Source organism: Lepeophtheirus salmonis, chromosome 1 (genome assembly GCF_016086655.4).
Source record: "Lepeophtheirus salmonis chromosome 1, UVic_Lsal_1.4, whole genome shotgun sequence".
NCBI classification, from domain to species: Eukaryota; Metazoa; Arthropoda; class Copepoda; order Siphonostomatoida; family Caligidae; genus Lepeophtheirus; species Lepeophtheirus salmonis.
The window spans coordinates 15,630,675-15,919,032 of record NC_052131.2 but is presented as its reverse complement, the minus strand read 5'-3'; the positions used below and the strand labels follow the sequence as shown (position 1 = coordinate 15,919,032).

The 288,358-nt window shown below is 31.4% G+C and overlaps 9 protein-coding genes across 10 annotated transcripts in view; 7 read left to right on the top strand and 2 right to left on the bottom strand.

Moving 5' to 3' along the window:
* The window catches only part of LOC121118791 (uncharacterized), a 4,191-nt gene extending 377 nt beyond the window's left edge, over positions 1-3,814 (top strand). The window contains exons 1-4 of the mRNA XM_040713378.2: positions 1-114; positions 1,561-1,896; positions 2,633-2,941; positions 3,029-3,814. The exon at positions 1-114 is cut by the window's left edge and continues 377 nt beyond it. Coding sequence (XP_040569312.1) covers positions 1,570-1,896; positions 2,633-2,941; positions 3,029-3,457 — 1,065 coding nt within the window. The 5' untranslated portion in view covers positions 1-114; positions 1,561-1,569 and the 3' untranslated portion in view covers positions 3,458-3,814. The remainder of the gene's footprint in view (positions 115-1,560; positions 1,897-2,632; positions 2,942-3,028) is intronic.
* A 3,099-nt stretch (positions 3,815-6,913) lies between these two features.
* faf (ubiquitin carboxyl-terminal hydrolase-like faf) lies at positions 6,914-15,508 on the top strand. Its single transcript, XM_040713371.2, has 5 exons — positions 6,914-7,974; positions 8,282-12,112; positions 12,195-14,887; positions 14,960-15,076; positions 15,338-15,508. Exons 1-5 carry the CDS (start codon positions 7,221-7,223, stop codon positions 15,401-15,403), a joined length of 7,461 nt encoding a protein of 2,486 aa, XP_040569305.1. The 5' UTR covers positions 6,914-7,220; the 3' UTR covers positions 15,404-15,508.
* Positions 15,509-23,887: 8,379 nt separating this feature from the next.
* LOC121118763 (uncharacterized) lies at positions 23,888-60,285 on the bottom strand. 2 transcript variants are annotated; one of them, XM_040713361.2, is made up of 8 exons: positions 60,076-60,285; positions 28,616-28,920; positions 26,023-26,855; positions 25,857-25,963; positions 25,572-25,798; positions 25,438-25,508; positions 24,345-24,470; positions 23,888-24,285 (listed from the first exon to the last, which is right to left on the bottom strand). In XM_040713361.2, exons 2-8 carry the CDS (start codon positions 28,905-28,907, stop codon positions 24,127-24,129), a joined length of 1,815 nt encoding a protein of 604 aa, XP_040569295.1. In that variant the 5' UTR covers positions 28,908-28,920; positions 60,076-60,285; the 3' UTR covers positions 23,888-24,126. The 2 variants fall into 2 exon arrangements, with proteins under 2 accessions (XP_040569295.1, XP_071744466.1); XM_071888365.1 differs by lacking the exon at positions 60,076-60,285 and adding an exon at positions 43,495-43,519.
* Positions 60,286-117,563: 57,278 nt separating this feature from the next.
* LOC121118722 (uncharacterized) lies at positions 117,564-211,080 on the top strand. The gene is made up of 9 exons (XM_040713314.2): positions 117,564-117,764; positions 118,282-118,491; positions 176,828-176,925; positions 188,845-189,092; positions 194,461-194,647; positions 194,717-194,775; positions 196,022-196,117; positions 210,573-210,749; positions 210,807-211,080. Exons 2-9 carry the CDS (start codon positions 118,359-118,361, stop codon positions 211,078-211,080), a joined length of 1,272 nt encoding a protein of 423 aa, XP_040569248.1. The 5' UTR covers positions 117,564-117,764; positions 118,282-118,358.
* LOC121118734 (brachyurin) lies at positions 123,945-124,866 on the top strand. The gene has a single exon (XM_040713323.2). The coding sequence runs from the start codon at positions 123,979-123,981 to the stop codon at positions 124,741-124,743; it is 765 nt and encodes a 254-aa protein (XP_040569257.1). The 5' UTR covers positions 123,945-123,978; the 3' UTR covers positions 124,744-124,866.
* Positions 128,812-129,741, top strand: LOC121118755 (brachyurin-like). The gene has a single exon (XM_040713344.2). It carries the CDS (start codon positions 128,855-128,857, stop codon positions 129,617-129,619), a length of 765 nt encoding a protein of 254 aa, XP_040569278.1. The 5' UTR covers positions 128,812-128,854; the 3' UTR covers positions 129,620-129,741.
* LOC121118744 (brachyurin-like) lies at positions 137,643-138,566 on the top strand. Its single transcript, XM_040713334.2, has one exon. The coding sequence runs from the start codon at positions 137,679-137,681 to the stop codon at positions 138,441-138,443; it is 765 nt and encodes a 254-aa protein (XP_040569268.1). The 5' UTR covers positions 137,643-137,678; the 3' UTR covers positions 138,444-138,566.
* A 9,230-nt stretch (positions 211,081-220,310) lies between the features above and the next one.
* LOC121118712 (uncharacterized) lies at positions 220,311-239,267 on the top strand. Its single transcript, XM_071888352.1, has 12 exons — positions 220,311-220,590; positions 220,646-220,777; positions 222,166-222,288; positions 222,341-222,378; positions 222,430-222,766; positions 223,276-223,389; positions 223,456-223,578; positions 226,475-226,708; positions 228,551-228,667; positions 228,728-228,844; positions 228,912-229,013; positions 238,882-239,267. Exons 1-12 carry the CDS (start codon positions 220,453-220,455, stop codon positions 239,026-239,028), a joined length of 1,722 nt encoding a protein of 573 aa, XP_071744453.1. The 5' UTR covers positions 220,311-220,452; the 3' UTR covers positions 239,029-239,267.
* Positions 239,268-248,148: 8,881 nt separating this feature from the next.
* Positions 248,149-250,602, bottom strand: LOC121118699 (uncharacterized). Its single transcript, XM_040713287.2, has 2 exons — positions 250,468-250,602; positions 248,149-249,646 (listed from the first exon to the last, which is right to left on the bottom strand). Exon 2 carries the CDS (start codon positions 249,633-249,635, stop codon positions 248,535-248,537), a length of 1,101 nt encoding a protein of 366 aa, XP_040569221.1. The 5' UTR covers positions 249,636-249,646; positions 250,468-250,602; the 3' UTR covers positions 248,149-248,534.
* Positions 250,603-288,358: the final 37,756 nt, after the last annotated feature.

Genomic DNA, 288,358 nt, shown 5'->3' with positions numbered 1-288,358 from the left:
ATGCTCCCTCCCCTAAAAAAATAAAAATTGTGGACATCCTTCATTACGTCACCATTATATAATTTGCGAATACATTCGGTGGCAGTGATCCCAGAAAAATTATGGACTGAGCTAGTAAATACTGTCAAATTTATACCATTAAGTCATTATTTTAAGAAGACTTTTTTTAAGATGGTCGTGAAATATCTAAAATTAACACATTTTGTGGTCATCAGAAAGTGAAGCTATAATTAATTATATATTGGTTTGTTTTAGGGTTAGGTTTTTGTCAGTACACATTATTTGTACTCAAGGGGGCAGTTTTAGTGTTAGTGAGGCTTGAAACAAATTTTGGCATCGTTTCCTTTTATTAAATTTAATTTTTTTGAAAATAAAAGTAGAGTCTAATTTTTAAAGAAATAATTTTGTAAATAAAAAGAAGACATTACTAATTATGAAATTTCATCAAAAACATTATCTTAAGTGAATCTTCATTACCTTCTATTGAATGAATTACATCAAAGTAGCTCATACATAACGGTATTTTTTATGTTGTGTGGCTGTATAAGTAGTAGCGATGTGGGCGTGGTATCATTCTCGAGGCAAAATTCTAAAGTTATAGTGAGTTGAAGCATTTGCCGTCGAAAACAAATATTACCAATAAACATATCAATGGATTTTTTTATGAAATTAAACTAGCTCCTGAGTTTTATTGGTATGATTGACGAAAATCCGATCATTGCTTTAATTTCTAATATACAAAAAAATATTTTTTCAATTCATTTTTATAATTTCAAATTTGCAAAATTCTTTATATGCAAATAACTCCACAAATAAGAATACTAGAATTAAAGTTAGTGCCATCAGATTTGGTGTCCCCCAAGAACTCTATGCAGGTGAGATTTTGTTCAAATCGGGTTAATGAAACCGGATTTATTCCAGACAACCCAACGTTTTTCTTACCTTTACGTAATCGCCAATAACTAACTATTTAATTAAGTTATCATCTACAACTTCAATATATATTTTACTAATTACATTTTTCATTTTTTTGTATAAAATAACTACCCTCTAAAACCTATCAGTGAATCGGGTTTTTCAGTGTATGGACAATGGTGAACATCAGCTATCTTTCAAAACAATGTAAAATAAATTTTAAATGTGTACTATCATTATGAAACAAGAAATAAAACTTTGCTGATTTATAAAACTTGTTAAATTACTTTTTGAAATTAAGTTACCTTGCCCTCTATTATGTAATAATTTAATTCAAAATTTCCTGGGAATTGTTCATAGGTGCAAACCATAGAAGACAGGATTTTTACATGGGTTGAGTCCCCTTCTCTGATCCTCAAGATTGATAATATACTTAATATGTAAATATCCTGTGAAAATGGGATCCCAAGAGAGAAACCTCTATGTATTTATAGAGTCTCAAGAGACCTGTTTCTTCAACAACTTTCCTTTCTTAAAAAACAAAAGGCAACAAACAAGTACAATACATACATAAGACCAAAGAGGGTTTCCATGACGACACTACCTTGATCAAGGATGTTTATTTAAACTTTGTTACTTATTTAGTACTCAAGCATGATACGAAAAAAGAAGAGTGGAGGATCTTCGAATCGGAAGAAAAATTCTTCCAGAACTCCCTCTCCGACAAAAGAGCCTAAAGAACCTAGCATTGAGGACCTAAAGAAGGAGATTGAAATGGAACAAAAGGCAAAGAACACATTAGAATGGTCTAATCAGGAGCTGGAGCGCTCAGTGACGGCCATGGAAAGGAATGTGCTTCAATTGGAAGGAGGGAATTTAAGTATTGATGACTCGGAGGAGAAGCAAAAATATGAGAATCAAAAGCATTTAAATGTACAGCTCCAGGAGCAAAAAAAGTGGTTAGAGCATGAGTTGGAACAGGTATGTTGAAAGACAGAGTTATTGTGAATAATGTGATGCCTTGAGTTAGAAGTGGGTCATTATTCTTTTTGGAGCATGTTCCTCTAAAAATCTAAGAAGGAACAAAGAGAATTTCAAGATTCTTTTTCTGACTTTCTCAAATGTATGTATGTAGACTGTGGAGTCTGTGTTACTCAATCAAATTAATATATTCATGCAGCACATAGCATATAAAATGCCTAAGATAACTGCGTTGTTGATAAGAATATATATATCTAATAGCAATTCTACTGAAACAAATAAAATGGAAAGTAGAATAAGGGAAATGTTCAATTGAATCATGAAAAACTACGAATTGATGTATAGAAGGCAATCTTTTAAATGTCAAAAAATATATTGATTTAAGCAAATTGAATGATATTGAAAGAAAAGCAACATTAGCTATTTATAGTATATATATATGTATTATGTTTGTATTTCAATGTGTACATTGGGTTTGTCAGTCATGAATTCCGTCCATGGGGTTGAGTGAGAGGTTATGTGAGTGGACGAAAAAAGTTACGATGAATAAATGACTTTTTAGCAAGATACAATATTATATTATCCACTACCTTGCTTTTTAGTTGTGGTATGACTTGCTCGATAGTCCTTTGAAATTGAAAACAAATCCCTTTTCATCACTAATTTAAAAATACCATGCAGATGATTAAACTTTCATAAATAAACAAAATTTATTTATCCTATCAATTCAATTTAGATTAAGATCAAGATACAAAACGACAAGCTCCATCCTCTTCCAAATTCCTTTGCCTTAGACTGGGATACTCTTTCCGAGACGGAGCTCAAACGTCTTGTGATGGAACTGGAAAAAACAAAGAATGATATCATATCCGATTTAAGGGAAGTGGAATGGAAAATGGACAAAGAAGGACGGGATTTTCATCACTATGATGACTTTGTTCAATCCTATTTTGCTGAAATAAAAAATCTAAATAGAACTATAGATACGCTCATTCAAAAAGGCTTACTCCCAGCTGACTATCATTGGAAGAATGGGAGTACAATTGTAAGTTGTATATTCATTATGTGCACTGTTAATAGTTATAGATTAGATCCGTTATTAGCTGATATGTATTCGCGTTTTCAATTTCAGACAACTGCAATCGGAGAACAAATGATTAAAACAAAGGCTCCAGGGAATCGTAAAGTATCTTCGAATGCTCTAAGTCCACCATTAGGGAAAAGAAGGATATCTGCGTATGAACAAGCTCAGAAGGCAAAGTTAATTGATTTTAATTCTTCAGCGGAATCCTCGGCACGAAATTCTGCCCGAACAAGAAGTATGGATCCTAAATTAGGACCCATACGTAAAACTGCAACTGTACGCAATTTACCCAAAATCAATGGTGGTGCTTCAGGAGTGTTGTCTAATCTAACTGTAAACTTAAATTCAGCTTTATCAACCTTATCCGAAAAAGATCCTCCTCTCCCAAGTGTAGGGAGCCAAAAACGACACTCTGCCACAAAAAAAGATTTGGATACGGTTACTGAGTCTCTAAAAGAAGATTTGGAGGATAATTAGACTCATTAAGGCTCATTTATTGATGTAGAGTTAAGTTAGGGGTACCATATTTTGATTTTTTTAAAGACACTATGTATCTTAGATTTAGGAGAGTGGTGTGAATATTTGGAAGTTAATCAATTTAAGAATGTAATATTAATAAATTTAAAAAAATAAGCTTTTGTCCTAAAAAGTAGAATTTTCTCACAAAAACAAGGCTTTTATGAATTTATAAAAAAAAAGTTTCCTTAAGGATGTAAAAAATGATATGTCTTGTGGAAACAAGATGGTTCCTTGTAAATTGCAATCAAATAATATATATTCTATGTATGCCCCAATACGAAGTTATAATAGATAAATTAAATCCATTAATTGAAATTCTGCGTATTTTACTTACTATTTTGAATGAAATTGATCATGGGCATTGAGGTGGGCAATTCTCTATAGGTTAGTGTTTCCCAATGTGAAGCGTACGTTTTTTTTTAAAACAACTTTAGAAAATTTATGTAATGTCGTTTTTCGTGTTGAAAGAGAAGATGCACATATTTAAGCGTTCATATATGGGATATGGAATAGGAAAAAATAGTTTGAGAACGTTGCTAGAGATCGTTACTGTTACTAATCGTTGAAAGTGTAAATCAAAAAGAAAAGTATACAGGGCTCAAAAATGAAATCTGCGGCCTCTTTCTGTCGCCCTGGGATTAAATGTCGTCATATCAATTTTTTTTTTCAAATTCTGCGTAATATACAGACAAGGCACATTAATTCAGTCTAATTTCGTCTCAACGGAAGAGTAATACTCAGGTGCCGGAGATTCACTTCAGAGAGGAGGAACTGAGATGCACCATAGTTATGTTACACCAACAGTCTATGATCTGCTGGATCACCCATGTGGCCAGAGCCATTCTCTGTGTGTTGAAGCAGAATTCTGCACCCTGTCATGTATCCAACAAATATCTTGCCTGGCTTGAGAAGAACTGCTACGACCTCGTGACCAACGAACAGTGGCCCCTCAGCTGTTCCAATCTTAATCCGATGGATGATTTCGTCTAGGGCTACCTTGAGGCACACACAAATAGACGTTCCTACAAAACTAAGGCAAGTCTGGTGGCCGCCATGAAGGATCACTTTGTATCCATTATCAGGAACCTTGTCATCAAGGCCTGCCCCCCCCCTTCAGAGGCCGTAATCGAAGCTGAGGGCAATTAAGGGTAAGCCTCAAGAAACATGACCTACAATGACTATGTTTTTTCTTTGAAATAAAAATATTAAAAATGGATTTTATGTTTTTTTTTTTTGCATATAGGAGAGAGGGCGCGGATTTAATCTCCGAGTCCTTTATATTGGTGACCTGGATAGAAGATATTGACATTGACTTACAAGGGATGTCCGCTGGGGATTGTAATGAGGATATTGAGACCCCCTAACGAGTGATTTTTGTCGTTAACTCCGAAAAATTACCGCTTAGTAGAACAAATTTCAATTGCAAACGGTTAAAATTTTTTTTTTTTGTTTTAGGTTCTAAAGGAAAGTCACTTGCTAAAATGCAGCCCCGATCCAAAAAAAGAATCCAAAAAGGTTTTTTGGTCTCTTTAAAAAATTAGGCTCCCATAAAAATAAAATCCTGTAGACGGAGATTACTTTAAAAAGAATGGTGCTCCTTACTCGCTAATACGTTTGAATTTTCAAAATAGGGGAAAATAATTTATAAGAGCACTAATATTTTGCTCATTACAAACATATACTTTTTTTTAAATGTATGCTCACGAGGATATGGACAATTTTAACATCCCTAATTTTTGAGAATGAAAGTCAAAAAAAGGAAGGGGAAAAAAAAAAAAGAAGAAGAAAAGTAGGTTGAGTGAGTGAGTGAATTTATGTCAGGAAGCCGGTTGTTGGGCGTAGCTGAAAATCTTAATAACTTTTAAAAAATATAACTTTAAAAGAAAAAAAAAAAAAAAAAAACTTACGTGGGAAAGAGAGAGAGAAAAAAAAAATGAGAGAGGGGTCATAGAAAGAAGTAAAGAATGAAGATGGAATGATGATAGTTAGTGTTGCGGTCGTTTGAAAACTCCAGACTGGTCTGAGACAGATTTTTTTATAAATGTATTTTTTACAAAATATAATATCAAAAAATTCTTGATAAGAAATTGGATAACTTCATCTAATAAATTAAATTTGTCGTACGATTCTTTCCAGTCCCACTAAAAAATTATATTGTATCGGTTTCATTTAAAATTCAGTCTACATATAAATCATATTTGTATAACTCATAAATCAGGAAATTATATAAGGTCTCTGAAGAAAATGAAGAAAAAAAAATGTTTGAATAATACATTATCTCCTGATGTTTGTATAGTAGGCCTTTCATGACCTCATGTAATTGACAGTGTTATAATCTTGAGGCATAATTTGAAGAATGTTTCGTACACGATTTCTAAGATCTGGAATGTTTCTCTTACATCCTAAGTGGCAAGCTGATTAGGAAAACGCTCATTTCTAAGAGGTTTTGCGATAATAATTCTAGGCAAACTATGTTCTGTTTCATAGTTCGGAGCACCAATCGCTCCAGGATTTCAAGAACATTAAATTTCGTTCTGAGACCGCAGGATGGACCGAAAATTCGGTCGCAATCAGTCTAAAAAAGATCACTTAACCCTTGATTGGACACTCATAGAATTCGATCGAATTATAAATAAATCAATCAAGGTTGTCATAATAGGACTAAATTATAATAAAATATTTTTTGCCAATTTTGATATCTTCGCTAAAATTGCCAAATTACGAAATTACCAAGAATAGTCACTTGCTTTAAAAAACCTTTATAAGCGAAAATCACTTCATCAATTGACTGTTTGGAAGTTGAAGTCCAAATATCCTTTAAAAAAATAATTAAGGAAACAGAAAAATAATTTATTTTGGACGCTTGATTGTTTTCATTGAAGTAAATCCATCTCTTTTGAAGCATAAATCTTTTAAAAGACATCAGATTCCCAATTTGGGGGTACTTGGGTGCCTGTAGCCCAAAGATATTCAACAACAGGGAAATTTAATCTACACATATGTCTAAAGATAGCTATAATTTCAGTTTCATTTCTTGTGATTTAATCGAAAGAAATTGAACAAACTTGCAGAAAAACATAAGAATGTTTTTGATATTGAAATATGTTCTGCTTTCATCATTACTCTACAGCTCAAATGATTCATTGGAAAACATTGAAATCAAAGGATCAGTGACTAAGAAAAATATTTTCTCATTAGCATAATATTTATCACTTGGTTCTTGATTTTTTGAGGATCTTTATGTTATCAAAAAATAGTAACTTGACCGATAGAGGCTTACGACCGAATTGAAAAAAAAAGATCGGTCTTGGACCGTGTTTTCACATCTTGCATCACTAATGATAGTAGAGAAAAAGAGAGCGAGAGAGAGAGAGAAAGGAAAAGAAGAAAAGACTGGTGGTGCTGCATATTCATAATGATAAATGATCGAGGAATTAAGTAAGGAAGGAAAGAAAGACAGACTCGCGTATTAGGAGGACGGAGGAAAGAGAAGAAGACAAGAAAGAAAGAAAGAAAGAAAGAAAGAGAAAAGAAGAAGAAAAGAAGAAGAAGAAGAAGAAGGAATCGAGTTTCTAGCTGAATATATTGAAGGGAGCTGGAAATCAAAAGGCCAGGAATACCGAATGGCGACTAGACTGTAGCCTATAGGAAAAGTGTGAAATTGGAATAGATTGGAGTGGAGTGAATTAAAGTGTTGATCCTCATCAATCCAAGCATAGAGATGAGTGTGGGAGGAGGAGAAGAGGAGGAGGATCCTCCTTATCCTTTGGAGAAGCTGTTAAAACTGGAAGAGTTGATCAACAACCCTCGTTGGGTGATTCCCGTGCTTCCGAAAGGAGAGTTGGAGGTCTTGTTGGAAGCCTCCATCCGGTTGGCGAAGAAAGGGAAGGACGTGGAGTGCGAGGACTGCCTTCGCTTTTACCGCGACGGGCTTCCGGTGTCCTTTGTGAAGATTCTGACCGATGAAGCCGTCTCCTCATGGAAGCCGGATATTCAGAAATACATTCTGCTCAATTGTGAGCGACTCATGGAGCTCCTCGTTCTCAAATGGACTCATGCTCTTGGGGCGGAAGAAGAGGAGCTCTTTGCTTCCAAGGATCTTCTGGTTCTTCTCCTGAATCCCCATCATAAGTTCCACGTGTACAATGCGGGATTCAAACCTGAGCGAGAACCGACCTTCACCAAAGACAACATCCAGACCAAAGGCTGGCTCCTGGATCTTATTAATCATTTTGGGAATTTGGGAGGCTTTGACATGATATCCAAGAGACTCATGCAACCCCCACCCCCGGGAATACCTCTCCTTCTTGCTCTTATTAGACCTTTCGGCTTTTGTGCGGAATTTCTTTCCCAGTCAACACTTGAAAAGTATTTTCTTCCTCTTTTTACTCACATTCCCTCGTATCTTGAGTCTCTCAAGGATGAAGAACTCAAAAAAGAGGGCAAAAATGACGCACTCTCTTCGCTTATTAAAGGTTATTCCAATATATATATATTTTTTTAGTTTCCATATAATTAGTTAAAATAATAGAAGATGCGATAGGTTGTTGTCGTTGTGTAGGAAAAAGGAAATTGCATCCTACTTGCACCTATTAAACTTGACGGAAAATTCTTATTCTAAAGTATATCTTAAAATGTACTTTTTGAGAATTTAAGTCATCAAACATGAGATTTTGTTCAAAGAAAAGTTGCAATTATGTGTTTGTAATTAACAATAACTATGATAGATAGATATATTTTTGCCCTAGTATACCATATATATATATAATTTTATCTTTTTAGCTCTCAAGCATTTGTCAACAGCAGCTCTAACTGGAGAAGAAAACGAAGAACGAATCCGTGAGTTAGAAATGTTTCGTCTTCAAATGATACTGAGACAGTTGCGCGTTTCCTCTTTTGGTGGAAAAATGAACGCTCTGAATGAAGTAAATCGGGTGATAGCGTCTGTATCTTATTATCACCAAAATCCTCAAAGAAGGAGTGGACTCGATGTACCCATTCATCATCCCCAACATAATAATAATGTGATTGTAGGGAAACCAGGGACAGAAGAAGATTTCTTGACAGCTGAAAGAATGGCACGTTGGCTCTGTGAAAATAAGGTTCTACAAATTGTCTTACAAGATTCTCTTCATCAACCTCAATACGTTGAAAAATTGGAAAAAATTATTCGTTTCAAGATTAGAGAATTTTCTCTTTCATCTCATGATTTAGATGATATATGGGATGCTCAAGTTGGCCAACACGAAGCCATTGTTAAAAATGTTCATGACTTGCTAGCTAAATTAGCCTGGGATTTCTCACCTGTACAACTTGATCATCTCTTCAAAAGATTTCAGTCTTCTTTATCCGAAGCAAATGACAAACAGAGAGAAAAATTACTGGAGCTTATAAGACGACTTGCGGAAGATGATAAAGATGGAGTTATGGCAGATAAAGTTCTCAACTTATTTTGGACATTATCTCACTCTAAGAACGTTTCAACAGAGATCATGGATCAAGCGCTTGCAGCTCACGTCAAAATTTTAGACTATAGTTGTACTCAAAATAGTGAAGGTCAAAAGAATCGTTGGTTGGATGCTTGTATCGATGAAATAAACAATAATAGCAAGTGGGTAATTCCAGCCTTAAAACAAATTCGTGAAATTTGTTCCCTTTATCCTGAATCATCAAATAATGATCCACACAATACGCTTCCTAATCCTCATCACCATGCGCAAGGAGTTGCCTATCGGCACGACGTTATTAATAGACTCCAATCCTCTCACGTTCTTGTCATTAAAGTCGCAAATAACTTAACATCTTACATAAAACAACTAGAATCTGAGGGATTTGTAGATAAAGACCCCTTAAAAATTTTTCCTGATGGCCGCTTTGATCACATTGTTCAAGTACGTGAACGATTAATTTTTTTACGTTTTCTCCTTAAAGATGGACGACTATGGCTTTGTGCTGCTCAAGCAAAACAAATATGGGAGTGTTTGGCGGAGAAAGCAGTGTTTAAAGAAGATCGTGAAGCTTGTTTTGACTGGTTTTCTAAATTAATGGGAGTAGAACCAGATCTAGACCCGGAAATCAGTAAAAGCTTTTTTGTTGAGAATATTCTTAAGTTCGATCCAATGCTTATGACAGAATCTGGTATTCAATGTTTTGATAAATTTTTTAAGTCAGTTAATTCAAAGGAAGAAAAACTGATTATCAAAAGAAGAATTTATTTAATGAATAACTTAGAATTAATAGGAATCGACTATATTTGGCAAATAATTCGTAGCTCTCCGGACGAAGAAGTAGCAAATCGTGCCATTGATATTTTAGAAGAAACCTTTACAAATCTTGGTCCGTCCCTAATTGATTCTCAATTAGAAATACATGAAGACTTCATATCTACTTGTATGGAACAGCTGAGACCTATTTATGATACAATATCAATTATGGATCCAGGAGCAAGAGATACAGAGATGAAATATCGACAACTTATTCGAATCTTAAAAGTTTTATACGAGTATATTTTTGAATGTGATTCAGATTTTGGAGAGGAAAGATCTTATGTTCCTCTCTATCGTGCCGCCAAGGGAAAACAGTTATCTCTCATAATCAGATTTACTCATCAGGGACGTCAAAATGAAGACGTTGACATACTGGTCCATACTAATGATACTTTAGGGTCTCTTCGGAGACAAATTTTTCAAAGACTTAAACTGAGTTCTGCATCTATTAAATTGGAACTTTTTTACAATGGTGAATGTTTAGAAAATAGGGACGATGGAAAGATTTTACTTAACACTCAGTTAACTGACAAGTCAATTGTGACTGGAAAAGTTAGTCAAATTTCAAGTAATATCGCTAGTTCTCCTGATAGCTCGTCAGATTCTTCTACTTCAAGCCCTCATCATTTATATGATGGTCCAAACTACGAAGCAGAACAAAGTTTGCCTGGAATTATTATGGCAAAATCTCCCAGAAATAAGCGTTTTCTGATTCAGCTTGCCGACCTAGGATGTGAGAGAAACATTCCGGATCTAAGAGATCGTGCACGACACGTTCTTCAAATTATGCCTCCGGATTTTGATACTGTCAATTCAATGAGGAAATTTTGTCATGAAATTGCTGCTACACAAACATCAGGAGATAATGTATTATTCAAAGAATTTTTTTCTTCATCTCCTTCCGAGACCCTTTATAATCTTGAAGTTATGTATGCTCTCCTAATGCCAGGACTTGGAACTCTTACTGATAAAACCCTTGAATTTCAACTCAATTTTGTGAAGGCTGGTGGCATGCAATGTTTTAAAAGTATCCTTACCCAAAGAGATTTCCTTTCTAATGCCGACGATGTCATGAAACAACTCTGTTATATATCTGTTGCTAAAATTTGTAAATTTCTTTTTTGTGTCGTGGGTCATGCGTTTGTATGTGCAGCTGCAGACGGCATCATATCTGATTCACCCTCCCCATCTAGTCCAGCTATAACAATGGTTCTTCAAAAGGCATTAATACAAGTACCAAATCCTACTAATGAATTCCGTCTAAGGCAAATATCACATCGAATCGCGCCTCAGCTAGCTAAATACATGACAGTAAACATAATGGATTATTCTACAGTTCTAGCAATTATACGATTGGCTTGGGCAAGTTCTAGTGGTAACATTAATTTAATATCCAGCGATTCTCCTTATATTGACGTAGAACTGCACGCTCCCCACGAAGAAGGAAATGTCTACTCTTTAATGCCAGAACAAATATCATTGTGTAAAGAAGCAATGGAAATCCTTACGCTGGCGATAGCTCTTTATCCACCTAGTCTAGATAAATTGAATAAGGAAAAAATGTGGCATCAATTTATTATTGATATGATCCTCCTTTCAAATTTGAAGAGGGTTCGAATCGAAGCAGGAGAACAATTTTTAACGATAACAAATCGATGTTCGAACGATGAAAATTCGCCAAAAATTTTAATCGATTTACTTTTTTCCGTTTTGAACACAACAGCCACTCAGAAAGCTAAACAGTCTTCAGAGTATTTCGTTGTTCTTTCATGTCTACTTTTAAATGTATCAAGCACAGGTATGGTTTTAAATTCCACCGAGAGTCTTCTCAATAATGAAATTAATTGGCTCAAGAAAGTAAGAGATGATGTTAGAGAAACTGGTCATTCTAGAGTTGATGACAGTTTACTGGAAGGACACCTCAGAATAACAAGAGAACTCATTGCATTCTTAAGTCCCGAAAAGAAGATAGAAGTTGGGAATACTGTTGGGTTAATTAAGGATATAATTGAAGATTTTATTTTCCCTTCATCAAAAATGATGGTTATATATAATCAGACTGGCGAAATCCCAATGGATAATGTTGTTCCTGTTTGTACTACGGGCCAAACACATATGGCTGCATTTGAAGTTTTAGTTATTTTATGCACCGAATGCTCTAAAAATTTAAAGATAGTTGCAAATATGCTTACTGAGATGTTTTATGCAAACAGCGATGAATCACTTTATGAATGGGAATATCTTCCACCTGTTGGACCTAGACCTCTTAAGGGATTTGTAGGGTTAAAAAATGCCGGAGCTACATGTTATATGAATTCTGTGTTGCAGCAGCTTTTTATGATTGAAGGTAAAGTGATTATAATTTGCCAGTTTATTCTTACGAACTATTTGTATATATTTTATAATACATCTTTATTTACTCTTTTTAGGCGTTCGTAATGGAGTGCTTTCGGCAGAGGGAGCATGCAATGATCCTGATGAGGATTTTAGTGGAGAAGATCGAGAAAATGAGGCTCATTCCAATGAGCACAATCACAATATAGACATAGGTGAATATGGAGCAGTGTCATCCAGGAAGGATTATAACATTACGATTTTAAAACAAGTTCAAGCTATATTTGCGCATTTGTCTCATACAAAACTTCAGTTTTATGTTCCTAAAGGACTGTGGAAGCATTTTAGAATGCAAGGCGAGCCTGTAAATCTAAGGGAACAACAAGATGCAGTTGAATTTTTTATGAGCCTTATTGATTTTGTGGATGAAGCTCTAAAAGCTTTGGGCTATGAACAACGAATGACTAAAGTCCTCGGAGGAGTACTCTCTGATCAAATGATATGCAAGACATGTCCTCATCGTTACTCTAGAGAAGAACCATTTTGTGTATTAAGTGTTGAAGTTAGAAATCATAATAACTTGACTGATTCTCTTCATGAATATGTGAAAGGTGAACTCCTAGATGGAAATAATGCGTATCATTGTGCCTCATGTGATAAAAAAGTTGATACGATGAAACGATTATGTATTAAGAAGCTCCCTCCAATACTTGTGATTCAGTTAAAACGTTTTGACTATGATTATGAAAGAGAATGTGCCATTAAGTTCAATGACTATTTTGAATTTCCAAGAGTTCTTGATATGGAACCATATACTGTTGGAGGCCTTGCTAAAATTGAAGGCGAGGTTATAGATGCAGATCCTTCTGACTTAGATGGTAAAACCGTCCATACTTATAAATTGAGAGGAATGGTTGTTCATTCTGGACAAGCCTCAGGAGGTCATTATTATTCTTATATTAAGAGTAAAGACAAGTGGTATAAATTTGATGATGGTGAGGTGTCAGAAGTTAAGGTTGATGATGACGAAGAATTAAAGGCACAATGCTACGGAGGTGAATGTGTGTCAGAAGTGTATGATCAAATGTCAAAACGTACGTCAAGTAGGCGACAGAAACGCTGGTGGAATGCGTACATGCTTTTTTACTGTAGATCTGACATTGCGGACGACTCTCTTGCTGTTGATGTTTTGAATAAAATGAATGAATTAAATTTGAATGGAGTTTCAGTCCACTCCAGTAGTAGCAGTAGTACCAAAATCCCGGTTCCTATCGAGAAGAGCATACAAAAACAAAATGTTCGTTTTCTTCATCATAGAAATCAATTCAATAATGAATACTTTAAATTTATGAAGCAACTCATATGTTGTAACAGGCATGTTGTAAACCCTGTTGGTGACAGACATTCCATAAACACCATGGGCAATAGTCACAAATGGGCATCGGACTTTGAAGAAATCGCCTTGACAACTGTACAACTCGCATCAAAATTTCTATTTCAATCTGCCTTTCACACTAAAAAATCCCTCCGAGGTTCTGCTTTAGATTGGTATGATTCCTTACATGATTATTTAAATTGTTCACCGATTGTGCGTAGTTGGTTTGGACAGAAAGCACTTTTTGCACATCCTGTTCGGTTTTGTGAATACATGTTGGAATGCCCATCCGTCGAAGTCCGAACAGCTTTTAGCCGTATCATTGTATGCTTAGCCCATTTCTCATTGAATGATGGCCCAGTTCCGGCGCCACCTATTTTACAACAGCCTTTTATACCTATAGAAATTGTTGGAAATACACTGGCTGATCACCTTCTCTCAACAGTTCTATCACTTTTATGGATGGAAGTATCTGAGCATGGTCGTCATATAACCCAATATTTTAGCTTTTTCTCTATGTATGCTTCTCTGGGAGTACCAGAAAAGACCCAATTGTTAAAATTAAACGTACCAGCCATATTTATTCAAGTAGCTATAGACGAAGGTCCTGGACCACCGATTAAATACCAATATGTTGAGTTCGGAAAATTATATCAAGTAGTTTCTACCTTAATTAGATGTTGTGATGTTTCAAACAGGTGCTCCTCACAAAAAGTAGATGGTAATCCACTTCCCAACCCATATGCAGAAACATCAGAGCCTATCATGCCTATTCAACAAAAGGTCGCAGAGCTCGTCTTTGTTAAATGTGAATATCTGAAGAAGTTAGTGGAAGAGGCGAATTCCCAAGAAGATACTAAGAAGTTAATTCAATTTTGTTGTTGGGAGAATATGACCTTTTCTAACGCAGTACTTTGTGAGCTTCTTTGGCATATTTCTCTTGTCTACCCTTATGAGCTAAAACTATATTTGGATTTACTGATGACGGTATTGCGCATTGAAGATTCTTGGCAGACATTACGGATTCAAAATGCTCTAAAAGGTATTCATCACGAAAATACCTCCAGAGATGGACTATTCGATAATATAACAAAGTCTACCACTCATTGTCATAAACGGGCCTATCATTGCATCAAACTATTAGTTTCACTCTTTTCAAATTGTCGAGTTGCGAAGATGATATTCGATAATTCTCCAGATATTCGTAATACATGGAGTAGTGCTGTAGTGTGGTTAACCGAAGAATTGGATCGCGGTCGTAGTGTACCTGGTTCCTATCCACCGGGTCAATATTCTTACAGTAATTGGAGTCCTCCTGGTCAGAGTAATGAAAATACGAATGGTTATTTCCTTGAAAGATCGCATAGCGCCAAGTTGACGTTAGACGCTGCATTTCAGCTATTATCGGAAGAGGTTACTCCATATTATCTATATTCATAGTTCATCCTCAATTATTACTCTTTTCTCATTATTATTTTTATTTAGGACATGGAAGAAATAGAGGAAATCGAAACAGCAGAACCTGTCAACACTTCTACTAGAGGAGGTCCTGGAGGAGAATCAAACTCACTCATTGAATCGAATTCTGGAGGAAATAATATGGTTGGTGTGCACGATGCAGATATATTGACAGAAATTATACCTATTCCATTTTCGGAATAAATAATTATTCTCCATTACCATTATATTTTCTTGGTTTTTCAAGCAATTTAATTTAATGGTGGAGTATTATTGAATGAAATATTTTTTATAATAAACGCACATATTTGTTTTGCTAATTGTTTTGATAACACTGCATATACTATTAATTTATTTATAAATTTTTATCATAAATAAAAGGTGAATTTTTATATTTTTATTTAGGATGTTAATATTCGTTCCAACACGGAAAATAAAAAACAATCTGGTACTGATGCGAACATTTCCTAATCAGATGGAATATTCTTAATGCTCGGAGCTATTATTTTGTCTTAAAGGATATATATATATATTTTTTTCTTTTTATGATTTTTAGAATAAAGAGAATACTGTGAATTTGTAACGATTGATTGCTATGTTGAAAAAAGAACTACCATTGTTGACATATCTTATATGATTTATACTTTATACCAAAATCTGTCCTCAATCTTTCTGTCATTTTCTCATTTCCCCACGTATATATTATGTATATGCCGTTATGTATTCGTGCTAAACTTCTTTTTTTTTTTTGAATAATAGATATAAATTATACTTGCAAACATTATCGACAAAACGTCTTAAAATAAAAACATTAGCATGTCTAATGCAGTAAGTTGTTAAAAAAATTTAAAGTGACAATGTCCGTCCAAGTATTCGTTATTCCCTGATAATCTTGTTATGATTGTAGTCTTTTATATTTTTATAACAATCTTCTAGTCTCCCGGGAAAGGACAGGGCTTTTTTTCAATCCTAAAGCATTAATTACTTTGAAGTCTAAAACAGGAGTCTTACAATAGCTGCGCTATTTTTTTTTTTACTATTATTGAATATACTTGTAAGTTTTTTCTACTGAGTTCATGAATATTTCTGAGAATGTCGTAAGGCGTATGTACACTACACAGTAATAACTCAAATAAACTTATCTTTTTTATCGGGTGTAATTACATTAATTAATTATTAACTAGAGGGATATCCGCCAGTGTTCGTTGATATTAGGCGTCAATGAACAAACAAAAAGCCATATAAACATTGCTTTAAAAATATAGATATTCCCCTCTTCGGTTTTAATATGACACACTGAGCCTTAGCTACACACATTCCTTGTTAAAAATAAGTCCTCCATAGACAGTAACTTACTTTAACCGATCCAGAGCTATCAATAGGGAGGGGCAAAAGATATGAGATAAATAACAGTTTGAATATTTGAAAAAATAAAACGGTTAGTGCGATCGTTCTTTAATAGCTAGCTGTGCTGTTAATCATGAATTTTCGCCTACTTTTGTTGTATTTCTTAATAAAAGATATATATTTAAATATAAATAAATACAATATTGATGAGTTAAATGTGGAAGGTTCTTTTATTGATAGCAGTAAATAATTTTATCCTCAAAAGTTATATACCAGCCAGCTGATATTAACAAGGGTCTTAATTCAGTAGTACCATTAGTCTCGTTTCCACCCTCTTCTTGTGTTCTACCAAATTATAAATCCTTACCTATCTGCGAAAAGAAAAAAAACTAATTATAGGGATTAGAAAAGCGAAAACGGTGGATGGATGTGCTCTTTCTTCTTTATTGTTCATTATTTAATAAGTCATAAGGATGTTAACATCTCTCTCTGAAAGAATAATTCTCGCCTATCTTTGCTGTAAATTGATAAAAAATGCATTATAAAAATGTATATATGAATTTAAATATAATTACAATATTTTTCTTGCACTAATGCTAAATAAATATAGAATATCTTTATAGCATTATTTCATTTTCTAACCCCAAAATCATATGACAGGCAGCTGATAGTAACAAGGTCTTAATTCAGTGATACAATAAGTCTCGCTCCTTCCTTCTCCTCGTGCTTTCCTTTAATCTCATCTTTGGCTGCTTATAAGTCTTATAAAAGCACAAAATATTATTTGTATCGTAAAATTTTAAAATTAATGCAATATTATTATTTAGTTTCATTATCAATTATGATAATAGGAGAGCGTTAAAATCAAATTTAATTTTAACACCACCTTTCGGATGCAAGAACATATTTTAGGGTCCCTATAAAATTATTTTTTAATTTATTCGCTTACTTCAAAGTTTCCCTTATTATTTGTTGTCCAACCATGTGTACATTTGATTTTGACACTCCACATAACAGTAATTTCGATTAACTTAGCCACTTGCAGTAAAATTTTAAACTGATACTTATTTGATTCGATTTTGAGGTCAGTACAGTGTTTTTGATTGTTTAACTATCCAAAGTAGTTCGTTGGGCTTCAATTTGTTTTTCTTCACAATGAAAAAAATATCGATTTTTCATTTGTTTCATTTGAGAAGATTACCTTTAATGAAACTTTTGAAATTCAGCAACATAACTTTAAAATTGAAACATCTGAATCTCTTTACAAATATAGAATGCCGTTAAAAATCATTTTCAAATGGATATAGAGGTAAAAAAAAACACATTTGAAGTCCTATACTTTAGAAATATAACTTTTTCATCAGGTCACACTAAAAATGAGACACAAAAGTTCACAAGTTAAAATAAAAATTTATTTGGATTGACCTTTTACCTTATATATTATATATCTATTGCTTTAATTATAAAAGGGCTTTAATGATCATGATATTCCCGAGTTTCTTCTTTTTACTTTTAAAAAAAAGTAAAAAACATATATTCATGGTTGAAAATCAATTTTCGGGTTAGGGAAGGGGGGTGACAGCCGATTTTTTTTCTTCATCAAAATACTACCAAGATATATAGTGACTTGAGAACTTGGGCTAAAATTGAATTTATTCATTTGCATAAATTAACACCCAATTGATAGACTTACAAAAATTAGACGGAAGGGAATCCACGACAGGGTTTTGTTTTCTTATAGAAAAAAGGTACATGTAAATTTTTATTTTATTACATTTTTAAATAATAGAAAGGAACAAATACTACTCTGAAATAACATTATCAAATGAATATTTTTTAATGATTATAAGTACCAATTGGCCTCTTTTTCCATACCGACCGGGGTGTTTGGTGACTTTTTTGATCATTCATGAAATGTTCGGTTTTTGGAGGACAACCAATTTAAGTAAGTTACTACAAATCAAAAATACTTGAATCAATGACTTTAATTAGGTTCCTACGATGCATATTGAGTGTAGCATTTTATAAATACCAAAATGACATCTATTTGTTGGATAAGTACTCAGTTGTTCTTTCAAATTTTATGTTATATAGGTATATGCCACTATTAGACTCTAAGCAAAGAGTGAACACTCAATGCAAGGAAGGTAGGATTTAGTAGTTCTCCATTCTTATTGTCTTAAAATTGGAAGCTGCTACATGTTCCTTTAGGCACGCAGCTACTTTAAACAGGCCGTTTCCCCCTAGTGAAAAGAGAAGAATAAGAGGGCCTACGTTACAATAATAACACGATATTATAGGTCGGTGTAAAGGACTCTAGGCAAAATAGGCAAAAAGTGGACACTCAATGCAAGGAAGGTAGAATTTAGTAGTTCTCAATTCTGATTTGCTTAAAATTAGAAGCTGCAATATGTTCCTCCAGGAACGCGGCCAGTTTGAACAGGCCGTCTCCCCCTAGTGAAAAAAGAAGAATAAGGGCGACTACGTCACAACAATAACACGATATAATAGGTTGGTGTAAGGAACATAGTCGTTCTTGTTATATGATTGAATTGTTTATTTTTCCCTTAACCGTTCATTCCCTAGAGTCCTTCACCAATATTAGTCACTCCCATCTGTTTACGTTTATTTTACTATTTGTATTTCAACGCAATCTTTCACTACATTAAAAGGTTATAATCCAAATTATAATTATATAAAATACAGTTGGTAATAACAAATATAAATTATAATTAAAAAAATATAACATAAGTTCCTTTTATATTTTATTCATCAGTTATTGTATTAGGAAACAAATTTCACCAGTCCAATAATGGCTATATCAAATCATATGATTTTATCAAATTATCCCACCTGATAGATAAAAGTCTAAAATTTAAAAAAGAATTCTCCCCGTAGTTGAACGGAGATGTCCTAAAATTGAGGAAAAATTATTTTTTTAGAGCACAAATTTAAAAAAGTGAATTTTGAATGTATTGGAGCTATTTAAAATTAATTTTTTCTTAGAAAGAGTTGTAGGTGACTAAATAATTTATTTGTATCCATTGACAAATGTATTTTCTATGTCTCGTAGAACACATAGAAAATATGTTATTATAAAAGCAATTTTTTGCAATTCCTATAATGTCGATATCAGCTAAAAGATTTTTATAAAATTTTGACATTTTAAAGAGAAAACCCTACAGTTTTCCGGATCATACATGTAATTTACCAGAAATGTCTGAAAGTTGACGTAAATTAACCTTTTTTTAAAACACGAATTAAAAAAAAACAATTTTTAATGTATTATAGCAATTTAAAGTAATATTTTTTTATACAAAGTTGTAGCTGACATAAAAATGTATTTGTAGCTTTATATAAAAATCTATTTTCTATATCTTGTAGTATACTAAATTTGGGATTACGAAACAAAATTTTGGATTTTTCCAATAATGTCTATATCAGCTCTAATAATCTTATTAAATTTTGTTAGTTTATAGAAAAAACCTAAAGCATACCCGATCATACCCGTAGTTCACCGGAGTTATTCAACAGTTTACGAAAATGAACTATAAAAAAAACCCACAATTTTAAAAAGTTGATTTTGAATATGTTAAAGTTATTGAAACACAAAATAATTTACACAGAGTTGTAGCCCAGTTCATGAAATATAGTTAGCTGAAAAAATAAATAAATTGGCGGAGTAATTTAAGTTAGAAGAAATGAATATATTTACTTTTTTTTTAAACAAGAAAAAACTCTAAAAAAAGTATGACAATTTGACGGCGGCTCCCTGTAGGTTTGTAACCTACTAACCAGTTGAATTATTCTAAACGTAAACTTATAAATAAAGAAAGATCAAAAGAAGATCCAAAACATCTTCACCAATCCCGTTTCTACCTTTATTGTATCAGACAACCTTTTTTCCTCAAAGAAAAAAGTCTCGAAATGAGTTTGTAGTTTATTAAATATGTCAACCATACAAATTACTATTTATCTCTTAATAACTCACAGATAATTATCATTGTCATATTATTTCCCAACTTTTTTTCCTTTTCTAATCGGTAAACTTATTTTTTCCTTAACACACATTCCTTCCTTTATCTTAAGTCATTGAATAACTTATTATTCCATTTATTTATAAACAGAATAAATTATTATTCCATTTATTTATAAATAAAATAAATTATTAAATATTCTTGACGTATCAAGTGTAACAAGATAATTGGTAGGCAGCTGACGCAAAAATATAATAGGTTTTTATGTGTTTTCGAGATAACGAAGTACAATAAATCAAATAAACAATAATTTGTTCTTAAAAATTATAAAATGAATTCGAAAGTATCCCCCCCCCCCTCTTCTAAGACTAGACCATGATCAGAGCATGATCATATTTTGATTGATTTTGAAAATAGAGGACACATCCCTGAAGCTAAACAAACGTTAAGTATTTTAAAAGTTCCAGTAGGGCCCCAATTGCTTAAGACAATGGTTTTCAAAGTTGGGCCGTGAGGAGAGGGGGGAGGGTTTGCAGGTAGATGGAGAATTGAGGATTTTTTCAGTCTACACATACTGGGTCGTGCGGCGAAATGGATGTACGACTAATTTTGCTCTTCCTGAGTCTCAATTAAGTCAGACATGATAGATTACTTAAAGACATTTATTAGCACACAATGACATATATTATTTATGAATTTGACCTCTATTGGTCTCAATGGCGGCCTCCAAGAAGCCACGGAAGTTTAAGCAATGTAGTCCCTTCTCATGAGCTTCCACTCTTTCTCCACAGAGGGCTTCAGACCAGTGACATTGCTGTGGTGTGATCTGACTTGCCATTAGATAGAGTTATCCAAAGGATTTAAATCGGGACTCAGGGGAGGCCAGAAGTTCTTGGCCCAAAACTCTTTTTTCCCTTCCATCCAGGCTAGCACACCATTGGCTATGGGGGCGGGTGTCCCATCTTGCTTGAATGCCTTGCCCGACTTGTTGGTGATCTTAATGACCTACGAGAGTACCTTGGTCTTCAAGTCGGCCACCGTCAGCCTGTATCCAGTCTTGAACCAAATCGACAGCATTTTATCTCCAGTAGAAACCACAACTCCAAGCATCATCACAGAGGCCAGGACACATGGTGGAGGTACTCAGAAGTTTCTTCAATGCAAACAACTCGATTGTTCTGGTTGTTGAAGAAGGGGTCGACAGTGAATGTTTTTCCATCCGAGAAGAAAATCACACAGTTCCCATAATGCTTCAGGTCGTTTAGGAGGCGTTTGACCCGCTCCACACGGAAATCTTGTTGCTATCGAGTAATTAATGGTCTTTTGATGTACCTCTTGGACTTTCCCCTGCCTGCCTTGATCGTCTTGGACACAGTGGAGGGAGCCAGTGACTTCTGTTTGGCAAATTTGGCCATGGATATTGTGAGCATGGCCTCAAACGCTTTTTTGTCCACTTCTGGGGTCAGGTTGGCCGGCCTTCTACTACTATGTTCGATTTTAATTTTTAATTGCAATAGCTCATTCGAAAACTTGATAAGTCAGCTGTCGCGTGAAATATCGGAAGTTTACGAATTACAGTTACGATACCTCAAAAAAAAAAAAAATATGTAGTACTGGTACATCCATTTGCACGACCCGGTCCATAGTATACATTTTTTGTATAAAGAGGGCCTCAGCTAAAAATGAATTAGTATGGGGGGGTGGGGGAATCTGGGCCTAGGAAAGTTTGGGAAACCCTGGATTAAGAAATATTATATTTATAATTTTATAGAGGCCAACAAAGTAAAAAAATCTGACTTCAAGATTTTGCCAGAAATTCAGCTCTTTACATCTTGTATGATTTTTATTACAAATCATCTGCCAAACACTTCTTGATCAACCTTTCAAAACAGTCGAGATTCCTGACAATGACCCATATCGATTTGGATGGCTCATGGATCATCATCAATGTTTTTTTTTTTAGTAAATTTGCAAAGAAATCCTGATCCGTCTGTCAGTCTGACCTTATCTTATAATAAGCACGTTTCATAATCACCTCCAGACTCTTCCAGTTTCTTTCTGACTCACAGGCATAAGATGTTTGGAATTTCGATATTGTCTCGTCCTGCGTGGATTGCAACAAGGACACTCTGCCTATTCCACGATTATAGATTGAATACTTCCTTGAACGATGCTTAAAACAACAGAAAATGTCCTATCTGCGCATGTGGTACTATTGTAGGCACACAAATTCGTTGTCAAACAACGGCCGCGCGCAATTGCACCCTAAAGTTGCGATATTACTGAAACTGATGTAGATAAAGAGGAATAGAAGCGATGGACCGTTTAATGTCTAAATTAGACAGGGGAACACTCGTTTTGTAGAAATGAATCTATGAATATCTTTGAAATAATAAAAAATAATAATAAATTTGATTATTCTCTTCAATTACTTTTTACAAAATCCCCCACCCCTAATTATTCCCTTATGCAATCATTGTCATATTTAAATGCCTTTTTTGTTTTGTCCCTCCACTCACTATTAAAAACATTCTGCAGAACAGTGTTATATTTTTATAGTAACGTTGATTGGTTGAATTCAAATTACCTCTCGTAATTGAGCAACAAAAATAAACAAATCTTCTAAAACAAATTTCTTAATCAGACCAAGGGCAATTGAGATGGAGGCCAAAAGAAATCGTATCTCCGCGCTTTTTGACCCAGGAATGAGTTGTAACGAGTTCTCCCACATTATCCCCAATCCTAGGGTCTCATTACTGTAAGAGTACGAGGAAAAAGCGGTAGGCGAGACATATGGTATTACTGAGTGACGACGATTATTAATATCGGTTATAGGTTTTTTTTTTTGGGGGGGGAAGAAAAGGATTACTGCTGTAAAGAGGAGCACCTTGCACATTTGAAATTACATTTGTGCAGAGAAAATAATATAATTATTTGTATTTATTTCATTATGCATTTTTAAACTCAATTTACACCAAAGATAGGTGATAATTCTTCTTTTAGAAGGAGATGTTAATAGTCCCACAATTTATTCAATAATGAAAAAAATAAGAAAGAGCAAACTCATCCACCATTTTTCCTTTTTTAAATGGTCAACTTAGTTTTTTCTTTACAAAGGGTCTGTCTTTCCTCATTACCATGATTAAAAAGCTGAGGCCTATCAACAAGAGCCCTGAGAGGAAAACTAAATTGAAAATCTCAAAGGTGGTGCAAAGATAACTTGGCGAATTTTTGGTCAAGATCAATAGTGCCTCTGTCCTCACTACACTGAAATCATCTTGACTATGAGATCTGCGGTGTCTTCAAGAGAAAGGCCCTTGCCCATCCATATAAATGTAGATGCTCTAAAGTCTGACATGTCGGAGAAATACATTTAAAAGATCTGCAAGGCCTTCAGGCCTAGGATGACGGCCATGATTAAGACAAAGGAGGGCCACTTTGAAATTATTTTTTCGTATAAAGTAAAATATAAATGTAAAGTGTCTCACATTATTATTACTTATACTTTTTGAAAATCTTGATAAAGTTGAGATTGGGAAAATTCACTCACGATTGGAAGGTTAGATTTTTAAAATAAAAGATATTCATAAAAAAATCCTGCATTTTCTAAAAAAAACTATTAAAAAAGGACTTCAAAGTACGAAAATATTTTATTTTTTAAAATTAACAATTCGAGTAATATGAATTTCACTGACATATATATATATATATATATATATAATTATATATATTAGATAGTATAATATTGAATAATCGCCAATGCCTTTGATATATTCCCCATGTTTTTGAGGCATCTCAGCTTAGAATTAATGTCTCTTTTCATTGTAGTAGTGAGATGCCTCGAGTTGGTGGATTGAACTTGTGATACTTTCATTTCACATGATCAAGTATCCATTCTCTAAATTTCGATATCCTCGTGCAGACACCCGGTAAATTCGGTTGAGCACAACCGATTCCCCATGAAATTATTCCTCCTAAGAAAAATCGTCCATCTTTTCCTTTGACAACGAGAGGTCCACCAGAGTCTCCCTAAAAATTAATAATTATATATTGAAATTGCCATTTTTAAGTGTTAAAAATGACATTACCTGGCAAGAATCCCGGCCGCCATCATCATATCCAGCACAAAGGAAAATATTTGGAATTGCTTCATTCCTTCCTGCTTTCAAAAACATGCCTTCACATCTATCGTTACTTACTATGGGCACTGCCACCTGGAAGTAAAAAGAACAGAGTCTGTACCAGAATCAAATAATTCATTAATATATCTTCTATATTAATGAAGTAAGGTTTGTTTGTATGTATGAATGTAATTTGTAAAGTCATTTTTGATCAGAGAAACAACAATTTAAACATATTCAGAGATTAAATAATATGAAATTGCAGTAATTTAATCAGAATGAATCCGAAAATTAACGAGGTCACCAGAACAATTTTGAAGAATGTTTGAGAGAGAAGAGCTTAGCTGTCATGACGTTTCATTAGTTTAGCTGCAAGCAGCTTTGAGGTGCAGGAAATAAACACAGATCTTACTCTATATCTAGCAATGATATAGGCAGGAATGACAGGGATGCCTATTGTTTTTCTCTTCAAGAATAAAATGATAATAATGACAGCTTTGGTAAATTAAAAAAAAAAAAATGTTTTGGCAGCAAGGACAAAAAGAGCGGGATCTTCAAATTTCATAGTTTTTTAATCTCTGGTCATATTAATAAAATATTGCAGTGTTACTCATATAAGAACGGTATGTAAAAATAAATGAAATCTCGCAGTCGTTTAGGTCAAACCATATTTTATAGAACTCTATACAATAAAATATGATCTAAAGACTCGTGTTTAACAATGAGTGCTAAAGCTCATATTCACAAAAAGAAGAAGTACATTATATAAATGCGACTTTAGATGAGGTATAGGAGCGGTTTTAAGTAGCTAAAGCTCAGCCAAGCTCACTCTAGAGACTAAAGTACTCCTCGGCTCATCACATTATATTAATTCCCCCCCCCCCTATTATTTTTTCCTTCTTGAAGAGAGAACATATAAGTTTTGAGTAACTAAATGTCAGAATACTCATGAATAACGGAGAATAAGACTGATGATATTAAAAAAAATATATATTCTGTTCATCGACGCCGAAAAATTTGGGAAATGTCGGGTACTACCGTTAGCATATGATAAACTTACATATTGTAGCACATTTGGAAGTTGTCCTCCATTACTGAGTCGTCCCCATCCAGCCACAATCCCAGTTTCACCTTTAATATTATAGTTAAAGAAATACATGTATTATTATTGCTGTTGTAAAATATGAGACTTACCAATGAGTAAATCATTGTTCCCAGGAAGGCATATGGGTAAAATATTTTCTTGAAACTCAACTCTTCTCTCCATTTTGATGAGGGCCAGATCGTTTTCGAAAGTAAAGTAATTGTACTCGGGATGAACAATTTTTTGAATAACTTTAAGCTCCACATGTCCCTCAGGTTCACTAGAGGACTCAAAGTCCAATTCACCAATTCGAACACGAATTTTGGCTACTAATAAACTGGAAAAGATATATTGAATTTAAATCAGCTCTCCCATAAAGAAGTATTAATCCTTACTCGTCGACACAGTGACCAGCTGTAGCCACCCAACGCTCATTGATAAGTGCTCCTCCACATCTATGTGTCGTGGAAAATCCGAAAAAAGTTGTCCTTCTCACAGATACCTGAAAATTAAAATAAAATTCGATTTTGTTCAATTAGATATCATCTGAATTATAAATACCAGCCAAGGAAATTGACCATAACAAGACGTTGTTCCATTTACAATTCGAGCAGTGGGACAGAATCGTGTTTGAGGCACGCCGCATACGTCTCGTTTACTAGTGGCACTCACATAGGAGGATCTCCTCGTTGGAACACTTTCCCTCGTTGTAGATGTAGTTATTGGGGTCGTCGTCGTTGTTCCAGTGGTGGTTATTGCCGTAATTGACTCATGGAGAGAGGTATTCAAAGAGACTGAGTTATCATGGGATCGTGGCGTTGTTTCCACACTTCCTCGAACAACCTCATCCAATTCTTCCTCGAAGATGACTGAACTTGAAGGATAATAATTGCTGTAGGATGTGACAGGCTTTGGGGGTCTCGGGGGTCTTGTTGGACGGCTTCTCTTTGTACTGGATTCAAATACAATTTTTTTGGGGGTTGTTCTTCTCGTAGTTGTGGAGAAAGCAGTTGTTTTTGGAGTCGGCTTCTGAGTTGTAGATTTGACCTTTGTAAGGCTTTTAATGGGATAGTACCTATTGGGTTTAGTGGGTTTGGATGGCCGTGTGGGTCTTTTTCGAAGGGAAAATACTTTTCTTGGCGTTGTTGTGAGTGTAGAAAGCGTCGTTGTAATGGATGTTGTAGTAGGAGTAGTGGTCCCTGGACTCACACTTGTCTTGGGATTTTCTAGTAACATATTCTTGGATTCATCGTGAATGCAACATGAACCAAACATAAAACCATCCATGCACATCCCTAAATGCGAGCCATCTGTTTTTAAGCATTCCCATACAAACATGCAGGTTCCTCTTGTTCCATCAACCTCGCATCCTCGTGGAGCAATAGAAAACCCCTCTGAAACAAAATTATATTTTATCTGATTCTATATATATAATGAATATATTGTTTACTATAGTCTTAGCAAGAAATGTAATGTAATTCGATAAAGAAAAAAAGAGATCAAATAACCCATTAAACATCACTTTGAGTGTCATTTTTCTTTCGTAATGTACTATTTCATTCATGTACATTAAAAAAAAAAGATGTCCAACTAAATCAAGATATTCATTCTGTGGAATAATAATACATACATTGTTAATTTATACAACAATATAAACCCTTTGTATGTACATTGAAATATTAATAAGTCTATTGTTATCAAACTGTCAACAAATCTGTACATACATACAATATGAGACATTAATTTAATAATAAGAAATTATGAGACATTTAAAAAACCAGGAAGTGATATATCCTTGCCTTTAAACATTTGATACCAACATACGAGTATGCATGTCAACTATTATTTGAATCTATTGTGATAATATACCAATTAGTAATTTTTCTACATAGTTTTTGTACTTGAATGTTATCTATCAAATGTTAAACAGTTCAAAATACTAAAGTTTGTGTTAGATATTAGAAGATAATGAAACTCAATAATATTTATTGAGAAATAATTCAATTTCTAATAAAAAAATGAGAAAACCCCGTTTCAAAACGGAAACTGTCTAATTCAAATTGGACTAATCCAGTTAAAAATGGTAATAGTCCACTTCAAAATGGAGTAATCAAGTTCACAATGGGAATAGTCCAATTTAAAATGGGAACAATCAAATTCAAAATACAAATTAATTTTTTATCCCGTGTTCTGTAATTAAAGTTTATTTAGGCGAAATAATTTTTCAAAAAATTCCTTCATGGTGGGGGGGGGGGTGGAGATGCCAACGGTCTTTGCTTACAACATCAAGAAGTCAATTATAGCCCAATACAGCCAAAAATAATTAGAACTTCTGCATCAAAAATATGACTCACTTCTCACCTGCCTCCATATGGCCCACTTGAAGGCCTGACCTCAGCCCCTGAACTTTGCAATTTAGGTTGTATTGGAGAAAAATGTCTTACGCACCCCTTACCCAAATTTGGATTTGCTCTGAGCTGCCATCATAACAGCGTGGTACGCCATAGAGTTGCCAATCTTTTCTCCGGCTTATTGCTGATAAAGGAGGACATTTAGAATAAAAATTATGCTAAATATTATATTTAAACACATTCGATTCCATAAAAATCATGTTTTTCGTAATTTAGTCTTGCTACTCCAAGTTTTGGGCCCAACTCCGTATATATTTATATAATTAATTATAGTAGGGTGTTAATAATTGAATAATGAAAGTGAGATTATGTTGATAAAAAACTGATATAAAAGGCAAACCTCACTTGTTATTGACTTTGAACTAAAAGTGATAAGCAGTGTGAGATGTACTTGGGCAAAGATAAAATAGGCGGCCCTTTTCTTTCGTTCCTTTAAAAAATATTTTTATTGGCGTTAAGCAAGCCGATCATAATTTAAGGCAGAAAAATTTACAGGAATCCGTCTTTGTGTCCCTTGAGAATTAAGTAAGAAGGTTCTCAGGCCGCTTCAAAACAATGGTTTCATTTTTATAAGTGAAATGAAATGAGAAGCCTTTTCTTTTATTCAATAACATTTGTTGAATGACGGTTTTTTGTATTTTTTTAGAAATAATATTATTTCTAATTTTAAAATGAATCTTAAATATTTCTATTTAATTATCCTCAGTGCGAATAACCTTCCCTGGTGATAAATGCAAACTTACGTCGATGTCGGGATTGTGTGGGTAAATGATCCAAACTTAAACTCTTCCGCGAACGATTAGAGTCTGTTTGGTTTGCTGTAATTGGAAGAGCATTAATGATTGCATCCTGCTGCAGTGCTAACGCGGAGGACGGGGTTGGTTTGAATGTGGACGAATGTATAGACTTTATGGATGAGGAAGACAGACTATGGACAAGGCTCTGAGAGATATAATAGGAATGTAAAACTAAAACTATCGTCCAATAATTAAGATGTCTTGCTTTATTGATTGTACTATTGAGGTATTTGAACATGGTGATTTGAGATCTGAAAAAAAGAAAAAAAAGAGTCTATGTTAAAGAATTTATAAGTAAAATTAGGTGGTCATTGTTCTAAAACCAGAAAGATTGCAATATCTACTTATTTTTAACGTTGCAAAAAGATGGCATCATAAATATTTTATAACAAAGTGTTCCTATAGCACCTTCTTTTTGGTTGGTTGGTTTTATATCAACTTATATATCTAACCTTATATTCGATCTATCTATTTCCAATTAAGGAATATTCTGGAATGAAAAACCTCAAAGTAATTTATGAATATACATTAATGCATTGTGCTGCAATAAAAATATAGAAATATTGTATCTCATATATTCAATATGTAATGAATTTTTAATAGATACATGCTCGAAAAAAAGAAGAATTAAAAAGTTTATAGAAAAATATAAATAAAAGGAGTGTAATAAAACCAGAGCGTATTATGTTTAATCAAATATATATATATATATTTACTGTGTATCAGTTGGGATTTTGTACAAATTGTAATTTGATGAAGTAATTTTGTACAAATTGCAACCGAAAAATGAGATGATCAATTTGAAATGAAGTATTTATAATCATTGGAATGAGGATATGGCAATAATTGAATATGTCATGGAATATCGAGATATTAGTGATCGAATTTAAAACTATTTTAAATTAGACTACTAAAATATAAGTACTGGGTTTTTCAAAAGTACTTTGACTACGTTATTACGAGGTTTAGTATAGTGTCATTTGCATTCGACTATGACTTCAAGAAGGTCTCAATCACCAATCACCCGGTATCTATGATGGTGATAGGAGTCGTGGCATCAACTGGTGAAAAATGCCACCACTGTAGTTCCAGAAGACCTACTAACTTACTGGAGCGGACTACTTGGAGATTTTTGGTGACAAAGGTAAAACCAAAGGTCTTGAACATTACCAAGGAGCCTCCATACTTCATTCAACAAGATGGGACACCTCCCTAAACTACAAAGAAGGTGCAGTCCTGGTTGACCATGAATATGTTCTTTTAGCCCAAGAACTTCTGCCCCTCAGAGCTCAGACCTTAACCCACTGGATTAAAGTATCTGGTGGAATATGGAGTCCAATCTGATATTGAATAAGTTATGATTGTCTGTGAGGAAGAAGTACATCATCAACGTGTGCAAAGTCTTCAGGAGCCGCCTGGAGCTTGTCATTAAAGGCAATAGCACTGACATATATTAAATTATATTGAATTAAAACTAGTATTTGCCTTAAACCTGTCAAACTTCATCAATATCTCTATCAGGAGCATGATTTGATAAGTTATAGAAGCCAAAGACTTTTTGAAAAGTCCGGTATTCTGTGGCACATTATAAAGTGCAGATAATCCAAAGTTATATGACTCATAAATACATAATTACCATTTAGTTTTAATAGATTGTTGTAATTAAATAATGGATTTTAAAACAAAGAAATTGGTACTTGTTACAATTTGCTTACACAAATTGTAACTAGTACATAAATATATATATTATTGGACATGGATATTGAGTGGAAAATAAGTGCGGGTTCATCCTTTCCGTTTATTTTTGAACGCCTAAGCGTCTGAACGGAAAAAAGTTTGAGAGATGAATAAAAACAATATTTGAACGGCGTTCATTTTTTATTATTCTCCTAAGACAAGGCAGGGAGTCCAAGGCTAGCTTAAAGCATAAAGCAAGGGTGGGGGGAAGTAACGAGATCAATCTTTACCCAAACTTAATAGACTGCAATATTACTTTTTGTACGCTAGGGGCACTTATGAATGATTATAACAACCTATCCAATTATCATGAATTCTGTCAGTAAAAAATAGTATAAGTCACAAGTAAAAGTGACGTCATTTGTAGTAGTTCAAAGTGGACATCTCACGATGAAAAATGTTTTTTCGTAGCCAATTAAATTTGTAAAAAAATGGTCGTCGTTTAAAAAAAAAAAAGAAAAGAAAATGAAGGAACGGATGAACGAAAGGGGATTTTACGAAATGAACGGAAAAGTGTGAAGGGATATCTTTGTACATTGATCTATGTAATCGGTGGAAATTGAGTCCCTATTGGATTGATTCTTTTTACTTATTTATTAATAGTGTTAAAAACCTCCAACTAGATTTAATGGATTTTCATGGTATCGTGCATTGTTATTTTTATTATTTCGACTTTTTACGCCCTAAATCCTTAATCTTTGTATGTATTTTGATAAACTGGTTATGATGAAGCATTTATTTATTTTCTGAAGGATATGAAATATGATTCTCTTCTCTCTTCTTTGGAGTGCTACGTTATTTCGTAAATTTTATTGTAATTTTTTGTACTTTCATAATATATTACTTCAATAAGAGTGACTGCTTAAGGAGGATGTTTCAACAGTACATCATTTTCATGCTATTATTATTCTCTTTCTTCATATAACAAAAAGTAATAATCATTTCACTTATAATATTTTAGAGCCATTGCTTTGTGTCACATCATGATTATGGCACAATCTCAGAATTAATATATGTATACATATATATTAATAAAAAAATTAAACTGCACGTTTATGGTAATAGAGTAACATGAGAAAATGTTTTTTCAAATCATGATCCACTCCATTCCTTTTTTTTCTTCCTGCGAATCAATGGCTAATCTTTTAATGCATATAGTTTTGAGTTACAATCATGATCCATGAGCTCCTATTTCTATTTATAAATTGCCAATAAGTGCTATATGAATATTTGTAGATATGTAAATAAGTCCTTAAGGAACGTCGTTACCTTTTTGTAAGTATACAATTTGGTGCTAGGTTTGTACATTTATTCCCCGTCTTCCCATCCCGACTATTTCCTTCCAAATAAATTCATCCTCTGCACGTGTGGTTACCTTTATTGTATCACACAACCTTTCCGTCAAAAAGAAAAACACAAAGAAGGCCTGAAATCATCTAGCATATATATTATCCAAGACTGTCATTCGTTCTATTAATACTAAACTCCTATATAGTATTTCATTCGATACTGCATATAATATTTTATAAAAAGCGTAGCTTTGCATTTGTATTTCTATATGATACCCAAAATTAATTCATATAAATATTAAGATGGCCAATATATTAATATATATACAACGAGGGATTAACAAGAAATTGTGTTCCTGTCATTTTGAAAACAAAGTATACGTATTGCATAACATATTGCTTTGTTTATTTATCAAAAGTAATAAATTATGAAATAGCCATGACTAGCGATAAAAATCCTGTGTGTAATGAGCATGTTAATAAAAGAAACCGAAAATCAACATGGGAACACTGATGAAATATGAGGAATGCTGTGGAGGATATCACCTAGAATCAGCTGTAACATGAGAGGAGAGGGGGAACGACTTTTCCTAGAACTACTCCGAGTTCGATCCCCAATTCTACTCTGAGTCCAACAAGACCTACAATATAACTTCACAGCAAATTCTCAAGGGTACGCCCCCGACTCTTATGAGCACACACGAATGTTCAATTAGGTTTTAAATATAAATGAATCTATTAAGGAAAGCAATTTTCACTACTCAAGAATTAAATAATAATGACAACTGCTAATGTTAAGAAAAGTCATTCTTTACATTAGCAATTCAAAAACACAAAACAAAAAACGAACCACTAAAAAACACAGGATTTACATCACTACCCAGTAACCATGATGTATCATGGCTAAGGAGGAAGTGACAGCTGGCAACAAAAGGCACGGGGCATTTTTGTGTTAGCGAGGTAACGCCGATTGCGAAATTCGTCCCAGGACATTTCATTCCCATTTTGAAAAGGGTTATTTTGTTATGGCATACGCTATTTATTTTCAAAGTTGTTAGTGTTTTTTGTGTAGCACTGTACATGGAGGGGTCCGAGGAACGTGCTTATTGCTTGAGTAGATTCTAATTGTGAGGTGATAAATAAAGAGAAAAAAGGAACATCATTGTTAATTGATGAGAAGGAGTTGGGAGGGACAAAAGTGGATTTGAAAGATCACTTTACTTATTATTATTACTTATACCTATATCTCCCATGTTAAAAATAATATCCAAAGACTCACTATTAAAGATTTATGGTACGTCCCTTCTGATCCGTAAACACCATCAATTATATTTGTTTCCATCCATCACTATTCATTTCTAGTGCCGACTTCCAACTCTGCTCTCCCTGTACAGTATTACTTGATAACTACTAACTAGTTTATAAGTATAAATGGTATGACGTCGAGAAAGATCCCTTTTCAAAATGGGAATGAAATGTCCAGGGGGTGGGGGTGGGGGGATTTCGCAGGCAATAAATTCACTTGGAAAGAAATTACTAGAGATGTAATTACCGGTTACCATACACTATACCTTAAAAGATTTATAAATATGAACTGTTTATGAAATGAAATCAAAATGAATAAAATCTCGCGGGCGTTTAGGTCCACTCATATTTCATATTAGTGTTTTGTTCTTCCATATTTAGGACTTAAGACGGCAGTCCCTTCTAGTTCAGTCCTGCATATCTGTACTAAAACTTTAGGTCCTTGACGACTTACCTCAAATTTATTTCTTCTTTGTTTAATCAGTTCTAGATCTGACCGTCTTAAGGACCGATCCTTAGACTAGACTAGACTGAAAAATTAAGGACCGACAGAACACTATTTCATTCTACACATACTCCAAATGACTGTACGCTTAACGCTTCAAAAATGATTGTATACTGTACAGAAAAACATACATACTTTCAGACAAACTTGGCTTTATTAAAATAGATTGTTAATTCATAGTAAATAATTATTGGTAATAATTCACAGCTTTAACAGAGCTAATTCAAATTCAACCAATCAACGCTCAGAAAACTTATAACAAAAATGTAGAAAAATTCCCAGATGACAACAAAATACGTCACGTCGTCACCCTTACAATAACAGAAAATAAGCCTCAATAATGTTTTTCTACAAAGCGAATTCTTCCAAACTATGAAATTATTATTAAATAATTGTTCAAAATTTTTCACAACGCTCAAAACACTGATGAAGGGAAAATGAACAGTGGAAAAAAACAACAAAAAAGCTGACAACTAAAAACTTTGTAAATTTGTATGTTGGTGAAGTAGCACAGTCCTAAGATGATCATTTTTAAAATATGATCAACCAGCAATCGTACCCGGTATAGCCAGGGCCTTGACTAACAGAGAAACGTTATTTCAGTCATATAGAAGATAACTCTCAAACAAATATTCAGTTTTACTCTCAGTTTTTCACGAAGCTACTAAATACTTAGTAGTTCTCTCTTTGAGAATCAAAGACGAAGAATAATAATAGTTCGCATTTTTTTAGTAATGCCAATCAGTAGTATTTTGGGTGTCTTAAAAAAAGAAACTGAAAATCAACATGGTAACCCAGACAATTTGAAGAATTTTTATGCAATCGCTATAGCTCATGGACAGCAGGCTCGAGAGTTATTCTCTTGAACTTGATGTGTGTACGTTCGCGCTCCAGTGATTCCTAGAGAAAGAAATAATCTATAGGTATATGGATTTCCCCATAAGATTCCTAGGTTAGATGGAATAATTGTAATCTATAATGTTTACTTATACTTAATGAGTGGAACTCCATCTAACCAATAAAAGGAACATTAAAAAAAAAAAAAAAGAATTTTTGAAGGAGAGTAGCTTAGCTGTCATGATGTTTCATTAAATAAGGTAAAATCAGCTGTTAAAAGGGAGAAGGGAGAGATGGAATTTATCAAGGACATACGCAAGAATTATTATGATTTGATCCTCGATTCTACTCTGAGTCCAACAAGGAAGTCCAATTATAACGTCTCAACAGATTCTCAGGATTACTCTCTGTCTTTTATGAGTATACACAAATATTTAATCGGATTTTTTTAAATAATTTATGTTTGATAACAGCTTAGGAAAATAAAATACACTCTTCAAAACTATAGAAGGGGTAAGTTAAAAAATGCTTTCGATTAGCATCACCGGTAAACTTTAGTCTCTAGAGCCCTCACTAACTGTGCTTTATATGTACATGCTTGTTGCAGGGACTCATTGAAAGGTCCCATCAATAATTATTTTTCTTCTCTTCTTTTCTTTTTTAATGAGCTTGTTGTTAAAAATGTGTCGTCATCTGGAACACAAACAGACAGACAAACTTTTACTTTATGAATATAGGTTATATATTTGGAGACATTGATTGTGATTCTAGTAGATGTCTAAAATATGAAAGTACATTATATTCGTTGAAGCTTGTCTTGTTATGGCAATTTATTTCAAAAATACTTATTTGATATGGATTCACGAGGGGGATCGAAATGGGAATTTCCCCAGAGAATATCCCAAATCTTATTATGTATTAGTATATGTACATATTTATGAAATATTTCATATTATACACAAATATGAATTGATATAGTCAATACTTAAAGATTTTGGAATATAAAAATAGGATGCTTTTGTACTTGAAGTACGGGGTGTTCCATGGACATTATAACACTTTTCAATGATAATTGTAATCAAATATATTTCTTATAACAAATAGATAGAGCTACAAATTTAGCTTTTCAATTTCCTTCACACACTCCTTGATAAAAATTATTTCTCAATACGTTCCTCCTTGTCGACCATGGTGGCCATAAGTTTATTCGCCCTGGGGAAAACTGCCCGTGGAAGATTGTCCTGGAGAAAATTGCCATGGAAGAAAATTGCCCGTATTTTGTTCAAACTTCATACTGAATAATAATTCATTCAATTTTTTAATTTCAATCCAATCTTCTAAGAAATGATCGAGAGGATTGGTATCAGGGGGGGGGGAGATTAATAACTGAGGGCCTCTTAAAATAATATGGTTGAATACCCTCCGCCGCCCTCGTATTAGCCGGTGGTAGTGTGGGATTGCTAAAAACCACCGCAAATTCATCCAATACATCAAAGGAGCCCCTTTAATACAAAAAAAAAATTAAAAAATAGTTCCAAGCCCTTGGATTGTGCGGGATATTTGGGGGTACCCCTGGATCAGTAAAACAACTGCCGAATCATCCAATATTCTTCCAGTATTCCACCATATTTTATGAGGCCCTAAGCTATTTATCTCTCTTGCGCCCCCCTCCCTCCTCCTCCTATATTGCAATAATATTACTCACACTTGAAGGTTCTCCCTCGGGGAATGGAACTAAAAAATATGTTAAGATATTTATCATAAGTAACACCAAGCAAATGTTTAATGTGTTATTATTCATCATGAAGCTTGAAGAATATACGGGCAATTTTCTCCAGGGCAATTTTCCTCGATGGCAATTTTCTCCAAGGTAATCTTCCACGGGCAATATTTTCGAGGGCAGTTTTCTATGCACGATTATAATCATAACACATATTTCATATATCTGATTTAGCTTAATAAACCATCAACATTTCTATGAAAAATTTGAAGGACCTATATTTAAGGTCTGATCCCAAGGACTGATTGTCTCAAGGAGAGGTTCCAGGGACATATATCACTAAGGACCGATAGGATTGGTCCGTAGACTTACTGGAACGAATAAATAAGAGCTAATACATCAATACTGGCCAGTAATTTCTGCGGGAGTTATTCCCAGCTAGATAAGTGCGGATATCTTTATTCGAAAGTTTTTTTCTGCGTACATTTTTACCGTGAGTGTGACGTGCGATGTCGTAAAACAAGCATACACTCCACAGTTTCAGCCGCAATTTCAATCTTTAAAATTGAGTCGCAAAACTTCGAGTATTATGTAGGACTAAGACTTAACTAGAGAACTAGATATCATTTATTACTTTCTTTGTGTTTATATTCTTCAATCCTAGATAGGAGTGAAGAAAATATAAAAATGCTCACGCTATTTTCTTAATTGTATCACAAACCTTTTCTCCTAAAACAAACATAAAAAAGGCCCTAAATCATCTGGTTCTTCGGGAAATAAGTCAATCACGACCAACTTTCATTTATACCTTAGGTACTCCCAAACTATAATTTAACTATGGTTTATACTACAAACACTTTTTTGATAGTATTGAACTTGGCCAATTCAGTTGAGTATGGAGGTCGCAAAGGAAGAAATTCGCCATATTTTACATGTTTACCACATGAAAGGGAAAACGTATTGAAAGCGACCAAGAACATTTGCGATGTATACGAGGCCGATTCTCTTCCGGTTCGTGTTACACAACAGTGGTTTGAACGACTTTTTTAATGCTCAATTCTGCCTTCTACTGTAAGCAACTCGACCGTTTGAAGATGATGATCAAATAGAAGCAGTCAGCATTGGTGAATAGGAGACAACAAGTCATCATCATGGCAAGCCCAGGACGCACACATCTTTGAATACGCGCCAAAAGCTCTGGGGTCACATATGGGAAGTTCTTATACATCCACCTTACAGTCCCGACTTGGAACCAAGTGACTACCACCTGTTCTTTTCTATGGCCAAATCTCTTGAAAGCACAAATTTGGCCTCTATAGAGGCCTGTGAAAATTGGGTTTCCAATTTTTTGCCAATCTTGACAAGAGCTTCTACAAGAAGGGCATTATGAAGTTGGATTCTTATTGGCCATTGGATGATTGTAAAACTTCTTATAAAGTATTGAAACAAAGGGAAAAATACGACGTTACTTTTTCCCCAACCTAAAAACATAGCAAAATTTATGAGTAAATTATGATAAACATAAAAGAGTACCAATTACTTTACATTATCATTAAAACACTGATATTTGTTTAAATACAAATTGCTAGGTTTTGATATTTTGGGTCCTCATTTTTCAAAATTTAAGGGTTCTTTTTAGCACAATTTGGGCAAAAAAAAAAAAAAATCCAATAATAAATCACTTATTTATAAATATTTAATAATATTAAAATCCGACTTTGTATTTTCTTCGATAATATATTATTATATTATAAGGTATTTATTGCTGATTAATATATATTTTTTAATGTAACTATACATTAGTATTTCTTTATTTCTAAAAATTATTCATAGAAATAATTAGATGGCCAATATATTTACCATTTACCATTTTCACTACTAGCAAACCACCTCTTGACAAAGTAGACTGTGTTCCTATATATTATGAGCTGGTCATGAACCTCTGTGAAAGTTATTCCCGCCAGGAGAAGTGTAGAAATCTTGATCGGAACGTATCTTTCTGAGCTGATTTTTAGCCTGAGATTGACTTGGAATGCAGGAAAACAAGCATCAACCTCTTATTCATCTTTATGAGATTTAGGGAAAGTGTTTTAATGTTCATACAACACCCCGTAGTACAAGAATATCGAACAGCCCAACTTTGAAAATCATGACACTATAGCCACTGCTTTTAAATTCAATTTAGTAAAACCAGGGGCGTCTGCAGAATTATATTTTGGTTTTTTATATAAAAAATAAAATTATTATAAAAAAATTTCAAATGTTAAATTTTTGGAAAAAAATTCCTAAAATCCATAACTTTTTACAAAAAATTGTGACTTATTTTCAAAAAATATTACATTTTTTGAAAATAAATTTTCAAAATCTATAGGTATTTCCAAAAAAAATTATTTTTCGGAATTTTTTTTTCTCTGCTGCATAATTTGGCCGAATGACAGAATTTTTTTCTGTATTATATGAAATATCGACTATTAAAATATAGAAAGTCTTTTTGTTATTTTTTCTGCCATGTTCAATGTCTAAGTACATAGATTTTTATCACTATTACATCAAGTTATTTTTTTTTTCAGAAAAAAAAAAAAAACTCTGAATAGATTTATTGTTTATTTCAAGGATGAAAAAGTAATAATTCATAGGAAAACAAATTAAATCAGCTGTTCAAAAAAGGTCATACATAGAAAGGAGAAAAGAATATGTATTTACAATTGGTTTCATTTGAATGATTTTTGAAGGGCAATTGTTGAAGGGGGGAGCTACAAATGATTTCCACTAGACTTGGATTCGAGTATTTACTTGTACTTGAAAAACTCGACATACTTGTATGAACTCGAATCACGTAAACTCGAATATTTATAGTAGTCTCGAGTAATCAAAGTATCTAGGTATTTATTTCCAAATCAAGGAATTACTCCTGCCAAACTCAAGTTTATAAATAACTATTCAAAATAAAGGATAATGATGGCTCCAAATTTACTAATCTTTTTTATGTGCTTATTCATTACGAAGGATAGGAATGGCACCATAACCTACAGATTGAAACAATTATACTAGCAGTAATGAAGGTTGTGCCTGGTTCAGGTTCATCATTCTATCGTTTCAACGGTTTCGGTTCTTTTTTATAGAGGCTCAGTTTTGTAGCAGGCACTTAAAACAAGGGGCTTCGCTAGAAAATTCGTCCCCAGAAATTGATATTAGATACAAACAGGGCCGCAGCTACCTTATACACAGAGTGTGCCATGCCCAAGTTACCAAAAAGGGGCTTCACAGCTAAGGTTGCTTAAGACGATGGGTTTCAAACCGGGGGCCTAGGGGGGAGGCTAGGGGGGTCAAGAAGATGGAGAATTGAGGATTACCTTCAGTCTGTACATACATAGAAAACATGTTTCATATAAAGGGGGCCTTGGCATAGTACAGTTTAGGAAACCCTGGGTTATGAAATATTATAAGGTCCCGACAAGCTTAGTAGGTGACCTGGGTCCATAATCTACCCCATCCCTTCTCTCTTTTATTTACACTGTCTTGTTCATATAAACACTTATCCAGATCGATATGAAGCCCTTAACTATTTGGAACTCATATACAACTGTATCACCCTGGCGACGTAAAAAAAAATCATCATTGGAACACGCTACAATTGTAGTACACAAAAAACTAAGAGAATTCACTTATTGTTAAAGCAAATTTATTTTAATAATATATATTGTATTTTCTTTATATATTCTAGTAATGAACAAAAGTACAAGAACCGAGACCGATAACCAATATATTGCAGTCTCGATTCAAATTTGTCGGTTCAGGTTTTAGCGGTTCAAGAACCAGAACCGCTTGAACCGCTAAATCGATAAGGGCACAACTTTGGTTATAACCAGTTCCAAGGACTGATAATCTCTTACAGTTTATAACTCACAGTTTTAACTCCGTCAGATACAGAATATATCTATTTTATAAACGTACTAAAATAATAATAGTGTTGGATCGGTCCTGTGACCGATTTCCTAATCATTTTTTTATCGGTCCGATCTTTTTTACCATTCAATGATCCTAAGGACGATACGTAGGTCTATCAGTCATAGCTATCTTTTTATTTTCTTCACGCTTAATTACGATTGGATAATCTAAAATCGAAGAAAATAATGCATGATAGCTAGAAACTAGAATAAAAGTTCTAGCCACACATTTCCTACTTTAAACTTTAGGTATTTTGTCTCTTTGAAAAAAGTTATGTTGAACAGCTGAAAGGACTGAGTAAATACTTTATTTACGCTGTTGTAGTTATCATAATATACCGATAAGGACTATTGCTAGGACTGATAAATTTTATTACCCCCCCCAATAGGACTGCAGTCTTTTTAGTTCTTTTAGATCCATCTGACACTATTCAATAAGCAACCTAACTTTTCTTATTTATGTTATTTCTTGAAAGCAAACTCTAACACATAATTTTTAAGTCGAATCCAACTCTAATTTTTGCTAACAAAGAAACAAAACAAAAAAGTTATCTCTACCTTGTCGTCACCTTTCCATGAAGTAGTTGTGCTGATGCAATTATTCTTTGAATTGTTAAAAAGTCTTCAATAACTTTTGCTCTTGCAAAAGCTGCAAGTTCCTTGATTTACCACCAAGGGCATGCCACGAACAAAAAAAAAGTATGAGGAATTTCCTCATTTATAAACTTCCTATATAATAAGGCTTCAAGTCAAAAATAAATAAAAATAAAATTAGTTTCTTCAAAAACAGGAAAAAAACTATTTTTATAGAGCCCTTTAGCGTTAAAATAATAATGCAAATATATATTTCAGATATTTAAAAAAAACTTTAATATAATAGTTTTTATGACATATAACCTATAGGGACTCTATACAAAATTACAAATGTACTACCTACTGGTAAGTTTTATGCCCATCTAAATTTTCTTTTAAAGTATGGAAAAGTTGTCAATGAACCTATTTTTTCCGTACATTGGTTTAGTTTGTTGGAAACAAATAGGGATTTCTATTTATTGCTTTATGAGATAGTAATAGTAGTCTTAAATAAGGATTGACATACATTAGTTGATATTATGCGCTATCTCCAGTCTTACCTTTAATTAGAAAGAGAACTATGTGTCATGCAGTGCTGGTAGTACAAAGATGAAAGAAAAACAAATACAAAATGGAGACACAAAACTTGCAGAACCACTACTAAATTTCGAGAAACTTGTATAATTGCTTTTTGTAAATAGGAGGTTATATTGCCAAATTCCTGTATTGAGTAAGCTTATATTATGAAATATTACATTGTTAATTTCGTCATTTCTAACTAGAAGAAATGTATTCGTCAAGGAAAACGAAGCAACTCAATTTTATTATATGTTTTGTATGATCGAAACACATATTTTCTTTTGCTGACAAATTAAATAAAAGACTAGATTTAATGGAGACGGGTCGAAATGTAATCAAACGAAATTGGAAGAAGCAATACGAAGTTATCACTATGAAATAATGAAATTCAAAATGTCTCATGATTTATCGTTTTGTAAGAACTCCATAATTCCTGGAAAACAAAATCCTAAGATCCTGGGAGTGAAACCCTAATATTTACAGAGTGCAAACCCAAAACCTGCAGACGAATGACTACATCACAAAAACGTGATTTTTATGAAATCAAGAACATACAACTCAAAACTAATGTATTGAAATACTATATTTAACTACATTTTTATTCATTATGTACTTTTTAGAAGCAATATCAGCCTCAACACGCCGGCGAACTGATTAGCAGCTCACGGCCGTGTCCATGGCGTACGATGCTGTCATGATGACTGTTCCAAGTAAATCCAATTTTGGATGAAAGGTGCGGCCTATATTCTTTTCCTATACGCATTAAACTCGTTTATTTTTTGATTTTGTCAGTCGTTTGATAGTGTAATGAAACCACGTAATTAAAATAACGGGGATAACATTGTAATTAAATGCTACTGCAACTTTTGGGTATCTATTCTGTACAGCGGCAATTATCAGCTAATTATGTATCCATTAACAAAAAACTGAATGGTTCTTACTGACTATCATCAATCGCCTATCCTAATGCAACAGTGAGGACTTGAAATCGACCCTTACTAGAGTTCATATTTTGAAGGCTTTGCAACTCCTTCCTACAATCGTATTAGATACAAAATACTATTCCAGAGTGCGTTGGAATTGTTAACACTTTGTAAATATTGTTCATTGGATATAAAGTAGTCTCTAAATAATCTTTTATAGGGTAAAAACTAAGTTTGAATCAGACTCTTATACCTTTGGAATATTCAAGGACTTGGACTTGTAAACGAAGAATTGATAATACAATTGGAGTTGCAGTATAAGGACCTCTTTTCCTACCTATGATGTCTGTTGATTTGTTTTGGAAGATGGACGTCTAATACTATAGACGTGTCTTTTAAAAGTATTACTGCTTGAATGTACTCTACACTTACGTAAGTAAGTATTCATTCGTCATAAAATGTTATCATAGATAGGAAAAGAGAAAAGTTTTCTTACGTAATTAAATTTCCATGCTGTGGTTATGTTTGTAAAACATGTGTTTCCAGTGAGTATGACACTGAAAGACAAAGCCTTTTTAAAGAGACTGAACATAGTAATTGGTGAGATAACTTTACTTAAATCTATGGTAGTAATTATATACATACAAATGTATGCACAATTTACATATAAAAAGATGCCGGAGTTCGTCATTTTTGGGCAATTTTGTAACAGATTGTTCAAGATGACATTTGGATAAATGTAATATGTAATGTTAGTATAGGAATCGTGACAAATTCAAAGTACATATGACTGAGTGATAACATATGCAACTACCTACGGAGTAGGGATATCAGATGATATCAACATGGTGCATTTGCTCTCGTAAATGTAAATATGTATTATATATATTTTAATAATAATTATCTATAATTGAGAATTTTAATGAGGCTTGCGAAATTACAGAGTTACAGTATATATAAGTGCAAGGACATCAGATGAGGAACATGGTTCGAGAAGAATTATGCATCAGTGAAGGACGGCGTTCTAGAGTTATCATTATCATTACCTATATAGTTACTATGGTTTATCTCCCGAAATGTATTGAGGTTTTACACCTACAGAAAATTCCAGATAAGTACAACGTTTAAATGTTTAATAGCAAACAGTAGTAAACGGCATTGACCAGAGTAATTAGGGGTCTACGTATAGACAATAAATCCGGAACAAGTCCTTCAGTGTTACTCTCCGTTTTTCGTTAGACCCTGAATACGTAGTTACTTAATACTTAGTAGGGCGTTACCTCGCAAACAAAAGAATATTCTATGTACTTTATTGTCAGCTGTCGATTCCCTCGTCTCACTTGATACGTCATGGCTATTTCATAAATTATTCTTTTTATAAAATAAAAAGAGGTATTAAGTTATACTTACGAGTATGCTCCGTTTCCAAAAGGACAGGAATACAATTTCTTGTTGATCCTTTGTAGTCGTCATACATTATTTATCTCTCTCAATGATATAAATTCGTAGTCCTGAGTATTTATAATTACATTCACTCTTCCTTCCTTCAATCTAAAAATATATTCCATTAAGGAAATTAGGGCATTTCATTAAGTGACCATGAGCTACTATTCGAGTATTGAGTGAGTTGACACAATTTGACTGAATTGAGTAAAACATCTGTTCTTTTGCAATAAAATCATGCTAATTGAAGTGAAAAAGTCTTCAAAAGTAACATAAATTTAACTATCGTTTCCTGGAGAAAATGAAGCTAACAGGTTGGGCAGAAAAACGTTGACTGTTAATTTTCTCATTAAAAGGCAGCACATTTCATATCTCCTGGATGCTGAAGTTGAGATGGTGAGGATTATAGACATTGTGAGGTGTTCCAGGAGCCTGGTTTTCAAGGTTGTCAAGATGAATAATGATGAGAGATACCTCTCTAGGCAAGCAAGTAATGTAAGGCATAATTTAAAGAGGGATCCGAAGTTTCTATCAAGATTGGAGAAGAATATCAAAGAGTACTTGACTAAAATCGGTGATTTGTCTCGTCAACGTCTATGTATATATCTATAATCATAATATTATGTAATAAGTGAAGAACTCCCCATCAGTGGAGTAACTCATAAATAAATTTTTCTGGCTTAACATTATCTATATAATTATTCATAGGCTCATAACTGTCAACGAGAGTTAAATCTCCAAAAATGATCTTCTAGAAAATAAGTGTTCGTGTTTTTGCAGTTGGCATATTAAACTATTATGAAGACATCACGTTCATTACATTCTGAATGAAATAATAGGTTAATACTTTCACCGTGAAATATATAGGTACGTACTTACTTAGGTAATAAAACTAAACATACGTTGTCGAATGCCATATTACTATATATCTCCTCATCTCTGTAATCGGTATTCGTACAATTAATATTCATAATTCAGATTCAATTAAATAACTAAAAACTTTTATAATATTAAATGAAGTAACTAAGTGTTTGAACATTTCAAAAGACTGAGTAGTAAGGAGGGATTGATTTCGAGTATCTTTTTTATGGTATCAGGTAGGGCTGGTTAATTTAACTTATCACTTGAGTAGAACCGGGTACTCTAATACCTGTAAGTAATTTGTACAGGTTTAAGCAATTAACATAGACTGGTAATTAATGTTAATTTTCTCCTTAATATAAGAAGGTTTAGTAATTATTTTTTGAGCTTCTGGTTCAGACATCTTTTGTGTATTAAAAACCATAATAAACATTCCGTTAATTATGAGTTAGCAAAAAGACGAAAGGCATTGCATCTCAGTTATCCTAGATGCTGAAGTTGAGGTGGGAGGACTATGGACATTATAAAGTGTTCCACAAGCCTAGTTTTCAAGGTGACCAAGATAAAGATTGATGGAGAACACCTCTCCAGGAAAGCAGGTAATGTATGGTACAAATTAAAGAGGGGTCTAAAGTTCCTGTTCTGCTTGGAGAAAAAGATCTTCACCAAATCGATGAATCGTCGCACCAACAATTCTCCTCATACGCAAAAACTAAACGCCACCTTGTAACAAAGGTCATGAAGACCAGGAGGCTTGAGAGTCCGCGTTTTGTTGCCCAACCTTGTAGTATAAATCCTTAAATTTTTTTGCCCAAATTGTGCTAAAAAGAACCCTTAAATTTTGAAACAATGAGGGCCCAAAATATCAAAACCTAGCAATTTGAATTTAAACAAATATCAGTGTTTTAATGATAATGTAAAGTAATTAGTACTCTTTTATGTTTATCATAATTTACTCATAAATTTTGCTATGTCATTAGGTTGGGGAAAAAGTAACGTCGTATTTTTCCCTTTGTTTCAATACTTTATAAGAAGTGTTACAATCAATCATCCAATTGTCAATAAGAATCCAATTTCATAATGCCCTTCTTGTAGAAGCTCTAGTCAAGATTAGCAAATAATTGGAAACCCAATTTTTACAGGCCTCTATAGAGGCCAAATTTTCTACTTCAAGTGCGTTGGCCATACAAAAGAACGATTTTAGGAAAAAATGGGATGGGAAAATATGTTTAGGAAAAAAAATGGCAAGGAAAAAAGGAAATTTGACTAAGTGGAAAAAATGGCAAGATTAATTTAAACTGATATACTCGTATAATACATATCACCGATATAATATTTATTAAGATTATCAACATCGGAGTAATTTTTGCCTATGATGATTTCCTTTTCTCCCTTGTTACAGCTGCTTGTAGCTGTTTTAATAAGTTGTTATGACAGTTATATTTTCAGGGTTATCATGTGGATTTTGGTTTCTTTTTTTGACATCCCAAAATGCTACTGACTGGCATGACGGCCTCATAGGAGGTTAATAGTGGACTTACTATTTATACTAATATTACAGTAAGGTGTACGAATAATTCAAAGATATGTTTTTTATATTATTAAGATCATTACTTGTTGATGAAACTGTACACTAATTAAGTAGTTAACAAAAATCTTAAATTTTAAGATTTTTATAAATAGGATTTCCTTTGATTATTTTGTTATAGCTCTAATTTACTATGAAGTAATTGATATTTATTATGATGTAATCCTTATTTATTGATTTCTCCAATGAGAACCCACCATTTTTATAGTTTTAAAGAGGTATTTGTTCATTGCATGCTTGGTCAATTGCAATTAATTGATAATTTCATATTTCCGTACTATAAATAATTATATCTAATGCATTTTATTCGTTATTTAATCATGTCAAAAGAAAGAAGATTTTTAAAAATATAATAATATAAAATAAATGTTTTTACTTAAATAGGATATGATTTATAAAAAATACACAGCATCGGAGATGATGATGTAATAACTTAAGTACATAAATAAATGTATTTTATGCACATTGCACATAGGTTCGTAATAGTGTTGGATTTCTGTATGAAAATCCTTGTTCGGCCTGAAACCGATTCTATAGATAAATGGTTAATCCCGTATGTTGTGCTTTAAAATTGTGAACATCGACCCACAACAACATTATGTGAAACTAAAGCCTTGAGCCCCCTAAAAGCTTCTGAAGCCACCCAAATTTCTTATCATATCTTAGTTATATTTATTTATAAGTCTGTTTTAGGTGTTATCAGACATGGAATCCAAAATGGTCGAACAGATCAGTCTGAAATTTAGCAAATAGGGGCTCTAGGATTTTTCAATTTTTAATAGAAAATTTAGTCTCAACACTAGTAAGTATATTCAATGCTTATTCAATAAGAGACAGTGATGCAATTAGTTATACTTGCTAAGAAGTAAAAATAAAGAAAACCGAAAATAAACGTTTTAATTCTGACATTTTGAATAATCTTTGTGAAGAGAGCAGTTTTGTCTGTCCTGAGCAGCCGTAAGTAGAAGAAAATTAAGACAAATCCCATTCCGGAAATAGGAAGGACAATATACATATATTATATACAATTACTATGATGTCAATCCTCAATTCTACTCCGAGTCCAACAAGGACTTACACTTATATCTCCCGAGGAGCAACCCCACATTATCAACCTTCGTCTTTCATGAAGATTAGTGATTACTTTATACAGAGATGTTCTGTCTTCAAGAATTAAAGACAACAGCTTTGGGAAACAAAATAAAACCTTATTTAGATTGCCAATTTAGAAAAAGCCACTCCCGCTTTTTTGGACATGTTTTATACACCTTTGTCAATGGGGCACATTCGTTTTTTTTTACAAAATGATCGAAATAAGCGCCAAATTTTCAAAAGGCAAAATATTACAACTCTCTGAATAATAATATTTTTTAATAGTTTCATATAAATATATATCTTACTGGTAAATTCAAATTCAAAATTGTAATTTAGGCGCAAAACCCCTAAAATACAAAGGATAACATTTTTAATTTATTAATGCTGCCCCCTGGGTAAATCCCTGCCACATGAGTCTTAAAAAATTATTATAGGTAGCTCTAAAAAATGGCTAAAATATATATATCAATGCTATTCGATAAGCCATTGCTTATCACTTTATCCTCTTTTTATATAGCCACCTACAATGAATTTTCAACAGGTCTACTGCCCATTCAAATAATGTCCTCAAATCATGGAAAATATTTGGTTTTGGGAATCCATTTGGAATCTACTAACAAGTATCTACCTATTTATTATAAAATTATGATACAAGGTTTCAAGATAGGATATAACTTCAATTTTCCGTAACATAAAAAAACCAAAAAACTACCATTCACTTCTTTAATATATTCCATATTAATGCGTAAAAAATCCCAAAAACTGTCAACTTTTCGTCGAAATATTTGATTAAAATTATTTTTCAAAGATACAAGTATTTTTATGAGTAGTCAGTTTTTCATTATTATTATTTTTTTTTTTGCTGTAGCCTAAAAAGATCGTTTCAAATATTTATTATATATTTAGTTGATCAATAGCTTATTATAATTCAAGATTATCTAATATTGTAACGACTTGTACCAAAGGGATAGTTGCTGCAGTGTTCTTCGTATTGTTTATTCTTCCAAAAAACAGGGGCTTCCACTGGGGGTGTGCTGTAGGGGCGGTAGTCCCCTCTCCAAATTAAGGAATTTTTACTTTTTACTAGACAATTTATATTCGAAATAAATATATTTAATATATTTTCTTCAAAAAATTGAAGATTTTTTTGACAAATTTTATATTTGAAATTCAATTTTGAAATTTTTTTCCTAAAAATTACATTTGTAGGAAAACGGTTGTGGATTTTTTGAAATTTTTTCGAAATAATTTAATTTTTGTGAATAGCTATGGATTTTTGAACTTTGTTTCCAAAAATTTTTTTTCTGAATATATGTGGATTTTCCAAATTTTTCAAAAAAATTTAATAATTAAATAATCATTGGTTTTTAAAATAACTTATTAGACACATCTGAGCATGCTCATAAAAAACAGAGAGTAAGAATGATGATTTCTTGGGGAATTAACTTCTATAATATGAAGAGGCAAAGTTTGTCTCTTCGGCGACACCTAATAACGGAGTAATTACGTGTGTGTGAGCTCATGAAAAGCGGAGAGTAAGACTGATGATTTCTTGGGGACTTATCTTATATATTATTAAAGCAAAGTTTGTCTGTTCGACGATGTCTACTATCTCCTAGCAATGTCAGAGATTATCGCTAGTAAGTTATAGGTATATATAATGATTAAAATTATCTTAATTATCCTTATCAATCATTAAGAGTATAACCTCATTAATAATAATGTTCTGAAACAAATTTGAGTTATAATGATTAGTTTTTTGCAATATATATTTCTTCATTACTTTTTATATAACTAGGTATTACCTCAATTAAGTATATTAACGCTCATTCAGAAACTCACAAGGCTTGTTAGTAGATGATGCAGAGTGGTCAAATAAGTTCACTATTTATTCTTGCTTCATTATATTTAATATGTACATATATTGTATTAGGATTATGTATGTAGCCAGGCTATAAAACGAAATTAAAGTTATTTCCTGAAGATATACTTTCCCTTTAATAATAATTATTGTTATTTTCCTTTGAAAAAAATCAGACAATAAATAGTCCTATGTACATTTTCAGACATTTAAAAATCATAAATATAAGTATAAAGGGAAGGATACTTAAATCAATGACGATATTTTAAATTATATCCGGTTTAATCAGGTAATTATGTTATTTGGTCTATATCAATGGAAAACATTAGTGTTCACTACTAAACCCCATGCTTTAAGATGCAATTTGCACTCAAGTTTAAGTTTAATGATGAAGTATATAGAGCACCATTCATTGAATCTTTAAGATTGATGCATCACTAATTATATATGATTAAAGTCCCACATGTAATCATCATTAATTAATTCGTTACATTTCATCATAGCCCGAACTGTTTTCATTTGCTCTTTTGCAAAAATTTCTTTTTCTTTTAAAAAGAAATAATAATATTTTACACACAAGCAGTCATACCTCGAATTACGAGCACTTGAGACACATGTATTTTCCTGTGTCCATTCATTTGAGTTAGATATTTGTTTGTGAGTGACATCTTAGCGACATTCATTTGAACGAGGATTTGAGTGATTTTCCTTTCAGCGAGTATTATCCAAACGTCATTTATTTGAGTGAAGATATATTTTGGGCAAACTTCCTTTCAGTAAGGTTATTTTCATTGAGTGTCATCTATCCAAGATTCATTTGAGTGAGCTTCATTTCAGCCATATTTTCATATATTAAACATTGCATGATGAATTACGTCTTTTTTTAGACGTAATTCCTTCCCAAAATCCTATTTAAAATCAAATGGGAGAGGATCAACTAAGGTTCTTATCAGATTTCCTATCAACTCTGTTAGTTTCTGAGAAGGGAATCATTAAAAAAAAAATAATAATAATGGAGTAGGATGGCGTTTAAATAATTTGATCAATGCGCTTCTGGGATGTAATGAAGAATGCATAGTATCGGATCATTCTTGTTGTCAATGTTATAAACGTCAACCTTGACTCATGAACCATTGTGCCCTTGTTTTGTTTTTTTAAATAATGACGTCATTCATATTGTATTGTATAATATATGAAAATGTCGCCTGAAATTAACCTCGCCTAAAAACGCTCGCCCAAATAATAAATCCTCGCTCAAATGAATGCAATCCCTAACTCCCATTTGGAATACCAAAAATACTCTGTTGGACACTCCTTTAATAACCAAATGTTTGATTATTAAAGGAATCTCAGCTTTGATCCATGCCATAGAGCAATAATGGGCGTAATACCAGGGATGCCTGTATGGTTAAAGTATGATATTTGCAGTGTAACAGATGCAAATGTATATATTATTATTTTTTGCCAAGTTTTATCTTATTAATAAAAGAAAACCTTAACGTACTAAGACTTTACTTGATGATAAATTTGCATTTCATATATACGAGTACATTGCAAGAATAAGCGATATATTCGCAAATAAAGAAGATTTTGCAAAACCTTTTTGCATACAGATGTATGTTCATAATTTCTATTTTTGACATTTTAATGTTCTACGGCTTCTTACCGCATACATATAGTATAAACATCCATATATTGCTATAATAAAGGTGAATAAAAAATTAAGTTGAAAGTCTATGTAAGACTTTTGATATCTGTTAAGGACATCTCTACTTAATTAAACATATTATTATCCTTAATACTAATACTAATATTTTCTCTTGTCAAATACTTTTCTCTAACGAAAGACTTAAGTATGGAGGTAGGAACACTAAAAAAAAGAGACTGGAGTCACGTTCAGTTCACTATCAGTCCTGTCCAGTTCAGTCATGCATATCAGTCCTCAAAACTTATAAAGTTTGGTCCTTCATGACGTCACTCCACTTTATTTATTCTTTGTTTAATCCGTTCTCGTAGTAACAGTCAAGGATCGGTCCCAATGACTGATAGGAACGGTCCAAAGACTGGGCTGAGCTGGACCAAATAAATTAGGACTCACACAATACAACTAACAATGATCCGTAATAATAAGATCTCTAGCAACGCTTCACAACCTCTTTTTTTCAATTCCTGTCCCATTTTTAGCCTTAAAAAATGTGTATCCTCGCTCTCAACACGAAAAACAGGATTATATAAATTCTATAAACTTTAAAAACAACAGCTTATCCTACTGGCTAGAGGGCGGGCGTATGCTTCGTGTTGAAAAACACTATTCTATAGGAAATAGCCCTCCTCAATGTTCATGATTGATCTACTTCAAACTAATAAGTAAAATACGCAGAATTTCAATTAATGGATTTAATTTCACTATTTATTTTATTGTAACTTAGTATAGAATATATATTACTTAATTTCAATTTACTAGGAAACGTTTTCTTTCCCCCCGGGATATTGTTTTTGTGAGAAATTCTACCTTTTAGGACAAAAACTCATTTTTTTTATTCATAAATGTATATTACATTTATGAATTGATTAACCTCTAAATATTCACACCACTCGCCTAAAACAAAGATACATAGTATATTTAAAAGAAAATCAAAATATGGTCACCCTAACTTTACTCTACATCAGCTAATGAGTCTAATTCTCCTCCACATCTTCTTTTAGAGACTCAGCAACAGTGTGCAATTCTTCTTTGGTCGTATAGTGTTGCTTTAGACTTTCTCACTTAGAAGAGAAGGATCTTTTTCAGATAAGGTTGATAGAGCCTACTTTAAGTTTACATTAAGACGATGTTCCTGAAAGACCGCCATTGATGTTGGATACATTACGTACAATTGTACTTTTACAAAGGGGTCCTAATTTACGGTCCATACTTCTTGTTTGAGCAGAATTTTGTGCCGAGGATTCAGCTGTATAAGGATAAATTAAGATCAACAGTCTTAAGGATAACCCTAATACTAGAGCGTACCGTCATATGGAGTATATGAAGTATGACATAGAGTTATGTCGGTCCTTATTTGAACAAACACTGTAAAATATGGCGTTCATCTTTGACGACCCCTCAAACAAAATTAAGTCAAATAATCACAAAACTTTTTAACAAATTTTTTTTATGTCAAAATTTTATCTGTCTGACACCATCATGCGTAAAATGATCACACATTGACAACGTGAGATGCACATTACTAGAGACATATATTCGAAAAAAATAATGGATTTCTTTTACTACGTCTATTATATAGTTTAGGTTTTCTTTTATTTTGACATAACAGGAGAACATCTTTTATGCATCCCTGTTTGGAGGAAATCTGAATGAATAAGATTCCTTATTAAAAATACATATTATTAGACATTTGGAAGTGTGCATGTGACAAACTTGTGTATTAATACAAAAGTACATAGACACAGCTTATTAGAAAGAGGCATTTTCTAATACTAATTAAGTATAATATACAACAAGAAAGACTACTGCTCCTTATATTTACTACTTATTCATTAATAAAAATAATGATTTTACATTATATATGAATGATTAGAATACTACGCAGTACTTTTATTGAATACGTTATACTTGAAAGGCCTCTCAAATCTCACGCAATTTGCGTAAGATTCACGCATTTACAACTCAAGAACTCTCACGCCCCATCAGTGCCATTGAAAAGTATTTACGGTATGATGGGATGAGCGAGGGAGTACTTTAGTCTCTAGAGCGTGAACTGGGTGTACATTACCTACGCACGCTTGTTGATAAACTTCATATAAAGTTACATTCATTACTTTTTATTTTATATTTCTCATAGCAGTAGGATTATATGAGGAATTATCTTCTATATTACCTAAAAAGTTTTCTGCTTGTCAACGCCTAATTACTCCAAGTAATACCGGGTCCTACTCCTATTAATTTATAAGGATGGCTGAATGACGTCATTAAATTATTAAATTTAATCTTTTAGTAAGATTAAAAATATATCAAGGATATAATGGTGACTTGATCAGGGGAGCCCCTATGTTTTTTTTTTGGGGAGTTTTTCTTTTTGACGATTTTGGCAGGATGTTATTGTTTTTTATAAATACCAAATTTGATATTGGTAATTTGGTATTACTTATGGTTCAAGCCCCACTGCGCCAGATATTGTAGTTATCATGCTTTTTACCATATCAATCAAAATAGTTCAGAAAGCCTGATTTAGAACCTTAATGCTTTAAATAAATTACTACAGGTGCTCCTTTCTTTAAAAAAGGGAACATGACCCCCCTAGAGGGGTCACTTTTGAATGAGATAATAATATATGAGCATACCTAAATCTATAGGTAGCTCAGGATGGCTTACATTCAGCTTGTTACAGATTTCTTCACAAGAGACAAGTTTTTCTATACTCAATGTGATTAAAACATAATCAATCATGAATGGTTTTTTTATTTATATTTAAAAATAAATTTATGAAGTAAGAAAAACCATTTCATAGTGTACTGTAAGGAAGAAAAAATGATTTTTGGAAAACCAAAATACTGCTCGTAGCATGAATTGGATTGGAGGATTTCCAGATCCCAGATGAAATAATAAAATATATTAAATTAGTTGCAGTGAGACATGATGACGTCAAGGGAAGTCCAACATATCACTAATACGTCTTTAAGTTAAATTAATAGTTTGTAAATGACCTCTGGAACCATTATAAAGTACATTACATAAAATGTGGAAATTCTCAAAAATTGGAACTCAACCGAGCTCTAAAAAATATATTTTCCCCGAACACAAAGACTCAAATTCGAACGGACTATAGAATTGGTATCTTGTTCTAATTGAAAATCGACTCGACGCAGAACTCAAAAACATAATTTCGATAGAACTTGAAAATTTTGACTTGAATCCAACCCTACACAATTAATTTACGGATGGAGTATCATTATAAAAGGATACTCATTCAAAAATATATTTAGTTAGTAAGTACAATTCGAATATCATATTTTTGTAAGAAGTAATGAGGAGTTAAATTTCACTAGCATTGAAGGCGTATCTATGCATAAGGAAAATATTCATTAAATTATAAAATACACACAGGAAAGGGATTAAATAAATATTTATGTATTAAATTGGCGTTTAACAAAGTACAAAAAAAAAAAAAAAAAAATACTAACCACATAAATTAATTTTGATATTCATAGTAGTAAAACAAAATATATATAATTCATTTTCAAAGGTGAAAATAATTTAGTTGTTATATTAAATTATTCGACTATAATGTGTCTTGATGCAAAAATAAAGAAATATGTTGTACAATGTACATTTTACAGGTTTAGAATAGATAGCTAATTAAAACTTTCTAATGTCCATGATCTTTATCTCAGAGTTTTCTGTCACAGTACTTTGAAAACTCTATAACCAAAAATGTTTAACTTTTTGTAAGATTTACGTTGTTTGTTTGGAAAAAACTGAACAATTATTATTGATTATGAACAAATCAGGTAAGTTTTTGGAAGAATGAAAAGGAGTACAACATCGATACATTTATCACAGAATTCTTAACTGATATATCTTTCTATTTCTTCAAATGAATTCCTTTTACTTCCACCATGTCCTCTAGCATGGGCCTTAAGGTACTGCAACATGAGGGCCTCGAACATGGACGTTCACTACTGCTTGACGGAGGCATTGCGTTCATACAAGTTTAAATGAGGGGTAGTACAGGTTCTCTTCTCGACTACACCTCAAATGGTATACTTCATGAGGAAAGAATCTGTGAGAAGATGATAACTGTATAATGCTTTAACCAAGTCAATGATTTCTGGCTTCTCTTGACTCGGTTGGCTTTGGTTGCTGTTGAAAGTAGTTGCCGATGTCGTCGTATATAAACGACCTTCCTCAAATCCTGCGCATCCTCTTCACAGTCCAATCATTAACATTGTGAGGCTTGGTATGCTGCCTCATTGACTTATCCGTACTTTGGTGATCGCAGTGTCCACGTTCTCTATGATCCCAATTTTCAAGTGTCCACCACTACCAGTGGACTTGTCAAGGCTCTGACCTGAAGCTACCATGCTTAAAGTTTTGTAAATATGACTCCAGGAGTACATTACGGCATTCATAATCTCCTCGGCAATAACTTAGGCTTGGAGCAAATCAGACAGCCTTTTCTTTCTCTTCCCATGCTGTCAATTGTTGATTTTTATTTATTTATTGTTTATTAGTCCTAATTTTAATAATGCAACCTAGTATTTTAAAATATTCACCTAAACTAATCCAGATTGATTTAAAGTCAAGTGAACGATTTTACCTCGCACACTATAGACTCAAATATTTAGAATAGTATTACCAATTTATACATTTTCTATACCAACAGATTCATTAATCAATAAATTAGGATTAATTATTATTGACCACAGGAGTCATTTTATAGGACATTTACCATAAAGGCACACAGCTGTTAATTAGTTTTCCTGCTCATATTTGCTCAAATAAATTACCTTGTTTCGTAGCAAACAAGGACCTTGACAACTCCTCAGTCATACTTCTTGTGATCAAGGATTTTTTTGTATTTGATATGTAATTACTAATGGGGGGAGGGAGTATTTGATAGGTTATATTTTTTGCAAAGTCAGGAGGAGGCCCATTAGGGGACTATTTAATGGCATAATGGAAAGTGGTGTTTTATGACAATATATATTTAAATGCGTATATGTACTAATAGCTTCTTTGATTACGAGCAAAATTCGTATGAGATAAGCGAATTCGTAAATGAACGACTGGTATATAATTATCATCATTATATTGATTAAATGATTTCAACAACTATCAGTGCTTTCCAGCGCTGGTTTTAGTAGAAGCGAGGCCTTGGGCAAAAATAAATATCCAGAGCTGTTTTCTTTCTCTCATTTTTTAAAATTTGATAGAACCCTTTTGTCGTCTTAGGGGTTAAATGGATTATTTCCCTATTAAAATAGGGGAATGTACTATGACCGGTAAATATATTCCCATTTAATTCGTTCCGTGTCTTTTCATTCCCAGTAAATTCGTTCCCTTCAAAATTCAACCAGAGACATTTCATTCCCACTTTGAAGATATATATTTATTGACGTCATATGGTTTATGTTCGAGTTCCACCATGATTTTATAAATATCACCCTTGTCCCCATTGTAAGTGATCCAGGAGAAGGGAGGAAGGGTACTGATGAACCTGCTTATTCGTCTTTACTTATTGTAGATTTGAATTGTGAGAAGATGGAGATAAACCATAGTCGATATCAGGGGAAGAGCAATGATAGGATTTAATTCCATCTCTCAAGGATTGCATAGTTTCCACAAGTCGGGATTCCATTCCTACTCATTATTAAATAGTTATGATGACATCATTTCTAATCCAACAATACCATAAATCAATCATATCCGTCTCCCTTCTATAACGTGTCATCGACTCATATCCACTTCCGACTGCACAGTTCTCTCTGTACAGCGCTTATTGATTTTTTTATACTTGAAGTTTCTTTACTTTTCCTAAATAGATCTCAACATTGAAGAACGGGAAAATATAAATCATGTTATATCATTAAATTTTTGCTAAAAATGACTGTTGTACAAAAATTGTCTTACGGATCATTTTGATCCCGTTATTATAAATGATATTTTATATTATAAAAAGTTCAAGAAGCACATATTCACCTAATGAATTATAAAGCGATATTTTTGTGTAGACTAAATATAAGAATTTTAATTTGTAGAAGTATGTAAATCTCCAGAATAGGAGCACTGTAATTGAAGAAGCAGTTGATAAAAAGTAAAAACAAACGAGAGTTAAATGAAAATATTTTTCTTTTATAATAAATGAAATGTACTTTTTTTTATCAATAAGGTACAAATTTCATTGAATGAGATATAAAATATATATTTGTATTTTTCAAATGCCCTTCTTTTTGGTCTTTTTAATAAAAAAATACAAAATCTATTCAAAACTGGCCTGGGGCAAGTACTTGATGTCTTTCCAGGTGACGTTTTGGGGCGTTTAGGACTCCAAATGAATGCTGATGTCCACAAAACATTTAAAACGAGAATTAACACGATATATCTTGTTTTCAATAAGTACCCTTTTTTGCGGCAAGTGCGATACCTTGTCTTAAAAGGAAATGAAGCTAATATAAAAGAGATACAATTTCAGGGAGCTTGTACTGGGGTTAGAGTGCTCCAAAATATATCTGGTTGGAATAGAAAATAATGGGTCATAAAATATATCAAGTGGACAAATTAGATTAGGACAGGCCTACTTAGAGGAAGGGAGTTCATACACTTCTGGGACTCTTTGATCCATGTGAATCCGTGATCACAATTGCTTCAAAGGGGATGAAAGAATTGATCCATGGATTGTTTCGAATTGTAGAATTAGCAGAGGATCGATCAATTCACTGAACCAAGATCTATGGGTCTTTGAATTTGCCATAACTATTCTCTCGTAGCAGATTGAGTATGATTGATGACACTCCCCTCTCCAGCAAATATCGACAGTTGAGTCTTTCAGGAATCCGACCTACAATAATCCTTTTATATTATGGTAGATATGGTTATTTTACAAAATTATAAATCCTATTTTTTAGAATTGGTTTCCCAAAAAATTGACATGGATTTTCGAAATGGATCAATCCAGTAAATATTTGATTACAATTAAAATAACATTCTTATATAACATTTCAATTACATTTCCTTATTAACTGCCGCCTCATGCCAAGCATATAAAAGGCCCCTATATCTTAAAATATCAGACACGTTGTTTATTCATTTAGATGAACAAACTATATTACATAACGTCATTAGAAAATATAATAATATGTAATGAAAGGCAAGGAGCAAAATAGAAATTCGTTGTTCTAATGGGAGGCTTTAAAAAAAAATCAAAGTCATTCGGGATGCTATAAAAATATTTACTTCATAAATATCCATGCCGTACATCATACTAAAAAAACTATGACACTATGAAAAATCTTATATATATGTATGTAGATATAAATGAATAAATTGCCCCTATCACAATGGTTGTAAAACGTAAGCACTTTCGGTACGTAAAGGGGAAACGAAAGTTAATATGGTAACCCTGACAATTTGAAAGGAGATGAGCTTAGCTTTCTTGTCCTTTAATTAAATCTGCTGCGAGCACTGGTAGATGAAAAAAATAAAAATAAATACTTTTTTTAGTCGGTTAAATTATTAATCACTCAACCTCAACAAATAATAATATTATGGATGCATTAGTGGTAGTATCAGGTATTCCCCTGAGATATTAGGCGTCGACGAACGTACAAATTTTTCTATACTAATATAGATGATCACTTCCCAATTCGTGGTATTATGCTCCGTCTTTCATGAGCACACTCACACGTAGAAACTCACTCAATATTTAGAAGTTCTCTTCTCTCAAAAATGATTCAATAATCACAAACACCTTTAGAAAATTAAAAAAAACTCCTTAGTTTGCCAAAAACAAAAAACTCAGACTCTCAAAAATGCTTAGGATTTACAACCACAGCTATCACATTTCCACATCCTTTTTAGCAGTTGCATTAATTAATATCCTCAAATATATATATATATTTCAAAATGCAACATATGCTTGACTCTAGAAAAACTTCATTCATTATCCTATATCAATAATAATTATGCAAGTTATTTTTTTTATCATTCAACAAACTTCATATAGAAAGTTTTTGTTACTTATTATATGAGTAATAGATCATAACTTTAATGAATTACATTTAGTATTAATTAATAACACTTTTGTGTCATAATAAATCGATTGGCAAATACAAATTAATGGTATAAATATTTTATAACGATACTTTCAAATTGTATAATATATATTTTTATTGTTCCATAGACAAAAAGACAAAAATAATGAAATATCATTGTTTTTACATGCACAATATAAAAACTAATTAAAAAATTAATTATAAATTATTCAATGGTAAATACATTTGGCATGTTACCTTCTAGCCTTAATACTTTTAAGAAGTTGAATCTTGTAGAGAGTTAGGTAGTTAAACTTGGACTGTTAATTTATGTTAATTTTCTCGTTCATATAGGAAGCTTTAGTCATTATTTTTGACATTCTGGTTCAGACATCCTTTGTGAAAATACAAACTAATATAAACATTTGGTCGTCTCGTCATCATGAGAGAACAAAAACCATAGGGGAACGCATCTAATATCTCATAGATGCTGAGTTGAGAAAACGATGGTTTAGGACATTGTGAAGTGCTCTAGGAGCCTGGATTTCAAGGTGGCCAAAATGAAAAATGATGGAAAAGACCTCTCCAGGAAAGCAGGAATTGGACAGCACAATTTAAAGATGGATACGATGTTCCTCTCCAGCTTGGAGAAGAAGATCTAGGATAAAGTCAATGAATCGCCTGGACATCGACTTCTCCGTTACTGCTAGGACCAACCAAACATCTGGACCAAACAATGGTCCTGGCATCGTGGCCTATGATGGCAAAAATATGCCTTCGTTCTTCTTCAAGCCCGTTTAGAAAATCGGCTAGGAGGCTTACTAAAATAGGGCTATTGTACGCCATCTTGCCATGGCTGAAGGCCAACTATCTGGAAGGTAACTAAGTGTGGACTCAAGATGGTGCTTCCTGCCACACGTCCGCCAAGTGCCAATAACATGGCTGGATTCTGGTCCAAAGATATGTGTCCCCCTTCCTCGTCAGACTTGAGTCCGATTAACTTTTCTGTGAGGGGCACTTTGGAGAGAGAAACCTAAAAAAACTTCAAAGCCAAATGTGGACTTACTGCAGGCCACTATAGTGCCTGCGTTGGACAACTTTTTTGATGAATTTTGTCATGAACTCCTGTAAGGCCTTTCACCGTCGTGTAAAGGCTTTGATTCCCTCTGAAAGTGGCCAAATTGAGGTACCAAGTTTGGAAAATCCTTATTTACAAGTTTTTTTTTGTTATTACTGAAGTATTTCTAAAGCAAGCTCTCGAGTCAGGCTTTTGCTCTTAACCCCGTACAATTTATATATAGCTATATGTGCAGCCAATATTGTAAAAATCTCTTTTATGAAAGTACATAAAAACATATGTACGTCAAAAGTCCTTAAATATATTATTTCTTACCTAAAATTTGTTCTGCTCGGGAGTTAAAAATATTGAAGGACTATCTAGTGATGAAATCTATATTGTTCAAGGCTTAAGGAGTCATGATTACGAGTCACAAATTATCTACGAAAGGATGAAATATAAAAAAGACACTCGGGAGTCACTGTAGACACAAAATTCACGAATCCTTTATTGTTGTCCCTTCTGGTAGAGACCATATGCTACTGTGCGATAGAAATACAACTTACAATACAACTACTACTAACCAGAAGAAATGATAATTATTGTGTTAACCTGTATGCGCCAGCGAATGGTTGGCATGCCCGGGTAATTTGGAATTAAATACATAATATGTGTATATATACATTTTGATTTCAAGGATTTTGAAATTGAAGAAAATAATATAATTTTATGTATTTAAAAATACATGAAATTATATTATTTATAAGTGTAGTAAAAAGGTTAAACATTAAATTTCTTCATAAATGTTTATTTGTAATTTATAAAAACGCTCATGATGATCCATGTAGTATCCTTTTTTATTACTCTTTAGAAATGAATGACTTCTAACAATGATAAGTATGACTTAATATTAATGGGAATTAATTAAAAAACATGGAGCATCTCAAAGCAAAAGGAGACTTTTTTTTTAGAAATATTATTTTTTTATACTTATTACATTTTATATTACAGTAGTCAGGGAATATGTGTACAAAAATTTTTCTTAATAGAATTTTTTTCATTTCAATACAAAAGTTATTATCAAATTTTATCTAACTTGATGAACAATTTTTTGATTTTTTTAATTAAGCATACTAAATTTTTATATTCTCTACTACTATAAGAATAGTCTAGAAATATATGTACAAAATTTGAGACATATGGATCGATTTTTTATTAAAAAAATAATAGAAGAGGATGTTGAAATGTGTATATAATTTTTCAGTCTTGCCATAACAATGTGACAATCAAAACAGTGCTCATATGACAGTTGGACCCGAAGATTTCTATTGTTTTATCCTTATTTGCGTCAATTAACCTTCTAGCACGTGGTGTATCTTTGAGATCAAAACTACGGGAACAGAATCGACAAAACCAAAATACCACGTGATTGGCTGTTACAGTATCAGAACCAAAAACATTATTCACATTTTTCGCTGCATGGCTTGTGTTTTACCCTTTATCGAAGAAAAACTGTAAGATATGGCGCATTTTCTTTTTGCCGGTGTCCATCTTTGACAACCAATCAAACAGTCATCTTAAGAAGTTTTTTTAGGTCTAAATATTATATTTCTAACGCTCTCGTGATCGTGCTAATATAACGGGATATACCCATTACTAAATCCATCTATTCGAAAAATGAGTTACAGCCTATATTTGGATTTCAAGGATTTTGAAATTGAAGAAAATAAGTTTATACGTATTTAAAAATAAAAATCATATACGATGGATGTACAATAAATAGCTATTTGATAAGCTTGAAAGAGATAGAAAGAGAGTATTTGGCACGTTCTAATCCTTATGAATATTGAATAAGTATATAAACAATAACCAGGGTCATCTTTTCTGAACAATGTCTTCATTTCGCAATTCTTCTTCTTACGTACAAAAAGATGTATGTTTTTAAATAATATATTTTTGTTTGTTTTTTACATGAATCCTAATCCTACAATGCATCATCCACTCACAATAGATAAAAGGCTTTATAGGGATTCTTTGATGAAAAAGAATAGACACTAAGGCACCCTCTAACTAGTGAAAAATAACAAAATCTCAAATTTTAAACACTAAGAGGAAGTCGAAAAATTCAAATTACTCCAGGGCATCATTTTCTGGTTATATATGTACAGTTTTCTTTGAGCTTGGATTTTTCGTAATGTTTTTAGTCGTGATTTTCATTCAACTTCTATTGAGCATTGCCACGATATTATCCCCGTGCATCTGCATACAAATCCTACCGGACGTTAATCAGTTCCTATACAAAGGTAACTTCGTAACAATTTAACGTGAGTAAGTTGAAAATATCAAGGAGGAAAAAAATGAATTACATTACGTTTTTTTAAAAATATTTGAAGCCAAACTGACTCTAATTTTAGTCCATAAATGCATTGTAGTGCATTCTTAGGGCGTTAACACCAAAACAATCTTGAACAAAAATCTAGAAAAAGAGAAAATATTAGTTCGGTTGAAAAGTTTGTAGGGTGACATCAAGATGTAGCCAATTGAATTAAATCCTAAGGTTTTTAGTTAGTATCCAACTTCAAACGATCTGTGTACATGCTTGCCAGCAGCTATCAGACAGATAGTTCGTGAGATGTGGAATTGTGAGAGAAGTTAATAAAGCATTGTTTACATTTTAACATTATTTGGAATATGGACCAGGAAAATCAGCCCTTGAGAAAGAGTTTTCTTAAATTTAAAATGAAATGAGCGTCGAAAACAATGTACAAAGCGCTCGTCCGAAAGTGGGAATAACCGACGAAAACATAAAAAAATTGACAAAAAATTATAATGTGAAGTTGATGGACATATCTGAGAATCTACAGATATTAAAGGAACGTGTCATATGGCCATTATAATGGTTGTTTCGCCCTCAAAGGTGACTAGATTTAATAAATAAATTGAATTATTACAAATAAACGTATTTTACTATGTTAGCCTAATTTATTATAATTAAAGATACACAATAATATTAACTATATCAGAGAATTTTGCCCCGAAATGGCCGAAAAATTGCTCTTGTATTGACGGATCACATATGTAGAATCATTATATACAAACAACACCTTGGAGGAGGAGCCACATCCGTTTGAAATACAGATTGAGGACTTAAAAATTGCAATAATTCTATTACGATTTTATCCCCGTTGTTTTTAAGTACGAACGAGGTTTAATTATGCAACCAAAAGAGAGCTAAAACAAACAAAAAGTTTTGATTTTATCCCATGTCTCTAAGTGTAAAAATGTCGGAGTAACAACTGAAAAGCCAAGGAGTGCGTGATCTCCTCTGGTCGGTGTGAGTCTTGGAGAATAATGTCTACTACACCTTTCATCCAAATTTGGATTTGCTGCCATCGTCACAGCGCGATACGCCATGGATAAGACATTCATCGTCAAGAGCTGCCAATCTGTTCGGCGGCATATGTAGGCTATTATTGTGTGTGCCCTATTGCAAAAAAAGAAGAAGAACAAGAAGCTAAATATAGTATTTAAACACATCACAGATTGGTTTTGAGTTATATTTTCTATATACCATAAAATTTACGTTTTTCGTAACTAAGTCACGCTACTGCGTGCTTTTGTATTCAGCTCAAGGTGCTTCCAAAAAGGTTGAAGACCCCTTCCATAGATACATATATTTGACTTTAACATACTTACAACATGCTTGAAGTTGATTTGTAATGGCAAAGGGCTATTGCCCTCCGTAAATACATGGTAATTTAACAAACAAGGGTTTAACAGAATCATCATGAGGCCATCAGCTCTTCCTCTAGGCTAATTGTTTTTGTATGTACGTACATTAACTCTATTGTTGTCATGCGAAAATATCAAAGTATATGCTATAATTGATAGACTTGTATTTTTTAGGCTTTCTTCCAAACATCCATCGAATATCTTTTTATCATCAGCTACGTACATTGTTCATACCTATTTATTGATCCGACAGTCATCATTTTTATTACTTTTATCAAAGATTATTATTACATTAGCTGTTTCTACCTACATACATAAATGGTAATAAAAGATGGATGCTCAAGAAACCTTTTTTACTCTAGCATTCATCTTTGAAAATTGATGGTCATACACATACAAAGAAAGGAAACTATTTGACAAACAAAGAACTTGAAACAAAAATAAATAATTATAATCTGAGATTGCAATTCTTTTTATGATAGGTATTTAACATACACGATAGGTTTGAGCGTTACTAAGGGAATGAATAAGTATTAATTTTATATACGTTTCTCGTTTCTCTCCCCCAAGTAGTCAGTTGCATCGTTGTCAGTGCCGAGAAGGCTGTAAAAACTACTGACATCTCCGTCCGAACAGCTTGCAACATCATCAATATGCCCATTGCAGCTTCATACAACAAAGAACCAAAACTGCATAATATGGCTGACTTCTGATCTGCCTCCATGTGGCCTTCCTCTAGCCCTGACCTCAATCACCTGGACTTTGCAGTTTGGGGTGTCTCGGAGAAGAACATCTGCCGCACCTCTCATCCAAATTTGGATTCGCTCCGAGCTGCCATTGTGACAGTGGGGTACGCCATGGACACTGTCTTCAATCTGTTCACCGCCGTATGAAGGCTGTTATTGTTTGTGATGTTGAAAATATAGAATAAAAAATAAAGCAAATTGTAGCATTTTAACATATTGGTTTTCTGTTGTCTTTTCTTGATTCCATAAAAATGACATTTTTGGAGTTTTGTCGTTATACCACAAGCTTTTGTTTCCCACTCCTTATAGACCAATTTTCTTTCCTATCCTGATGTATGGAGTTGTACAAATATGATTTATGTAACATATTTAACTTTATTTTACGGTATTGTTGGTCGATATTCTCCATTCTGAAACACAACTTACTTCATCAAGAATTCATCAATAAAATCTTTTTAGCCCGAATTTTAAATGAGGCCGATCCATAGCCATTTTTTTTTGTATCATAGATCCCAAGCGAACAACTTTAAAGGACTGAATTAGTTCGATCCATTGAAAATCATAAGGTTCTAGGATTTCCAGACCGAAAACCAAAACAAATATGTATACTTAAGTAATTTTTTTCGTACATATTTTTTTGACATTAAAAAGACATAAGATCGTTGCCAGGCATTGCCATATAGGTAACAAGGAGGCCAACAACCATATATACCTACCTACAGAGTATAAAAGAATGGTTTGAATGGTTCTTGAAATAGGGTTTTTATCTTTCACAAAAGTAAGATTATTACGATTTCATAACTAGAGGCTGGGTTTTTTATGATGCCCTTCCTTCTAAAAACAACCCTCATCCTCACTTGAGGAGTAGAAGAAACAAACTAACTTCAGTAAAATATAACGGTTTAAAAGCACGATGTTTGATTCATAATACGTGCAATGTGCAAGGTAAAATCGTGGACTTTTTGATAACGAAAAAATATAATAAACTTTTGCAAGAATGAAAAGGAGTACATAAATGAGGCTTTATCGCAGACTTCTTTATTGATATATCTTTCTATTTTTCAAAATAATTTGCTTTAGCTGTTACCATAGTCTCCAACCTAAGCCTAAAGTTGCTTCAGCAAGAAGGCCTTGTAAATGAATGCCCACTGCTTCTATTTAGTGACCTTGAGATAATCCAAATTTTGTTGAGGTGTAGTACAGACTCTCTTCTCTACTATAACTCAAATTACATAGTCAAGGGAGGAAATTTTTGTGAACAGATAGGAACTTGTGACCCATTATGCTCCAATCAAGTCAACAGCTTCTGACTTCTCTTGACCCGGCTGGCCTTACTTTCTGTTTAGTGCTATGACCAATCCCCAAATCCTTCACAAACATATTCATAGTCCAATCATTGACATTTAGAGCCTTGACATGCTCCCTCTTCGACTTAGACGGACGTCTGGTGAATGAAATGTCTACGTCCTCCATGATCCCAATTTCCCGGTGTCTACCGCTGGCAAGGAACCCCTTAAAGCTCCTACCTGAAGTCACCATACATTTTATCTTGTAAATAAGACTGGGAGAGAACCCTACAATCTGACATTCATTTGGGTGGGGAGAAACTCTTTGCCTTTTCGCCTCCATGCAGAAAACTGTTGATTTTGGAATTTTAATATATATTTTATTAACCAAAATAATCTGGCACACTGTGTAATGCAAACAAGGGGAGAGATAAATCATGGCTTATATATTGATCACCCTACCTTTAGAATAATTAGGGGAATAACAAGGAAAATGGAGATAGCCCAAGGTGGTTAAAAATATACCTTTTTAGATGAATGACCCTTTATATTGACAAAAAAGGGTTTCGGGGTGACTGTCCTGCATTTCCTTACTCTATAATTGTAGGTTTTTTTTGTTATATCTACCTTTGGATCTCTTAAAAAGAGTTCACTTATTTGTAAACAAGGTTTATCGGTAGAATAATACTCTAAGAGATTAGATTAATCACTCTTCAAGCGAAAGAAAATAATCCCTACCTTTTCCGTATATGAACAGCTTTTATAATACTGTATTTCTGTATCTGCTAAGATAAATATAAAAATTCGATCTGACTCTTAGTAATAGTAAAATAATGCAATTACAGTGTGCGTAACTGAAATCCGAACAAATATTAGTACAACAATATTCGATCATATGTTTCAAGAACAAATAGAGATTAATAAATATGATTCTCATTAGCTGCTACAACAGCCTCCAAACGGAGACTAAAGACAGATAAAGTCTTACTTGTATAGGCTTAATCTATTTTGTCCTAGTCTGCATTCCCGTTCAACATGCTTTCCTTCTCCACAACGCTCAAATAGATCCGATCTGGTGATGATGGGGGCCACATGGATGGAGGTAAAAAATGTCATAAATTGAGCTCAAACCAAACTTTGGACTTTAAGCCTTAAAATTGACCCAGATGTCTCAATTTGTCCCTAACTGCATATACAATGGTATGAGATCACCCCAACTTGTTGGTGATGTTTATTCCCGCGCGGAACAAAATAAGGATGTTGTTTCGTTTTGTTTCTTCTATATAATTTTAATCAAAAGAAAATATTAACTGGTAAATATTATTTGTAAAATCATATAACCTCTTTAGAAATTTCAAAAATTTGGGGTCTTTGAGCTATCTCTAAATATTTTTCAAGATGGTTCAAAATTAGCCAATGATATCTATAGACTAAGAGAAACATTTTGAGACCCTATAAACCTAATATTTCGAACATTTAAAAATAAGCTTCACCCTATTGTGTATGTAATTATAATGGTTATTTATGTAATTCCAAATAACCAATAATTATCATCAATATTTAGTTGAAAGAGTTAAATATATATTTATATATTTGAACAATGAATTTCACCTTGAAAAAAAAAATCATTTGGAAGGTCAAAAGTCTCTGGGAAATTTTCGGGGGAAATCCTTCGGCATTGTTTCTTCTTTTTTTTTTAAAGGAATAAAAGTTGTGATAGTTGAAAATGTGTTAATGGAATCACACATTAAAAAAAAGAAAAATCAATTAACCTTTTAGAGGATTGGGTTCTTGTACTATTAATTGTACCTTGGAAAATAAATATTCTCAAAAATGGTTTGTCATAATATTTTATAAAACTAAAGTAAGTCCAATTTGGCTCTTGAGTCATTATTAGCACAATTTGTGAAAGTAATTTAATTGAATTAATTTTAATATACAAAAAAAAAAAAGAGATTTTTTAAATTCTTTTTAATAGTTTGAAATTAAAAAAATTCTTTAAAAATAAATAACTCCGCGTCAAATTGATGCCATTATATCCAGTGCAATGAAAGAATTCTAAATTGGTACAGTTATTTCAAATCGGGTAATGGAGATTATATTTATTCTGGAAACCCCAATTTTTTTAAAGATCTTTGTAAAATCGTCTAATTACTAATTAAGTAATCAACTAATTAACCACAACTATATGATCAGATATGTTGCCACTTAAAATTTTCCATCTTTATGTAAAAAATATTATCTCTCTAAAATATCCCAATGATTTTTTTTAAATGAAAAAATTACGGGGTATTAAATACCAAAGTTCGATCTATTCACTGTAGGCGTTGAGTATAAGTTGCGATGTCTGTACAAGTTTTAACTTGTAAAGACAAATTGTTCAATGTTCAATTTGTTTGTCTTAAAATGCATTATTTGATTACAACATTGGTCATTCTAATACTCCACAATTAATCGATACTATCATTTGATTTTGATCTATTTAAATTATATGGTCATTATGTATTTGCGAGTCATATAACTTAGGACATATGAACTTCATAATGTGCCATAGAATTACAACTTTTACAAAATCGCAACTTGTATACAACATATGTGCAACGGGGAACATCATTTATTTTTCAAAACAGCATTATATACTTTTGTCAAAAACTATTATAAATCAGAGAGTTTTGCTTTAAACCATTTTGCATCAAGGATATTTTGCCAACTTGTTTTAATTGTCTTTTGGAAAAATGTTCTTGTACCCTGTAGTTGAAATTTTGTTAAAGGACCCGCACATAAAAAAAGAAGAAGAATCAATTAACCTTTTTGAGGATCCGGTACTTGGACTATTAATGTACCTAGGTACATAAAGGTGAAAATTATAAATATATGTATCCACTTACTGATCTATAACCATTTGAAAAGTCGTGCCCATTAGTATATAGGTAAGTTAATGGATTCCATTTTTAAGTGATTTATTTAAGGAATATTGTCCGATATGTGGGTTTGCCTTTTTTGATAAATATACCTATATTATCCAAAACTAATTAATACAATTTGTAAAAAGTTTTAAATAACATCATTAGATTTATGTTACAAATTCTTTCTTTATTTGTTATAGGTTATTATTTGGAGAGGGGACACTCCTCCTCCAAATAGTAACGAGTCCGGGTTTGTAATATGTTGTGCGTCAATATAAAAATAATATATAATAACAAATCAGACAAGGTAAAAATTTCAATTAATTTTGTACTTCATAAATACATAAGGGACGTACGGGAGGGGGGCGTGTGGGCTGGAGGGGTTGAATCCCCCTCCCAAAGGAAATTTTTGATTTTTACTAAAAAAATCATTAAATATTTGATTTAAAAAAAAATTAAATATTTGAATTTCAATTCAATTTTGAAAAAAAAAAATAATTTTGCCTGAATATCTATGGATTTTTGAAATTTTTCCCCAAATAATTAATTTTTCTTTTGTTATTATTCATCCCAATGTTTCAACCATTTTTATAAAAAATATTTCATTATAACAAAAGAAAAAAACAACAAATGATTCATAATTATTAGGACATAAGATAGCTTTAAACAAAAACTTAGTTCAGTTACAACTGGCTATTGTCCTCTACGCCGAACGTATCCCCTTATCCACCATGAAGTTGACCCACTATGTCGTGGGTGTGGCTTAAGAGAAGAACCACTTCATTTAGTTTATGAATGTCGTAAATTTATAAATTAGCAGACACAGCATTTGGACCATTTTCGCCATTTTCAAGGACTTTCCGTCTCCCACATCTCCATTTCCAAATATTAGTGTCTTTTTTAGAGTGGTAACGTTTTGAAATTAATAAATTTTAGACTACAATTTATATAATTTTTCTTTTCTTTCTTTAGAATATATGGTCCTAGATCACTTTGGACCACTCTTCTAAATGTAATTTTGTTGAACAGACACTTTGCCAAAAAACAAAAACAAAAAAAAAACTTCCTTCATGTTATTCTAATTTTATAAGATAAAATGTCTAATTATTTACCACAAATTCCAATGATCAAGTGTTCATTAGTTAATCATCGTCTCTGGCTTTATAATTCTCAAGATGGGTCGATCATTGGGAGAGACACCTACACTAAATAAGGAGCACATGCCCTTTTTGAAAAGTAATACGAAAAATATTCAGCCAAGAATCCATACATTGACAACAACCAATAAAATACACTGTATATTTTGGTGTCTAGCGAAGTAAATACGTTATTTATTGGGCGATTGACATCATTTTTGTAAAAACAGTTCTAAAGTAGTTCGATCCAGTTGTTGAAGGACTCTCATAATGAAATAAATCCACTAGTTATAAATAATGAACATTTAACTATTGCAGTTCGTGGCAAATTATTACTAAAAGTTTTTTCTTTAGAAATTGGAGTAACACGATTTGGAGTTATAATTACATAGGGTTGTTTCGTAAATGATCATAATATATATATATTTGGCAAAGTGCTCATTCGGCAAAATGGCTTTTGGCAAAGTGGCTTTCCTCAAAATGTTTTTGCTAAAGTGTCTGCTCACGATAAATTATATTTTGATCATGCATTAGTTTTTTAATTTTAAATGTTTGGGCATTTGGTGTTTCATTATTTTCAATTTTACTCATATTGGGAGTCAATTTTCAACTGTTTGTTCGACATAAAACAGTTGACATTTCATGAGTTTATAGAAAACTGTAGAATTAGCTGTTTCATAACACAACTAACACATTTTCAAAGACTTTCAATTTTCCTATACTACCCTTGAACACAAATATAATATTCTAAACAAACCAGCCTTATAAGTGTTGTGTTCAATTCAAATGTAGAAAAAATAAATTGGGGTTAAAAGCTAAATGTAAGATTGAATTGATAGATTGAGGTATAATCTCTTGTAAAAGCTTAGTGAAATAAAACTATACAGCTGATGATATGTTTTTTTTAGGGATAGTCATAGTTTGGAACAAATTTGGAACTATAAAAAAAAATCCAAGTTTTCTAGAATTTTATCTGGTGAACTAATAAATTAGCTTTGATTTATTTGGTTCAAATGAGGTCTTAGTAATTAGAAGTCATGCTTCTAGTTGTAAGGTTGATATATAATATAGATTTTAACATTAGATAGTTTAATATGGTGTACTAATAATTCGCATTTGGTCCGGGCCAAAGTAAAGCAAATAACATTTTTAACACTACTTCAATAAATTTGTTCCAGCTTAGCATTCAAATACTTAGGTGAAATAACAATATTAATGGATCAAATATAGTCCTGAATTCGAAGATGTCACGTTGGATATTTTTTTTACGCCTTAAAATCTGATTTTAAATTTATTAATAACTATTCAAATCACTTCAAAATATTTATCTACGACTCAACATTTCAAATTATTTATGCCTTTTCCATATTGTTTAAATTAAATATAATATGGTATCTGTGGAGTAATTATATATTTATTATTAATTTTCTGTTTCTTTTTGGATGAAAGGTTGTGTAATACGTAACAACGTGGCAGAGGTTAGCATTTTTGACAGCCCTTCCCTCTCGGTATATGAAAGTTAAAATACGACCCAATCCGCTGTCAATTTTTTTTATAGATTTTAACCATTTTTTTGTAAGATTAGAAAACACAACACTGGTGTGTTTCTCTATTTAACCCAGATACCGTAGAAACAAATTGAAATGTAAAAAAAAGAAAAAAAGTATGGACTATATTTGTTTAATTCTTGGCATCTATTATCTCTATAGAAAATTTCAAAAGAAGTTCTGTAGGTTTTTTTTTTTTTTTTTGAGTATAAACACTGATTGTTCAAGTGATTCCAATTTTAAGAGTAAATGCTATGAGAGATAGTAGAACGGAACGCTAAAATCCTGTTTTTAGAGTTTAACATTTAAAAAAAGTGGCATTCCGTTCATTGAACGTGCGTTTCACTGAATACTGGTAAACTTTAGGTTCAGTTCATAAGTCTGAAACACACGAAATCTATTCATTTAAAAAATACAATTATTTTTTAACTTTCTACAATAATTTAAAAATCCATCAAATAACTATAAAGTCAATAATATATATCAATAGTGCTTTAGTAATACATTGAAGACAAAACTACGTCACTCGCAAAATATTGAATAGAATCAAATTACGCGTAGAAAAAGACTCTTACTATTAAAATGATTATTATAAATGAAGCTTTTAGATTTAATGATTTTGTACATTTTTAGCTAAAGGCATTTGTACCTACACATTATATTAAATCAATCAGTTATTTGCAAAATGAATTAATCATCAATCATGATAATAGCTAATTAATTCTCTAAAAAAAATATTTATTCGTTTCCACTGCATCCATCAATTTCAGGATGCAACTTGCTTGAAGCCTTTTCCAATTTGAAAAATCGAATTGGATTGGATTTGTCTAATAATTACCACGTTTGTTCCAAGAGATAAAGATAAAATCTTTACCACAATGTAAAAATGAATTCAATTTTTATCAATCATTTAGAAAAATTGATTTTAACCATTTGCAACTTTTAAGAAAATGAATGATAACTATAGGATTTAGAGTATGTTAGACACTCATTAACTTAATGATGCAAATGAAGTGAAAGTATTAAGTATAAATTATGTACAACCCCCCATAATTATATGTATGAAATTTTATAACAGATACAAAGAAATTTAACGCTCATATTTTTGTCTAGGAGTGGACTGATATAACTCTAAATTCCTTTGAAAAAAGTTTCAATTTATATGCTAAGTGAACAACTGACTATAAATCAGGTCTATAGACAACCAACAAAAAGGATTCCAAACCCTTAATCTATGCATATAGTGTCTCTTTTTATTGTTCAAGGTCGAAAGAGGTGGAAAAAATCTTCATGATCTGTACAAACAAAATAAAAAACTATTGATATACATGTTAGGAACAGAATGGGGAGCCAAAACGTGCAGTAGAATTTAATTACGATTTTATCCCAGTTATTTTTAGTTACAAAGTTTCATTATGTAGCCAAATAACAGCTGAAACTAAAATAAAGAAATTTTAGTTTATCCATGTCTCTAAGTGGTAAAATTTCAGAGAAACAACAAAAAGACAGCACGTGTGCCAGTGTCAAAGCTGGGAAGGCTGCAGAGACCGTTGGCATCTCCATCCGGCTGCATGCTACATACAGATATCAATTACAGGCCCATACATCCAGGAAGAACCAAAATTTTGCAGCAATCAAATGGCTGACATTTGGTTTGCCTCCATACATCACTCCTCCCAGGGGCGTCCGAAGGTTTATATTTTAGGGAGGGTTAGACTTTGCAGTTTGTTTCGTCTTGGAGAAGAATGTCTGCCGCACATCTCATCCGAATTTGGATTCACTCCGAGTTTCCATCATGACAGAGTCGTACGCCATGGACACGGCCATCCTCGTCAAGAGTTGCCAATCTGTTCAGCAGCGTGTTAAGACTGTTATTACTTGTGGAGTTTTCAAATATATTATAAGTTGGTTTTGAGTGTTCAATTATTGATTCCAAAAAATCACGTTTTTTGTAATTTACTACAAGTTTTCGGTCCCCACTCTGTAATCTGTATACATTAGGATTTCTCATCTAGGATCTTATGGGTTTCTTTTCCGGGAATTATCGGATTTTTACAACAACAAAAAACTCCGGGAACATCTTGTACTTAATTATTTCAATGTGTAATTTCGTTTTGTTTTGTTACATTTCGTTTCAACTTCGTCGAATTTAGTGTCGTCTTTAATTCTTCAGAAAAAAAATGTTTTTGGTCATACGAAACAGTCAATAAATTTAGCTCATTTTATTTTGTAAGGTTCATGCAAAGAACTAGTCATAGCTTCATTCGACTAGCAAAATAGTCAAATTAAAATAAGGAAAGATAAAAAACTCTTTTTATTGCAAAAATTAGATCAAGAATGTACAATAATCAAAATTTATATCATTCTTCAATTTTACAAATGTCAAAATAACCTCCTCTAAATTCCTGAAATCGTTCCTGATGTGTCCTCTATTTTTGGAAACATAAAATGGTTACTCTATTTGAAAACAAGTTTTTTACGATTAATGATATAGTGTAACTGATGTGCATCGACAAAAAATGATGTCAAACGAAGTATCTGATCGGGATCCGAATGCTCAGATACCCAAAATTTATTAAAATATTTATGTCTAAAGATCCAAACCGACCCATTTCTACGTAAGAACGGCTCGAGTCTATATCAATGATGATGCATTCTTATTATAACGATTGGTTTGTTTAGACTAAGTATAGGAATATTCAAGCAGCATTTTATATTACTTTGACGGTGATGTGACATTTTTTGATAGATAAGTGTAATTGAGTAATGACTCTATTTTAAAATGTATATTTTTTTTTCTTAAAAATACACACAAAAAAAAAAAATTGCCTAGATTTAACAGTTTTTCATACATTTATCTTGACATCCTGAAAGTTCTCTGGGTCCCAAAATTTAAAAATGGGTTTCTCAGTATCTTGTTGAATAATAATAATAATATATATATATATATATATATTACTTTCTTGGAATCCTCTAGAAGAATTGCAAGAGATCCATTTAATTAAAATATGGGAATATGTTTTTTATTTTATATATGTAATATGAAATTCATAGAAAGAATGATCGATAAGAGAAGAAATATTTTCAAGGCCATAAATGCAACAATTTGTACAAATACAAAAATCTCTGCCTAAGTATGTTTGACTATATATATATATATTTCTACATAGATAGAGTAGTCTCTATACTTTTGTTTTGTTTCGTTTCTAAAAAAAACAAAAAAACAAAACAAATAATAGACTTTAAGAAATCATGGGAAAATCTGTCCTAGAAACAGAAAATATATTTGAAGGTCTGTTGTCTTGTTTCCAAGGCATTATACATATGTAAACTGGTATTGTCCAGTCCTTATTTAGGATCGAGGACTGTGGTACAGTCTAATCCCCCTTTTTAGTCATTAAAGAAGGTAAAATCGATCTCTCATTATGGCATTAAGGTAGAGATAGGACAGGTCTTAGACCCGAATCCGAAGTACCTAGGTACGGTAAAAGTCAAATGGTATTATCCGAAAAGATCCATGATCTGTACGGGCTTCAGGTACCCCAAATTTACAGATAAATAAAAGATCCAAGGGATTTTCCAGATCTTAAAAAGCTAATAGAATTACTTAATACTCAATCCTAGTTATAAAGAAAAAGATATTATGTATATCAAAGGTAGACTATTTATCTTAATGTGGGCTTGAAGCAATATCTGCATTAACAATTGCTAAATGTGTTGTTATTCCACTCGTCGTTACTGAACAAACACAAAATGTACACTGTATTTGGTCGTGAGCTGTTGCAGTTTCTAAATATTTTCCTCTAATCAGTGTTCTAAACATTGATTGGTTTGATACAAATTAGTTCTAATTAAGCTGTGAACAGTTATCAACTATTATTAAATAATAATGCCATAGTTTGGAGAAGAAGTTGCAAGAAAAAAATGGTGGTTTCCCATGGTTATGTGTTAATTATCAATAAAAATGGAAGCACAAAGGTTAGAGATTGCCATATTGGTTTGCCTATTGGCTTCTCTAGTTCTCTGCCTTCCGACTTCGTCTGGAGCCTGTTATTGAAGCTGGTGGAAATCAAATTCATAAATGATAATTATATTCATAATGTTTAAAAATATAATTAGTTTTAAGATTCTCCAGTACAACCTCATTCTGAGCTGTTGTGCATAGTTATTTGTAACACAATCAAAGTGGTCAAAGACTTTCCGAACACACGGTATCTCATATATCTTATTTTCCTTAATAAACAATCAAGACAGGACTGTACCGAAGCGAATAAATAAGGATAGACGCAAATAATGTAAACACAAAGGAGAAACTTTTTGGACAATCCAAATATTGATCATGAGAACAAACATTTCAGGCATTTGAGATTCGGTGAAAAACATTTTTCAAAATTAGATCCTAGTAAAACAACATATATTTTTGATGGATGAGTCTATTTTGAGTGCTTTTATCTGGTAAAAAAATCCAAATAAAAATAAACAAAAAACATTAAAATATATCCTTGATCCTAGCCCTCAAGCTACAAATTTGTACTTTTTTTCATCTTTAAAAAATGTTCCTTCTCCCTGGTGTATAAAACAAATTAATCAAGTGTCGGACCTTATTTATTCGGCCCAGTCCAGTCTTAGGACCCGTCTTTAAACCCTTCATTCATTGAGACTGTCAGTACTAGAACTGATTAAAAAATAACTTGAATGTGAACCCAGTAGAGTGCAAAACCTTCCCCTAATACATGTGTGCGCGTCTAAAACTGAACACTCTGAAATTTTTAAAAATAGTTACATAATTCTGTAATTTTTAAAGTGGTCGACGAATTAATTTATTTAATATGAAGGAAGAGATTCTTATACACATATCTATACAATATGGCCGCCCATGTTCTCCACTACCAACTCCATCCTGGACCGGAACTTGCTGCATGACTTGGCGATGAAGCTCTTGTCGAGGTTGGCTCAGGCATTCTTGAGGGCAGACTTCAGCTGGTTCTTGGACTTGTATTGGACTCCCGACAGCATCCCCTTTAAACGCCCAAACCCTGCGAAGTCAAGTGGCGAACAATCAGGCGAGTGAGGCCTTTTTCTTTAGCTTGTTGAGAAGAATATTCGACCTTGCGAGGCGTTTTTCCTTGTCTACAGGCTTGAGGGCTTAACGAGGGGTTCTCTTGTAGACCTTAAGGACAATATCTTTCTTAACTAGCCAGTTCATGGTCCTTCTGCTGACGTTAAACTCCCTGGAGAGGCTGCTGACGATGACCTTGCCTTTCTTGTCCTCAACATACTTTTTCACGGCAGCAACCATTTCGTCCGACCTTTGAGGCCTTGACTTAGATCTTGTGGTGGCCTCAAGAGTCCCTTTGCCTACCACGCTGTAAACGGTGGTGTGACTGCAGTTAAGAACCTTGGCAATTTCAGTGGGAGTTTTCCCCCGCGCAGAAAGTTCCAAAATTGCGACTCGACGTCTCTCCATATTATCGGCTGTTGTTTCACTGTTGCTATTTAGATTTTGCTGGATTTTTGTTTATAACTAGTGAAGACCCTTGCCTCGAAGTATAAACCGGTTTCAACTCAATAAAATCACAAATATGTGCATGGCGTAAAATTTAAAGGAGTGTTGAGTTTTAGACGCGCACACCTGTATCAAATTTGTTCCAAAATTATGGTCGATTATGCATTATTTCCGTTTTGTGTTCCCTTGACATCTCAAAATTTAATGACTTCTTACTGTGACCATATAGAATCCTCGTTCTAAGCTTGAACAAAATCTAACAGTAACGTTTGTCGTAATCCAGGTGACTAACAAACTAAAAACAAAAACAAATGCTAGAATAAAACCTCTGTTAAACTACCTTGGCGGTGTTAATAAATACATTTGAGTGAGGTCATGAAATATCAAAAATATAAGTTTTAGCACTGATATGAAGGACTAAGATTGAAATGGACGGGACTTTAGTCTTCAGTTCGAAATATGGAAGTAGGTCTTGATGACAGTCTCCTTAGTCAAATTCTAGAATTCCTCCCGGAGCTTGGACATCAACTCATATTTCGTTTTTCAGGAGGATCTGTTGGTATGTTGCTCAACTGCACCACACAGAAAGAAGTCCATGTGCTTAAGGTATGGTGAATTTGGAGTTCATTGTTAAACAAAAGCGGGACGCTGTATATATTTTTACAAAATTAGATCCAGCGCAGAGCGTCTATGTTAATTATGAACTGGTGCAAGTTTCTCCCTCATAAAACCAGCCATGTGTGGAAGGACTCGGAGAATTTTTATTTTGATAAGGAAAGGGGTTCAATTTCATTGAATTCATTGTCGTCGATGACAATATGTAAATAAATAATTCTTTGTCTCTACGAGTAATGAAAAAAAAAAAAATCTTGTGGGAAAAAAATCTGTGTGTAATTCAGTGATAAGTGAAATTTTGAAGAAATATATATATACAATATAATTTGCAAAGGAATGTCTTGCATATTAAGAAAATGAGAGAGAATATTATACCAAAATAATAAAATTAAAAATAATATCACAGAGTATTTTAAGATGGAAATAGAAAATAGAAAATACATATTATATTTGATGAGAAATAAATGGATATCTTTATAATATCAATAAACGTATAAATAAGAGCTTATGAAATAAAGTCATTTATCAAAGTATGTGCTGCCTTTATTAGAAAAAGACACCGACCATGTTCGAGAAATTCCTTCATTAATTATTGGACAAAATTAGTTATTAGTAAACAAAAACATGGGTACTACAAGGGCTTAGGGATCTCAGGATCTTGTAAAAAAAATATAATAATAATAATATAAGCTTAATTTAGCTTTATAATCATAATAAAGCGGTTTCAGAAGTACCTGATCTGACTAAGAGATCGCGGTAGTTGCTTACAAACAATCACTTTATTTGAAAGTGCACCCAACCAATATAAAAGCTGTACTGGATTATAATTTGAGTGAGTAGGCTTCTTTGTTTACAAAAGTAAACATTTGCCTAACTAAGTTTAAACGAAGGCACACGAGATGACATTTTGAGTATCTCAGTGGTTGACCAAATGAAGAGACGAAGCCAGAAACTGCAAAGAAAGTCCACAAAACAAGTACTCGTGAATCAACAACTAAAGTTTGCAAACTAGCAGACATTTTATACATTTCAAAATTGGAGTACATTGCATATTATCTGAAGAATTTGACAAGATAAATCTGTGTGAAAATGAGTGCCATTTTTGGTTACACTTGAGCAAAAACAGTTTCGTGAAGAAGTTTTAATTGAGTGTTTCGTGAAGTTTCACTGCAACAAAAAATAAATATTTTTTAAAGTGTATAGATCTGAAAGGAGATAAATCTTTTTTTCCCAGAAAATTTTCTGTTATCTTCATTGGGTTGGGTACTTCTGGGACCTGTCTCGTATAAGCACAACGAGTTGTATTTTGGTCCATAGTTTGGCTGTGTATTTTATAATTAGAGCTACATCAAATATTAGCTCTTTCCTCACTTAATATTTAATTTTTTAATTACAAGTCGAATCGGGTTACAGAGTTATAAAAGAGAGACTCGCAAGCTCTAAAAAAACAACCAGCGCACTATTAGTGATAATGACAATATGAAGAATATGAAATTTAAAAATATAATATTTGTGAGGCTAGGGAAAAATGAATGAATTCGACAATTTTATTATGATGAAGCTGTTTAATTGCTTCTCTTTTCTTTTCTGGCAAGAAACGTTGTTGTATCAACAAACTTTAATGAAGTAATGTACATCATAGCTACAGCATTTACAGAGGAGGAGCGTCGTTCCGCCGAGACTATTATTTTTTCAAGAACAGCATTGTGATTTTAAATCGGGAGGTCTCAAATATGACTGGTGTCCTAATCCTGACCGTGTAAAAGATTTGTAAGGTTCTTCTGAAGACTGGTGATCCCAGATTCGTCATCAGCTGCAAAAAAAGTCAACCAGGAAAGTGGTAGGAAGGTCAGGACAACTGAGTTCATCCAAAAAGTTCATACCATGCTCGATGATGTCACATCCAGATGCTTCAGCTCCCTTGCTGAGGAGTGGTGGATCAGTAAAGTCACCATGAGAGCCTTCATGTGGGAGAACCTGAGATCCAAGAGCTACTGTCTGAGACAAGTCGCTGAAGCTGCTGAGTGAGCACTGCTGTGACTTTATTGCGAAGAAAATATATGCTCCGAGTAGTCTGAATCTTAATCAGATGGATTGTTTTGTTTGAGGCTACGTTGAATATAAAATAAATCGAATATCTCATGCCATCAATGACTCAGAAGACAATTACCAACATGCCAAAGAACTACCATGTCAATGTCTACTCCTCTTTCCGGGCCCAGATACAGGATGTGATTGATGCATGAGTCAAATTCATCAAATGAATTCTTTTGAACATTCATATGTACAATTAAAGCGAATTTTTAATTAAATCTGCCGAAAAATGTGGCCTTAATAACATTTTTAAGATTTTTGAAAAGTGCACCAATTTGATCTTAACATCCTTTATATTGTATATATACAGGGCCTTGCAGATAAATTTAGGTCTAGCTTAAGGCCACCAAGATCCATAATGAACGGTTTTAAAGAATAATTTATTTGACAAAAATAGGAATGAGGAATTTTGAATATTTTTTATTCTATATGTCCTCTTTCTGCTTCAAGGACAGTCTCAACACGAGACCTCCACAGCGTCTGAGGAGCTAACCACAGACCTGATGGACGACTTCAGGGCATCTACAGAGTTATGGTAGTTTACACATGCCTTCTCCTCTAACTTTTCCTAGGTATAATAATAACAAAAATTAAGATCAGGAAAGTTGGAGGCCAGCTCTCGAAGTCTCAAAAAGGCACATTGTCATACAGTCATTCCTGAACAATCTTGGCCTTATGGGTAGAGTCCTGCTGTAAGGTGAACCTTCTGCCTCCAGCCACTTTATCCATCCAGGGCTTGACCACGTCCTTGAGTACGTTGAAGTAGACCTCTTTGTTCACCTTCTGCTTGGACTTGAAGAAGTAGTGTTGCATGATTTGACCCTCACTCTTTATGACGCCCAGGAAGATGGTCCTGGGCTGTGGGTTGTGGCTGTGACAGTGGCTAGGTTCTTAGTTCAGAAGACCATGTGACTTCAGAAGTTTCTTTATATATCCGTCTCTCATTCTGGCGGGGGTTCTCCTTGTCAACAATGAATATCTTCTAATCTGAGAAAAATCGCAAATGTCCTCCAGTGTTCTTCAAAGAAGACAGGATCTTCTTATACCTAGCCACTCTAGTGAGCTTAATTGAATCTGTCAACAGGTGTCTCACTCATAGGACGTAGGTCTTATACCCTAAGTTTCATCGATAGGCTTGGAGATTGTACTGCAATGCACGAAGTGGTTTTTGGCAATGCTGAACATGGATTTGCTTGGGTCAGCTTTGATGGACCCCTAGAGCCCAGCCAGTAACCTGGGATACCTCTTTCTGTTTCCCTTAGGTCTGTGCCTAGACCTCCTGGACATACCCGTGTTTTGTACCTGTTGATGAGTTTGTAGACTATGCTTTTTGTGTACATCTGGAGTCAGATGATGTCAGGGGAAGAGTGTCCTCCGCAATGGAGTTTGATCACAGCGGACCTCTTTTGTAGCTCCGTCTTCATGAAGTGGAACTTTGTATTGTTTTGATAGGAAAATTATAAGTACACCCTACATACCTCTACAAATAAAAAAGCTAATTGTAGATATCACTGTTGTTGCTTTTGACGCCTATAAACTTTGTCCAAATTTATCTGAACAGGTCTGGTATATATATAAATTCGATCAAAAATCTTCATCACGTGTTTATCTACTGACCAATCCAGATGAAACTTTCATCTTTGTAATTACATCTATAATTTTTTTTTGTGACAAAATAAAGATATATACTTGAATTTCCCAGTAGGTATTATTTACCAAGGGAATCCCTATTCCTGGGGTCCCACTCAAAGACAATTCCCTGGAAATGATAAATCCCAGTAACTACGTATGGATGTTAAGTTTTTTCATAATATATAAGTTAACGCCAGGAAAGAGGTAACAGGATCCTGTTGATTAGTGAGTCAGTTGACCTTAGAAATAATACGGAAAACATTATGAAAACGGAACTGTAAGAGACCTTGCGGATGTTGGTTGTCCTTCAGTGGTACGCAGTTGATTTTTGCGGATGTTATATATGTTGTAAGGTTATTGTGTAGGAGGGGCTGTGATTATAATTTTTTTTAGAAGGGGTGTTTGGTTACTTTTAGACAAAATGTGGAAAAAAAAATTCAAATTAAAACAAGCAAACTTTTTCGATGATATATTGTTATATTTTTATAAAAGACTACATGATAGGTATGACAACATCTATATTAATAATACAAAATTTGTCTGTGTCTGTGTATGTTTGGATTCCATATAGTCATTTAAAAAAAGAATATATAGAGTTTCATAAGAATGGTATGTATAAATGAAGTAAATATATGGCATGCCCTTAAGTCAACTCTATTTTGCATAACGGGGACTCAAAACTTGCAGTAGCATGGATAAATTACGTCAAACGTGATTTTGATGGAATCGAGAAAAGTCAAATCAAAACTGGTTCGTGAAAGTTTATTAGACTTAATAAACTTTACAATAATTTAGTATTTTAAAAAAACATTAAATTACAAATTTAAAAATTGGAAATTGCTTAATTATTTTGTTAGAGTTCTAATTTTATATTAAATAGGGGCTGTAAGCCCTGAAAAATTAAAAAATATTATTGAAATTGTGAAAAATAGAAGAGTTAAAAGTAACAAAACTAGAATGGGCCCTTGGATGATTGCAAAAACCTCCGCTTACAATCAAATCGAGTTATATATTGCAACTACCATTATATGGAACTTAACAATGAATTTATTGACCAGTGCACACATCCCATCATTTACTATTCGCCTAAACTTTATCAGAGACTCTGATAACTTTTTTGTAATAAATGTCTCAACGCTCTTCTTCAATGAAGTGATTCGTGTTTTTATATGTTTATATTTTTCTATAAAGTGCCTAACAGTATTTTTCATTATTTCCCCACATCAAGACACATTCGAAAAAATTTCCTTCTTGTGTTCTTAGATTTCAAACATAGAACAATCTATTGTCAGTTATATATCTTGTAAAGATTTGGCTCCAAGTTAGCTTCTTGTCAAAGATTCTATAGCAGAAATTTATCAGCTTGCCCGTCTCAATTCCAGTCCTTTTTAAAACATCTAGAAAGTTCGTCTCACTTCCTTTTCCCCTCCATAATTTGGTTCAGGTTAGAATAGTTTGTGGTCTTATTTCATAATATATTCTTTATATTTGCTTAACCAGTATCTAATTCTCATCTAAACTGTTGATCATTGATATTGATCTCTTTACCATCTTCTCCATCCTTTGAGGTATGTCCTTTTTATAAGTCCTTGCTGTGTACATGATTGACTGTATTTTTCCTATCAAAGCTTCTATTTTGAATTTTTCTGGGTAATTTGACACTGTTAACACTAGCCAATCACCCTTCAGTTCGATTTTTTTCTGCACTATCTCCTCCACTCTGTTAATTAATTGCCGCACAGACGGACATAGGAAGAAGAAGTGTTTTGAATTTTCAATTGCCAAGGCAAATAATTTTGCAGCATTTATTCCTCACTGCTGATTTATTAGTGTAAAATGAGGATGTAGCCATTCGACATTGGATCCACATTTGTTCATAAGAAGTAAAAGGGTTCGCCAATACTGCTTTCGGATTCCTGTTAAAGTATAAGATTCCAGAAAAGTTTGTATTTTTTTTCAAAAATGACATTGATTATAGTTTTTGCTCCGGCTGCATAATTTAAAAACAAATTAATAACTATTTTTCATTAAATTTTTTCTTTCAGAGCGATAATTTTTCCGAGTCCAAAAACAAAAACACCTTTATTTACTTTTAGGTGGGGGGGTCCACAGATCACTCCCCGGGGTATATTATTTGATGCCATTCATTCCTCGATTGTCCTTGGTTTATTGTCTTTTGAAAAAAAGTAGTTATGTTGCCGGCTGACTTAAGTTCCTAATGCTTAATTAAATTTTCCATATTTGCAAAAAATTGAGGCTAGAAAGAGAGGAACACACAAAAAGACGTTTCGATACATTTTTTTAACGGAATATTTCTTTTATTTCCTACCTCTTTTCATGTTAATCTAATATAGAAACCTAGAAAAAACAACTGTAATCTATATAAATATAGATTCTGAGTGATAAAAATTTAGTCCATTCAACATTTAGTATATATTCATGTACTAAATACTATTATGTTTATGTGTGTTATTACATGAAGTAAACTTTTTTTAAACTAACACATAGCTTACTCATAGTGTATCAGTATCTACTATTTATAATTGTACTAAGACGTACCCTTATTATATATTTTATTTCGAATTATTTTATTGATACTTTAAATAAATCCAGAATTTATTAAACCCTTTCAATAGACAACATAATAATTAGAAATACATACTAAGGCAGATTTTCTAATCCTTTTCTTAATTACCTTTTTAATTCGTATTAGTCAATATACGTTCTCCCTTTTTCCGTCTGCACAATAATTTGTTTTTTCGGACCTTAAACTTTTTTTGAGAAATGGGAAATTGATATTGTTTTATGAAAAAAATTAAACTTGTAGCAAATTGTATCTAAAAATGTCAATATAATAATTTTGAATTTTTCAAAATCATCCTTGCATTCCCAACATCGAAAAAAACAACAAAAAAAACGAAGTTAGATGTATGATGGAACTTTCCTACGAAGCATTCGGTTTTACTGGACCTCCATTTACCCATATATCCCATTCCTAAGAATTCATATTATTCTATTTGGATATCTTAGTCATATGCCTTTTAATCTTTGCATATTCTGTCCTAGGGATCTCATCTCCTTTAATGGACAAAACATTCATTTATAAGAATCCTTCAGTGTCTTGAAATGCAGAAATCTTTCATATCTATCATATTTTTATAATTCCATTTATAAGAGGAAGTTTGTGATATGCGGTCTATATGTATAATTATATAATAACCTTACCCCTTCAACCTCACCTATGATTTCTTTATTACATTTGAGTCTATTTTGTCATTGAAAAACAAGTGAAAGATAATATATAATATCGCTTTTCTCGAACGTTTTGTCTGCAAAACATATTCTATTCTGTTAAATTATTACATATAAATTGTTACTGGGAACTTTTAAGTGATTGTGTTTAAAAATATAAGTGACCTCTTAACTTACGCAATTCCCAAACATATTGAGTCGGGAATCATTTTCTAAACAGCTTCTCACCATATTGGAATATTACTATTACAAAGATCTACCGTCTCCAGACTAAAACAATTTATTATAGATAATAACTAAATGTTTTCCATGAGAACTAATATTAATGTAATAATAATATGATTTGGTTGAACAAATAAATGAAATCATAAAATATATTCATCAAAATTTAATTCCCCATTTATCTGTTTTTTTATTTTTGTATCTTATTGATTTCTTGAACTTTTTTTCAACAGGCAAATACTATTTCATTAGTGCCATTGTAGCCGAGTGAGTATCTAAATTCTTACTATTATTAGTTATTGAACATTGTTACAAACTGCTCAAGCAATATGAATATAGAGATGCTTTAGAAAATTTTATTTCCTAAGAATTAAGATTAATAGTTATACAAGGTTATAGCATAACGCGTGAACGATTGATGTTTGACTTCCACCACGCTCTTAATATTGACGTCATAGTAGATGAGTGGTTGCGTGTTTTGTCAAAATCTGCCTGATTTGCCCAGCAGTCGGTATAATTTTAGCTATAGTGACGTCATATTACACGACTGTCTAACCTTGTATTAATCTTGCTGAGTATCATTTAAATATATTTCTTTGAAGAGATAATAGTCCAAATCACAAGGGTTACTTAGGACATCATATTCAGTTATGTTAGCATTAATCTCTATAAGTATTGATCTCTATATGTATTATGTTCAAGATAAATGACAAATAAAGATCTTATTATTTGTTTGGTTTCACCTGGTCATTTCATGTTTATTACATATTATCCGATTGTTCTTAATATATTACTTATTTATCCACTATTTTAATGAATTGGTTTATTAAAAAAATATACCTAGTATTAAAAAAATAATGTTTATTCCTAACTAAAGATAACATATTGAACATATTCATAAATGACTTGGATCCGGTCGATCAAAGTTGCATTGTAACTAAAAGTAGATTACCATATTCATAAACGTTTTTGCAGTATAATCTCGTTATACACAATTTGGTACGTCCATAGTATATATCTACGCTAGATGAGGTGTTATTCCTTCTGAATGAAGATAAAAAATACTCTTACAAAAATAATCTATCAAAGGTGCAAAAGGGAATATTTGATACTTTGCAGACTTTCTCTTAGTCTATAGAATTAATGAGTGTTGTTCCATCAATTAAATTTTTTAGCCAAGCTCAAAATAGATAATCTTAAAAAATTATGTATAAAATATATCATAATTAAAAAATAAAATGCTTGAAGTTTTATTTAATAGCCAGTGGCAATGTAGTAACTATTTAAAGTGGGAATTGAGAGCAAGAATCCATGTAACGATGCCTTAAGTTCGATTAATATGGAATATACATAAATGAAGAGAGGTTAATATTTTATTGTACGAACATTTTTTATAGAGTAAAAAACCTATTTTCATTTAATCGGCCAAATACTCTAGGACTATTTCTTTAAATGTAGATCAAATTTGATTACTCTCATTATTCATAACTAATGTTTCATTAAGAATAAGTCGAATGAAATGTTTAATACAAATTGTTTAAAGTTAAAGTAAAGGACCTGTTTTAAATATTTGTCCCATATTTCATATTTTTGATTATTGTCCATATAATTCACTAGATGTTAGTCGTTCATAATAATTTGAAGCTAAGATATAAACCTTAAAATTTAATTAGTAATTTGTAGTCCATTTCCCAAGGCACATCATCATCGAGTTAAAATCTGTACTATAGAGGTTGTACAAATCAGAGGGGATCGATGCATTTGTACTGTGAAGGGTTCATTTAAAGAATCGCTAGGAAATCCATAGTAACCCAAACTTGGCCGTGCATCAATATAAATTGCAAAGGGGGAGGGAAGTCCACGGGTAGCAACGTGCCCATTTCGATTTAATCGAGGAATTATCCCGCCCCATCAAAAATAGAAATGAAGAAGTTCTAAACTTATTATTGCTCATTATGTCCAAAACTTAATTTAGATATTTTTAATTAAAAATAAGACTATTTGCAATCTATAATCAATTTGTGTTTTATTGTAATTTAATATTATAGGTCCACTTAGATAAATAAATGCCCTTCTCAATCTATCCAATTCCACTGCATATATAATATCCAAGTCAATTCGTTAGCAATTCTTGAAATAGTTAATTTTTATGTAAAAAAAGATTAATAAGTATATCTACAAGTTGGTTGCACTTTTTTCTGAGAACAAGCTTAACCTCTTTTATATAAAAATTTTTCGACAAATTGTGTATAATTACTCTCCAGTCGTAAACAAATTCAAAAAGCTCCTATTTTTCCATTTTTTGAACACATTGCATCTAGCAACAAATCCTAGATGAGTCAGAATTAGAAAAATATTGCTGTTGTGTATAAGTATGATGATATACTTAAGTGCATTATGGAGATATAATAACTGAATCATATAGTTGATTGCAGAAAGTTAAAAGAGTTTAGTGAAGGAGGAGATAGTTTAAGACAAGAATTTAAGTACGAGGTCTAATCTTTGACCCATAACATCCCTAAGAGGCAGAATACAAGAAACTTATTTTCTTAATAATATAGGAGTTTATTCTAATACGCCATAGATCTACTAAGCTCAGATAGAGTAGAAGACATCAGGGGTCTTCTTAGTCCACGGAGTTGACCATGAAATCTTATCCGCATCTCTAATACCTTCAACCACTCAATAGGCGATTTACCACATTCAAGCAAGGAAGATCGATATAGAAACAATAAATATATGATATTACTGAATTGATGAGTTAGAATTCTTGGTTATGAGGCAATATTTGCTAGGCCATTCGACTGAGGGTGATACAAAATAAAATACAGAACTCCCCACTCCAATATTTTTATGTTAAGTAGGGCCTGATCTTCGAAATCCTCTGCTTGCATCCATAGTACCGCCCAATAGTGATCAAAACTCTTCCACGCCAGTTTCTTACCTCTAAAACATGATCTCCCCATCGATCCAATCACTTTCCATCATCTCACCCTACACTCAATTTTCCTCTTAAGCCGTTAAGAGAGATTAAAGTTCAGTCTCAGTAGATAGGAAGAGCAAGAACTTCTACCACTTTTCCAACACGTTAATTTGAACCATGATAAGTATTTCTTAACCTCTTCCATCGAAGCACTAAGAGATAATCCCCATTGGCCGTTGCGTTGCTTGAGGAGTGAGACTTATCCGGCATAATGTGAGAGTCTATTAGTTTAAAAACTGGTTACACGAAGTAAACAAAATGGGTGCCAGGTCCGAACAAAAATAGAAATGAAGCAGTGCTTAGCATCAATAGTTTGATATTTATTGTTGTTATTCGACTATTTAGTATTTACTGATGATACTTTCTTTACTTTTGATTGAAGGTAATTATAATATTATATATGATCCACCAAAATGAAACCGTGCCAAATAGCAGTAAGCTGATATGATCTGCGCCGAAAAGAGTCTCACTCAAAAGATGTATGAGTGTACATGATTATAATTGTATGCATAATGATGTAAGTCTTGTTTGTTTTTTAGCTGCCCCGTTAATATGTAATTGGTAATATAAAGAAGTAATTTTCTTTTTCTTAGCAGTTGTCATCATTATTTAATTCCTCAGTAAGGCTATGTTTAGTTTATTTTTTCGTTAAAAATTTAATTTTTTCCATAAAACATCTCAATTCCCCGTGTGTCAAAGTTTTTTTAAGATATGGGTTGTCGATTCGAAAATACAGCAAAAAAAAATAAAAGAAAAAAAAAAAAATAACCACCAAAAAATGAATTATTGTAGTAACAGAAAAAGGGAGAACGTATACTGAAAACGAATTAAAAAGAGGAAATTCGGAAAATGATTAGAGAGTTAGTTTTATATGGATGAAGGATGACCATATTTTTAATTATAATGGCCAAAGGGATGGAAAAACTTCAAATGTTGTCTGTCGTCAAGGTTTACTAAATTTTGGAGTTACTTAAACTATTAATTAAATAATTCGAAATAAAATATATAATACGGGTACGTCCTAGATTTGTATAATATTATAATATCATTTTTGTAATATGATCGATTTTATATATAATATACGTCTAATTTAACTCGATAAATTTGACTAACTTAGATAATTTACTTATTTATTTAAGAAAGTAACGTTTTTATAAAACTCTTTTTTAAGAAGAAGTTAACAAATTTAATTTTTTTTCATACATAAACTTTGGCACTTTTTGACTAGATATGTTTAAATTAGGAGGTCACCATTCTTTTTATACTTACAGCCTCCTTAGTGACAAATCTGCTTAGAAAGTTCGTTCATATTGAGGAAGGAGAGCCAAAGATTTTTGTAGTGATAAAAATCGTGGGTTTGGTAATATTATTAAAAAAATCTAAGATCAACATGGTACCCCTGACAATTTGAAGAGTATATTGGAGGAGAGCAGCTTAGCTTTCAAGATGTTTCATTAGATCAGCTACAAGGAACAGAAAGAAATAAACAAGGACATGGGCCTTAATTCTATTTTGAATCCAATTATGTATCTGCAACGAATCCTCAAGGTTACTTTCCATCTTTTATAAGCACACACGAATGTTCAATCAGGTTTTGAATATAATTGAATGTAGTAAAAAAGGAAGTTCACTACTCAGAAGTTGAATAATAATGACAACAGCTGAGGATAAAAATATTCTTCAGATAAACAATTAAAAAAAACAGACCTCCTTAAAAATACTCCGGATTTTAAACTACATAGATACATAATATACTTTTAATATTAGCAAGGAGGATCTGAGCCCCCGTTGTTCCTATGACACTATATTGTAGATAAATATACGCCCTGCAAAAAATATTTCATAACAACGATAAATTAAATAAAAAAAGAATTTATCGAAGGCTTGAACAGATAATTTGATCAAAGATTTGAATACTTCGATTATTGTAATGGTGTATCTGAATGTGTTTATTTTCTCTAAATTGAATGTGGTCAAATATAAGTATTAAATTAATCTCACTCATGAACACTTAGATCAGATAATGAGGAATTTCTCAACCATTCTGAATGTGAACATTAAAAATAATTCACAAGAAAACTACAGTCCTTTGAGTTAAAATATTTATTAATAAAGATATTCAAACATATTTATCATGTTTAAATTAATTAATTTCTAATTAAAGTTAAAGACAATATTTTGTTATTGCAACCCGCGAGAGGAAAATTTTATCTCATTTTGCATAACACTTGGTTTTGAGAAAAACAAAACTATTCTAATTCAGTTGTTATGTACTTTTTTACTAAAACCTATTGTTATATATTTTACTACATATCATACTTTACTTAAAAATATATATGTATATTGTATATCCCGATTTTTACATGTTGTTTATTCTGTGTACATATATAGTCTTATAAATCATAAAGGTTCACTATGTATTCCATTTTTATAACTTTTAGTCCATCGAAAGACCTTGGACAATATTTAATTTATTAATTTAGTGTATCTTAACCTTCTATTCACATACCCTCCACGAAGCCAATACCCTCATAAAGGTGAGGATTCTATATTTTTTCACTTATTTTCATAATATAAACTGCCAATATGCTATAGAAAATAAACCGGAAATGAACGTGGTAACCCTGACAATTTGAATAAGGTTTGGGAGAAGAGTAGCTTAGCTGTCATGACATTTTATTTTATCAGTTGCAAGCATCTGTGAGTAGAAGGAAATAAACACAGATTCTACTCTTGTTAATAGCAAAGAAATATAGGCTAGAATTACTTCAATTTGGATCCTCAATTATACTCTGAGTCATAAAGGGATTCATACATATAACTCCTGAGGAGTAAACCCTCATTGTGACTCCCCCTCTTTCATGAGGACACGCACTAATCACTACTTTATACTTTGATATTTCTTTCTCAAGAATTATATAATAATGATAACAGCTTTGGAAAATAAAAAATAAAAACCTGTTCAGATGTGACACCAAATGTATTGTACTGACGTAACCGATATTATAATCAGGAATTCTAATATGATTCAATACCTGTACGTTAGAAGAAAGGAAACTGTAAATTAAAGTGATCACTTTGACAATTTGAAGAATGTTTGGTGGGAGATTAGCTTATCTGTTATGTCATTTCATTAAATTAGCTGTTAGCAGCTGTTATATGAGGGAAATAAACAAAAAAAAATATTGTGTATCAAGCAATGATATAGGCAGTAATTACTCAGATGTCAATCCTCAACTCTACTTCATGTCCAACATGGACTTACACTTATAACCTTGCAACAAATCCAAAGTATTAACTTTTCGTATTTCACAAACTAATTATTACATTATAGTTATAAATAAACGTGACCGGTCCTTTGCCTTAAACTATTTTGCCTGAGGACAGTTTCCCTTAAACCACTTCGCCTTAGGACATTTCGCCTCCAACCCATTTTGCTTTAAGGATATTTCACCTTAATATATAAATAAATGAGGTTTATACCTCGTTATTGCTTATTTTTAGTTTGAATTACATAACGTTCCCTTCGAACTTTTGAATCGAAATATGTAATGTTTATTCGTATAAAAAAGTATTAAATGATTGTTTTCTGTCCGAATAATGATGAGATTATCCCCAAAATTACAATGCATACTATCAAAATCTCACTATGTATTGAGTTCGAACCAGAAACAAAACATGTTCAGATTTGACACATCTTATAAATAAAATAAAAAAAGTATACAAAACTGACGAAAACTGTTTGAATGGAAGAAGTGCTAGTCTCTGCTCCGATATTAACATATTAATTATTATTAGACATTATGGATTATTGGGAAATAAGGACTCCTGGATAGACGAACATCCATAATATGAGGCAAGATCTGGAATTTCTTCGATGTTATGTTCCAGGATATGTGCGAAGAAGAAGCAGTTGGCTGTGGTGAGGCAACCCATTGAAGGGATTTGGCGAGGCACTGAAAGGTTGGGTCATAGGAGAATATGCGGAAATGAAAAACGTATGCGAAGAAAACTCTTAAGCTCAGTGCAGTTGGAACAATTTAGAATCAAAATAGTGACATAAGAACGATGGTCTTCATCTTATCATGAACTTTATTACTTATCCTAAAAGTACAAAACTGTTTGTATTACGTAGTCACTTATGGGACTCAAATACCTGAAAGTTGTCTATTTAGGAATGGGAATTCATACCTCCAACGGATCTCAAGCCAAATTATGATAACCATTACATGTTACTTATAGGTTGCTTCTACGAATTTTATGTTATTTTTCTATTATGAAACAATGACATTTGAATATGTAACTTCATTTGTAATAATTGTGTCTACTGTTATTTTTTAAAAAGTATTTAGAATAATACTCCGGCTATAACTTAATTAATCTGTAAAACTAATTTTAACGTAAATTCCTTTGTCAGTCTTTAATTTGTCAATTAATTAATTTATTGAATACATTTAGACTGACTACAGAAACGGCTTAAAAAATTTATTCCTCACATTATGTAACTATTCAACTTGCTATACTTGCAGTAAACATAGTTGGAGGCCGTGGGTGAGGCTGAGGGTGGTTGGATTGAATGACGGTCCCTACGTTTGTATATAAATGGATTTTTAAATATCTCTACTAATTTAAGAAATAAAAGGGTTTATGACCTCGTCTCGAAAATTCTTAATTGTAAAACTGCACCCTGTATACTAGTACTATATATTATATTTGAGTATGTATTGTTTTTGTGTAATTTCATGCTATACTTTGAATATATATCAATCACAGTAAGTAGTGGAAAAAAATATTTTTTAAATTTTATTATTAACTATGTTCTATTTCTGTAAGTGCTGTATTTGTTTATCTTATATATGTAATTATGAGTATTTCTTTAATGCTGACAAGCTGTGATAAAAAGTGAAATAAATATTTGAATATAACAAATGGCAGTTTTTACATGCTTCCTCCTCTTGTAACATGTCTAATCCTACACTGTACCATGTCTCCTCCTCGCTTGTATCATGTCTCTTCATGGTGTATCAAGTATCCTACTTTTGGTTAGTTTCGAAAACACACATTAATGTCTATTAATTATACTTTGGAATTATTTCTCTTAGGTAACTATCTATGTTATGTGACCCAGGTGTTAAATTATCTTTTAAATTGTGAAAATTATGACAGTTAATTTTTTTTTAAACATGTATCCTCACTCTTTCCTACATATATTCGTACAGTTGTAATATTGATAATATATTTTGTGACACTTGTCTACAGTCTTCGTTTTGTAGATAGTTGAACTTTATATTTTGCATTGGCTATTGATGTTACATTTCTTAATTATTTATACTGTTAGAAGTTTTTATGCTTTCTCAGAATATAATAAATGTCTAAGGTAAATAATATATTCAGCTTTGTGTGAGAACATACATATTAATGGCAAATATCTTGCAAAAGGCGCCAAATTAACTTTGGATTGGACCTGTTCGATTGCATAGCTGATCAACTACCACACAAAATAATTTTAAATACAAGAAGCAAGAGTAGTTAGAAGCATCAAAAGTCCTCCACTCCATTTTTTATTTTATTTTTCAACTGGCTTTGGCTGAGGTCCACAAATGAGTAACTAAATCCAACTAACTCGAAGATAAAGCTAAAAAATCGAATTATATTGAAATAATAAATCCTCCACGGCTTGTTAGACATATTCATCAAGCTGGGTAAGCTACCGGACGTTCAAAACATATGCCTCTCTTAAAATTTATTAAAATATTATCAATATTTATGGGTGTGCAACTTCCCGAATATATGACGACTTAATTTGAAAGTGTGCTGGAGCTTCAGTAAATTAATTACTTACCTTGGATTGGAGTTCACGATGAAAATCCATATGTTAGTGTACATGAAAGTCTTTTAAGGAGTTAATATGTTTATAATTTCAAATGATATAAAAATATAGATAATAATATATTCTTAAAAAAATTGCTAAATATTTCATTAAAATAGGATCCCACACCTTAGAGAGAGAAAGACATAGGGCACCATTGCCTGTTCCTACAAAAGTACAAATTGTTATTGTGTGGTTAGAAATGAAAAGAGACATAATGTCTAGACAGTACCTCTATTGTGATACATTATTCTGTTCTCACAACATGAAAGGGAGGACGCAGGAGCGTATGATGGGGCTTAGTTAAAATAACAAGATTTTTTGTAATACTGAATACAACCAAGGTTAATAGAAATACAAGGTTAGACCATCATGTAATTGGGCTTGCTAGAATTTTAAATCGGATGTATTGTACTGACTACTGTGCAAGGCAGACAGATTTTGACAAAACACGCAACCACTCATAGTTTATGACGTCACTATTTCTAGAATTTTCAATTAAAAGTGTCGTATCGACTACTGGGCAAAACACACAACCACTCAATGACGTCAATATTAAAAGCATGGTGGAAGTCAAACATCAGTTGTACACGTGTTATAACTAAGGCTGGGCTTCGAGCGAGTGTGTGTAAAAAGCGGGAGCGAGAAATATGGTACTATTGATTAAAAGTCACGGTTTTAGTGGATAGAATATCACGTGATACTGGTATAAAAATGAGAATCTTCTATATTTCATATTACACTAGAAGAATGAATATAAAAAGTAGTGGAAATTTTCAAATTCAGGAATACATGATTTACTTCGTGAAAATCATGAAAAAACTTCAAAATTTCTATATTATAGATTTATTAACAAATATTAATAAAAGTCGCCAATATGATATGTCATACAATGATTAGTTAAAAACTTATGATTATCACTTAACCCGTAGCAGTAGATTACTGGTAAATTTAGACATACCGTCTTCACCCTCTCCAGTTTTTTAATAAACTCTGATATCGGGGCTGGCTAAACAATACACCATCCCTAGAACACCTTAAGGACGGACTGCAGTAGGACTGAATGTAAGTTTTATATGAAGTGTAGCCATAATTAAAAAAAAAATTAATTACTAGTAAATATATAAACTAAAGTATTATAACTTATATTTATGATATTAAGTTAAAGAAGTATGGGTAAAATAAAAACGATTAATTATAACGAAAAATATTAATTAGAAAATTTTAATAGTAACTATACACAGAAAGTCAAACAAATTAATAATGACAAACTACACTAAATATTAAAAATGGATTCAACAAATTATTAGGGACAAATGAAACAAAATTAAAGTTATTAAAATTTAATATTACGAATGGATTTAACAATTATTAGGAACAAATGAAATTATAAATGTACAAAAATAATGAGACATTTAAAAAACTAAAAAAAAACTTACTAATTATGAGTAGAAATAAAATCCGCCTTTTTCCTATCATACTTCAAATTCCATGTAGAATCCTCATTTTTCGTAATCTAAGTAATTGGTAAAGCTAAGAAAAGAAAAAGTAAATTAATATGTTCAGTATTTATAACAAACTATTTGTACGCCATTTGAAGCTATTAGTCCCTTTGACATCATTCATATTGTTGTTCTTGACCATATTACTGTAGTGTGTAGTGTTACTCTAATACCTTATCTCGGAGATTATGAACATTAAGCTACATATATACTAATCCTAAATTTGAAGAAGTATTTGTTTAATTAATTTTTTAATATTTAAATACATCAATAATAACTTACTCAAGTCTTTACATGAAGAAACGGATGTTAGACAAAGTATTTGCACACCATTTGAAGCTAAGACCCCCTTTGAGACCATTCTTGCTGTTGTTCTTGACCATACTACTGTATTTAGGAATAAATGTAATTTATTCTTAAAAAAGTTATTTGATACATACTTACTCTTACGAATCTAATATTCTAATATTCCATTTTATAATTAGCGTGTTTCTGACACTTTTTACTTATAAATAGGATCTTATTTTTGTATGAATGGCTCTCAATATGCTGAAAAACCTCTCTAAGTCACAATTTACACTAGGTGTGTTTCTGTAAATTGTCTCCTTAGAATTTGCTAGGTCGTGCAATTTTTGTATACTGGATTTTTATCTAAAATGTATTTAATCTTGTTTTGAATGGCTCTAGTTCGATAATAGTCAAGCTAACAAGTAAAGGGAGTCTTCCTTCTAACGCGGTAATGACCTTGGTAATTGGGTTGAGATTATGATTAATTATTGACAATTCTTCATAAATAAACTCATCATTTATAATCTCCTGAGTTTTAACGACCGATTGTGTTTTTGATTAAGGTTGTTTAAATATTCCCTGATTAATTCAAGTTATTGAAATTTTCCCTTTCATTTTGGAGATTACATCTTTGCGCTACAACCTCCATTAATTTATGTAGAGTTTTTCTACTTGGGATGGTTTTATCGGCATATTTCTTCATAAACTTTAAGAAAATGGGGTTCTCCACGGTGAAAAAAGGTATATTACTGGAAACTAGCATCTTTAAGAGGTCGGTGTTAAAGTTGTCAGAATCATCATGAGTCAAATGTTGTTCTTATGCATTCTTATTCTTGATGTGGCAAGAAGATATTAAGTGTCGCTTGACTCTGGATGGGGGCTATAAGAGTACTTACATCGACATATTCGAAAAAATATTTTGTTGTCGTTCGGTAGGTTACTCCGAATTTCATGGCCTCCATTAATTTCAATCTTGGCGCAGGGAGAAATTTATTTCGGCATTTCGCTAATTCTACTCTACAAACTCCAAGGTACTCTGCGAATATTAGATTCTTTGAGGAGATGTAAAACAACAATAATTCGCGAAAGAATGAATAACATAGAAAAGAGGGAAATTCTACCAAATTTTTTCCTTTTCTAATCTCAAAACATTAATTTATTTGACAAAATAGCCCAGCTTTAGTTATAACCTTGTATTTCTATTAACCTTGAATACAACTAAGTTTAAAGGCGCTATCTAAACATTACTCCTTACATACATAGGCGCCATAAGTATACGCCTCCTTATTTTCTATTTTTTGTGGCAATTTCAGTGAATCAATATGAGCTTCTTCCAATTCTTATGAATTCAAATCTCTTTGCATTGAACTACCAATAACTTCAGTCAATCTTTATTACTTCGTTTATTCATCTTGGGATGTCTGCAAATGATCTCTTCAGCCAATTGGAAGCCTCTCCATCCAACTTGGACAATAACAATGAACCTGCTATGATTACTGGTCAATAAACCACAAATTGTACAGTTAGACATTTCATTGAAAGTAATCATGTACAAAGTAATTTAAAGTTGTATGGACAAAATGAGATCTATAATTTTTATATAAATATAATCTATATTTTAGCCACCATGAACGATAATAATTATAATCTTTCCACTAATAAAGAAAAAAGAGTAAGTAATCTTCGTAAACTATAGTCAAAGAGCGACCCTTTATTGACAATAAGAAAGTGAACGTCAAAATGAACACCGTTCCACTATTACTTATTTTTCTTATGAATAATTCTATTTTTTTTTAAATATAAAATATTATGTATCTAAGAAGATCTAATAAATATAAAAATCATATTTCATGATATAACTGTTGTATTTACATATAAATCGGATATGAATAAGATGCAATTCTCCTGCAATGTCCTACTCCATATTGATAGTAAGTCAATTCTTGTAAAATTCATGGAACTTCATACTGAAATAAGCCACTCCTTCTCGTTACGCCATCACAAATTCAATGGAATTCCAAAGTAAAGTAGTGTTGTCAAAGATTAAGGAAGAACTTTTAGGAAATGATTATCTTCTTGTCTTAGGCGGAACTACTATCCATGACTACAGTGTTGATAGGTTGCCCCTATTTAATAATTTTGGAAGATGTTAAGAACGCTGACAACAGAAAAATGATATGTAAATATATAAGTCAAAAGTATTGACAATGGTTTTGTCTGTGATTTCTGTGGCAACAGACTAAATGTTTTCATTATCGATGGGGCAGCTTTTTGTATAAAAACAGTCAAACCCTTAAGTAAAATTTCCCAATTATATTGCATGCCATTTGTTTCACTAATGTTCTGACCAAAATAGCAACACTCTGTCCTAATTACTTCTAAAATGCCAATACTAATATCTCTGAAGTAATAAAATGGTTTCTTATTCTGGTGATCAAAAAGGATTGACTAGTACGCCGAGAATTTCAATTCAGGCTTAATGGTATGGATGAAAACAGTGATGCAATCAATAAATCAACAACAATAATGTTATCCATTCATGACATTAAGACCTTTGTTATAGTGAATTTTTTTTTACACACAACTAAAATGAGTACTGATGAATGGAGACGATACATATTTTTGTCATCAATACCTAAAACCTACTTAGTACAATCAATATGAGAAAACAAATATTAAGAAATATTTTTAATATTATACTCGTATCTAACTAAATTCATAATTATTATTAATTAATTTGCTTCTTCATTATAGATCCTCCCTATATTCAATAAGAAATTACTCATTCTATATAGTAAATAATAAATATAATTTAAAAAAATGATCAATTATCCATTATTCAGAGCTGTATTTGAGTCCACTTTTTCAGTAATCGAATCAAGTACTAGTCCTTATGCTCCTGTTTGTTCTGGTTTCGAGTTCGAGTCCTCTTGCTCAGGGGCCATAGGAAAATAGGTAATGCCCGGTATACTTGTAGTCTCGTTTAAGGCAAGATATCCTTTCCCACAAGTTCCTCCTTAATCTTTGAGAACACTACTGGCATTGGCATTACATTCACTTTGTGATGGCCTAGCGAGAATAAAAAAGATTTAAAGAAAAATGATGACAGCTCTGGTAAATAAAAACATTATTCAGGGGGGAACACTCTCCATGATTTAGGTAACAAGTCCAAAAATGCGGGGTTATTTTTAGAATAACATTTTTTGCATCTCTGATTATATGAATAAACTCAAGGTTATTTGAAATACAAGGTTAGACCATCATGTAATGGTGCTAGCTAAAATTTTCGATTTGATGTATAATACTGACTATTGGTAAGACAGGCAGATTTTGACAAAACACGTGACCAATCATATTCTATGACGTCACTATTAAAAAGCGTGCTGGAAGTCAAACATCAGTTCTATACGCTTTATGGTATAACCTTGTATTTCTATTTACCTTCAATAAAGTCGGAAGGAAAAAAAAAAATCTTCGTGAGGGAGGAAGGAATATTTTTTAACTATATATTCATATTATCAGGTGTAGTGAAAATAAATCCTCTATTTTTAATAGATTTTTTAGTTCCTTCTTTCCTTTTTTTTCATTAATGTTTATTTTCTTCACGTCGTTACATTTATTTTATCACACAACCTTTCCTTTAAAAAAACACAGGAAAAAGCTCAAATCATATGGTAGTCAGCCAAATAAGTCAATCATTTCAACTGCTTTATCTTTTAAGTACTCCCAGTTTTAAGACTCAACTGTGTATCGGTTAGATACACTGACAACAACATTGGGTAATTGTGTAAATAGTAATAGAATACTTCAAGTTTAATGTTTCCAAAGTTTAAGAGAACTATTTAGAATACATAACTACTCGTATATTCGTAAATGAAAAACATAACGGATATATTTTATTTATTTTTATAATACATATAGTCAGGATCATGGCTATGATTCTTCTTTAGAAGTGATTTAAAGCTTCTTTTTATTATTGTTCATTGAATTGGCTAGATTAAGTTGCACTGATTAAGTATAAATAAACATTATCATATTATAATTACTCCATTTGACATAGTAATTGTCTTTGAAGTTCATATACCGTGTGCATAGTTGAAATTTGAACACTTAGGAAGAGAGTAATAAGAAAACAAAAAGAGAGAAATTGCTCATTCCTCCCATCAGCTGACATACTGTGTGCATTGACACGACCTCTAAGCAAAATAATACGATCAAGCGATAAATGGCCTCACAAAGAGGCAAAAGAAGAAATATTGCCCACCAATAGAGATCCAAAATTTGACTTAGGCAAGCAGGCAGACTATTTAGAGCGTCAAGAAGACCATCAACGACAATAATAGCATTGAGACGAGCTACAAAAATATAATGCACCACTACTCACAGCAAAGGTTACATATTCCTTATTGCAGATCAACAATCCATTCTGGCGGAAAACAATATAATCACTATGCTCACCAGATGCCAAACTGCTTGACTTTTCCGTTAAGTCGTATGTCGAGGCCAGGGCCTGCCGGACGAGGGAACCGAATCTCAAAGCTATAAAGGCTTCTGTTCATGAGTATTGGGACCCCCCCCAACTTAGCCTCAATTACATTACTACTGTCAGAGCTCCCGGCGGTGCATCAAGGTCATTACCTAAGAAGATGGAAACTTCGAAATAGCGACACAAGTGCTAATATCTGTACAAAGTTTAGTTAATGTACTCCCCTAGTTTTCGTAAATTGAACTTGATAAAATTCTAGATAAAAATGTCTTGTTTTCAATTAAGAAGACTGATGGGCAATCTAAAGTCAAGCATGACTTGTCATGATTTTAGACAATAATTGCGACTAAGAACATTATGAAATGTGAAAGAAAAACGAGATTAAAGCAAAGTTAACTTTACAAAAAAATAATACCACGGAGTAGTGTGAATTTGGCGACTTCCTCTTGTATATCAAAGAGTCTATATAGGGAACGTGGGACACGATATCTTTACAGATGACTGAAGACATAATTCAATTTGAAAAATCTAATGCAAAGTTTATATTAGAAGAAAATGATGCTTGTGACAAAATTGCTTCCCTGAAGATTAATGTGAAAAGAGCTATTCAATGATTGATTATTTAATTAAAAAATTATTAAAAAGAGCTCTCCGATGAAAACATTTTAATTGTTGAAATGCTGTAAGTGACTGAAATTAATGGTACAGATTATGAGTTATGACAAATAATTAATTAAATTACTTATATAAATTTTATTTATTATTTGTGCAATTTCTATAGTATGTATTGAAAGATTGTCACTATATATAGAAGTGCTTGTTAGAATTGTAATGATGTAAGTAGTTTCAAATTGCTTCAATACAGTGCTAACATACTTTTTATCATATTGAACTATAAGTTTTTATGTAATCATGTTGTAGTAGACATAAATATCTGCAGTTCTTGCTCTACAAAATAACAGAGTTAATCCTTAATTTAATTTTGGTCTAATAAGGATGTCTCTCTTTAAGGTGTTTATTTCCCATGTAGAGGAAATCAATCTCAAAGAAATTTTTTTGAGTATTGAAAAGATGGTTCCATGCAAAGAAAGAGTTTTTCCTTTTTACTGACAATCCCCGATCATACCCATTACCCATGTCAAGTTAAGTCAGATAATCAACTAAAAAGCACTGGCATTTAAATATATATTTAGCACTTTTTACCTACCACTATGTATGTTAAAAATTTCCTAACAAAAAAAAAAAAAAAAAAAAATAGATTTGAAGTCAATGATTAACTTTATTTTATATAACTTATTCTCTTGATTTTTGATTTTGCTGATCCTAATGTTTCCTTCTTGTTCAAAAATGATGGAGTAATTTGAGTTTTTTCAACAGAAATTCCGACATCCCCTTGTTATTTACAATTCGGGATTAAATATAGGACAGATTTACATTTTATCGGATTCGGGTCAGTTTGGACGCTGCATTTAATATAGATAATATTATTTCTTTAACTACGATTCAGTATAAAGGAAATCCTAAAAGCTTTTAAAGATACGAAAAATCCCTTGGATCTTATGTAAGATCCGTAAAATTCGAGTACATAAAGTTTGTTTGTATTTAGGATAATATCAATTTACCTATATCCTACCTGAGTACTTTAGATTAGGATCCAAAACCGTCTAATCTCTATGAAACAATACTATAGGCTTTTGAATAGCTGAAACATCTCTTAAATATTTTTTCCGCCTCGTAAAACTTCAAGTAACCGAAACAGGTTAGGGTTTTGGATTCAAGTACTTCTGATCCGCGTCGAAGACCCGTCCTTTCACTATTTGAGATCCTATAAATAATTGAAAATTGATTGGATATAGGGCGTCCTAGTGTCCATTCTTGTACACTTGTACATAATGTGTACTTTCTTCTGTAGGAGTGACCGAATATCAAACCTATCCATGAAGAGGGGGGAGTCACATCCTTCCACGCTGACAGCCCTTAATTTAGTACAAACACACAAGTCTTAACGGTCGTTAAAGTTAGTTACTAACCAACAGGCCTATTCAATTATTTTTTTCAAGCCCGGTGAAACACTTACTAGCCCAGAATCCCACCAAATATAAACTACCTATGTACTTGGTATATATTTAATTTAGCTTAAATTCGAAGTTAAACCCAAATACTATACTGTTTTGTCCAATCAGAAACAAGGGCAAAAATTGATTTATAGATTATGTAAAATAGATGGGTTGGTGCTGGAATTGTAATTTACTGAGTGTTCAATCCTTAAAAATGTCAGTTTTGTTTAAAAAAAACTAACTAAACAAGAAGTGAAACATTATAAAATTTTTATATTTTATTTAAAAATCACAGATAACAATATTTGTTTTCAATGTCTATTCGACGTATGATACCTTGACAATAGGTAAATCTTATAATTATTTTACCCAAAATTCCCTATGCACAAGCCCGACTGGTTTTACTGGCCCTGGGCTAGCCTGTCTATGGAACCCTGAACATACAAATATTTTACTGTATGTAATCAACTTGTATTCATCCCATACAGTCTTGAAGGCCCTTCCCATTAGATCCATCAACCCTGGTTCCAAAAAGATAATTTACTATATAATAACATCGACCTCCAAGTGAGTTTCTTTCTTTTATCAATATGTACATTTATTGATACTCTCATTTTCCATAAGTCATGCCGATAACCTTTGTGTACTAAATTGCTATACTATGTATCATATATGAATGTATATACAGTGTTCCAGGGTTGGTTCACATGTATGTATATAATCACATACTCGTAGCCGTTCATAGGATAATGACGATATATACTTATGTACATGTTTAAATATAAAGTTCATCTACAGATGATCGAACTTGACCTAGTTCTAAGGCAATTTGCTTCAATTATCTACAATGATCATTCATATACACGTATGCATACACCCTAATTAAGCGTGCCACTTTAGATGTACAGCAGTATTGAGGCTCAAACTAATTTAGGCGTAGAAAATTATTTTATCCTTTAAAATCTCAATAAAACGCCTTATTTGAGGGACATACGTTGTCCCATCCCAACCCATATTATTCATTACTCACATAGAGGGCGCTATGAAAACGTGAATGTTCTTTCTAAAAGATTAATAAAAATAATAATAGCTGTTTAATCATTCATTTGAATTATTACATGATGAGCAAGGGAGTACATCTCTGTTATATTTGGGGAGGGGGTGCTTGTTTTTTTCTTTATTAATTAGAAGGGTCCTTTTTGGCCTAAACGTCGAAGAAAATTCGGATGTCATTTTAAACTGTTACATGAAGCTGTATATTGCAACGTTTTCTTGAATTTTTGCTATACCACTATAGTATGTAATAACCGAATTTTTTTCAATAGATTTAATATTTAAATTTTTTATACAGCATATAATTTTTCTAATTTTTTTTACAAAAAATTTAATGTCAAATTTTTTCCCAAAAAATTTTATAGTTGCATTTCTTTTCAAAGAAATGAGTCCTCACAGAGCATACAAATCAATAAACAAACAGACAGACTTAAAAAATTTAAAATAATTTATATATTTTTTCTTTATGATTTGTGTATTAAAAGTTAACTTGTTTATTTTTTCCAAAATCTAAATTACATTACAAAATTTAGAATTTATTTATTCATTTATTTTTTCTGATTAAAAAAATGGAGAAAAAAAATTAATTTGCTATGATTTGGAATAAGTAAAGATGTCTTCAAATAAAAATTAAATAAGTTCCCAAAAGGAACCAATAAGATTTGCTATTATCAGTGACGACAATTAGTAGAATATTTAGCTCGTCCGTACTTATTGTTTAGTGTTAACCAGTGAACATATTTTAGATTTTCAAAAGTGGGAAACTTGTTCCAATCAAGATTGGTTTCAAGAGAAGAACTTTTTTTAGAAATTAATAAACTTAAGAATAAAAAAATAATAATGGTTGTTTGTATATTCAATTCAACTTATTTATTAATTATTTTTATTTCTAGAACGTAGAATAACCATTCATAATAACGGATATTTCATGAATTTATAAAAAAGAAAATACTGCAACTGTTCACCCTAACATGTTCTAACTCTTAAATGAAGAATAGTTTAACAATTTGTAAGAATGACGTAATTGACTAGCTACTAGTTAATCTTGGGCCTTTTTTCCTTTTTTGTTGTAAGGAAAAGCTTAAATAAAAATAAAATAGACTAAAAGAAGGGGAAAAATAGAGACTCACTAACTAAGACGCGTTTTGCAATGTTAGTTTTAAGTACTTAATAAATAACTTATGATACATCCGCATTGAAAATTCTTGTTTTTTTAATCAAAACCACTAGTTATTGGGTACTTAAAAAAAATTATGTCCATTTTTCTTAAAGTTGGTTATTGTACAGATCTCTAATACTATAATATTACTACTAAAATTAAGGATTGATTAAGAATGCTGAAAAGTATTTTTATTTTCTAATAAACCATTTTCTAAGATTATAGGAAAAATGGGAGGAAAAAAAAAAAAACAGGATTTATTTAAATTTGAGTAATCGCAAATATAGTTGTCTCTAGCTCGTCAAGGTTTGGTAATATTAGGTTAATCTTCTGTGTGTTTATTCTTACTATGCCTGTTGAGTCATTATTCAGTTAATTCAAGACGGAAAATCCCAAGGTACACTTTTCAAGCTCATTAAAGTTGGTAAAGTCGATATTTTGAGGATCTGGAATAAGTTTGAAGAGATAGGAGGATTCAATTATGCCTCTAAGAAGGGTCGGTCCAGATAAAAAAAGGATTCCAAATGTTCTCAACGCTGTAAGAGAGAATATCTGAAACAACAGCAAGAGGTCCATCGGAACCTTGGGCAGGGATCCCAGCATTTGCAACAACACCATGTAGTAACTTTTGATAAAGGACCATATGGCTTGCTTTTCTTTAAAAAAAAAGAAGGCCAGAATGAAAACAAGGAGAGAACGATTTCGCGAGTTATTAAAAAAAGATTAAGCGGATACGCTGACAAACCTTGCTTTCACTTAAGAGAAGAATTTCAACTTTGAAATGGCATTTAGCATCCAGTATGACGTTGTATGGAGCAAGAATGGGAACAGTAATACCAGAGATGTGCACAGATCCCAAAAACCTGCGTCAGTCATGGTCTGGCCAGGTAACTTCGAGGGAATAAAAGCACAATTGGTCTTTATTCCATCTGGTGTCAAGGTAAATGACAATAACTACCTGAAGGACGTTCTCATGTCAAGCCCTAGACCGAGTTTGGGAATGAGCCTTGGACCTCCCCTCTCCCACAATTCTACTCTATGTGGTCCATTCGTCAGATAAAGACATGTGCAAAACCTCGTAGGTATTTTGAGAGCTCGAAAGTTTCAAATTTTTTATATTACAGAAGTTCATTTCTGTACAAAAAGGACATCCTCACTTATAAACTACTTCAGCCATCAATAATTCTCACATTTTTTCCACATTGTCATCCCCCCCCCCTGCTATTTTTTCCTAACACCCATTTCTAGATCCATTTTTATTTTTATGACTACTCCATTAATTTAAAAATGCACACTCATATCCAATAATAAAATATCATGACTTGTATACACTATAAAATAACAACGGCCTTAAGCCTCGTAAATAATTATTGCGTATATTTCATGCCAAAAATTCATATACGCGTAGATACTTATACAAAGTACGAGTATATGCACTTTCCTCTCTAATAAATTAATTAATGGTTGTGTGATTAAAATCATATCTACACCTTATGTCGTGATTTCAAGGACACTTATTACGTGAATGATAGTATATCTTTATTCTCTTAGATAGACATGATGATGAAATTCTATAGATCCACTTCATACTTACATCAAGTCAATCTATGAATACATAGAGTTCCGGTTACAGAAACAACATTTTCACTTACTCCTTTTAAATTCTTTTGTAAATACATCTATTATTATATCAAACAAATGCAAGGTACTTTTATGTATATAATTTCTTAAATAAAAAAACAAACAAAAATAAACATAATAAATAAACTTACTTTTTTTCATTGCCCCAAACGATTCCGGTATTTTGATGCCCTTGCAAAATGAAATGTCGGCTTAGGAAGAAAAAGTAGATATTTTTTTATGAAATAATCTTTACATATTAAGTTTACATATTAAGCGTGAATTCTATTATGATGACTAGTAGGGCATATATTAAACCCTGAGATTAGATTATCTACAAACGCTTTTATAACACTGTTAGTGAACTGGGTAAAAAGAAACCCCAAAAATTATAAAACAAAACAGTAGAACAATTGTAATAATTACATTATATAAATGTTCTATTAATTTGGCACTCATTTTGAACGTTATTAGGTAAATTTCCCAAAGAGGAATATCACACTAGGAGCAAAATTGGCCCAAAGGAAATTAACCGAGAGGGAATATTTTCAACAAAAACCTAATTTTTAGTTAACTTTGAAAATACATAAACATACTAAACCTATGAAACACTTGAGATTGCATTAAATCAACGATGTTTTGTTTTTAAAACAATTCATTTTTTTGAAAATGTATTTGCTTAATTTACTTTTATCCTTAAAAAAATGCGTAGAGTAAAAAAAAGTCTAAGCTGAATATGCCTTTGTCTCAATTCTTCTTTTGCTCCAGAGGTCTCTTTTCGACGATTTTCTTTGTACTATTTTCCAATCATAAATCACAGCGTTATACCGCTAACACAAAAATATCCTATGTATTTTGTTTTCAACTGTCGAAACCCTCATCTCACTTGATACGTAATTCTAATCTCATAATTTATTATTTTTGACAAATACAAGACATAATAAGTTAGACTATTCCTGTACTTATTCTCAGTTTTCAAAAGGACAGGAATACAATTTCTTGTTGATCCCTCGCTCTATGAATATATATTGCCCATAATTTTATTATTTTTTTTTATTTGTAATAATTTACAACCACTAGACACTGGTACAATATTAGAAACGTTAAAAAAAAACCGAAACTTAAAACAAACACAAAAAACACCTCACATACAAAAATTAATGAAAAATAGAATCAGGCAAATAAGTTGATATTTTGATTAAACCAATGTAAAATTAGTGAACTAATTATCTAATTAAAAAATGTGCATGTTAAAAAACAAAATTCATTTAGAGCAGTGTATACTATCTTTTTATGGAGTGTAAATTCTTGGAATTAGGACCTCAAAACATGTTTTACACTTTTGGCCATCTTAATATTTCTAAGCAGAAATTTTGTCTATCTTATACAAATACAAATTTATAGCTAAGAGTTAAATAAAATATTACGAATCAGTTTTTAATACAATATCGAATAAAATACTATATAAGATTTTAATATTATGAAATGCAGGTTGAGAAAACCTTCAGTGACAAACATCCAGCTCAGGTTATGGTCCTCAACGTCGTGGCGTCCGAAGGTAAGCATGATGCCTCCCTACTTCTTCAAGGCCAATGAGAAAGTCAACATAGACGTCTACTACAAGTCATCAGGTAGAATGTCTTGCCATGGTTGAAGAGTAGATTTCCCAGGGACTATTATGTCCAAGAAGGTACAGTATTCATGCAGAAAGAACATGACTACCTTCTGGCCGGCCGACTTGTTGCCTTCATCCTCAGCCGACTTGAACCCATTGTACTTCGTTGTTTGGCACGTCTGGAAGGCAAGCCAAACAAGCCTTCTCCACCGAATATCAATGCTCTGAAGACCTTGATTACGGAGGAGGAGAACAACTTGTCTCCGTATTGAAGCCATCATTCAGAATTGAGGGGGACATATTGAATAAAAAGTGTAGAAAAATGTTGAATTAGCAACTTTTGATTAAAAAGTTTCCCTTAAAAATGGAACAAAATACAAATATGGTGAAGTGAAAACGGCATTTATAATTTTCTTATTTTTGAGTCCTCTCTCTCTCTCTATATATATATGTAATTATTTTGTAAAACGGTGAAGAAATAATATGACGATAAATAACATTTGGTATGACCAATTTATTTAGCTATTTGACAAGTGATTTCTGGTCTTTTTTTGTTTTGTTAAGTACAAAAGACTACATGATAAATATAGATAACGACGTGAAATGTAAAATAAAATGCTGAAAATGTTTGGATGAATATTCAGTATGTCCAAAAATTGATGTTGGTTTCTTAAAAAAAATCATGTAATAACCTAAAGAAGTGATTATTTTTGGCGAAAAACTTGATTTACTTCCCAATATGACGACCTTTAAGCTTAATATATTTTTTATGCGTTTTGGCATCCCTTCATAGAGATTATTTAATGTATCTAGAGAAATTTTTTCCCAAGCTTTAGACAATTTTTTTAAATTCATCATCCGATATTTGCTTGCGCTTTTTCATTGAGTTTAAGGCTCACCAATTTTTAATGGGAGACAAATCAGGACTGTTGGCAGGCCCTGTGCCTTTGCCCCAGAAATATTCCAAGTTGTATGAACACCCCTTTTGTGCCTTTTGTCAATGTGTCTTTTGTTTTGTGATGTGTCAGACAACATTTTCCTCTTCAAAGGAGGCCCAGTTTCTTCAGTACGAGACAAAGCTGACATCAGAGACTTGCTGAGGACCTCCGTTACGTAGTACTCGGCTGTCACAGTTTGGTTTCGTGGAATCAAGTGAAGATCTGACACTGTGTGGTAGCTGATAACGGCCCAAACCTGAATTTTAACAGTTAGAGTGGGTTCTACATCACTTTTATCTCTTGCCCAAACCCGATCTGTTTGGGGATTTGGGGCATGAAATAGCACAAATGGACCTTCATCACTGAAGAGGATACCTTTCCAGTCATCTGCAGTTCAGTGTTTCCCCTCACCACAGAATTGAAGCCGGGCCTTCTTTTGGTTTTCTGAAAATTTGGTGTGCAGAAGAGGTTTATAAGGCAAGGCATTCAAAAAGTGCCTCTGGTATTTGTGAACAGATGACTTGGATATTATATAGCCTTTTGAAGTCAATCTTGCTGCAAATTTCCTTGTGGATTGCCTCTTTTCGGTCAAAGATTTTGAAATCACCAGTTCGGGAACTTTGCTAATTTTTTTCTTCCTTCCTCAACCCATCTGATTTGCAAGTTTATCCATCCTTCCTTTTCTTACACCAATTCTCAATGGGCCTGAGAGGAATCTGTAACCTTTGAGCAATGTCTCTCTGGCTTGATCTACGCTCTATCATGCCAACATCCTTGCCCTGGTCTCCAAAGTGTGCTCTCTCACCATTTCAGACATTGAATTTCAACTAACTTCCTGTAATGTTTTCTGAACCCTTTTATACTGATGCAATGATCGAGAATTATTGCATTACAAAAAAATTCAATATTGCCTAATGATTGTATCAACCAAATTTCATTTATTCCGAACAATAAAAATTTTACCACCCTCACTTTTTGGCCATGCTGTAATCCAATGGGGAAAAATACATTTTTAACAACATAAGTTTGGGGTTTCAACAAGTTTTAAATTGTCATCGATATAGTAAAAACATTCAAATTGTAATTTTTACAAATATTTTCAAGAAATATTAATTACTTTATCCGAATTTCGTTCAACAAATTATTATCATCTGTATGTATGAGGTTGGGTGTATTATATGTAATAATAGTTTACAATACTACATTTTTGAAGGTACAATTGTTCTCACATTAACGACTAGGTTTTTTATCCACTCCCAATCTCGACTGTCTATTGTAGCTAGTCTTCTATATCTTTCTTATTACCAACTGTTAATTATTATTTGTAAGATAATTATTAACTATTATATACATTGAATTGATAATCTTATCAATAGCAATGTATGAAATAATAAAAATTATAAACGAAGGTCCATGATTGATATACAATAATAATAAAATCAGAATCCTATGTAGTTACTTTTTCTTTAGTGCATAATAAGTAGAATCTGCTGTTTTAAATCATAGCGTTCTTTTATAGTCAACAACTTGAAAAGTCAATTTTCTTTATCTAAGCTGGTACTATTGTTATATAATCTACTTGGAGTGAATTTCTGTTATGTATTGTCTTTTATTTACTTTGAGATCATGACGTAGGGATTTGTTTTAAATAGATAGTAATGTACCTTGTGTTTTGACGAGTTGGTATATTTTAATAGTCAAATGTATGTACATCCTTTTAAATGTAATCCCTTACAGAATATATGTTTTAGTGTATGATTGTACCCCCAATCCAAAGGTGTTCTTATTGACTTTACTCCGGTCCGTTGCTTCCGTCTGTTGGCGGTGTTCGTAGAATATTACAATTTCTTTTCTAGTACAAATAATCTTTGACTAAAACATCAGGACCTTACCTCACTAACACAAAAATATACAATGTATTTTGCCTCGTCTGTCGAGGTTTCCATTTCTTTTCTCCAAATTAGTGTTTTGAACGTTGAATGGTTGAATTAGAACTAGTTCTTGTTTAAGCGTGAAAACTTCTCATCAATTTTTGAATAATTATTTCATAGTTACGAAGAATAAGCAAAGTAACAACTGATTTTGGGCTGTTGTTCCTAGGTTTCTTTTTGAAATATGGGAAGGGTGGGGGGCATTTGCCCTCCAATAACAGAGATATTATCAATAAAATGTTCTGCTGACTTTTTTTTTCCTTGTTCAAAGACCTCTCATCCGAAAGGATACAGAAAAAAAAATTCAAAATCATTTTGTAGTTGGCCAATTCTTCACCAACTGCTATTAAGTTATTAAGAATAATAATTACATAATTATAAAATCCCAAATCTGCAATAGGGATTTTCTTTTGAAAGGCTACTATCATTATTATTTGATTATTCAAGACAGAACATCTATGTATGTACGTGAGTTCATGAAAGAAATTAAGGCTTTCCTCGTCAGTTATAAGTTATTAGACTCGACTTTTACTCGGGACTCGTGAACAGGTCAGGTCAGGGGACTCTAATTCACAACTCGAACTCGAACAGTTATACCTTTAAATTGGGGTTTTAGATTTGACTTGGACTCGAAGAAAAAAGATTAATTACTCGACTGGATCTCAATCTTAAAGATTAGGACTTGTAAATGTGACCCGGGATTTATCATGCAATTTCCATTCTTGGATGCATGGTTTAAACCCATGATTTCCAATAATAGGAAATAATAATTTTTCGCAGAAATCGTCAAACGTTGATAGTTACATATATTATACAGGAATTATTCAAGATTGTTAGTTTATCCATTACCACTTTCATCTTAAAGGATGTAAAGATACATACACTCTACATCTTATATAATGGGTACTAAAAACCCATCTCCTTCAGAGTCTATAATACCCCATTTAATCCACTGCAAAGTAAATAAAATCCTTGAAAAGGGGTTGGAGATGTGATATGGATAAGCCAATGGATAAACATTAAGTTACAAAGTAACCATGAAGTCTCCATGATAACAAATGATGTTGTATTAAAAATAAAATAAATTGGTAAATAATTGAGTTTTATATCTTATTATATCAACTTCCAGTTATTTTGGGCCTCAATTATGATAAAATCAAATAAATATTTATGCTGAACTCTACATTTTAGAACCAAACACTCAATTACATAAAATATCAATTAATATGGTTGGGAATTATAAGCATTATTTGCATTAAAAAAATATATGGTAAGACGCGTCCAATGGATAATATATAATCAATATATACATATGTAGTATCTCCAGAATAATACACGCTTCTTATAATTAGTAAAACATTAGTTGTATTCGCGAGTAAAAGTAAACGACTGAGACAGTTTGTACAAAATAATAAATTAAGAAATACTCTCGGGAAGAACGTGGAAGCAACTTGTATAGCTGAAGATACACTATTCCCCTACCGGTTTGAAATTACGAAATAGGAGTAAAATAACGATTTAAAAAAATGTAAATAAAATAAAACACGTCAAAATACTAAACTAATAAAGAAATATAAGCTGGTTTTAAGAGATTAATTGACTGTTTCGAAGGGGTTCCTCATCTGTTTAAAATAAAATAGTCATCGTGTTTCTGCAATATTTCGAAAGGACCCTCATATGGAGCGTCAAGAGGTCTTCTGATTGGATGACTCATTATGAAGGCTTTCTTGGCTAATCGCAACTTCCTCTCTTCAGGTGAAGAATCTTGGCTAAATGAAGAGTGATGATTTGTCCTGAAATCATTATTCGATGTTTTCTCCCTTTTGAACACATCAGGGAGAGAGTGAGAATGAATTTCTTCGCCATAAACTTCTTGAGCAGGAGAAATGCAGAAATCCGTACGAGGAGTAGTTCTCCGATTCAATAAGATCCTGTTCAGTGCTTTTATTCCATTTTCCTCGTTCTCCGAAAGACGAGCCCTCAAACCCTCCTTCAACGTCCTGTGTGGTCCTTCCAGCAAACCATTGGATTTCAGATGGTTTGGTGTGGTATATTTATTTTCTATTCCCAAATTACTACACATGTACCTCCCCATAATTCAGAGATAAATTGTTTTCCCAAGTCTGAGGTCATTATGAACGGGACACCAAATCGGGACACCCACGCTACTTGAAATGCATCTGCAATCCCTGGACCAGTAGTATGCAAAAGAGGCACTGCTTCTAGCCATGTAGTCCTTCTGTCAATTATAGTAAGCAGATATCTCATTCCATTTACTTGAGAGAAGGGACCAACTTAATCGCCATGGACATGGTAGAATTTCTTGTTGGACACATCAACCACTGAACAATCATGAACGCACTTTTTTACATCTTCTTTTAGATTCAACCAATAATATCATGAAGCTATTTTCCTTGTTGTGGCTTGTGCCCCTTTGTGACTTTCACAGTGAATTCTAACAATCTTTTTAATTATCAACGATTGTGGTACAACTGGACGAGGAACTGGATTATGGATGTCACAAATTACATTGATTCCATTCACATCACGATCTTGACGAGTTTCACGAAAATTCTTGCTATTCTACCACGTCGATTAGGATATTGTTGAGTCTAGAGAGAAAATCTGCAAGTATATTGTCATTGCCACTGATGTGTCGCTTCCGCGAAATATCAATGCATTTTGTTCGACCACGTAGGATTTTTAGCGTTGAGGGCGTCGATGAGTGGCTTATGGAACGTAAAGACAGTTACAGCACGTCCTTCGGTAAAATATTGAAAGTAGCGCAGGGCTTCTCTAATACCAAAGAGCTCTCTTTCAAATGTAGAGTACCTCCTCTATGTAAGGTTCAAAGACCTACTAAAGAACCCTTGGGAGGAAGTCTCCCTGGCCATATTGCTGCTCCAGAATACCTCCAATCGCTTGGTCAGATGCATCAACCGTAAGGAAAATCTCCCCGTCTGAAGAATAATGCTTCAAAGTGGCAATGCTGGAGAGGGTACTTTGCAATTTGAAGAAAGCCTGGTTACCCTCTTCAGTCCACTCAATCTTGGAACTTTTAACTTTAGGGATTAATTTATATAGAGGACCTAACAACTCCCCCAGACTATAAATAAATCTATGATAATAATTGACCATTCTAAATAACTTGTGAAGGTCCTTGCCCTTACCAGGCAGATCAAGTATCTCTATTACTTTAGCTTTTCTTCAACGGGACGGATACCTTGTTGACTAATTTGTTGACCAAGGAACTCAATCTCCGGTCTGCAAAACTTGCTATTTTCCATATGGTATATTAAGTCATTATCTTTTTAAATTGAAAGTACTTTTTCGATGAGCTCATGATGTTCCTTTTCGGAATGAGAAGCTATGTCGTCGATATATTTATTGTCTAATTTTATGATTTTGACATTTACTTTATTATTAACAATTAGTTAGATTTCATCGGTAGAGATATATCTATCCTGTGCACAATTGAATATAGAAACTTCCGTATGAAGAAAAAGGGGTGATTGTCTTTTTAATTAAACTCCACGTCTAGCTTGTATTTTGAAACCTAAAATTTTAACATATATACCTGAATTCCGATGTCAGAACAAGAAAATATTATTTGGATCAATCTATTATTTCAGTATTCTGTATTTATAATTTATTGTTATTATTAGTTTTATCATTTTAATTGTTTAATTTTGTATATTTAATATAAATGTATGCTGGTTTCTTTTCTAATATGTAGATTATATTTAATTTAAGCCTTCTCTTTTAAACTTGGAACTTCAAATATATATCGAAATACTCTACTTTGTCGTTTCATTAGTTATTATTCTGAGAATATGGTTCATAATAAATTACAATTTCAGGGAGTGTGACGTTTTCAAATCTACTGTAACAGATAAAAAACGTCTTAGTCAATTATACGTAGTATATCTTTATTAAACATTTTGCTAATAAATACTTTCGTTATACCCTCAAAAATCCTAATAAAGTAGGCAGGTGATAATCACATCAGTATTTTAAACAATGATACCATATGTATTTTTCCCCCTTCTCCTTGCGCGCGTTTTTCTCTACAGGATTATCAACTTTGAATATAGTTTGAGTTAAAAGCAGCCAAGCTGTTATAACGTTTCATTAAATTAAATGCAAGCAGTTGTGAGATCAAGGAAATCAACAAAAATTACAACTCCGTAAAAAGCAAATACATAGCTAAACAAAGATTCTTAATTATACTCTCAATCTTACAAGAATTTACAATCATAATTCATCAACGTTACTCTTCACCACTCATGAGCAAACACTCAATACTTACGCTTTGTAGTTATACTAAGATTTCTAAAATTAAATTTTTTGGGAAAAAAATTGGGAAAATGAAATTAACTTATTATTATTTAATTGAGGGGGGCTCCAGCCCCTCCATTTTACCTCCTGCGGAGACTCTTAAAAGAAGAAATAATTTTGCACCAAAATTGGGAAATCCTGATTTTTCATTTATACAAAAGAATGGACGTACAATCAGTTGTGTTGATGATAAGATGCTTCCATTTAACAAGACTCCAGATGATTATCCTAACTTCAGATTTATCCATACTACTAATGTGGACGTTGAACAGTATTTACATATGTTTTACGATCAATACGGATCGGAGGCAAAAATTAATTAAAATTTTGCAGAGAAATTTAAAAAAAAATTATTATCCATGTTTTTCCAATACAAAAGTTAAATCAAATATATTATTAGGGTAAAAACGCTCAAAAAATTACAAAAAGACTAAATATATTTTCGTAAGTAACAAATCAATCACTACTACAGTAAGATTGAAGAGTTAAAGGTTTCTTTTGAAAAAGTAAAATATTGTTGATTTGTATTAATGGTTGTATGATTCTAATTGAATATGGTCAATGAAAAAACATTCATTCAATAAGCAAAAAGGAGTTTTTGGCATTTTATCTTTGATTAAACAGAGTAAGTAAATCTTAATGGATGTTACTAATCCCATAAAAATCATAAATATATACCTTTATACTCGTAAATTTATTTATTGATTAGAGGAAATTGTGCATATATTTTTTTTCTAAGTTTTGCCCATAAATAATTAGTAATAGGTAACCTTAATATTATAAGAAAAATATTTTACTTGTTAAAAAAATACACTTTATATATTATATAAATGCGCATTGTGATGCTAATCTGTAGCGTTTTGGACCAGGATCCGAACAATTTAAGTCCAGTATAAGTGAAGTGTATTATCCAAAAAGATCCGAGACCCGAAGTGGTCCCATTTCATAAAAAAAAATTCAGTTTAAAAGGTTCAAATTATAATCCAACCAATCAACGTTCAGAACACTGATACAAAAAAAATACTCTGTATATTTTATATTAGGGAGGTAACCCTGTGCTCACAGACACAAATATGTACCTCGTATTTGGTTGTCAGTTGTTGAAGTTTTCTCTTTTTTCCCTATAATCAGTGTTCTTAACCGCTTGCAGAGGCTTGGTGCGATATAACTATTATTCAATAATAATTCCATAGTTGGAGAATTGGCTAGCTAACAACTGATTTATGGCCTTTTTTTGTTTCTTTTCAGATAGAAATTGCGAGATACAATAAAAATAACTAATCCAATATTATTTTAACAATAATTCTAAAAATAAAAATTTAATAGTAATAACATTGTCTTAGTTATTGTTTCGTCATCAGTAATTAGTAAGAATATAACCTTAATTCTGATTCTATTTTATGTAGGTCTGAGCTTAGGGTAAAATACTTATAAAATTCTAGACAATATCTGTCTATTTTTGGTTTCAGATCAGACCAGAGTATTTAAGTCTAAAGATCTGAATCGAACCGAATCTGAAAAAATATAAATCCGTCCTATCTTGAATTGTAACCTACACTATTTGAAGAATGTATTGGAGCAGACGAGCTTAGATGTCATGATGTTTCATAAATATCATATATAAGCAGTATGACGAGGGAATAAAGAAATAAACAAGGACACATACAAGAATTGTTCCCATATCAATTTTCAATTCTACTCTGAGTCCAACAAAGAATCTACAGTTACAACTCCGCAACATATCTTTAAGGTTACTCTTCGTCTTTTATGAGCACACGAAAATGTTCAATCCTGTTTCGTATCACTTCTATCTTTTTTAATAAAACAAATCCAATATATTTTTCATTTAGCAATTTTTAAAAAATTTCCTAATTTGAATCTTGTATTAGTTAAAGGAGCTGACTCTACATATTATGAACTCAAAAAAGGTATTATATAGGATTTGGATTTTATTATTAATTTAGATCAATCAATAGCCTTTGTTTAAAATTCGTGTCATTTCATGCACTGTCATCAATACTTATTTGATTAAATTATCTATTCAGTGTGAAAAATAATTAATAAATGTTATCTCAATAATTTATAACAGTTGGCATTAAGAAAAATAAAAGTGCCACACAATCATAAACACGAAAAGAAACAGGAAAAAGGCCCAAAATCCGTTTGTAGTTCCGTCTTTGGTGGACCATATTTTATAATTTTAACTGTTTAGTTTTAATATTTAGATTCTTAGTACACTGACGACCCCCCTAAAATTTCAAACCTTTAACTACTCCTAACTTCGATCTCCCCCATACCGTAAATTCGTGATAGGGGATTACTTTATCACAAAAAAGTTTTAATAGTTATAGTCCAAGAACATTTTTCATAATCTGACAGTAGTTATTTCAATTATAACTTCAACAACAAAAAATTTTTTTTTTTGGCCCTGATCAAACAAATTAGAGGGTGCGGAAGAGGAAAGAAGGGTCTTAATTTTCTTAAATAAACACATTGGATTATAAGGGGAGAGTGAGCTAATATTCCAGACCCTGCGACTGAAGAGGAACACCTTTTGGATATATTTCTTTAAAATATATGTTTTATAGCTCATTGATAATATGCCATTTGAATGGCTTTACTAGTATACTTTAAGAGTAACGGCAATTTATCTAAATTGTCATTTTGAACTAGATTCTAAATATTTTTATCTTTTCGTATTTGAGACTGATAGTAACACTGGGAGCCTACAATAAAATACAAAGGAGAAGATAACGAAGTACTTTCAATCTCGATCTGACGAACATTCAATCTTATCAACCGAATAATATTTACAGTTATTCAATGCTGCAACTCCCCTTTTTTATATTTTGTAGACAAATTTGTTTGTTTCATGTACTAATAATATCTTACAAAATATATTTTTCACAAATAATATTTAGATATCTAGCCTTCAACATTGAAAATTCTGAGTCTAACACAATTTTGCCAAAACTTCCGGATTTTTGCAACAATAGTGTCTACTACAATAAAAAGATAATAAGAGGGTTTAGTGAACTATTTGTAAATGTTCCGAGCCTTTAAATGTAACATCAATTTTACTTAAGAGTTATTGTACTCCTCAATATATAACATTCCTATAATAATTTCTTTTATTGAGTTCAATCTAATGAAGAATACGAAATAAAACATTCATAACATATTTGAGAAGCATATATATATATTTGATTATCTCATAAATAAATGTCAACATAAAATAAACGTTGAGTAAACTTTAACTAATCTAAAAACCTTCATTCATTCAATGAGGTCAAATGACCTCACTTCCTTTCACTCATTTACTCCGCAGTAACAGCCTCAAATCGTTATTTTGCCGTTTCATACATTAATAATTTTGTTATCAAATTAACGATGGCAACGGGTTCTCAAAATAAATACAAGGTTTTATTTAGAGCAACGTGACTGAATGTGTATGTAAGTGCGTTGAAACATTAAACCAAGGGGATTTGAGGTTTTAATCAGCATTGGGTAATGTAAGTATTTCTCTTGAAATCCTACTATTAATATTGAGCAATGAGTTCAACAAATTATCATTTCTAATTACTTCTTATATATTCAATGAACAGGATAGGGATAGGTCTAAACATTTTACGGATTTAAAATCCCCATACTTGTACATATATGTTGATCCATTTTTGAATACATTCAATTTTAATTTACGGTAATATAATAATTGATTCGAATTAACAAAATATTTATTTCTTATCCAATCTAAAAAATAATATAATATAATATCAAATACAGGCAATTGCTGTATGTTATTATGGATAAATATAATTACATATATATAAAGCAATAAAAGTTTACATAAACATATATATATATATTGTAGATGTCAAAAAGTTAGGGTTTCTATATAAGAATACAATCAACGAATGATTTGATTACATATTGTATATACTCGTATATATATAAAATTTGATTTATTCTCCAATCTATGTATAGCTCTAAGTTACAATAAATATAATTATAACCCATATAACTTTATAGGGCTCTACCCGGCTTAAATCCCAAAAGCACACGCAGAGTAAATCGTATTACAGCTGGAGGAGGTGTTAGTGACTCCAATGACTTTTTTTGGAGAAGGAAAAGTCAAACCAGATCGTCGAGATAACCCTCTCTCCTCCAAAATGAGGGAACCAAAGAGTATTAATCTAAATTCATCATATACAGCAATGAATATGAATGATCCCGTTTTAAGTAAGTTACGAAATGACAAAAATATGCATTCATTTTGAAATTATAATATGTATTCAAATATCGTAAAATATGAAACTGTAATACAGTAACGACGTGATACACAGTCACTCTATATCACGTCGTTATCTTTATTATATCACACAACTTTTCCTTAAAAACAAAAAAAAGAAATACAGAAAAAAAAGCCTGAAATCATCGTTAGCCAAATAATTCAATCATACCAACTGATATGTATGTTTTAAGTTATCCAAGACTATCATTGTCACATTATTGTTTCACAATTTTTAAAATGAATAATTGCAAGCAATTTGATAATGTGTAGCCATGTCCAACTTGTGGATCGGTCCAAGTTCTGAGTATTGGGCGTTAAAAAATTATCCCCACTACATCTTGGCTTTTGTAATCCATGTAACAGAGAACTGATATTATAGATTAGGGACAAAAAATGACTTCTTAAAACATCTCAATGTAAGAACGCAGTTTCAGTCTTGTAAGGAGTCATTCCTTGGTGCTGATGAATTTCCCAGATAAGGAAGTTACGTCACGACTGACTAAGTCAATTTTGTCTAGAGGAGATAAACAAGTATTTCAGTGGTGCAATTCCACAGATTCCATACAAATAAGTTCATCTTAAAACAGGGACAACTCTGTAATATCAAATACCATAATATCACAACTTGCTGCAAAAGTAATTTATTTGGTGAATGTGCTTATGTTCAGGATAGATTAAGTAAAAATATTTAGGTAAAAAATTAGGAAATATTTCGTATATTGAAAAATATGATTTTTTGAATTATTACATTTGTTGTTGATATGTATATTTGATTAAGTTTTTTGTTTAAATGCCTATTTTGAAGAAACGAATAAAATTTATATGAAATATACAACCGCGTAGTTTCAATATTATTAAATAGAATCAAAAATTCTAATGTAAATTTTTATTAGATCTTGACTTGTTGCAGTAGTCATCCTGATATACCTGCATTTTATCTAGTTAATTCAAATTTCACATATTTTTTGCTTCATTTTAGTATTAAAAACACCTAAACCCTCCGGTTGCAGAGAAGCCGCATGACGGTCATAAACTACCATAAAGTTACTCATACCTTTACAGAGCCCACTAAGTATAATACCAAAAAAAATTCAATCCTTTAAGTTGTGTGAAGAACGAAGGTTCTTGATGTTTAATGTAACTGAAGCTAATGACTCACCTTTTGGACCAGTGATTCACTTGCACAACCCGTGGACTGGGTTGTATCCTAGGATATTAGAAGGGCTCCTCGATACTCATAATAATGGCGTCGATAGATTTTGATCCTCCTTACACACCAGCTGACCACCTGCACAGACTGTTGGCCGACGTATATATTTGGCAAAATATAATTAAATTCCCCTTTACAATTTCTTTTCATACAATTGTTTGATTGTGCGAATAAAATATAAATTTCAATGAAAATAAACAAGAGTATGAAATTGCCTGACATAAAATTGTATCATAATCAAATCTTTAATGATTTAAGTGCTAAGCAATGAATTGTTAAATAATCAAATTACCCAGAATCATTTCACCTGACAATGTAAATGAAGTTAAAATGAACATTGACTACTCTATTCGAAATTTTATAGACTGACCAGGCATTTTTCACATTCCTCGTAACATATATATCTGTAAAAAGAATAGTCAAAATTACAAGACAAAGAGCTTATTCAAACCATCACATTCAGATTAGATTGAACTTTATATTTAAGATAAAAGATATAACACCGGCTCCGACGAAAAAATATATACACTTTGATTTGCTACATAAAATAAGGTTTTTGTGAATGTGGTAAAATTGTTCCGTTCAAATACTAAAAATTAATAAAATAATAGACAAAATTAAAGAAACTAGATCTTCCTAAGTGTCTTAGAAGACGATAAAATACCATATGGACCAGACCAACGAATTTTGTTCCGTGCACTTTTGGACGCTGGAAAGAAAGCAACGGAGATTGCATTGTTATTATGGGTCCAGAACAACTACCCGGACATGAACATGGTGTTCCAGCAGGATGGTACTGTTATTTATTAGGGTCTCTTATTTACTGTTATTTTTATAACGTAGGTATTAGTTTTGTAACAATAGTCAATGCATTTAACTTTTATCAAGAAGAGTCAACTTGTATATATATTTTAATATCAGAGTCTATGTACATCCTTTTAAATAAGTAATCCCTTACAAATATTATTCAGTGTGTGATTGTACCCCAAATCAAATCGTCTCCTTTATTAGCCTGTCCTCCGGTCCGGTACTTCCGTATTGAGGTAGCATTCGTGGAATACTACAAATTCCCCTGCATACACGTCGAAAAAGGCCCATAAATGGTTGGACAACTTACCTCAAGGTTCCCAGTAGTCCTTTAGGAACAACGAATATTTTTGATAATAATAAAGGGTTAATAGAAGAATTATAAAAATTTAAGCCTAGTTCATTGGCTTTCATTTGATACCCATATCAATGCTATACAATAAACCATTTTGAAGCTATAGAAAAAAATAATTCAAACAATTACGGGTTTTTTTGCCTTTTTTTAGCTGCTGTCCAAATTATATATGACTTGTATATTTAGTTTTTATAGACCTTGGAGAATGGGAAAGTAAAATATAAAGATGTTTGAATTTTTTTTTAAATTTGAACAGGTCTACTATATAACTTTTCTTAGACATTATTTCAATACAAAAGGAAGCAGTTAATTATAGTTATGCTACTGTACCTCAGTTTTGGTATATTAGAATTAATTCTTTGTGATTATGGAAAATCAGCATAAATTCATGGAACTATTAATTTGGAGACTATTCCAAGAGAAATGATAAAAATTTAATTTAATTAATTACAAGGCTTATAAAGAAGTCGGTTCGAGCTCCTTATAAAAAGGTGGAACATTTATGTTTGATATATGTAATATATTTTAAATATATTAAAATTGAATTAAATGCAGTCATTTTGCACTGATGAATGCAAAATTGCATTACATATGACTTCAAGTGAGGAGAAACTCATTTTAAGCTCCAAATTATATGTGGAAGATACATTTATGCTATATGTATGAGGGTGTAACTTCCCAGGGCTAATCTACCTGGCTTATAATATTTCAAAAACTCGCTGAATTTATTTTAATTTTCTAAAAATGATTCTAAAATTTTCCCTTGCACTGTCCATCTGGTAGGACAAAATTGATTAAGGCTCTATGAATTGTTTACCGTAGAGTCCCCGATAGTGTTTTACTTTTTTTACATTTTGTTTTTCGTAATGTTTTTACAAGTTTGCATATTTCATAAGCTTTACCGAAAGTTTCCAAAAGACTGTGAATATTTTGTACCAGATTTTCAATAGCTAAGTTTATACCTTATCCAAAACAGTGTATCTACTAATACTTGGGATTTAAAACTATTTGATTTTAGTAGCAATTCAAGACCTATGACTGGGCATAGATGCAGTTCCATAATATCATTGGGTGCTACCATTTTCTGGACTTAAATTCATACTCGGAAGAATATATTTGATAAAAAATACAATTTTTTTGGATGATGTATTTGGTAACGGGTTTAATCCAATGAATTCCTTATTTACCTATAAGTTATCATCATCCCATTTAAGGCAAACAACCAATTGTTAAGTATGAGAAACATCATTTTTTCATCTGCAAGGATGGTGAAGAAAACTGTCGATTCCATCTTTTTTAAAATATCACGTAAAATTTGCGGTTCTATGATTTCAAGATTTTCATTTTTTTTAATATTTAGAATGTACTGATAGCAAATTTTTCAGACGTTTCCCAATTTGATAGCATTTTTATGGACAATTTCTTATCATTTATTAAGGAACTTCATAAACAAAATAAACATTTTTTTTTACATTTTTTAATGTTTAACTTAAATAATTAGTTGTTAATAAATATCTATATACATATTTTATGCATATGTATATGTGAAATCGACAATATTTAACCAATTCCGGTACTTCGAAAAAGTCCACTTCTTGCCGATTCCAATGCATTAGTGCACTCCTATTTTTTATTTTTACTCTTATCATAAATTTAAACAAACATATATATACTAATCATAAAAATTATATAATATGGATTCCTAGGCGGTGTAAATGCGTTATACTTATGTAATATACATAAGTATTTAGCCTAAAATTTGATCTTCTAGCCAAGATTTTTAACCAAAAACATAGAAACATTTCATTATTTTGACTGAAGGTGATGCTTCGCCTTATAAACATTTACAATGTACATCAGAGTTCCTAATAGGGTAATTCCTTATCAAATCAACCAGTTCATATAACCCAATTATCTAAGATTTTAATTTTTATTCGTTCATGAGATATATACTCATTTTTGTCTCTTTTTTAGACCAAAATTTTGAGTGTTGTTTTAATATGTTATTTACAGACGCTACAGTTTCTTGTTTATCCGAAAGATCTTACTTTTTTTTGTACTTGACAATTTTGAAGCTTGAAGGTTCCAAAAATAGAATATTAAATTTTTTTTTCCACCTCAACTTTGATTTAAAAATAAAAAAAAATTCTTAAAAATACTTGATCAAGAATTTAAAAAAATGCCCAATTCTTATGGTAATGAAACTTTGGCAGTTTTTTTTACATATCTAAGTGTATCCCTGTGCCAAAAATACTGTGTTTTTTATAAATCATATCTCTCAGGGTAGGATCTCAAAGTTATGTTACTTTTCTTTGGAAATTTTGTCAATTTTACGTACATGATTATGTCTGAAAAATATTTTATGATTTAAACATGTATAATAAAAAAATCTAAACTCATAACATTGACACAAATTTACAAATTTGAAAAAAAAAAAACATGTAAAAAAAGAGTAGGTTATACATGGTATAGCACTTGTTTATAAAGTTAAATATAATATTAAAATCATAACTTTTTTAGACTTGGAACTGTAGTTCGGTCACTGTTGTTGGATTTGTTATAACAATGACGTCTTTAGTACCTTTTAAGGGGGTTCAAACCCACAAATGTTTCGTTAGTCCGCCCTCTCTAAAAAAAAGCATATCTATATAAAAAATAAACATAGTTATATAAGTAATTATATAAGATTGTTAATAATTCAATGATAAAAAATTCAATTGAGGAGAGCTAGCATCGCTTCTAATCATACATATAACAAGAGGATTGGAAATTCAACAAACATCAAGTACAGGAGGCGAATGATTTGAATTGGCTGACTACCAACTGATTTTGCCTCATTTTTTCTGTTTCTTTTTTGAAGAAAATTGCGTTTTCCAATAAAGGTAATTACGTGCTATTAATTTATTTTAAGATAAATTAAATAAATATTTAATTAGTTAATCCATATAAAATATTCCTTTTGTTTATATTAATTGATAACGATATTTTTATCATTAGTCCATTTTGTATAAATATGCTAAGAAAATTGAAATCAAACATTCAATTGAGTCAGTTTACGTAACCATGAGAACATTAGTATACTTGGCTATCATTGCCTCTGCTTTTGCTAATCCCAAATATCCCGATATTTGTGGATTGGAAAACAAACCTTTCGCAGATTCAAAAATTGTTGGAGGACAGGAAGCAGCAAGGCATCAGTTTCCATGGCTTGCTTCTGTATCTACCTTTGGTTCTTGTACTGGTTCTGTTTTGGACGAAAATTGGATTATAACTGCTAAGCATTGTGTTCAAACTGATGGTGTTGCCGGAATTCTTGTTGGGGCTCATAGCAAGGCAAATGGGGCAGATGAACCAAATAAGCAAGCTAGAAAAAGTTCGGAAATTCACGTTTCATCAATTGGAGACTTTGCTTTGATCAAATTGGAGATTCCTTTGGAACTAAATGAATATGTCCGACCTGTTTGCTTACCAACACGTGCAGATGCTAATAATACCTTTGTTGGCGCATCAACGACCATAACAGGATGGGGTGTTAATAATTTTGATAGAGCAAATTACCCCGAATTATACTTTGCTAAAGACGTAGAAGTCGTTAAGTGTGGTCATGGAGAAAATGTTCTCTGTACTGCTGCAAATCCAGGAAAAGCTATCTGTTTTGGTGACAGCGGTGGCCCTCTTAACTACGAAATGGAAGACGGAAAGTATATGCAAATAGGAGTCAACCAATTTGTGACTAATGGGAAATGTGCAGGAGGTCACAATGGATATGCACGTATCACATCACATCTAGACTTTATTCAAGAAATAACTGGAATGGTTATTGAATAACATATTTATCATTTATCTGAAATTAAGTTATTGCGAAAAAAGCACACAAATTCAAATTTATTTTCTAACAATTAGAGTATTGAGTACTAGATAGCCCCATAAATAAATTACCAATTCTATTTATATTCTACCGTTGGTGATGTGGCGTTGTTAGTTTTTGAAATTAAATTCATACCATGGGATAGAAGATGTATTTATAGGGGGGCAGGGGATTTTTCCGGAAAAGATGCTATTCATTTATGTACAATTTCAGACAATAGTGATGTAAGCATTTCCAAAGGTTACTATTTAAATAATAATTCGGAAGCCATCCCCACCAGCTAAATCAAATCTGCATCTTGGGTTTAGAGATTAAGGTGTCAATGAACCCCTTTTTTGTACTTGACAATTTTGAAGCTTGAAGGTTCCAAAAATAGAATATTAAATTTTTTCCACCTCAACTTTGATTTAAAAATAAATACAAAATTCTTAAAAACACTTGATCAAGAATTTAAAAAAATGCCCCATTCTTATGGTAATGAAACTTTGGCAGTATTTTTTCATATCTAAGTGTGTCCCTGTGCCAAAAATACTGTGTATGTTTCGGAAAGGGGCCGAAATGGAAACATTTCATTTTCTTCCTTTACACATATACCTTTATATAGAGCCCACTTAGTATAATACCAAATTCAATCCCTTGAGTTGTGTGAATAACTAAGGTTCCTGATGATAAATGAGCGGTGGTGGTGGCTAATGAACAACCTTTTTGAACAACGACTGACTTGCACAACCCCTGGGCTTGTTGTATTTTAAGATATCAATAGGGATACTCAGGGAAGCAGTGGCAGAAGGCAATGATCTACCATTTTGGACAATCTGTTCACACGCATAACCTGTGGGCCAGGATTTACTTTAATATATTAGAAGGGGTCTTTGATACTCAAGATAGTGGTGGTGATAGGTTTTGATCCCCCTTAAGGACCAGATATCCACCTGCACACCTTGTTGGACGAGGTATATTTTGCAAAATAGAATTGAGTGTCTCGTTACAATTTCTTATCATACAATCGTTTGATTGTGTGCCTACAAAATAAATTTCAATAAAAAGAAGCAAGGGTATCAAATTGCTTGTAACGAAATGATATCATAATCAAGTCCTTAATGATCAAATTGCTTAGCAATGAATAGTTTAATAATCAAATTAACCACAGTCATAACAATACCTGACAATATAAAATGATGTTAAAGTGAACTTTGACTGCTCTATTGGAAATTTTATAGATTGGCCGGGTATTTTGCTCACTGCTTGCTCTGACGGTTTTTTTGTACATTGGCCGGGTATTTTGTAAAATGCCCGATTTTGTACATTGCCCGTAACATATATATATATCAAACTATAAAGAATACATTTTTTGGATTTTTAATTTTATTTTACAACATCTAATTGTAACTCTACACACTAATTCCAGCGATGCCCCCATCTCTGTAAACCATTTTTCTCTGCAAAATAATTTTTTATGATACATTTTTGGTTTTTGGCTCAATTACTCCGATTTGGATTGATTTATATGCGTCAAATTTTAACACAACAACCCTTTATATGCCTAATATTGTTTGAATCTATTTCAAGAAAAGAAAAAAAAATAATCACAGCTTGATACTCGATTTTGTCCATTTTTACAAAAACACTCGCACCAACTCACTCAAGCGAATGTTACATAACAACTGTTCGTCCAAAATGGCTGAAACTTTGACAGATGCTAGATAGATGTAAAGCTTTAAACCAAGTAATGAAACGAGGACCCATGATATCAATAGCTGTAAAATGTCTTGGTGCACATAAACATTTTTTGTCCACTAGAGACACTGTTTAATTATTAATTAGAGAGATAATTAGTAGTTATGGTGTTATCTAATAGATATTACTCCTTAAAAGATGCTCCAATCATAAATAATTAATGTAATATGTCCACATTTTGCAATTTTAATTAAGTTATATAGTGGTTTACTTCTAATGCTATTTTCATTTAGTTTTTATTAACTTGGCCATCTCGTGGATCACTATTTTGTATTTACTGAATCTATTTGGAATGTATGCATTCTAAAACATTATACAGTCATATCGTGTATAGCAAGCTACTTGTATTATAGCGTATTTAAGGTCAAATTTCCCTGGAGAAAATCTTTATTGTCTTCTCTGCGGAAATCATACCCCATGGAATTACTTGGCACCAGAAACGAAGATCAGAAGTTATAATGGGAGGAAGTAGACCACTTCAAGGAAACACGGTGATCATAATTTACTTCTCTGATGGGATACGAAGGAATACACCCTGCAATAGTGAAACTGAAGCGGTCTTTTTATCTCTCGTTCAACCTAAAGGACACAAGGGAATGAGAAGACTCACAAAAATCTATAACAACAACAAAAATATAAGGAAATAAATAAGGTCTTTATCTACAACAGGGTTTCCCAAACTTTTTCAGGCTAGTACCCCCTTGGCTTCCATATAAACTTCTACTCTCCCCCAATAAACACATATAGTTTTCCCCTTCCAAAATGAAAATAACGGGATGGGTGTATTTGGCCAAATATGATGATGAAGAAGCAATCAAATAAAGTTTCACTCAATTCCATAATACTGGATAAATGTCAGATACTTTTTCTGTAGCTAAAGATCTTGGTATGATATCCTGAACTTTGAACTTAGCTCAAAATAGCAACAGTCGATAGTCTTAAATCAACTATTGCAACCTTTTAATAACAAGAAAATAACTTCCGAAATTGAAATATATGCAATTGGAGTAGAAGGACAAGGAAAAAATTATCACAATTTCTTGAATAGGTTTCCACGTGGGATTAGAGAATCACTAAAGTTTGTAAATGATATTTCTATTTATGTATATTTATATAAATTTTCTGTTAGAGGAGTTATTGGATTTGATGGACATAGAAGTTCCTCATCATGATATCAATTATATTCATCCTGTAATTATACTGTAATGGTTGATGGTAGATACATGAAAAAGTTTGAGTGCTTTACTTAATTAGACGTGATCTTTTGCGGCCTCATCCCTCAGTCCACATATAATCTTCTCCACATAATGTGACCTCCCATTTATTATCATGATTCCCCAAAGTGCTAATTGTCCGAATATCTCGAAGAAGTCGAGATCTCTCTTCTCCTAATCCAATATAAAATATTAAATTTTTTTTCCACCTCAACTTTGATTTAAAAATAAATAAAAAATTCTTAAAAACACTTGATCAAAAATTTTAAAAAATGCCCCATTCTTATGGTAATGAAACTTTGGCAGTTTTTTTTTCATATCTAAATGTATCCCTGTGCCAAAAATAATGTGTTTTTTTATAAATCATATCTCTCAGGGTAGAATCTCAAAGTTATGTTACTTTTCTTTGGAAATTTTGTCAATTTTACGTACATGATTATGTCTGAAAAATATTTTATGATTTAAAGATGTATAATAAAAAAATCTAAAACTCATAGCATTGACACAAATTTATAAATTTAAAAAAAAAAAACATGTAAAAAAAGAGTAGGTTATACATGGTATAGCACTTGTTTATAAAGTTAAATATAATATTAAAATCATAACTTTTTAGACTTGGAACTGTAGTTCGGTCACTGTTGTTGGATTTGTTATAACAATGACGTCCTTAGTACCTTTTTAGGGTGTTCAAGCCCACAAATGTTTCGTTAGTCCGCCCTCTCTAAAAAAAACATATCTATATAAAAATAAACATAGTTATATAAGTAATTATATAAGATTGTTAATAATTCAATGATAAAAAATTCAATTGAGGAGAGCATTGGAAATTCAACAAACATCAAGTACAGGAGGCGAATGATTTGAATTGGCTGACTACCAACTGATTTTGCCTCATTTTTTCTGTTTCTTTTTTGAAGAAAATTGCGTTTTCCAATAAAGGTAATTACGTGCTATTAATTTATTTTAAGATAAATTAAATAAATATTTAATTAGTTAATCCATATAAAATATTCCTTTTGTTTATATTAATTGATAACGATATTTTTATCATTAGTCCATTTTGTATAAATATGCTAAGAAAATTGAAATCAAACATTCAATTGAGTCAGTTTACGTAACCATGAGAACATTAGTATACTTGGCTATCATTGCCTCTGCTTTTGCTAATCCCAAATATCCCGATATTTGTGGATTGGAAAACAAACCTTTCGCAGATTCAAAAATTGTTGGAGGACAGGAAGCAGCAAGGCATCAGTTTCCATGGCTTGCTTCTGTATCTACCTTTGGTTCTTGTACTGGTTCTGTTTTGGACGAAAATTGGATTATAACTGCTAAGCATTGTGTTCAAACTGATGGTGTTGCCGGAATTCTTGTTGGGGCTCATAGCAAGGCAAATGGGGCAGATGAACCAAATAAGCAAGCTAGAAAAAGTTCGGAAATTCACGTTTCATCAATTGGAGACTTTGCTTTGATCAAATTGGAGATTCCTTTGGAACTAAATGAATATGTCCGACCTGTTTGCTTACCAACACGTGCAGATGCTAATAATACCTTTGTTGGCGCATCAACGACCATAACAGGATGGGGTGTTAATAATTTTGATAGAGCAAATTACCCCGAATTATACTTTGCTAAAGACGTAGAAGTCGTTAAGTGTGGTCATGGAGAAAATGTTCTCTGTACTGCTGCAAATCCAGGAAAAGCTATCTGTTTTGGTGACAGCGGTGGCCCTCTTAACTACGAAATGGAAGACGGAAAGTATATGCAAATAGGAGTCAACCAATTTGTGACTAATGGGAAATGTGCAGGAGGTCACAATGGATATGCACGTATCACATCACATCTAGACTTTATTCAAGAAATAACTGGAATGGTTATTGAATAACATATTTATCATTTATCTGAAATTAAGTTATTGCGAAAAAGCACACAAATTCAAATTTATTTTCTAACAATTAGAGTATTGAGTACTAGATAGCCCCATAAATAAATTACCAATTCTATTTATATTCTACCGTTGGTGATGTGGCGTTGTTAGTTTTGAAATTAAATTCATACCATGGGATAGAAGATGTATTTATAGGGGGGCAGGGCATTTTTCCGGAAAAGATGCTATTCATTTATGTACAATTTCAGACAATAGTGATGTAAGCATTTCCAAAGGTTACTATTTAAATAATAATTCGGAAGCCATCCCCACCAGCTAAATCAAATCTGCATCTTGGGTTTAGAGATTAAGGTGTCAATGAACCCCTTTTTTTGTACTTGACAATTTTGAAGCTTGAAGGTTCCAAAAATAGAATATTAAATTTTTTTCCACCTCAACTTTGATTTAAAAATAAATACAAAATTCTTAAAAACACTTGATCAAGAATTTAAAAAAAATGCCCCATTCTTATGGTAATGAAACTTTGGCAGTATTTTTTTCATATCTAAGTGTGTCCCTATGCCAAAAATACTGTGTATGTTTCGGAAAGGGGCCGAAATGGAAACATTTCATTTTCTTCCTTTACACATATACCTTTATATAGAGCCCACTTAGTATAATACCAAATTCAATCCCTTGAGTTGTGTGAATAACTAAGGTTCCTGATGATAAATGAAGCGGTGGTGGTGGCTAATGAACAACCTTTTTGAACAACGACTGACTTGCACAACCCCTGGGCTTGTTGTATTTTAAGATATCAATAGGGATACTCAGGGAAGCAGTGGCAGAAGGCAATGATCTACCATTTTGGACAATCTGTTCACACGCATAACCTGTGGGCCAGGATTTACTTTAATGTATTAGAAGGGGTCTTTGATACTCAGGATAGTGGTGGTGATAGGTTTTGATCCCCCTTAAGGACCAGATATCCACCTGCACACCTTGTTGGACGAGGTATATTTTGCAAAATAGAATTGAGTGTCTCGTTACAATTTCTTATCATACAATCGTTTGATTGTGTGCCTACAAAATAAATTTCAATAAAAAGAAGCAAGGGTATAAAATTGCTTGTAACGAAATGATATCATAATCAAGTCCTTAATGATCAAATTGCTTAGCAATGAATTGTTTAATAATCAAATTAACCACAGCCATAACAATACCTGACAATATAAAATGATGTTAAAGTGAACTTTGACTGCTCTATTGGAAATTTTATAGATTGGCCGGGTATTTTGCTCACTGCTTGCTCTGACGGTTTTTTTGTACATTGGCCGGGTATTTTGTAAAATGCCCGATTTTGTACATTGCCCGTAACATATATATATATCAAACTATAAAGAATACATTTTTTTGGATTTTTAATTTTATTTTACAACATCTAATTGTAACTCTACACACTAATTCCAGCGATGCCCCCATCTCTGTAAACCATTTTTCTCTGCAAAATAATTTTGTATGATACATTTTTGGTTTTTGGCTCAATTACTCCGATTTGGATTGATTTATATGCGTCAAATTTTAACACAACAACCCTTTATATGCCTAATATTGTTTGAATCTATTTCAAGAAAAGAAAAAAAAAATAATCACAGCTTGATACTCGATTTTGTCCATTTTTACAAAAACACTCGCACCAACTCACTCAAGCGAATGTTACATAACAACTGTTCGTCCAAAATGGCTGAAACTTTGACAGATGCTAGATAGATGTAAAGCTTTAAACCAAGTAATGAAACGAGGACCCATGATATCAATAGCTGTAAAATGTCTTGGTGCACATAAACATTTTTTGTCCACTAGAGACACTGTTTAATTATTAATTAGAGAGATAATTAGTAGTTATGGTGTTATCTAATAGATATTACTCCTTAAAAGATGCTCCAATCATAAATAATTAATGTAATATGTCCACATTTTGCAATTTTAATTAAGTTATATAGTGGTTTACTTCTAATGCTATTTTCATTTAGTTTTTATTAACTTGGCCATCTCGTGGATCACTATTTTGTATTTACTGAATCTATTTGGAATGTATGCATTCTAAAACATTATACAGTCATATCGTGTATAGCAAGCTACTTGTATTATAGCGTATTTAAGGTCAAATTTTCCTGGAGAAAATCTTTATTGTCTTCTCTGCAGAAATCATACCCCATGGAATTACTTGGCACCAGAAACGAAGATCAGAAGTTATAATGGGAGGAAGTAGACCACTTCAAGGAAACACGGTGATCATAATTTACTTATCTGATGGGATACAAAGGAATACACCCTGCAATAGTGAAACTGAAGCGGTCTTTTTATCTCTCGTTCAACCTAAAGGACACAAGGGAATGAGAAGACTCACAAAAATCTATAACAACAACAAAAATATAAGGAAATAAATAAGGTCTTTATCTACAACAGGGTTTCCCAAACTTTTTCAGGCTAGTACCCCCTTGGCTTCCATATAAACTTCTACTCTCCCCCCCCCAATAAACACATATAGTTTTCCCCTTCCAAAATGAAAATAATGGGATGGGTGTATTTGGCCAAATATGATGATGAAGAAGCAATCAAATAAAGTTTCACTCAATTCCATAATACTGGATAAATGTCAGATACTTTTTCTGTAGCTAAAGATCTTGGTATGATATCCTGAACTTTGAACTTAGCTCAAAACAGCAACAGTCGATAGTCTTAAATCAACTATTGCAACCTTTTAATAACAAGAAAATAACTTCCGAAATTGAAATATATGCAATTGGAGTAGAAGGACAAGGAAAAAATTATCACAATTTCTTGAATAGGTTTCACGTGGGATTAGAGAATCACTAAAGTTTGTAAATGATATTTCTATTTATGTATATTTATATAAATTTTCTGTTAGAGGAGTTATTGGATTTGATGACATAGAAGTTCCTCATCATGATATCAATTATATTCATCCTGTAATTATACTGTAATGGTTGATGGTAGATACATGAAAAAGTTCGAGTGCTTTACTTAATTAGACGTGATCTTTTGCGGCCTCATCCCTCAGTCCACCTATAATCTTCTCCACATAATGTGACCTCCCATTTATTATCATGATTCCCCAAAGTGCTAATTGTCCGAATATCTCGAAGAAGTCGAGATCTCTCTTCTCCTAATCCAATGATATATTCTTCGCTTTTCAAAGTTATTTCCTTATTATTAAAATCTTGTAATAATTTAATTTCAGCTATCTATTGTTGTTTTCTCCAATTTGAAGATAGAAAGGAAAGTATGACGTCGGACAAACTTATACAACGTGCCCGTTGTTCTTGATTAAAAATAATTCTTACTCTACCCCTCTTGTCCCCTCCCTGCTAACTTATAAGAATAGATTGAAAACCCAGTCTGGTATTATTAGCTATAAAAGCTATTTTGAAGAAACGAATAAAATTTATATGAAATATACAACCGCGTAGTTTCAATATTATTAAATAGAATCAAAAATTCTAATGTAAATTTTTATTAGATCTTGACTTGTTGCAGTAGTCATCCTGATATACCTGCATTTTATCTAGTTAATTCAAATTTCACATATTTTTTGCTTCATTTTAGTATTAAAAACACCTAAACCCTCCGGTTGCAGAGAAGCCGCATGACGGTCATAAACTACCATAAAGTTACTCATACCTTTACAGAGCCCACTAAGTATAATACCAAAAAAAAAATTCAATCCTTTAAGTTGTGTGAAGAACGAAGGTTCTTGATGTTTAATGTAACTGAAGCTAATGACTCACCTTTTGGACCAGTGATTCACTTGCACAACCCGTGGACTGTGTTGTATCCTAGGATATTAGAAGGGCTCCTCGATACTCATAATAATGGCGTCGATAGATTTTGATCCTCCTTAGAGACCAGCTGACCACCTGCACAGACTGTTGGCCGAGGTATATTTTGCAAAATAGAATTAAATTCCCCTTTACAATTTCTTTTCATACAATTGTTTGATTGTGCGAATAAAATATAAATTTCAATGAAAATAAACAAGAGTACGAAATTGCTTGACATGAAATTGTATCATAATCAAATCTTTAATGATTTAAGTGCTAAGCAATGAATATTTAAATAATCAAATTACCCAGAATCATTTCACCTGACAATGTAAATGAAGTTAAAATGAACATTGACTACTCTATTCGAAATTTTATAGACTGACCAGGCATTTTTCACATTCCTCGTAACATATATATCTGTAAAAAGAATAGTCAAAATTACAAGACAAAGAGCTTATTCAAACCATCACATTCAGATTAGATTGAATTTTATATTTAAGATAAAAGATATAACACCGGCTCCGACGAAAAAATATATACACTTTGATTTGCTACATAAAATAAGGTTTTTGTGAATGTGGTAAAATTGTTCCGTTCAAATACTAAAAATTAATAAAATAAATAAAAGAAACTAGATTTTCCTAAGTGTCTTAGAAGACGATAAAATACCATATGGACCAGACCAACGAATTTTGTTCCGTGCACTTTTGGACGCTGGAAAGAAAGCAACGGAGATTGCATTGTTATTATGGGTCCAGAACAACTACCCGGACATGAACATGGTGTTCCAGCAGGATGGTACTGTTATTTATTAGGGTCTCTTATTTACTGTTATTTTTATAACGTAGGTATTAGTTTTGTAACAATAGTCAATGCATTTAACTTTTATCAAGAAGAGTCAACTTGTATATATATTTTAATATCAGAGTCTATGTACATCCTTTTAAATAAGTAATCCCTTACAAATATTATTCAGTGTGTGATTGTACCCCAAATCAAATCGTCTCCTTTATTAGCCTGTCCTCCGGTCCGGTACTTCCGTATTGAGGTAGCATTCGTGGAATACTACAAATTCCCCTGCATACACGTCGAAAAAGGCCCATAAATGGTTGGACAACTTACCTCAAGGTTCCCAGTAGTCCTTTAGGAACAACGAATATTTTTGATAATAATAAAGGGTTCATAGAAGAATTATAAAAATTTAAGCCTAGTTCATTGGCTTTCATTTGATACCCATATCAATGCTATACAATAAACCATTTTGAAGCTATAGAAAAAATAATTCAAACAATTACGGGTTTTTTTTGCCTTTTTTTAGAGTTACCAACATTGGATTTTCAAGGCCCATGCAGTAGACATAGCTGCTGTCCCAAACTATATATGACTTGTATATTTAGTTTTTATAGACCTTGGAGAATGGGAAAGTAAAATATAAAGAGGTTTGAAATTTTTTTTTAAATTTGAACAGGTCTACTAAATATCTTCTTAGACATTATTTCAATACAAAAGGAAGCAATTAATTATAGTTATGCTACTGTACATCAGTTTTGGTACATTATAATTAATTCTTTATGATTATGGAAAATCAGCATAAATTCATGGAACTATTAATTTGGAGACTATTCCAAGAGAAATGATAAAAATTTAATTTAATTAATTACAAGGCTTATAAAGAAGTCGGTTCGAGCTCCTTATAAAAAGGTGGAACATTTATGTTTGATATATGTATTATATTTTAAAATATATTAAAATTGAATTAAATGCAGTCATTTTGCACTGATGAATGCAAAATTGCATTAAAAATGACTTCAAGTGAGGAGAAACTCATTTTAAGCTCCAAATTATATGTTGAAGATACATTTATGCTATATGTATGAGGGTGTAACTTCCCAGGGCTCATCTACCGGGGGTGTAATATCCTAGAATAATTATCTATAAACCATTTCAAAAACTTGCTGAATTTATTTTAATTTTCTAAAAATGATTCTAAAATTTTCCCTTGCACTGCCCATCTGCCCTCGATAGTGTTTTACTTGCATTTTGTTTTTCGTAATGTTTTTACAAGTTTGCATATTTCATAAGCTTTACCGAAAGTTTCCAAAAGACTGCAAATATTTTGTACCAGATTTTCAATAGCCAAGTTTATACCTTATCCAAAACAGTGTATCTACTAATACTTGGGATTTAAAACTATTTGATTTTAGTAGCAATTCAAGACCTATGACTGGGCATAGATGCAGTTCCATAATATCATTGGGTGCTACCATTTTCTGGACTTAAATTCATACTCGGAAGAATATATTTGATAAAAAATACAATTTTTTTGGATGATGTATTTGGTAACGGGTTTAATCCAATGAATTCCTTATTTACCTATAAGTTATCATCATCCCATTTAAGGCAAACAACCAATTGTTAAGTATGAGAAACATCATTTTTTTCATCTGCAAGGATGGTGAAGAAAACTGTCGATTCCATCTTTTTAAAATATCACGTAAAATTTGCGGTTCTATGATTTCAAGATTTTCATTTTTTTTAATATTTAGAATGTACTGATAGCAAATTTTTCAGACGTTTCCCAATTTGATAGCATTTTTATGGACAATTTCTTATCATTTATTAAGGAACTTCATAAACAAAATAAACATTTTTTTTTACATTTTTTAATGTTTAACTTAAATAATTAGTTGTTAATAAATATCTATATACATATTTTATGCATATGTATATGTGAAATCGACAATATTTAACCAATTCCAATTCTTGCCGATTCCAATGCATTAGTGCACTCCTATTTTTATTTTTACTCTTATCATAAATTTAAACAAACATATATATACTAATCATAAAAATTATATAATATGGATTCCTAGGCGGTGTAATTGCGTTATACTTATGTAATATAAATAAGTATTTAGCCTAAAATTTGATCTTCTAGCCAAGATTTTTAACCAAAAACATAGAAACATTTCATTATTTTGACTGAAGGTGACGCTTCGTCTTATAAACATTTACAATGTACATCAGAGTTCCTAATAGGGTAATTCCTTATCAAATCAACCAGTTCATATAACCCAATTATCTAAGATTTTAATTTTTAGTCGTTCACGAGATATATACTCATTTTTTTCTCTTTTTTAGACCAAAATTTTGAGTGTTGTTTTAATATGTTATTTACAGACGCTACAGTTTCTTGTTTATCCGAAAGATCTTACTTTTTTTTGTACTTGACAATTTTGAAGCTTGAAGGCTTCCAAAAATAGAATATTAAATTTTTTTCCACCTCAACTTTGATTTAAAAATAAATAAAAAATTCTTAAAAATACTTGATCAAGAATTTAAAAAAATGCCCAATTCTTATGGTAATGAAACTTTGGCAGTTTTTTTTTACATATCTAAGTGTATCCCTGTGCCAAAAATACTGTGTTTTTTATAAATCATATCTCTCAGGGTAGGATCTCAAAGTTATGTTACTTTTCTTTGGAAATTTTGTCAATTTTACGTACATGATTATCCCTGAAAAATATTTTATGATTTAAACATGTATAATAAAAAAATCTAAACTCATAACATTGACACAAATTTACAAATTTGAAAAAAAAAAACATGTAAAAAAAGAGTAGGTTATACAGGGTATAGCACTTGTTTATAAAGTTAAATATAATATTAAAATCATAACTTTTTTAGACTTGGAACTGTAGTTCGGTCACTGTTGTTGGATTTGTTATAACAATGACGTCTTTAGTACCTTTTTAGGGGGTTCAAACCCACAAATGTTTCGTTAGTCCGCCCTCTCTAAAAAAAAGCATATCTATATAAAAAATAAACATAGTTATATAAGTAATTATATAAGATTGTTAATAATTCAATGATAAAAATTCAATTGAGGAGAGCTAGCATCGCTTCTAATCATACATATAACAAGAGTATTGGAAATTCAACAAACATCAAGTACAGGAGGCGAATGATTTGAATTGGCTGACTACCAACTGATTTTGCCTCATTTTTTCTGTTTCTTTTTTGAAGAAAATTGCGTTTTCCAATAAAGGTAATTACGTGCTATTAATTTATTTTAAGATAAATTAAATAAATATTTAATTAGTTAATCCATATAAAATATTCCTTTTGTTTATATTAATTGATAACGATATTTTTATCATTAGTCCATTTTGTATAAATATGCTAAGAAAATTGAAATCAAACATTCAATTGAGTCAGTTTACGTAACCATGAGAACATTAGTATACTTGGCTATCATTGCCTCTGCTTTTGCTAATCCCAAATATCCCGATATTTGTGGATTGGAAAACAAACCTTTCGCAGATTCAAAAATTGTTGGAGGACAGGAAGCAGCAAGGCATCAGTTTCCATGGCTTGCTTCTGTATCTACCTTTGGTTCTTGTACTGGTTCTGTTTTGGACGAAAATTGGATTATAACTGCTAAGCATTGTGTTCAAACTGATGGTGTTGCCGGAATTCTTGTTGGGGCTCATAGCAAGGCAAATGGGGCAGATGAACCAAATAAGCAAGCTAGAAAAAGTTCGGAAATTCACGTTTCATCAATTGGAGACTTTGCTTTGATCAAATTGGAGATTCCTTTGGAACTAAATGAATATGTCCGACCTGTTTGCTTACCAACACGTGCAGATGCTAATAATACCTTTGTTGGCGCATCAACGACCATAACAGGATGGGGTGTTAATAATTTTGATAGAGCAAATTACCCCGAATTATACTTTGCTAAAGACGTAGAAGTAATTAAGTGTGGTCATGGAGAAAATGTTCTCTGTACTGATGCAAATCCAGGAAAAGCTGTCTGTTTTGGTGACAGCGGTGGCCCTCTTAACTATGAAATGGAAGACGGAAAGTATATGCAAATAGGAGTCAACCAATTTGTGACTAATGGGAAATGTGCAGGAGGTCACAATGGATATGCACGTATCACATCACATCTAGACTTTATTCAAGAAATAACTGGAATGGTTATTGAATAATATATTTATTATTTATCTGAAATTAAGTTATTGCGAAAAAAGCACACAAATTCAAATTTATTTTCTAACAATTAGAGTATTGAGTACTAGATAGCCCCATAAATAAATTACCAATTCTATTTATATTCTACCGTTGGTGATGTGGCGTTGTTAGTTTTTGAAATTAAATTCATACCATGGGATAGAAGATGTATTTATAGGGGGGCAGGGCATTTTTCCGGAAAAGATGCTATTCATTTATGTACAATTTCAGACAATAGTGATGTAAGCATTTCCAAAGGTTACTATTTAAATAATAATTCGGAAGCCATCCCCACCAGCTAAATCAAATCTGCATCTTGGGTTTAGAGATTAAGGTGTCAATGAACCCCTTTTTTTGTACTTGACAATTTTGAAGCTTGAAGGTTCCAAAAATAGAATATTAAATTTTTTTCCACCTCAACTTTGATTTAAAAATAAATACAAAATTCTTAAAAACACTTGATCAAGAATTTAAAAAAATGCCCCATTCTTATGGTAATGAAACTTTGGCAGTATTTTTTCATATCTAAGTGTGTCCCTGTGCCAAAAATACTGTGTATGTTTCGGAAAGGGGCCGAAATGGAAACATTTCATTTTCTTCAAATGAATTACAAAAAATTACACATCCAAAAAATCAAAGATCTATTCAAATTTTAATCATAACATTATACGTATCAAAAGATCTTTACTTGTCTTCCTAATATACATTATACATATACATTTATCACGATCTTTCAAATTCCTCACCTTTTTGAATAACATTTTAGTATAATAAGCACCTAAACCTCCGGTTGCAGAGGAGCTGCATGGAGTTCATAAACCTCCTTCAAAACTACACATCATACCTTTACACATATACCTTTATATAGAGCCCACTTAGTATAATACCAAATTCAATCCCTTGAGTTGTGTGAATAACTAAGGTTCCTGATGATAAATGAAGCGGTGGTGGTGGCTAATGAACAACCTTTTTGAACAACGACTGACTTGCACAACCCCTGGGCTTGTTGTATTTTAAGATATCAATAGGGATACTCAGGGAAGCAGTGGCAGAAGGCAATGATCTACCATTTTGGACAATCTGTTCACACGCATAACCTGTGGGCCAGGATTTACTTTAATATATTAGAAGGGGTCTTTGATACTCAAGATAGTGGTGGTGATAGGTTTTGATCCCCCTTAAGGACCAGATATCCACCTGCACACCTTGTTGGACGAGGTATATTTTGCAAAATAGAATTGAGTGTCTCGTTACAATTTCTTATCATACAATCGTTTGATTGTGTGCCTACAAAATAAATTTCAATAAAAAGAAGCAAGGGTATCAAATTGCTTGTAACGAAATGATATCATAATCAAGTCCTTAATGATCAAATTGCTTAGCAATGAATTGTTTAATAATCAAATTAACCACAGTCATAACAATACCTGACAATATAAAATGATGTTAAAGTGAACTTTGACTGCTCTATTGGAAATTTTATAGATTGGCCGGGTATTTTGCTCACTGCTTGCTCTGACGGTTTTTTTTGTACATTGGCCGGGTATTTTGTAAAATGCCCGATTTTGTACATTGCCCGTAACATATATATATATCAAACTATAAAGAATACATTTTTTTGGATTTTTAATTTTATTTTACAACATCTAATTGTAACTCTACACACTAATTCCAGCGATGCCCCCATCTCTGTAAACCATTTTTCTCTGCAAAATAATTTTTTATGATACGTTTTTGGTTTTTGGCTCAATTACTCCGATTTGGATTGATTTATATGCGTCAAATTTTAACACAACAACCCTTTATATGCCTAATATTGTTTGAATCTATTTCAAGAAAAGAAAAAAAAAATAATCACAGCTTGATACTCGATTTTGTCCATTTTTACAAAAACACTCGCACCAACTCACTCAAGCGAATGTTAAATAACAACTGTTCGTCCAAAATGGCTGAAACTTTGACAGATGCTAGATAGATGTAAAGCTTTAAACCAAGTAATGAAACGAGGACCCATGATATCAATAGCTGTAAAATGTCTTGGTGCACATAAACATTTTTTGTCCACTAGAGACACTGTTTAATTATTAATTAGAGAGATAATTAGTAGTTATGGTGTTATCTAATAGATATTACTCCTTAAAAGATGCTCCAATCATAAATAATTAATGTAATATGTCCACATTTTGCAATTTTAATTAAGTTATATAGTGGTTTACTTCTAATGCTATTTTCATTTAGTTTTTATTAACTTGGCCATCTCGTGGATCACTATTTTGTATTTACTGAATCTATTTGGAATGTATGCATTCTAAAACATTATACAGTCATATCGTGTATAGCAAGCTACTTGTATTATAGCGTATTTAAGGTCAAATTTCCCTGGAGAAAATCTTTATTGTCTTCTCTGCGGAAATCATACCCCATGGAATTACTTGGCACCAGAAACGAAGATCAGAAGTTATAATGGGAGGAAGTAGACCACTTCAAGGAAACACGGTGATCATAATTTACTTCTCTGATGGGATACGAAGGAATACACCCTGCAATAGTGAAACTGAAGCGGTCTTTTTATCTCTCGTTCAACCTAAAGGACACAAGGGAATGAGAAGACGCACAAAAATCTATAACAACAACAAAAATATAAGGAAATAAATAAGGTCTTTATCTACAACAGGGTTTCCCAAACTTTTTCAGGCTAGTACCCCCTTGGCTTCCATATAAACTTCTACTCTCCCCCCCCAATAAACACATATAGTTTTCCCCTTCCAAAATGAAAATAATGGGATGGGTGTATTTGGCCAAATATGATGATGAAGAAGCAATCAAATAAAGTTTCACTCAATTCCATAATACTGGATAAAGGTCAGATACTTTTTCTGTAGCTAAAGATCTTGGTATGATATCCTGAACTTTGAACTTAGCTCAAAACAGCAACAGTCGATAGTCTTAAATCAACTATTGCAACCTTTTAATAACAAGAAAATAACTTCCGAAATTGAAATATATGCAATTGGAGTAGAAGGACAAGGAAAAAATTATCACAATTTCTTGAATAGGTTTCCACGTGGGATTAGAGAATCACTAAAGTTTGTAAATGATATTTCTATTTATGTATATTTATATAAATTTTCTGTTAGAGGAGTTATTGGATTTGATGACATAGAAGTTCCTCATCATGATATCAATTATATTCATCCTGTAATTATACTGTAATGGTTGATGGTAGATACATGAAAAAGTTCGAGTGCTTTACTTAATTAGACGTGATCTTTGCGGCCTCATCCCTCAGTCCACCTATAATCTTCTCCACATAATGTGACCTCCCATTTATTATCATGATTCCCCAAAGTGCTAATTGTCCGAATATCTCGAAGAAGTCGAGATCTCTCTTCTCCTAATCCAATGATATATTCTTCGCTTTTCAAAGTTATTTCCTTATTATTAAAATCTTGTAATAATTTAATTTCAGCTATCAATTGTTGTTTTCTCCAATTTGAAGATAGAAAGGAAAGTATGACGTCGGACAAACTTATACAACGTGCCCGTTGTTCTTGATTAAAAATAATTCTTACTCTACCCCTCTTGTCCCCTCCCTGCTAACTTATAAGAATAGATTGAAAACCCAGTCTGGTATTATTAGCTATAAAAGCTATTTTGAAGAAACGAATAAAATTTATATGAAATATACAACCGCGTAGTTTCAATATTATTAAATAGAATCAAAAATTCTAATGTAAATTTTTATTAGATCTTGACTTGTTGCAGTAGTCATCCTGATATACTGATATACCTGCATTTTATCTAGTTAATTCAAATTTCACATATTTTTTGCTTCATTTTAGTATTAAAAACACCTAAACCCTCCGGTTGCAGAGAAGTCGCATGACGGTCATAAACTACCATAAAGTTACTCATACCTTTACAGAGCCCACTAAGTATAATACCAAAAAAAATTCAATCCTTTAAGTTGTGTGAAGAACGAAGGTTCTTGATGTTTAATGTACTGAAGCTAATGACTCACCTTTTGGACCAGTGATTCACTTGCACAACCCGTGGACTGGGTTGTATCCTAGGATATTAGAAGGGCTCCTCGATACTCATAATAATGGCGTCGATAGATTTTGATCCTCCTTACACACCAGCTGACCACCTGCACAGACTGTTGGCCGAGGTATATTTTGCAAAATAGAATTTAAAAAATTTATAAAGTTAAAATTGTTCATATATTAATTTCCTAGTAAACTAGACCCATCTAACTCTAAGCTAAATTATGCTGCTGCAAGAATGCGGCACAATTTATCTTAAATGTTTTAATCCATTTAATTTGACTTATATACAACTGTGTGCATAATCTTTCTTCCACCCAATCGTGTAAGTCTGCCACAACATAAATCATGCAAAGATATGTTGTATAAAGCACGCAAACCGTTAGCGAATTGTTGTGAACTGATTAAAACCTTATTTCCTATATTTTTTCGTCCCTTGAACATTTCTTAAAGCAGCAGACAAATAGGTATCATGCCTCTTAGGGACTTTTCGGTTTAAATAGTTAAAGAAATAAAAGATTATTGACGTAAAAAATATCTTTCTAAAGTTTTATAATTACTGGACGTCTTTCAAGTACTTGCTTGATGTTTTAGAGTACATAATTAGGATTTTAGTAAATGGATCTTATTTTTTTGTAATTCCATGTTTTTAACTAAAGTATAAGTATTTATTCAAAGTAGCCTGTTTACATTATAGAGTAATAGTATACTGAGTAAAGGATAAAATATAAAGGCAGCAATAATGAAATAAATAAGTTGATCTCAATATAAGATACTACATCCTATCAACAGGATAATATCCAACACAATCATTGCTACTACCTTGTAATCACATTTTTTAAATTTTGTATATCAATTTGTTTGTTTTAAGTAATAATATGTAATCAACACTTTTTTGCTCTACAACGCCACTCACCTATCGCCCCTTTTTACATTACCCCCCGACGTCGTAACATTCCTAAAGTGGCCGCCCCCGGAAACACTGATCTATAGCTATAGCAGTGACTGATATAGAGTTGTTATTCTCCTGTAATTCATGATTTTGTATAAAATAGTTGTTAATATTTTGTTTTATTATCTTTATTATTAAAGAATTCAATAAATTTTAACAGATTTTTAAAAATAAATATAGAGTTAAAAAGAACCGAGTTTACTTTTTAAATATTAAATACTTTAGTGAATTTTACACTATAAACTTAAAGAATGTTGTTAAGACAACAGAGTTTTATATATATATATATATATACGACCAAGGTCAATAGAAATACAAGGTTAGACCATCATGTAATTTGACTTACTAGAATATTCAAGACAGATAGATTTTAATGTCATAGAATGTAACAATTGTATATTAACACCATTCAAGTTAATGATATAACACTAAAAAATAAAAATGATTAATAGTAATAGTATATATTAATTTTGACGTCACTATTAAAAAGCGATTAAAAGTCAAAAATCAGTCAGAAAAGCGTTATTGTCTAACTTTGTATTTCTATTAAACTTTTTATTTGACGAGGGATCAACAAGAAATTGTATTCCTGTTCCTTAAGAAACGGATAAGACATATTACTTCGTATATTTGTTATCTTATTAAACAAGCAAAGAATATCTGAATATCTGGAAAACAGTCACATGGTACTCTGTATATAGTGCTCCTTGATGATTATCATTAACATAATTTGATCTTAGAAATAACAATATAGTCGTATTTTTAAAATATTGCAGGCGTGTCCATTTATACAAGGAGCACTGTTTCTATTTGTTTTTCGTAATTCTAAAAACGAATTAATGCTAGTTTTTTTGTTAGTGAGCGCTCAAAAGAATAAAGTACTCATTATATTATTATTTTTTCTCCAACTCTTATAATTATTTTTTCATTCTTGAGGACCAATCCTGTCATTTGAACTGATATAAGTATAGAGTAGTTAAATGTAAGATTGGTCATGAAATACATAGAGAAACAATGAAGATTTCTTCGGGAGTTATCTTCTATGTGATTAAAGCAAAATTTGTCTTTTAGCCGACAATTCATAATTTTGACAATACTGGACACTACCTCTAGTATTGAAATAAATTATAAAATAGCCATAGTATATGAAGCGAGACGAGGTACTCGACTGCTGGTAATAAAATATAAGACCATAATTTTAAAAGGTTGGATCACTTTGTTACATTTTTTGTTTCTCCCGCCTATTCATACGAAAAAAAAAGAAAAAAAAGAAGAATCATCATCAACTTGGTCGTTAGTTAGCCAATTCTTCCCGCCTAGGAAATTTTTCAATCAATAATTGTGGAGACGTTTTCACAGTTAAACAAGAGATCATTCAATTTCAATTAATCAAGGTTTTTAGTACTGATAGGACAAAAAGAAATAGAAACCTTAAACTCTGACAACGAAATAATAATTTTTTTTTGTGTATAATGCCTTTTTTTAAAACCTACTTTTTGAATATAATATAAATAAAATTGAAAATCCCCAATTCCTCATTATATCAGGAAGAAGAGATCAAATATTTCTCTTAGATTATAATTATTTTTTAATAGAGTTTCGAGACAGTTTCTTACTTTAAATTCAAAATTATTTTTTGAGAAACGCATTAAATTTTTGTTATTATTTATTGTAATTCTTTCAAACTCAGTAAAGTTTCATATTGTTATGGATTTTATGAGCCTTAAAAGAATGCTCACAGGGGAAAAATTAGAGGTAATAAAAAGTAAATCGCAGAAACTGATGCCTATTTTGAGACTAAAGTACAATATAATCATCCCCCTCGAAGGTAACTTCATTGAATAAATAAATCAAATTTAGCCAAATAAATGTGTTCTACTATATTAATCTACGGAAAATTTAGACGACGAGTTATACAAGTATATGTGTACTCACTGTACAGGCACAGTAGATGTGGAACCCCGCCTTAAAGATGAATAAAATGCAGTGGTCCCTGCATATCGCAGTTTTTCGGAACAAGAAAAATTTGGGTTATATGAAATCTGCGTTGCACGGGGACTCATCAACAACTACAAGAATACTTGTTCACATACCTCACTATATGTATAGTTCTTTATAATTCATTATTATAATATGAAAAAACGTGATATGAGGTGAATATACTGCAAATTACGGGGAGTCAAAATAATTCCGAACACTGTGTTGTTTGAAACTGTGTTATGCGGAGACATGAATGACTAAAATAAATTTTCATTCGTAGCAACCAATTTTATTTATATTATATTCAAAAAATAAGTTTGTAAAAGAAGCATTACAATATCTCACGGCGTTACCTTACTAACACAAAAAATATACTGTTTTTTGTTACTAGCTGTCGATGTTTCATTTTTTCTTTATTAATACCAAATAAATAGTTTAGAACAAAAAAAGAAAAAAGTTTTATCTTGTCACATGTCTCTAAATGTAAAAATCTCGGAGCAACAACTGAAAAGCCAAAGTTTGTACAATCTCCATCCAAACTTTCTACAACATGATATAGTCAATTATATTCTCATACACCCAAGAATAATCCCAAATTATTGAGCAACAATATGGCTGACTTCTGGCTTGCCTCGCCTCCATGTGGCCCTCAACCCCCTGGACTTTTTAGTTAGGAGAGTCTTGGAGAAGAATGTCAGCCGCAGATCTTATCCAAATATGGGTTCGTTCCGAGCTATCAATTTGACAGCTTGCTATGCCATGTACACGTCCTTCGTCGTCTAAAACTGTCAATCTCTTCACAGGCGTGCTTAAGCTGTTATTGCTTCTGAAGGACGACATATTGAATAATTTTTTAAGATTGGTCTGTTTTTGATTACATAAAAATCCCGATTTTCGCAATTTACATAATAATGCTTCTGTAAGTTTTGAGTCCCATTCTGTATATCGAAATAAATCGGCAATATTTTGCCGATTACCGGTTACTCTTCAAAGACCAAAATTAGCTGATTGAATATTCGCCGAATCCGATTACTTATGGACAAATTCTTAGATCACTAAAATACTCCATAATAATGAAGAAAATAACAATTTGTAGAACTAAGATACTGAAGAATGAAGTAAACTATTTTTATATATTGAAGTGCTCTCCAATTGAATACAATTTTTATTGTCGACGGATTATTAGTAGTTTGAACATATTTTCCGGTTTATTTACATTAAAAAAACATCAAACTTTGTTTCATGAAAAAAACAAAACAAAATCAAAAAACTTTTTTTAGAAGAACAAAATAGTTTTCAAAGTTTTCAAAAATTTAGAAGAGGGCGAAACAGCCATTTTTAAAAGTTTTATTTGTTCTTCCATATTTGAGAAACATTTTTGATCCTGAAATGACTAATCACTTTTATATAACTTTGGTTATATCACTCTCCATTTCAGCTTTGAGCTCCTCCACATGCCTATCAAGAGTAGCATAGGCCTTGTTCTCCAACGAAAGCTATATATTCCATAGTTCAATGGTGAACAATCTGGTGAGGATGAAGGTCACATTGATGCTGGCCAGAAATTCTCTGCTAGTCCCTTTTGGATCTCCTTGCTCTTGTGGCTAGGGGCATCATCATGTTGGCAAACATAGAAGATATAATTGACATCTTTTCAGGGTTTCACTATGTTCTTCATGATGTCTAGGTACTCCTTAGTTCTCATCATCAAATCTTCTGGGAACTAATAGGAAAGAATCCCGTCTGATTCGACCACCCCGAGGATCATGGACCCTGCTGAAAACTTGGTCCTGTGGATTGGAAGTAGATTCTCCACCTGTAAAGCTAGGTACCAATCATTCTGACTGTCCTTTATCTATTCTCAACTTTCTTCTTTGCGTAGAAAATACAAACAGTGTATTTATACTGTTTGAGCTAAGTTATGATCTTGGATTGCGGCTTAACGTAGAGGATGATCTTCGAGTTGCTGTGTCCAAAATTAAATATATAATAGATCTGATTTGCTTAATGCACAGTGCATATTTGTCAAATAATGACCTTGGTTAGCTGATAAAACTATTTGCACATTCATAGTCTGTAATACTATTTATTTGTGAGTCTCATTTTGACTTTATTTACCGAAAAAAGAGAATTGATTGTCTAAAAATGATTGCAAGCTGTAGATATATCGTTGACTTAATATTTACAATATATACGATTATTTCTTCGTTATATTTCTTATTTATTTATTATATTTGTCAAGGTATATATATATATCAATTACCTATTGGTTGTACACTATAGGGTTGATATATGACCTTTAAGTAATTTATTTGGATCAACTGTACTCCAAAATGTATATTTATCTCTCAATGAGAGGTGTAGAGGTTGCACATTGTCTAGCCACAAGTTTGGAAACCACTGCCATAGAACACAAAAATAACAATTAAAACCTCCAAACACAGTAGGGTTGACCTAAAATTACGTTTTTAGTGTATTATTTTGATTTAGAGCAATATTTCAAAGTGAAATAACTATTAAGATAAAAATGTAATGTAATAACAATTGATAAAAACATTCCAGCATTTAAAAGATAAGTTATTTTGTAAATTATCTTGAATACTCTTCCTACAAGATGTGTCTTATCATACAAAAATCAAATAAAAAAAGGATTATATTTTGAAGTCAGTATTATTTGGATATTTTTTTAAATTGTAAACTCAACAATAAACCTTTATATACTACTTGAAAAGATTTTCCATGAAAAAGAAAGTTCGATTTTTATTTAATTTTACTGTTTAACTCTTAATTTTCTGAATATAATATTTAGAAAGGTTACACATTAAATATCAATAATTCGATTAGATGACTTTATCTTTGAAAATCTTTCAAGTATGTACATTTGATAATAGACGTACTGGAGTTTTGAAATAAGAGGCGTCACAGCCTCTTTAAGGTCGAGAATACACATACCGAGTGTTTAAACAAACCAAGTTTTCAATTACCCTGTATATGTGTCTGAGTTATGTCTTCAAATTACAAAAAGAACAACTCAATGAAACATGAATCACTTTTATTGTTGATAAAATCAAAAAGAAAAATGTTATTATTTTTATTCATTTTTCATGCAAGACTAAATTATTTTTTCTTTCTTCCCTTTTGAAAATGGGGACGATTACATTTTAAGACCGACGCCAGGGATGTCACGTGAGGTCCTTGACGACCCTTTCGGTACGTACATTCATTGGAGATTAATTGTGGAATTAACTTAATTGCCTCTAAAATATTAATTACTGATTACTATTAATAGTTAGTAAAATAATCGACTTAATTTCGGAACATTCAAGCCATAATAACGCAACCTTACGTTACCTATTTTCTTAAACATTGCAAAAATAAATTAAAAGTTAAACAGAAAAAAATAAATCCAAAATGTTGTTCATTCTCACGTCAAATTTAAAAAAAATGTAATATAAGGTTTATTCTTTAGTTTTTCATACAATAAAAGGAGCTGAAAAAAATATGTAAAAAATAATAGCTGTTGTATAGTGTAATTTATATCTATGAACAATGTTGTAAATTTAGTGCAGTATGGGTATGTTAAAAAAGAAAAAAGAAATCAGCATGGTAACCCAATTTACAATTTGAGTAATGTTTTGGAGGAGATAAATAATAATACTCATGACGTTTCATTAGATCAGCTACAATCAGCTGTGACAAAAGAGGAAGGAGAAAAGGATATAAAAAATTACATATGCTAGAAGTACTCTGATATTGATCCACCGGTTCTACTTTGAGTCCAACAAACAAGTATTGTATAGACATTATTGTTACTCGACACTGCTCTGATAAATACCTGAGATTTACAGTTATTTATACTATTAAGATAGAAGCTAAAACAGTACTTTACATATACATATATTAAATAAGAATAAGAATTAGAGGAGGGGAAGAAGGAAGGAAAGAAGAACCTTTGTAGTTTCTAATTACACTACAGTTAGACTACTGCTACGCCATAATGAAGAACCCCTATACCAACTCGAGTCAAAAATGGCTCAGATACAGACTCGCTACCTCCAGCTTTTATACAAACAAGTCCAAAAAGAACAAAGAAGAGAAAATGTTTTCCATTTGTGCCAAAGAGCGGGAGATGTCGTTTCAAATATTTTATGAGCGTGATAGGACAACTCCATTCAGAAGCAAAGTCGAGGAAATGATCCTAAAGGAGTTTGTTCTAACTCCAACGAAGGCAGACTGGATGTTTGCTCTATTACCTTCTTCGGGAGTTGTAAAATATTAATTTTGATATGTTTATTTAGACATAAAGAAGCTATAATATTTAAAAACAGGTTGCGTGAGCTAAACTTATAGAATTGTTCCGAATTCTTGCATTTTTTATGATTTCTTTTATTATAAGTTTTATTTGACGAAATTTTGTGAACATATTTTAATTTGTTTTTATAGTTATTATAGAAAAAAAATATATTATCGTGACGTATATGTATACAAAAATAAAATACAATTGAATGGAAAAAAACCAATCAGATTTACGTCATTATGGATGAAAATAGTCTGTATTTTGGACATGTTAAAAAATAAGAAATAAACATGGCAACCCTTACAATTTGAAGAACATTTTTTAGTATTTAAGAGAGTTTTAGCTTAGCTGTCGTGATGTAATCTTATATTATTTATAATCTGCTGTGACAAGGTAGTAGGAGATAAACAAGGACATTGGATAGAAATACTCCAAGTTCGATCCCCAATTCAACTCTGAGTCCAACAAGGACTTCAAATTATAACTCCACAACAAATCTTGAATCCGTCTTTTATGAACACACACGAATATTCAATTAGGTTTTGAATATAATTGAATGTATTAGGAAAGGAAGTTGACTACTCAGAAGTTAAATAATGATGAAAAGAGCTAAGAAAATAAAAATTATTGTATCAGATTACCAATTCCAAAATAAACGGGTCATCTAAAAAATACACATGATTTACATCATCAATAATCAAAGTTTCATATACAAAAGGGTATTTGGTTCTAAGAGGTCTATTTCAGTAGCAATATCGATTTAATTCTAATATTTTTGAAGCAGAAATTTATTAAAGTTAAATGGTGGGATTTTGTTATTCCAAGTTAATAATTTATATATTATAAAAAAGTGAAAAAAATTAATGGAATTCTTATATATTGCTACCTCTTGTTGATATTTTCCTCAATAAATATGATAATAAATCAATATTACAGATAAAATAGACCTTTCAAGACCACGTACTCTTTTGTAAATACAATTATTATTTTTTCTTCAAAGGAACTCCTTTTGCAAAAATACAATTAAAAATTTTAAGTGTTATTTCTTTAAAATAAAAGTATGATGTTTTTAAACATTTAAAATGAATTTTTACATTATTGGATCATTGCATTTAAAATGAAGGCAGGCATTTGAAATTAATAATATATTTTTGGAAAATTAAAACTAATTTTCTAACTGATTACTGGTTTTTCTTACTATAAAGTTGGGTGAAACCGATAAAAGTGTTAAAAATGAAATAAAATTTCAAATTTAGAATCCTTAAAACCTAATTTGATTCGAAAAAACTAATTACGGAATCGTAGTCAAAAAATGCTACTATAATGAGATATGGGTGTTTTTTTACTTTTATTATTTTGTAAACAAAGCGACAGAAAGCGATTGTCTTGCAGAAAAATAACACAACCCCTCTGAATGATAATATTATTTTGTATATAATAATATAGGGATAGGTATATTATTCACAAAGAGGGCGGCATGCGAAGCATATGTTGTGTCCCCAAACTACAGACTAATCCCCACCAGACATTTTAGCCAGTTAGTTTAGTTTGCTCATTGAATATGGAATTAAATTTTTTTTTGAAAAGTTAAAGTCTTTTTAACTTTTGTAAAGTATGGATAAAGTTTAGTAGTTTAAAAAAAAACTACATTTAAAAATTAGAAAAAGAAACTCAGTTGTTGCAAGTGCTATTTCTTCTTTTATCTTCATTATTTCATAAATCGTGGGTGTGTTAACATCTCTCTTTAAAAGAAGAATTATTACCTATTTTTGCTATAAATTATGCAAAAATGCATAATGAAATAAATACAAATGAATAAAAATATAATTATAATATTTTCCCTGCATTAATGCCATTTTTAATTATGAATAATTAAATATTTATACAATGAATTCAAATGGTATTAATTTCCTTTGTATTGCAGTATTTGTTGCTTCAAATGACCGACAAAAGAAAGAAACTCTTTGTAGTACCCTAATCTCAGACACCATAAATTTATGTATATTCACTTGTTCCAGGGTTAAAAGTTTTAATCTTTTTTAGAAAACTCCATTCTTTTAAGGTCTTTTGTGTTATTTTTAAATTTTATGTACATTTCCAGAGGTGTATAAAATATGCCTTATAAGTTAAAAGCGGCTTTTTCTAGTTGGTAATCTGGAAAAAGGGTTATTATTTTTTAAAGCTGTTAACATTATTATTCAAATCTTGAAGACAGAACATATTAGTATAAAGTTTATTTTCTACCTCACATGCCCACTTGCAGGAGATCTAATTTAACGTCATAACAGCAGCTAAGCTGCTCTCCTTCAACACTTTATGTAAATTGTAGAAATTTGTAAGATAATTTTATGTTAATTATATTTTTTACATAACAACAGTACATATTTGTTCCATCACTGTCAACTCCTAAACAATTGGCTTATTTAATTGTTTGAAAAGAAAATTGAAACAAAAACAAATCTACTTGCTCTTCTAAGTGTTATTTGTGTTGGACATCCTGGACCAGTATGAGACCGTTATAATTGTTGATAATATAGTTCAGGACCGGTTTTGTAGTAAAATTCCATCTGGGACCAAGTCTCAACACAAATAGCGCTCCGGTTCTTCCCAAATATGGAGTTATTATTCAATAATTGTTTTAAATTATTCACTTCTTAGCAAGAAATAATTCGAATTCAACCAATTATTTTCTCAGGAAAAGAAAACTTTATGGCAATAACGAGATAATCTAATCTATTTACGCTCATTGGAAAGACTAGTTTCTAGCTTTACAGGGTGTATCAAAGAAATCCAGTGCTTCAAATTTCCAGATTTTTTCGGCATATATGATAATGAAATTTTGAAAGCTTTATTTGTGGTGAAATATATGTACAATGTACATATACACGTTTAACTTCGTAGCCAAAATACCGACATGGAGTCAACAACAAACGATTTCAAGCCTATTACATTTTCAGAAGCAGAAGACAGATGTGCTGTTTTGGTGATTTTAGTGAGCAACGATATGGATATTAGCGATATTGAGGACTCAAAATTGAAAGGGATTGACAAAAGAAGGGTTGAGGAAGGCACTTGTAGAGATGAAGGACCCCAGGGGAGTGAGTGATCATATGGAAGTAGGTATCCGAGTATAGCAATGGGATTTTTTGAACTAAAGAGTTCTTCGGAGATGATTGATGCCCTTGATCAAGGAGGTTGCTGGATACCGTTCATGGGTCTTGCAAAATGACTCTTCTCCCTGCCAAATATCCGAAGCGACTCTAGATTAGCTCAAGGAGTACTGATGTGACTTTCTGTTCAAGGATATTTGGCCATCTAGCTCCTCCAACCTAAATTGATGGATTATATTATCTTGAGCTTCATGGAGTCAAAGGACCCCAGAGGTCTACACACCACCAAGAAGTCTGTGATAGACTCTATCGTACTGGAATGTTAGAATTTAGATCGGGCTCTAATTTGCAGGACCTGCTAGTGGTTCATAACCCTAATTAAGGACATTATTGAGGCTAACAAAGTCTGCATTGAGTGATATGTATTTTCTATGATTGTATTTGTTGCGTAGTTTTGTTCTTTGAATACATAATAAAAAACAACGATATTATGTTAATTTAAAGTAGATACATCACAAGTATTTCATTGTTATTGCCTGTATTTATGTAATATCCATACTCAAAAATAACATTCCAATATCTTCTTTGATTGAATAAAGCTTATTGCAAAGTTCTTTTTACTCTTTGTTGTTGGAAGTTTGTTATCAGCTCGAGTCGAGGCAATATTTTAAAATTATTAGGTATGCATCCTCACTATACTTTTTACATGCATGTATTCACATGAAAATGTTGCTTGTAGAATGTATACGCAGTTTCAAAGGTATTACATTGATATGCAAAGTGATCATCACAATACATATTTTTGTACATACCTTCTCGATTGTGATAAATGCATTTTTGAATAATATTTTTTAACCAAAAGGTTCTACATATTGATTTGCATTCCTTTTTTCATGTAGATCCAATAGTAAAAAAATATCATTTAAGGCATAAAAAACTGTTTGGTTGGTTGAGTCGATGTTAGATACCAAGTGGTCCACGAAAATCTCAACGTATTGAATTTTAAACTTCAACAAGGTTTTATTTAATAAGTAACAATGGAATATGAACAAAATTAATACCTTAAATAGATGTGTGTCTGAGCTCTCTTAATCATGAATGCAACAGTCCTTAGCAGTAATGGTGGCTTCCAGGCGGTGGAAGGTCTGGCACCCACTGCGTATTTAGTTCTCACTCATGGTGTCCCAGTGTTGGATGACAGTGGCTTTGAGGGCCTTCATGTTTGGATGGCGGACACTGAAGGCCTTCCCCTCAACATCTATCCCAAAGGTGTAGTCGAGGACGTTGACATCAGGGCTGTAGGGGACCAAAAGTGTCAAAGAAGACTCATTCAAAAGAGTTTTACAATAGAGGAAATGAGTTTCTTTCATTACTTGTGTCAAAAGATACCTCTCCACCCTCACGAGGTTCTTTCTACCCACTTTTTTGATAGTTATCTGAACATATGGTGTGAAACCCTGAGATCTTGCTTGGGACCTCATTGAGTTGAGGGGATTGCCTGGGCTATATTCTTTAACTCATACAAGTCAAGTTTGACCTTTTTGAGATACCCCTAATTCCTCTCCAACGTTTTGGATTTGCGGAGCACTGCAGACGGTGGTCTTGGAAAAGCTTAACTGCTTGGAGTGCACGAATGGAAATTCGTCAATCACGTTCATGTGTCATTTTCTCGACTTGTACTTAAGATAGAGAGCTGAAATTACTTCTCTTTTGTAACTTGTTGTTTATGCTTTAATATAACGAGATATGAATGAATTTCAATCTCTCAAAATTAATTAATTATTGAATTAGTAAGTGTTCAGATTTCAATCGACCACCTGGTATACTAGAATTTCATATAAAATGTCATTGCTGAATATTAATTAAGTACACTAATATGATTGTCTAGATTATTTTTTTTCAACATTCTTTATTTGGTATATATAATATAGAACATACATATGTAAATAAACCGGAGCAATTGCGTAAATAGTACATAAATGAACATTATAGTTTATACTTAATGCTCCGGGATAGAATTTCAACTAATATTCGAAATATCCATCTTAAAAAACAAACAGTAAACAAGCAAATCAACAGTTTTAACAAATATTTGTTAAAATTTCTGAAAACCCATTTTAAAATACTTTGAGGATTTCGTGAAGTTGATGGAAGGTACCGGATTCCTTCTCCTGAAAAATTCCCTGACTCACATCCTAATTTAGGAATTTTCATTGTGCGAGAGACATGGCGTGCTGAATTTTTCTAAAACAGTTATTTATCCGGCAAAAAAGTATTATTAATATCCATTTTGACACCTTTTTTAATGGATTCCGATGAATAGTTTATTTGTTAATAAAATTGCCATAGAAAGCTGTAGCCAGGTTCCTTAGTATAAGCTCATTTGCATATAAAAGGCAAATAACCCATTGAAGTGTCCTTTCAAGAGTTCTTTCCAGACAAGAAATACTCCTATTTTGAATCTAGTATTTGTCAAAGTTCCACAACACCTGACTCCCTGTAAGTTTTTGGTATTTATATTTTGATTTTGTAGAGAATTACGAATCGAAGAACTAATGTTAACACAGATCGAAAGTGAGAGGAATATCATTTCCCAAATAGTAAAATATACAGTTTTTTTATAATCTTGATGTGTTCCTTCATACGTACTTTCAATATCTTTGTATTATTAGCAACAGTTCAAAAATCGTATTCGAGTTTGAAGTCAAGAAAATTAAACTAAATATTTTTTTTTTTTGACAGAATCAAGAACTTAACTTTGCACTTATTAAAAATAATTTTGTATTGTTTGGCAATTTTTTTTATTTCAGTATAGATTTCAAGAATATACGAATAAAAAAAATATAATAATACTTTGTGACCAACAATTCCCCTTGTTTTTAGAAGGAAAACTGTCACAATAAAGAAATGTAGGCAACATTTTAGTGACCGTTTCCATCCATAAACTTTTTTTTCTTCTTTTAACAAAGCATTATATGATTAAATGGGATCATGGTTAATGTTTGAAGATAATTGACAAATTAATATTCTGGAAGAACACTTAGTTATAATCCACTTAAAAGTGTATAAAACAACGGAGTTTTTTTTCTTTTTTGTCTTTCTTTCATAAATTCAGTTTCAACCTTAAGCTCTTACATCATAATATCTTTAGTTTCTTTTAAAATAATAAATAACTTAGTTTTATAAGTATTTGATACGTGTGTAGACGTAAACATGCGGATAATTAAATAAAACATTTTCATGTGACAACAGAATCTTAATGGCGTCCATTTTGGAAGCCTAAACAGCCAAGTTTTATGAAAATGAGAAATATTTTTTCATTAATATTAAGGAAAATATTGTACTATTGGATATTAAAATACAAGTTGCTAGTAATGCTAATTGAGAGCATTTTGAGAAAAGGAAGTTCCTTTTCTCATAGAAGAGGCAGCTGATTTTAACTAGAACCTTAATTCAATAGTGCCATATGTTTCGCTCACGCCTTCCCTACGCATTCTTACAAAAATCCCATTTCTACCCAGACGTACATTTCTTCTTTTAATATATTCATTAATAGACAATTTTCAACTTTTGAATTGTTTCAAATTAGTAACGCTGGTTTAAAAAAGTCATCTGCTCATACAAAAGAATTCTAATTAGCCTTTTAAATTTTCCTCCACTGACTGCTTAATTCAAACTTGACTGTTTAATGTAAATATGTACTGTTAGTGTCGTATCGCTACATATTTACTTGGCCCATTTCAGTCTAGTTGTTCGGTTTCATCGGTCTTTAAGACTGGCCCTTAAGACTGTCAAAAACCTTAGGACAAAACTTAGGACTAGAACTGATTAAACGAAGAATAAATATTTTAGGGGCGTCATCGAGATCCACTTTTATTAGCTTCTAGGACTGATATGCAGGACTGAACTGGACTTAGGGGTAAAGTCTTCAGTTCTGAATAAGGGAGGACACAGCACAATATTTACCTTGTATAATATGCATTCATTTCTCTTATTTCTTTAAATCAACTCAGTGAACCAAATAATTGCATCATTAATTCAACAAAATATCCTTTTTCATATTTTAACGACCCTGTTTTTGACAATATTTGTATCCATTTGAATATAGGTATATCGATCATTGTTATTGATTTTATGGGTATGAAAGACAATGAGTGATTAAGGATCCTTCAATGACATAAGTCGTTTCTTAAAAGAATTTATATTTGTATCCCATTATATGTCATTTATAGAGGTTACAAGAAATATGACCACCTATCTTTAACTAGACATGTCCAAAAGTGCCAACACAGAACCATTCCGCAAAGAGATTTAGTTCATACTGTATTACAAAACAAATACATAAACCCCTCTGAACTTATTAGACAATAACATACATGCTCATTGTACCCTTTCATCAACCTAGGTAGACGTAAAGATGAAAGTCAAGGTCTTTTTTGGTTATTATTCATTCCTGGGCTATTTTTTTCATTATTTTTATTTGGCAGTTGACCTTTGATAATGCGTAAATGTACCGAATTGACGAGCATTAATAGATTTATCACCTCTTCAATATATATATGAATATATGTTAATATGAAGGTATACATATTGTTAGAAGGTGGGGATTTTAAAGCCGGAAAATTTAATGATAGTTTTATTTTACAATTTACTTTTTTTCCCAAAATTAACTTAAGAATTCTCAAATCTTTTCCTCTTTCATGTCAGAGTCCATAGTGAAGTCAATAACTCAAATCAACCACCTTCAACTTCCACCACAGCTTCCAATCTGTCTCTGAACCTGGCACAGACCTTGATAATGAAATCTTTGTCCATGTTGACCACTGCTTACAGAATATAAGCCCACAAGGAGACAACAGTGTTATGAACATGTTTATAGGACTCTTTCTCCAACACATAGTAGTCAAAAGGGTTAAAATGTGGAGCTAGGGGGTTTCCTTTGCTCCAAACATAAAAGTCTTAATAATGTTGGGTTTTCTGGAATAAACCCGGTTTTAATGTCCCATTTTGGAAAAAACCACACCAATTTAAAGTTCTAGCACAACACAGGATCTGTTAACATTAATTTAAGTTCGCTAATATTTTTTGCGCTACTTTCGTAAAAGGAGGACAAGGATTTTCTATTTTTTCCTAATTCAGTTTTGTCAGTTAAATTCGATGAGCACACTTTTATAAACATAGATCTCAAGGTTGCAAGATATTGAGGTCTAAACTTGTTCTGGATTTGAAATCCCCACCATATGTATATGATATGCCCCAAGAAGTTCACATTCAATTCTCCACATTCTGAAAAAGTGAAGAGTCCCCATAGAATGTAAAATATTTCGTATGAATACATATTTAATCATGACATATGAGGTTGTTCTAAAGAAAATAACGATGAAGGGTTGCGTGATGATTTTCAATTTGTGTCGATGATTAAATGTTAGTGTATTACAAGATGTATAATATGTACTTAGATCTATTATAATGATTTATCAGGCTCAAAAGAAGTAAAAAATGGATGTTTTTTACATTTTCTCAATCAAAAGGTATTATTATGGTCATAAGTAGGTCTGAACGAATTATTATAAATGAATTTTCAGGCGTAATGATGATGATAAATGTAATTTTCTTGTCAATGGAATGCATTTTACATAGGCCCCTTGAAATAAGGTTACTAAAGAATATGCATTATGCTCAAGATAAAGTATAATATTGGTTATTTATAGAAATTATATGATCTAACATTAATATCCCTCAAAAAATATTTTTGAAGAAAGCATATCATATGGCCTTCCAAACAAATTACTCATATTTAGATGATCTTCCTTTATGTTCTATTTTTTGAATAAATACTAAAACAAATATATCATTGATTCATAAGATATTGTAATAACTGGACATTTCTTATCATGTATCAGAGAGATATAGTTATTGAGCCAACAGCCGTGCTCTTTTCACCGGACTTATCCTCTTTTTATATAATGTCTGATTTTTTAAAATATAAATGAATAAAATGTATGCTTCTATCAAGAATGAATGGTGCAAAGTTCATAGAAATATTAGGTTAGACCATCATGTAATCGGGCTTCCTAGAATTTTCAATCTGATGTATTGTACTGACTGCTAGGTAAGAAAGGCATATTTTGATAAAACACGCAACCACTCATATTTTATGACGTCACTATTGCTAGAATTTTCCCTTGAATGTATCGTACCGACTGCTGGGCAAGAAAAACAGATTTTCATAAAACGCACAACCACTCTCCTACCATAACGTCAATATTGAAAGCGTGTTGGAAGTCAAACGTCAGTCGTACACGCGACAAGGTATAGCTTCGTATTCTTATTAGCCTTTGCCAGAAAATTAAAACTGAAATTTATAGGTTTATAATTTGTTTCGAAAAAATTTAATTATTTTCATATAACATATCTAAAAGCCTGACAATTTATTTAAAAAAAAGTGATATCTTTCTAAAAATTAATTAATTTTATTTTTCATTTATTTAATCATTAGAGTTTAAAATTTAAAACAACAACAACAATCACTACAGGCATAAAATATAGACACAAGATAAAGTCCCTACTTTAAAAGTTTGAAGTAGTTCAAAATAAAAAGAAAAACAACATAAAAATACGATGTTATGTAAAATAGACAAAATATAAAACTAAAAAAAAAAAAAAGAAAAAAGAAACACAAGCTATGGAGGGAAAGAAACCGGACTCTTAATCCTTAATTGGACACACAAAAAATATATTTAAAGAAAAACGATTTAAAAAAACTTGGAATTGTGCATATCAAAAATCAACTTAAAACGAAATTACAAACTAAATTTAGGAAAGACAAAAATCCAAAATATATCTAAAAAAACAAAACATGATAAAGTATTTATAATAACTAGTGGTGTATCACTAGCAAAACTAGAAAATAAGAATTTAAGTTTTTACGAAGTAGCCAAAAACATATATCCGATTATACAACGGGCTCATGGTCATAAAAATCCAAGTTTGGATCTTTAAACGAAAATATTTGATTAAATTCGGATACCCAAACTTTTGGATCCAGATCCGAAACTAAAATAAGACGGATAATTTTCTCAAATTTATATTCATTATAGCCAAAATAAAAGTTAATTTTTTACTTATTACTGATGCTGAAAAAATGAAATAACCCAATGTTATAACTATTGGAACATAAAGTCTAGTTATTCTTTGAATTCATTACTTTTATCTATTTTTTAAAAGATCAGTTTATAGTTAGCAATTTTCCTTCCAACCATGGAATAATTATTTAATAATAGTTGATAAACGATCACAACTTCATAAGAACCAATTCGTAAGCACCCAATCAATGTTAAAAACGCTGACAAAAAAAGGAAGAAACTTCGATAACTGAAAACTAAATACAGTTTAAATTTTTGTGTTTTTGAGCCCGGTCTTACTTCGCTAACATAAAAATGATTTTTAAATTTAATGATTAAATCACTTTATTATAGTGTATTTTGTAGTTCAAAATTAGAATTGTAATAAAACATGAAATAACATTGTTTAACCATGTAATAACATATTTTTAATGGATATTTGGGTCAGATATATTTTGAAAAAACTATGCGTAATTGGGATTAAATTTTAAATCAGATTCTATGGAATTTATCTTGGTAAGCCTTGTTTAAGATTTATTCATATATATATAGTCATTTGGGGTCGAAGTTCAGTGAATTTAGTTAATTGAACACCTTAAAAGTCGTGTCTTTATTTTTCCTTTTGATTTCTTAAGTTTTCTTCTTTTTTTAAACGTGACCACTGAGCATTATTTTTTATTCTCTATGGGACTAAGGTATAGAGATAAATATCATAGAAAAGGATCTTCCCTAGGTACTGAACTTCAGTGGCTGTAGCCCTCCCACCAAAGCAGGAGATTTTTGTATTGGAATATTGGAAATTATCACTCTGGGAAAAAAAATTAATGAGGAAACTGTGTTTTAAAATTTTTTTAAGGATTTATTTTCTAAAATCAAAGGCATTTTACAAAATTATGCAAAAAAAAAATCAAGCCCAAAATATAACGCTGGGTACACCCCTGTAGAATGATATTTTGAAAAAGAGGTTGACTCTATCGTAGTTGACCAAAACATTGAAATTGTAGTAGTATTTTGTAATAAATAGTTATGTTAACAACATAAATAGCATTTACAATATTTTTTTGTTCGATCCTCACTGTATTTTACATTTGATAATACTTTTCTATAGGGAACTCTTATATAGAAGTATATGATGATCCCATAATTAACTTAAATTAACTTTCGGTTTCAATAAACTCCCTTTGTTTTTGCTTGGCGTGAGCAATCTATGTTCATATTATATCTTTTATTTTTAAGGCATACAACGGCCGCTACAAAATTTTAATATTGTAGCTAGTATTTATATAATAAACCTAATCTCATCAAAAAGGGATGGATACTAATTTGATTCCCAAAATTCGTATAAAATATAATGCACATTTTTATAAAATATAATGTGTTTACTATAAGAATAACAAATGATAGTGTACAGAAGGTTCACTGCGCTTTTTTCAACCTGAAAAGTTCACCTCCCTCTTTTCACCCCCAGTCAAGTTCATGCTGAAGTAAGTTCATATTGAGGAAAGTTTATCCCAATACAAGTTCATACCGAGTAAAATTAATCCCCAACAATACAAATATCGTTGATGTAGTAATTTATTCTTCGTTTAATACAAAGATTTAATAATTAGGTAATCTAATAATTATCTTACTAAAGAGGTTCCTAATTGAAATAAGAACTTAAATTTTTTAACCCTTAGCCACCGACTGCAAAAAATTTGCTACATAACTTTATTTTTTTTATTTTCTTAAATTGAATATAGATATAATTCTAATGTTGAGTACAAGGCACTCATTTTACCTTCTCTAATAATCATAATTTAGATTTTATAAAAAAGTATTAATTACTCGAGATGAACTTGACTAGGGATGAATTTTCCTCACAGTGAACTTGCATCGCGATGAACTTGTTTAGGTATGAATTTTTCCCAAGGGGAAAAGAGAGAGGTGAACTTACCGGGGGTGAAAAATCGCGGGGAATTTTCCTTTAACCCATTATGTTTTGGGCAAAGGAAATGTGGCCTCTTAGCTACCCGAATCTGAATCCTTTGGACTACACTGTGTGGGTTGTCTTAGAGAGAGAGTCCATTAAATTTGCAGATACCATTGTTAACTCCTTGTGGGCTTCCATTCTCGATGTACTGGTCAACATGGACAAGAAGTTCCTCATTCAGGCTTGTGCCTGCTCCAGGGTGGAGTCTGTTGTTGAAGCTGGAGATGGCTGGTTTGAGTCATTTACTTCACTATGGAGCAAAATATTTGTGAAATGCTGAATCAATTTTGGGAAATAAATTTCAATATATGTATTTATGAATGTTATGCTTAAATTTTCTAGATTTTAAATCCCCACTTTGTACACCGAACGTGTATTCGCAACTCAAGTTGTTTAGATTATTTTAAAATAAGTATATTATTTTTCTTCAATACGTCTTAAATTCACTTAAAAATATACACAAATGGAACAAAAATCCTTTGAGAGGCCTATTTCTTAAAACCTAAACATTGAATATTTATGTATAATAAATTGGACAAAATTGGAATCAACAACTAAAATGTAGTTCCATGATAAAATATATACAACGACGGGATAAAAAATGTTATCCCTTTGAGTTTTACCGCGATACTAGCAATAACAAATCAATAATAAAAAAAAGCTTCGAAATCATCTGGTAGGTAGGAGAATAAGTCAGTCATACGAACTGATATTATTATTTATCTGATTATTATTATCATTTTAACTACTCTATTATAAAGCAGGAATCTAAGTTTAGTGATTAGACAAGGAAGAAAGTTTCTTGCTCTTTCGTCGATTTTGTTCATTATTTAATAGTTTGTTGTGGTATTAACTTCTCCATCTGAAGTAAGCATTATTGCCTATCTTTGGTGTTAATTATTTAAAAATACATAATAAAACAAATATATAGAAATTAAAGTATTATTATAATATAATACCACACTAATGCTATTTGGAATGTGGAAAGGTTCGTCTCTTTATAGTAATAATTCATTTTCTCCCTCAAAATCATATAACAGGAAGCTTATTTTAACAAAGGCCCTAATTTTGTAGTACCATATGGCTCGCTGTCATCTTCTCTTCGTCAACTCCAGTGATGAGACGTCTCCATCAAGTTGTTCAAAAAAAGGACTAGTACATTAAATGAGATATTGGTCGATTGGAGACAATATTAAGCTCGAAAAAAATTTATCAATACATAATCCCGTACAAGGACACATTGCTTAAAGGCACTCTGTCGAATGGCATATTGCCAAAACGAACACTTTACCGAAAAATATAATTAATATACATACATACTTAATGACAATTCATGCTGCAGTATTATAGAATTATAATTCCTATTCATTTTAAAAGATAAAATGCTAACTAATTTTCCACGACTTGGACTGATTAAGTGTTGATTAACTAAAGATTGATGTATTTGATTATGAGAATTGTTCAACTGTTTGCTTGAACATCTATTAGAACCGTTGTAATTTGTACAAAAATATCACTACAGACAGTTACACTTAAAAAAAAACTTTAAAGAAGAGAAGGAGTCAATCAATCTATTAGTGATTGAGACACAATTGGTAATGTGAATAAATCCATCCTTTGGGTCAAATGTATTTGAGGTCCTATGGATCTGGTCAAGTCCTGATTGACACTCTTCTATCTCGTGGTCGTCTCTGACTCTATTATTGTTATCAAGTTGTGTTTGTCATTAGAGTAGTCTATGTGATAAATATATTGTATTGACACATCAATCATCATCAAATATATATATTTTTGCCCCGGCTAAGTGTCTTAGAGCCCCATGATCTATTATTTAATTTTTTTGATAGGACTTTTATTCAAGACTACCCTATAGAGAAATACAACCTTACTTATTGAAGGTAATACTTCCTACTATTGCAGAAGAAACCTATCAATTCAAAATAACCCATAATCCATGTACTGATATACTATATGTTAATTGATTTGAATTTACATATTCTTACTATGTAACATTAAAAAAATAAAAAGTACGATTAAGTCAGTCAATCGGATATTAGTATGTACATATATTAGTAAGTAAAAACATTTAATGAAATTTAAATCAACTTAATGTTTTCATTTCCTGAACATTAAATAGTATTGTTCTAGAAATGAACCATGTTTTAATCTAAAAATTAAAAATACATTTGATTTTTTTGGAATTGGAGTAGGAATGTACCAGACATGTATATTAATAGGAAAGACTCGAGACTTTGTTAAAGGTCAAAAATTAAAAATTAGATTTGTGGGGACCCAAAACTTGTTATAGTGGTTAATTATGATTTTATCCACGTTATTTCTTAGTACGAGGAGGTTTCAAATACAAATGAGTGCTGAAACAAAAAGAAGCAAGTAATTTGGCCTTAAGCTATTTTGCCTCAGATTTATGGCAAACTATTCTGAGACAAAATAGTTTAAGCCAAAAATACTGGTCACGGTTCTTATTGCATGTATCTGAATGCGAACATGTCGGAGCAACAACTCCGGCGTCAGTGCCGATAAACCTGCAGAGACCGTGGGAATCTCCATGCAGACTGCCTACAACATCAATAAGTCCATTAGAGCCCATACAGCGAATAATAATTAAAAGTTCTGCAACAACAATAGGGCTGAATTCTGGTAATCCCTCCATGCAGTCCTCCTCCAGCCCTGACCTAAATTCTCAGGACTCTCTAGTTTGGCGTGTCTTAGAGAAAAATGTAAGAAGTACCTCTCATCCAAATTTGTATTAATTGTATTCGATTTATATCAAGACAACGTGGTAAGCCATGGAGACGGGCTTACTCGTCAAGAGCTTCCAATTTGTTCGGCGGCGTGTCAGACCTGTTATTGCTTCTAAAGGAGGACATATAGTTAAATATAGTATTTACACGTATCACAAATTGTTTTTGAGTTGTCTTCTCTTGATTCCATAAAAATCACATTTTACGTAATTTAGTCATGCTACTGCAAGTTTTGTGTCTCCACTCTGCTGATTGCCTAAAGGGAAGATCGCTTAATACATGCACCAACTACAAAACAACTTTAAAATTACTTTACCTTCAAAAATTAGTATCCTGTGTAATTATCAAATGCTTCAATAGAATACTCATAAGTGTTCATTTTAATCGGAACAATCTAAGAAGAATTAACTGGTTAATGCAATTTCCTCTTCATATTACTACCTGAAAAATTATTGAATAGATTGAACTTTCATTATTGTTCAATGTTCATCCAAGACGAATTAAATGGCTAATACAATCTCCCCTACCTTTCTATTTTTTAATAGTAGAGTGAAGAACAAAAACTGTTGCTAGGTAGAAAAAAACGGAGGAGGAAGGTTCAAAAGTTTTAGTATTTTTTTGTAAATATCCTAATAGTATGAGTCTGTCCGTTCCACGGACACATGGTGAAGGGGACACAGTTGAACACAAAATACTGGTGGTCAAATAATATCAAAATTCAAACAAATAATGTTACTCATAACTTCTTTTTGTCTATTTGAAGTAACTCATTTATTCCTGAACAATAATTAGAAAAATATAATTGCTGTGAAATGTAAATATGCAAAAAAAAAAAAAAAAAGTGGAAGAATAAACAATACGATAAAATTTTTTTAGAACTTATTTCAAATCCCACTCTCTACGGAGGGTTACAATATCTGAAATTTCTCTCCCATGAGTTAATTTTGTATTATGTTTAAGTACTGCATTTTTTAAAAGTCTTGATTAATAACAAAAATATAAATTTAAGATTTAAAAGTGAGTGTTTTTCTCTCGGAATCTATCAAGGGATTTATATCTATCATTTGGTCTATTAATAAGAGGTTCAACAGTGAAGGTCTTTTCATCACTAAAGAAAATTACCCTGTTTCCATGATGTTTAAGATAATTCAGAATACGTTTATAGCGATAGTGACAAATTTTTTTTTTTCAAACCGACTAAGAAAAGGTTTATGAAGCCTTATGGACATTAAATGCTTCATATGCCTCTCGGGGAGGTACTGAAGTTAGTTTGAGTGTTTTTGGATTTTTTTAAAAATCCATAGACATTCGCTAAAAATTGACTCTTCTGAAAAAAAAGATTCAAAAATCCAGACCTATTCACAAAAAATTAAACTAAATTAAAAAAAATCAAACAAATTTCCAAAAATGTCAAATATTAAATTTAAAAAAAAAAATATTTAAAATAAAAAAATTGGCGGTTTAAATTTTTTGAAAATTAGGATATGCGGACGCCCCTAAACTGCTTCATTTTAAAACTGTTTCCGGTCTCCCTAATAAATCTTAAGGTAAGTTTAATCTTCATAATAAAACATCATTAAACTTTTTTTCTTTTCTTGACGTTATATGATTGAAAAAAGAAATGAAGTCATTAATCAAAATGTACAAATAAGTACAAAATTGTTTGTAATAAAGTACATAACGAATTTTATTGTATATTTTCTATAGATGATGATATTTTCCTGGTTTTTTCTGAGAAACCATAATCAAATAATTCTACTTAAAGAGAAAGACATACATACGCAATAACCATCATCAAAAATAAATAATATAATCCCAAAATATTAGCTAATGGGGTAAATGGGATCTATCCTATTTAATTTGATAGTAGAAAACATAGAAAATTAATTAATGTATCTATATTAATTAAGACAAGTTTGTACTTATGTCTATCTGAATTTTTGTATGAACATATGTAAACGGATGCACTTAGTATAGTACTCCATAACAAAACATATTTAGATCTAAAAATAATAATCCATTCGTATTAATGAAATATTCAGGCGTATACATATAGCTTCGGACGTGTATACAGGTTGCACTGTATAAAGTGCTCCTATACATGTATAACAAGGGCATTGTTACTTTGTGTTTTAGTAAGGATTCAAAACTAATCAGAAGTTTAAAAGCTCTACTATTGAAAATATTAGCAGTACACAGTACCCAGCATTTCCCAGAGTCATAAGGTGATGACTCAAAGACAAATTTTGATTAAATAATATATAAAATCACTGCGGTACTAATCCTGAGTCTTACACTCCTTTTTTTAGTGAGCTCACTCACACCTATGTTAGCTACTCAATACTTATATCAATTCCTAAATATTTTATAAGGATGTTATATAATACTAAAGATGGCTTTGAAAAGAAAACGTGAAACTATTAACGTAACAATCAAATATAATTCTACACAACCCCTCATAAATAATACATTACCGATCTGTTACGTTTCTTGATTCCTCAGTGAGTATAAATTAGTTTATGTATTAGTTATAATAGTTATCACTAAGTATTTCGGTAACTTCATTTTTTATCTGCTTTTATTCCAAAAATATTTTTGGCTGCCTTATCAACTTTAATAAATCTACAATGTAGTGACGTAGCCACTTGATATATATTATTCTCATGAACTCAATTTGTGTAATTTCAATTTATGGAATGATATATGTGTATACTAGCTAGTACTTGGCATTGTCCGAAGTTATTAGGGGTCGACGAACATACAAATATAACTCCTCTAGAAATCTTCAATGTTACTCTCTTGTCATATATGAGCACACACATTTGTAGTTATTTAGATGTTCTCACCTCAAGAATGAACAAATAATGGTAACAGCAAAAGTGAAAAACACTTTTTAGGTTTTCAGGTACAAAAAAACAAACAACAACTTATATCTTACAAAGGCTAATTATTCACCTTGCTTATAAAACGAAAAACCAAAGAGGCGAAACGAAGACATCGTGATCAATATTTGTGCAAATATATTTGGGTACGCGATTACTTGTTTTTTAGACAGGAGTGTCGAGTAGAGTTGAACATTAATTTATAACTATGATTAAAATCTTCATGAGTTCAATAATTTAAATGAATTCTGCGAAGAGAATAACAATTTTTATGCATCATGAGAGAAAATTATAAAATCACGTCATCTGTGATATCATAAACAGCGACATCTTTTATAGTAAAAAAATATACTAATAGACGCGTATCCTACTCAAATTAACAAAAGCGTTACAACTCTAACTTTTTTTATTTAAATCAATGGTCGATCTTTTTTTAAACAACTTTAAAGACATAAATCTCGATTAAATCAATGTCTTTACTCTATCTTTAAATATAGAGTAATCTTTTAAATGTCTAGCAAAAATACAATTGTAATTTCATTTTTATTTTAAAATAAAAAACTAAATGATAATTTGTTCTTTCACATATATTAAACATTTTATATTTAACAAAGTCTTTTTATTTTACTACAAAATTTACTTTGATTAACATTGTTAATTTTTACAATAATGTCAAATTGTTGGGCTTTCTTGAAAATAATCCTTTCCATGGCTTTTTACACAAGTAAACAAAATCTTTTAATTTTTCATCCCCGATTCTAGTAGTACTTGACTCACTGATCACGAATATGTACATTCAGTCAAAAATGTACCGGGAATTGTTAAATAAAACACAAATTTTACATTTAATCATCAAAATTTATTTTGTCGCCTTCAAAGTAACCTCCATTGGATGTAATATACGTTTGTCAACGTTTTTTCCAGTCCTTGAAACATGTTTTATGAGCAATTTTTGTCATGGCCTTTAGCTCCTACCACGAATTTTGTTTTAGGGATTCAATAGACTCACAACAAGTGCCGTAGAGTGGTAATTTAAGTTTGGGGAACAAAAAAAAAAAGTCACACGGAGCTAAATCACAAGAATATGGTGGTTGATGATTTTATTATTTTTGTTATTTGGGGCTGAATTCGCTCACAATCGTGGTTCCGTGCATTGGTGCGCTATCGTTGTATAAAATCCACGAGTTGTTTCTCCATAATTCTGGCTGTTTTTGACGGATTTTCTCAGGCAAACTCCATAGTACACTCAAATAGTAATGCTTATTGACCATTTGTCCCTTTGCAATGAATTCATGATGCATCAGACTTCAGATATTAAAGAAACAATGAGAATCACCTTGACTTTTGAGCCTTGATCTCATGGCCCTCCTTGAACCCTTTGTACCACTCATATACATGTTTTTTTTTTTTGATAAAACTGAATCACCAATAGCTTTTTCTAACATATTCAACGCGCCAGCATATGAAATTTCGTTCGCAACACAATATTTTAAGGCTAACTCTTTGTTAAATAATTTTGTTCATATAAAAATTGTGGAGTAGTTGTGAAGTAGACTGACTTATCCAGGTATTGGTAGCAAACTGATCTACATATCATGCTAAAAATTGGCATCATAATGAAAGACAGTGCAACCATCCTAAAAAAATGTTTTTAAATTCCTTCAGCGCGGGCAATTTAAATTAAAAACCCCGATACCTTTTTGGACAGAATATAATTAGTTTTTTGTTGTTCGCATGGGTGTTTGCAGGGAAGGGTCTTTAACCCTCCTCTCACCCAATTAAAATATTTTTTTAGTTGACTAAGAGAAAATTATTGATTTGGAAGGAATTATTTATTGGAAAAACAGGGGTCGATTTTTTTAAAAGATTTCTTGTCTAAAAAAGAACATTTGATAAAATCCTGGGACCGAAAAAAAATATTAGTCTAAAAAAACCAAGCCTCCCCCTAGTAAACATACATATAATACAACGGACACCCCTAGTATCTGATATAATATCACATATATCCGAATTTTTGGGACGTCTTTGACTCTGAAAATAGCTTTATCTCATTAATATACGAAGTTTTTTTTTGTCAGCTGTCCATTCTCCCTCTCTCACTTCATGGATATTTCAATAATTTATTCAATTTCATATATTTAAGGAGAAAAAGAGCAATGATAAGGGTGGAGTGATTCATATGGTACTACCGAATTAAGACTTTTGTTAATATCAGCTATAATATTATGATAATATGGTTTTGGGAGAGGAATGAATAATTTGTACAAATTGTGTAACCTCCTACATTAAAAAAACAAAAAGAACAACAACATTAGTGCAGGAAAAATATTTAAACTATATTTAAATTTACGTATATCTATTTTAGTATGCATTTTAAAATTAATTTATATGAAGATAGGCGAGAATGCTTGCTTCCGGAGAGCAAATGTTCTTACCCCTTTTTATCCAAATCCCCACTTTTTAGTGATACAATTATCTATTTTCCTACACATCATTGGTCTTTGACAAATTTGATTTTAACCCATGCCATGTTGATTACGTATATATACGATTTGCTTATTTCTGCCTTTTGTAGCCCTTAATTTGTCTTTGCATAAATTACATAGTTAAACATTTATCACATGGAAATAAAATACATATGGAAAGATTTGTGATGTTTTTGCCTCAATTGATTTTGCACATAAAAAATAATAAAAATGCAACACTAGACTCATAAAGGTTAATGAAACGTTTTCATTTGTTTTGACTTGACGAATGCCTCAATGTTCGGCTCCACTTTTGAAATTGCACAGTGTAAATCAGATTCAAGGTCAATCAGGCAGTTTAGTGATTTGATTTTGATCTCAACAATACTCGAAAACTCGAACTTTCACGGGTACGTGTAGGGAAACGAAACCAGTAGCGTGTAGTCGGACTCTAGCTTTGTACACTTTTACTTGACGGAGGCCTTTGGAGAGAGGATACTCCTTTGGAAAGTGTCTCTCCTCCAGACACGCCTAGATTATGTGGTCAATTGATTGGCATCTGAAGAGGAGGGTTTCCACATGTTGAGGTCCCAAAAGTCCGGAAAGTTGTGTCACATTCAGTCCTGGGTCTTTGTGGCGCAATGAAACAGAACTCTGTCTTGAGTGAAAGTAATGTTGTGCCGAATATTTCTCTGGCCCAAGGTAGTACTTTTTTTATATAGAAGTTCAATGTCAGTATCTGTATTGACATCACTCTCTTCTCTCCAAAAAAAATAAGAAAGCCGATTCCACAACACCCAAGACCATGGTTCCAGCTTGATTTTTGTTTTGAAGACATGTCTAATTGAAACTGAGACATTATCTAGATCTTCTGTTGTGATGTAGCAAGTGTTCTGCCTATTCACAGTTACATCAACAGTGAAATTAATCTCGATCAAAACTTTGTCCAAATTTTTGGTGGCCTTGAGGAATTTTTGACTCTTCTTTGCCCTTTCCAACTGTCACAGCTTACTCTGTTCGGAGATAAGATTTCTTTTTGCATAGAAGAAAATGGTTGTAAAAAGCCTTTGAAGAATAGGTTCTTCAAGGATTATCATTTTATCATATGTCGTTTCAACTTTAGCCAACTGGACCAGATACCTGATCAACTGTTTACTAAATGGTTGGTTGAAAAGGAGAACAAAGCTTCTGTGTATGAAGTGGATAAGATTGAAAATGAGGACACAATGGTTGTAGAATTTATTATGTAAGTCATGGCAGGACCAGTGGCTTCTGTAAAGAGATACAATGCCAAGGAGACAATAAGTGTCATGCTAAATGTAAAGAATAATTTAATTGTGAGGAGAGTGGACATTTTAGAAACGTTTGTCATAAGAAATTGGATAAATCAAATGATATATTGTAAATAACAAAAGTAGGATTAAATCTATTAAGGTCGAGATATTAAGAATAATATGTACTCAAATGAAGGAATTTATTAATGAAAATGAACCAACTCATTTAGTCAAAATGATCATATACCCCAAAGGAGTAAAGGGAGTTCGATCCTTCCAATTCGATATTTTTTGCATACAAAATTATATCCGTCTGTCATTAGTTTGGATATGGTACATATATATAAAATTTTACACTATTACAGAAAAAAACGAGCATTCAGCGCAAGTCACTCACTCATGCATAGTCATAGTAGTGTAACTTTTCAGGATAAATTTAAGGGAGCAAGGATATGTATTAAGGGTTTCGGTGTAACCAACGTCAAAGGACAATATTTACTTAGCTGGAAAGTACTCCAACGGCATAGAATCATCCACAAAAGATTTTCTAAGGTTTGTTAAGGTGAAACGTAAACCTATAAAAGCCAATGGAACCATTAGAGACTTACTTGAACTTGATAGGAGGATGGAGGAATACTCCCATTTATGTAGTTATGGCTTAATGGACGCCATCAAGGAGTAATGTGATGATTTGTTTTTTTTTAAGGAAAAAAATTTCAAAAGTCATGCTCAAATATTTTTCATTTTAGGATGGATTTAAAATAAATAAATAATGCATATGAATGAGTTTCTGATCAAAATTTCAGACAACAATTAGCTTAAAGGAAAGAGAGAATGGATAAAATCAAGAAAACCTTTGATAAAACATGTGAATATCTGACTCCTTTCGAAATTTAAACATATGGTATTATACAAGATCTTGAATCTACGTATTGCCTATTGCTATATGCATTTTTGTGATAAAAACAACAAGGGTATGGGAAATGCTGCAACATACCCAAAAATGAAATTTATAGACACCCTGGTTCTTGTGGCAGATATACTGTAAAAAATGTTCATTGAACCGTCTTTAAGGAGTCACAAGCCAAAAATCAGCTCAATCCATAGTTCTTGAGTCAATACTTAGCTAACCGATACATTTGTTATACTCGTACATACATAGACCGACTGAAATCTGCTCGAGCATAATTATAAGGAAGGGAGAAACAATGCCATATAATAAGTGGAGTAACGACCTGTTAGCTTAACGAAATTCATAGTTTACTTGAATTTTTTTTCCTCAAGCTTGATCTTGTTTTTTATTAAAGGACTCTAGGCAAAGAGTGGACACTCAAGGCAAGGAAGGTAGGATTTAGTAGTTCTCAATTTTGATTGGCTTAAAATTAGAAGCTGGTACATGTTCCTCCAGCTAGGCCCACAACCAGTGTGTGTGTGGGGGGGAATAAAGGAGTCAATCTCCACCTAGTGAAAAGAATAAGGGCGACTAAAGTAGGATCATATTCTTCCCAGTGTTTTAGAGTGAATTGTTTATTTTTCTCTTGGCCGCTCTTTCCCTAAAGTCATTTATCTTTTACCATACAGAAAACGACATCACTGTATCATTTATCCTCATGATGTATGCAACTTTCTCTTCTCTTTGCAAAATTAACTTTCTTAATACAATTAAAGGGTACATTTATGGCAGTTACATAGTTTTTTATTGTGCAATACTCAAGTATAATCAACCCCTTTAGCCGACAAATAAGATGTCTCATAGGCAGACATATCTGGAAAAATATGGATCATGTTAAATTATAGCCATTGGAGACCAATTACTGTTCTCAATGAATTATATAGGGTTCTCTCTGGAGTATTGACTAAACAGATGCAACCAATTCTCAACAACAAAATTGGGATTGAACAAAAATGATTTTTAAAGAAAGGAAAATTTCCGATGCTTCACGCAATATTCAAGCTGCAATTGACACAGCGGAAAATAGGAGGAAGTTTGGAGTAATAATAGCAGTAGACTTTTGCAAAGCGTTCGACTCTATTTCACATAAGCAAATTCTTAGGTCTGAAATAAGTTTGTTCCGAAAAGTTTTTTTAACCCTCTACGTCTCTTGCTATGTTACGGTAATTCAACGATCTCATTGGATGGACTAGAAAAGCCAGCCAATCATCTTTGAAAAGGCTGTCGTCGGGGATGCCCCCAGCTCCACTTCTTTTCATAGCTACAATCGAAAAACTCGTTTTAGGTCTTGCAAAGAGGTACAGAGGCTTTGGTATTAGCTTTCAGGAATCTCAGCATATTATTGATTTGTATGCAGATGATTTAACTTTAACCGTAGAGGCGAATTCTGAATCTCAGCTAATTGCCAGCATAAAATTCTTACTGAATTATTCCCGGAGGTTTAAAGAAAAAACAGGGTTAGCTGTGAATAAAAACAAAACCTCTATTTTACCTTTAGGGTCCTGGAAGCCTGAAGAGGATCTTAGAGTCAGATGTTGTAAAATAAGAAGAATAGTGGAAATTTTGGGTATAAAATAGAATAGTAGTGGTATTCATGAAGATAACTAGAATGAAATTCGCACCTTCGTCAACAAAAGAATTTCTTTTTGGAAAAGATTAAAAAAAGAGTTGACTTTTATCCCAATGTGGTAATACCTTTAATTTTATATAAGGCTACTGCAAGTCCACAACTAGCTGAAAAAGCTATTTTAGTAGAAGACTTAATGGCTTGTTTTATAAGAATTAGATCAAAGCCATGAAAATACCTAAATCCCATATAGGTGTTGGAGTAGCCCAACTATCTCGTATTGTCCCGAAAATATACACAAAATTATTTTTGGATATTTCATGAACTCCAGCAGTACAATTGAGAAGAAGTATAAAAAACTAAGAACTTTACATTTGGCTTATGATGGGGACTAATTTGACCAACAAAATTACATCTATAATTTCTCCAGTTTAGGGCTTTGCTCAGAGAATAATTTGGATGCACACCCCAACGATATAATTCGACAAAATATAAATAAAAAGATATTTTTTTAGAAATTTAAAGGACCCCTCAATTATTGAAGAACATGCAATCACACAATATATTTTAACAGTTCATCATTTAAATTCGGAAGAATTGCTGAAAGGGTAGAATAAGATTACCACTTGTTAATTATTCACAATATTATTTATTTACATGCCTGTGGTACGTTAAGATGGATCCCCTAAACTTTGATGCAGCTGTGAATGGACTATGGGAGCTCCATAGTAAGCATTTGGGCCTCCTTATGGGTTGAAGAAGAAAAATAGTGTCTTTTCGAGGGTAATAAATGACGATAAAAAGTTTATCATGCAGTTATAAATCTCCACCGATTATACAAAATATATAAACCCATCAAGAACTGTGGAAAACAATAAAATAACAGACTTCATGCGATTTTGGACTGCCCTGCCATCTATATCCTTCAATATTTTGTATCCATAAATCTAAAAGGGCTGACGAATGGGGAAGAAAAATATGTTAAAGGTCTTGCCTCTTTCTGCAATTACAAAGAGGAAAGGTGGAACTTCTGAGGGAACAAGGGCTCTAGACTTTGCAATTCTTAATTGTAAAGCCCTCATTCCCAGCCTATTTGGGAGGATGAGTTGAGAGGTATCATATTGCCAGCTTCAGCCAATTGTGTCTCTCTCGCAATGAAAAATCCTAAATCAGGATGTGATTCATGAAATTTTGCTGGAGAAGAACCTCCCATCGACTTCAGGGAATGATATAATTAAATTAAAAAGGGTGTTAAGAAATGTAAAAAAATATTTATTATATTATTAATTTGCATATTTACTGTTTTTTTTTTAAAGATTGATTTTTAGAATATGTGTTGAAATTCTACCCGGAACATAAATTACAAACTATAATGTTTATTTATGTACTTTTAATGGAATTGCTCCGGTTTATTTATATATGTATGTTCTATATAATATATATATTTTCCTATAAATATCTATATTTTAAATATTAAGTTGTTTTTAAGAACAAATTATATTGCTGTGTGTTTTATGTGTTTACATTGAGGATAATAAACCGCCCGAACTCCTGACCAACCAAAAAAAACAATAGAAGAATAAATCTTAATAGGAATTTTTTAATATGATATGTTGAACCAGGAGGTCAATATAGGTAGAGTGAAAATTATTTGCTTTTAATGTATGTCATCCAATATCTATAACATTAAACTCTTTATCCCTTCAGTATGCTTACATTTTGACAAAAAAAAATCGCGGTCTCTTTCAATTTCACTGAAAAAACATTGTCTTCCCTGGAGTTTTTCCAATTATGTTTCCAAAAAGTTAAGAATTGGTTATGGTTCTGTAAGGAACCAATTCAAGGAAAAGTCCAGTCTTTTACAATTTATGACATGCGATATTTCCTTTACAAAAACATTTTTGCCATAGATTTCCGTTGGTTGTTTATTGATCTCAAGTCCAGCCAAGGATTTTTAATGAATCTTTCTTTTATTTAGTTAGCAGCACATTTAAATGGTTGAATCACACTTTATTATATTCTTCAAATTAGCCTTTTTTTTTTTTTGCTTTGTACACTAACTCTAATTCGACTCAGAAGATAGCACAAAGTGTGGATGACCTTATCAATAGTGTAAACAGACTACAATCTTGTCATGGTCTTTTAAGTAAGGAGGGTCTGAAATTCTCTTTGTTTTGTTTCCTGCTCTATTCATTCCCAATAGAAAATAGTACATTACAATAATTAAAAAGAATAACATTTCAAGCTGTATTTTTTGTACTTAGTAGCAATAAGTAAATATTTAATTCGATAGATCGCAAGTTAAGAAGCTGTTTGTAAATTATATTTATTAAGTAAGTTTATAAAACTAGGGGGATCCGTCGTCCTTTCTTTTGCAAACATGTCCTCTTCGTACATTATTTCATGGCCTTTTTTTTAAACCACAAAGTGCCCGATTTAAAGAAAAAAATGACACATTTTAAAAATTGACATCTGTAGAAAATATATTATATTTTAAAGAAAGTCCAAAATATAGTTAAATATTTAGGAAAAATAATAACCCACATATATCTATTCTAAAAAAAACCAAAAACAAGAATAAATATTACTTCATTCTTAAATTGATTATTTCCTTCATCCAAGTTAAAGTACTTTTTGAAAATCAAAATATGATTCCGCTAAAGCAACTATACCATTAAAGAAACAATTCCAATTCTTCTTTTTTTCCATAGAATTCTTGTACTATTATATTCTTTTTGAATGAACAAAGCACATAAGAGTTGATTGAAAAATTGAATAAGCTATACTCAATGCCGTTGAAGAATATTTTATATATTTACAGCCCTATATATGAGTATTGGACATTATTTATAATATTTCAATTTATAAAACAACCTTGAATATCACAAAACCTAATCCCATCAAAAACTCATTTAATTTTCTATAACACTCAATATATCTATACAATATGTATGTATAAGATATTTCTTTTATTTTCAGGTAAAAGACTTGACAACTTTGAGGAACGCTTACTCAGTCAGGACACTCATCAAGTAAATCTTCTGGAGCAATTAATGCAATTTCAACAAGAAAATAGGGTAATCACTATTAAATTATTTTTGTTTAATATTCCTCCAACTGTTCAGATGGTGATGCACTGATAAAGTATTGCTTACATTATAGTATTACATTTACTCCATCTGACCTAAAAATGGACTCATAAAAGATATTTTCTTCTCGAAGAATACTCGGGCGTTTAAATTAATTTGTTATAGTTTTTATAAATTAGATAGATATATTCATCAATTTCCCACATCTTTAAATATTTAATTGAACTAAGAATTACGTGTTCTTATAATATTGTATCGAATTAGTAACATTCTGAATAAATATACGGGGTCAATTAGTAAAATCCAGGCAATTTGAATCAATTATCAAAAATATAATCATGCACAAGTAACACATATTTTGGAAGTGTAAGAGTAGAGAGTGGGGGGAACAAACTTACCTTTTGCATGTAAATACAATTTTATCCCTGTTATTTTTAATTACAAGGTTTCAATACATAAACAAAGGACAGCTCAAACAAAAACAAACACTTTTTGTTATTATTCCATGTCTCTAAGTGACAAGATGTCACTGATGACCAAGTTCATGTCCCAATCAAGACACAATCCCCAACCTCCCCCTCATCATTAAAAAAAATCGGAAAGCTACAATAAAGCTGACTTTTAGCCTGTGGTCTTCCAGGCCTGACAAATTTGGATTTGCTTCGAGCTACTACTATCTTGACAGCGTGGTATGCCATGGAAACGGTCTGAATCTCCAAGACCTGTTAATATGTTTGCGGGTATGTCGAAGCTGTTATTATTTGTAAAGGAGGACATATTTAACAAAAAATATTTAATTTTCTTGATTGAATAAAAACCACGTTTTGTGTAATCAGTATAAAGGTGAAAAAAACAGATACAATTGTTAAATTGGATCTCGCGGATTATTGTCCTAGTACAATCAATAACTTGCTTCATGACAAAAACAGAATCCCATCCTTATTTCTGACATGAAATAGACCATTAGGTTAAACCCGAGTATGATATAACCCTGTACAAAAACATAAAATTTGAAGTAATGACCTAGCTCAATTAACAACTCAATGTGCGTAGGTTTGCGTTTTACTCTTGGTCTAGAGAAGGAAATGTATATGGACTTCAAAAAGATTCCTATGTCGGATGGAGTAAATATAACACTGTAATGTTTAATTATACTTAATCAGAAACGTGAAAATAAATAAATAAAATAGAGAGCCATTCAACTGTCCCCAAACCTACTTATTTGGACCTGAAGATTTAGTACTACAAACTCTACATCCTTACAAAAAAAAAAAAAAATACTATAGTCACCAATGGTACAACATTGTTCAACAAATGAAGTTCAACAGGGAAATGTATTTTTTCCTGTGATGATATGAACAGGATTGTAAAAAGATATTCAGAATGATCGCTGGATAGTGGAAATTGGGAGTGGTGGTTCTAATATGCTTAAACAAAGTTGTCAGCCTTTATCATAACCCTGAGTACCGTTTGAGGTAGGGGTAAACACTTAGAAGTCAAGTGAGCAACTCCTTGCAAATGATGATCAGATTAATTTAAGTTTATAATTTTTTGTCGAAATATATTTTTTATTATCATTTTTTGCATTTTTTCCCTAATGTGTTTTCAAAACTGTCCGAATTTATTTGATCGAGTCGTTAAGTATCTACAAATTTGGGGGATTTTTCCGTCTCTCCAGATCTTATTAGGAATTCAAAATCACTTCAAAATGCCTCCATGGAAATTTTGCAATATTTCAATCATAGTTGCATCAATTTTATTCATATTTTGCATACGCATAAATCACTACCTTTCCAATCAAAAAAAAATGAAATGGGGCATGAATTTTATTACTTATATAAGTTTACAAACAAAGTGACGAAGTTTTGGCGTCCTGTGGCAAAATAATACAATTTCCTCAATGATAATATTATTAAGCATAAAATACAGGTGTATGTTATTGTGTTGAGGGCACCGTGAAAATTCTTTTGAGCATGTAACATTTTTTTAAGTAACTAGTTTATACAAAAAGCTCCAGACTATAATAACATCTTACGGATAATATAAATGTATGAATGTTTCAATCTCCTAGTCCCAACAATGCAGTTACCGGGCAGCCATAAAAAACACACAAACTGTATTATAAAAATTTACAAGCAAAAGGGTTACCAGGTGTAGTATGGAATATATACTCCAATAAAAAAATACTCCCCTGTGCAAATCCCATATAGGATAACTACTCCCCTAGTACTTATCTCATATGGAATTTGTACTCCCCCTACGAAATAAGTACTCACCCGTTAATAAAATAACTACATCCATTTTCCTTTATTTAACCAGTACACATCCTGGAAGAAATGGCTACTCCCTTGCAAATTATGGTTTTAGAGAAGAAGGGGAAGGGGTTATTTGTTTATATATCAGTTATCTTAAATTGTATCTTTTTATTCTTCAGTTTATCAATAGTTTTCAATGACAACTTAATGGTTTACAAAACTCCTTTGACATAGTCAACCTCTTCACAATGAAATCACTTAGGGTTCATGATGTTTCTTTCCAAAAAGGCATAAGCATTACCAAGATGTTCTCCAACTTTCTCAACATGGTTCTTTAATTCTTGTGTTTTTGTCGTCATATGGCTAACCATAGCCTCTCTAATTTTGATATGCGATGACTGCGCCCCAGTTATAGCGAACGTTATGCTCCTGTAAAAAATAATGAAATGTTTATTAGGTTTAATTCACATTGACTAGACAAGTTCAGTCTTCATTGGCCCATCTGTCCCTGAATGAGCTTGTGTAAAGTACGTTCCGAAAGAAACAATTGCCACCACCATTCATCCTTTCAAGAGTTGCAGGTTTGATGACTAAAAATACTTTTTTTCTTGGGCCATGAATGTTCTGAAAGGTTAGCTGTAATTGAGCAGCTTTAACATTTTGCCAATAAACAGCGACAGGGTTGTAATTGCAAAGTGCCTGTTTTCGATCTTCTCGACCTCTATAGTACATATATGTACTGTTATGAATAAAAAAAAGAGTGATACACTTCAAATAACATGAAAAAATGTGTCTGGATGAGAAGCTCATATTTTATTATTGTAAAAAAATTGTCAAATTGAATTTGCGAAGATAATAATAATAAAAAATACGGGTCTGCACGAATTTTGCACAAACAGTCTCAAAGAGCATTGATTGGCGTTTTAAAGAGGAACACAAACTTACCAACATTTTTTTTTGTACTTCCAATCCAAAAAAAGTTATGGAGAATATAAAAATTATAAATTTAAAACCATATTTTGCCCACATAGTTAATTAAATTGAATCCTTAAACTTATAAAACCTACCGATGCATGTATTTTTAGTTATTTTGCAGACTTAAAACCATTGTATAAAAGGATATTAATGGTAGATATAAACTATAAGAATAATAAATTTTGAAAAATTAACTGTTAAAACCCTTTTGAAATATGTTTTTATATGATCTTATATAGATAAAAAATATGTAAAATTAATCAATCAATATTACACATTTATTAATGCATAACATGGAAAATAATATATTCTTTAGATGAAAATTTCAATATTTTTTCCCCTTCTATAAGTACTTTGAGTGAGTGAAATGGTTGATTCTGTTTTATAAGCCTTTATATTGTCTAATTCAGTGGGAAATTCATCAATATGGATAGAATTAAGATTAAAGCTGTATAAAGTATAACTTGCCGGTTTGGTAATAAGAATGAACTGAAAATTAATTATTTTGTATAGAATTCTCTCGAATACGAGTAATTGCATAGCGTGACAGTTACTACTTCCTTTTTCTTCCATTATAAATCCTGCAGCTACGAAACCTGTAGTTGGTGCTGCTCAGTGCCTTGGAGGAGGAGAGTTTGGTAATCAAGCACGCCATCTAAAGAGAAAAATATGAGCTAATAACGTAAAGCGCTAAGCTTATATAAATGAATAATTATTTGTGCCATAGAATAATTTTATCTATATGTAATTATTTATAAAATACTGCTTCTTAGTTTTGGTAATTATAATAATAATTGCATTTATTTTCTAATGGCAAAATAATAATAAATACAATAAGATTAAAAAAACAAAAACACATTGAACGAAATAAATAAATTATATTCTCACGAGACTTACATGCATAGAAAAAAAAAAGAATATTTTGTGTAAAAGCAGCTGGAAGCAGCTGTAAGAGAAAAGAAAGATAAAGGTGATTACTTTGAACTTAGATAATGTGTCTTCAAAAATTAAATAATATTGATAACAACTTTATATAGGAACTTTGAACTTTTGGATTTTAAAATAGGATCAACAAATAAGGAGATCTATATTTTACTGCAAATAGCAAATATTTACCTCTATTTCATAGTAATATTAAATATATATGACCTTAAAATATTTTAGAAATATGTTATTACATCATTATAGAATCTTATTTCCAAAAAGGTGACAATAAATTAACTATTCTAATAAGGATTTTTCTAAAATTAACTTACTCTTCTCGTTCCTAATTGATCCCAAAGAAAAGAAAAAAATGTGACAATTTAAATATTTCATAAGATATTACTTTGATTATCTTCAAATATCAGTGATTATCATTTACATCAATCAGTATTTTAATGAAGTGAATAAGTTTTTTATAGCCATTTTATGAAGTTCCATTTAGATTTATTGGAAATTTGTGTATTTTATAAAGTAAAAATATCAACTTTGTGTCTCAATTAAGTTGGATATTAAAAGGTCAGTACAAAACTATGTAAAATCAACAACAAAAATTGGATTTTGATAGTGATGATCCCAACCTGGTGTTTCACAAAATCTTTTCAAAGATAAAGTTACAAAATAATCTTTTTTTGTGACAAGTAAATTTATTGTTAAATTAGATATATACATGTAATTTATTGTGATTTTGTCATAAATTGTCAATATGTCAGTAATTTATGGTTGACAGATGCTTGAAATTCATGTAAAAGTAACTTTACTCAACATTTAGAAGTGACATGAAAGTAATTTAGACAATTTGTCGTGGTTTTTTTTGTAAAGATCTTTTCTTTGTCTAAAAAAATACAACTAATATATTCGTATTAATTGAATTAAAAACTAGCAGTAGTATCTGGCATTGCCCGTAGTCATTAGGCGTCGACAAACATAAAAAGTTTACTTCAATAATATAAAACATAACTATCCAAAAAATCCTTATTGTTATTCTTCGTTTTTCATGAGCACACTCAAATGCAGTTATGCAGTTAGAATAAAAACAGCAGCTTGACAATTTTTTTAAAAATATGACATGATAAGCAAGGGGTTACTTTAGTCTCTAGAGACTAAAGTACTTCTTGGCTGAGTTACATTTACACACCCCTTATTTAAAGTAACATTCGGTATGTTTTATTTTATATAATGTAATTCCCTTTTATTTTTATTGTAATATAAGCTTTCGTTACCCACCCTTGTTGTTAAAAATGAGTCATCAATTCATAATTTTTTAGTATAGAGTTGATAAGACATGTTGACCGGTATTTAAAATGACAGAAACCAAATATGAACGCGGTCATCCTCACAATATGAGGAATACTTGGGAGGATAGCAGCTTAGCTGTCATCCTCTTTTATTAAATCAGCTGCAAGCAACCGTGAGAGGAAGAAAATAAAAACAAATCCCCCTTCGTATATAACAAGGACATATATTATATGGCTCTAGGTAATTTTGTCGCTAATGTTTTCACACCTACATTTTTCCGTTCTTAATTTTTTCTCACATGATATCTTTCACCGTCTTTCTATATTATCGGTTCGTACTTTACTGTTGTATCTCGATTTGATTGATTTTATAACTTTGGGAGAATAATAAAGAATGAGAATAATGATAAAGAAGTAATCTAAGATGTAACATTTTTAACATACCTAGTAATCTTGTACTGGATATACTTTATAAGGAATAACTAATAAGAGGCTACCCACCATATTCGGACAAGAGCTATGATTTACCAATAAATATTTCTTTCTTTCTATTGATGGAACTTCTTCCATTTCTTCAAGCCCCTACTAAAGCCACGACTATAATTCATTCACGTGCCACAAGTCAATGAGTCCTTTCGAAATAGACTCATCCTCCCAGATTCCTTACTCCTTATAAAGTATAAACAGTACAGGGTTATGGACTGCTTCTATATCATTATATATTCATTATTTGATTTCATAATTATTTTATTTTCTTCTTCTCCTGCTCTATTCATATAATTAATATGATCGAGATACAACAGTGAAGTTCAAACCGATAATATAAATATATAACATGGCAACGAAGACGTCAGGCGACAAGATTTCCTCGAGGAAAAATTACCAAAGCAGAAAAAATGTAAGGGTCGAAAATATTAGTGACAAAATTACCGGTCACGATATTATTTATAATTACAACGCTGTCGACTCCGAATCCAACAAACACTTACTTACACGTATAACTCCCGAGCAAACCCTCATTTTTATTCTCCGTATTTCATGAGGACACACACTGGTGATTCCTTTACAATTATGTGTTCTGTATTGAATAAATAATAATAATAATTATACCAACTTTAGAAAATTAAAAAAAATCTGTCAAAATTAACAACTTGCTCTGACTTTCTAGGACATATTTTATACACCTCTAATCATAGTTGTAAATAATAATATAATGGAATATGACCTTCCTTTATGTAGTTCCTACCTGAATATATGTTGTTGTTTTTTAAAATTTTCTAAAGCTGTTATCATATTCTATCATTCTTTAGGAGAGAAAATATACGTATAAACTATAAAGTGTAACCACGAATGGGTTTGCTTATGAACGAGGTAGAGTAACGCTGAGAAGTTATATGAACAAGTCCTTGTTGGACTTGGAATATAATTAAAGATTGCCATAGGAGTAATTCCTGCCTATATCATTGCTGTGTAAGGCCTGGCGTTTATGTTTATTTCCATAGTCTCGTAGTTGATCGCAACTAATTTAATGAAACCTCATAACATATATGCTGCTCTTCTCTAAGAAAAAAGAAAAAAAATCAAATCTTCAAGGTGACCATGTTAATTTATGGTTTCTCTTTTTCTCAATATCCGTTGGATAGTCTAATTTTCATCTAATGTCATCAATTCATATTTTATAGTATGTTGTTGTAAGTATGAGTTGACCGAAACACCTGCTAGATTACATTCATTATTACATACAATTTTTACACAACTCTATACATCTAATCACTATACAGTAGACTGGTCCAATTTGCACTTTTTTTGAAAATGTTGAGACGTCATAGGCTTAAAATATGCATTAGGGTAAAAATAGATGAATGTCAAATTTTGAACTATTTAAAAGTAGTTTTAGAGGTTTAAAGTTTTGAAAATTTGCGTTTTTTTTCGAAAACTTTGTCTTCTTCTTTTATTATCTTTCAACCATTATCCGATATGATAATGAAATAACCTTTATAAAATATTCATACTATTTTGTTCTTAAATTATTTTATTTTAATTTTAAACGGAATAGTAGTGAAGGACTTTTTTAACCTATTACTCACAGCGTGCATTATCGATCTTTTTTTTTTTTTTAATTAAACGGCAATATTGTCGAATTTTTACTGTTAAAAATATTATCAGCGGGACTTTGAACCTTCATTAAAGGTTTGTTCAATCTTTTGGTACAGAAAGTCATTGAATTCGTTTAAAATATGCAAAAATGTTTTTCTTTAAATAATCTCCTATTTTTTTCATGAACAATCAAGATAAAAAATTGACGAATCTAAATATTATGTACATACAATGAGTATTGTTGATATTAAAAAAATTAATAATCTTTCCTAATGAATTTACTTCTTTTCGAATCGGGAATTCTCTTTCGATGGTCTTGGACAACTTGTAATAAATATTGCTTCTGCTCTTCATCAGTAGTTATTAAAGAGTTGAATTCTTTTATGAGAGCAACTCCTCTTTCAGCCAAATCATTAACACCTATTAGTTTGTTAATGATTGAACACGCAGCCTTATAATCTTCTCTTGAATTCCAAGTTTCAGGGTCAGATTGAAGGAAATTATTTGTTATATCCAAACATGTAAAAAAGTTTATGGTGTTTTTTGAAATAAAATTTGATAAGGATAATTGCCCAATATTTTTCATGTTTATTATTGCTCGCTTTGGTGTATTTGATGGATTAATGGGCCTTTCCGAATTGTTAATTGCTTTGGCCATATTTGTTTTTTCTTGAAGTGAAACTTTTGGGTCAAAAAATGCCAAGGCTATATTATGATCGTTTGAATACCACAGATGCCTTGGTATTTTTTTTGTTGCAGCCTCTGAAATTTCTGGATTTGTATTTTCAATAATTTCAAGCTTAAGAGAAATTCAAGATCATGACGTGGAGCAGATATAACATCAGGAGATGTGAACCAAACTCTTATATATATTTTCACGATAAAAATAGAAATATTGTGAAATTCCTCTAATTTCCTTAGCAGTGAGCTAGAATTGATCTCGAAACAAATAAATCTATGGGAGTGCACAATGCCTTTCTCATCCAACGAGCATGATGCATAGCTCCTGGTGCAATAAAGTGTATACCTCGAGGAGGAATACCTCGAAGAAAAATGATAGCAAGTTCTAACAACTCTTTCTAAACATTTCTTATTTGAAAACTATGGAGTTGTCTCTTAGCAAAGTCAATTTTACTATTATTAATATCTGAAATTACTTTCAAATTATTAGTCATGACCGTCTTAAAGTCTGTTTTGTCGATTTTTTCCCACTCCTTCTGAAACCTTTAAAAAACTTGAATATAAGGCCCAGATGAGGGGCCCATACAAATGGAGAAAACACTTGCTAAAACCAATTCAAATACATGATGTCGACAGGGTAAGTATATAAGATTTCTTTTCAATTTTGATTCAAGTAATGCACATACACCATTGATTTTCCCAGTGTTGCTTGCTGTTTTATCAAAACATAAGAGCTCTCACCAAATGTTTGGTATTCCAATCCTCTAGCAACTGATAAATAGCTTTGCCTGGAGCTCGCCAGTTCCAGAGGTCAACTTAGGAACACCCAGAAGTTGACTAATACCGAATCCAGATAAAATTAGAGGTACACGATCGACCATTTTTCTCTTTGTTAGGTACTTCAATAATTGGCCATCCCAATGCAAAGTTAAAGGAGATTTAGGGCAAAAATTGTCTTTCAAGTTACTGTATATTTTATCTCTCTCATGTATCCTTGCCCTCCGTATCGATGATCTGCTGATGTTGAAATCCTGAATACTTTTGCCAATACTTTTAATTGTTGATGCAAGTAAAAAAGTTGCATTTCGATCGGATAGCTTTGCTTTGTCTATCGATCCAGCCAATTCAGGACTTACCATGCTTTTGACTTTTCTATGTGATCTGTGATGGACTTCATTATCCTTATCACTATCTATCAATGTACTTTCCTCGTAAGCAATAAATTCATTTTTTGAGTGGATGTTATCGTTTTTTTTAGCCTTTTGGATTCTATATCTCGCTTCTTTACTGTTTTCATTACTTTTTTGGAATGGGCTTTATCTTCTACGCCCTATATATCCACGACGTCCTTTCTCTCTCTGTGCCAAAACAAATTCTTTATCTTCTGGATTCTTGATGAGAATGAGTGCATTTTTATTGCAATATCAAACAAATCTTCTAGTTTACTCTCAAAGGTAATTATATACGATTGATGAGTTTTAGATGTACGATTTTTATCCTTTTTAAAGTTCTGCAACTCACAACGAAGCTTTTTGAGTTGTATAATAGCATGAAGTTTAGGACGAACAGGAATTTCAGCTTTTTCCCAAAGAAATATAAGATCTAATTTCACTTTTGAATGATTTTTTTCATTGTTATATGGTGATACAAGCAAACAAGCAAAACCTGCCTTCTTGAAGGTAATTTTGCACCAGTTATTTGGGCCTCTTCGTGTTCAAATAACCAGAAATCTTTGGTTTGACTTCTTGTCGATTCTGCCATCATTTTAGTATTCTTTGTTTAAATTGAACTCCTATTAATATTTTAAGTCGTAATATGACACATAAAAAATGAAATAGTTGTGTGATTAACAGTTTAATATGCAAAAGTACTCTTACAGCCAATGACATAGTTATTTAATAATAATCATATCCAAATTTTAACGAAGGTTCAAAGTCTCTTTGATAATATAGTTCATTTTTAACAGTAAAAATTCGACAATATTGCCGTTTAATAAAAAAAAAAGAAGAAGATCGATATTGCAAGCTGTGAGTAATAGGTTAAAAAAAGTCCTTCACTACTATTCCGTTTAAAATCGGAAAAAAACTAACTTAAAAACAAAATAGTATGAATATTTTATAAAGGTTATTTCATTATGTAAAACAAATTATAAAAAAGATTTAATCATATCTGCTATTGGTTGAAAGATAATAAAAGAAGAAGACAAAATTTTCGAAAAAATATACAGATAAACCTTGTTTTATTAATATAGATAGTAGAGGTATTAGATTGAAGTAAGTATTTCTAATTTATATATGTATATATTATACCAATCAAAATAACAGAGTTTGGAACTCGGGTCTATGACTCAAGCTCCTATTTTGAAGACTTGCAACTCGTATTGATCACACAATTAAAGAATCAATGCTTGACTTGGACTTGGAAGCTAAAACTCGTGACTCGATTTGGACTCAAAAGTCACTTTAATTTAGTCAATAGACATAACTTTTCGTCTTGAAAGTATCTTTTATTTTCTGAGGGCTTGAACTGGACTTGATGAAAATATTAAAAGACTTGGACTTGTGAGAAAATACTTCCAACTCACCTTGTCCTTGCAGTATAAGAACTTTTTCCTACCTCTAAAAAATAGTAAAATAGATGGATATATCCTTCTAATATAGGGGACTTATTAAATCAACTATCACATTTACCCAGCATGGCTCAAAGCAATTTAATGAACAAGAACTTAAAGTTTTTCAACGCCTTTGTTCGCCACACTCATTGTGTAGTCAATTTAAAAAATTACTTTTTTATATTTATCAATAGTTTTGCTCAAAGTTATACTTAAATATTCATTTAAAAATTGCAAATATTTGAAATACTATTCTAAAGATATTTAATATACAATTCTAAAAAAATATATCAAATTTCAAACACAAATAATTACATACTTATTTTGAAATCATATTCGGAGTACTTCCTTCCTGAGTTAAGATATTTTAATCCTTTTTACTTTTAACTAAAATAGTAACTGCATTGTTATTTTTCAGATCAAATAGTCATGTAGTTCTAAGATATTTAGTGACCACTCAAAAATGAGTCATCCACAGACAGACAGACACACTTTCCACTATTAAATATGCTTCTGATAGTACCCATCATTGTCCGGAGTAATTAAGCTTCGGCTAATAGACAAATTTTGCTTTAATAAGATAGAAAATAAACTCCCTAAGGAATCAACAATTTACTCTCCATTTTTCATGTGCACACTCACACAAAAAATACTCAATACTTATATCAATTTGTATGACGTGTTCTGTGTTCAAAAATGAAATATTAATAATAGGCGTTCGAGAAAGTACTTTATTTTTAATATTGCTGACCACGAGAGTTATTCCATTTTTATATACCCACGTTCATATTTTATTTAAATCTTAACATATAATGTAAATGCATATGTTATGATATACAAAACAAAAAAAAAAATATATATATAAATATGTCTCCTTGTATTCAACAGTCCCGCAATATGTCATTAATACAACTACATAAATCTCCTCCAAAACATTTTTCAAATTATCAGGTTTACCATTTTGAATTTGGGTACCTTTTTTTAATATGTCCAATTTACATCGATTAGCATCACTGCTCAACCCTCATTAATTCTTCTTTCTTTGTAAAAAAAAAAAATCATTTTTCAGATGGAGATGAAAAGACTGGACATGATGTGTTCAGAGGAAAAAAGTCATCGACAACGAGTGGAGACTGTTATTAAAAACCAATTGGATCGATTATCTGACTTAGAGGATAAAGTACGACTAAACGAATCAATTTCAAGATCAAATAAAAGTTCCTTGGATCAACTTGTCACTCATACCAAAAACATTGAACGTGGAGTTAGCTTAAGCCATCAGGATATTTTACTGAAGAAGGACACACAAGAGCAGAGGTGAAAAAAAAAATTATTTAATAAAAAAACATTTTTTTTTTTACTTCAGGCCTGAAAAGGACCTTCAAAAAATATTCAATGTAACTCATTTGTACACTAACATATTTATTTATTCTACCATAATCTCATTAGGTATTTCTACTTTAAAGATAAAAATTATAGTGCAGTCAATTCTACTTTTTTTATGCTTATCATTTTTTTATCCATGAAGAACTTCAATATTATACATACATTGAAGTTGTTACGTTGTATGACAATTTGTACATTTTACTAACAAATACTTTTAACTCTTCATTGGTGAACTGTTTCATCAGAACAAGTGTAACTTTTTGTTTTTGTAAAAATGTAACACATGTCTCATATTTAAGTTTACACTCAAGATTGTTCTTACAAACTTTATGGAAAATTATTTGGATACACTCTATAAGTTTCCCCGCATGCCATACTTTCTCTTTCTATCTCGAAATTGAAGACAGCGACAGAGGATAGTTGAAATTCAATTATCGCAACCTTTCAATTATAAGGAAATAACTTCGGTACGTCAAGCGAAGAGACGGTAAGTGAAGGAAGAATATTATTGGCTGAAGAAGTAGAAACGCAAAGTGAAGGGGAAGGATCTCGACTTTTCCGAGTTGTCCGGTTAATTAGCACTTTGAAGGGTCACGGAAACAGATGAAAGGTATCATTGTGTGGAAGGATATACTTAAATAAAGATAAGAATTTATATTATAATAAATTAAAAACATTGAGTATTTTAATAAATTGAAAAAACTTAGAATATATTAATAAATTAAAAACAGAGTATATTAATAAATATAAAAATATTGAGTATATTAATAATTTAAAAAAACTTAAAATATACTAATAAATTAAAAACAGAGAATACTAATAAATATATAAACATTTAATAACTAACAAATTTAACAGTTAACAAAAATATCGTAGTTACAAAAAATTAAGAAGAAATGAATCAACATGTAACAAAATAAAGCAATCACAAGAAATAAACAATTGGCAATATATAACAAAGGAATCAACATATAACAAAATAAAACAATCACAAGAATATAAAACAATTGAACAAATAATACTAAAACAACAGATAAAATAATATATAAAGTACTCCAAATTTCCAATTCGTTTAATTTGCAACCCTTCCGAAAGAAAATGTTTTTTTTGATCCAAAGCTATCGAACCAGTCCAATTGGGGAATAGTGTTTCCGATATACTTTTTCTCCATCTTGGATGAAAGTAGTAGATATCATTGTGAGGAACATTTATGCCATCAAATCCACTAAGTTATGAGCAAAATAAAAAGGGTGGAACATGAGTGAACTTTAAAAATATAATTGAAAAATATGAGAGAACTTCATATTGGATATTGGCTCATAATGTCGTCAATAATTCAATAAAAAGATTAATAACTTTGAGACGCTTCCTTCACATAAACTCGTTGATATATGTCTGGAAAAGCTCGCGAGTTGTATTCATTACTCCTGACCGTCTTAGCATAGCCCTGAGATGTCTCCACAAAGACTCTATCGTCTGAGTATGAGCTCCAGTTAATCCATTAACAACGTTATACTTATTCACTACAGTAAAGTGTACCGTATCTAATTCCTTCTCAAGGTTGCGATAGGCTGCCCAATCGTCAGAAATTACAGTTGTTCGGGGTTGAACATGCGCAACAATGAGTGGTAACAATGTTGCCGCTGAAAAATCTTCAATACAATACGAATTCCAAAAATGGTCTAACCCCATGTGAAAACTTATTCGAACAATTGTGATCGATAAAATTATGACTCAATTCAGTGATACTTAATTATATAATTACTTCATATAGGTAACAAACAAATAATTAAGTTTGAACAGAAGACATAATTATAGACTTTAAACTAAGTGCCAATATGAAAAAAATTGATTTGTTCATATCTTTTAAATAAGAAAATTAATTGAAATTACATTATTAATAAAAGACGTGTTTAATTTTTAATTATTGTTTTTTTTAATATTATTGTATAGCTGTTAGGTATAGAAATATACATTAAAAGCTACTATGATTGTATAATCCTACCTGTAAACTTATCCAAAAATTATGATCGATAAAATTATCACAAAATCAAATGATAGTTAATATAATATAATATTAAGACTTATTATTAGATAACATATAATTAAGTTTGAATAAGTACCATGAGTGTAAAATAAGGATAAAAATACTTCAATTTGGTTTTGAATTCATTCTTATCCGTGTTCATCGATGTCCAACAAGAAAAACGCCAGTACGAATTTGCACACTACGACTCCCGTACAAAGTATTCCTGAAATTAATTCTACTGTCATGATTCATGGTAGACATAAGAAAAAGTCGTAATGCCTTACTTAATTTGATATGATCTCCTCTAGCCTCATCCCTTAGTCAACCACAACGGATGGACTTTGAGAGAACTCACCCCCCCTCTCCTCCGAATAATCTATAAGAGCCAAATTCACAACTTCTTCCACACAATGAGACCTTCTATGTGTTTCCGTGACCCCCCGAAGTGCTAATTAACCAAACAACTCGGAAAAGTCGAGATCCTTCCCCTTCACTTTGTGTTTCTACTTCTTCAGCCAATAATACTCTTCCTTCACTTACCGTCTCTTCGCTTGACGTACCGAAGTTATGAAGTTTTTTTCCCAGTGAGTTATAACTCTAATCCACATCTTTTATAGTAGATGGCCTCCCTCAGCCTCAATGAGGACCTCTATCCTTTTCCTAAAAGTTGCATACACCTTACAGATGTAGTCTTCTGTCCAGTCACCCCATGCAGCCTGGATGGTGAACTCCAAAGATCTCACTGACCCGTGCAACTTGTTGCATGCAATTCTCCTGGCCTTTGCTGGGATTGAATAATGGATTAAGATCCAGGGAGCTAGGAATAACCTATTCTTGGATACATTCAAATGTAGCTTGACTCTAGACAACCTCTTCTCATTTGTTGGCGTTGTGATAAGATATTTGTTCCTCTTCGCTCTTGATTTTGTTCCCCAGTCATTTTTAATCTTAACATCGCTCAAATTTATATTCTTGGCCATACTGTGATTCGTCCAGACTGGATTTCTAGCAAGGCAATTTTTACTTGCATAATCATGCCCTTTGTTCTTATTGTTCGTTTCAGACCTTCCTCAGACTTTCTGACCACCGTTCTTTACGTTTCCAATACCTTTTTAATGCCATACACGGCTGTCCACTGATGCTGATATCATTGACCATCTTGTTTCGGGTGTTCTGGCATGCATAACTTTTCCACCACAATAATTATTGCCTTCCGTTTTGCCGTCTTTGAAAATACAGACTATATTTATAATATAATTCCATTTGTAAATGATTTTAGTATAGGGCACAAGCTCACTTTTATAAAAGGTTCCATCAAAATTCGAGCAGTGAGTATTTTTTAAAGTGTAAACTTAAATATGACGTATGGGGTATTTTGTTGGGTGTATTCATAAATTTTGCTATTTTTTGGTAATGGTTTGTTGAAGTTGATAAAATTTTCGCTTTTAATCCGTTCTTTTGCTTTCCTCTTTCTCTTTTTCAATTTAGAGCATATGTATTGATCCTAATGTAATATCAGATGTTACTCTATATATCAGACTACATTTAATTAAAATTAATGAGAACATTTTTGGTACCTCAAATTCGTTAAAAGTTATTATTTTATCAAAAATTCAATTATAATGTTTTATATATAATAATCACAAACATTATTTTGTGGATACACCAAACTAATATTGTTAAGATTAATTTAAAAAAAGTATACTTTTTTTTCTCCTTTTCTTCAACTCAAGCGTGTATTTTTTGAACTTTAATTGATATTTACGGGTGCAAGGTCTATGAAATACTAAAGAAAATATTTCAAATTTAACCAACATTATTTTGAGTGTACATCAATTGTGTATCATGTAATACATTGTTAAATATTCGGAATATCGTTATACCCCAGTACAGTAGCTACGTAAAAAATAATGTTCACAAATAGACCCAGGGTTAAAACCAGAGTCCACCTTTTTTTTCAAGTTCAAATCTATGTGACATAGATGTGGTCTGACACGGGCACTCGAGTCAAAGTGACTTGGACTCAAGTAATTTCTATAGGACTTGTGACTGTAATTAAACTTTTTTTTCCAGACTTTTCCATGACTTGAAATTTAAATCCTCGTATTGGGCTTGACTTAAGAAAACGTTCCTCAGAATTGATGTTATTATAAGATTCTAATAAAATGACTTGACTTGATCAAGAAAATAAAACTTGAGACTTACTTGCAATCTTTTTTGTACATGAGTGGCTTGAATTCATGTCAAGCTGTATTGCTCAAGTCAAGATTTGACTCGATTAATGTAAGGGGGGAGATTTTTTATTTATAAAAATGAGGAAACTAATTTTAGTTTAACTTTTTTAATGACCATATATATATATCTAGGTAATATTTTGGTGAAAATAATTAATCAGTTTCCATCACTCCCCCCCCCCTTCCCATAGAAATGAAACTCATTTTTTTAAATAATTTCAATGGTATAAGAAAAAACTAACTTGCAATTACTGGGCTCCCTAAAGCCCTTTTATACTTAACGCAATAAATTTATAATACTTTAAAGTAATAAAGTATGTTTCAGTTTTTTTTTTAACTTTCTGTTGTATATTGATGAAAAGTTTCAGTCTTCAAATGCCTATTTTCGTAACATCTACAGCCATTTGAGAATGACCTTTTTTGCGACATTTTGTATTTGTAAATTGATTTTGATTTTTTTTTAATGTTCCATAATTTGGTTAGATGCAGTTGTTGTACTGATTAATTTTAAGTAAACATTATAATTATAGTATTACAGTTACTCCAACTAACCTAGAAATCTTATCTGAAGTCGATAAATATAAATTATATTTCTATATATAAAATCACCTGGGCTCGAACGTACACGCATTGAGTTCAAGAGAATAATTTATCCCGAGTGCAGTGTCCATGAGCTACGACGATTCCATTTGAGGTTTCAAATTTAGCGGATGTTGCTAAACTCAAAAAAAAATTACTAAAGTTTCTTTTCTCAATTAATACAGAAGAAAATGAACCTGATTTTTCATTTTGAAGAAAAAAAAAATTGCAGGCCAAAAAACTATTTCAAATACTCAAACTTTTGGGCGGAAACTCAATAATATTTTTTCCTTGTATACAAAAATATGGGCTAAAATTGAACTTGATTTTACTCCCCCTCCCCCCATCTTGGTTGTAATTCATTTTGACTTCCTACTTCGAGTAAAGCCTCTATGAAAAAAAAAGCAATAGGATAGCTTACCCTCAGTTCTTATCCTAAAAATGTATATATTTTCAGAATCAACGACATCCTGAACAAAATCTCAAATACAGACTCAACAAGAGAGTCCTTGGAGAAAATGACATATGCAGCCCGTGAAGAAGCAATTACGTCGCATAATCGAGTGGAGAGTTTATCCTCAGATGTAAAGGACTTAAAGGATTCTTTTCAACTCCTTAATAAGATGTTTGACACAAGAGAAAATGTAAGTTTCTTTAAATTCTTCATGTAAGAAGTGATCATTGATAATTATATAAGAATATTACACCATTAGAATAAAGGAAATTCTGGTACAAAGGTCTCTGACACACAAAGGTCCATCTTGGAGTCTAAGTAAGTTGATTTGGTAATGGTTTTTGCAATAAGTGAGTATTCTGAGGAAGTCTTATATAAGTATTAATTTCGTCAAATACATTTTGACGAATCATGGGGGGTGTTTCATTATAATGACGTGATAAAGTCATATAATACATATTCTTATGTTTCTTTACCCGTGTTTTATATCATGATTAATAATCGTTTTTTGGTTACACCTCAAGTCATGGAAGTAAAAATTTTATCATACGTGAACTAAAAAAATACATTTTTGTAATATTATTGAAATAATATTTAGACGAGATTCCAGCCAGTTTTACCGTAAGCGAGGTCTATAGCTGAATTATTATTTTCCTTTTTTTAAATTAAATTTTGAAAAAAATGGTCAAATGTTTTTATGATATTTTTATTTTTGGAACCTTAAAATTTAGCAGAATTTTGGATATATTTTTTTGATATTTAATTTATATAAAATATACTAAATTTTGGTTAGAATAAAATTTATTTTTCCCGACCCAAGGTAAATATAAATAAAACAGAAATCTTTTATTGTCAAAATAAAGTTGAATTTTGAAAAAAAAAAAAAAAAAAAATCCAGATTATGGTGATCCCATATATTTCTCATTGTTTTACACTCAAATAAAAAGTGTTTGGATGCCCCTATATTGTTCTCACAAAAGAAGCAAGTCCTTTCTTCGACAGACCTTGCCTGATTACTACCATAAGGGAGAGTGCTCTAAATAATTCGATATTTTTACCAATATAAGGATCCTCAACACATCCATTGGCTTGGATTTTAATTGTAGTAGTTCATTTTTTTTCTCAAATAACAAGAAAATAATTTTTTCTATATCTTGCTATTAGTAAATTTGAAATACTTATTTTTTATTAGCAAAAAAAAAAAAAAATCATAATAATAATTACTGTTCTACAATGTAATTTTGGAAAAAAAAATAATTTAAAGGTAAAGTTACCACATCTATCATTCATGTTCACGCAGTTATTGAAAAAAAAAATACATATTATATAATAAATTAAATTTTGGAATCACAAAATTAACTGAAGTGCCATCTGAAATCACAGAATGTCTTTATATTGAAAGAGATAATTGTAAAGGTTTGAATATTAGAATAAAAAAAGTTCTTAGAATTATTTTTTTTAGTCCGTTTTTATGTTCATGCGTGTACATGTATGATATATGTTGTAACCTACCTTAAGATCCCACTCAATACTTAAACTAATCTTAATACATTATTATTTACAGAATACTCCAGCTTCAAAGTGCCTTGATGGAAATTCAATCTCAAGTCAACAAGGAAATCAAAGAAAGAGAAATTGATGATCATAGTATTGTTAGCAGGTCAGTCTTTTTACATGTATTTTTTTTCTATGTGCATGAATATAATTTAATTGTTTATCTTCCAGTTAAATTCACAAAATAAATTTGTTTACAAACCCAACTTACATACAAAACCGGGTGTTGCATCGAAATTAGAACACTTTCACTATATATTTTTTTTCAATATTCTTCAAACACTCATTGCGAATATTTACTTCTACATACAGTAATCCTTAACGATAAAGACGGCCTTCGGATGTGCGTCTAAAGATGTACACCCGTTGAGGATATTCTACCTACTCATCACATCCCAGTGATAATTGACAAACGTCTAAAAGGAAACTATGTTCGGGTGGCAGATGGTCAGGCTCTTGACTTTTTGTGTAGCTAGCATGTAAGATCTAGCAGATTCAAGTCAGGAATCACATTAATTAGGGGCAAAAGTCCAGCCCGGTGCTTTTTTCAAAAAGAGACTTCTATGTGGCTTTTAGCCTACGTGCAGGAGTCCCATTTTGCTATAAGACAACTGCATGGCTGGGAAAGGTATTCTCGACCCAGGGGAGGAGGAAGTTGGCCAGCTGGACGATGTTGTCATCTGCAGAATGGTGGTGACACTCAGGCAACCAGATAAGGGATGAACATTCCCATTTGATGTCACGAAGGCAAGGCTTATCCCACTGGTAGCGTGCTTCGCCGTTGTGATGACGTCACCACCTTCCATGTCCCTTCTGAAACTGATGAAACGGAAATTCTGGAAATTTCTGACAGCATAAAAGGTATTTCATTGCTGAACCTGATGATTTGCCTAGGTGGAGTCGACTTCAAACTCCTCCAAATCATTTGACTCGATAGAGAGGCTCCATTTTCATACGAGGCAGGAACATAGTCCTATCCTTCAACACGAAGAACATGCTTCCCTCTTTTTTTATGGGCCTGTACACCATATGCCCATGTTTCATGCATACACTGTCATTGACTTCCCCGATTGACTTGGATGCCTTAATGCCTCTCACCTCAACTTTTTTCTGATTTTCATAGGCAAATTTTGCATCTGAGAGATCCCTTTTCCTTCTCACTGCTGTCAAGCTGCTGTTTCACAAAGTAGGCTATCTTTAAAGATACCTTGAGCTCATCAAATATATCTGTAGGAGATATTCCAGCCCCAATAAGTGCAGAGATCTTTCTGAGCTCATTTGAGATAGTGAGAGTGATGAGCTATGTAGCAAAACAAACATAAACTATGCAGTTTTTGTCCCAATTTCAAGTTCTGAAATTGGTTCACACAATCTCGAGTTATAAGAGTAAAGTAAGAGTGTCCATATTTCCATGCAACTCCCAATACACGTGTGCATAGTGCATATGCATTCCATAACAGTATGCATTTATATACTTTGATCGCTATTTAAAGGGGTTTTCTACTTAAATTAATGAACAAATATTATGTAGATTTATAGCTTTCTCCTTGTTTTGTAAACATATTCTTCATAATAAAGTTTCTCATTTCCGTTGAAATGTTCTTTGACTGAGATCCCGGGAAAAACACTTTTAAATTATGGGAAATATTGTGAAAGAAGAGTATTTCAAATATATTTTAAGAAGAAATAATAAGTTTTAAACTTGACGTAACCAAATATTATCAATCCTCATTTTTATTATTATCAGTAGTAGTTATTGGGTTGGTGTTATTATAGACAGTGGGTACTGCTTCTTAAAATTCTGTAATCCCATCTAACATGCAACAAAAGAACTAAAATAGAAAATGATGAACAAGCAAATTTTTGGTGGAGCTGGGAAATACAAAACCCAGATGGCTGACAGTCACATCTGAATCTGTCTTAGGGGTAATAATTTCTGAAGGATTTCTTTTCTTCAAAAAAAAAAAGATCGGCAAATTATGATGCAGAGCAAAAATTTAACATTTTTTTTTTTTTTGTGAATAGAAATTGATTTTTAATTTGTTTTTTCAAAAAATTTAATATTTTTAATTTTTTGTGAATAGCTATAGATTCTTAAAAATAATTAGGGATTTTTTTTCAGTAAAATCTAAAAACCAAGCTTTGTAACACACCTGAAATCTTTGATGGTCCGAAACCTTCCTATAGAGTTGACCCCAACCAAACGTACCGCAAATAACAAAATATAGTGTTAGAGTCATTTGCGTCGTCATTAAATATGTATTTACATTTATTTAATAAATTAATGGAATCAAACATTGACGAAGGAAATTTCAATTATTATTTTTTTAAAGTTAATGAACTTGGAGCCATTCTCATTTTAAATTGGATTGAATGAATATATCGAGTTTTAACATTCATATTCTTTGATAAATATCACTAAGAACCATTCTTTCCTACGTAGATACATATTCAAACGTCAAATGCATCATACTAGACAAATAAACATAAAATTACTTGAAAATCACTATAAGTCACTTGTTATGCTTCTTATAACTTGGTTTGATATCCGTTGGAAGTATGGATAATCAGTCCTAGATATACAACTTCGACGTAATGCAGACATGTTCATTCTTTTTGGACAAGAACCTTCGTTCTTATGAAGAGACGAAGACCATCGTTCTATTAAAATTTCAAATGGCTCCAACTGTACTGAACTTTGCAGTTTTCCTTGCAATCTCCAACGACAATCCAGGAGTCTTGTCCAATATGAATAATCCATCATGTCATTTTTTCCACTTTGTCTCTTTTTCTTTGGCATTTTTTCCTAAAATCGGAAAGAATACAACTTAACTTGTACGGCATGCTTCTCCTTAGTTGTATAACGCAACCTTTTCTTCGAAAAGATACAGAAAAAAAGCCTGAAATCATCCGGTACTTAGTCAAATAAGTCAATCATGCTAACTGTTATTTATCTTTTAATATAACCAAACTATCATTGTCATATTATTAAAATAACCCATTTATTAAAATACTACGTAGTATTTTATTCCATACTGTATGATAATACTGCTTAGTTATTTATATATTAAATGTTAATGTCTGTCTGTGTGTGTTTTACCTCCATCACGACCAAACCAATGTATGTATATCCCTGAAATTTTTCATGTAGCTTCTTATGGCTACATAAGCGATTTTGCTAATATTTTTTTTTCCTCAAGCCCATGGTGGCCATTTAATAACATTTTTTAGCACTTCATTTGTACAAAATGAGGGCTGGGATCTATTTTGAATATTATAAGGTTCTTTGATGTTCAAGGAAGTGGTGATGGAGTCATTTAATCTGCCTCAGGACCAACAGCCAACAACCCGTGTATGGGAATGTATTCTAGGAAATCAGAAGTGATTCTTGGTGCTTAGAAATGCGGCTTAGGTGCAGTTTAAACTGCATTGAGGCCGAATACTTTACCTGTACAACTTGAGAGCCGGGGTGTATTCCGGGATATTAGGAGGTTTCCTTTGATCTCAGGGTAGGGCTGACAGATACATTTAGTATGACAGGGGACCAGCAGTTCATCTGCACAACCCGTATTATATATCCTATTAGAAGGGTTCCTTGGTCCCTAGAAACGCGGCAGCGGTAGAGTTTAACCCATATTTTGGTCCCGTATTTTACCTGCACAACCTTAGATTATATCAGGATTTTAGGAAGTTTCCTTGATGCTCCGGAAAGCAGCTGTGAGATTGCAAGTTCGACGTCTGACCCAGAATAAAGTAACTACTTCCTCATCCTATGAAAGAAGAGTGCCTATATATTAGTATTATCATACCCATAACACCAACGTGAGAATAATTCATAAAATTTACTGTGTTTATTTTATGTTTTACATTAAGCAGAGGAGTTCTTAATTAATTTTAATTTCCTAAGCAAAGCCAATCTCTAGTATTTTTTAAAATTTGTCATAGAACTAATAAGGTGGTCAATATATATATATATTTTCACGACGAGGGATCTACAAGAAATGGTCTTTCTATCCTTTTGGAAACAGAGTATAAGTATAATGAAGGGATGTCTGTAAAGAAAAAACTAAGTAAATTTATTAAAAAAAAAAAATTGTTGGTGCTTGTTCACTTTCTTCTTTGTGTAACTTATTTTATCAGTCTTGGGTGTGATCCCTCTAAAATGAAAATTAACCCCTAATGTGTGTCTAAATTGATTTAAAAAATCATAATAAAATAATTTTACAACTACCTATCAATTATTAAATAATGTATGATGAATAAAATGTTTTTATTGTCCTAACTATACTGAAAAAAAAGAAGTAAAAAATAGACTTAAAAATAATTTATAACATTTTATGAGGTTTAGTACTAAAAAATGTTCCCGTACAACACGATTTTGTGCGGATTTTTATTTTTACCAAAAACTGTGATAAGCAGGACCCCTTGGTATAAGAATTTAACTATAATTCTAATATTTTCCCAAATTCTGGAAGGTTTTCCTCTTTATAGCAGTAATTTATTTTCTCCCTCTAAAATTATATAACAGGCAACTGAAATTACGAAGAGTCTTAATTCAGTATTGTCGCACTCCAAATACTCTTACACAAATCCTATCTCTAAGCAAAGTATAACTTATTATTACGGGTATTTATTAAAAGAATACATTTTGGAATATCTACAACATATACAGTGAAACAAGGGAATTGAGAGTTGAAAGCAAAATGCATAAAGTATTTTTGTGTTAGTGAGGGAACGCCATGATGTATGAGATTAATTAAAAAAAATATGTAGTAAGAGTTTTGAGGTTTTATATGGGAAGTTTTATACAAGGGATTTTATGTGGGTTTCCTACCTTTGGCAGATATAATTTTATATCCATGGAGATTATTTAAAAAATAAATACTTGTATATATTTTATGTGGTTAGGTAATATTTCTTTACTATTCTATGAATATAAATAATAAATTCAGAGGCAATTAATCAGTACTCATGCGATGGAACTATTGATTCTAAGGGCTTCAATTATTAATATTATTTTATAGCAAAAAGTGCAAAGTAATAAACAATCAACTAAATAAAATAGTTAAAGTATTACATATATGAATATTTGATAAATAATTGAATCAAAATCTATATACCGGTATATTTCAATATTTATAAGCAAAAAATTTGAATTTTAGTGTATGTTAGTAGATTCTTCAACGTGCGAATATCTCATTTCTTATTATAGCAAATTGCATATGAGTTATATACTGTGAGCTTATTATATCATACTAATGACGTCAAAGAAACTTAAAGCTGTAATGGGTTAAGAAAAAAAGAATTAGAGCTCCTAGTTATAGGAGATCCTTTACACAAGGGTTGGCATATTTAAATCAAGTTTTTATTAATAATAAAAATGTATTGAAAAAAAAAACCCAAAAAACATAACTTTTAATAATGAATTTGATGAATAATTTGGAATTGATGATGATTTGGCATCAGTAAACAGTTATACAGCCTAACTTTACAAACAAAAACTGAGAGTATTTACAAAAATTATCTTATCAGGGGGATTAGAACAACTTCAGTTAACACATTTTATAAATCTGAACACTCAAGTCTATCTCATTGAGACCTGCAAATACTTCAGAACGCAAATGCCGTCAAATCTGTATAAAGTGGTCAGACAAGGGAAACTAAAAAAGCGACTACTTAGTGCAGATGACCATTTACACCAACTTTTTTATTTGGTAACAATTTTAAATTTGAAAACTTGATTTGAGCGTTTAGTTCGGTAAATGGCTGTTAGACCAGATTAAACTTTTTTTTTTTTAGGAAATGACTATAACTAGGTTTGTATTAATGCAAAAATTTAATACTAGATAGTGTGCTAAGTAAAATTTTGGACTTGATTTTAAATCAATATTGATTACTTTAGGATGAATATTTGAAATTAAGTAGCTTGCTTACTTAAATTTACATACTATTGCAGTTAATAAGCAATAAAAAAATATCTTTCGAAAGTCAACAGTTTTCAGCATGGAGTAGAAAAGGCAAAGGAGGTCGGATTTTCTCAACGCCCAAGTATGTGTCTAGGAGATAATGAAGGTCGTGGGATGCTCCCTGAATATTGATTATACAGTAAAAACAAATGGTGGCTTCAGGTCAGAGCCTTGAGAGGTCCCCTGGTAGAAATAGACGTTGGAAAATTGGGATCTTGGTTGACAAGGGCTCTGCAATTATTTGATTTCCGACCAAGTCGATGAGGTAGAAAGGCAAGGATCTTAATGTCAGTGATTGGGCATTGATGAAGAGTGTGAAGGATTTGGGCAGGAATCTTATGTACGACGACATCGTCAACTTCTTTCAATAGCAATCAAGGCAAATCCTATGAAGAAAGGTGAGAAATAGTTGACTTGGTTAAAACCATAAACGTCGGTTCGGGCACTCTCATGCCCAGACTGTTCCCCCCTAAACCCTGTTCCTAGCCAGTACTTGTGGCGTAGTCGAGAAGAGAGGCGGTGCTACTCCTCGCCGAAACAAATATGACCTCAAGACCTTAGTTGAACAACAGTGCGAGGCTATGTTTGAGGCCAATGGATCATTTTGAAAATTAGAAAGACATAAAAATAAAGAAGTCAGTGATAACTCCTAATTGTTGTACTCCTTTTCATTCTTACAAAAGTTTACCCTATTTTTTCTTTATAAAAAAGCCCATGATTTTACCTAGCACAATGAAAAATTACCTTGACCAGCTTCCAATTTTCTGGATTCGTTGCTATATTTACATAAGGACATTTATTTGTACCGTTTCTACAAAATTTTCTTCTTTTATTTTATTTTCCACAGTTCAAAAATGAACTGAAAAAAAAGAACTTTTGGACGACGAAGGGAAACTTTCAGAAAAAGAACAAACGATCAAAAAATGGGTGAAAAGGTCTAAACCTAAAAAAAAAAATCGGTTCTACCAAAATAGTTTAATATATAGTTGTTTGAAAAAAGCCTGTAAAAAGGATTGATATTGGAATTAAATAATTTCCTAATACTATGATTTATGGATTTTATAGGCTTTCTTTTAAATATAGCTATATGTTCGGCTATTTAAATTAAATATATACTTAGTTTTTTTATAAAAATATGACGAATAGCCTTCTGAACTTATGTTGTGTCATTCTAGTAATTTATCACACTCTCATAGACATTTTGTAGTGGGCTTGCTTGAGCCTACGTTTAAGGGTATCTAGTATTTTATGGAATTTTCCTACGGCTAAATAGTTTTTAAAAAAGACTAAAAAATGGAGAGAATGGCGTAATTGGTTAACTATTAAGTAACTTGGGGTCTTTTTTATTGTTATTTTTCAAGAAAAAGTCAGAAGATGCAGTACAAATTATACATTTACTACGTTATTAACTAAATTTGCTTTACATCAGTGATTCTCAAACCGTAGTATGCGAACTACCAAAAGTTGAACGTGGAGGAGCTTCATCAATAGGGTAAGACTCAATTATATATTCGGTTTGTTCATAATGATGATACTTGGACATCTTGATATTTTCTGTGGTATTAAACCCAGCAAAAACTTTAAAAACTAAAACAATATTATTCTATATATATATTTGCGCCCCTTCGAGGCTATGTTTCTTCTTTGATACTTTATAAAGAAATGTTCAAAGTGGAGTAGGTGAGACTATTTGTTGATATTATCATTAGAAATACTAAAGCAAAGCTCACTTGTCGGGGTATATGTTTGATTGTCAGATGAGGACTCATTTTTAGTAACGAACTTATTTAAAAAAAAAGGGAAATACTTATATAATACATATATAAACGAGCGTGTAGTTCAAGTACAACCCGGGATTGCTCTAGACACTAAAATACTCCCTGGCTCATCAAGTCATGTTAAAAATAATCTCATCTTACCTTTAATGTATAACTCAACCTTTCTTCAATAAAGAAACAGAAAAAAGGACTGAAATCAGTCGGTTGTCGTTCAAATAAGTCCCTTATACCAGCTTCAATTGATCTCCTAAGTACTCCTAGACTAACGTCAGGCTCGAACAATTATCATTACTGTTTCATTCTTGAGGAGCGAACATCTAATTGCAGAGTAGCTACGTATGAGTGTACTTATATATAACGGAGAGTAACTCTTAGTAGTTACCTTCATGTGTTTAAGTGCTAGTTTGACTCGGAGTACAATTTGGGATTGACGTTAGAGTTCTTTCAGCCTATTGGCCTTATATTTTCTTCATGTTATAGCTACTCCCTGGTAGTTTAATGAAACGTCATGACAGCTATGCTACTTTTCTGTCAAATATTCTTCAAATTGTCAGGATGATCACCTTAATTTTTGATTTCTTTTTTTAAACACGTTTGTTTACACCTAATAACTATGACAATGACAATCATACTCACTGGTATTTTATTTCAAATACTTGGTAACAAAATTAAAAAAATATTCCTGGAAGGTTTTTTTTTTTTTTTTGCAAATTAACTATTTTTTTAAATTATTCTTAAACATAAAATATGTAAATTAGATAAATTAATGCAAACAACTTGATTCCCCCCGGATACATTGTCAAAAATATAATAAAAGATAAAACTTAAATTGGATAAAATTATATTCAGTTTTAGATATTTTTAAGAATTAAATGTATGGTAAAGTTGTATGCTATAAAAATATATGATCTCTCAAGGGACATCAAATTGCTCGCGGTGTATTGAAAGGAGTTAGAAGATGAACGTAGGAAAAAGAATGTAATAATGGTGGGGGATTTTAATGAAACTGAAATTTACAGAAGTGACTACACCTCATTAAATGGATGCACAAATTTAAAAAGTATTGTAGAGTGGAAAGAAAACAATGGTATGAATGATTTTGCAGATGTCATAGATAACTACAAGCAGACATTTATCTGCAAATATAACTATCAAGCCACTAATTGTCGACTTGACCATATGTATGTTTTAGATCTGTTATTAGGTTGCGTCATAAACAATCTATAAACTTTATTAAAAAACTAAAATCACTATGTAATCATATTACATAGTCTCCCTGAGATGCTATTACATCGTGGCAGTGGTCTCATAACTTTTTAAGTTGGTTGAAGAGCTCCTCTTCAGTAACTTCCTTCATCTCTCTTTGCACGCCAGACAAAACCTCTTCAAGGCCGTCAAATTGTACTCTCCAAGTATTTTTTTAAATCTTTCTTAACAGAAAACAGTCATTCGGTGAATAGATCGGGGCTGAAGGGGTTTGGGGTTCTAGTAGTTTATTAAACAAGTTGGAACGTAGCTCTCTCTTGTCAAGGTACTTGCCAGAAGAATCATTATTAATATGGGGTGTACCATAGTATTGTGTATATAATCTATTACTTTTTACTTCATGGCATAGACTCCCAAAACAGCCATTTCTAATCCTGTATGAACATCTGAGAGGGCAAGAGCATCAATCTGTGGTCTTTGAAGAACCTGATAAGGTTTTACAGCACTTCAAACGGTCTGTTTTGTTCTTCTCCAACAATTTGTGGGGTATCCAGATACTCAAGTGCAGTTTGTTCGCTGGATCGTTTATCAGGATCTGATGATCAGTTTTTACGTTAGACGAACGTCTGTTGCAAATTTTCCAGTGCTCAGCCAATGATTTGAGCAGATCAGATTACGAAAACGGAGGATAATGTCGAGCCTACATGTCTCCCGTGGACTTCCTTCTTCTCAAGAGGGAAAATGCTATCCTCCAATGCTTTATTCCAGTTTAAAATAGTTTACCAAATAGGGAAATGTACGGGCTCACAGTACATCCCCATGACTGATTTTCCTAATTTAGAGAAAAGGTAGACACTTCTGCGAAAACAAAGATTCTCCAACGTGCAGCGGTGAACTTACTATCTAACACTGGGTTGATCTTATCTTCTGGTACACATTTTTTTTTTTTTTTTTCAATTTTTCAAAAGTAAAACTTAAACGAGAGGTTTTGTGAGACCATTTATTTGAAAAAATCATCTGAAAATAGTTTTTGGCACAACTTTTATTCAATATGTGCTCCCTCAGCTCTAATAATTGCATCAATACAGTTGTAACCTAATTTAGGCTTTAATCAACTATGTCTACAATCTATAATGATATCTACAAACAAACGTAATTAATATAAATATGTACAACTTATATTCCATATCCTGCATATGCCCCTCGATGTTTACTACTTTTCTTTTATCTAGGTAAAATTATGAATGTATATTAGAAACAACAAACGGAACAATTACAATGTTTATCACATTCACCCCCTCGTAATATATTTAATAATCTGGAGATCTTAGATATTTTTTGGATCTTCGGAATACCTGTGCATACGTTGACGCAAATTCCGTACTAAGGGGTTGTTCTTTTATTTTTTAATCTCCTTCCTCCCTGAGATCCTACGATACCATCCCATTTGTATTTCATTAATTCCTTTATGTAATTAAACTGCAGTATCCAGAGAAATATCTATCATGCTTTGTTCGTACGGACCTAAATCTTTTAACAAACGGAACAATTTAATATTTATCACAAATACAAGCACTAAATTCCTGGCAGCCTTGAATATATAGTCAGACTCGAGCTTGGTCCACTCCTTCTTATGAAAGTATCTATAGACTTGACATTCCTGTAAGGAGTGGCACACACCCTATCCTCCAGACGCACCTACATAGAGTAATCCAAGGGGTGTGCATCTAAAGAGGAGGGTGGCCAAATTTCCAGGTCCTAATTAGTCATATTTCTTACCGCTTTATCAATACGATCTTAACAATACTAATTATACCAATTCTTCTATCAAACCCACAAATGCAATCTCATTACTTTGATAGTGGCTCCTGACAAGGTAAGAGATACTTTTTTATATTCTAGGATATTAAAAACTAGCTACCACCATCGCTTCATTGAGCATTAAATTCCCTTGTAATATTATAAATTAAACCTTGGCTCATGGGTTGTGCATAGGAATCCTCATAACTCATAATCTCAGGGATCATATGAGAGAGAGAAAATGGAGACATTCAAGACAATCTTATTATGTGACAACAAGACAAGTAAGTTGGCTGATGGACTGTGGCTTGTTCATAATCACCGCTTTCAGTCTGATATTGGGGGAATTTCATACCAACCAATGGATGGCCATCTGATAAAGGTCGGATTTGAGGGCTTACACTTATCAAAAGAGTGTGATATAAAGACGACGTGTGGAAATATAGACCAGGAAAGGCCCGAAGTGGAGGGCATAGATATGACAAGAATGGTATCAAAATATGTATCCAGACAACAAAATTATTGAATCTGTTTCCTTAAATGCCATGCTTCAGAAACTTCAAGCGTTGCCACGAGGGAAAATGAAGATGATTAGACATATTTGAAGTGCTCAAATTGACAATCTTCTCAAAATGGCAAAGTGCAACAGAGACGAGCTAACAAGAAGTATAAGCAAACAGGATAATGCAACTCTCCTCAAGACAGTTTAAGGAGGACTGAGATATGTCAAAGTCGAAGTTCAAAGTATCGACCGTGGAAAAATAGATCTCCTCTACGTCTTGGCTGTTGTCTTCCATGTGGCAGAGAATAGATATTATATATTAGGGGGGATGTCTTAAACAGCTCAATATAAGAAAGCAGTTTGAGCCTTGCAATGAGTCTTTCCCTCAATGTTGATGAAGTTCCCAGAGATAATAAATTTATATAGTGACTGACCAATCAATAATACTAATGTGAATTTTTATTAGATCTTGACTTGTTGCAGTAGTCATCCGGATATACCCATATTTATCAGGTTCATTTAAATTTCTAACCTTTTTGGCTTACAATATAGTACTAAAAAACACCTGAACCCTCTTGTTGTGGAGGAGCTGCATGACGGTCATAAACCACCACCAAAGTTACAAATAGCTCTACAAGGCTCACTAAGTATAATTCCTAAAAAAGTTTAATCCCATAGTTGTGTGAACAATGAAGATTCTTGATGCTCAATGAAGCGGTGGGGGTGGCTAATGACCTCCCTTTTCGACCAACAGATCACTCACACTATTAAATGGCTGGAGTGATATAGTAAGGGGTCCTTGATGCTCAAGGAAGGGATACCGGTGGGGTATTATCTATTTCTTGAACCTATTGTTCTTTTGTACAACCCGTAGATTGGGCGTATTATAGGATATCAAAAGGGGTACTAGATATTGGTGGCGGTGGAGAAATATGCACCTTTTGGACCAGTGGTTCGCTTGCACAATTTTTGGGTTGGGGTGTATCATAGCATAGTAATAGGGGTTCCTTGAGACTCAGGATAGCGGTAGCGGTGGGTAATGATCCACCTCTTGAACTTGCAGTTCTTCTGCGCAAACCATGGGTGGAATTTATCATAGTGATATTGAAAGGGGTCTTTTTTGGAGGTACATTTTGCAAAAAAATAGAATTGAGTCTCTCGTGACAATTTCTTATCATACAACAGTTTGATTATGTGAATCAGTATAAATGTCAATGAAAATAAACTACAGTATCCAATTGATTGCAATCAATTGCAATAATCAAATCCTTCATGATCAAATTACTTAGCAATGAATTGTTCAAATCAAAATCAAATTACCCACAATCATTTCAGCGGACAATGTAAAGGAATTTCAAATGAGCATTGACCACTCTATTAGAAATTTTATAGATTGCCAGCTCAAACAGGCATTTTGCAAAATGCTTTATTTACACATTGCCCGTCACATATATGTATATATATAATAATAATAATAACAAATTACACAAATGATGCATTAGGGTGTTGATAATTTTTGAGGCTAAGACCTCTCTCCCCAATAATAAGTTTTTAAAATTTATTTACAAAAATTAAAACTATTATAGAAGATGTAAGTATTAGTAGTTCCCATTTCTACAAAAAACATAACTTAACTATTTCAAATTTTTTTCCAAAAGGTTCCCAAGCTAATTTCAACCTTTCTTCTACAATAAGTAATTAGCTACTAACAGGAAACAAAGAATTATTCCACTTATATTTACGAAAATGGAGTTGTTCTTTTTCGAATATGAATAAGTTTATCCACCTATACAAAGTGACTCCCATGTGTTGTACTATTAATAATAAAGATCAAAACTCGTACAAAGTTGGGCAAAAAAAATAATATTTGTCAAAACTTCTGCAGAAAGTTCTGCAGGTTGTAAAATTGTCTGTATTTTACTTAATATATCAGCCTTTGGAATAAATGACACAAGTTAAATTTCTTTGTTAGTGTACTGGGATTTTTTGAACCCCAAATTCTACAAGATACTTAAACATCCTTTCAAATAAATGTAACTCTTTATTGTTGAAAAAAAGTATTTTCTTTGATGAATTACTCGTAAATTTTGCAATTTTTAATATACATTAGATAAATTTCCTCTTTCTTTTTTTCCTTTTTCAATTTAAGATAAACGCGTTGCTACTAATGTAATATCAACTATTTTTCTAGATTAAAATTAATTAATACAATTATAGTACCTAAAATTCGTTCAAACGAACTGATATTACTTAGAAATGTTCATCAAAAATAAACTTAGAATGTTTTAACTATAGTAACCACAACTTTATTCCTGTTATTAAGATTAATTTAAGAAACTTATCTTTATTAATAATTTTCATTGATAATTAAAAGTATGGAAATATTACTAATTTAATATTTGGTTTAATTTTGAGTTTACTAAATATGTAAAAAATGACGTTCAGTAATGGAGGGTTAAGGATAGTATTGCAGCTGAAGGAGAAGATCAAGCTTGCATGGATTAAATTGTTATAGGACGTTATCCTTGCCAGCTGCAATCTGAATCCTAAGAAACTAAATTGTGTTATTATACGCAAGGCGGTTATACTGGCTAAAATCCACATTTATTCTTGTTACTTAAGCCGTAGAACACAAAAATTTCCATTAAAATTTTCTATCGTATTGGCTCTGGCCTTTAATGCCTTTTTCAAAAAATAACATTTTTAGTGTATAATTTGGACTCCGGGTCAAATTTGAAAGTAAAATAGCTCTATATATAAATATTTAATGTGATAATAATTGATAACAACTATCCAACATTCAAGACTGAAATTACTTATCACGTTATATTGAAAGCAGATCCTATAAAATGTGTCTAATCATACAAAACTCCAGTAAAACGAAGGATCATATATGAAAGTTAATATTTTTTCACATATTTTTGTTCATTGCTTTATATTATAGCTAAAACTAAAGAATATACCTTGTATAACCACTTCAAAAAATATGCTGTCCAAAAAAGTTCGATTTTGATTGATTTTTGAGATTAACTTTTACTTTTTTTTCTTATAGAATGTGTTATAAAAAAGTAACGTAAGCTGTTTCAAAAAGTTTTGAAATTAAATATAATTAAGTGGATTGCTTGCTTAATTGAAATAAGTAATGCATGTTATAGAAAAAAGAAGATTAACTCCAATATAAATATGATTTACATTCAATGTATTACATTTATTGATTAGATGTCAAAATATTTTTATATAATATTTAAAAAATATTAAACTACTGGAATGATTTCAAAATAAACTGCAGGGATATATTTATGCTTTCAGGTTGGATGAACTGAAATTAAAAATAGATGATAGCTTGAGAAAAAGAGATGAAGAAATCAGAAATATACGAAAGACTCTAAAAGATTCCCCATCCATGAGTGAATCTGAGAAACAAAGCATCCTTATTAAAATATCAAGCCTCGAAGCGGATCTTAAAAGAATGTCTGAACAACAAGGGTAAGTTACTTGATGTGAAGTTCTTCATATTTGCTTTACTATTCATTCGTTTATCAGGGACTCCTACAACTCTTCTCCTGAATTGATAAATAAGTTAAGTAAGATAGAAAAGGATTTGTTGGAGGAACAGAGCACAAGACGAAAGAACGAGTTGAATCTCCTTAAAAAAACAGAGGGGGAATCCTCTCAAAATAAACTTTTAGTACAGGAAAATGTGGAAGGACTACGGAAAATATTTCAGACTGAAAATGCCAAAATCCAAGAACGAATTCAATATTTGACGTCAGATCGTCGACAGCTGGAGAAGCAGGTTGGTGAGATGGGGGGGTGAAAATACAATGAACTATGATCGCATTTTGGAAGAACTTGATTCAAGGCATAAAGTTTTAGAGGCACGAGTGGAGGATATCAATGATAACCTACGTATAGGGATGAACAGCTTACAAATCGAGATTGGAAATAAGAAACCGGAGAAGAAAGGGACGGAGACAAGTCAAGTTCCGGTGAGAAAACAATTTCCGTTCCCCTACTGTACTGTACTCTAATGTCGGTTGAGTTAGTTGAATAATTATTAAATGAGTCGAATTTTCGCTTTGACAATTTATATTTTAATGATACAGATTGGGGAAAAATATAACTTTTTTATAGCATTTAGGAGATGAGTTGAATAATTCGAATTTCGATTACGGTTAGTTTGAAAAAGTTGTGACATAATAAGACAATAACATATCAAAAATTCATTTTCTTACAATGTCATTTTAGGTAGCACATTTAGCTCAAAGTTTGAAAGGAGACAAAAGTTATTTATATTATTTTTAAAATAAATCAATAATAATTTTTTAAATTATAATATACGATATTGTAGCCTATAAAAAACAATAATTAAGTTTTTTCTAAGGCTGGGGAAAAAAGAGAGAATAACACAATAAAGTTTTGATCTTTCCGTTCTCAAAATGTAAAAAAAAAAAAAGATCGCACTATACGCGGATAGTTTTCCATTCAAGATAAAGAGGTTCTGTTATTTAAAAAAAAACTTTAGGGGAGAGAAAATGCCGCATTATTAATTTTCGTGCTTCTACAATTCAATTTATCATGGTATTTTCAGTCTTACAAACAAAAATAAACATTTTAAATCCGAGCATCTTTTTATTATGAAAGGGAAAATTATTGAGGTTTGAAGATTAAAATAAATAAAAGGTTCTAGAAATAAATTTTCTATTGATCCGCTCTTAAATTCTCACTTAAAGTATCTCTAAATGTTTATGAAATTTTAAAAGGTTTGGTTAGTAAATACAATGACAAAATCAATAGCTGAGGTTTTTTATCACTAAAGAAAATGACCCTCTTTCCATTAAGATTGTTGAGGATAGACAAAATGTTTTTTGGAGCTTGACTAAGTAAAGGTCATGTTTGAACCAACAACCTTACAGCAGTAATTTTTACGGCTCCTGATACTGTGGACATGGTAAAATATTTTTTCTTTGCCAACTCAGTGCTTTTTATTCTTGGATAGACTTCAAAGGACCCTCGGGTAGCTTCTGGAATTAATTTGGTTGGTCGACCACTTTGAGATTTGTATTCAATGTTATCTTCAACTACAAGTCGTTTTTTAACCCTTCAAACTGTCTGGTTGGTTGCTCACATCCTTGCTGCTGACTTCCATTTTCCACTTCAAAGTTTATAGCTAGAAATAATAGGATGCCGCCACTATTAAAACTATCGCACCGAGTAGTTCGAACCAGATGTTTACAAAAAACAAAGACAAAACTTCTTAAACTTTCATTTTTATAACATTCCAAGACTGTTCAAGCACCCGCAAAAAAAAAACATGGTGGATGTGGTAACCCATGTTAAATCTCTAACAAATAGTTCTAAGCAGAGTCGGAGCAAAAAACTTTTCATAAAGGGTAATTTTCCGACTCTGATATAAGGTGTCTTTTTTTTAAATAAGATAAGGGCTTCTTGATTTTTTCTTAAATAGTAAGTAAGGGCTCTTGGGATAAACAATTTGGTTTTTTTTATTTATCAATTTTTTTAAAATATGTTTCTTTTTGTTTTACTGACCTTTAAAGGTCTCTTTTTTTAGACTCTGTCAATACTTAGATTATTTAATGAAAAGTGATATTACATGTTAACTGTAATTTCAATTATGTGTATTCAATATAAAATTCCCAACAAGTGTTAATCCTCTTTTATTGTGCAAGTACGTACAATATGGGTACATCTAGTTTTGTATAAGTGATTGTGGTGTATTTGATCCTATCCACTATCCAGTCTTAGGACTGTCTGTCCTTGGGATCAGTTTTTGGAATTTTCAATAACAACTTCGATGGTTTATTAAGCCAAATAAGATATATGAAATGTGTATTAAGGAGACTACACATATGTTGCAACAAATATTCATATTTGCATCGTAATACCAACATATTATATTTTTTTAGTATTTTTATAATTTTGTATGATGATAATCAAAATAATGAAATAAATAAAAAATCATCCGAATGACGTCACGAGGAATTGATCTTACCTTCTAAATGCTAGGAAAAAAAATGAACATGGCCACCCTAATAATTTGAATAATGTTTGGTTGGAAAGTAGCGTAGCTTTCATAACGGTTCAATAAATTAGCTAGGAGCAACTATGAAATGAAGGAAATAAATACAGTATCCACACCTTATCTAGGAATGATATGGTCAGGAATTATAACGATGTAGACCCTCGATTTTAAGTGCAAGTCCTTATTGAACCAGGAGTTGAGGATGACCATTGGAGTAATTCCTGCCTTTATCATTACTAGACACGGAACCGGATTTGTGCATAGAGATAAAATACATAAAAAGAGAGCTAGGCACATTTTTTGAAGCTGAAAGTTAGTTGACTAAAACAATGAAAAAATTTGCTTTTGATACATCTGTCACTCCAAATCTTGTATGAAATCATCCAATACTCTTATAAAAACTAAGGAGTTTTGTAAAATCAATTCTAATGTAAAATACAGTGATGATCGTACATATAAATATTTGATGCATCCTCTATGCTGCTAGCTTGCCCATTTATTACTACAAGAATCTAAATGATTTGGTCAACTACGAGGAACATGTTAAGGTTACTATCATTTACTAAAATTTTAAAAAAGAAAAAAAAAGTTATTTGTTCAAATTTTATCCTTTCTAAAAAATTTTATTAAAAAGTTTTTTGTCTCTACTAAAAAATAAATTGGAAAAAATTAAATCAACATTTTCAGAAAAGCTCAACAAAAATGTGCCTCACACCCTTCTAAAAATCACCCTGTGGCCACCCTGGATGACGTCCACATTATATAATTTTACTTCCCGCTTCAATCCTGCGCCAGTGATTCATGTATTGATTAGCTTTCCATCATTTATAGGTCCCTGACATCCAAGGAGTGCGAGAATCCTTCATGGTAGAAATAACAGCATTGGATAATAAAATAAAGGAATTGAAGAGGGAGCTTCGTCAGCATGATGATAAGATTCAAAGTCATTTGTCAGATGTAGGTGTACTTTACCTACTCTAAATATTGAGATATTTGAAGTTCCTCTTTCTATTATTTTCAAGAAAAAAGATAATGAGAAAAATGCAACAACCATTTTAGGGGATAAACTACAACAAAAAATTGATTCCTTGGCTTTTGTACAAGGAAGGATGAAACGACAGGTGGATGAAATTGAGAAAGAAGTTGAGAATCAACAACTTTCTGAGGAGGAAGTTACTCTTAAATTGAAATCGATGACAGATTCCCTACGGCATTCCATTAACGGAAAGTAAGTATTGTCAAGATTTTAAATTATTTTTCATATTTCAACATCTTCTTCCATTAAAATTATGCCTTTTACAAATGAAAGGTATGCCTATATGGTTCAAAATTTGTAGAGATATTCTCTGATTACTCTTATTTTACAAAACTGCATAAAAATATAATATGCTTCCAAAAAAAATTACAAAAAATTGTTGTCCAAGTTAGATAAAATTTCATAGCACCTCATTCTATTGAAATGATTTATTTGTAACCAAAAAGTTTATTTGTAAGTATCGAATTTGGTACACATATGCCCTGACTACTCATAATTGAAACATAGTGTTGGATTGGTCCTAAAAACTAAAAAGACTGCAGTCCTATCTGTCCGGTCCTGACTAGTTTTGTCAAAAATCGGTACATATAAATCTTTTATGTTAACTACAACAGTTGAAATGACGTAGTTACTAACTACGTCATTTCAGCTTCTCTTTACTGAATTATTATACGTTCTACCACATGCGTCATATTTAAGTTTACATTGAAGATGTTTTTCAAACTTTACTAAAAAAACTAGTATGAGAAAACAGAGAAAACAAATTACGCTTATTTCCAGTAATTTATAACTGAAATCGACATTTTTTAATTCAATATGGGCTCCCTAAGCCTCAATGAAGACATAGAACTAAGTCTGAATAGTTGACAAAGCTTAAAAATATAGTCTTGACCATGGTGCCTTGATGGGCTACTCCAAAGGTCTCACATATCTACGAGGCTAGCTACAGGCAGCTCCCTTAATTTTTACATCCAAGAGATTAAGATTCGAGGAGCCAGATGGCCATATGTTCGTGAACACATTCAAAAGAAGCTTGTTCAAAAATACCTTTTCTCCTTTGTAGCTCGTAATAGGATGTTTCATTTCCTGGCTATTAATTTTGCCACCAAGTCATCTTTAATGACCTTCAGAGCCTAACCTCACTCACATTTATTTTCTGGGTCAAACCAGGAATCTTCGTCACTAGATTTCAAAGCAAGGCAGTTTTGACACAGAACAATTATTATTTTGGCTTCCCTTTTGTCATTTTAGAAGATACACCCAATATTCATATATAAAAACAATTGCTAATGATTATAAGAATATAATGGAACTTCATTTGTGAAAAAAAAATATTTTCAAAAAAGAGCATTTTTTAAGCGTAAACTAAAATATGACGTATGTGGTAGGTATCATTAATTTTTTTTTCTTTCTATTATTCAATCCTATCTAGGAATGAAGAAAATTAAAAGATAATCGGTATTAAAGGACCGACTATTAGTTGCTTAGACTGATGAATGGTGAAAAAGACTGAACCGATTAGAAAAATACTAAAAACGAAAGCAGTCCTAGAACTGAACCAACACTAATAAAATGTAATAAGATAATAAATTGATTGTTTAAATATCATATGAGCACTAGTGGGGTTCACTCAACTAATCATATTTTTTCATAAAATTCTTTCAGATTTTAATTTTGAAGTTTTAAGATCTTGATATTTTCAATATCTCATTGTAAACAGTTTGAGAACCTCTTCACTACATAGTATAAATCAGAATGTAAACCTTAAATTGCTTTTTTAGATTTTAATAATTAATTAATTTTGCAATATTATTGCTAAAATACCTTATAAATCCCAAAATCTGTCTTAAACGATTTACTTGACAGGTTTCAAAGCAAATATGCAATAAAATATTTAAAATTGAAATATGTTATTAAGAAAATGTCAAAGTGATTTCAATAAGGAATTTTTTTATAGAATCATAGATTAAACCCATTTTAAATAAATTATTTTTTATTTCACTAAGGTTGGACAGTATAACAGCAACAATGGATGAGAGATTCCTTACTCGAGATGATGAATTAAGAGAAATTCGTAAATCAAGCCAGAAAAACGTGGGGCTCTCAGAAAGTGATAAAACAGATATTCACATAAAAATGTCAACCTTAGAAACAGAGTTGAAAAGATTGTCGGATGAGAGGTATTTGCATACGCATTATATCTAGATTAATGAATATTGTGTTGTTTGAGAAGATAAAGAATAGTAATTTATGGCAAAGGGAGAAAGGAAATCATTCATATATATGCGGGGGTTAAGAAAAAATCTGGCGCTTCAGATTTTCGGATTTTTTCGCATAAATTTCTCTATGGTTTTTTTTTTTGTGAAATTTGTCTGCTACAGAGTTTTTGCCGCTAGTAATTTTGTCTCGAGGAAATTTAGCCGTATGATAAATTCGCCACTTTTTTAGGATTTTGTATTATCGGTTCGAACTTTACTGTTAGAAATTGATCAGATTAATTATATAGCTAGAAAAAAACAAGGAAGTTTATTATGACACAATTAATAAAAAAAATTAAGATGATAGTCAATGAGTTCTAATGCGCTCTGGAGGAGTACAAGCTCTAAACACATAAACTGTTATAGTGCAAAAAATCATTTCTGATTTGAAATTCCAATTGGTCAACACATTTTAACTTTGCACAATTATATATCTATAATATTTGTTGAGATGTAATTTTATTTCAACAACACAAATCAAGGTCTTTGTTAAAACGAGTGGAGGTTTCATTTAGTCAGATATATTCTAGATATATATTTGCGGCTCAGTTTTTTTTTTTTTTTTTAAATTAAAAAAATGGTTTGTCATTTTATACCAATCTAAAGAACAAATATAAAAAGCGCCGGATTTCATTATTATACTCTAGAGATGGATTTATTAATAATTGTTGAAACTAAGTTCAAGATCTAATTTTTTGTCCAATTTGGTCTTAAATGATTTTTCTAGACCGATTTGGACCAATATTTCACTTAAGACCCCAATGTCAGACTGTAGCTCCAAATTTTATTGTTTGCAAAAATAAAACCCATCTTTCTGTCTCAAACTATCAACCGATTATTTTCCTGATCCTAATTTATGAATGGTTAATATGATTAATGCAACATATTTAACTTTGTATGAAGTTATTGCAAATCGATTTTCAGCATTTTAAAACACATATATATATTGTGTATAAGTTGTAACTTTTTTTTGTAAATTGTAAATTGTCTTACTACTTTTTTTTTAAAACTAAGTCAGTCATTGGACAAACTAAGTATTAATTGGTGCTATCACTTCATTTTGAGATATTAAAATTACATATGTATTAGGTCCTAGGGATAGTACCAGTCATTTGATTTAAAAGTTTATTTATAAAATAACTAACCAAAAAATTATTAGTGTTATTCACCCTTTTGCATTTGCAAACCCACACATAGTAACTCAATACATAGATGTTCTCCCCTCATAAATGAAAGAATAATATTAACAGATTGATAAAAAAATTATAATATGACTTTTTTATGGATGAGCCAGGGAGTACTTAAGTCTCTACCTGACTGAGCCTTAGATACAGACACTCGATATTACATGAGAAAATTCGTATATATATTAACTTCATTGTTATTTCCTTGATAAAAATATGTAAATACAACACATCAGAGAGCATTATATATACTGCACCCTGTATTCACGCTCAATACTACATGCAAAACAACTACAAAATTTCATTGATATAGCTACATTGTCATTTATTGTATAAAAATGACTGCTTTCAATTCCAACATACAAATAAAAAAACATAGCTAATGAGTGGGGACCCAAAAATCGTATTAGCATGATGAAATTATGAAAAACGTGATTTTTATGGAATCAAGAAAAGACAGCTCAAACCAATTTGTTATAAGTTTGAATACTACATTTAGCTATATTTTTTATTCAATATAGTCAACAGATATAGCCTTTGACGATAATGGTCGTGCTCATTGTTGGATCTCGGAGCAAATACAAATTTGGATGAGATGTGAGTCATACATTTTTTTTAAAGACTCCCCAAACTGAAAAAGAATACGGAATTTAGGTCATGACTTGAGGTGGAACACGTGGTAGCAAGCTAGGAGTCAGGCCTAATATTGCTACATAACTTTTGGTTCTTCTTGACTTGATGGTGCTGTAATGGACTTCTTGATATTGTAGGCACTCCGGATGGAGATGTTAACGTTCTTTGAAGCCTTCTCGACACTGACAACGGGCAAAGGACACACGTTGCACTTTTTATTGTTGTACAGGCATTTTGAAACTTAGATACATCATATAAAAATAAAACACGTTTACTTGTGTTTCTGCTATCGTTTGGGTGTAATTTAATGCTACAATATGTTTTGGGTCATCACTCTATAGATTTATGAGTGGTACAGTATATTAGTGAGCATTTGAACTTTAAAATGTCCACATGTTACTTATCAATAAGTAGCTTCCAATAATTAAAAAATCAGCAATAATATCATTAATATATCGATCATTCATATTATAGTCAATTTCTCTGGATACATAGTATTGTGTAATGTGTAGGCTCCTATGTACTTATTCACTCCAGTCCACTTTTAGGTCCGGTCCTTTAAAGTCCCAGTCCTTGGGATCAGTCATTAATTATCGATCTTTGGGCTGTTTCCTAACAATGTCGATCGTTTATTCAGCCAAAATAGAATAAATGTTATTTGTATTAAAAGTATTCCACATATTTTGCAAAAAAGTATACTTGTTTTTATCCTAATGCAATATAATACAAATATATTATATTTCTAACTAGAGGGATGTCCGCAGGATTATACTTCGGGAGGCTTGTCTTTTGAAATTTTTTCGCAATTTTTTTTAACAATCTATGACTATCCACAAAAATTTCGACATTAAATTATTTGAGATAAATTTCAAAAATCCTTAATAACTGACAGAAAGATATATTAAATGTTTTTGCAAAAATTAAATTTCAAATGTTAATTTTTTTGGAAAAAAAATCAAAAATCCTTACGTGCCGTGCCGACAGAAAAATAAACTTTTTCAAAAAAAATTTAAAATATTAAGTTTTTGAAAAAAATGTCAAAGATTTGTCAGAGTAATTCATGAGAATTAATTTTTTGGAAAAAAATTTAAAATATTAAATTTTTGAAAAAAATGTCAAAGATTTGCCACAGCAATTCATAAGAATTAATTTTTTGGAAAAAATAAATAGATATTTATTTATTAACAAAAAAAAATAATAATAATAAACAAACTCAACTATTCACAAAAAATTATTTTTTTGGACAAAACTTCAAATATAGAATTTCAAGTATAAACTTCTTTGGAAAAAAATTTACAAAAATTCAAATTAAAATACTAAATTTTTTCGATTTTTTTTAAAATCCATAGCTTTTCACAAATTTTATATTTTTTCGGAATAAATTAAAAAAGATAGTAAAAATTCTTTAATTTGGGAGGGGGCTACAACCCCTCCAGAACAACCCCTGCCGACGTTCCTGACCTAGTTATAAAATTTAATCTATACATAACAAAATAATTTAAAAAAAAGGAAATATACTGTCAATGACGTCGCAATTGGTTTTACTTCCTTTAAACTGATTTGTGGTATTGGACTGGACCATGGTCCTAGGTCCTACATAAGGACCCATACAACACTTAACATGTACTTTAAATTCCTCATTCAAAATTTTCATCCATTTTTTGGTTGCAACTTGTACAATTTGCCTAGACAAGTTACAATTTATACAAAATTGGATGTACATGTATATACATTGTACATACTAGAACTGGGAAACAAATTATAATTATGATATAAATTAATTAACCAAAAGTCCCCTAATTTTTTGACAGAGATAATAAGAGTGCATCTGAGCTTCGAAATCGAATAAAAAATATCGAAAAACAAATTAATGAATACTATCACAGCCAGCAAAACAGAGACTATAAACTGGTTCAAAAAACCGAGGCTGAACTTGAAAACATACGAATTCAATCAGACGATTCTCTAAAGGAGATCCGAACACTTATTTTAGAATATAACTTGACGGTTGAAAAACGATTTCAAGCCTTTACTGATGATCAAAAAAAGTGTGGGTAAAAAAATAGAGGAATTAAAGTCTCCTGACTTTTTGATGAATGTTGACAGACGATTTAAAATGTTGGACGCAAGGATAAGCGATTTGAGCAATTCAACAACATCTTCTAGAAAAAAAGTAAGTTTATTTTTGACATAAGATTTTTGTTTTCATAAAATTGATTGGATTTCAGGGAAAACTCTCTGACTCTAATGGGCTTCATGAATCCCTTCTATCCGAAATGAATGCATTAAATGATGAAATTAAGGATATCCGACGGGATATCGAAAGACGAGATGAAGAAATTTTATTTCTTATAAATCAGGTTCGTATTTTATGAAAATTATAAAGCTTGAGAAATTTCTATATGGAACACTATTATTTTGCTAAGGTCAGGAAATAAGGTGTCTTGAAGAAACCACAGTTAGGTGCATAGTGACCATAAAAGTGCTGCTTTAAGCTTATAATTGCCTCTATTTTTAGGAGTATATTTTATCTGTTTGCAATGTATACAATATTTGGAAGCCAGGCTTAGGATTACGGATAGCGTATACAGTTTGATTTTCTTTCTATGGACAAGGTTCCACGGTTTACAAGTGTTAACGGGTGCTACTTTTTTACCTGCAAAGGGTATTTCAAAAACATGCACAATTTTGGGTTTGAGGTAGCGGCTGTTTATTGACACTTTGTTGACATGGTTTGATTATTTTTATCTATGGGAGCTTACTGTAAAAAAGGACTATTATTAGGGTAGTTTATAGAAATTTTTTACTTTGGAAGTGAAAGGAATTTTTTTATTCTCTGATAGGTTAGTAATTTATGTAAATATCAGCTTGTCTTACTAAAAACAGGAAAATCTTGCAATCTGAAAAGTTTAAGTTAATAAAACTATTAGTCTTCAAAATTGACAATAAAGGTCCTTCAGCTTTTGATTATTATAACTTATGTGGAGTGCTACATTGATACTGTAGAAGATGATATTCCTATTAATAATAGATATGTATATTTATGTGAGTAATAAATGGTCATGAAAATCTTGTGTATTATCGACACGTTAAAAAAAGAAACCGAGAATCAATATAGTACAATTTGAAGAATGTTTTTGAGGAAGTAAGCTTAGCCTTATTTACAATCAGCTGAGACTAGAAAGAGGAGGAGAATAAAATAAGCAACGACATTGCTAAGAATGACTCCAATGTCGATCTCCAAATTCTACTCTTACTCTAAAAAAGACTTATAATTAAATAACTCCACATTAAATGTTCAAGGTTTCTCTCCGTCATTTATGAGCACACACAATAGTTCAATCAGGGTTTGAATCTAATCAAATCTATTTAGGAAAGGAAGTTCGGATTTAAAAAATAATGCCACCTGCTAAGGAAAAGAAAACTCTTCTTCAAATAACAATTTAAAAAAATACAATCTAATTTACAAAACTGAATAATAAGGCTTATTGCGGCGCGTCAGTTGTTTGAGATAAAGCTAGGTACATCCTTAGTTATGATGTTATATAAATTTGGATAAACTCAGGCCGTTTAAGTGCGGATATAATCCTAATATTAGGTTATTGCATAACGTTTTCTTTACAATTCTTTAGTTATTTTAGTATTTGATTTAAAGATTTTAGGTAATTGTATAACCTTTTCTAAGAATTGAGGGATTAGGTAATAGACTTGAGGTTTACTTAGTTACGCATATTAATTTATGTTTTAGAGTCCAAATGAAAAAAACCTTTCTGATGTTTTGGGAGATAAATTACAATACAAAATGGATAGTCTAGCCATTGTTCAGGGCCGAATGAGGAAGAAGATGAAGGATATGGAAAATAAGTTTGAGGTAAGAATCACAAAATGAATGTTCAGAGTTCTCATTTTTAAATAAATTTCAGAATAACGAAGTTCCTAGTAAAAGATTGGAAACCCCAAGGTACGTGCTAAACGAATTTGTAATCCATTTAGTATAAAGGACTCTTTGTAGTAATGATATTAAAAATAAGGAGGCAGAAGAGTTTGAAACCATTAGACATGGCCTACAGGAATCATTAAATGAGATCCGGTCTATTCTACGTGAATACAACCTCTCGATTCAAAAGAGATTTCAGTCTTTTAGTCAAGATCAAAGAAGAATCGAGAGTCGTATAGATAAATTATCAGATACAAATTCCAATGGGAGTAACAGGGAGCTAAGTGGAAAATACAAAGTATTGGATGCTAAAATTGACGATGTGAATGAACGACTATTGATTGGAATGCATAGTATGCAAGTTTCATTGGGGGATCAATTTCAGAAATTGGATAAATTTCAAATAGACTCAGTAAATCCTTTGATTGACTACATATTATTTAAGTGGGATTTAATTGTATAAGTGCAAACAAATTCTTATATGGCTTTAGAAATTACTCAAATACTTATAGGGAGTAGTATTTTTTATTATAAATGTAGAATAATTAAATTAGCATTAAAATGCCAGAGCCTTTAAACAAAATGCTGTATATTTGATCGAATTAAAATTATTCTAAGTATAAATATTATCTTTAATTTTACTCAAAAATAATTTGCTTATTATACTACATACACCTAATATACATTAGGAAGATTGGAGTAAGTTGAGCAGGTTTTTAAAAGCACAGTGGTTATAGAGTTTGAATTTTTATAACTTTTTTCTCTTCAAATTCGTTAAAACAATAATTGCCTGTAAAAAAACAATAACAACAAAAATATTTTTGCACTATATAATATCTCCGTACTGATGTAAAAATGCTCAACTTGCCACATGACCGTAAGTTCTACCTATAAATAACTTTTTCTTTCTGACATTTATAGAATAAACTCCCTGAAAGTCAGGGCCTACGTGAATCCTTGAGATTGGAGATGAATGAGTTAAATGATGAAGTGAATACTATAAAAAAGGATTTGAACTTGCAGAAATCTCTAAGGGTATGAAAGAAGAGGAATTATCATAATTAATTAATTAACTAAATATTTGCATTTTGTATTACGCAGACTCCTCAGAGTGAAACAGACTCTCATATTCTCGGAGATAAGTGGCAGCAAAAAATAGATAAAATCGGTATTGTACAAGGAGTAATGAAGCGTCAAATAGATGAAGTTGAGAAAAAAGTTGAGGTATAAGGAAAATATACTTTAATTTGTGTTTAATGTCTGTAATTACATATTATCTCGTACGTAAAAGTAATTTTGGTATAAATGAGTAAATGCAGTTTTGAAGATAACCTTTTTATATAATACAAAAGGGGGAAAATATCATAATACTAGGATCCATTTATGTTATCCTTCGGATTGACAAAATATGTTATTCAAAAACGTCATTTCTATGAATAATTGAGCTCCTTTATTATTCCAAACTTTATATATATGTATATATATATCGTGTATTATATTATAAATATTTGTTCATATTTCCTTTTGTCTTCTTCAAATCTTCTGTAAACCAATTTTTAAATATGTGGGTGCATAAGAGTAATTGACCTCCATTCTATTTGCCGTCTTAATCGACCAAAACGGACATCTACTTTACTAATTATAATTTTCGGAGTTATTATTTTCATTTTAGAATCATGAAAATTCCGGAAAAGAAATTTTTTCAAAACTTCGACAATTATCTGTTGAACAAGAAAAGTACGTATTGCCTCAGAGATTATTTATAATATTAAATATGGCATAATTGATCTTCATAGTGAATCCAAAGCATCTTCAGAACTTAAGGACAAAGTATCAAAACTTGAAACGGATCTTATCCAAGAGCAAAAAATCCGGAAGGGCAGTGTGGCCCACTTAATAAAGAAAACAGAAATAGACCGTGAAAAGAACAAAGTCCTTGTTGAAGAGTCTGTGGATGGAGTTTGGAAGCTTTTACATGATGATAACCAGATCCTTCAAGAGAGGACACAGTCCCTTATGAAGAATACACAAGGATTGGATAAGGATGTGACGGATTTAAGAAATGAAATGATTAAGAACAACCGAACGTTGAAGGATGAGAGTGAGGGCCGTATTAAGGTGCTAGACAGTAAAATGGAAGGCATGAATGCGAGATTTCTGTTGGGAATGAATACTCTTCAGGTGGCCGTGGGGGATCCTTCTAAGGTACCATATAAAACTGTGAGTCTTCTGAATTTAATTAATGTATATTTCATGAGAAAAATACTGTTTTATTATTTTACATACACATAGAATGCTCTCAGTGAGGCCCAGAGTGTCAAGGAGTCACTAATCTATGATATTGCAAATTTGGAAGATCAAGTGAAGGATTTAAAAAGAGAGCTTGATCAAAGGGATGAGAGGATATTGAGCAGTGTAAAGGGTGTACGTACATCCAGTGTGTGTCTTTTTTCAGATGTGACATTTTTTTAACTTTTACATAGAATCATCATAAGGAGGAACAGACCACTATGATACTTGGGGATGAAGTTCAACGAAAAATCGATTTTATTTTGTTTAAACAAAATAAAATGAATGTGGAGGTCAAAGAAATCCAAGGGAAAGTTGAGGTATAAAGCGATATTTGGAAGGGATTCCCATATCAAAGTAGGCTACAAAACAGTTATATTATGTTTGTTAATGCAACAAACTGATAAGGTTAGATGTTCTCATGCAGGGGGAAAGTCAATTCTTATCTCAGATGAACTTAAAATGAGAAATGACCTGCATGGGCTGAAAAATTCCAGGCTTCACAAAAAAAGAAAAAAAAAGAAGTAATATAAATTTCAATTCTTGTAGTTTTGCCATTGTTTTGATTGACTTGTGACACGGTGGTTATCCTAGTGAAACATCATTTCTTCTTCTTCAAATGGAGTGTTTGTTTTTCATTTCGTCCTTCATACGCTCTAATAACGCTATCTAATATTCCTTGTTGATAGTATCTGTCTTCTTAAGGAATTATATAAATATTATGCCATGCGTATCCAAAAATACCGAACCCATAACCTTTTAGCTGATTTTTGTGGTTTCGGGTACTTTGGGCGAGGTTAACCAGTTGCTCTCCAATCAGATTATAATCAGTTTTATTCCAAAGTGAAGTGGTGGGTCTATGTTTCATCCATTGTCACATATACCCCCAGAATTCTGGTAGCATACGTTTAAACATGACCAAACACCGTTCAAAATCATCATCATGCTTTTGATCAACAGTGAGCAAACACAGCAGCCACTTAAAACAGAGCTTTCTCATAGACAAATGTACATAATCATGAAATATAAAGGCAATATATACTTCTGATATCTTTATGATGTCGACTAACTCACGCTAATTCCTGTCTGATCATTCAAAACAATTGTTTAATTGTTTATTCTGATGAAAGGGAGTCCCCATAAGAATTATCAAGCCATTGCTTGGGTGAAAGATATTTTTTACCATCAAGAAACTGTATACAAATTAAAATAGGAAAGGATTTTTTATCCCTTGTTTTTAAAAATAACAAAAGTTTAGTCACATTTACCACTATAACTCACAAACTAATGAGCATATTATCATGAAATTTATGCAGCTATCTTTTCAACGTACAAACTGAAAGTAAGGTGAATTTGTAGGAAAAAAATGATAGTGCCTTTATGTGTGAAGCCTCATACTTTTCAGCCCATATGCTAATTTGTAAAGGATGTAAGATAGATTTTAATATATTTATTTTTTCAGAATGAATTAAAGGAGAAAATGGAGGAGTTTTCAGAGAGGCAAGGAACTCATTTGGAGGACTATAGAAAGTTTAGGACCCATACTGAAGCAAATTTAAGGATAAAAATAGTGATACTTTGGGGGTAAATATGTATTAGACAATCATTCAGATTTTAAGCCAAAAAAGGGTATTTGAAGAAGAGAAAGAAAGAAAGTGAACTAATAAATTATATAATTAATTAATTACAAATAATTATTTGCATGAGTATAGAGAGTTGCCAAATATATGTTGATAGTGTTCCCATGCTGATAGAGATATATGTACTTACTTACAAGGATAAGTCCTAACAAATACAATGCTAACAGTCAATGTTTGTTTCTTTGTTTCAGTCATCCCCCTATGAGCTACAGAAATTAAATGAAAAGGTATATGATATTGAAAAGGAAGTAAAACGATTGGAGAAGGAGAGGCCATCAGCGGAAGGAGTCTCTCGAAAAGAATTTCAAGACGTTAGGGATGAGTTGCAAAATATTAAAAAAAGCAATGTGAGAACTACTACACCTCCTGTTAGGCGACAGAGTCCCTCACCACCCCCAAATCAACGGAATTCTGATCCGCATTATGTGAGTTCAGTTAAAATTATAGTTTTTCGTTTTTGTTTTTTTTTCATGTTCTTTAATGGTCAAATGGAGTTGCACTGATTAAGAGTAACATTATACATTTACTCCAGGGTAAATAAAAATACAAGGTCATACCATAACACTTGTACAACTGATATTCGACTTCCACCACGATTTTAATATTGACGTCATAGTAGTTGAGTGCTTGCATTTTTCGTCAAAAAACATTTTCTAACCCTGCAGTCGGTATGGTACATTGAATAGAAAATGCTAGTAATAGAAACGTCATAGACTATCAGTGGTTACGTATTTTGTCAAAATCTATCGGTCTTCCCAGCAGCCGGTACAATACATCAGATTCAAAATTCAAGCAAGCTCGATTACATGATGGTCTAACCTTGTATTTCTATTCACCTTGTCTTTACTTCATACGACTTAGACATTGTCTTTGAAGTACATATACACCAAGTATACACTGTGTGTAAGCAAAAAAGCATCATATCAGATAACATTGAAAAATCATCATGAGCTCAAAAAGGATTAAGTTTAGCACCTTGAAGTTTATTAACTAGTGAAAAAATACATCTTCTTTCCTTAAAATTCAAAATATCTACCTTTATCCTCAATTACAGCCTCTACACGATGTCTGATGACTTACTTGTCATCAGACATCGTCATTCACTCCCGCTCAATAGAGGCCTTCAAATCAACAGTATTTATGTGGGTGACAGCATAGGCATTGGCCTCAATGGCGCCCAACTCCCATTGTTATTGGAACAGGATAACTTCTCCCTGAACCATGCTTGCGTTTCCTTTGACCTGTGGCCCTTTGCTGCTATAAGCCAGCGTTTTGGTGGACGTAGCTCTTGAGGCCATTGTTTTTCACAGTATTCCTAATCGTCCCTTCACCAACGTTTTTTATACTGTTTCCCCTAGTCACTCCTGAACTCCTACAATCCCTTTATGGTATCCAATATCTTAAAGGGATTCAAAAGACCGAGTTAACGAACATTGTCAAATAAATTGTTCAAAACGGCGAATTCTTTTACGAGAACACATTCCAAATTTATTGGAATAGGTTTCCTGTAATTCAACCAATCAAGATTTTGAACATTGATTAGGAAACCAGAAATTTTAACATCACTATATATTTTTGTGTAAGACAGGTAATGTGGTGCTCGTGGTTATTCCAGTGGTTGTTAGCTTACTAACACAAAAATGTACACTCTATTTGGTTGTCAGCAGTCCATTTTTTTTCTTTCAATCTAGTTATTGTTTTTCATAATAATTGGTTAGATTCAAAATAGTTCATATTTAGCTGTGAACTATCTTGAATCCAAACAATCAATATTTCAGAACACCTTGTTACCTTGCTAAGACAAAAATATATATTTGAAAAAAATTTCTTCTTTTTTCCTATTTTCCCTTTTTTCCATAATTGAGAATAATTGACTAACTACAAACTGATTTTGGGTCTTTTTCTGTTTCTCTTTGGATCAAATGTTGCACGATGCAACTGTTTTTGTAGATGTTGCTCCAATCACTAATCAAGATAAATGGAAATGCTATGTCTAATATATAAAACATATTTTTTATTCTAAACTAGGATTAAGCAATAATATTACCTTTTTAGGATCCGGATTATCTGGCGTAAATTTTTTATGATCCGTAAGTGTTCGAGTACTCTAAACCAGTTTACTTATACCGTACTTGGGTTTCGGGGATACGAGTCCAATTTACTGATATATTTTTCTACTCAAATAATCCATTGGGAGGGGGGGTACACTTGTTTTATTTCCCTTCCGGAAATTCAAAGTACTAATGTACAAAAATTGATAACCACAGAGTAATCTAAAACAACAAGTTGAGGATATAGAAGAACAAAATAAATATCAAAGTGATGACTTTAGAAAGTTCAAAGCAGACACGGAGAACCAATTGACGGATGTTAAAAAGTCAAAGGCATGTTGTAAATCCCACATGTTTTGAACAAAATCAATTTGAACTACGTATTTATTTCAGAAAGAAGTTGAAAAGAAAGTCGAGGAATTAGAATATCGGAATAATAATCAAGAAAAGGATATTAATGATTTCAAAAATCAAACGCAAGAGCAAGTGGAAGATACTAAAAAAAAGCAAGTACGTAGATCCATGTTTTAAGATGTTGTGTAATGCTTTAATTTGATTAATTATGTAAACAATTTAGAATAAGGTATTGGGTCAAGTGGATGCTATGGACAAGATACAAAAGGAACAGGCTCGTGAAATAAGGGATGTAAAGCGAGATTTAGGTGACGAAATCAAAGAGGTATGATAATACTATATTATGCTCACTAACGGTAATTTGTGGCATTATCTGGAGTTATTAAACGTTGTCCAAAAATTTATATGCGTTACTTATTATTTTTCATGAGCACACACATACGTAGTTTCAATATACATAGGTTTTTTTTTCTTCTCAAGATAATAGAAGAATAATAATAACAGCTTGAGAAACGAAATTAATATGACTGATGACTATTATTAGGAGTCTACAATTAAAATAGCATTAGTGTAGGGAAAATATTGTAATAATATTTAAACTCCTATATTTTGATCTTATTATGCGTTTTTAAATCAATTTACAGTATAAATAGGCTATAACTTTACTTTTTGAGGGAAATGTTGTACCAACACGACTTATGAAATAATGAAAAACTTTAGTCTCTAGACCGCTACCTGGCTGAGTCTTAGTTACACACGCTCGATGCCACATCTAAAACGACGAGACATGGTTAAAAGGACAATATTGGCGTTTCTTAGATATAAAAAATATGTATAAAATATACATTAAGGATCACTATATACATTGCAACCTGTATACATGCTCAAACATGCAAAATGCCAGCAAAACTTCATTCATATGACTACATTGATATTTTTTTGATTAAAAATGAAAAAACTTTTTCTATTAATTCATTCCCGTTAATTTTAAAAATTTCCGTCCAGGTGCTCATTCATTGATTTATTTCCGTTGATTCGTTCATTTTTTTAAACGAAGCGACGCTTACATGATAAACTAATGTTCAAATATGTTTGGCAAAGGAAAAAAAAATTCTAACAAGCACGCCTCTATCTATATTTTATCACGACACCTTTCATATGAAAAACACAAACAAAAAAGATTTTTTCCAATTCTTCCTACTTATGAGGATATTGCTCAATAAGTATTCACAGCTTAACAAAATCAATTTATAATTCAACCAATCAACATTGTCAAGGACACTGATATGGGGAGAAGAAACAAAAACATAAATAGCTGACGACAGAATAGACCTTTTTTTATGATGTAATAACCAAGCAGGATGTGACGTTTGAGGTACAACAGAAGACGCATCTTATAAATCTTCTCTTGATGTATGTAATATATAATATTTATGTATGTCAAATTGCATGGAATTTGAATCAAAGTTGGTACGATGATCATATATAGAGCCACAGTAAGAGGCCATTAAATTTTGAGAGGATAAGTGAAAATTTTAAGATCAACGTAACACAAAATGTAAAAAAAAAGATGCATAATCATGCAATAAAATTTGTTTAACACTTTGTTATTGAACTGGGATATTATATACCACAATATTTATAGAAATGCTTCTTATTTCTTAGATTCTACATTTTATTAGGAATAGTTTTCATTATGCTCATAAAATATCTAATTTAATTAGATAAAATTATCCAGATAATGCCTTCTTGTAGGATTTATTTTAGTAAGGTTAATTACCTGCTTCGCTTAAAAGTAGTTCCTTTGTCTTTTCTTTTGATGTCATTGATTTTTCTTTTTTTCAATGTCGAAACTGATATTATTTAGTAAAATATACAATTCCTCATATAAAAAAAGAAGTAATAATTTGATTTCCAAAATTTGCATTAATCATGAACAAATAAATCTTTATACAGAATAAAAATTTAATATATTTATTATAAAAATAACAAATAATATCTTGTTGAAATCCTCAACTCATGTTGTTTTTGTTATTTTTAAATGAGGATTTATTTTCCAGTAAGGGGGAGAGGGGGGCTAGTATCAGTTCATTCAATAACTAAAAGCTTTTTACGAACCTATTTTACCTTTCCTATTAGTATTAGTTTGGGATTTAATTACAGTATTTCAATGTACCTATGTATTTTTTCCACATTCGCAAGGCTTAAGTCATTATTTATTTTGATTCATCATTATATTAGTCATTTTTTGAAAAGATAAAATATATCCATACATGTATGAATAGTATGTAGTTATTTATTTTGCAAAAGTGATAAGCGAAAAAATGAGGACAAGGGGAAAAAATCGAAGCTTTACAATGTTTTAATAATAATAAATATTTAAACTTATTGTAAAAAAAAAGACCCATGATTTTCATTGAGAAAATAAGACTACCGTAGAGTGTGCGAAGTTTTGGTAACGAATAAATAGGGTAAACTTTATCAAGAATGACAAGGAGTACAACATTGAGGCTGTATAACAGATTTTTTTTAAAGATATATCTTTCTATTTTTCAAAATGATGCTCCTTGTCTACTACAATGGCCTCTAAACTAAGCCTGAAGGTGCCACACCACTTCTTGATGATCACCTCTCCTTCAACTTCTTGGCCGTGTGACCTTGTGCCCGTCTTGCTTACATACATATTTGACAACCTTGTAATTGACATCATTCTAAGGCTTCATGACTGTTTACAATACCTCAACATACTTATTTTGCCCAATTTTGAGTCCCTTGGGGAACCAGTCAGAAAGACTTAGACCACGCCATTCATCATCATAATGCCTTGAGGATGCATGGTCCTATCGATTGGAGGGATTTTGTCTGGAAGTATCATCTAAGTAGCAGTCATTTCAAGAGTTCCTAGCCTGATCAACAGTCCAAATCTACTTCTATGAGAAAATGATAACTGTTAAGCCGTAGAACACGAAAACGAACATTAAAACTTTCAACTTGGAAAGTTTTGGCCTTTAAAGCCTATTTTAAAAAAATCAAGTGTTGTAGGGTATAGCTACGATTGAGTAGCATATTTCGATATGAAAAAACTATATAGATTGATTAAAAATTTTAAAAAATGTATACAATCGACAAAAAATTGAGTAAAATGAAGAATCTTACTTAGAAGCTAATATATTTTTTATTTATTTTTTCTGTGCTGTATATCCGTGGTGAAGTAATAGAATAGACCATATATTTGATTTTAAAAAAATGCCTTTTTGATAGATTTTTTGTCACTTTAGTTTTAAATATTAATTTAGAAATTTGAATAAAATAAACTAATTAAGCTACGTGAATATAGATTATAATAATATTCGGGGGGGGGAAATGAATCGCTTATGAGTTCAATTAAACCATTACTCTGAATATGAAGTATCTATAAACTTGTTTTAATCCCCTTACATCTAAATTATTATAAATTATTTTAGTAAAATTCATAACAAACGATTCCATTTTTTTTTCTTCGGAATATTCTTTTAATCTATATTCATGCAACCTGAACAGCTTATTATATTTAAGTATCTTAATAAATATTAAAAACTAAATTAACCAAAAATCGACCTATTTTAAAGGCTATTTTTGTTAAAAATATTAAGTCTATTATATAACTTCACCTAGCATATTAAGAACTTGAAGAAATAACAAAAAAGAGATTAGCTTTTAAGTAAGATACTTAATTTTACTCGTTTTTTTTTATGCTGTTTGTATACATTTTGAATAATTGTAATTAAGATAAAGCAACGAATAATCCATGAAAGTTTAAATGGATTTAATTCGTGTTGTACCGCTTAAATTACAATAATAAATGTGGATTTCAGCTTGCCGGGGATCCAAGAACTTCATTTTGTTTCAATGTATTATTGATGCAATATACAAGTGCTTCTGTATAGTTTAACTTACATATATTGACATTAAGACAACCCAAAGGGTATCGTCCTAAAAGTCCGCAAAATTGGCTTTGCACAATTTTTGCAATTCATTTGCAATCTGGGTGGTGTCCCATTCTACTATTGCATATATTTTTTTTATTTTGGATTTCTGGATAATACAAATTTACTTAGACCGTACTTGGATATTTTGGATCCGGCTCCGACAACCGTCCTATCTCTAGAGAGAATACTCCAAATTTAGCTGGGTTACATTTAATGAGACTGTAATCTTTGACAACCCTCCCTCTTAGACTTTCTCTCCTGGTATCTCACGACTTCTTTTCCTAGAATTTATATCTAATATCCAAAGAATAAATATTTTCAAGAATATATTCCATTTAATTATATAAGCTTACTTTATTTGCCTAGTTCGTTACGTGAAAAACATATGCATAATAGAGAATATTTTACGATAAAGTTTTTTCACGATTTTCTGTGCAAATGATGCTCAACTAAGCACGTATAGCATATTTCAAAATAAATATTTAATTTTGTATATTTCACCTTCTATCTAATATAGAAAACATAGATTAATGAACCGGTACAAATTCACTGTTCCATGTTTGTTTTTATTCATTATCAAATACAAGGGGTAGTACACGGCATTGCCAGGAGTAAATAGAGACAAAGAAGACATATTTTGCTCTAATAATAAACAAGTCTACTCTCCAAAAAAATTCCAGTGTTACTCACCCTTTTTGGATGAGCAAACTCAACCGTAGTTACTAGATACTTAGATGTTAGCTCCTCAAGGTTGAGTGAATAAATATAATATGACGTGAGGACCCAGGGAGTACTCTAGAAGTGCTACTTGGATGAGCCTAGGCTACAAACACTTGATATTACATTCAAAACGCTTTCATTTCAATAATATGATTATATTATCATTTCATATAACAAAAATATGTACATATATAAAACATCAGGGAACACTATTTACTGTACTTTCTGTATACATACTCCATGCTACATGCAAAATACCTGCCAAATTTCATAAATATTATTACATTATAATTTGAAGATTAAAAAAAACGGTTTTCATTACATACATACAAACATCGCTTTATAAATATAGATATTACTTAAAGTCAATAGTATTTAATTATATCATACCGGAATGTTGACACTTGAAGGAGATTATCCCGGGAAAGGAGAAACCAAAATGCATAAACTTCTCCTCTTTTAGTTAAGATAAATGAGTTTTAAAAATAAATAATGAGCCTCATTAGATAAAAAATATTGCAAAAACTAAGTTAATTTTACTATATTATTATCGATTAGGTCGGTAAGATGCTATGAACTGAATATATTAGTCAACACACTTTTGTCCTTGAACAAAAATGCTGTGCCTCAATTAACTTCAAAATCTTTGGTTTCTTAGGCACTCTTTGCTCAAATTACATAGCAGGGGAAAGTAGCACTTACATAGAAGGAGCACGGACACTTTATTTAGAGATATGGGCCAATTTTTGGATAAGTAAACGCTTCAGTGTCTTTGATGGTGCAGTGTTTGTGACAAGGATAGATCACAAAGAAATGTAATTCGAATTCAGTGTAGGGGTTCTCGGAAGCCACATATTCTTTTCCAAAAAGCCCTTGAAAATTTGTATACTTTTGACAGTGCAAGAGGGTGCCCCGTCTTGGCTCAAGATGCAAGTTCATCACCTTGTGTCTCCTGAAGCCAGGGATGATCTTGTCGATCAAAATGGCATGGTAGATGTGTTAGTTGATCGTGAAGATCAACTAACACATATTTTTTGATCATAATTACGTGAATGGAGGACCTTAATATACACGCAAGTTTTTGATTCATTATTATTTAAGGTGTCAGGAAGGTTTTCCGTTGGAAAATGTGACTTGAAATTACTCGCCGTTGAATTTTTTTATCATGAATCATGTATTAACCTTAGAGACGATGAGCAGATAACACTTTTTGTAAATGTTTGAGCATTCAGGACATTCTCTTAGGTAAATGCTAGATCATATTTCATGATTGTAGGAAACATCTTACAAATTTGTTTACATTTGGTATCCTAATACATACATACTCAATAACCTCTCAAGACCAGCATCTTTTATATCAGAATATATAAATGTTAAATAATCTAGAAATGCTTAATAACATGTTTTTAAACCCTTATATTTAATATTTTATGAACTCGGCAAATTTTCCAACAGCAAACTTCATAGATCCTTAAGATCAACTGTTTTGTAGCCGCTTATTTACTAAGAGTCTCTTTCGTTGTACAGGGTGAGACAACATAACATCTTTCTTTATCAGGCGAGGCAGGCTGTTAAAAAAGTAGCAAGGTTTCATTCTAGGAGCAAGATCATAAAGTTTTATTCTAAATTCATTCAGTTGTTATCATGCGTTGGCATAGTGAGGCATGTGTGTTTACTTTCGTAAATAAATATTGGGAAAAAAAAATGGTTTGAAAGAATGTGCTATAAAGTTAAACTAATTGCAATTTAGCTCCAAAGTTTTTATTTGTGCAAAATATAAAAATCCATTAATTATTTCACTTCGAGTGTACAAAAAAACCATTATTCTAATCCATTTTCATAATTTTAAATATGCAAAATTATTTTAAATCAAATAACTTTACAGATAATGATGCTAGAGAGCTAAAATTGGTACCATCAGATTTTGGTTACATACGTTAATTTTAAATTAGTAAAATGGTTTTAATTAGGCAATTAATCTAGATATATTCCAAAAAACCACCATTTTTAAGACTTGCAAAATCGTCAATCACTAATTATTTAATTATCTACAACTTTCAAATAAGTAATGTAAAAAAATAATTTTGCATGTTTAGTATTTTATAATATCCCTCTAAAATCTTAAAATGAAAAGATATATATATATTTATGAAGAACAAAAAAAATAACAGGGTATTCAAATACCATAGTTCAGTTTGTTTAGTGTATTGCCAAAAGGGGACGTCACCTATCTTTTAAAACTGTGTACATAGAACAAAACTTTAAATGTGTGCTAACGTTATGTAACAAAAAAAAACTTGTTTCATTAGACCCTGTGCAATACACACATATGTTGTAATAGAAGTACTTAGAACATTAATAAATAGTTGTATTAAATCAAACCGATAAAAGATCCTATGTATCATTAATAAATATAATTTTTTTATTGAGGAAAAATATGTTTACATAGATGATGTTGACTTCTGAGAACAACCCAAGTATTATATTAAATACAAGTGGTCATACAATCTATTCAAAGAATCATACATTTAACAGTTTTACTCTCTATTTTTGTTATTATCAAAGCACTTCAAAATAAATATATGTACCTATATAATGTGATATAAACGAAAAAGTAAATTATTGCGTTTTTTATCTCTAGGTAATTAGCATAACTTTATTCTGGTTTAGTGATTATAGATAGAGTATTATGGGTTTGATTACCTTCATAACAGTATGTATAGTAAGAATATATCCATTATTTTTCATGAAGTTTTCTTTGTTTGTTTGTTTTTTGTACTTGGCAATCAAAATAGTACTTACATGACAATTGGACTCCTTTATATAATCTATATTTTTGACAATTGCCCTTTCAGAGTGTGGTGCATCTTTGAGATCAAAATGCCGGAACAGAATTGTCAAAACATAAAATAAAAAACGCATCTTTGGCTGTTAGAGTATATTCCATATATATGTATTTAATTTCTCTTTTTTATTCTTACTAAAAGATTACTTTAGAATTAAAACATTCCAACAATACAACAATCAATACAATTAAATTTTCGGCAGAATACATCTAAATTTAGCTACGTATAAAATATAAAAACAAAGGAAAAAACACCACTTAACAGTGCATAGAAAAAATGCAACTTGCGTCCTTTTTTCTTCTTTTTCTCTAAGAGAAGTTTTAAGTAAGTCCTTTATTTACTAACTTGGAAACGTCCTTCCACCATCATTGAATAATTAAAATGTTTGTAGCATACATATAAATTTAGCTACGTATAAAATATAAAAACAAAGTAGAAATTACGACATTCGTACATTAAAGTACCCATATAAAGAGGGTATTATCGTCATGTTTTTCTAGATCTGAAGGATGGAAAGTCTTTGATAACAAATGTTGAAACGTCCTTCCATCATTTGAGAACCCGTGCAATTACTCTATTCTTCTCGAAATCAGACTCTCGAGTCCATCGAGAATAGGTTAGTCTTTTATTTTTATCCTTTTAAATAACTCTTTGAATCCTGGCAATAATAGAGGCGATTTTAAAGGGGTCTTTGTACAGAGAGGTATCTAATTTGTTTATAATTTATTAAAATATGTCTATCAAATATTGGGATGGGATACATTGTATAAGTTTTCACATACTTTCTCTTTCCTAAAATTGACTGCAACAGCACAACCTTCTACTAATATTAAAATAGCTTTGTCTAGTGAAGCAATCATGAAAATAGATGGACGGTCCCATTATATAAAGAATGAACTGAGTTCGTCTCTTATGGAGTATGTCAGGGGGGGAAGGGGTATCAAAGTTTATCAGAGTACTTAGCAATGAGGACGGAGGATATCATATCTCAATATCTACAACACCAGGAATTTTTCTTGCATCATTCGACAATAATATTTTCTAAGAATACTTTGTACTTGAGTAGTGTACAAATCTGAGTATCTTACCGCATTTTTACTCTTGAACATCGATGTACTTCTGTACAAGGTATTCGTGAAAATTATTAAATAATTCATGGTTGATATATGAAAATGTCGTAGTCCCTTACATAATGATCTCCTCCAGCCTAATCCCTCAGTCCACGGATAAAGATACATATTCTAAGATTCGGATCGATTCGAATCTTTAGACGTAATTACTCGAGTAAATTTTGGGTACCAAATCTTTTGGATCAAGATCCGAAACCATAATTAGACGGCATACCTTTTTGTATCATGCAACCTTCCATTCAAAAACAGGGGAAAATACCCGAAATTAATTGGTAGTGAGACAAATAAGCAAGTCATACCAATTGTTATTTATCTCTTGTGTACTCCGTGTCTATCAATGCCATATTATTCATCCACAACTTTTAAAATTAATTAAGTATATATATATATTTTTCATAATATTAAAACCCTTGGTATTATTTTATTCAATATCATATAATTAAATTGCACAGTAATATTTTATTAAAGGCATAGCTATTGCTTTTGTATATGACAAATAAAAATTCTTCATACAAATAATAACATGCCCAATAAATATACGACTCAATGCTAATAGAAATACAAAGTTAAACTATCATGTAATTGGCATACCAGAAATTTTAAAATTGGGGTACCGTACCGACTGCTGGGTAAAACAGACATATTTTGATATCATAGAGTATAACAATGGTATATTAACAGCATATAACACTAGAAATTTTATGGTTAACAGTAAAAGTGTATACTCTTTGACGTCACTATTAAAGGAGTGGTGGAAGTCAAGCATCAATCGGAAAAGCGTTATGGTATAACCTTGTATTGCTACTAATCTTGATACGACGAAGGATATACAACAAATTGTATTTGTTTGTAGTCGTTATCCTCTCCTATCTAATGCAGTAATTTTTTTATATACTAGAACCCCTATTTTATGACAAAATAAGGTTTAAAAATAGTTTTACTAGGTTTTCTTTTATATTTACCCCCCCCAACAAGCTACTATTTGTGTTGCGACACGGTCTATCACCGATTTTTTTTTGCTAAATCAAACAAAATGGTTTATTTTTTTCTTTATATTAAACAAAAATCTTACATGTATTATAAATATCGGAAGAACCCCGAAAATATAAAAGGTACACCATATGTTCCAGAAATAAGCCTGTAGCTTTCAGAATAATTCAGAAAATATCCGTCCATATATTACAATATGAAATCATAACCATAAAAACAGAATACATATAGCAATTTGAAAATTAGATTTAATATTAATTTGACAATGACTACGTTCTATGATCATTTTTAATTCATGAAGACCAAATTGTTTATTTTGACCGGCCCAGGCCCATTTTTTCCTATGGATCAATCTGCCGAACTTTTTAAAGGACCAAATTATTTCGTTCCAAGAGAGATCATAAAGGTCTCAGACAAGATTTTCCAGAGCGACATACAGGACTAGTACTTATGAGATAAAAGTTCCAACTTTCTTTGAATTTTAAATAAGCTCTTTTATATTTATCAAATTATCCATAACTTGTTTTTTTTTATTTCAGAGAAAGAACGAGGAAAATGAAATCAATCAAGCTCATCAAAGACTCCGAGGACGAGTGAAAAGACTTAAACTGCGAGTTCGTAAAATTAAAGAAGTCGTTATGAAGGATCAAGTAGACTCAGATGACGATGATAAGGGAGATATTTAAAAATACTTCCACAAAGTGAGTTATACTTCTACAAAGGTACAGTTTTAGCGTAAGCGGTGATTTGTGGGCAAAGACTAATGATTGAGGCCCGTTTCATGCTTTGCTTTTTGAAATTTAGATTTTGTACAAAAATAATATTACTTATTCAGAAAATATTTCAATTTACCTTTCCTATATGTATGACCATTTTTTATTTATTGTTGAACTTTATATCAATATAATAAAAATCTATTCAAGACTAACTTTAATCATATTAAATATAAGACTGAACAAAGAGGGAGACAGGGGGCTCTCATTTTCATTATTCATATCAAACATGTAGATATATACAAGACATAAAATAATGTAATATGAATTGCTTAGAGTAATTTCGTTACATTAAGATGAATAACCATTTTAGCTTAAAACTAGACCTCTTAGTCAAGATCTACCTTTAAAAAAATCAAACAATTCAGGAAATCAAACAAAAAAAATTATTTAAAACATTCACATACAATTTTTTATACATAGTAATCAATTCATTTGTCTCTTTCGATGAATGTGTTATTTTAAATTAGTCATGTATCTAACTGAATATGACACTTTGTATTTTACAATATCAATCACATAATCCAGAAACTATGAGCTATCCTTGGTATTTGTGAAGAGAAAACAGCATATAGCTGCCTCGGACAAAACCATTGCTCTCAAGTTTCATCTATGAATTGGATCTTTACTTTTCAAGAAATTGGAAATAAGAGGCTTGGTGATCAAAAAAGGGAAAAATATTGCCCATTTTTTAATTAATTTTGTGGATATGTTTTCATTAAACGACTCTTTTTTTTTTTAAAGAAAAGGTTTCCATATATATCTATATACGAGTAGGAGTAGGTCTGTTCTTACTAATTTATAGGTTTTTTGTCAAATATATTTTTGAGGTATATCTTTAAAATCCTGCCAAGTTGTCATAGGCACTTCACCCTAAGCCCTTACTAAAATCGGTTCTGCTCATTCAACGGAGTTAGTTTTAATATGAATGTGTAAAACAAAGATTGCAAGTAGGTATAAGGAATATTTTTGCTCTCAGAATAAACGATGTAATAATATAATATATGAATATAAATATTCTAAAAATCGTTATTCATTTTTGCGCTATAACTTTTATTATTATAAAGTGTTTTTTGTGCATTTATAATCCCTTCACCTGATATTAGATTTTTGATAAATGGTGTCAGAATGCAAAGAAATAAAGATGCATTAAGTCGAGTGTGCATTAGAATAAAATAATCCTTATTTTTTATATGGGTCTTTATTTAATAACTAGTAGCATTGCCCGGAGTAATTAGGCGCCGGATAATAGATAATTTTTTTCTTTAACTATATAAAAGAAAACTCCCCCAAGAAATCCTCAGTGTTACTATCCGTAAATTATAAGTACACACATGTGAATACTTATAAAAAATGAAAAAGTGTTTGAGGATTTTTTTATTTTTTTATGTAATGACTATTGAGTACTTTAATCTCTAGAGCAGCAGTTCCCAACCTTTCTGGGGACATGAACCATTGATAACATTTACCAAGTTCTGATAATTCCTAGAAAACACAATTAGTTCAGTTGATCCTCCTTCACTGCATTTTTGGGTTGTTTATAAAAAAGGATATTGTATTCTATTTGTTAACATATTCAGGTACAGGTATAAGTCGAACAATGTCTTTGGTTGCAGGCAACTCCTCGGTAATGGTGTGAGGTTTCTTGACTTCGTTGGTTCTGAGAGCTACCACATGTGAAGCTTCAATGGCTGCCGTATTTTTCTGTTGATATTTGCCGCCAAAATCAAGCCTGTTTTTTTTTACACCATCATCTTTTTTCTTAAAATACCGGACATCCATGTCCGCAATGTTTTGTTTAAAAATGGTGATTCATTTTCATGGGCTTCATCCATTTGGCTGGGATAATTCCTTTGCAAATAAAAAATTGCAGCTTTTCAATTCCTGCATCAACAATAAAAGTTAATAACAAAAACAAACACACCACTGATCCCCATATGCTAAATGCAAAACGCCTGCAAGAGTCGTCATTTTTACATTTCAGTATTTATACTATTTTCAAATATAAATATAGACGGTAAATGCATTTGAATTATGAATCATAATTAAGTGAGTAATAACATAAATAAACAGTACTGTATATTCGATGCTACCTGCTCACACTTGCAATATTTAATTAATATGACTACATCGTTATTTCAATGATCAAAAATATGTTTATGTTATACAACAGGAACCACTATACACAGTGCACTCTGCATACACATTCAACGTATATCCACACACCTGTATTAGTTATTTTTTACAACGACATTGTTATTTCTTGGATCCAAATATATATAAGTGTTTTTGATTCAAATTGACTACAGACAAACTTTGCTTTATTAATATAAAAAAATAATCTTTTATAGTAAATTGGGTACATTTGAAAAAAAAAAAAAATGGAGGGGAAGTAATACATTTTACTCTTTTTTTAGATTACAAAAGTAGGGTAGGGCAGGGTTAATAGAAATACAAGATTATACCATAACGCGTGGCGACTAATGCTTGAATTCCATTACACCTCTTAATAGTGACGTCATATAATATGATCGGTTCGTGTTTTGTCAAAATGGGTCCTTTTGCCCAACAGTCAATACGATACGTCAAAATGAAAATTATAGCAAGCCAGATTACAAGATGTCTAACCTTGTATTTCTATTTACCTCGGGGTAGGGTAGGATCAAATAATTGTATTTTAATTTTCGGCTCATAACTCTACAGTTTCAAATTATATAAAATTATCTTTAAAATACATAAATGTAGCACATACTATGGGGCATCAAGCACTGTAAGTTAAATTGAACTTTTATTATTTTTTATATGTTGTCGAGCATTATATGCCTTGAATGATATTAACAGAAAAAATACCCGAACTTAAAGTTCCTGAAACTCAACACTTAACCTTAGAGATGGTGAGGAACATACGGGTCCATCCGTAATTTTGAATAATCATTTTACTGATTCACGTCAAGAAAGGTTGAGTTACAGACTAGGAGCATTACTTATTTTTACAAACTCGTCCCGAGGAGACAAAAATGGTTATTTTTCAAAAAAAAAAATTGGAGACCTGGTTTCATCTATTCTACAAATGTGTGAAAAATATAAGAGTCCTTATGACGTTGATGGATGATATCTGGATAAAATTTGATTAAAGACTGAGTCCCTCAAATTGGGTCATAGTAACGTCCTCACGATATAAGGAAAGGTGGAAGATAAAGTGGTTCATCTCCAAAATACAATGTTTAATATACGCAGTGTGCACAAAAACCTCCTGTGTAGTTCCATGATTACTTTTCTAATATAATCCTTATTTTTATTTCCATCGATGTGAAATACTAACACAATATAGAATGTTATATAAATCAAATCAATAAAAGGAGATCTTGAGCCAATTCTGACAAATAATCATTGGTTAACATTTTGTTTTAGTACTCGACGTTTTTATTTTCCTTTTTGGTTTCCTCCTTCTGTCGTTAACTTAATTTTAATTTAACAATCAAGTGTCGTTTCATTTATTTATTTTTACTCAAACCCTGTTAATAATTGTTTGTAATTAAGTTGAATGTTTCCAATGATTTAGAAAATGTATAAGCTAGATTAAAAATATATATTTTGGCTTTAAAAAAAAGTTCCTGAAACTCAAAAAAAAAAAAAAAAAAAAAAAATACTAATTATAGCTCTTTAAAAAATTTTTTTTTTACCTTTATAAATTGAATCATCTCATTTTAAAAATAAATAAAAAATGCTCACACAAAAGCCATAAAATTATATTATAGACACAACATAAATTCAGAAAAATTCAATGTTTGATACAGATTGCTAAAAAAAGAAAAATTCGATGTTATATAAAAAAACAAACCAATGACACTAACAAAAAAGAAATAGAACCAAACGCAAAAGAAGGAGAAAGTATCAACAGGACTCTTTATCCCTTGAGCATAAAAAATCGTATTCACAGTTAATTATGCTTTAAAATTCTAAATAGTCTCACTATAAAACCATCCCAACCGGATGTTCTCTGAGTTTTACCAAACACACGAATCTGGTAAATTTTACATATCATTTTTTTATTGAAGGAGTCATGAGTGGCATAGCAACTTTTATAAAGTCCCAGTCTATATTAATCCTTTTTTCACTAACTTTCTCACAGGTTCCACGATTTCACATTATTAAAAGAGATGGAAAGAGGACTCATTGCGCTTTAAAAAAAATGTACCAATCCAATATATTTCCTCTGGTTTAGACTTATTTGTAAATACTGTAGATGTAACAAGACATTAATACTTTATCCATTTATTCTTTGAGTTTGTGAACGGATTCATCATTACCGATTACCATCCTATTTTTCTCAATACCTGAATCTTCCTTACCCACCCTTTGAAACCATTTGTAGACCAAAAACACCGGAAGGTTGATTTCTTCTTTTTCTCAAGCTCTATTCTAATAAGCTAAAAACATTAAATCATAAAGTATGAAGAGCTTTAACGTTGTTTTTTTTCGTTAATAAATTATACTATCCAAAGAAAAAAATATCACTTTTTCTAATGTGGGGTAAAACGGGGTAATTTAAGTAAAATGAAATTAATATATTGCTATGGCAACAATGTATGTAGTAAGTTTCAAAAATTATTTATATACTTCTTTCTCCACTTACAACATATACACCCTGGGAGTAAGATATTGCTTTTTAATTAATATAATAAACAAAATTTTCATAATATAAAATTGACATAGTTTTCTTTTCTTTTCTAAATTGACTTCTAGAGAAAAACAATAAGCCTTAACATGATGAACTTCGATATCAAAATGTAGGTTAGAGTCTTTGAATAGAAAATATGATATATCAAAAAATTATCATCTTTTTAGTTATGCATTAAGAAGTCTGATACACGAATCTGACACCACACATGAGGTCAAAAAGTGTTCTTGACATTTTTCTCTAATTGAAATTGTCTAGATTATTTTCGGACAAGATATTAAGGCTACCTAGGTGAAATTGATAGCTAACACATGTAATGCTAACATATGAAATATTTGAAAAGGTCCCCTAATTTCTTGGGACAGGCATCAAACACAAAAATACAGACTGAAAATCTATACAATGAATAAGCAGTAAAAAATAACTCATCGTATAAAATTGTATCTGTCTATTAAAAACTAAGCTAATTATTAATTCTATTATGTCATGTCTACATGCAAACGGTAATAACTTTTTACCAAGCATTTTATCTAATAAAACACAAGTCCAGCTTTTCTAGCTCTGTTTGAACACATATTTTTAAAATTGTCTGCTACTCCCCAATCTTGAACAGCTTAAAAAAATTGTAGTGTCTTGCGCTTTACCTGTACCAAATGGAAGCTTGGAACACAAAGTAATTTGGAAATTCATCTCCCAGAAATTATTGCTAGGAGTCAATCGACCATATCTTTTCCTATTAGTTTGGGCATCATTTCACCATCCCATTGGACCTCCAGAGGAATGTTACATAATTCATAAGTGTTCCGTAATTCCTTTTTTAGATAAATTCATTTTCATATATCAAGGAGTGAGCAGAAGGTGTCTTGCTTTTTTCTTTTACAAAGGAAAGAATAGCTTCCCTTTTGAGAACATTTCATTACCTTTAACATCATGTATATAAATGATGTTATTCTCCTAAACTTCCCTCTCCATACTTATCAGTGGATGTCTTATTCTTAGTAAGACATTGCTACGTGCGTAAATATACAATTAACTATCATCCTCTTATGTACAAGAACTTCATTACCATATTATAAATACCACTACATAAAGATAAAATACATAAAATATAGCCTTGAAGCAATATGACAAACCTATCAAATACACTTAATTGAATAACACAACACGAGGGTGGTTCTTCATATGTACATGGATCATGTACAATTTATATTTGAAGTAGTGTGTATTTGTACACATCCCTATGCATAAAATGTTGTTCAGGGCATAGGTGAAGTTTGCAGGAGGAGATACTTTCCTAATCTCAAGGTATACTTTAAATTAACATAAAAACAGGAGATGTAGCTATTAAGAATATATTTCGCTCAATGTAGCCTCTGTTGGCCTCTATAATGCCATTGATTCGAGTCCAGAGCCGCGTGCAGGTCTAATCTATATTCTTGTATTCCAGGACAATGAAGTCGATCATGGACTTCTTGGTGTTATGATGACCTCTATGACCTTTATCTAAAGATATCTTCAGACAAAGTAATCCATCGGATTGACGTAAAGGGAGCTAAAAGGTGACAAATCCAACACACAGTCAGAGCAGTGCTCCTGGAGACAATCCTGAGCAGTATAGTAGGTCTTTACCTCCGCAACTCTTCTCCTGTCGATCCCTGTCATCTTTGAGACATTAGCTTACTAGATCATTATTCACCAAGACCATCACAATAGTGAACCTTGGTTCTATCTCTGAAAATGAAATATGATTGAAAACTTCTGTTGTTGAGACAACCTTTTATTTGAATATTTCATTAAAAACAAAACAAAAAAAAATTCACACTTTAGAGCATTTGCAAAATCACAAAGGATGATTGGCTTGTGGAAGGGGCGTATTTAGAAGTCCATGGGCTTGAGTTTTGGTGAGCTTGGAGTACAAGTACTGGGTATATCAAAGTCAAAAAAAAAATCTTGACTACCATGTCAAGGTTTTCTTTTCAGAGTGGCAAAGAGCAGAGTCATAATCACTTCCAGAGTTTTTCCAGTTGATTTTTGACTCTCCCAACAAAGGATGTACAACATTATCTTGTCCGGCATGGATCGCAACAAGGACACTAAGTCTTTTCCACGATTGGGAATAAATACTTCGTTGATCGATGCCATTTTTTTAACAGACGCAGAACGCTTCTAGCTAGCTGCTAAAACAAGATACAACGTCCTACCTACGTATATGCAGCTGTTGCAGGCCCTCAAAATTCCTTGTTAAACAACGGCTGCATGTTGTAGCTATTATAACGACAATGAAGACATAGCAACCCCAATAAAAATAACCAGGGCCTAGCTGTTCATATTCATTTCAATCTTCCAATATACAGGCCTATCATAAAAAAAACCAGTCCTTATGATAAGCCCTACAGGAAAAAACAAAAAAAAACAATACAAATTATAATAATGTCATATAATAAAATTATTACTGGAGATAAATAATCTCGAAATCTAAACTGTGATCAAGTTAGCTTTGTTTAGAGCTGATTGCATTTATCAAAATTTCTAAATGCTTTTCAGGTTATTTTAAGGTGAGATGGTTTATGTTGTATTTATTATTTTGTTACTATAATAGCATCAATTCTTCTTATGGTAGGGAATTGACTTTATAAACATTCTGATTAATGGATGTTTGTCTGTTTTTTTACAATTTACTTAATAGTAAATTCAAGGCATCACATTCTAAAGAGTAAATAATTTATTTTTTAGTGGTGAAACTAACGGGGTTCAGTTATTTTTTAGTTTTAACTCCCATAGCTGCTCCGACTCCAGGTTCCTTCATCTTCATTGAAAGAATACCTGAAGTTTATTTTCTAAGAAAAGTACAACATCCAACATTTTTCTACCAAAAAGCTTGTCATTTAAAAAAAATATAATTTTGTAGATCTAGGGTGCAGAGGTGGTAAAATTTAGAAATTGAATCCTGAGTGAAATCCGTTTCACTCTGACTTATGCATGGAATTCTAGATACATGGAAGTCTATCAATGTCATTCCCCCCTTTTTTCCCCACTTGAGGCATAGATCCTTACTCATATATATTTTTCATATATTTTCTATTCTTACTGTTAATTTTTTATTTAGATAAATATTCTTTGGTAATTCTATTGAATTAAACAATTTAAAAGATATTTAATTTCAGTTTTTTATGAAAAAGTTTAAAAATTAGAATTTAAAAGAAATTGTTAAGATTATAATTTGTAATTAAATAAATTTGAGGAAGACCTATTTTCCCTTACATTTGGAATTTTGCATATTTAAAATGTTAAAAATAGTAAATTAAGGTCCTATTTTACTCTTATATATGATTGTATATAATATAAGAAAAAATGACCTTGAGTTCCATGACTTATCTAATCTTTTAATAATAGCAACTGTTTTTCTGATGAAGAGGTAATATTTTCTTGTATGGAATGTTAAGTGTATTTATGCTCACTTCTTTCCTTCATTCGATGAAATATTATTTACAGGAGGTAAGCTTAGCCTTTTTGTTGTTCTTACCCATAAATTAGGTCGAAATGGGTATAGAAAATTCAACTTTATTTTGCTAAGAAAATGTAATTTCTTTAAATTTCAGGCTCGACCCCAAAATAAATCCTGTGGACACGGATTTTTTCTCTTTCGAACAGTCCATTCTGATTATTTCCTCAGGACAAATCAAGACCAAATTTGTATATGTGACCGGTGTAGACCGATATTTTTAAAGCAGAAAATTAGTTCAGTCCAACAAAAATCATAAAGGTCTCACATCAGTCTAAGATATCCAGACCAAACCCCAACACAAACTTACAGGGTAGGGATTTTAAAACCAAAATAAGTTTAGACCTCAATATCTTGGCAACCCTGAGATCTATGTTCATGAAAGGGTGCTCATCAGATTAAACGTACACAGTTGTTCCTGAAAAAATAAAACAGAGTTTGTGTCATGCTAGAATTTTAAATTAGAAAAACAAATGTGGCCTCCCAGATTGCAGAATATGTACCTCTAGGAACTTAACTGTGTGGGCCATCCCAGAGATAGAGACCAATAAACATACACATAACACTATTGAATCTTTGAAGGCTTCCAATAAGGACAAAGAGTTCAGAGGCCGGTTGGAGGCTGTGGTTAAACCTGGAGGTGGTTGGTTTGAGAGATTGACTTTACTAAGGACCCCTCCCTTCATGTAAGAGCAAAAGATTTGTGAATTGGTAAATTGATTTTGAGAAATAAATTGTTATACTTAAAATTCCCTGATTAAAAATCGCCACTCTGTAAATAGATACATTGATTTTATTTGGTGATATGGTTAATCAAAGCTTGATTGAATGAATAAAACGAAGGATGATGTGGATTTTAATATTTTTAATCAAAAATAAATAATTAAATAATACAAAAACGAATTTTCTTATTGAATAATCCTGTGTGTAAAACCTACCCATAAAAAATTATCTATGAATTACAATAAATACTATGACTGTTGAATAAAATATTTGATTCATTAATAAGCAATAAATACAATGCAATATATTGTTCCATATCTCTCGTAACATGAGATGAGAAATGGAACAAAAAATAAATTATAAAATTGTTTTATAAATAAAAAAGTATTTCATGGTAAACAAACAATTCCCCACTTCTTTGCGAAAGGGGTATATTTAGGTCTATAAAGACAACCATTATGCATCTGTAGGTGACGTAGGTCATAACATAATACGTAAAGGCCAAAGTTCCTCTTATGAAATATTACATGAGTCGCGACGAAGGACAGCGAGTGAGGAACGTCGTGGCTTTGGAAGGGTTACTACTGATTCATCTGACACCTTCCCTGGATCTAATGATAATTGCATTCTTAACTGTGGTTGAACTGACTTTCGATTAGACAGAGGAGCTGCAGGTAGGGATTGACGTCTTTTCCAAGAATTGAGGGATTCGCTTCCGGGAACAATGCTTTGTTTCTTTTTGGAATGACTTCCTCCACTTAGTACATCCGGTCGAGATGCTGAAGTTCCAAGATCAAAGCGGCATTTTGCTTGTTGAAGCATTTCTCGAAAGATATTATTTATGTTTCGCCCCTCCTTGGCAGAGGCCTCCACGTAACCACTCTCCCAATCGAAATTAACCGTGGCTTCCACACACTCTGTTACAATTTCATCTGCTATGATAAGATCTGATTTGTTGCCGACAACAACGATAGGTACTTTGTCTGGTCCTTTAACTTCAAGAACAAGATCTCTGAGTCGTGAGGCCTCGTCCCAAGAGGAGGGGTCATTTAATGAAAAGACGATTATGAAAGCATCTGCCTTGGTGAGACAGACGTTAAACATCGCAGGGAATTCATAGGCATAATTTCCAGATGTATCATGAATATCAAATGAAATCATACGACCCAACCACTCAAATTCCCCATGGAACATATCGTCCATGGTTTGCGAGTACTCCTCAGGAAAGCTATCGTAGAGGAACTGATGAATGATACTCGTTTTGCCTACACCCACAGGACCCATCATGAGTATTCGATAATTTGTTTTATAGATGAGATTCCCACAACTGATGACGGAAGAGTTAGAGGAATCCGTGGAGTCATTACTCTTGAGAGAGGATATCCGACTTCTTGTTCCACATGAAGAAGAAGATATTGATGCTCTTGGCACAGAAGGATTTCCAGAAAAAACGGGGAATGTGTCAGATTCATAGCTTTCTTTCTCGGAGGATGAGATGGATTTGTGACAAAAATTACGATACTTTTCACGAATTAATGTGTTGATTCCATTATTAGAGGAGGAATGGTCTTTACAGAGGCTTGGAGCTGTGGCTGATTGTTGTTGTTGCTGCATTTTAATTGGTTCTGGAAAAAAGGACGAATAAGATAGAATATTAAAAGAATTGTCGGGCATGTCTTCTCGTGCTTAACAATGTTTTGCCTGTAGGTAATATCTAAAATGCCAGGCATTTAGGGAAAATATAGAAAAGATCTACCAGTATATTTTTCTTCAAATAAAAAATACTGATATTTTATTGCAATTATTTATTTTAGCAAATATGTAAAATAGTATCAATATGTTACCTCCATGTTTATCAAACATAAAAATATTTATATAAATATTATATAACGTATTATTCATAACCTAATCCTCCAATCAGTTCCTTAATTAGTTAACTAATACACATTGAAAAGGGTTAATTCAATAATTAAAATACGAAATGTGAGACCAAGTTTACTCTATGATACCTTTTTCCCTTTAGCAGGAATCAGAGCTCAATAACTATCACTTATGAAAGTATAGAAAAATTAAAAAATGTACAACTACTTATTACAGTGAACTGAATAACATATAATTCGTGACCTCAATAATTCTGAGGTGACTTGAAAGGGATGATAACCCAATTAGCAAATATATGTAGAGAATGCCAAAATTACAAAGGAACCTTACCCTTTACATCAACTCATTTCTATTCAAATTGAAAGAATGCTTTTAAAAAGTTGAAAAGAGTTGTATTTTACTTTCTTTAACACTTTGGGATTGAGAGTTTTTGAGTGTATAAATATTTAATTAATAAGTAATACGCTCTTAAATATTAGTAAGCATTTAACGCATTAATTAAGGATTTTATTCAAACGCATTCAGACATAGGATTAACGTTAATGGAAACACTATTTGTAGTTACCTGGTTTTGTAAGATGGTAGTCGTAGGTGGAAAAATATTTATTTTTTCAAACGATAATGACTTGTCTTTATCTCCTTATGCCTTTTGTACGTTGTAATCACATTGACGAGTGAAATACTTCTAAATCTCCAACAGAGATATTTGGAGCGTTTATACGCTATGTAAAAGAAAAAATAAATGCTTGGGAAACAAACGTGGCAGAAAAAAAAGGGGAAAAGTGGAGAAGTAAAAGCAAGTAAGAGAGTTGTGATTTCAATAAGAAAAAAAAAGAAGAAATATGGAGGAGAGAGATACCTTTACGAGTACATATGTTTTAATATATAAATATAATAATAATAACTAATTATCTCGCATGATTTTGACCAATGCCAGTAAAATTGAAAAGTATATTTATATAATACGAAATGATTTTAGAGCCATATCCCACAATATTTTGTAACAGTATTTTGGATTGTAATAATATTAGATGTTAAATTATCTAAATCTTTGTGACAGATATCACTATAAAAACTATAGTGCTTCTTGCTCGTTAATACGTTTGAATTTTCGAGACAGGACAGAATAACTAATATTTTGCAGTGTATAAACATATAATTTTTTATTTGCACTTTTCATATTCCTGGTCATTGATGCATAAAATATGTCCTGCCGAAATGTAAAACTAAAAATAACCCAAAATAAACGAGGTATTGATGAACGATGACGATTTGTAAAATTTTTGGTAGCAGAGTTGCATTGCTGTCGTGACGTTTTATTGGATTAGCAGCAAGTAGTCTTGATTGGAAGGAAATAAACACGAATTTCACTCTGTATATAGTCAAAGACATATAAGAATGTATTTACTCTGATGCTGATCCTCAATTCAAAAAAGAATTCAACAAGGACTTACACTTTTAACTCCTGAGGAGCAAACCCTCATTGTCACCCCGTCTTTCAAAAACAAGTGAACGGATTTTTACTTGATACTGAGATGTTCTGTCTTCAAGAATGAAATAAGTAATAGCAAATTTGAAAAAGAAAAGGCACTGTTCAGATTTCCAACAATAAAAAAAGCTGCTCCCGCTTTCTAGGACATATTTTATACACCTCTGTCCATAGTTATAATAAAGATGGATATCAGGAGAATAGCTGATACTTCCTCTAATCAACTAACAATACTTCATTTATTTACATCTACAGGATTTTGATGTTTTTAAGGAGGGGGGCTTGACTTTTGGAATTTTTTTGAAAAAAACAACCTAAAAATTTCATTTCTGATATTAAATTTTTTTAGAAAAAATTTTGAAAATAAAAAGATATTTTTAGAAAATTAAATTTTTTAGAAAAAAAATTCAAAAGCTCACAACTATTCTCAAAAAATTAAACTTTTGGAATATTTTTAAAGAAAATCTATAGGTTTTTTAGAGAAAAAAAATCAAATAATATTACATTTTTTCGGAAAAAAATTCCAATTATATTAAATTTTTTCGAAACAAAAATTCCAATTATATTACATTTAAGAAAAAAGAACATTCCAAACCTCCTTGATTATTACAAAAAATCAAATTTTCTAAAAAAACATTTCAAGTGTTATATTTTTTGAAAAAAAAATTAAAAATCTCCAGCCGTTAAACAAAAAATCTATTTTTTTTGAAATATTTCAATAAACATAAAAATTTTGGGAAAAAAAAATTTAAATTGCTAATAAAAAATATTTTACAAAATAAAAATCAAATATTAAAATTTTGGAATTTTTTAAAAAAATTCATAGCTATTCCAGATAACTATTTTTTTTGAAAAAAATTTGAAAAATTACATTAAATTTTTAATATGAAATTTTTTGGGAAAATATATTAAATATTAAAATTTTTAGTGAAAAATATTTTTTTTTTTTTTTTTTTTTGGCTCATCTCCTCCAGTAGCAGCAATTAATAGAGTCTTTGATTGTGTGATCAAGTTGAGTTGCAAGTCTTCAAAATATGGACTAAAGTCCAATTCCCTACCTTACAACTACTTTTTGCTGTCAGAATACACTGAAACAACATCAAGATTGTCATCAAAACGATCTTCAGTACGCTTACACTTTCGACCTTCAGTTTTTACAAGTGAAGAGATCTGTAACACTCTAAATCGGTTATCCCTCTCTGACAACTAGACAACCACCACTGCAACTACTGTTGTGTTGAAGACTGGAGATGCAGATCTTGATGAATTTGTTATATCAGCCTACACAACAAGAAAAACATAATAATTACTCACCATACATTCTACCGAAGTTATCAAAATGGCTTTAAAGAACATACATCAGATTATTTCATTCTACTCTGGGATAAAAAATTTATTAGGGATCTTCTTTGTGAAATATACACATTGGACAGTCTTACGGTACTTGTCTCTGGTGCTCCACAATATGAAGAAGATAAACAACTTCTTGGTGTTCCCTTCATAGAAAGTCTATTAAACTACAACAACGCAATCCTACATTGAAGCTGATAGAAAAATAGACTCTCCCAGACAACATTGTAGTCACAGTACTTGATACCATAGCAAGAAACTGAGTCGTGAATATGAGTACAGTTAAGCTAATTGAAGAAAAACAAGAGAAGAAGCTACCCTAGGTAAAGAATGAAAATGTATGGCAGGCTATTTTATGGAGAATTAAATTACTGCTTAAAATTTATGGATCAATTTGAAAAAGACTTGAAATAGTAGATGACAATTGCAATTGCAACGTAAACAATTTACTTGAGAAAACATGTACGTAAGCATATTACAGGGAGATAGCAGAGCTTTGTATAATTCTACTTTGTGATGAAATCTTTGAAGTACCCATAGGGACAAGAAAAGTGTCATTAAACAAAATGTTGGATGGTCACAAACATTTACTACATTAAAATGGTCATATTTTCCGAGGAGGATAGTATCTTCGAGATGGAGAGCATGAACCAGTTCCTGGCCTGATTCTATACTACCTACTTGATGAGCATCATATTAGATGTTGATGTACCTATACCTTTATGACTACCAGCCTAGGAAAAAAATGATTTAATACTAGCAGCGTGACTATGAAGTGGCAACCTCTGTTCTTAAGAAAATAAGCAACCAATTCTGATATCTAACATTGAACAATAAAAATATTGTGACATCCTTTCTGATATTATTTTTATGTTTGTGCATTAAAAAATAGATCCAACTTTAAAAAAATAATGCTTTGCTTACTTCAATGCTCAATAAAATTTTATTAGCCTTCATTAGGTAGTACTTTCAATTCAATAGGAACAACCTTTGGGTAGTTACAATGAAAGCAAAGACATCCTATTTCGAATTTTGCAGCATAAAAAATAAAAAAAAACGTCAAAAATAAAGATAATTAGCCCTTACAGCAGGAATATTCAAGGTCCAAAATCTAAGGTATTGGTACATTTAATTAGTTTAGACCTTGGAGAATGGGAATAATATAAGTTTGCATATGTTTGATGAAAAAGCTAAAATTGGAAGATACCTACTGACGCATAGATTGCGCCAAAAGTATTAAATCATAGTTACTATCAACCTTCAAACCATACGTATTTAACTTTGTCAGCTGTTGGATTATTTGTTCGTGAGATATAGCATTTTGAGGGATGCTACTTTTGTTTTTGTTAAAAAACCGGATAATTTTTTTTTTTTTTGTATTAATGAGGCATCCTTTTTGGTAAAAAAAATACAATTGAAGCCAAATCTCAGGTTAATAAACATTGTACGGACTCTACACAAGCAAAATCATACGTTAAAAGATATTTTGCTAAATTTAAACAAAGGGTAATCTGTGCCAAAGACATGCACACAGTAGACGTCTGAAAGAGGCAGTTACCAACGAAAGCAATAAAAAAGTACATAAAGTAACTATAGTAAAATTGATTAACATAGATAAGAATCAACTTAAATCAGTGAAACGTGTTGAACTTATCGTGCATGAATATTTGGACTTTCGAAAGCTGTGTCCTATGTGAGCTCACAATCGATCAAAAGCAACAACATGTTCATGACTCAAAGAACTTTTTTAGCAATATTCTACTATAATATATACGAATTTTGTTAACGATATGTGAGTATGTATGAAACATGGCTCAATCTCTAGCCTCCAGTGTCCAATTAACAGTCAGACGAGTGTACTGCACGCAATGAATTGAATCCAAACTGTTAAGGGAGGCAAAAATCATTTGCCAAGGTTATGGCATCGTTATTCTGCTATGTGCATCCTATAATATTCCTTGATGGCCTCGAAAAAAACTAAGCGGTCCACAACGATTATTAAATAGGATTGTTGGAGTGTTTAAAGGCTAAAATGACGAAAAAATTGACTCGTTTTGAAACAAAACGTTTTTTCATCAAGACAATACACCGTTTTCAAATAACTGAAAACGATGATAAAATTGTATTGATTAGCCTAAGAATTGATTTCTTATTAATTGTACTCTCCAGATTTGGTCTAAAGTGACTTTTTCTGTTTGTATACCGCAAAAGAAGGATTCTCGTTGGATAAAGCTCATTTTTAATATAGAGGCAATCACCCAAACTGAGAGCTATATTGGGACTGAAGCGAAAACTTACTATTAAAATGGAATCGGAAAATAGTATTTACGCTGAAATTGTCGTATCTTAGAGTGTCCTAACTTATCAGCCTTCCTGTTAGCCTATATTATTTCTATGGACAAGGTTAAAACGTTACGTTTTTGTTATTGTTTGGTAGAAATAATGGATCATTAAATAAATTCCCATTGACATTTATAAGAGGGGAAACAAATTGAATAAATAAAGTAAATACAATTTCGTATTTTTTCCAAGTAAATAAAATCATAAATGCGAATTTACATTTAGTTTTTTTGATTCATATAGATTGCCGATCGTTTTCGAATTCAACTTATTCACATTTTTTACTCTGTTTGAAATAAACTTTGATAAACGAAGAAATTAGTGAAATACATTAAAAATGACACTTTTTACCAAAAAGTGTCATTTTAATTCGAGAAAAGCAAAGCTAGCTCAATATTTTATATATATTAAATTAAATATTCCCAGTGAGCAGAAACGTAAAAACATACGTCGTTCAAAACCTCAAAAATTTTATGAACTGATTAGCAAAAAAATATGTATAAACAAAAAGTTGTTGGCAAATCATAGAGGCTGCATCTTAATCGATATAGCCTCCAAAAGAACCAATGTCAGCCTGAAAACGGTACATGAAGCTGGTACAAGCTTTGACAATTTTGTCCTCAGTATCGTTGGCTCAGATCTTGGAGATGTTGAACTTCAGATCATCCTCATTTCGGTGTGGGGTTGTATTTCCGATGCTTCTATGGTGTATCATCAAAAGTAATCAAGGATGTTCAGGTTGGTAGATGACGACGGCCACATGTGCTTGTAATCAGTAAAGTTCTGGTTTTAGAACTCTACTATTTTGAGCTCACGGTGTCCCTTTAAGCATGTGTACTGAGATGTTTCTTTTTTAGATGATCTATTAATTAGACCTTCTGTTGTATTTTAATGAAAAAGTCATTTTTTAACGTTTTAGTCTTCAAAGGGTGTATTTTGACCTTGATAGCCATTTGAAAATGACTTTTTTGAAACAATATTCTCTATTTGTAAAATAATTCAGGAGTGTCATTTTATAGTAATGCTTCTGAATTTCAGAAGTTGGAATTTTATAATTATGTTGTTGAATTTAAAAAGTTAACTTCAAGTCCCTTTTCTCAAGTGATACATAAATATATAATCCTTATTTTTATTATGAAGAAAAATAAATTGTAGCCCAATGAAATAATTTGTATACTCAAACGATCAAAACCACTGTATTGACCTCCAAATCAAATCAATTATGTATAAGAGCTCACTTCTAAATTTTACTATAATTGGCGAAATAATATAAATTACTGTTATATGGATTGTCAAAAAAAAATGTACACATTATTAGACAAGGGATGATAAGGGAAACTGTCTATGAGTAAAAAAAGAAATAAAAAAATTATGCCGTAGACAATAATTCAATATTACTTAAGGATATCAAACTTCCATGCAAATACCATAACAAGTATTTTAAGCATTCGTAATGAATCTTTTAGATATTTTTGGATTGATATAGCTATATATAAATTCATTTTCCTGATTGCATCTAGATTAATTATGAGGTAAGATGTACAATGCATAAACCCCTTCTTATAGTACAATACAACGCATTTTGACCTATTTAGTATATACATTTCTTTTTAAAGAAGCCACATTTACCATTGGAAGTCAATCCCCCAATATTAACAATTTCGTAAAATATAACAAATCAAGCATGATCCAAATAGATTTATTGGTTCCAGTTGATTTGATTCATCTTTCAATGTCCAGGAGAAAGATAATAAGTTAACAAAAGTTGTCATTTCATTTTTATTCCAACTTGGTGTGACAATCCCCATCATGACCCTTAGAAATTTTATTTATTGATGCTCTTATTACTTTATCGACGAAATCGTTTAATAAATATCTTTACTTTTTTTTGGTGAGATATGATCAATCTTCTGATCACATCAATTTTTCAAATCCAAGGACAAATGTCCTCTCTGGATGTAATCATTCTGTAACACCAATTGAGAAGAGCAATTGGTGTTAAAGCCACTGTTGGTTGCGTCAGAAAACAAGGAAAAAGATAACATTGAAAGTGCAACGATGGATTTATTAACAGTGGAAGAAGTGGATCCGGCCAGGGTCAATCCTAATGAAATAAATGGTGAAAATTACATAAGTATCTCTGAAATGGTCACTTTTGAAGACAATACTGAGAAAACTAACATTCAATTTAATGTCTATACCGAATTTATAGATAGAGACACAGAAGAAACGCTCGAGGTTGCAGAAGTTCAGATTAGCCCAAGTACGAATAATGAATGTAATGATGGTGGTAATTTAAACTCCACTTGAAAATGTCAGGTGAAGATATTGCTGTTGAGACTTCAGTATGTAGCAGCATTCCTTTTAATGCTATCGGTAAAGGAGAAGATGATACAAGAGTTGCAATATGACTACGTAAATCTTCAAAACCTCCTATAAATCCTTATCGTATTCTGATAGCATGGAAAAGGTCAGCGGTTGTCTCTAAAAAAGCTTTTCCGAGTTTAGGCTTATCTTCGCAAAGAGATCAAGCGCCTACTAAAATTCAGAGAAATTAATTTTGCAAATTTTAATCGTTTATCATATTGATGTTGATTAAAAAGTAGACCAAATGTCCCGCTTTATTTCAATGTATTATAAATGTTTGCAAGAATAACTTTTATCCTCTATTGATTATAGGAGATTTAAATATTGACTTATATAATACGAATCGTCGGAACCCCAATATAAAAAAACTGTATCTAAGTCCATAATAGAATTGAATTTGAATGAGATAATTAGAATTTTGAGCCCAGAAGACATTGTGTCCTGTAAAGTTGGCCAGAAGACTTCTTAATCAATCCGGCCCTTGCCTCTTTATCTATCTTATCCAAAAAAAGAAGAAAAAAAGACGTTTTTTACTGGCTTTTCCAATTTTATAGATCTAAAAACGCTTTCAGTCCCCCAATAGGGTATTGGAAGACTATAATTCTATCAATAAACTTCAAACACGTTTTGTTAATCAATTTAACCCTTCATTAAATTTAAAAAAAGCTTGTTGATCTTCTGTTTCATACAGTTAAATCTACTACCTTAGAGTTTGTACATAAAGAAAGAAAGTGGGAAATGTCGTTTCAAAAATATATTGGGGAAATGTTAGGAAAAGGTTCCCTATTTGTACGTACTATTACATCCGATATTATAAACTTATTTCGATTCTCAGAAATTGCTGAATTGGAATTTAAAGCAAAAATTGACAATGGAAATTTCGGATGTAAAGAATTAAAAAACCTTCTTCCTAAACAACGTTTTTCTACGTTCTTCAACAAGAAAATTATCAATGAAGGCAATATAATTACAGATTCCTGGGAGATATTGAATCTTTTTCAGTTGTACTTCCAAAAGACTGTTGGTGGTTAGAGAGTTAATTTTCCTCGGCCAAAATTTGATAATCACTAGATTTGACTAAAGAAGTTCTTTTATCAAACATAACTTTAAAGATGGGGCCTGATGTTGTCGATGGAAAATTTTCACTCGGTACATTGATGGTGTTGCTCCTTACCTGGTTGAGATAGGAAAGTCCATGGAAATATACCGGCATCTTCCAAAGTCGTCGATGAAGGGCAGGATAGCCTTGATTCCCAAGAAAAGTTTGCCTACTGATGTCAATAAGCGCAGACCAATTATGGTTCTTAATGAAAGCTATAGAATCCTTTCTGGTATTCTTAGAGCCAAAAGTGAGCGATTTTTAAATTCTCAGCTTGGTCTGGAACAGAAAGGATTCCTGAAGGGAAGGATGATTTCCAACATATCAAGAAATATTCGAACTGGAATTGAGAGTATACAAAATAAGGGAAGATTTGATACCATTTTACATGGACACATTTTGGGAGATATAAATAAACTCCTTCCTAGAAGATTTTTCAACCCAAATAGAGCTCTTCTATTTAATGGTACGTCGACTATTAAATTAGGTGATTTGGTAAGTGATCTAATCGTTAAAAAAAAGTTCTCGCCCGGGTTTTACTTCAGCTCTGCTATTTTTCGCTACAGGGATTAAAGATCTTGAGAATACAATAAGTTTTGGGTCTTTGGAGTTGATTTTGGAACGTCAAAACATATTATTGATATCTATGCTGACGATATCACTTTGATATTGAAGGCAAAGTCAGAAATCCAATTAACAAAGGGGATTGAACTTTTAATGAACTACTTTAAGAAATATGAAAAAGGTACGGTTTGAAGATTAATAAGAAAAAGCAAGATATTTTCCCTCTGGATAAACGGGATCCCTTTGAAGGACTTAGAATAGCTGATTCCTCTATCAAAAAGAGTGTCGATATTTTAAGAATAAAGTGTGAAAGTAAAGGAGCCTCGTATAAAAACTGAACTGATCGATTTTTTTATTTACGCTACGATTCACAAATGGAAGAAATTTAATCTCCAAAAGAGAATCGACCTCTTTAATTACCAAATTGTTCCTGCGACTCTTATAAGGCAACTTCTATTCAAATTTTAGCCAAAAAGGTCATTGACAAAGAAAATTGCAGGCTCAATAAGCTTTTTCATCGAAGCTACATAGATTCCTTAAAAAGATCCAAAAGGCAATTAGGAGGAGGGCTGTCTTGTCTCTAAAATTATTCAGAAAGTTTAACAAAAGTTTATAATTCAGCTTTTAAGAAACTCAGAGTCTGAGTGGCGTGCATTTATTTCGTCCCATCCTGGCTACAATTGGTTAATATTTGGAACTGATTTTATTAATGACAATATTGATGAATTCTCTTATTCTTGGGCAGGTGTATAGAAGATCATTTGGAAAGGGGCACTAGTCTTTTTATCCTGTTCTACTATTGCCATTGTGCGTCAGAATAGTAATAAGAAGTTTTTCTTTAAAAACCTCATATATCCATAAAAAAATGGAATGGACAGCGTTCTCCAAGAATATAATCACGGTTCATGACATTGAACATAATTATTTCTTCAATAGTGGAAAGTTTTTCTTCCCACTGAAAAGAGCTGCAATCATCCATCTCACTTCAAATCCCTGGCACTTAGAATAAATTTTCCATTAAACTCTGAAGAACAGGCAGATAAAATCTGCCATGGATATTTCAATTGTTTGAATCTACCTAAAACATGGGAGAAGAGGATCAAGTGTTTCATATATAAAATCAAGGAATGAAAGAGATTTACTGCTCAATTTCATAAATCCTCGGTTTTTTTTAGTAAGGACTGTGGCAAAATGTTAAACACAGTTATACATACGTTCACCACTCCAAATTTTGAGAGATTTTATCACAATAAACAAAGCTGGATTACAGACAAATTTATAACGCCCTTAATTTTATTTGGCCTCTCCTTAAAAATCCAAATTGCTCCTACAAAAACAAAAGCTATGGAGTTTGCCATATCAAACTTTTTAAGCATGATTACAGAGAAGTTGCCAGTAGTAGAGCCTATCAGTGTCGAAGTAATCACATATATTCTGATCGCAGCCGCAGCCCAATATTCTGCCTTCTCCGCTAGGATTCAAAGGGCGTATCAGTGTTCGTAGAACTACACTGGGGACATATTACAATCCTACCACTCATTGTCAGATAAAAACTTAAAATTCAAGCGCTGTTTTATGCACAATTATAAGAAACTTAAAAGCTTTTCCGGATCTGCAGAATAACTATTGTTTTATCCTTAAGATAATGTTGAGAATGTCTGACTTCAGCAGACTAAGGGAGTTTTTCACTTCGGTTGTCGGAAAGGTAATATCTTCAGGTCAGTAGTTTGTTAAATGTTGTGTGGTCCATGCCTAGCTCCATGGCTATTTTACAGAGGCTCCTCTCTGGATTTCGCCGAATCCTTTCTTGTATGATTTTGATTTTCTTCGTATTCCATTTTGTTCGTGGTAGACCACTTGGAGAACTATCTTTGACACTATTTGGCTAAGGTGTATTTAATGAAGGTTCTGCTCATATTCATAATGTTTAGGGCCTTGAATATCTCTGGGTTGCTCTTCTTCATGTAGTGTAGCTTGAGGATAACATCATATTTTCCTTCCATGCCCCTAAATGAAGGATCACAAATAAACTATTTTTCAAACCTCTATGAGTTACATAAGTTTGAAAATTTGTTAATGTATTTAGAGTACATACACCAGGGTAAGTTACCAATTTTAAGAATATGGGCCTAATAGTGTAATTGATTTTTCTAAAGGAAAAAGTCAATTTGAATTGAAAAACTGATTTAAGATGCCTTTGTACTTATTTTTTGAAAATTATCTGTTGTGTTTATGTATGCTTTATTTCATCTATTTTTTGTTGAAACTTTAGAAACTTTTGTTTAGGATTTTGTTTGTTTGTTTGTTTTAATATTTTATTGCTTATATTGTCGTAAAGCTATTATTTTTTCGACTATACAAATCTTATCAAATGAAAATTGTTGAGCGAGAAACAGCACCTTTTAATTAAAAGTTCTTTTAAGAAACTATGTTTTAAACAGTAAGTTATATTTAAGTTACATATATACTCTACCTACATATTAACTACATAAAATTAACTACATAAGTACATATTCTATCAACAAATCATAATTTGAATAATTGGGCTCTATACAAAGTATGTCCACAAGTTATGCCCCCGTCACCACACCCATCTTGGCAATTACTACACATAGTGTACTTTGTTATTATAGCTTGTGTTCTCAATTTCAAATCCCCTCCCTCATCCTTCTTACATAGTAGTAATCAACAGACTGTTTTTAAGAACTTTTGGATCCTGTATCTATAGAACTATCAGAGATGCACATAATGAGGACCAAAAACTTGCAGTAGTATGACTAAATTATAAATAACGTGATTATTATGTAATTAAGAAAAGACTACAAAAATTGTAATTTGTGGTATGTTTAAACACTAATATTTAGTTATATATTTTATTCAATATCTCCTGCTTCATAAGTGATACAGTCTTACAAACACTGCTGAACTGATTGGAAACTAAAATTAGACGGGTTCGAAAATTTTGCATTTTATGGGCATTATTCCCAAAGTTCTGACCTCAATATAATAAGATCCGAATTAAGGTTACATTTTACTGATAACTGATGCCTAAGCAATGAATAACCCAATGCTTTATTTATAGCATATAATAATTATTAAAATTATTGTTATTAGGACATTAAAAACGTTGTTACCTTTATTGTATCTTGCAGCTTCTCCACTGAAAAAAAAAAAAACTAAAAAAAACAACCAGGAATGAGTTGGTAGGAGGAGGCACTTCTTCCAACTATAATTATAGTTGAGATTGTTTACAGCTTACAAAGAGCTAATTTGTATGCAACCAATCAATGTTGAGAACACTGATTGAAGATATGAAACCCCTATGCCGGATCAGACCTGACGGAGCTTCAGTCTTCAGTTATAAATAAGGATAGATATGAATTGCCTTTAGGAAAAAGGCTTGTATAATGATTAGTGTCGTGTCTGTCCTTATATATTCGTTCCAGACAAGTCTTAGGACCGGTATTTAAAAACTTTGTTTCTGAGGGTTATCAGAACTAGAATGGATTAAATAAAGAATAAGTAAAGTGGTGGTATAGCGTCATCAAGGACGGATACTTAGGACTAAAAAGGACCAGACCGAGAGTGAACTAGACGGGACTACATTCTTTAATCCTAAATAAGGACTGAAACAACACTGATGATGAGGAAATCTATTTATTTATTACAGTAGGAATCAGGCGTAGATAGTTTACGTTTTCTAGAAAAGACGGATGATTATTTAATATAAATTGCTTTAAACCTATTTATATATTTTTTATGAATATTATTTTAGATCTGTATACCCTAAATACATATTTTATGGGCCAATTATGGAAATAGGTACAAGTGTTGGTATCAATTTCGTAAATAGGTTAATGTTCTTATTAGATACTCTTTTAATTAGAGGATGTATGAATGGGTTTTAGTAAAATTATATCACATGTTCATTTGTACTATTTATATAAATACATATATTTATATAGAGATAAACGTTAATGTTTCTGACTAGTGTTATATGCATATATATATGAAAAATATTTAAAATTCGGTATAGACCGATTTACATATAAATTCTTCAATGACAAACACATATTAATAATTATAATATCTGAAGCCACCTCAATATATATATGATCAGAAACATAGAATTCGTTATAGGCGATTCAGTCAATCGCATTGTCCATGGAATATCAATCATTGATTGATCGATTGACTTCTTATCTTCTTTAGAGCGGCTTTCGGTTTCCGGAAAAGTGTTCATGCACGGTCTTCAAATGTTGAACATATTACGATGACGTTATTGGAAATTTCAACAGAGAAAGGTCGTACAAATTTTCATACCGTTGTGCCTCCTGGAATACGGAACTCTAAATTCGACCATCTCTTAAAATGGATGATTAAGTTATCCATATATTCATTCCATTCCTTCATATATATTTGGTTCTAACACTTGGAGAAAACAGAAGTCCACCTCAATACGTTCTGAATGAATTAAGAATGATCATAGGCCTTAGTAATTGTCAAAAATAAAAACATATCTATATTTCAAATTCTTATCTATTATAGTTGTATGCTTTTAATTTCATATTAAATGGATGGATTCTCTCTTAATTATTCTGAGTGTTATATGTAGACAGTATTTCTCCTAAAACATTTCGTGTAATTTTAGATTTTCAATTTAATCCAGATATTTATAATCTACATATGTAAGATCTTTGTTTAATATATTGAAAACATCAATGATCAATGACCTGATGGAGAAAAAAATTGATTTCTCCTCATTAGAAATGGTTTTTGTGAAAGAACGCAAGGAGCTGGAACAAAAGATATGGTACACCTGAATTAAGACCCTTGTTAATATCAGCTGCCTGATTTATGATTTTAGTGGAAGAAAATGAATTACTGCTATAAAGAGGAGAACCTTCAATATTTAAAATAGCATTAGTGCATGGAAAATATTATAACTATACATAAATTTAGTTATATTTATCTAATTATGCTTCTTGAAATCAATTTACACCAAAAATAGGTGATGATTCTTCTTTTAGAGGGAGATATTACAACACAACGACTTAATAAATAGTAAACAAAAAAGAAAAATGAGCTCACGCATCTACCGTTTTTCCTTTTTTGAACGTAATACTTAGTTTTTTTGTTTACACACATCCCAACTTTACTCGTAATATATGTATGAGAACAAAGAAATCAGTCCATACAGTGAGACCGGAAAAATAACTCCATCAAGTGGAACCGAAAAATATTGTTCCACGGTCTGAGACCGTTTTTTGTTCAAAAATCGGCCTAGGAGAATTAATCAACATTGAACAGTAGAAAAAATTCCATGCTGGACTGCGTCTCAACACTAATGCACTTGTTAATATTCCTAAATCGAAAATGGGTCATGGTAACATATATATATATACATTTTTTTTTTTTGGAAACTCAAGTGAAACTATGTTATTCACTACATAACGTTGCATGATTGGATCTAGTACTCCTCCAGATGATATTAGAACTATTGTTGTGTTAGTCTTTAATTAATACCTCGGTTCAGTTCAGTCCCACTTGTAGGTCCTACAAAAAGGTAAAATTGATCCCTCGTGACATCATTGAGGGTTACTCCTTTTTTTTATTATTTTCATATATTAAGAAATTAATGATATAGCAAAATTAAAAAAATAATATATCGTTTTGTATTGAATTTCAATGAAAACATGAATAATGACTATAGATGGAACCACAAATTGGACCAATCCAATCAAAAAAACAAGTACTGGGCAGATAATGGTTAAGATTTAGTAGATTATAAAATATAATCTTCTCTAATCCATATTGCAAAATATTTTTTTGATTAAACGGCGCTTTTTCCTATATTTTCGTGTGTTTCCAAGGTGTGTTCCCTGCAGTGTAGTCCTGCTCAAAATGTGTTAACTATACATAATGTATCATCTGATATTATCCTAATTTTGAATATCATTTGATCATCGCATACCTATGGTAATATTAGGTACAAAAGTCTATACTCAAGACTTGTCCATTAGGCGTTTTTACATCCAACAATAAAGTTTAACGTATGTTATATTTGTTGGTCATTAAGATTACGGCACAAGTAACATATCGATTCTGATCTAACTCGATACGAATATTATAAATGGGCACAATAAGAGGCTATTAAACTTTTAAGATCAAAGTTAAAGGTAAAGATAGCACAAAACGTTCAAATACATAATATACCAAAACTTTTGAACATATTGAGATACACAGCTTCATAAATATGTAGGCTTAATAAACATATTTCAGATAGCAAAATATTAAGGATCAACATTTTAGATCGAAGTCACACAGAACGTCAAAATTGCAATATCAACCATCCCTTTTGCACAAATTGAGATACTGAGCTGAAATCATCTCTTTGTGGCACACAATATATGTATATATACCTAAAAGAGTGTGGTTTATACGTGTCCATAGAGAGGCGGTTGGTGAGGGGGGGATTGTGCTATGATAAGTGGATTACCTTTTTTAACCTAATTGGTATAGTATGATTAGTATATGTAATATTTGTAACATATAGTCAATTTTCTGCTCCATGGTTTTAAAGAGAATTAAAATTAGAATTATCAGGATCTTTTCCGACAATTACGAAACATTCATATTTGAACTATTAGTATATGTAATGCATAAAATTATTTTCTGAGGATTTTTTTTTATTTTTTTGAAAATTAATTGGACTATTTTCAATGTAATCGAATAAAGTCGTATCTTTTCTATTTCGTTAATGAATTCCTCAGTAATGATTCATTAGAAACCATTGATTTGGAAAGGTCAAACATTTTTCATCTACATAGATCCTTTTTTTCTTATGTCATTCATACAAATAAAAAAAACCTTCCTGTTTATTGCGTAGTACATTTCTTATTCATTATAATCAAGCAAATACATTTTTGTTTTATTTTTATATAGAATTGCCTTAACTGTATACATTTGTATTGTCAAACTTTCAAGAATCGTCATCAAAATTTCAATTTGTTTAAGAAAACAATAGGTTATATAATACCAAACAATATATAATTGAAGAAAAAAAAATTACAGGAGGGTTTTACGAGTTGAAAACATGATTATAAAGATAGGACCGATCTATATTCCATCAGATTTGGGTCATAATTAGAAAGAATTGGCTATCTATTAACTGATTTTGGTCCATTTTTCTGGGAGTTTTCAGAAAAAAGGTTGAGTGATACAATCAAATTAACGACGTAAACAATGTAACTGTTAATGTAGATGTCACTCCAAGCACTAATCAAGATAAATAGAGATGCTACGCTCAATATTGATAATAGATTTCTTTAAACTTGGATTAAACAATAATAAAAACTGTTTAAGATTCAAAAAATACCTCGGATTTTCTTAGAATTGTAAAAAGCTCTAGTACCCGTGTCTGTTAGAGTCTTGGATCATTCCAGATAACACAAGTTCACTTATACCATACACAGATCCATAACCCGTCCTGTCTTTACATGATTAACGAAAATCAAGTAAAATTTGACTTTTTCATAAATATTTTGAATTTGGATACTAAACAAAGATGACCTATTCCACAGAATTTAACTCTCTGATCACATCACTATCAAATCCTCATAACCAAATATATACATTTTAAGCATAGTTTCTATAATTGTAGATTGGCGAATCTTTGGAATTATATACCTCTACCCTTTGTTCAGGGAAGTGAGGCTGATCACAAGCGATTTTTAGTTATTTCTTTCCTTTTTTTGTAAATATATTATTTACATTTTAGGATAATTTTATTTTGTTAACATATTTTTGTTTTTCACTTTTCCTTAATTTTTTAAATTTAAATATTCATACCTTATATGTATTGCTCTTATTGGCAGCAATAATTTGTTTATTTAGTAACTACTAAATATAAGTCGACCTTTTAAGGATTTCACTATCGCCTTGGTCCAAGTTCATACATTTATTCGATTATATTATCACGTGACGCCGTAATGACGAATCTGCAATAGTATTTTTACTTATATTATAAGTTGAGTCAACTTTTTAGAAGGAAAAAGACTAAATAAATTACAGATATGTTTATTTATTATGTTGAAAATTTAATGTAGATTTTAAATATGTGCTTATATTCGATATGACATTATCCCATCTTGAGAAAATGCAATTTAATGGTTAAAAAAAGCTTATGTTTGGAAATTATCTTTTTTTTCGTTTTCCAAGTGTTTTTACGTGAGAGGAACTTATTTGGAGTAAAAATAATAAGGGTGTGATTTACAATTAAGTATTTTGTTCTTAGGGGTGTTATGAAAGAAAGTATGTATGAACGTATATTTGGTTTTTTTAATTTATCTTAAATATAAGCAACCCACGATCATTTTCCCCAATGAGTGTTTGTAGATAAAGGTAAGCCAGGGTACGGTCTAGAGACTTAAGTACTCTCTGGTTTATAGTCATATTAAATTTATTTTCCCAAGCTGATATCTTTCTTCTTTCATCCTTGAGGAGAGAACATCTAAGTGTTGAGCAGCTACGTGTGACTGTTCTCATAAAAAACAGATGGTAATATCTAGGATTAGTTTTGGGAATTATCTTAAAAGTTATTAAACCAATGTTTGTCAACACCTTATTAATTCGTGTAATGCCGATTAATACCGTTAGTTTTTGTAATAATAAAAAAAGCGAGTAAATAAACTCATTCAAACATGAATAGGCAAACAATGGAGTTTTACAATATTATTTTATTAACATCCTAATGATTATTTTATATTCTCTATTCAAGTTCGTCACGGTGCATCCCCGTCCTCCTGACTCCACATCAAAGTGACGACGAGAATATAATAATATAATTATCTACTCCAGATATATTAAAATGCACAACAAGAATCTTAATAAAAGCGTTTTAAGTTCTGTAGTTTGGTGTATCTTTTCAAATGAGGTATTTGTAGAGCCTTGGGATAAGTTTTTCCAAAATATAGAAAGAAGAACCATTTCAGGAGCTTTGGTAAGGCGCCCCATACACCGATCCTTTCCACGATATTCAAGGTGTCAAAGAAACATAATTTGGAAGTTCAAGCATGTGCTTTGTTGTTCGTACGTAGGAAAAGGGTCAAATTTCTTCTTGAATGAGCTGCTTACTATATCCTTATTCCAAGTTATACGGCTCCAAGTGGATCTCTTCGCAAAATATAATTATCTGGCAGATGTTTTTGGAGGTGGGGAAGTTGCCATTATTGTATGAAAGTGTCTCCTTTTTTCACTGAATGGGGATAAGTGGTTTGATATAAATCTTATATGAACTAATTTTGGTCAACCTATTTTAGAATTTGTTGGTGTCTAGATTTAGATCTGTGAAGATTGAATAACGAGAATTTAATATAATTACTCCTCCAGGAATATTAAAATACACAACATAATCAAAGCTCTTTGGCGTAGAAACAATAGAAAAACCGAGGCGTTTTTCCTTTTCAAATAAAAGCCTTTATTTGATAATTACATGACATGTAATATTTATATAATTTTATGATTACGACTGAAGAACATTATTTTAATCGTAGTTAAGTATTCAAATGTTATTGAATAATAGTTCATATGTAATGTCTTATGATATTATAATTGATAACTGAGCATTAAGTGATTTGAACTTTTTCCATTCGAACAGCTGTTTAATCTTTCTTTTATCTTAATATAGGCATACTATTTATATAAGTGATATGTATTATATCATTTTAAAAGAATTTTGCAATTTTTCCCACTTTCTCCCTTTTCCTTTTTTCCATTGCCATTTTTTCCTCTGCTATTTTTTTCCTTGCCTTTCTTCCCTTGCCATTTTTTTCTTTACCCATTTTATCCTGATATACATTAATACGTACAAAAGGTTCACCAAAACATTCCATTTTGTAGTAAATTAATGATAAGTATACAATACCAATATAAATACGAGAAAGAATCAGCTATTTTAGATGCTTGTATGTTTCTTCAAAACTAATCATCATTTTCATTTTACGTATAAATATCAAATATCGATCCGTTGATAAAATATAAACTTAAAGTTAATTGAATTAGTAAAAGTCTTGATTTGATTACCTATCAAACTATGTAGAATTCATGAAGAAACATTAATTTCTTAGAATTTTTTTTTTTTCAGTATTGCTTTAATCGAAGTAAAAATGATTGGTATCATATTTTCTCCTTTTTCATTTGCTTATATTTTAGACTTTAATATCAGTAAAGCAGCAAATCAAATTTTTTTTTATATGTCCTTTCTAAGTTATGCCTCTCTTCTCCAACCATCATGGCTATTGCAAATGATGGTAAAAAAACTGATCTAAATTGTATCTTCTTGTTTTTTAATTTGACATACTGATAAACAATTTGATTAACTCAAATACTTTGTTTCTTTTTAAACATCAAAATAATTAAGTTTTACCTTATTATCCGTCATGATTGAGTGTACATATTTTTTTAGTAGTCTTAAAGAGAAAGAACCTTCCCTCCCTCAATCACACGTCACTGGTATGGTGAGCCCTGTAACTACTATAAAAAAGATCTACTCCTCAAAAATAATATCCTGATGTAGTAAAAATGAGCTTTTAAACAAATTGTAAAAAATATTTACCTCGTGGTGCCACCCTACTTGGCTAAACTAATAAACAAATAAGTAAAACAACAACTAAGCTTATGCATTTCAATCTTTTAGCATCTAGATGGAGACTCTTTCCTTGGTTATGTAAACAAACTACCATAAAGTAAACAATGATCATGCCTCATTGGTGGAAACGTTGAATAGGGTAAATAACTATAGATTTTATAAATAGTCAAGAATGAGGAATTACAGGAAAAGATAGTAAGTGATGCTGATTTTGCTTGTTTTTGAAAAGGTGAATCTCTAGCAGCTTCCTCGCCCCCCTTGGTCATATATTTCAACATCTCAGTGTAAAAATAACACAAAAATACACGCTTTAATCAAATAAATATATTAAAGAATAGAGTTAAATTCGAGAGTTAAAATTGAATGATTGAAGTCGAATCCAGTTCAAGTGCGACAATGATACTTATATTTTACTTTGAGTTCCTTTAATGAGGGTTCAAGTTTACTATCAATAAATAACTCTTCGAAGGCGACGGAGTTTTTATTATGTTATGAAATAAAAAATCGCGTTTAAGACATAAAAATATACCGTGGCCTTTGATCTGCATAGTTAAAACTGGAAGAGTGTAGCGGGCCATTGAACTAGTCATAATTGTATAATTGTTTTAATTTGTAGGTCATTGTACCATTCCTATTTTTCGTTATGAAAAATTATTATTATTATTTTTTTTTTTTTTTTTGTAAATTTGGAACCATTCTTAATTATAAATAGTTCTTTTTAAAATTAGTAATAATGATATATTCCTTCATATCGAAAATAAATAACTAGATACTTAATTACTCAAGAATCAAATAAATATTTCGAGTTTCCGTGGATTAAGTTCGAAGAAAGTTGATTATTAAATTTCAAACAAGTTCGAGTAATTTGCAAAATAAAATTTTTTTTAAATAGATTTGTGTCTGAGGTATCTTAATCATTAATGTAGCCGCCCTTTGTAGCAGTGATGGTTTCCAGGCAGAGGTAGAAGGTCTGGAACCCGCTGCGGGTGTAGTCTTCTGTCATAGCGTCCCAGTTCTGGGTGACAGTGGCTTTGAGGACCTTGGTGTTTGGATGACGGACGCTGCAGGCCTTCTCCTCGACATGCACCCAAAATGTGTAGTCGAGGTGGTTGGCATCAGTGCTGTAGGGGAACCAAAAGACAAAAAGGGTTTCTTTTAATGCTGGTGTCAAAAGTGAACACTCTACCCGCTTTTTTTATGGATCTCTAGACAGTCTGGTGTGAAACCGCCGAGATCTCTCGCATAGGCCATAATGGAGCTCTTTTCTTTACCTCCTCCACGTTCAATTTGACCTATTCGACAGAACCCTTCTTTCTCTCCAACGTTTCAGACTTGCTGACGGCATAGGTCCTAGATCTGTCTAACTACTTGGAGTGCTGCTCAAATAGAAAGTCTTCAGATTCCAATGGACTAACTGGTACTATCTCATATATATTTCTTAGGATTCAAGATTACCTATTTTGTAGAAATTGACATTTTGTTGTAAAAATGAACAAATTATATTCTGCTCTAATTTGAATGCTTATTTGAATATTAACCAGGGTGATTGAATAAAAATTACAAAAATTTATTCTAGGAAATTTGCATAACCATTACTATTTTTAAAGAATGTGCTCAATTTTAATTAAAGAGTAAGAACAGATTTTTTTCTTCAATTTCAACAGTTAGGAATGGAATAGAAATAAGTCAAATACTTGTTAATAAATTAGAAAGAAAAAATAAGTGGAATACTTCAAGTGTTTTCCATTTTTTTTGCTTTAAAACTAATGTATATTGTACATCATTAAACTGATTAAATAGGCCAATTATTGAGACAATATTTATTTCATTAGTAATACTCTTATATTTTATTCATATTTAACAATTTGAAAATATACTATTTAAATATAATAAATGATATTGATAAAAGTAGCTTAAATAAGTATTCGATACGTATAATTTAAAAAATCAAAATATAATTTATAGGTCAAATATTAACCTATGAATATGAGAGATTTAATTGATAAATTTATACAATCAATACAGTCAATTAGGAAAATAAAATATAGAAATCTACATTTATTTAGATGGCTTGTTGATACATATGTATGCATTGTCCATTATCAATGCCGGTTTCCCCGCAAACATTATTTTCCTTAAAAAAAACGAATTTCAAAATTTATTATTTTAAAAGTGAATAGTCTATCCAGATGTTAAATAATCAATGATTAAGGAAAGCATATTATATAATATTTATAGTTAAAGATGTTTTTAATTTATAAATTGTCTATCAAAAAAATCATCCAGATTTAATGTCCTTAGAGTTTATCCAAACGTTGTGTTCTGGTAAATTTTGCATCTAATCTTTTTTAGGATAGGGTATCTTAGTGAATGGGATCGAGTCATGGGAGGCATAGAAACAAGCCTGTCTTATGTAAAAAGTTCCAACTTGTCTTCATACTTTATTTTGTTCTCCACAAACTTTCTCATAGCATCCACGAATCCATATTCGTAAAGTGATAGACGGATCACTCCATGTGCTTTCTACAATAAATGCAAATCCTATCTATTTTATCTGATTTTGGTTTATTAGTGAATAGTATGGATGTATCAATAGGATACCTTCTGCACTTCTCACTTGAGTTTGTGAGCGGATTCATTGAGCGGCTTCCTAGAATCTACAGTGTATGATAACATAAGAAGTATCATTAACGTCAAGGTTTTCTCTTGTACAGAACTATGTTTAAATAATTATCGTTATGAGTTATGATCATTCCTCATACCAACACGTCTTTTTCTGTCTATTAATAAATAATATAAAGCTTGTTTAGCCGGGTTTTTTTTTACTTTTTCTCCTTAGAAAGATATGAAAAAAGTATGTTATCATACAACATAACTGTTGATGAATGGATTAAATATTTCTTTAACACTGAATAATCCAAGGATATTAACTAGTTTCCCTTGCATTAATTGCCAACAGTTGCCGACAGTTTAACAATTGTTTAAGATATAGCTAATATCTCATAGGGGTTGTAAATAATAACATCCAAAAAGTCGTTTAATAAACTTAAATTACCTAAATATCACTCCTTAAGGTGATAACCAAATCAATTATGCGTGTACAAATTATTTATTTTGAAGAATTTATCATCCTTGCAGCCTTTGATGATGTAAATTTCATCATTTTTCGGCTTTAAATTTTTTTTTATTACTATTTCAAGAATATTCAATATTTTATGAATAAACGATCTTTAAAAAATGCCATTATGATTTTTTTGTAAGAAAATTATTTTTTATAAGCAATTGAAATTTAAAAAAAGTTTGTATCGCATTGAGCGCGATCTCTTTTTGTAAAGAGTTTTTGAATGTAAAAAAATTTTTACATCCCAAAGAATTTTTTTTTTTTTTAGTTTCCTAAATATTAGGGAGTAACCCATATTAAAAGTTAATAATGAAGCATAAAAGACGAAGAGTAACCCTGAGGATTTGTTGGAGAGTTATAATTGTAAGTAGCTAGCCGTTCTCTTTCAAAACGTTCTTCAAATTGTCTAGATTACTATGTTGATTTTCAATGTATTTTTCTTTAATATGTTCAAAATGCTCCTGATTAGCATTACTGCTTATAAAATTTGAACTCTTTATGCCAAATTAATAATAACCTTGGTAATTTAAAAATATTATGGGAGGGTAATACAGGGAAATTTCTCCCCATGCTTGTTTCTCCCTTCTCCCCCAACTTAGAATAGTAGCAGCTAAAAATTGCTTCCTACGTCATCTACTAGAACAATTCTAAAATTGCCCTAGAGACACAAACTACCCTTGAGAAAAAAAAAACATATATAGTTACTATCCAATTAAGATGATTCTTTAAAAAAAAGATTTTTTCCATTCCCTTCTCTAGGTAATTTTATTTTCTCCCTTTGTATGGAAGAGAAAGGCGGGTATATGGTGAAAGCGAAAATTTAAAAAATATTGCATTAACTATTCTAGAAGTATTAAAATCCTAATGATGTGTTCTTTACCACTGTGCTATGTAATAAGTACTTTTTTTTAAATTTATAATATTTATTTTATCTAATTTTGTTTGTTTTTTTTCATTTGGAGAAAAAAACGCCTTTTTCCAAACTTTTATTTAAATTATTTAAAAAAATGTCATGTTTGTTTTGTTGCTGTTTGCTTTTATTTTGTGAGGCTGATGTTGTTACTTGTTTTTAAGTCTGTTTTTTAAAATTGAAAATGTATCAAGACTATTTCCTTTTTGTTTTTTGTAGGTCTTTATTTCTGGAGGGTTAAATGTATACTATATTATTAGTTGTTGTTATTTTTTGGCGAAACTCCATTAACATTGAAAAAATATGTTTGAATATTATACTCCATTACGATATCTATCAAAAAAAGAGAAAGCTACTTGACATCGTTTATGATGGTTATTATGTTTACTTTTGTGCAAAGTAGGGGGAACATTGAAGATTATTTACATATTCAATACGCATTTTTTACTATGTTTTCATAAAATACAAGGAAATTATTAACTAATGGAATATGAAATATGTTACGTTAATTAATGAGAGAGAGACAGAAAGTGGGTTCGATCATCAGCTTTGATATTGAAATAATATATGTACGTATCTATATACATTTTTCTCCGTGATTGATGAATTTGACCTAGATATTTAATGAAAACTAAAAATATGCATTATAAAATCATTCAATCAGTGCTTTATATGTAAACCTCTTTAATTAAGATTATTTCAAATATTGCGAAGTTTATTTAGAGACTGATGTACTAACAATTTATACCACTCCTTTCTGTTTTTTACATTTCAATGTCATACCGAGTTGTGGAAAAGTTTAGAGCCAATTTTTAAAACTTAATAACCCAGTGTATACTCGCAGGTGCGACGTTGAAATCTGAACTTTAGTTTATTTTGGAGTTCAGAGGTTCTGGTGAGGTTTTCAGAGACGGACATCAATAAAGTTAGGCACGTTGAACATTTTATAGCACTCTCTAGATATTTCTTTTATTTTTTTAAAACACGAAGAAAATTGTTTCTGAACGTGACACCCGTGATAATATGTTACGAGCACATAATTTAAAAGATGAACAATCCTTTGTGACCTAAAAAAATTTAGTTTGGTGTCCGTCATTCTTCAGGAATGAAGGCTCCAGTCGCTTCCAGTTCAGTTCTAAAAACTTAGAGTCTCTGTTAATGTCACTCAACTTTATGTCATCTTTGTTAAATCAGTTTTAGTACTAAAGAACGGTCCCAAAGGCTGATAAGACCTATTGTAAGTCTGGATAGAACTAAGTCTAATAAAAAATTTAAATTTATGCTATATTTTAAAATGAAGTTAATTGGAATAGGATTTATTTCGACAATTCCTTATTTTCTATTCAATCCATATGCTTAACCTAAGATATGTTGACAATTAAATTTTCATATTTTTTTGTGATATATTAAAATTTGTGTTTGCTTCAATTTATATATTCAAAAATACGATTTTTTCAATTCATTTTCATAATTTGAAATTAACAAAATTCTTTGAACGCAAATAACTCCACAACAAAAGCAATTTTTAATTACAATTTGTTCCCAAGTCAAATTTGCATCTTTTTGTAGAAAATAGTTATCCCCCTTAAAAATTTTCATAATAAATAGTTATTTAAAGAGAAACAAAATTGAGAAAATGCCCAGCTATTAAAATACCAAAGTTCAGTGAATGGACAATGGGGCACTTCACATTTCTCATATGATTTCAAAAGCTATGTAAGACGTAACTTTAGATATGTACTATTACAATGAAAGCCAAAAAAAAAAAAGATACAAGATTATTTTTCTGTATAGAAACGGAGGAAGAAAATAAAACTAATAGAAGCCCGAAAGAACTTTTTATTCCTCCTTTCATTTTTTTAACCAATATCAGGAAAGAAAAATAAAAAAATTGTTACTAAGCAAAAATTCAGAGAGCCTGAAAGAGAGAGCCAAATACAAAACTCTTGGTTATTCTTTTCATGTTTAATTTACATAACAAAGTATTTAAATGTTATATTAAACCTTCCATATTCCAAAAAATAACTAAAAAGTCATTTTATTCTTTAATATAAGAGTTTTATGAAATTAGAAATTTATATAACGCAATTGTGAACTGGGTAAAAAAGAACCCTCAAAGGTATTTTTTTAAATTACATGATAAACAGTTGGGCAATTATAATTATAATTTCATTTATATTTTGTAACTCGTCTTACTTTTGTTGTAACGGGCAGACATCCCACACAAAACAAAGAAAACAGAAAGAAGGCCAAAATCAACAGGGAGATAGCAAAATAAGTAATCATACCCAATACTATTTATTTTTTAAGTAATTTATTACATTATTTCCCCGAAAATTTTAAAATATATATGTATATATACATGTTTTTATAATATTCAAGTCATTCATAGTATTTTATTCGATACTATATTTTAATATTGACTGGTAGTATTTTTAACAACCGTAGCTATACATTTCTTATTTATATTTGATAGCCAAAATTTCTTCATATAAATATTAGACTGTAACAAAATATATATGTCTTATTTTGCGTTTAATTCCTCTAAACAAGAAAATAACTATCAAACGTTCAAAAAAATGGTCCTTCATCGACGTGTTTTGATTTGAAAAAAATGAAATTTTGATGTTGTATCCTTAAAATTATCGATTTGAATCAAAGTTACAGGATTTTTATATTATTAAGTATTATAGATGAAACATATATTTTGCAACCATATATAACCAATCTAATTCTAACTTCCCTCATTTGCCTATGGTATAAGTATTTTCATTCTAAACATGTTGGCAATAAATAAATATTCTCTTTTGGTACTGCATATTACGCGAATGTATTTTGATGTTTATCTTAATTTTTATTACTAAAACCTCATCTTTAGATAGCAAGTGTCAAATTTAACATTGTTAAATATACTATCGTTGTTCATTTATGCCATATAAGACACCCTATTTTACGAATTTATAATTTTGGACTACAAAAACTGTCAATTAAACTCCTAAAAAGACGACCTTTTATTTATTGTTCCTTAATTTCTGGGGTTGATTTTTTTTTACATAAGCATTCCGAATTGTCTATCTTCTTGCTAGAGCTGGATAGTAAGGATAGTAAAACAAGCTTGCCACACATCTTTCCACACAAAGTTCATGCTGATACTTTTTACTTTATTTTGAAAGTCCATATTTTTTTTATTTTCTAAATTAATTGTATTTAATGTAGCGTATGTGATGCACCGGTTTAAAATTTGAATCTACTTTCCATCTACATATAAAACTAAAAATTCATTATTAAATCGGCTATTAGAGGCAACTTTTTTGTATTATCTTCAGCCAACCGATCCTTTGAGATGTAGAGACGTACGAAAACAACTTACCGTTATGAGCCATATTTAATGTGAGAAGCATAAAATTGATCAATAGGTATCATCAACGACATTCCCAAACATTTCTGGCACACCTGTAAACGAGTTTGGTCTATCTTTGATACTATTGAGATCACTTATCATGTAACATAGCGGTGATTCATTGGAATAAAGTTTACACATTATTCAAACAAGTCTATTAACCAAAAGTTTTTATATTATTTGCACTCTGAGTATGGTCTACTATCTTTGCTATCAAGTTTTAAGCAAGAAGATAGATACTTTGGGATATCCAAAATAAGAGAAAAAAAAGATTAAAGTGATTTGAGAGATATCAGTGTAATTATTTATTAATAAAATAAAAATCTTATAACTTTGATTCAAATCGATAATTTTAAAGATATAACATCAAAATTTCCTTTTTTTTCGATATTTTACAGATTTTCAAATCAAAACGCGTCCATGAAGGGCCTTTTTTTTTCTTTTTTCTTTTTTTGACATTTGATGTTCATTTTCTTGTCTAAAGTAATAAAATGTGAGTAAACATTATCCGCCGATACCAAAATCCCAACTTTTATAATGTCGGTACACCCTAATATAAATACGACGATGGATCAATAAGAAATTATAATCCTGTCCTTCTGGAAAACCCCATAAGAAATCAGAAGGAATAAGAAACTTTTCAGAAAAAAAGTTTATTCAATCCACTGAACCTCAATTAAGAATTGCTAAATATAAGAATAACCCCTAAATAATGGATTCTATAAATGAATAAAGAATTATATATAATCTGAGTTAATGTTTCAGATGTATACTGAAAAGTATTAGTGATGGACTGTAGATTTCAAGAAATAAGAAGTATTTTAATACATCTTGGAGTGTATAATATCCCAGTTCAATAAGAGAGGGAGATATTACAAGTAGTCTGTCTCAAATAAAAATTCAATTAATTGTTCATTTATGATTAAAAAATTGACATTATTTATGGCCTTTTATTTTTGGGAAAAGGCTATTTTATCATCACAATGGAAAGGGACCAACATGATATAGTTAACCAAAATTGTTTTTTTTTAAATATAGGTAAGTTATTGTTCAAGGATTTCAGAATTTAAAAAATCCTAATAATAAGCTTATATATATATTTTTTTTTTTTTTCTCCTGATTTCAGTGATGCCAATATTTATTTGAAGGCGACGAAGTAATTTATATTATTCGACAGGAATCCAAACCTATTTTTACTTTGGTCTGTAATTTTGGCCCAAACATTTTTCCCACTGGAAATCCACCTATTTATTTTGACCTCCTAAAAATTCGCTTCTGGAATATTTTTCCGAATGAAATATTCACACCTTACTTATTTTATTTTAGAGACTCGAAACTTACCTTTAGTCTAAACTGTTTCATCTCAGCCATAGATCAGGTGAAGAAGAAAAAATGAAAATAGTGAAGAAATATAGAAGGAAGAAGCTTGATAAGGAGTAAGGAATCACGGAGACCGGATCATGAATTCATTTCGAAAGGATTCATTGACAATTTGCACTTTATTCAGGTGGCAAATATGCCATGTGTCAAAATCTCTACGAAGTAAGATTATCAGAGGTAAAATATCCGTTGTAAAACAAACTAAAACAATGTTTTTCCACCTCCAACCATGACTGATGCCCTCGAATACGCACAAAGGTGGTTGATGCTTATTTAATTTTGTCAGATAAGTTATTGAAGATTTGTTTTAGTTTATAACTTCAATATCAATTTATTAATTAGCATAAATTTTTGTGAAAATAACTAAAATGTGAAATTCAAAATTATTATTTTTTTGTTCGAAATAGACACCCTTTACCGCAATTACTCATCAAAGACAAAGAGAAACTTGAACAAAGGCAGCAAGGACAAATTCTTCAGAGATATTGGGCCATTTCTAGCTTATATTAGAATTTTATCATTTTCACAAAAGCTAATGCTAATAAATAAATTTATATTTAATTTATAAACGGAAACAATACGTCACGAAATATTTCTCATTCTGTGTAGTACATTTGAGGATTTTTTTAAATAAAAAACCTGAAACCCCCCAAAAAAAAAAAAAAAAAAAAAAAATCGACCAAATGATATTTCCCTTTGATTTATGTAAAAAATGATTAAATATCACTTAATTTTAAGTACTAAATTCAAGCAGCCTCTAGGTCTTTAACATATCTATAAATAGCAAATATATTTTAACTTAATGTGCCAAATAGTATATGATATAATCAAATAAAAATGCTAAAAATATTAGATAACTAAACTATAATAAATAATGTTAATTATCACAATTGGCATTGAACAATGTTTTTTTTAAATCAGGATAATATGTAATATATGAAATCTCTTCATGATTAATTAATTCCAATATGTGTTCACACAAGTAAAATTTGGTTTATTATCGGAAATATGAGAAAATGCATTTTTTTTCTATATATTTCAGTGCCGGTTTTAGTTATATAATTTATAGATATTCATATTAAAGGAATATATAACCATTATTTTGGATGCGATTAGTTCAAATAGGAAATTTTTTTAAATTATTAAATCATTTTAACCTAGTTATAATAGATAAATAAGCAGTAATTTAATATTGTTTTGTTTAGAGAATACTTATAAATATATACTTTTATTTATTAACCTTATGATGTAGGTATATCTGTTGAAACTATAGTTTTTAGTTTTTATATTGATTCTAAATATATAATAAGGGAAAATAAATATCCCAACACAAAATAATTTATTAACAAAAATTTTGTTTAATTAAACGTTGACAAATGTAAATAAGATTTTCATAGTTGTTCAAGTCTACAACAGACGGCACTGGTCCCCACTTCACATCTACCAGGTGCTAAAAGTTATGCCAGGTGCTAAAAGTTATGCACCAATAACTTGGTTGGATTATGGTCGAAAAAGATGTGGTCCCTTCCTATCCAGATTTGAACCTACTGAACTTGGGCGTGTGAGCCATTTTGGAGAGAGAAATCAAAAAATTCCACCCTTAAATGTGAACTCACTGAAAGGCACCCAAGTGGCTGCGTTGGTCAAATTTTCTGATGAATTCGTCATCAACTCCTGAAAGGACTTTTGGCAACGTGTAAAGGCTGCTATTGATGCTGAAGGTAATGAAATAGAGTGAGGAAGTTTTGAAAGTCCTTGTTTACAAACTTAGTTAATTTTTTTAAATTGAAAATAAAAAATGATTTAAGTATTTCTCAAGAAACATTTGATTTCACGTTTTATTGCCCTACCCTGTATATTTAATATCTGTAACAACAGGTTTATATTGCTTATATGTCGCTTCAAAATATTTTAATAATTAATATATTAGTGTTGTCAAAATTCTTGAGTTGTTAACTTTCTTTCATTGGTCACCCCCGCCTAAACAATGTCCCGTAATCTCAATCCGATAATTCCCTTATCAAAAACCAGATTATTCCATATGTGTCAACGTGCGTCTTTCTTACTTCGAGAAAGAAGATCCTGAAACCTGGTTTGTAATAATGGAATCAAGGGTAAGATCGGACAAACAAAAATCAACACCAGCAAAATAAATATGAGCAGTAGAAATAAGTTTATCATTCACGCATTCAGAGAGTACCATAATATACATGAAGAATGGACAATGTTAATGAATAATAATGTTTCAAAAGAGTAAGATATGTTGAGTTGAATATTGTTGTCTCCGTTCTCCCTTGTTACATAATTAGAAAACTGTCGAGTGAGTGTTTGTCAGGGAAGTTTGATGCCCTCAAGGAAAGTATTTTGAAGCTCTCCATTTTTTCATCCCAAGAGAGAATTAAGACAACATTGGACCTCCTCTTAGATGTGTCAATATTAGCTAACAATATTATTACTTCTCTTAACAGCTTTTTAGATCCCATATATATGTTGTGTACATGTTGTAATTTGTAAAAACAGATGGTACAAAATACGATTTCTACGTCTCATTACACTTTATTTATTTGCAACATCCCTCATTTTAATTACCAACTTTTCATTAATGTTATTATTTCATTTAAGTCTATTGAAATTACTTATTTATTACGTATTTGCAAGTAGTATAATTGAGGTCATTTATAGTATAAATGTCAGTAATAACATCATTAATACGAGAGGGGTATGATAAGTTTCCGACCTAACAAAGATACAAGATATTTTTTCTGAATTCTTTATTTTATTTTTCAATATAGTATCCTTGTGTATTCACACTTCTCGCAGAGATGCACCCATTTCTGTAACCTGTCCAAATAGTACACAATGTTTTTCTCAGCCTACAATTGCTTTCTAGTTCCCCTGATTCCAAAGATTTTGACTACTTACTTTTAACATTTTTAACCAAAAACATTAACATGAAATATTTTTTTTAAAAAAAGACGTACGAATGCCCTTTTTTCTGTAAAAAGTGTGGTTACTTTAAGTAACGATTTCTCTCCAAAATATGGAGATATTTACTTTTTTTTTTAAACAATAAAAAGAAGTTTTTCTCCCATCCTTATATTTTCAATCAGCAAACAGTACATAGTGTTAATAAGAATAAAAATTAGTTTTAGTTTACTTTTGTCATTACATGAGGAGCAATACAAAATCTTGGGTAATAAAATCTTCTATATTTACACAACAAAGTATGTCTGTTTGTGAAGCCCTTCTCCCTCTGAAGTAAACACTTCCACCCATCTTGTGTGTCCGTTGTTTTTAAAATGCATAATAAAATAAATATATATGAATTTAAATATAATTATGATATTTTGCTTACACCAATTTTATTTTAAATGCAGAAAGGCTCTTCTCTTTATATCAATAATACATTTTCTCCCCCGAATCATAGAGCAGACCCCTTAATTTAGGATCTTAACTCAGTAGTACCCTATGTCTCTCTCCCAACTTCTCCTAGTGCTATTTTTTTTCTTACAAACATGTAAACTCTACTAAAACTGCCTGACTACTTGATCTAAGAAATAACAATGTGGCAACGAGTGCGTGCAGCTAAAGTTGAACTGCTCATATTAGAAATGAAAAGGAAGTTTATATATATAATATTAAAGTAAAGTGTCCATGTTTTTTTGTATATTAGTCGACACCTAAAAGCTCAAAGCAATGGAGGGTATTCTAGTTAATTATGAATATATATCGTGAATGCATTAAATTTTGATGGCATTGCTCCGTGGATAGTAAATGTTGATTCGAAATTCAAACTTTAAGCATTGATGCCAAATGAACAGTATCAAGGGATTTGGAGGACCATGTTTGTAAAGTCAGAAGGGTTTTTGAAAAACATTTAGAGAAGAAGATTATTTTATATCATGATAAATCTATATTTACTCAACCAAGAGTAAAATTTTATGGGCATTACATATCTGAAGAAGCCACTGAAGTTAACCCTTAATAAATTGCGTGCAATTAGTAAATTTTCAAATTCGAAAAATAGGAAGGATATCTGGAGTTTTTCAATCAACGAAGTCCGTTTTCATCACAGATAAATGATGCAGCGGGGCCTATTAGAGAACTAAATATCATTAATTTATTAAAAGTTAAATTTAGATAGACTACCATACTCTATACTAATTAATAACATATATAATTAAAATAATTTTTGACTTCACCACCTTTATTAGCTCCACTCAATACGAAATTAGTAACATGCATTGAGAGAGATAAAACAAAAATTAATTGTGTAAGATATGCGTAACGTCAAAAACATAAAGTAGGATGGAAATTAATAGAGTGGGGATCTCAATTTTTGTCGAGTGCAGAGACTACGTATACCACAATCGAATAGGAGTGCTTGGAAATTTTATGGGCGATTAAGAAGTGCCATATAAATTTTGCTGGATTACCTATAATTATAACTGTTCATTAGCCTCTTATTTATTTTTTAAATAGTAAAACTATAGATATGTTTGAAAATTTGAGATTGATCCGGTATAAATTTAACTTGTCAATGTATCAATTAAGGGCAGAATGGAGGAAAGGAAAGGATGATGAGATCCCGTACACATTATCAAAGGAACCTATATCATCTCCACAAGTTAATGAAAATCTTGTATAAGTAAATGCAATAAATTACGAAGATCGTTGAGAGTTTATAAGAATATTGAACTATTAATATAGATAATGGGTTTCTAGGAGTTTAATAAACAGATGGAAGGTCACCTCCTGTAGCACAAAGTACTTGACAGAAGAACCGTTATTTAATATCTGGTTGGCCATGACATAGTGTATATAATTTATTGCTAATTATCAATGATATTATAAGTGTCGACAAAATGATAATAATGAATCCGTCATCATCATTATTGGATCGTTCTAAACATAACAGTTAAATCTATTGTAACTATATGTATAAAGCAAAGTTGATCTCTCATTTATGTATGAACATTTGACAAGTCAACAGGTACACTGTATATGATTACTGATATATATCATCAACATATTTTGATCTAAGAAATAACAATGTAGTCGTAAAAATAAAAATTTGCACTAACATCTACATCTGGAATCTTGGACGTTCATAAATTTACGGCTCAGTTACAAATCTTGGCAGTATGTATCTCCTTCTATGAACCACGTAAAGACTGTGGGAAAATGTATAACTCGGTGATCCACGCATTCGTTGAGTGCCCCGTCTGAAAATACTTAGACTATTTGTATCTGTAGGGTCACCTAAATACAAAGTCAAGTTATCTATCAGCTGAAATTCTTTATTGGATTATCTTTGGGAAGGAATTTGCCTCCAAAAACCAAGGTATTTTACTGTGGAATTTTAAATTCCAAGGCATATATTGCCAAAAAGACTCACTTTGAGAGAGCCAATGGCAGTAGAACATTTTAGAGGGATTTCAATAGATGCCACAGCAGGAGACTTTGCTTTTAAAATCAAAATACCAAGAGTGTTCTGAGAGTTATGGGACTTTGCCCCATATATATTGAGGCTCATACCCTCTGAATCAGAACGTCACATGAAAAATTTAAAACATATTTTGAATATTTTTAGAAAACATCATCGCCTCCCAGATAAGCTATAGCTGTGGAAATGTTTATTATAAGCAAATATTATTAGTAGACGCCTGATTAATCCAGTCAACGCTAGGTACTGCCGTTAGTTCACAAATACATCTTAAACCAATGAACAGGATGTGCTTTGCACATTTTGTAAGAAGCACGCTGAGCACGGAATCGTGAAATCTGTGAGAAAGATAGTGGAAAAATAAAGTGAGGCTGGGACTTTATAACAAAGACTGGTTTGTTTCCCAAGACTCCCAAGACTCTATCCCATTTAATAGCAAACTCTCTGCTTACAAGAATTATATTCGAAATTTACCAGAACATAATATTTGGGGAAACTCTAAGGACATAAGGTCTAGATGATATTATAGATGGAAAATTTTGAGGTTTAAAACATCTTTAACATTAAATAATATATACTAGTGATAGGACGATTAATCAGAATCAGAGAAGGGTGTGTTTTTTCTGATCGGCATCAGAAAAATAATGTTTAATTTGCAATTCCGAATCTTATTTATTTTTATTTATTACAAATATTTAACTATTTATTACTTTTCCAAATTCTGAAAGAAATAACTGCCCCCCCTCCCTCCCTCCTGCTTAAGGAATTTTTACTTTTTACTAGGAAACTTTAATATTTTTATTTTTCTCTTTTTTAGTATTTAAGATGTTAAATTTAATTTTTTTCAATTTTTTTTTTCAAAAATTTAATTTTTTTCCATTTTTTTTTCTAAAAAGATTTAATTTTCTATGAATTACTATATATTTTTAAAAATTTTCTCTAAAAAAAATAGTTCACTGTTGTTTATTTTAATTTTTTTGTGATCAACTGTAAATTTTTGAGAAAGATTTAAAGATCAAATTGTATGATTGAATTTTTTTCAAAAATTTATATTTGAAAATTAATTTTTTTTAAAAAAAAAATTATTTTTGAAATTCAATTTTTTTTTTTTTTTTTTTTTCAAAACAAATCCAAAACCCAAGACCCCCATCCCCCCTAAATATAGTCCTGTGGACGCCCTTGACAGCAAAATGGTATTTTTTAACTATTATTTAAAATATTAAAAAATTGGAATCATTTTTATATTTCTTTAAATATATCGTTTGTTTATCCAATTAAGGAGTAAGAGTCCGGTTTCTTTCCCTCCTTAGCTTGTGTTTCTTTTTTTTAGTTTTATATTTGTCCATTTTATATTACATTGCATTTTTAGGTTGTTTTTTTATTTTTTTTATTCCGAACTACTTCAAACTTTATCTTGTGTTTATATTTTATGCCGTAGTTGTTGTTGTTTTTAAATCATTAAATTCTAATGATTAAAAAAATGAAAAAGAAAATAAAAGATTTTTTTTGAAGATGTCCCCTTTTTTTAAATAAATTGTCAGGCTTTGAGATATGTTATAGGAAAATAATTAAATTTTTTCGACACAAATTGCTTCACGACATAAATTATAAACTTTTAAATTTCAGTTTTAATTTTCTGGCAAACATTCGAGTTAGATCTAGTTCAGACCTCAGTCATCAATTTTTTTTTATCCAGCAAATCATACTTAACGAAAGGAAGATACTCTTTTACTTATTCCATCGTAAAATTGGCGTGCTTTTTAATCTTTTTTTTCATGAAAACAGTGTCAATATATATATATATATAATACTTTCTGAGAGTGCTTGAATTCCATCTGAATATTTGGAAAATTTATGGATTACTACCTTGTGGCCGGCTGTGGGAGCATCCGAATATTTCCTCCCTATGAATCTGGAAAGGGGATGGTTCAAGTAATGATTTTCCGTCCAAAGATGTCTGACCCAGTATGAATTCAAAGATTTCAAAAGGTCGCCGAAAAATATAATAGATAAGCCCTTATATTTCAGAGGTTACCATATTTTTATAAAACTCGAAAGTAAAACCAGATTACCAAGGAATTTTATTCAATTTTGCATTTTGTTTTATAGCAATCTTTGATCTTCTTCTTGGTATATTAATACCGCTGTAGTGAATAATTATGCATGTCAGATACTTTGATGTCTTCAGCTCCAGCTCTTAAATCCTCACAAAAGTATACTCTAGTGCTACTACAACCTTTGCATTATTTAAAATAGGATGGTAGGGGGATCTGAACTTATCCAGTGTAGGTTCCCAATATCAGGTAGTCCCGATGTGATGCATGCCACGGCTTCATTTCACGACCTTTCGCCAAGATATTGTGGCAAGTCAAAGAGGGTTTCCTACCCTCTAGTTGTCTGAATGAGGTGAGTCGATCAGATTTGTAGAGTTCTTCATTACTCTGTAAGTTCTTACTTTAATTACTGGGTTCTTGTAGACCTAATAAAGGAAGGCCCAACAGGAAGATGGAATTCCCTGTGTTTACCATTTTGGCCCATTGGCCCATAAGGAGTCCAAAGTTATTATTGTTATTATTAGTTTTTTAAATGATTTACAAGTCGTTTCTAGAATAAATGTACGACTACAACATCGCGATGGTTGTTATCAGATATAATAGTTCAAGTGTGGTATAGCCTACCATTATTTTTATAATAGTAACACAAGGGTGGATTGTTGACATTTCTTTATTCCAGTTAAATGCCTGACCCCATCCTGAGAAATAAAACTGTAATTTTCTGAAAAGTCATAAATTACCACAACTTCTTCGTTCGTAATTTCTTCTTTATTTTTTGTGAAAAAATTACTTTGGGCCTTTGCAATAAAGTCGTGTTTGGATAGCTTGACTATTTTTTCAAACAAATACTCAATTAAGTATTGTATTGGCAGAACTGTAGAAGTTAATTCACATCTATCAGTAGATACCCACTGTTGAAATAGTACATCGTTAATATTATTGTTTTCCAATTTGTCGAGTAATGTATTTGCATGATTATCACTAAGTTTGAAGGCATCACATGCACGAAACTAGTATGAAAGTGTTGCATACAGTGGATGTAATAACATAGCAGTAAAAAAAAACAACTATGTTTTGAATGCAGATTTCAAAAAAATCTGAATACCGTCAGACATAAGCGTCATTTATGCAATAATCAAGTCAAAATGCTCCAAAAATTCATATGAAGATGATGAGGAAAATGAAAAAGTGTAATAATAATTGATGAATGAAAATATAATAACTACACCTACATACGTATTACTTTTTTGATTTTTGAGCAATGAAAATGAAAACAAGGCTTACTACGATTATAACGGAAGTATCCATCTTATTCATTAAGACTCTTACAGCAACAAACTTAAGCTTCGTGTCTGCAGCTATTGATAATTTAATGACTCCGACTTGGTGGAGTTAACATCTTTGATCAAAAATATTCGAATGCAACTCCACACCTCTGAATTGGTAATCAAGTATTTTTGATTTTTTTTTTCCAGATCATAACATGAGTTCTATTAAAACGATTGTACATAGGAACTCCAGGAACTGGAATATCTAAATGATTGATACATTATAATGTCCATTGTATCTCAATCATGGTTTTACATATTGACTTCTTCTCTTCTTAAAAAAATTATATTTTTTGTACAGTTGTCATGATTTTTGTAACATTAGTTCTAATTTCGGTTTGAGCCAACTTTTAGAGCATCATCTTAATTAAATTCATTAATCTAATCTTAATCATTGCAATTCGTGGGAAATAATAAAAATATTTTTTTTTTAATTGAAGGAATAAGATAGAGAATTATAATTACATAGTATTACAGCATGAATCATCATCCGATATAGTTATTATTTTTTTCGAGAAAGTGATCATTCAGTAAAGTGTCCGTACGGCAAAATGGCATTTAGTAACGTGACTTTCCGCAATAAGGTTTTCAGTAAAGTGCCCGAGCACGTTTCATGAGTACGCATAAATTTTCAATCCAATTTCGAATATGGATCTATGATAGCTTGCAATAGTAAAAAGGAAGTTCATTTCTCAGAAATTAAATAATAATGATAGAAGCAGAAACGTTTTTTTTTTTTTTTTTTTTAGGATTGCAAACTCAAAAAAAAAAAAAAAAACAAACAGGCAAACTAAAAATACAACCGATTAGCATCACTATCTATAGTTATGTTCAAAAAATGGGTATTTAGCAGTTGTCTCTACCAACCCTATTAAAATACTAAAAATAAAACTATTATTTCATTTTTAATGTGAATCCAATTTTTTTGTGGATATTTATGGATTTCAATTTTGCAACTCT

Bases quoted from the DNA above. Each gene is read 5' to 3' on its own strand.
- faf (XM_040713371.2), top strand. From the start codon at position 7,221: ATGAGTGTGGGAGGAGGAGAAGAGGAGGAGGATCCTCCTTATCCTTTG. The intron at 14,888-14,959 runs GTTACTCCATAT...ATTTTTATTTAG, and splicing joins TTCAGCTATTATCGGAAGAG to GACATGGAAGAAATAGAGGA. The intron at 15,077-15,337 runs GTTGGTGTGCAC...ATTTTTATTTAG, and splicing joins ATTCTGGAGGAAATAATATG to GATGTTAATATTCGTTCCAA.
- LOC121118763 (XM_040713361.2), bottom strand. From the start codon at position 28,907: ATGTTCAAATACCTCAATAGTACAATCAATAAAGCAAGACATCTTAAT. The intron at 26,856-28,615 runs GTAAGTTTGCAT...ATTTTGTTTCAG, and splicing joins CACACAATCCCGACATCGAC to AGGGGTTTTCTATTGCTCCA. The intron at 24,286-24,344 runs GTAATGTCATTT...ATTAATTTTTAG, and splicing joins GCGGCCGGGATTCTTGCCAG to GGAGACTCTGGTGGACCTCT.
- LOC121118722 (XM_040713314.2), top strand. From the start codon at position 118,359: ATGACTTTTTTTGGAGAAGGAAAAGTCAAACCAGATCGTCGAGATAAC. The intron at 118,492-176,827 runs GTAAGTTACGAA...TTTTATTTTCAG, and splicing joins TATGAATGATCCCGTTTTAA to GTAAAAGACTTGACAACTTT. The intron at 194,648-194,716 runs GTAAGTTTCTTT...TTACACCATTAG, and splicing joins TGTTTGACACAAGAGAAAAT to AATAAAGGAAATTCTGGTAC.
- LOC121118734 (XM_040713323.2), top strand. From the start codon at position 123,979: ATGAGAACATTAGTATACTTGGCTATCATTGCCTCTGCTTTTGCTAAT.
- LOC121118755 (XM_040713344.2), top strand. From the start codon at position 128,855: ATGAGAACATTAGTATACTTGGCTATCATTGCCTCTGCTTTTGCTAAT.
- LOC121118744 (XM_040713334.2), top strand. From the start codon at position 137,679: ATGAGAACATTAGTATACTTGGCTATCATTGCCTCTGCTTTTGCTAAT.
- LOC121118712 (XM_071888352.1), top strand. From the start codon at position 220,453: ATGATCAAAAAAAGTGTGGGTAAAAAAATAGAGGAATTAAAGTCTCCT. The intron at 220,591-220,645 runs GTAAGTTTATTT...ATTGGATTTCAG, and splicing joins CAACATCTTCTAGAAAAAAA to GGAAAACTCTCTGACTCTAA. The intron at 228,845-228,911 runs GTACGTAGATCC...TAAACAATTTAG, and splicing joins AAGATACTAAAAAAAAGCAA to AATAAGGTATTGGGTCAAGT.
- LOC121118699 (XM_040713287.2), bottom strand. From the start codon at position 249,635: ATGCAGCAACAACAACAATCAGCCACAGCTCCAAGCCTCTGTAAAGAC.